The sequence below is a fragment of the Dendronephthya gigantea genome, unplaced genomic scaffold (assembly GCF_004324835.1).
Source record: "Dendronephthya gigantea isolate DGI-Jeju-01 unplaced genomic scaffold, DenGig_1.0 000019F, whole genome shotgun sequence".
Taxonomy (NCBI): Eukaryota; Metazoa; Cnidaria; class Anthozoa; order Malacalcyonacea; family Nephtheidae; genus Dendronephthya; species Dendronephthya gigantea.
Window position 1 is genome coordinate 417,718 of NW_021163029.1, and position 288,358 is coordinate 706,075.

At 37.1% G+C, this 288,358-nt stretch overlaps 18 protein-coding genes, 2 long non-coding RNA genes, 2 other non-coding genes and 1 pseudogene across 32 annotated transcripts; 9 read left to right on the forward strand and 14 right to left on the reverse strand.

Moving 5' to 3' along the window:
• The first annotated feature begins 1,169 nt into the window (after positions 1 to 1,169).
• On the forward strand, positions 1,170 to 3,004 carry LOC114521098. The gene is made up of 4 exons (XM_028541515.1): positions 1,170 to 1,457; positions 1,545 to 1,804; positions 2,302 to 2,326; positions 2,894 to 3,004. The coding sequence occupies exons 1-3, from the start codon at positions 1,283 to 1,285 to the stop codon at positions 2,317 to 2,319; spliced, it is 453 nt and encodes a 150-aa protein (XP_028397316.1). The 5' UTR covers positions 1,170 to 1,282; the 3' UTR covers positions 2,320 to 2,326; positions 2,894 to 3,004.
• A 784-nt stretch (positions 3,005 to 3,788) lies between these two features.
• Positions 3,789 to 9,252, reverse strand: LOC114521025. Its single transcript, XM_028541415.1, has one exon. The coding sequence runs from the start codon at positions 8,955 to 8,957 to the stop codon at positions 3,789 to 3,791; it is 5,169 nt and encodes a 1,722-aa protein (XP_028397216.1). The 5' UTR covers positions 8,958 to 9,252.
• Positions 9,253 to 15,975: 6,723 nt separating this feature from the next.
• Positions 15,976 to 20,362, reverse strand: LOC114521089 (SIN3-HDAC complex-associated factor-like). The gene is made up of 3 exons (XM_028541503.1): positions 20,062 to 20,362; positions 19,855 to 19,993; positions 15,976 to 16,651 (listed from the first exon to the last, which is right to left on the reverse strand). The coding sequence occupies exons 1-3, from the start codon at positions 20,290 to 20,292 to the stop codon at positions 16,332 to 16,334; spliced, it is 690 nt and encodes a 229-aa protein (XP_028397304.1). The 5' UTR covers positions 20,293 to 20,362; the 3' UTR covers positions 15,976 to 16,331.
• A 2,204-nt stretch (positions 20,363 to 22,566) lies between these two features.
• On the reverse strand, positions 22,567 to 45,904 carry LOC114521084 (ubiquitin carboxyl-terminal hydrolase 47-like). The gene is made up of 33 exons (XM_028541492.1): positions 45,419 to 45,904; positions 44,933 to 45,092; positions 44,555 to 44,651; positions 43,781 to 43,859; positions 42,945 to 43,011; positions 42,166 to 42,245; positions 41,514 to 41,573; positions 40,944 to 41,033; positions 40,214 to 40,267; positions 40,021 to 40,062; positions 39,757 to 39,854; positions 39,092 to 39,146; positions 37,999 to 38,217; positions 37,798 to 37,877; positions 37,516 to 37,567; positions 37,190 to 37,269; positions 36,763 to 36,928; positions 36,504 to 36,608; positions 36,194 to 36,292; positions 35,710 to 35,818; positions 35,272 to 35,387; positions 34,588 to 34,710; positions 33,534 to 33,672; positions 33,289 to 33,377; positions 32,627 to 32,710; positions 31,740 to 31,820; positions 31,224 to 31,339; positions 30,979 to 31,097; positions 30,718 to 30,851; positions 30,437 to 30,484; positions 29,730 to 29,860; positions 23,798 to 23,869; positions 22,567 to 23,310 (listed from the first exon to the last, which is right to left on the reverse strand). The coding sequence occupies exons 1-33, from the start codon at positions 45,797 to 45,799 to the stop codon at positions 23,238 to 23,240; spliced, it is 3,498 nt and encodes a 1,165-aa protein (XP_028397293.1). The 5' UTR covers positions 45,800 to 45,904; the 3' UTR covers positions 22,567 to 23,237.
• Positions 24,661 to 29,685, forward strand: LOC114521085. Of its 4 annotated transcripts, none has more exons than XM_028541495.1 (4): positions 24,661 to 24,868; positions 26,925 to 26,928; positions 27,471 to 27,867; positions 28,349 to 29,685. In XM_028541495.1, the coding sequence occupies exons 3-4, from the start codon at positions 27,486 to 27,488 to the stop codon at positions 28,960 to 28,962; spliced, it is 996 nt and encodes a 331-aa protein (XP_028397296.1). In that variant the 5' UTR covers positions 24,661 to 24,868; positions 26,925 to 26,928; positions 27,471 to 27,485; the 3' UTR covers positions 28,963 to 29,685. The 4 variants fall into 4 exon arrangements, with proteins under 4 accessions (XP_028397296.1, XP_028397294.1, XP_028397295.1 ...); XM_028541496.1 differs by lacking the exon at positions 24,661 to 24,868 and adding an exon at positions 25,008 to 25,064; XM_028541493.1 differs by lacking the exon at positions 26,925 to 26,928.
• Positions 45,905 to 52,210: 6,306 nt separating the features above from the next.
• LOC114521026 lies at positions 52,211 to 55,718 on the reverse strand. Its single transcript, XM_028541416.1, has 4 exons — positions 55,604 to 55,718; positions 53,832 to 54,055; positions 53,159 to 53,669; positions 52,211 to 52,329 (listed from the first exon to the last, which is right to left on the reverse strand). Exons 1-4 carry the CDS (start codon positions 55,716 to 55,718, stop codon positions 52,211 to 52,213), a joined length of 969 nt encoding a protein of 322 aa, XP_028397217.1.
• An 8,481-nt stretch (positions 55,719 to 64,199) lies between these two features.
• Positions 64,200 to 69,684, reverse strand: LOC114521166 (annotated as a pseudogene).
• A 682-nt stretch (positions 69,685 to 70,366) lies between these two features.
• LOC114521167 lies at positions 70,367 to 71,769 on the forward strand. The gene is made up of 3 exons (XR_003686783.1): positions 70,367 to 71,136; positions 71,548 to 71,598; positions 71,731 to 71,769. It is a non-coding gene; the product is annotated as an uncharacterized LOC114521167 (long non-coding RNA).
• A 4,966-nt stretch (positions 71,770 to 76,735) lies between these two features.
• Positions 76,736 to 76,807, forward strand: Trnap-cgg. The gene has a single exon. It is a non-coding gene; the product is annotated as a tRNA-Pro (tRNA).
• A 344-nt stretch (positions 76,808 to 77,151) lies between these two features.
• Positions 77,152 to 77,223, reverse strand: Trnap-ugg. Its single transcript has one exon. It is a non-coding gene; the product is annotated as a tRNA-Pro (tRNA).
• Positions 77,224 to 79,286: 2,063 nt separating this feature from the next.
• On the reverse strand, positions 79,287 to 114,905 carry LOC114521076 (phospholipase D1-like). Its single transcript, XM_028541480.1, has 26 exons — positions 114,792 to 114,905; positions 114,395 to 114,496; positions 107,127 to 107,165; positions 106,420 to 106,524; positions 106,295 to 106,333; positions 105,947 to 106,057; positions 105,682 to 105,765; positions 105,130 to 105,211; positions 104,917 to 105,030; positions 104,621 to 104,723; positions 104,440 to 104,531; positions 103,726 to 103,939; positions 103,184 to 103,302; positions 102,875 to 102,985; positions 102,594 to 102,701; positions 102,399 to 102,484; positions 101,654 to 101,709; positions 101,187 to 101,297; positions 100,364 to 100,431; positions 84,224 to 84,293; positions 84,041 to 84,114; positions 83,602 to 83,675; positions 83,083 to 83,164; positions 82,928 to 82,975; positions 82,373 to 82,432; positions 79,287 to 79,970 (listed from the first exon to the last, which is right to left on the reverse strand). Exons 3-26 carry the CDS (start codon positions 107,153 to 107,155, stop codon positions 79,806 to 79,808), a joined length of 2,205 nt encoding a protein of 734 aa, XP_028397281.1. The 5' UTR covers positions 107,156 to 107,165; positions 114,395 to 114,496; positions 114,792 to 114,905; the 3' UTR covers positions 79,287 to 79,805.
• A 109-nt stretch (positions 114,906 to 115,014) lies between these two features.
• On the reverse strand, positions 115,015 to 119,268 carry LOC114521077. Its single transcript, XR_003686754.1, has 4 exons — positions 119,052 to 119,268; positions 116,735 to 117,012; positions 116,306 to 116,465; positions 115,015 to 115,099 (listed from the first exon to the last, which is right to left on the reverse strand). It is a non-coding gene; the product is annotated as an uncharacterized LOC114521077 (long non-coding RNA).
• A 1,320-nt stretch (positions 119,269 to 120,588) lies between these two features.
• Positions 120,589 to 124,173, forward strand: LOC114521187 (nucleolar transcription factor 1-A-like). Its single transcript, XM_028541606.1, has 2 exons — positions 120,589 to 121,388; positions 122,930 to 124,173. The coding sequence occupies exons 1-2, from the start codon at positions 120,702 to 120,704 to the stop codon at positions 123,752 to 123,754; spliced, it is 1,512 nt and encodes a 503-aa protein (XP_028397407.1). The 5' UTR covers positions 120,589 to 120,701; the 3' UTR covers positions 123,755 to 124,173.
• A 923-nt stretch (positions 124,174 to 125,096) lies between these two features.
• LOC114521090 (sphingomyelin phosphodiesterase 2-like) lies at positions 125,097 to 130,317 on the forward strand. Its single transcript, XM_028541504.1, has 7 exons — positions 125,097 to 125,224; positions 126,465 to 126,561; positions 127,116 to 127,192; positions 127,451 to 127,634; positions 128,755 to 128,967; positions 129,185 to 129,440; positions 129,723 to 130,317. The coding sequence occupies exons 1-7, from the start codon at positions 125,130 to 125,132 to the stop codon at positions 130,079 to 130,081; spliced, it is 1,281 nt and encodes a 426-aa protein (XP_028397305.1). The 5' UTR covers positions 125,097 to 125,129; the 3' UTR covers positions 130,082 to 130,317.
• A 141-nt stretch (positions 130,318 to 130,458) lies between these two features.
• On the reverse strand, positions 130,459 to 167,010 carry LOC114521193. Of its 6 annotated transcripts, none has more exons than XM_028541614.1 (17): positions 166,816 to 167,010; positions 164,573 to 166,241; positions 164,322 to 164,432; positions 146,660 to 146,783; positions 145,249 to 145,342; positions 139,134 to 139,306; positions 138,276 to 138,364; positions 137,030 to 137,326; positions 136,203 to 136,445; positions 135,509 to 135,748; positions 134,766 to 135,059; positions 134,368 to 134,628; positions 134,021 to 134,179; positions 133,368 to 133,576; positions 132,886 to 133,044; positions 132,260 to 132,657; positions 130,459 to 131,768 (listed from the first exon to the last, which is right to left on the reverse strand). In XM_028541614.1, the coding sequence occupies exons 7-17, from the start codon at positions 138,334 to 138,336 to the stop codon at positions 131,357 to 131,359; spliced, it is 2,733 nt and encodes a 910-aa protein (XP_028397415.1). In that variant the 5' UTR covers positions 138,337 to 138,364; positions 139,134 to 139,306; positions 145,249 to 145,342; positions 146,660 to 146,783; positions 164,322 to 164,432; positions 164,573 to 166,241; positions 166,816 to 167,010; the 3' UTR covers positions 130,459 to 131,356. The 6 variants fall into 6 exon arrangements, with proteins under 6 accessions (XP_028397415.1, XP_028397416.1, XP_028397414.1 ...); XM_028541615.1 differs by lacking the exon at positions 166,816 to 167,010 and having other exon boundaries at positions 164,573 to 165,784; positions 166,040 to 166,760; XM_028541613.1 differs by lacking the exon at positions 166,816 to 167,010 and having other exon boundaries at positions 164,573 to 166,760.
• Positions 151,297 to 152,628, reverse strand: LOC114521027 (uncharacterized protein F54H12.2-like). The gene has a single exon (XM_028541417.1). The coding sequence runs from the start codon at positions 152,626 to 152,628 to the stop codon at positions 151,297 to 151,299; it is 1,332 nt and encodes a 443-aa protein (XP_028397218.1).
• Positions 153,906 to 154,964, reverse strand: LOC114521028. Its single transcript, XM_028541418.1, has one exon. It carries the CDS (start codon positions 154,962 to 154,964, stop codon positions 153,906 to 153,908), a length of 1,059 nt encoding a protein of 352 aa, XP_028397219.1.
• On the reverse strand, positions 156,086 to 160,226 carry LOC114521192. 2 transcript variants are annotated; one of them, XM_028541611.1, is made up of 4 exons: positions 157,953 to 160,226; positions 157,593 to 157,884; positions 156,925 to 157,496; positions 156,086 to 156,830 (listed from the first exon to the last, which is right to left on the reverse strand). In XM_028541611.1, the coding sequence occupies exons 1-4, from the start codon at positions 160,138 to 160,140 to the stop codon at positions 156,145 to 156,147; spliced, it is 3,738 nt and encodes a 1,245-aa protein (XP_028397412.1). In that variant the 5' UTR covers positions 160,141 to 160,226; the 3' UTR covers positions 156,086 to 156,144. The 2 variants fall into 2 exon arrangements, with proteins under 2 accessions (XP_028397412.1, XP_028397413.1); XM_028541612.1 differs by lacking the exons at positions 157,593 to 157,884; positions 157,953 to 160,226 and having other exon boundaries at positions 156,925 to 157,584.
• A 13,626-nt stretch (positions 167,011 to 180,636) lies between the features above and the next one.
• Positions 180,637 to 185,199, reverse strand: LOC114521145 (zinc finger CCCH domain-containing protein 10-like). 2 transcript variants are annotated; one of them, XM_028541557.1, is made up of 2 exons: positions 185,061 to 185,199; positions 180,637 to 181,986 (listed from the first exon to the last, which is right to left on the reverse strand). In XM_028541557.1, the coding sequence occupies exon 2, from the start codon at positions 181,732 to 181,734 to the stop codon at positions 180,988 to 180,990; it is 747 nt and encodes a 248-aa protein (XP_028397358.1). In that variant the 5' UTR covers positions 181,735 to 181,986; positions 185,061 to 185,199; the 3' UTR covers positions 180,637 to 180,987. The 2 variants fall into 2 exon arrangements, with proteins under 2 accessions (XP_028397358.1, XP_028397359.1); XM_028541558.1 differs by lacking the exon at positions 185,061 to 185,199 and adding an exon at positions 183,581 to 184,260.
• Positions 185,200 to 186,966: 1,767 nt separating this feature from the next.
• Positions 186,967 to 197,307, forward strand: LOC114521184 (zinc finger protein aebp2-like). The gene is made up of 5 exons (XM_028541603.1): positions 186,967 to 187,302; positions 189,966 to 190,405; positions 192,210 to 192,334; positions 195,267 to 195,334; positions 196,600 to 197,307. The coding sequence occupies exons 1-5, from the start codon at positions 186,968 to 186,970 to the stop codon at positions 196,745 to 196,747; spliced, it is 1,116 nt and encodes a 371-aa protein (XP_028397404.1). The 5' UTR covers position 186,967; the 3' UTR covers positions 196,748 to 197,307.
• A 3,429-nt stretch (positions 197,308 to 200,736) lies between these two features.
• Positions 200,737 to 209,154, reverse strand: LOC114521133 (lysosomal acid lipase/cholesteryl ester hydrolase-like). Its single transcript, XM_028541545.1, has 7 exons — positions 208,948 to 209,154; positions 207,923 to 208,239; positions 207,535 to 207,778; positions 203,749 to 203,913; positions 203,580 to 203,651; positions 202,474 to 202,545; positions 200,737 to 201,873 (listed from the first exon to the last, which is right to left on the reverse strand). The coding sequence occupies exons 1-7, from the start codon at positions 209,026 to 209,028 to the stop codon at positions 201,622 to 201,624; spliced, it is 1,203 nt and encodes a 400-aa protein (XP_028397346.1). The 5' UTR covers positions 209,029 to 209,154; the 3' UTR covers positions 200,737 to 201,621.
• A 30,309-nt stretch (positions 209,155 to 239,463) lies between these two features.
• On the forward strand, positions 239,464 to 241,096 carry LOC114521109 (NLR family CARD domain-containing protein 3-like). The gene has a single exon (XM_028541525.1). The coding sequence runs from the start codon at positions 239,481 to 239,483 to the stop codon at positions 240,849 to 240,851; it is 1,371 nt and encodes a 456-aa protein (XP_028397326.1). The 5' UTR covers positions 239,464 to 239,480; the 3' UTR covers positions 240,852 to 241,096.
• Positions 241,097 to 255,491: 14,395 nt separating this feature from the next.
• On the forward strand, positions 255,492 to 283,086 carry LOC114521172. Its single transcript, XM_028541587.1, has 4 exons — positions 255,492 to 255,646; positions 269,259 to 270,338; positions 280,880 to 281,128; positions 281,797 to 283,086. Exons 2-4 carry the CDS (start codon positions 269,282 to 269,284, stop codon positions 282,930 to 282,932), a joined length of 2,442 nt encoding a protein of 813 aa, XP_028397388.1. The 5' UTR covers positions 255,492 to 255,646; positions 269,259 to 269,281; the 3' UTR covers positions 282,933 to 283,086.
• The last annotated feature ends 5,272 nt before the right edge of the window (positions 283,087 to 288,358 follow it).

Sequence of the window (288,358 nt, forward strand, 5' to 3'; positions counted from 1 at the left end):
ACAACAAAATCAGATAACATGGAAATGAAGAATAACAATGCACAGTCATAAAATGCATGAACTTCATCCTGAAAAATAAAAATGGAGATATAATCAAGATTTATTCCCAAGGTGCAAGAAGCTAAAAAATAAATTAAAAGCCATGATAATTGATCATTTCACTTTGGATTTGACAAAGTAAACAATATAATATATTAACTAGGCTTTAACAGGGCTCACTATCAGAGGTTGGAATTAATTTACACTGTTTACAGCATCTTTTTATTTTGTATTAGCACCCTCAGATCATGTTAATTAATGCTGGGTGGGATCAATAGAAGAGGGACTATAGTAGACTCACTGGGGGAATGGTTTACCTATTAGCATTGATGTTTGCTATCATGAAAACAACATAGACCAAACTCAAAAGATTGACACTGCCAGGAATATAATTTTTTCCCCACACAAGTTAAGAAAAAATGATAAAATTTGGGTATATAACATTGCATTGACTGTTTGTACCAAACGTTTTGATGGATTTATTGTCTCAGAGGCTTTGGTAACCAGTTTTACTATAGTCCAACTCGAAAGGCCAAAAACGAAATTGTTTATAGTAAAAAAGTTGAAAAACGGCTTACCTCAGTTACCTGGATGTTATAAAATAAGAGCAAAATGAGAAAATTCACCCTACCGATAAGTGAATTAAGCCATTCACAACGTCAGACGCAGAGCACGAAGCTATGTGTCCTTTCCATTTGTTGAACAGGGAAAAAGAGAAACACTTTTATCCATTTTATATGAAAAACAAAAAATATATACGGAAAGCTGAAAATATTTTCATAAAATCCAGGAGGGAGACGGACTCAATTTCTCACTTTGTATCGCGGTATGTCAGTGGTAACTACCATGAGCAAAAGGAACCAAGTGGCGTCAGCAAACGCCGAAATCCGCCATGTTTTTTGCTTCACTTTCTGGTCAAGAACCGGTCCTCCAGGAATTATTATATAGCTCAGTGCTTCTAGCGCAATTCCACCTTCTAGCGTAATTCCGAATTTATTCCTTTAAAAGCCTCTGCGGAGGAGAGAAGCTCCATATATGGATGGGTCCTTGGCTGCAGGCTAATTTGGATCACAGTGTGTTTGGATACAAGTCAAGTACTCGCCAAGCCCAAGTAGTCGCAAACAAGCAAACGTTTTATTATCACTCTTTACTGTTTGGCAATAAACATTTACGTACAGTTTACTGGGATAACAATTGCAGAACAAGCAATATTTTGTTTTCAATTCTTGACGTCAATGTGTACATGACTACATCAATGGCAATGGAACGTCCACGTGTCACTCAAGTGAAAGCTATCCAATTGGCAAATGAAATATTTGGCCTTGAAGTTGACTTAAACTCGAAGAAGAGTGCTAAAGAACTAGACAGTTATGATGATCGAAATTTCTACCTTAGTGGCGTGAAAGATGGCAAGCCAGGTGAATTTTTATTGAAAGTTTACAACCAATGTTATGATGAAATGGATCTCGTTGATGCTGTGCACACAATTATATTTTGTCTGGTAGATGCTGGGATCGCTTGCCCTGTGCCACAAAAGACCTTGGCTGGCAATTATCTAGAAGTACGCAATTTACCATCAACACCAAGTAACGATCAAGCAAAAAGAATAAAACTTGATGATAATTTACGTCCTTGTATTGTTTGTTTGTTCACCTTCTTACCTGGCAAGACAATGCAGGATTTCAAAAAGAATGGTCACACATTCAAAAATCAATTCTTCCTTCAGCTTGGTCAGGCTGTAGGTAATGTTGCTAATGCATTAAAGGTATTGTGTTTTGTATGAAGCATTATTAGGGTCATACTTTTACCATATTATTAGGTTATTACCAAATTGAAATTCTGTTGTGCTAATTCTCATTATATGTTTCGTTTATTCGAATAACATAATGGCAGCATCCTATTCTTTATGGCTTTACTCACTGAGCTAGTATATTAAAATTCCTGGAGGACTTGCTCTCGGTCAAATAGTGTCGCCAAAAAGATGGCGGACTTTGAGCTTTGCTGACGCCACATGGTTCCTTTTGCTCATGGTAGTTACCACTGACATATTGCAATACAAGGCAAAAAACTGTGTCCATCTCCCTCCTGGTTTTTATGAAAATATTTTCGGCTTTCAGTATATATCTTTTTGTATTTCATGTAAAAAGGATAAAAGTGTTCTTCTTTCAACAAATAGAAAGGAGACATAGTTATGACATAGACACTATGTCTGATGTTGTGATTGGCCTAGTTCACTTATTGGTAGAGTTTTTTCTCATTTAGCTGTTATCTTTAATATAGCATCCAGGTAAGCCGGTTTTTATAACAATTTTGTTTTTTGCCTTTGGACTATAATATAAACTGATTACCAAAGGTTCTGAGCCAATAAATCCATCAAAACTTATGGTACAAACAGCAAATATACTATTTTCGACCTTTGGTACATTACAGTGCAATGTTGAATGTTATATACCCAAACTTTATCATTTTTCTTGACTTGTGTGGGGAAGAAATTAAATTCCTGGCAGTGTCAATTTTTAATTGTCTATACCGTATGTGGTTTTCATGATAGCAAATATCAATGTTAATAGGTAAACCTCTCCCCACTCCCCAGTGAGTCTACTAGATCCTATCATCAATTAACATGATCTGACTTGCAAAAGTGCTGAGTGGGTGCTGATACAAAGTAATAAGATTTTTGCTGTAAACAGTGTAAAATTTCAACCTCTGATAGTGGCTATTAAATTCTAGTTAATATATTATCTTGTTTGCCTTTTCAAATCCAAAGTCAATTTATCAATTACCATGGCATGATTTTTTTGCTTCTTGAACCTTGTGAATAAATCTTGATCAGATCTCAATTTTTATTTTTCAGGATGAAGATACCATGAAATAAAGCAAGAGATGACTTGTCATGCAAATTGCTGGAACATTGAACTGAGATAATTGCCATGTTAACTGATATTGTTGTTGGCTGGTGTTTTTATGACAATTGTTATATTTATGAAAAAAATAAATATAAACATGCATTGACTGAGCAGTGTGTCTTCCATCTGCACCAACTTTTATAATTTTCTGTTTATGGTATCACCCAACTTCCAGGGGGCTATGTTTATTAGGCTAATCAGGAATAATAGAGTCTATGGAGGGATGAATATTATTCATTACCATGACCAGGGGTGCAATTAGACAATGTTGAAAACTCTTATAGCCCATTGAGGTACAAGCTGATGACCTATATGGAACGGACATTCGCAAGCTGACAATTTTTATTAACAATTTAGTATAAGTTTAGTTTCAATGATTCTATTTGATTCAACCAATTGATTTGCATGCAATTTGATTAAATTAGTGGCCAAGTGTTGACAGCTATTTAGCACGCCGCCGGCACATAAGTTAAATAATGAAATTGAGGTAGTCGAGACATTTCGAGGCAGTTATCTGTAAAGACATGTTGGGGATTATCGCCTCCAAGTAAAAGTATCCACAACAATCACAAAAGAATGAATAAAAATGATTATATTTGTCTCGATGTCACAGATTGTAATTTCACAGATGTTTCACAAATCACTATATTTTTCTAGCTTGCTCCGCATGGTCGTGAAGTCATCTGACGTCACCTGATAAAGCCCCTGGGAGCTAATTCCGGACACACTCCCCCATGTATATACACGGAGTGATATACATGTCACACCTGTTTGTCATGCAAGTTCAACATTCATTAACGTCAAATATCAAAGTTTCTAATGTTTTTTTCTCTTATTGTTTCTTTATTCTTCTTTGTCTTCTTCCGCCGTTTGTCGAATACGCAATTCCGCCGCAGCTGCCGCGTCTCTTTTTGGTCGTGGTTGAAACGCAGGCGCACTTGCGTTAAGTCGAGGTGGTTGTTGCCAATCACAGGACAGTTCGAGAGGGCATAGGTGTTGAAGGGCACGTTCCAGGTTTCCTGTCCCAACCTTTAATTTTGCTGCTCTCGTTATTCCATCTCTTCCCTTTATCAATTCAGTGACGATACCAAGTTTCCACATATTCCGGTTTTTCGATTCACCCTTTATAATAACCACTTCACCAACGGTTGGGTATGGGGTTTGTTCTCCTCCAGCACGACGATGCTGCTCGCGTAGGCTTCTTATATACTCTCTCGTCCAGCGATTCCACAAGGCTTCTTTGCATCTCTTAATATGCTTAGCTCGTTTCCGTAAATCTGCTTCGTCCATGTGGTGCGCCTTTAATTCAGGTGCGTGGTTAGGGTTAATCGTCAGCATCGTGTTAGGGGTTAGTAGTGGGAGTTCAACATCGTCCTCCACATAGCTCAGAGGCCTATTGTTAAGACAGACCTCCACATCAATCACAACTTCCTCAAGCTCATTCCATCTTAATGTCCGATTTCCGATACTCTTGTAAAAGGCACTCTTAAACAGGCCGACTAAGCGTTCAAATTGACCTCCCCACCAAGGGGCACGGCTCAAGTTAAACTGCCACTTGATGGAAAGGTCAGCCAGGTAATCATTGAGACGTTCATCTTTCTGTACACATCGGAGCCATTTCTTGGTCGCCTTAAAGGTCAAAGCATTGTCCGAGTAGATAAGCTTTGGCCTGCCTCGACGTGCGATAAACCGTTTCAGGCTCAGTATGAACTCAGGTGCTTCCATTGACTTCAATAAATCTAGATACACGGCCCGTGTCAGGCTGCAACCAAACAGCGCTAGATATGCCTTGTTTTCAGTTCCAGGTTTTGATTGATAGTAAATCGGGCCAGCGAAGTCTACGCCAATTACTTGGAATGGCGCAGACCCTTGTGTCCGTGTGCTTGGAAGGTTTCCTGGGGGTGGCGCCTGATATGCTTGTGCTCTAAATCTCTTACAACCCCAGCAGGCACTCCTCACTTTCTTGACCAAACGGCGCAATCTGGGAATCCAATAGTCGTCGCGTACCTTTGCCATTGTCAGGGACACACCCCCATGTAAAGTCAATAGGTGTGCTTGTCGTACAATTCCGTTCGTAAAGGGATGACTGTCTGGCAGGTAGATTGGAAACTCTCCTTCAATTCGCCCTCTACATTCAAGGATATTTTCGTTGTTTAGCTGCAGATTCAGTTGTAGCTGCTCTTCCTTGAAACTGGCTCTTCCTTGACATTCTAGTTGTGCTCGTTTAATCCACCAAAGTCTCTGTTGTTCAATCTCACTTGCGACTAGTGGGCCGTCTTGCCGAACCCCTGCTTTCGTCCTGCAGTTCCGGATAAATCGCCGAATCCATGCACAAATTCGCAGAATCTTGTGAACTTCGTAAGCATCAAGTAGTCGGTCGAAGTCATCACGGACGTGAGTTGTCATTGCGAAGATGCTTCGAGTCACCTTTAACTCAGCGTTAGATTCCTCGTTGGGCTCTAAGATCTTGTCCGATGGCCAACTAGTTTCTTCGCTCAACCAACTCGGGCCATGGTTCCATAGTTGATTATGTTCGACACTTCCGCCACGGCTACCCAGATCCGCGGGGTTCTCACTGGTCGGCACGTAATGCCACTTGACCTCCTGATGCTCCTGTATTTTGCGCACCCTGTTCGCAACGAACTGCCGGTACTCCCCGTGCCCGTGAATCCAGAAGAGTGCCACAGTCGAGTCAAGCCAACAGTGTACTGACACTGGGAATAGATTGATAGCTAACCGGACGTTAGTCACCAGATTGATCGCCATGTGACCGGCCACTAACTCAAGCCGGGGAATGGTTAAATTTCGCTTTGCTAACCGAGACTTTGAGCAGACGAGTCCTTGCGATGTCCCATTCTCCTGTCGGACGACCGCGTAGACAACAGCGCTAACCCCTTTTATGCTAGCATCTCCAAATGCGTGCAATACGATTTCTAAGATTGGTTGATGATGTGGTGCCAGAGTTCGCTCAACTTCAACGTATCTAGGAAGTTTGGAAACCCAGTCGATCCATTGTTTTCTCAGCTCTGCTGGGAGTTCACCGTCCCAGGCTATGTTGCTTTCACACATCTCACGGTAAATAAATTTCCCTTGCAGGGTCGTTGGCGAGGCCAGACCGAGGGGGTCATAGATCTTTGCTAGTTGAGAAAGAGCGCCTCGTTTTGTGGTGATAGTTTCATCTTTGTGCAGCCCAACCTTCAGGGTGTCTTTATCCTTGTCCCAAGGTAGTCCTAAAAGCTTTGTGCCCGGTCGGCTCGTCCCTAACTGCTGCTTAGCATAGGTCAATTCATCGTCTGCTGCTGAACTACCGCTGGCTTCAAGTTCTCTGGCATTTGAGTGCCATTTATGAAGCGTAAAAGAGGCGTCTTGGAAAACTTCGATGGACGTGTCTTTCTTTTCTTGCACAATGTCAATTGATGCACCGCCAACCATTAGGTCGTCCACGTACAGCCCTTCGCGAATCTCTTTAACGATTTCAGGGTACTGGCGTTCCCACAGTTCTAAATGTTGGTCGAGGACTCCCGCGAGAAGAAAAGGCGATGAAGTTAGCCCAAACAAGGCTCTTGTGAAACGGTATACTTGGGTTTCGGTACAGCCAGGTGGTGTCCAATGGAACCTCAATGAATCTCTCTCTTCCTCCTTTATTCTAATCTGCAAAAACGCTTTCTGGAGGTCCCCTGTCAACAGGATCGGGTGGAAACGTGATCTTATCAGGATGTTCCATAGCATGTTTTGAAGTGATGGTCCTGGATTCAAGCAGTCGTTTAAGGAGGGATGCTTCACATCTTCTCGTGCAGATGCATCATAGACCACCCGCAACTTTGTACTTTCTGCCTCTTTCTTGGACACTCCTTTATGTGGGATGTAGTATTCTTTGCCTTTGGGTACTGTGGGTGCTCTTTCAATCACTCCGCTTTCGAGCTGTTCTTGAAGGATGCTGTGGTACTCGTCATAATTCCCCTCTCGCTCAAGCCGTTTGACAAGTTGCCGTAACCTTCTCTGACTGCCTACTTCATTTGTTGGTAGTTCCGGATGGTTGGCCTTCCAAGGCAACGCTGTTTCATACCAACCAGCCTCGTTTCGTTGTAGTTGCTCCTTGAATTCCTGATATACAGTTCCTTGGTCATTCTCTGGCTTGTCAGCAAGTCCTAGCACATCCAAAGAGCACAGCTGCTCATAGTCTGTACTGACTGATCGGGTTAGCAGAAGGGGACTGGTCACATCTTCCCTACCAGGCGACATTAGCACCCAACCCAAGCGAGTACGTTCAGCAATGGGTTGCCCAGGTTTCCCAACTCGCGGTGCAGTTGTTGTCTTGATGCTGGCATACTCATTAACTCCGAGAACTACATGTATTGGAAGGTGTGGTTTGTCATCAGGATCATCTATTCTTACTCCCTTCAAATGGCTGTACTTGCTTAACAACTCTTCATACCGAGGATTATCAATTTCCATCAGTTGTGGCTTATGGACCTTGGATAGTTCGACTTCCATTGTGAATTGACAATCAGCTCCTTTGATAGTTGCAGGGTAGATTTCAACTCTGGTTGTTGTTGATCCCAGCATCATTTCAATCCGTTTTGTTTGGATCTCCCTCGGTTTCTTGTTCAAAGCATCTATAAGTTTGGCTGAGGCATAGCAACTCCCTGAGCCGGTGTCAAGTAGAGCTCTTGTTTTTATACCATCAACTTCAATGACCACCACTGGATAAATAACTTGGTTGTCTTCTGCTCTATGGGCTGACATGAACCCCTCAGGTTTCTTTGGATTTTCACAGATTGAGGTGTGATGTCGTCTACCACAGTCGTGACAGGTCACAGTACTTTTGCATTCCGCTGCTCGGTGGGAGGCTCCAGTACAGTTGAAACACAGTTTTTTACTTGCTAGTATTTTTCTGCGCTCCTCTGATGTTTTAACTGTTGGGCAGCTTGTTGATTTATGATCAGTAGCATTGCAATATACACACACACGTTGTGCCCCAGTCCCTTGGCGAGTGTGGTAAGTCCGACCCATTCTGTCTCGTCTTCGATCCTTGTCTTCGGAGTTGGAGTTCTCAGTGATCGGGTTTCTTCTTGCCCACAGTCGAAGGGCCTCTGTAAGTTGTACAAAATCCCAATTTTCCCAGTCTTGGTCTGTGCGAACGAGATCTCCTCTGATAGCTGGTAATTTATCTAAAGTCATTGCCACTGCTCCATCTACTTGAGAAAGTTTATTCATGGTCTGGAGTGATTGCACATTGTATGTTAGTTTCTCACAGAACTCATGAATCTTCCTTGCATTGGCTGTGTGAACTGGGGGAAGCTCTAATATTTCCTTCACATAAGCTTTAACAATCTCCCGTTCCTTCCCGTACTTCTCTTTAAGGATGGCTACCGCTCTATCATAACCCTCTGCTGAGTATGGCAGCGCTTCTACAGTTTTTCTCACTTTGTCTTCTAACAGTTCCCTCAAGTATGAGAATTTAGTAATCGCTGGCAAACTGGATTTGTCAATTGACTCCGTAAATTGACCCCAGAATCTGTTCCAATCAGTAAATGACCCGTTAAATTTAGTGATGACTAATTTAGGTAGTTTCGCTTGAACATTTGTTGCTTCGCTATGAGATTGGGGAGAACTGTCTTGATTTCTCTCAGGTTTTGACTTGAACATAGCTTTGGTCTCTTGCAACTTGACCTCGAATTGGATCTGCTCTTCTCTCTCGTGTGTTTTACGCTCTGTCTTTCGATTATTTAGCCAATCTTTCAAGGTTTCTACGCTTTGATCACCCTTTGCAATATGCGTATCAATATTCTCATTCCACGCATCTAATTCTTCGTCCCCAGTTTTCCCTGATATTTTGTACGCTTCGATTTCAATACGCAATTGATCTATTTCATTTATCACAGTTCTCAGTGTATTTTTATGCCTTTCTATCGCTTCCACATGCCCCTTTTCCACAATAGACGCTGTTCTATTCGCTGTTAAGTTTAATTGAGCGAGTTTTGTCTTTAATTTCTCTTCAGCGACCTCCATAGTCGACAAATTTCGCCCCGAAGGCGAATGTTTATGTTCGAGTTCGAATTAGACGAACGATAAATAGTCCCAAAATTCGCTGTTTAAGTGTACTCACCAAGCTCTAAAATCCCGTCGGAAGGTGCCAAGTGTTGGGGATTATCGCCTCCAAGTAAAAGTATCCACAACAATCACAAAAGAATGAATAAAAATGATTATATTTGTCTCGATGTCACAGATTGTAATTTCACAGATGTTTCACAAATCACTATATTTTTCTAGCTTGCTCCGCATGGTCGTGAAGTCATCTGACGTCACCTGATAAAGCCCCTGGGAGCTAATTCCGGACAGACAAGTGAAGAGTCATTTTAGTCCGTAGAGATTCACTCTTTAGGTATTGTAAATTCGTTTATGTTCGGATCTTTGATATTTGTAATCTTTTAATCATGGTCTAATCGCTATCTAATCAATTCTAATGTATTAAAATATATATTACGAAAAATCTGAGTACCGGATTGTGTATGGTTTTGCCCAAATGAAAACACTAAATGAAATATAGTATATTATGCAAATATGATTTTTGGATGAAACTATATTCCGGCACTTACTATCAGTCAGCTGCCCAGCATCTTGCCTGTGCTTTGGCCCCCGTTTCTGTAGATATATATAAAGTCCTGAAGACATTCAAGAGAACATCATTAAAAATTGCACACTTTTAGTAATATTTCTGCAGTTCAGACAATAGTGCCAAAAAGTTCAAGCATTTCGTTTTGTCCACATTTTTTTGACGTTTTAATATAGATTTGTTCTTGCAATTGCAAAAACAGCGTCTACGACTTGTATTAATTTAAAAAAAACACTTTATTGCAGGCCAGGCCGAAAAATATATCCGAAAGAAACAAAACAACAAGATTTGACGGCAAAAAAATCATAATAACCAGAGGGGAGACCCTGTTAATTACAAAATCTAGGGGGGAGAATGATACTGTAGCGGGCTCAGAATTGAGCCTGGTCAATGGTAAATACCATGGCCAAAAGGAACCGTGTGAACCATGTGGCGTCAGCAGAGCTTCTGGCACTGCGAATAAGGCGAAGTCCTGTGATTTGTTGAAGCCAACTCGTGTTAGAAGAATTTCACTCCCCACGGAAACAAAACAAAAGCCAGCGTGCTCGAAACTCGAGCTTGAAACTGTTCGAAGGGCGCTTTTTGGCCTTTTTTTCGTGTTTATGTATTTCTAATAAAAAGTATACTATAGGATAAAATAAATTGCTATAAAAACTGACAGCATGACCAACTTGATGTGTTCTCTTCCAAATCTAGAAGAGATTCGCCTCCGAAGAGGTCTGAACGCTTGGCCTCCGAAGAGGTCGTTTGGATTTCTTAAGACCCATTTACACTACACAACTTTTGCTTACAACTGTCGCATGCAACCTGCCTACAACACGACTTGCACAGTGTAAATCAAGCCAACAATACGCTTACGACAACTGCGTGCAACACGAAAAATTGTACGATTTTGAAACATGTTTTAGCCTGTCGTAGCCAAATATGGTAAAAAAGTGGCGTATTGTGCACAAATATGTTCCTTTCTGGGGCTACAATTGGGTACAATACATGTTAACTTATAACTTCAAAATGGCGGATGTAAGCAAAGCTGTAATATCTAACAAAAGAAAATCCAAGGACCCAAAGATATTTACTGACGAAGAAACAGAAACGCTTATTAACCTGTGGAGTAAGGAGCCAGTCCTTTATCAATGTAAACACAAAGACTAGTTCAAAAGCGAGACAAAATCCGCGAAATTTTATACAACTCCTGGTGATTGTAAACTCAAAGTTGTACAAGTGTGGATCACGAGCAAGTCGTGTTGTAGGCAGGTTGCATGCGACAGTTGTAAGCAAAAGTTGTGTAGTGTAAATGGGCTTTTACAAAATTTGATGTAAGAAATCCAATTCGGTAAATTTGATATACATAAAAATGTATTCAATACAAAAGGATTCATTTATAGTTAGAAAACGTACAAAAAAGAACCCTCCAATTAAGACTACAACGAAATAGCGGTACCTCGAAATAAAATATGAACTAGTGTTGTATAAAAAACGCAAACAAATTGGCGAACAAATGACGGTAGTAAAGTAATCGATACCTTTCGGATAAAATGAATAGCAGGTTTATCCTATAAATAGGACTTATCTGTTGGATAAGTATCAATCTTTTTAACCGCCTCATGACTCATGTGTTATATTGGAACACCGAACACCTATAGTGATAATAGTATAATTGACCCTTACAATACAATACAATACAAAGGCCGAGCCAACGGATTTTGGCTATGCTGCACACAGCTATATAGAGTGAAGTGCTTTTATTTTGGTTGTTCGTTTCAGGTGTATCGCAGCTCTTCCTACCCTCTAAGTTTCCCTCTAAGTAATGCGGAAAAACGCGCGCATTTTATGACGTCACGGCGAAGGAATGCAGCGCGGCGAGGCCATGATTTACAGTACGCTTCGTGTTAATTGGGATTTAGGTAGCTGTTACTTTATATAAATGTTTATGGAAATGAATTTAATTCTGAAGATATTTTACGGAAGAAATGACCCTTTTATGTAAATCATGGCCATGTATAAAATGCCCACGTTTTTTCGGTTTACCATGTGTACTTTTTACTTCCGGAAAAGACACTCTACTGACACTCTACAGGGTTTTATTACTCTGGGTACGAGGTTGGGTTATTAATTCAGAGTTTCAAACGATTCGTTTTCACCGTATGCAAGCTTTAAATCTTTTGTGCAATCTTCTTTCGTTGAATATTTATAATTTAAAGTCTAAAGGCTGCTTTCCACTTACGCGTTTTTTATACGCACGTACACGTACGGAAAATTTTAAATGCTTTTAAATTTTCATTATTTAACATCTAGGTCAACTAATGCATACTAAAATATGCAGAAAACTAAGTTCCTTCGATTTATTCACTTGGTTTTTTCAAAGGTAGCATGTACAAGGATTTAGACTTTTACGTGCGTGTACGTGCGTATGAAAAACGCGTAAGTGGAAAACAGCCTTAAGTATTAAGTTACGCTTAAAGGCTGCTTTCCACTTTGTTTTTTATACGCACGTACACGTACGGAAAATTTTAAATGCTTTTAACTTTTTATTATTTAACATCTAGGTCAATTAATGCATACTAAAAAATGCAGAAAACTAAGTTTCGATTTACTTATTTTTTTCAAAGGCAACAGGTATAAGGATTTAGACTTTAACGTGCGTGTGAAAAACGCGTAACTTAAAAGCAGCCTCAAGTCTTACCAATTTCCGTGGTGTCTAATTATACTATGCGAATTAAGTATTTAAATTATCACTTCGCAAATAAAATTTGCCAATATATTTTGATCAAATTTAGTCCCGAATATCATCGCGGACCTATTTTTTTACTTTGTTTTAAGTTAAATTTCATAACGTTATCGTTTTAGGATTTAAATTGTCCTGTCCTGACGAAAAGGGAATATCGCTGGGATCTGTATTACTTTGACACAATGTTAAGTGGACTTGATTTTATTTCATCAAAACAAAAAGAGTTAGTAAAAGATGTGGAGAATTTATTCAAAAGGTTTGTAAAGCCTCGATTGGATGTTCTTCCAAAGCAATGCATCCATGGTGATATTACTTGCGGAAATGTAATTATCAGAAAAAATCCTGATTCGGAGAAGTTAGAAGTTTCTGGTTTCATTGATTTTGGAGATGTCAATTATAGTTGCAGAGTTTTCGAAATTGCTATCGCCGCTGCTTACATGATGAATGTAGCTGAAGATGACATAATCAAAGTTGGTGCGTACACAGTTGCTGGCTTTCATGAGATTTGCCCCTTATCCCAGGAAGAAAGTGATGTAATATTTTATTGTATTCAAGCACGGTTGTGCATGTCTGGTTGTTTTGGTGCCGAATCCTGCGAGATGCATCCTGATAATGCCGAGTATTTTCTATGTGACGCAAGAAGAGTTTGGAGAGTTTTAGAAGCGCTGGCGAGCATTGATAAACACGAATTTGATAAAATGTGGAGAGAACTTTACAACAGCGTCCAAAAAAAACAATTTTAAAATGCATGCATGTATGAGTTGGTCGTTGTACGGCAATTTTATATTTGCAATTATTGTAAATGCAAAGATTATAATAATCCTGTCAAAAAGTAAATCAATGATTAATATAGCAAAGACAGGGACGCAAAATTGAGGAGACACTATTTCTCAGGGGCAATTTTCATTAATAAAAAATATGTATTGGGACGGTTTGGCTGTTTGAGTTTGTTTTTCTTAACAATTCGGAAATTTAGAATGCAGACATGCAATTTCTTGCTTTTTTACGCCAGTGGGGAAGGTTCCAGATCTGTTTCTGTAAAATAGGTAAACTTAAATTCATGGACAACGAATCATATTATTTCCTATTATTTTCTATTATTTCCTTTCCTCATTTGCAAATCAACAGGAAGAGGGGTGTTTGGTATGAAAAGAGCTACAGTTTGTCATGCTCAATTCAACGCTGTTTTGAGATTTTCGACGTGCAATGTATGTACTCTGTGGCGAAACCTGATTGACAGGATTATCATCATGACCGATCATTCCAATATCTCACGGCCAAAAATCCACAAAACAAGAATCCAAAGCATTGTATATAAGTTTTTTAAAAATTCATCATGTGCACTTAGCTTAATGATTTTCGTTAGAATCCACGTGACTGAGTCAGGGTTAGATCATGCAGATCATGAGGTAGTACATGTTCTTGAATGAGAGCTACTGAAGTAGTGATCTGATTGAAGTTAATGAGTTCACGGCAACCAGGTATATAATCCATCGTAATTATCGCTACTCTGGTTTTAATAAAATAATGAAAGTAATCATCACACAAAGATTAACTTTCACGACCCAACGTTTCGACACTCCGGTCTAGTGTCTTCATCAGGGGTTGATGAAGACCTAATGAAGACACTAGACCGGAGTGTCGAAACGTTGGGTCGTGAAAGTTAATCTTTGTGTGGTGATTACTTTCATGATTTTATTAAAACCAGAGTAGCGATAATTACGATAGTGATTTGATGTTGTAGAGAACTTGTGTGAGCAGAATTGAGTCTCATGTGCTCTCTCAAGGAAGATCAGGTTAGACCTTACCCAGTATCGTATTTGTGACCTCGATCAAAGGTATTTAACGAGGATTGCAGATATCTTTGAATGAGGAATGATAAAAGTTCCTTTCCAAAAAAAACCCCAAAGCCATTTAGTTCGTCTCTGCATTGCACTGATAGCAGTATTGCTGGGCAAATGTTGTAATTTTCTAATATTTCAGCATTTCTACAGTTGTGAATGTCAGCAAATGCAAAATAAACTCGTCTTCGCTACAAGACAGGTGCTTTTAAAGAGTCAAAATACTAGTTTACAAAAATTTTTGCCCCCCAAGGTGGCGGCTAGTTACGAAGCTCGTCATGTGTGACGTCACAGGCAAGTGGTCTAGAGAAAATTAAAAACGCCTATGGGAAAAAACCCTAAAATTATTTGTCACCTGGGTTCCTAAATTTCTCGTACCTTGGTGAAAAGTCCTTAATACCCGTTTTACTCTAACTCTAACTGGGTTTTGCAATAACACGTTGTAAATTTTAAAGTATTTATTATATATTGTAGTCACTATATCATTCAAAAATTTTAAGCACGCAACATGCATTTTAAGATTTTGCAATAAGTTTTTCTTGCGTCTTAAAATTTTTCTTACATTTCCTACTTACGATTCAAGCGTGTAAACCGCTATTGTTAGTTCATTTCAGCCCGTTTTTGTGGGATAAAACCGATTACAATGATGGAAATGGCGAGCAGGGTTTGTAACAAAAGAAATCTCTTCAAAGCCTCCTATCGTCTTTCTTGTAATCGAAAATGCGAAAGGAATAAAGGATTCTTACACTTAGCCCTCTGGCCGGGTCCATGTAACCGTCCTCTTAAAACTAATTTATAAATAATGTTACTAAAATATAAACAGTATACAATCCTAGTATATCAATACATATAGATACTTCCCGAATATGCTTGAGTGCACACAAAACAATAGCTTGGAAACGAGGCGGGCAATAAAATCTTTTGTTAGTAGGAAGCTTTTTATTGCGCCAGAACAAATTCGGGAAGTGTCTATTGACACTTCTAAACATTCTTATATTTCCTAATATATCCCTGCCCAGCCATATAAGTCCCGTACACTACAGTCAATTTATTGGCACGGCACCGCTAAAATTGGTTCCCCGTACCCAATTTTATTAATGCATGTTCAGGCTAATAATACAAAGGCCATTTTAGCCGTGTCGTGCTGATAAATTCAGTGCAGTGTAAACGGGGCAATAGTCCATGGCATGGACCACCGGATTCACATGGTCACGACATCACTTTAAGCTTTTTTACGGCTACTGTCCCCAGAACTTTTTTATTTGGCAGATCATGTTAAAGCAACCATGGTATCATATTTCTAGGGGGTAAAACTCGCTTTGATATTGCTAATTTTAATGTCGTGACCATGCAAATCCGTTATAGTGTAAACACGGCCTTAGAGACCTCAGGACTTTTGCGAGGACTTTATCTGTCAAATGGCAGATATAAACTTAATAGATCTAGCTAAAACGTTTATAAAACAAACATTTTAATTTTAAAGGTAATAGACGTAAGTTAAGAGATTGCTTCGAAAAGAAAGCGCAAGGGAGGGGAGGGAGCTGACCCTAGCCATAGACGAGAGAAAGCACCGGCTTGGGGTGATTAGAATGTTTGCTTGAAAAACTCGAAGGCATTGCTTAGATTGCCAAAAAAACTACAACCTCATCTGCTAAGGCTAGAGGTGGGGGGTCCCCGATGCACGCACCCTCGAGTAAACCATCCCTACTGAAAGAGAATACGAATAGGTGACGTATAAATCAGACAACGACATGGAAATTTGTGTGTACAAATTAGACGAAGAAAACCAAGACGCAATCTACTTCTGAAGTATAACTGATGAGCTAAGAAAACCATGCCTGTGTCTGGTAGACTGTTGAAATGACAAAGAGAAGAAGGCTATCCTCTTTTATCTCTCAACAACATCGAAGTGTCTAAATGAGCCAAAAGGAAGGAACCTGTTCAACGGAACCACTGGAAAACAGGATATTCCTGCGTGAGTGGAGTCAAAATCGACGAACGAGGTTCACCAATTCTTGCGAGTTAGCTGAAATAATCCACACGATTTGTGATTTGTTGAATCATTTTCTGTACAAATGGTATTTCGGTAAAACACCCGGAAATACTAGTCGAGATGGCTAATTTTGTTGTTTCAATCAATCAATGTGCTGAATAGCGTGGTTTTTAAATGTATGCAAACGGCACACAATATACTTTCAGGCCTAATTTTCCAGCGAGTTTTGTTTCACAAGACTTTGTCCTCGGGCGCAGTAACAATAAGGCTTGAGCAGTTTTGGATCAACCAGCACCTCGCCATTTGGGCCTTTAAATATAGTTCCACAACACACTTCCTCTCTTCTCCAACCAGACAGATTAATATATGGAAATTTCATTTCATTCTCCATTAATTGAGGGAAAACAAAAGATGTTTGACAAGCGGTGGATGTTCGACCATTGTCAGCGATGGCAGAATCTGATATCTCGCTTGGTGATGGACTGCACGAAGGCGGTGTACTGGAATCACTGAAACGATGACTTGTTCCTGTAGAAGAACGGTATCACATTCATATCATGAATAGTACGAAAACTATAGTCGATGTTGTGCTTGGTGTCATGGGAAGGATCCAAGTTAGAGAATGGGGAACGGGGTGGGGAGGCATCTTGACCAATTCTATCCTACTTATGTTACCGTTTTTCAGCCGTATAAATATAAGCTGTATATGCAGTTGGATGTCGATGTTTATCTAATGTGTACACAACTTTTGACGTCGTTTTGACGCCGTGTTCAAGTTCAACTCCCTGAAGAATGTTCAAAACTGCAAAACCTGAATTGTAAGCTCGAAAAGCATAACAGGGGCATGTACGTGCGAAACAATAAACCTTAGAGCCGGAAAAGACTGTGAGAGCCAGGCAAACTAGACTTTAAAACAATTTGACGATGTTGAGGGTTTTTGCTAGGGCCGGTTGTTCGGAGCCTGATTAGTGTTAACCCTTACGGAAGTACTTATTTGCCTCCCACTTGCCCTACGCCTATTGGCATTAATTTGATTAAACGTCAATCAGAGGGTCGTTATGTTCTTGAAAGAATCAACCAATCTATTAAAACCTGATCTATGTATGAAAAAGTAAGGGGGGGGCATCTAATGTATGATACAAGAATTATTTGACATGTATGATACCATAACAATTAGCTAATACATAACTTACAAGACGGAACAAACATACTGCACAAAAGCAATTTACACAATCATGAAGCCTAATTAATGGATGTTTATATTCATATTATATATATTAATATTGTTTTATTTTCAATAATCGTAATAATGAAATTCTTTAAAAAGCACTGAAATTTACGCTTGGATTTACAGGATTGTTGTGCCGACGTGTGTGTCATATAGACAAAAGTTTGTAAATTCATCTTCTGGGTTCGCTAAGAGGGTGTAATTAATGCTCGTACACAAAGTTAGGCACATTTAAGTTTAACCTTAAGTGTCAGCGTGAGTGAATTACAGCACTGAGCGGTATATTAGCCTCCTTTCGATATGAGAAATAGTTGATTGGCAGAACGCTCCACGTTTAATCTCGGCCAAAAACATGCAGACGGATGTGCGAATTGTGATGCGCTTTTTTGAGAGACCTTTGAAACATTGAACACGCCCTTTACTCCAAAGAATGAATGGTTTTTGTTCAAGATTGCATGGTTAACCTTTGTTGTCTGTCTGTCATGTTTCAACACAACTAACACATAACGCAAAACACCAATATTCAAAACGACGATTTCGAAAAAGAAACTAATACATCTCTCAAAACTGTCAACAAATAAATATGAAAAAGACGGTGTTTACCGTGAATACTAGAATATTCATATACACGATGCATAAAGAAAAGAATGCTTGAGCAATAATGCATGTGCCTAAAGTCTAAACACAATTGAGTTGGATCATATTAACTGTAGAGTCACAGATTTCCTGATGTAGGCTCAATGTCAAAGTGCTTAGTTATAAAATATTAGGTCAGAGCCAGGTATAAGCTTCAAAAGAGGTGTAATATAAACACAGCTTTTGAGTGGAATAATGGGTCATTTGTCATAATCTTATCAATGGATTATTACAAAAAATGATTTTTATACCAGTTGAATAATTTCACTGTTACAAAGACCAAGTGGAATAAAAACTTGTCTTATAAATTTGCATAAAATATCTTATCTATCGATGTATCCAATCAGTGAAAATTCTTTCAAACAACGAACATTTCTAGCCTATCAGGCAACAAAGTCTACTTGGTACTGGTTTTAAAAGGTATTTATTGATGAAATGCTGGCAGAGAAATAGCTCATATAGAGTTTCTAGTCCTTATAGCTATAGAACAGCTTTCACATATCATACCAAAATAATATAAATAAATTAATTTAGGGTAAACAGGAGTTTGTTGATAACAGGAGTTTGTTGCTCTGTAACCATGTGCAGCAAGGCATCTCAAATGCAAACTGAATTCAAATGCAAACTCACATTTTCATTCCTGTGAGAAGACTATTAGGTCGATATATTTTTGCCAGCTGGTTGTTTAAAAAAACTGTATAGTATGTGATAATAACAAAAACACTTACACCAAAATATATAGCATCCAACCTCAATAATGGGATTGCTGGGGAAGCAATGTTTGCATTAATATAATGGATTTAAATTACATGTGTGGGAATCCAAACATTTAAAAATTGAATATATAATGTTGTATTTATTATTACAGATTACAATTCTATCTCACTTTAATTGTTCAACATAATAATATCATCACAGATGGTTTTAAAACTGTTAATGTTAAATTGGCCTAGATGGTGTTGAACAATTTTGGGTGATGTCTCATTACGATTTTGGCTTGATATGCATTTCCTGCACTAGGGTATGTTAACACTACCATGTCATGGTCTAACATTGCTCTGGTACTATGCCTCTTTTTAACCATAAGTTAGCTGCATGCCAAATTGGCCTTATTAAACTGAAGAAATCTTCTCTCTCAATAACAAACAATTTTATTCTTTTTTCGACTTGTGGACCTTTAGTTAGTATCATAGTATTTATTTTATTCAACTAGGACAAGACAGAAGTGGGCACAATTGCAGGAACAAAATTCATGAACTAAAGCTTCTAAAGCAGTTGCAGGAGACAAGATTTTGTGTGAATTTGCTATCATTTCCATGCAAGACAATAAGCCCGGCACTGTCACCGTAGTTTACCAAACCAACAGACACAAAATGGCTGTTTATAGGGTTTACAATTTTTTAAATACAACAGTGTCACAGCTTTACTTTATCTGATTTGATCTATTCAAGACAAACATATCTTTCGGACATATAGAATCGCCTCGGTACGTAACTTTATATAACACTACTAGATAGTTGGGGCTGTAATGTCTTAATAGAGTATCTATTCTCTATTCTCTATCCATTAACTGATTGACAAAGGCAAGGGGTAGTAACAAAAGGAATACTGAAATATAACTAAATGCATTTGCGCTCGAAACCTCTCTGATAGGCTCTTGTTTTGAAACAGAACTAAATTAAAGCCACATCTCATACAACACTCGCAGCCATTTTTACGAGTCTAATTTCATTAGAGAAATTGGATAATTATTTCCATTGAATATCGGCAAAGACCCTCCAATGTTAACACGAGAGAATAACATTGTGAACAGATAAACCTCACAAAAATAAGAAAATATCGAAGACTATGACCCGTTGAAACTCACCCTTGCCTTTTTGATCGTTGTCATTGGGTGCTATAGCTGTGTTGGGCATTTTTTCGTCCGATTTTTCTGCGGTGGTTCTCTCGTCTGTTGATGTTGAACGTCTCGAGCCCCTTCGAGATTTGCATTTTCCGTCAACAACCTGAAGGGAATATCAAAAATATATAATTGCACCACAAACGATTAGTTTCCAGCAAATAACATACTCACATGGCTCCAAGATCGTTTGTTTTCTTTAGGTAACTTTTGCCAACGTTTTACGAGCAAAACGCAAGCATTACAAATCAGACCCGTTCGGGAACCTTGCTCGACGTTGAAGCAAGCCGTGAACAGATTTTCGTATTTTTCTGTCGGAGTAAAACGCGAACTAGAGGATTTTGACCCACAAATGCAACAACCACTGCTGGAACGATAAACTTTTGGTTTGTGCGAGCCAAACATTATGTATAAGATGTCTTTTTTGTTTAAATGTTATGTAGTGTCAGTATCAAAAATCCTGCCAACATTGACATGCAAGAAGGATCCCAAGAGGGGGAGGACCCTGAAAAAACAAACAAACTGCGCATGATCGGAAGTTATATACGAGTTTTCCCCAATGGTTTTTCCCATTGGTTTTTCCTCGCCAAAGGTCAGAGGTTATATAGATTTCTCGAAATCAAAGTTTTTTGCTTATTGTCTTAAAAAGTGCGGTAAAACGGAGGTACATGTTGCAGGGACAAATCCCTTGACGGTTGCCACTCGGCGGTGATGTCCTATGGCCACACGAGGAAATGGTTCGTGCTACATGTATGTCGTGGTTGTTCCAGGAGCAAGCAACAAGGAGGAATTTCGTTTTGAGCAATTCCGAAATTTTCAGGCAGAGCCAATCAGAATTCCTAAATTTTTAATACTTCATGTAAAATCGCAAATGATGTAACGTTTTACCGGAAGTAGTCAAGATATATGCATTCTGATTCTGCAAATCAAATTTTGTCCCTGCGACATGCGTCCAGGCAAGATCTAGGCCAATAGTGAAACGCGGTATTTATGTAGTATAGGCCCCGTCCACACGATGCCGGAAGAATTTTAAAACGCAAAAATATTTCTCCGTTAAAATATTTATCCGCGTCCACACGTCAAACAAAATTAAAAACGATTTGCCTAGAGTTACTTGATCCCGCAGTACACCTCCATGTTCGCCACCCGCGTGTAACAGGTGGGATGTCGAATTCAAAACAGAAATCTAAACCCAAAGCAAAAAACAAGAATGAGAACTTTGTTTGGGCCACTGTTTGGACAGACGGCAAACTTGTATATATTAAATGCCGTGTACAAAAGACTGGGTTATAACCAAATGCTCCGACATTTTGGACATGTTTCTCGCGTAAAATGGTTCGTCGGCAAATGGTAATGTAAAAAGCATTGTCGAAGATCTCACACACCATGAAATTTTTGCGAAATTTTCTTCCTGCATCGTGTGGAAGGGGTAAAAAAAATTGCTTCAAGAAATCTAATTTGGATACCAAATGACTTTTGATAAGTTTTGAGACTGTGAAAGGACTTTGTACTTAGAATTTAGGGTACAACTTATGTTAACACTATGTTACGGTCACAAAACGTATAGCAGGGTTACTTATACATATATAGGAATAGTCTGCACTTTCAGTTTCACTCAACTGAAAAACTACGCAACCCATCCTTCATTCTAGGCTGCCATGTAGCAATTAAATTGCTTGCGCCGAATTGGTGTTGCAGTGACTGAAAAACGCCTCCTTTTCTTCTGCTGCATTTTTCTTCTAATAGATGAGGAGTAGCCATTCAATGGGGGAGCCTTGAAAAGAGCAATTTGCCGTTCCCCGAGATGAAAACAAGATCCAAGGGAAAAATAAATATAATTATTATATGTGTATAGAGATTTATGCACAGCAGAATGATGAAATAAAAATCGTATTTCACTGTGTAAATTAATCTCATGCAATTTTACTGGACGTACGACGTTTTTCACGTGTCAAAAACTGCCATACACGGCTTTTGATTGGACGTACGATATTCTTCACACGTGAAAAATTGTCGTATGTCATTTTGGCGGCAATTTGTTTACATTTTCTTTCAAAGATGGCGTCACATTCTAAAATCTTTCGGAAAGAATATCTATAACTTCTATTGAACAAAATTACAAAGAAACTGAACGATAATAAATATGTTTTGATGCATTAAATTTCGATTTTTGTTGCTCGCTGTTTTTGTATATTAAAAGCGTGTCGTTGTCAAATTGATCTCTATACACATTTAATAAACAAATTATTTCATGCTTGGCTCGTTTGTACGATTTTTATTATGAACTCGTTGTGAAGGATCGCGAATTCACTCGTTCGCTACGCTCACTCGTTCGTTTTGCGATCCTTCACAACTCGTGCATAAAAGTCGTACATACTCGCCAACCATAAGGTAATCTCTATATACAGAACGAAAATAGTAGTGTAGCAGAGTAGTGCTAAACCTTCAAAGAAGGGGGGGGGGGGTCCAGTGAAACGTCCATATATGACTTTTCTCTTGCAAAATCGATGTTCGGTTTCCTCGTTTCCCCAATATTGTATAACAACAATGAACCTAAATTAGCATTGTTGAATATAACTGAATACGTTGTGATAATTATAAAAAAACACGTTATCGGACCACTTATCCCACGCTGCAAACATGAATAAAACTACCCGTTGTAATAGTTGAGTTACTGGACTTGTTATTATTAATATAACAATATTCTTACAACCATGCATGTGTCGTCAACCTTGTAACTTCTTTGATTTTACTTGCCTGTTACAAGTTGTTAACAGTTTATTTCGGGATTGTGAAATATATATAATTTTATATATGATCAACTTGAAATGAGCGTGTATAGTGTACGAAGACTGCCTTACACAATTGTGCGTTTTTATGGATGCAATAAGTCATATATAGCCAGTCCATATAAATCATAGAAGCTGGAGAATAAACAACTCGTTTTAATGGACCTTTATGTACATTCACAGTCTGTGAGTTTTACTATTATACTAACCGAAAACGCAAGAAATATAAAGCGAATTTACTTGTCTTAACATGGAGTAACGTGTCCATAGAATCACCCCCTAATATTAAGTCAACGGTATACTTATATACTTCTGAGACTTCCGTAGCTTCTATGACTTATGGTCTGCTGAACTATAACAAGATTGCTGATAGCCAGAAAGTCCACTTGGTGGGAGTCTGGCCACGTTTAGAAAATTCTGCATGCATGTATAAGTGTTGCCTTTGTGAAATTAAAATCGAGATAACGTGTTCGTATATGTAACTATTTTTGACTATATATACACCACGAGACTAGGCCAATATTTTGGTCTATCCGTAATTCCGTTTTCGTCTTGTGAAATTTATCTATCTGTGTAAATTTTTAGCGCTCTTTCCTTAGGTTTGTACGACGTTTTGCTTACGTTGCTTGCAGACCTACAAAATATAACAGTGGCTATTCGTAAAATAAAAGTGGTTTTTCGCTAAAAATTGGACCATTGACAAATCCTGCGTTAACAATCCGAGGTTACATGTCTGACAGGGGATAGGAGAGATTGGTCATCAGTTTCTAGGAATTGAATAGACCTATTGGGCTATTCGTAGCCTTTTTACAAGTTACGCGTTAGCGTTTTGGGGGCCCTTGTAACCCTGGGGCCCCGAGGCAAATTGCTCCCTTTGCCCTCCTCTCAGGGCGGCCCAGAGTGCGGTGTATATTTATGCTTTATAAAAAGATGTGGGCAAGTGTATGTGGGCAAGTGTATACGTAGAAAACAAAAAGGGCGCCTTCGATTTTAAAATAGTATTTTTACAGCTGCATTAGTTTCTCCAAAAAGGCATTTTTCGTCACAAAAAGGGCACTTAAAATTTTTTTTTTGGGAGGGGGGTACGTGCCCCCTGGTTCCTACGCCGCTATAATACAAACCTTGCATTTTCCGCCTTTTTGATTTCATTTCGCTTCTCTTCAGACAGTTCCATCAAGGGCTCAGTTTTGTCTCTGAATAAAAGTAGAACAACTTTAATACGAACGAAAAGACGATCCCATTATTTTCTTGCTCACCTATTAAATCTGTTATAATCGTAGTGCCGAATCCTATAGGGGGTGGTAAGGTAACGGATGCGAATGAATTTCGGTAGCATTTTATATATCAGACAAAAAACACCAAAATATATGTTGTTGAATTTGAAGTAAAATGTTTGTTTATAAATGATAATCTCACCGGCCATATTATTTAGATTAATCAATACGATTATAACTGAAATAGAAAAAACAGCTAGACCGTGCAATGGAAAATTCCAGTAAAATTGAAATTTTTATTTAATGCTACAAAAAGAAATTAAATGAATAAGGTGTCATGACTTATGTAATATTTAATATATTATTATTAATTGCCCGAAACTCACGTTTTGTAATTTTAAGTCGTGGAAAAAGCCAAAACCGTGGTAAAATATTCGCATTTCAAGTTCATAAATGAGAATCATGTTTGTAAAGTACACATTTTTGGAACAGAGAATTAGTAATATGCTTAATCACTAAACGAAACTGAAATTGACAGTTTCGCCGTTTTATAAAGTCGGGTGCTGCTTTCGCCTTTGACATGATATAATCATAACTGAAAACTCCATGGCATTATTCAGGAATGTATAAGAAAAAAATTCCATTATTAAATGTTTCATGTCATGACTTGTAAAATAATTACCCTCAATATGAATTGTGAAAACATCCTTGCAACGACAAGACATATTGCTATAAAGGACAGGACGTAAATGTAGGTGGACATGCATATGGATACAACTGAGACCCAACATAAACTCTCACTTCCGGTTACACATATAACCCATATTGAACATAAACAATATCAAATATCGCTGATACGTATTTATGCCTGTTTTCTTCGCTTTTATAAGACAAAATACCGCTTTAGAGGTTACTGGTTTCGGTTATATCTCGTTTAGAAGACAAAGCTCACAAACGTTTGGCTGCAATTGATAATCGGTAAGCTACAAAGTAATTTAGCATGTTATATTGTTATAACTTATGTAAGACACGCAACATAATTTGCATGCTAATAATGAAAATATGGTAATAAAATACTGTTCAACTCGCAAAATACACACAGCAACACAATACTCTTCGTTTTGAAAGAACGTAGCTGAGCTGAGTTGGCAGCTTAAACCTAACTCTGTAGACTGTAAGTATTGACAAAATTGTATTTAACAATTGGCTAGAATATTTATAGTTATACAGGCTAGTGAGTTTGTTGATTGTTCGATTTTATAATTCTAATTCGCAACCTAACCTTGACTGTTATTTAATACCTATTGTTATTATTCGACACACACAACACAACAGGCTGGCAAAGCCAATCGCCTGCGAAAACTTTTGAAAAATCGGCTTTACATTTGATTGTTCGAATAACCCGGATCTATAAATACGACGTGAACAACTACGAATAAGATCCCGTCCAATTTTGGTTGTATTAAAAATTTGTATTGTACTGTAGTCTGTATGAGATTCAGCACCGTTGGCGTTGCTATAAGTATACATCATAGTCTTATGGCGATAACGAGTTTGTACAGTTTGTAATAACACTGTACACAGCTTATATTCAAGGGAAAATGTTTCGTATAGTTCAGATTAGAACTTGTGGTCACATGTAAAATGCTGCTTGTCCTTGACAATGAGCAGCGATGTTTCTTTGACGATATATTTAAAGACTGGAACATCATCATATCAACATCATACGTTGTTTGATTTCTATATTTCACTTCGCAACTCACATATACTTATTACTTTTATATTGTCATTGTGGCATTGTGGCGTGTTAAACACACAGCTGAGCAGCCTGAGCTTGTATTAAAACTTAAAAGTGGTTAGTATAAAATGTTGTTCCGAGAATAAGGTCAAGGAAGTGTCTTTATACAGCTTACGCCGTTAATTAGGAAAGCTTGCATTTTGTAGCGTTTTTAGTTTACTCGTTATCCGTGTTAAAATGCAATTTACTACATATGCAGTCATTGTAGCGTTTCAGAATATTTTGATGTTTTTCAATAAACTCGCGCGTTGTTGTCAAATACATGTTAAAAACATTAGAAAAGTTAGATTTACTGTAATCTGTTGTATATTTCTACCCCTTTTATCGGTAAATATTGCAGTATCGCGCTCATGCGAATAAGACAAGCCTAGCCCAGGTACAAATTACAGTAATGAATTTTACAAGTTGCAAAACCGGAAACAAGGAAATCAGTATTTAAAAGATCAGAAATTCTGTCGACGTACAAATCGATAATAAAGGACGATAGATTTTCCTTGCCATGCAGTTAAATCATTACAATGTTGTCAAATGTAGCATCTTATATGCCATGCATAAGTTTCAATGCATGCACATATACACATCACATGCCTTAAAAATATACATGTTTTGTCACTATTGACAGTATTGTAGACAGAACTCATTAGTTATCACGTAATAAGTCACTTATTACGTATTTTTGATTTTATTCAAATTTACCAAGAATTTACAGTATAGGCAGAAATATAGGTTTGTCCATAAGTTGTGTGTAAAATGGTGTGTAAAATACCCTAACCCCTAACTAACGTATTAAATAACCCCCTAACTATTATGGCCTATCAAAAGTAACTTCTTAGAAAACAAAAACGGACATTAGGGAAAATTAACGGTTAGGATTTCCCTCATAGAAAAGCACTAAATTAACATTCAGGATACACGTTTCAAAATTAAGCTTTAGATTGACCAGTAATTAAGTTGTAATCCTTTTTCAACCTTGGCCAGTGGTTTTATTATAATTCGAGTACTATATTGGGACGTCTATCTATATGACCTGTAATTCAATACTCATTGTCTAACAATATAACATGACACGCCACCTGCAAATGTGTTGCATTGTGTTGCCACGTTGCTGAGAAGACACAAGCGCCTCACACAACACTGGGATCTTGTATATTCTTGCTTAGGACTTGGCAATATAAGACGAAAATTGTTGAAATAATTAATACAAATTTTGACGAGCGTCTTATTATTTTTCACCAGACAGGTTAGTGTCTTCCATTGAATTCTCAGTTTGGGAGTTTGACCAGTTTTTTACTTATACGCATGAGACAAATACAATATACCAAGGTCCAAGACAGTGACAGTAAGTTTGTTCAAACTCTATGTTATATTGTTTAAACTGATGAAAGTTTTATTAGTGTTTTGGACGGATGGAGATGTAAGCCATCGGCAACTCTTGTTCAACACTTACAACCTTTCTGTCTTTCAGTTCCAATCTTGATAAGTTTACGAAAATGTCTGCACTTTTAACCTGTACAGTAGAGTAAATGTTTGTATACTAATTCTCGCTTGTTATAACTGCGGTAGACTAAGTTTATAACCGGGAATCCACAGTGATCGGTAGATGGATCGACTCGTAAAAGGGCTCAAAACGTTTGAATTATTCTTAAAAAAAATTTTTTAAAATGATTGCAAAGTTTGACTCGATGAAACAGAGTTAATAAATTGCAATGGAAGCCTCTGAAACGCAATTTATTATCTAAAGGTGTTTGGGATTAGACCTTGAACAATGTTGTGTTCTTTCAGAACTTAATTAAACTTATGGAAATGCTACACGAAAACTACGTCGAGGAGTTCTCTCGTGAACGACTAATGGAAGACATACGACAGTACCCTTGCATTTACGACAAGTACGACAAAGACTATCCAGACAAGAACGCCAAAAACAATGCCTGGTCGGCCATAGCAGCGAAGTATGGTATCACCCCAGCAGATGCGGATAAAAAGTATAAAACAATGCGTAGTTCTTATACCAGGTATTTAAAGAAAAAACGAAATACGCCGCCAGGAGCCAAAGTGCCGCCCCTACCTTTGGCGTTTGTAAACTTAGACTGGCTTGCCAGTCACATCGACCACAAGGAGACGTCTGTGAAATATGCAGTCAATGAAGCTAAAGATGATTTTTATAGTGATTACATGACAGGTAAATATTGATCACTTCACTATTGTTCTTCGAGTGGTAACACAAATGATCAGATGCATTGTAAAAGACAGCATTTTTTAATGTTAAAATTGCAAACGCATACTGTGCTTTTCAGCTTTTGGTTTTTTTTGGAGAAACCCCCAAATCTAGCCCGGTTTTTGGTTGATACGGTTTTGGAAAATAACCCTTATAAATTTCCGTGATAAATACATTAAAAAGTAGCTAGACGACATTATATGGGAAACCAAATGAGAGGTGAAAATAATTTTGTGGGACAAATATTTGGCTCCCTTCCCCCAACTTAGGGTGGTCGAATCGAGCTATATAGTCCTTCATTGTGCAAAGGGGCCTACCAAATCAGCCAGCGAAACCATAATATTTCTGCGTACACTGGCCCTTTTAAGTGAGTGATATTTTCACAGCGTTTCTCATTTCAAATCGCCTTTCTATGACATTGCGTGAAATAACGTTTATTCAACAGACGGAGAGGATGCGTACCACAGCAGTTATGGTGAAATAATGCGAGAAGAGAACAATTCAGGCGATCTGATAGAAGTACCTAGCTCAAATATAGCCAGTCGCGCACGAGATAGCTTAAAACCAGAGCAAGCGACAAGTCGTCATGTAATGGAAAGTTTAAAACCAACGACGACCAGAAGCCAAACACCTCATGTAAAGGACAATCTTCGACCCGACCCTTTGCCGACACCACACGTAACGACACCTGAATATCAATCGATTCGAGCCACTTCTCCGCCTGTTAACAATCATAGCAATCTCGTGTCTAGCACACAAACCCCCCAAGCAAACTGTCCGAAAACCATCACAATGTACTACAACACACCAAACGACTCGCCTAGTGACACCGTGTTTAATCTCATACCCTTGGAGTCGGTAAAGCCTACAACAACGACGCCACCACTGTCGTCGGAAAGTAACGGAAAACGAAAACGGATCGAGTGCGACGACGAAGATGAATTGTTTTTCCTGAGTCTCGTACCAACTCTTAAGAGACTGGGCCCGAGGAATAAGACCATTGCTAAAATGAGAATTCAACAAGTCCTATTTGACTTGGAGTTCCCCGAAAGTGGGTAGAATTTGAAACGCTTCGGTCGAACTATGCGGGGTGACAGGCGTAAGGTTGGAACGATTGTTAATTCATATTTTCTTTTTTGAACGAACATAACAAGATGCCGTTTAACCGTGTCTTTTTACAGCATATTAACAACAACATTGTGAAATGAATCTCGCCAGATACTATTTTAGATTATGTTGTTCAAAGCGTTTGTATAGGCAGCGACATTTTTATTTGACAATTCTACGTTGCAAAATAGACCACTTGCATTATGACGTCACACGCACAGTTGCAACACACGGCATCCATTTCGTTTGAAAGCAAGTTACAGCCTCCTCCCGTCATGAATCACGGGGACTCATGCGTGTGACGTCATAATGCAAGTGGTCTATTGCCATCATGCCTCTGTGTATGTCTGCTCTGTACACATATTATACTTTTTGGTAAAAATACTTCTTGCGCAGCTTCACTAACAACAGACGCGTACACGGTAGCTAATTACCGTCTGGCTAACTACCATTGCTGCCCCCCCCCCGTACGAAACAACCCTCGATCCATCCCTGCAGTGCATGCCCAGCAAGTGCTACAGCGATCTTTGGACAGATTTAGTTGTACGTTGGATATTAGAAGTAGGATACGTCAGCGTCGCTTCATATTACTTCATCTTACAAATCAGCGGAGAAAAATAAAAACTCTTACCGATAGAGGGAATAGATTTTTTGAATAAAAACAGATCAGGAAATAACGGTGAAATTTCCGAGAAAAAAATGATGATAATTTGTCTTACCTGAAGTAAAACAACGCTCCATCGTCGTTAACCATGATCGGAAAGTGTCGTAATGTTTCGCCTTTAGGGTTCCATTCATAATCGTCGTGAATATCTAGAGCGGAAATTTCGAACGGAAAGGAACCGCGTCCCTGAAAATATAAAAATACCCGGGTATTAGAATACATCCACATTCACGATATGATAATAGTCTGCTTGACGTAATAAAAGAAAGATATTCTTCGCCCAAATTATTTTATCCTGTGTACCCCGTGATATTTGATGGACTATATTGTCAAATATTATTACGTCTCTTTACGTTAGCAATCTTGTTTCACTTCACAATGCTGTTTCGATAACTTAAGCCCCCTTTACACTATACTCAATTTATTGGCACGGCACGGCTAAAATTGCTAACCGTACCTAATTTTATTAGTTACCAAAACAGGCTACCAAAACAAAGGCCTAGCACAGATGAAAATCGGGTACCCATTTTAGCCCCGCCATGCCAATAAATCGAGTGCAGTGTAAACGGAGCTATAGTCACTTCCATTGAACGCATTTAATCCGTGTGCAATATTGTTTATACGTTGTACAAAATGAAACGTAATGCATGCAGTTCTGCATGACTCCCTAACGCGCTCTGGCTAAGCTTTTCGTTACACTCAAACATTAGCGTTTCACGGTACACCTCTGTCAAAGTAGGTCCTTTGTGCCATAGTATATACCTTAGCAACTTCTACGTCGTCAGCAGCAATGTTACTGAGGCAAGATATCTAAAAGAGAAAAAAAAAATTCTGTTGATCTATATAAAGTAGCTGAACGCAACGTTATACGTATGTCTTCCAATAAAGCGGCTGGGCATACGTGACTGTACACTATTGTACGATTTCGCGTTTTCTAAAAACTCTTTCAACACCATTACACTTGACGACAGACAAGACTATGGTGGGTGTGCTTTTATAACAAAACGAAGATGTGTCGTTGCGCCTGTATTTCTGCCACTTACCTTCGCTTTAAGATCCGAAACAGTGGCTTCGCTATCTAAAATTATCTCCAGCATTTCTTCAAACGTATATTTAGAAGGTCGCCACCTCTTTACGTACACAGACATCTGACTTTCGTTTTCTACGAAGTCGGGTCCTATAACACAAAACATTCAAGGTGCAAAGTGAACCAACAGCAGCTTGGGCAAGCAATACGACAAAAATCGATATAAACGTGCATGTTTCTGAAACAGATACCAAGAATAACATTCGGCGTAGCCTACCTGGTAATTCTTCGACAAAGGTCTCTGCGGTTCCAGAACAAATCATGATGTCATCCAATTTCTGGTCGTTATGATAAATACGACCTGGTGATTTCCAGGCTTTTCTACGTAGCCTCATTCTAATAAACACCAGAATAATATTGTTTACCCAAAAACTACCTCTACACAAACGCAGTAGTCCAGGTTTATAATGGACAATGTTAAATCATTATTTGCCGGTGTATTTATGAGGCTCTTCGGCTCACCTTTCAACTGGAATATCTCGTTTACAATTTTGCTTTATTTCTTCGTGAATATTTGCCTTCATATCCAAAATTTTCATGGTTTTCGATAAAATTGTTTCCAGAAGAAATTCCGTATGCTAAAACGCAGTACATAAATACATTCAATTTGACTGTGTAGAGATTCAACTTTAAAGCGCTGCATGTTATGCTATGCAATTTTCCTTGCAACTTGCAATGTAATTATCATTTTGAAGGATGTTAATTTGCAAAGAATGTTCGAAATGCTAAGAAAACGTTAGCAGTTCGTTAAAAATGTTCGTATAATTTGTCAAATGTATGAATAAAAGGTAGCTGCACGAGAGACAGATTGTCACATGCATGCTATGACGTTTTCGTGTCCTGAAATCCAACTTACAAACATGTTTGATATTAAGGGTCCAAAATGTCTAGTAATTAGGCAAGTATGGACGAATCTCTTTTTTCACGCCAAAATATCTATGCGTGGTGATAGAAATAGCATCAAAATATTAGTCTAACCTGATCTTTATTAATTCGCAATAAGAAAATTTTTGACCTAAATTCCCCAGTTTTTAAAGCTCGACCATGTTTGATGAGAATCTGAAACAAAAATCATAAATTGTAAGTACAAATATAGTCTTTGAGAGACGACAAATCACTTCATTGGTTCGATGTTTCTCATTCCTTTTAAACTTTGCGACAATAAGGCGAATTTATGAGCTATAGCACATTTAATAGTAAGTGATTTATTTACATGCATTCAGTAAAGGTTTGTTTTTTTTTCTCCAAATTTCTGCCAGAAAAATAGCAAAGGTAGACTATTTGGTTAAGGTGGGTTCCAAAAAGCGGAATAAAATTTTCCGCCTAATTTTCTTTAATTGTGATTGACTTCGTGATTTGGTATTTTGCTTAGAATTTCTCAACCTCGTACCCAGTGGGAATTTCTTACAATTTTTCAATCGATCAAACTTTCTCGACAGGGCAAAAGCAATATACATGCAAAGATTCTTGCTCTTAATTGTTAGTATGGGTAAGATAATTTTTAATTACATTTTCCTTTTCGAATTTGTTTTTAGCGTTTCACCAATGAAATTAATAACCGAAAACGCATAAACTGATATAAATAATCGACTGAAATGGCTTCACTTCACCCATGCGAGTTATTCTCGTGCATTCGCACCTCTCTAAAACAATAGATAATGAAGCATTTCTTTTATATATCTATTATATTAGCTATCGCTACTGCGTCCTTAACATGACATCGTTCAGCGTTAAAGGCCTGCCCATTAGAAAAGTATAGATGAGTTTATAACTTACATAGCCTTCGTTATCTATATTGTTTAGATTTCTTTCAACTGGATCGGAATTCTACAAATAAAGTAGGCATAACCAAGAAAAAATTTTACCTTGCTCTTATCCGGGACTGTATTAAATGTTTCTGTTAAACGGTCCATTTCGATCTCTTGACTGTTTGAGTAGATACGAAACACCTGAGAAGGGAAAGCATGATTATGTCACGATGAACACGACTAAGAATTTGAGTATAAAAGAGATGTGGGTTTTAATTGGAAGAGATTTTGATGTCTCTACGAAGATTTTACTTTAAAAGTACTGTAATTTCAATGATCTTTGACAAAGAATTTTGTAGTGATGAATATACAAGAGAATTAAGACTCCTCTGATACAATGTGAGGTAAAACGATTTACACTACAAAGACTATGCGGAAAAATTAATTTAATTTAATTCTATTTCTGCCGAAAAATTTAAGCAAAATATTAAAGTACCATGAGGAGTTCGAATGCGATATACCTAAAGTACCATGCAAAAAAACTAAAGTACCATGAGGAGTTCGAATGCGATATACCTGCATAAATTATATATGATACCAATGTATGTCACCACTAAAAATCCTCGTGTAGAAAGATGGCGGGAAAATTGTGCTACTTGGCGTACAACTTAGCGTCGCGAAGTCCGAAAACCCGACGATTTACAAGTAGCTACAACGCTTCAAACTCGAGGACGCTGCATGCGCGCGTCAATTTATTTAAAAAAAAACCAGGATCTAACCTTGAACATTTCCGGAGAACTATTCATCTTGCTGTTCACTTTCTCTTTAAATTCGCAGAGTGTGATATTTTTATGAATGGTCATATTGACTATGTGAAGAACGAAAAATTTGAATTCTCAAGGAGATTCATTACAAACTAGGGAGGGGGGGGGCGGGGTTCCAGGTTTTAGATGCTGTAGATTCATTACAATGATCACCGGTGTTATGTAAGTCATGGAGTAAAATACTGTAATAGAGCACTTACAAACATGTTTCTCAGTTGTGTATACATCGTCTGGGAGATTAACTTGCAACGTGATGGAATTTGAATACTTGTCCAGAACATTTAGAAGTTCACTGTCCAGGGTTTCGCCAGGATCCTCATCCGTACATTGCACAAAAATCTATAGTAAGACAAAATTGCAGTTGAGTTCAAGACAGAAAGCGAGGTTAAGAAAAAAAATTTCAGCAGAAATACTGTAGGCCTCCGTTTACTATAATATGACTGTTTTCTCTAAAAATACACCGAGAATGAAATATTTATAAATAAAGACATGAAAAGGTTCATGCCTCAACCGCCATACCGCAGATACCTGAAATAAACGGAGTACTAAACCAAAGCAACGATTTTAGTGTATTATAATACAGTGAACTATAGTTCAGTGATTACGAATAATCCCGTCTGTTTTGCAATGATTGAAAGGCATGGTTTCAACTAAGACGTGAGTTATAAACATGTCCCACCCCCAGTTTTCACAATTATTGATAACACTAATAGATCTGTACAAAAAAGCACTGAAGTTCCCAACATACATAGAAACTTTTAGTGACCGTATATAACGAGATGACATGCAGCTGGTATGTCAGCTTTCACGACTGAAGAAAGGCCAGAAGAAAAACAAAGACATGAAACTCTATTCAATTGCTTGACTTCCAAAGAACATCAATTGGCTTTTTGTAAAACATCCGGCACCTTTTTTGTCGTGATCTATTGGATATAGTGCATGCATAGCGATTTCTCCTCGGTTACGGGATCTCCTAACATACTGCATGTAGCAGTTCAGGGGCGGCATGGTTGTACGAAACCTGGATAGTTCGTTAGACCGTTATAAAAATACTTATAAAAATAACTACGACGTTCAACATTGAAAAACTCTTGAAACGAAATTACAAAGAACTCGAGTGACCTAATCCTGCTTTATAAATAAAGCGCAGTAAATAAAAACACCAAGAACAGAACCAACCACATCTTAAGACTAACGTGTCTACTGTAGCGAATGTATAGCAAGCTTTTAAAACATATATACTTATATACATACCTTATTTTTCTTAAAGAAGTTTTCATCTCGTAAAGATCTGTTTTCAGATGGCTTAATTTCACAAAACTCCGACGAATATCTCTCCCAAACCATAATAATGTGCTTACATTGCGTATCCAATTTCTACAAATTTAACTACATATTTAACTACACGGCTAAAAACTCTGAGCCTGCGGTTTATAAGCATGCAACAATGTTGTGCTGCCATTATTGTTCACACTTGTCAACAACATTGAACAATATTGTTGAAACTGAATCGGGTGTAACAATATTGTTGAATGTTGATAACAACTCTGAACAATGTGGGCAGCACAACATTGTTCCATCCAGTTCGTATCAATATTGCATCAACCTGATCGTTTTTAGGCGTGTACATGCTATAAAATTGATAATGATGTACCCGCGGTTGACGACAATTAACAGGACTGAACATACAATGTTGTAATGCACCTTATGCTGGAACTTTGATATAACAACCATGTTCCTGGGGTGCAGCAAAACATTGTTCAGTCCTGTTTTTAACAACCAGGAACAACGCAAGTATTTTTTGCCGTGTACCGCACAAGAATGTTATAACAGAGCGAGAATTTCGTCCTTTAATGAGGCAGAATCCTTAGGGGTTTTATTTTATTCTTTTACTTATTGTATAACTTATTCCTTTTTTAAGCTAAACATCTAACCAACCTGTCTTATAGTATCCTGAAGACATTTTAAACTGTCAGTGAATTGGATGCGGATGGAGAAGGCAGAAGAAACAAAATCTTTTTTAACATCAACTTCTTGAACTTTCACCGTAATTGCTGAAGAAAAAACAAACAGGTTTCGACAGGATATTAAAAATTCACAGGAAGAAAAAAAGTGTTTAAAGCCAAATGCATCTGCAATATGGGATTTTGTCTTTAAAGGAAAATATAGTACGACTCTTCATTAGGGCCAGAAGACGCGAATTCGATATTGCAGTGACCAAATCAGTTTGGGCAGTCAAATCGCTAAAAATTGCCCTGATATATTTAATATAAGCCCATGAAATTTCATTTCTCTCAAGCTCAGTTAATTTTACATAAAATATACAACTTTATCCCTGAATAGTGCCTGATAAGCATCTCCTACTAATCCCCGTACCTCCGGGTTTATAGACTGGAAATTCATCTTCATCCTTTTTTATTTCCAACATGAGATCAAATAAATAGGATGTTTTAACACCGTCAAGTATGGTGAGCATGTCCGTATCCTGAAATAAATATACAGAAAAATGTACTGTAAGGAGATATAGTATATAGACTTGTATGGTAAGAAAACGCGATGCTTGGCTTTCTATCGCAATTGTGATAAGAAAATGCAGACAAGAAAACCGATCTTCTTAATTGTCGTGATTGTTATCCAGATGTCACCATGAGGAAATGTTAATTTTGATACAATCTAAGATAAAAAGCCTTGCATGGAAGTAGAGTGACAGCATGCATCCATACATCGTGTAATCGAATCGGCAAAGAACTGTATGCCTTCATTGCACAAGAAAACGTCACAAGGTATGGTCAACTCTTTCAATCTTTACTGATCTATATCTAGCCTATCTATTCTTTATACGACCTTAGATGTAACAGACCTCTTTCCCTTCATAAGATAACTCCATATTTTCATTATATTCATCATATTTCACTATACGGCAATTGTTTAACGACACATCGTTTTCCAGATCAAATAACTAAAAAAACACGTTTAAGTTAAGTGCTTATGGACTTCATCCACTAATAACAAGTGTCAACATGAAGAGAGGAGGCAGAGAAGAAGGAATGAATGGAATTGACATTGCTGTTACATAAGACCTACGACGTGACATTGAATTTAGATACAAAATTTTTCATTCGGATTATAAATAATCGAGTAGTTAATGCGAGGAGAATATCTCACTTTACCTCTCTAGCCATCTCTGTAGCCTCTCGTAATGTTTTATCTTTATGAATCTCAAGTTTCTTATCCAACATCTCATGCTTATCAGGATGATAACAGAATATCTTGATCTAAAAATTAATGAGATTATTTCAAGAAACTTTGCAAGTTGTAGTTCATAAAATCGACAGAAGCTTTTTAACAAGATCCGTCCCACTTTATATATAGTAAGATGTTTCAACAGAAATTTTTGTATACTACCGTATAGCCACATATTGCGCTCACCTTGCAAATACTTTTCTTATAATTCCGTTCTTCTTTCTCTTTGAATTCGTCTTCTTGCAATCGTTTAACAAGCACTTTAACGTGCTGTGGAAGATCATCCTCGCTCGTAAATACACAATTGTCTGTGTGTATTTGACGATACATTAACATATACGCGTTCGCTGAACTAGAAAATACGGAAACAATATACCATGCATATTAATTAGGACGTTTTGTAACTTTGGCACTACGACCACTAGTTTAGTAGAATGTATCCTTCAGTAACATCAAAAATAGTTTGTTGTGAAATGCAGATGCGGCCTATTTTTATTGTAAATTTATACTTTAATAGACATTCGTCGCTTTCGCACCTCAAGATGTACAGTATGCATTAATAAGCTTAGAAACAAAGATTATGTTTTATTCAACTTCCAGATATCGATTATACCTTGAATAATGAGAGGAATAATAGCCTCTGCTTGAATTGTCGGATCCACCAAATGTACGTTTGATATCACTGTTTGTGATCTTAAAAAAAACGAGAAAAGTTCAGATAACTGATAAAATCGCTTTTTAAAAAAAGCTTTAATTTGTGGTGAATTTATTAAAACTTCACTTGGAGAAATTATTTTCTGCCAATTAAAATCAGTGGATTTTTTTCCTCAGTAACTATAACAAGTTATCTATTTTTGAAGCGCTATTTTTTTAGGATTATAACCAGATGAAAAGTACGAAAATGTAGAAAAAATGGAATAACGCATGATGCTACTATACCTTTGAGACTGCTTGGTCATTAAAACTGTACCACTGGTTGTCTTTGAACGACCTGATTAACGAAAAAACAATACAATAAAGAAACTTCAACAGAGTGGTATGATCAAATCTAGATCATATACACCTAAATGCATATAAGGTATAAAAATGTATAAAATGTATGTCGAGACTTGCTTATCACGCATTTTTAAAAAGGCAAGCAAAGCAAGAGGTAGTAGTGGAATCGGGTATCTCGTTACAATAGTATAGTACATGTTTTTATAGTAATTGTTTGAAACTTACTTGATGTAAGCATAATAATGACCACCGATAGCGCTACCAGAATGAATCATAATAGAGAATAGCTCATACATATAAGGTCCCTAAAATTTAAGATTTCACAAACATTAAATGAATGAAAAAGCTTCGCATTTACAATAGGCCCACTTTGTCTGATGTCCGTATAAAAACCAGCGCAGTTTATCGAGTTTGGAGGCGAATTACCTCAGGTCCTTTCAGATCTTGCATACTCTCGCTTTCTTGAGTGTCATCGAAGCCAGCACAGGCAGCCGTAGATCGTTCACCGACATCCATCGACATATCATTGAGGTCTTCTTCAGTGACTGCGTCATTTTCTGATGACGTCAGACTAACGCCACTGTCTGTCTCGGTTTCAATACTGCTTGGTGAGTCACTTTTTTGAGACAAACTTTCATCATTGTCCTAGAAAATACACGATTATATTTAGTCGTGTATAGATGCGAACGATGAACCAAATATCAATCAATGATAGAAATGCTTTAACCAAACGACTAAAACCTATCCGACAGCAAAAACCTGCCTGGCAATACAATACAATGTTAATTCATCAAGCTAAAATTAACAGCAGCAGCTGATTTAAAGCAATTGAAGGAGTGAATACTAAAGATACATCTACTTTTTATCAATAGCAGACCTAAACACAGTATGTATGTGCGTGTGGAATCTTTCTGTTGGAACGTGTATGTAAATACAGCACGCCGTTTAAATAAAATTCCCCTTTGCCGCCATTTTTTAAACCGTTTTTGACGCTAAGCGCATGTCCGATTTTGAAATTTGAAAATGAAAATTTCAAGAATAATATTTCAAAGACTGTTTTTTAATAACTCGGGATTTAGCTAGGAAGAGGAGATTGTATTCCTATTCTATTGACATGAGCAACTACAGACTTTCGGGCGGTCAAAATAACGTTTTCTGTAATATAGGTAGCTTTAACGGATCCACTGCTGCTCTAGGGTCGTTTGGATTTTAAAATATAATTTTGTGACTGAAATAAAGACAATGAAAGACCACTGATTTGTTCACTATAATTATACAGTATATACGCATACTCGATTCGGCTAAAAGTCATTTTCATGCTAACGAAACGATATAAACTACTATAAAGATGCACTAGCTGAAGTGTAACTAAAAACCCTCCGGTCCCTTGAGTCCAACTTCCCAATAATTTCTGATGTATCATGATCTTTATATGAAAAATCTTGCCCTAACTGGCACATTCATAAGGACTAAATCATACATAGCTACATATCTACACATCATCAAAAAAACAACTTACATCATCTTCGGGGGGTACGTATTTGTTGAGATTTAGATGTTTTGGAAATGTCATTCTAAAATATATACAGTACAGGCAGAATATGAGGACCGCGGGCATGTGCATGTGAGCTGGGGTGACATGTATGGGTATTGGGTAAAGTGAAATAGAATGGACCTGAAAAATGCATCATGCAGAGAAGATATGAGTCTTGCTTACGGCGGTTCCTATACATTATGTGATGGTTTTTTGCTTCATATACTGTATGTATGCCTATATGACTCGCCCAATTTTTAAACATATGTCAAAATTTGATAAATATAGAATGCAGATAATTTTTAGAATACAGAATTCTGACGTGTTGTTCGTTCGCTTGACGGTAAATAAGTAAAATAAGTTTAACGGTAAATAAGTACAATAAGTTCGCTTCACGGTAAATAAGTACAAATATTTCCCTCGGTCTCAAAAACGTCGCTCGGCCTTCGGCCTCGGGCTGTTTTTGAGACCTTGGGAAATATTTCCCTATATGGACCACCAATCTGGTAAATAACATATGTATATTGAGAAAAAATGTTTGCAACTAAATTTTGAATGTACGAGATTTTAGTCTAAAAGGGAGTTTTGTGTTTTTCCGCTGAAATGAAAGTATGTACAAATTTATGTACTTTGTTATTCTGACACTATACCTGTCGTTGAGTTTAATTCGATGAAGGAGGTTGTAGTCGAATGCAAAACGTTTGAGTTGAAAGGATAGTAGGTAAGGAAAACTGCAGAACTTTAAACCCTAGAGCATGAATGAAATAATATAAAATAAAACTTCCAGTTAATTATAGCAATAGTGAATGCTAGCTGCACGTCTGAACTGTTTTCCTTATATATCTCTTCTCTCCAGGTTCAGTAATACAGAATACATGTTGAATATTCAGTTTGGAACAAATTTCCACATATACCTTATGTGCGTTACAAAGCTTGTCGCATTTGTCACATTTGTACTAAAACAGAGTTAAAAAAATGTAAACTATTTACGGGAAAAAGCACATTGCTGACAATGCTAGATGATATTATGACATAAAATCTTGAAAACTTTTCACAATAGACGAACGTCATTTTGAAGCTATTATTTCGCTAATTAAAATTGCCCACCTGATTATTTTCTTCTAATGTCTCGGGATTAACAAAGGCATCCAACGCCTCTTCCTATAAAAAATGAATAGTAGATTATGTAGTAGTAGCTATATGTTTATAAAGTTTTGAATCTAGTTAAAACAAAAAGTCCTTCAATAAAAACATGGTACAAGAGGAGTTCAATAACACGTTCCATGTGGCGTTCCTAGGCATTGATTGCATGCATATCTTGGGGGTACATTTAGCCGATTTCGCCCAAGGTAGCTACGTGTTCAAAAAAAGACTCAACGTAAACGAGTTTCGACGAAGACGGCCGAAAATAGAAAATTAAATTAGGTTATTTATAGAGAAGACAGTGTGATCTATTATTGTTTGGGCAGTTCTCACTGCCAGAAAGCAAAAACGACCCAATGAAAACTAAAATTTCTACTTATCCAAATTTTGCATAACATATCTGTAATGCGACAATCAAGGGTGGTTATAGATGGGTTATGAGAGACACGAGAAGTAGAGTATTGAGAGCAGTATAATGCGTGAATTTCAATTTTCATTCAAGTTTCAACCATAGCTGAAAAATGTTGTAAATCGTGCAGTGTAAAATCGAAAAAGTTGGTGAAATTTTTATAATTAAATTTTTAAAATTGGTAAATCATTGGGCAAAACATTATTTTGGGACACCCTTTTCTCCAGCATCTTATCCATATTCAATTATATTTGAATGCCGTTTAGGACTATGCAAGCATCTTACCACACTTCCGTGTGAAGTATTCACACCAAATGGTCTGATCACAAGTGGTATATCCAAATATGTGTCCATTCGAGCACTTTCACATTCGCACTAAACATCAAGTGTAGTTATGGAAATGAACTATCGCTATAAGAACGGTGAATTAACGTGAAAACTTTTTCGTGAAACATCAGCGATGGTTTCAAATTATTTCAGCGAAAAATAGGAAAGTAAGCACAACAATTCGCCTAAATTTCCTGTTCCACAGTGTAACGCAATTGCTTAATTAAGTATACTTGATTCCAACTATCGGTTGAATAATAGTTTTTTCAATCACTTAAAAATCGCCTGTTGTTTGCTGAATGTAACTTTGATTTAATCTTAGCATTCCTAAATCAAGGATCCTCTTTAATGATTGTTGGTTTCAAAGCGAAAATTCTCATAGCTTTTCGAGCATTTTTACAACGGTTGAAAAAATCACTATACGTTCGATAGCGCTATCTAGCTTTCATACAACCGGCCCCTGGTGTATTATTATTAGAGTTGATTGGTAATGCCAAACATACAGGCAGAGTTAGAAATTTTACAAACCTCAAGACACTTGACATAATCCTTCAATTTTCCTTGATAAAGATGATTGATTAGTTCAGCCTTGTTAAAAAAAAGATGCAAAAAAAAATTGAGATGAGAACAGACAATCTCGTTATCATAAAGGTTGTTCATGTCAATATATATACAAATATATAAATATCTATTACCCTATTAAACATGGGTTATTTTGTTAACTTTTTTCTTGTTCTTTATTAATATTCTTTATTAATATCAATATTGTTCGCCTAACTGTGCATTTAAGAAGTTTTCAAGACAGATATATAATCGTTTACTATTGCCCCAGTTTATACTAATTTAGACGCAAGCTTAATGTGGTTTTGTTTGGGTTTTATTTCTTCATCTTTCTCAGCGTCGAAAACAAGATATATGTAATCGCCTACTTTTTACGTTTGTAGCTTGATTACGTTTGTAGCTTGATGATAATGGACAAACTACACGGATAACACATACAGTTGATTTTTGTGTACGTGTAATAGTTGATCGTAACATATAGGAACATTGAGCGATCGTAATATATAGAAATCTTCTGTTTTCATCAGTGAGAAATTCCTCAATAGTTATTATATATACATATTAATACTAATATATATACATGTGAATTTATTTCTTTTCAAGATTTTCATTATATTACCTGATCTGTGTTCTTAAAGACAGTCTCCAGAGCATCAAACATTACTCGACACAACTCTTGCACGTCATGTTGATGCCATGCTACATTGACATTAAAAATACAATTTTCACACGAATAGTTAGTTAAATTTATCAAGATGATGAGAAATTTATCAGGGTGATTTAGCAATGACAAAGCAACAAAGCTTTTCTACGTGAACCATGCAGGCTCTTTTTAAGATGCATGTAACCACTCAGCAGTTTATTTCATCTATCAGTGAACCTACTGTAACCCGTTAGCAATGTAACAAGTTGTGCATTGTAACGAAATACCGATTTCTAACTCGAGCATTGTTTGAGGATAAACTTACATGAAACAGTGAACAACACCGAGATTATACTAAAGCGAGTACTAACATGTTACGATCTGTGGTATTGCAGGCTCAATTTACACTCAGGAAATGATTTTCCGTGTTTTTGTTTGTTAGTTCTGGACGAAAACTAAGGCTAGTTTAAATAAACACGCACAGTCAAAAGTTCCCTTTTCAATCACGTCCTCAGGATGATTTCCCTGAGTGGAAACGTAATAAGCATTTTGTCCTTTTTTCTTTCCTTTGACTGCTTTAAACAAGAACAACATTGCTTTTATTTATAAAGTTGCAAATCCGACATAGCGCGCTCCCTCGTTAGCCTGTGCACAGGTTCCGGATATAGGTTTGTGCACAGGCTACTCCCTCGTCGTTATCAAAAACAGTTTAATCTCCAGGTACCCGGAAAGGGTACCTTGAACAAGATACATACCATCACTACTGTCCCAGCCAAAACTCTTAGTAACATCCGTCGTTTCTACCGCTCTCTTTCCGCTAAACTAAACAGAATAAACAAAACAACAGCTTCAATTAAGTGAATGACTTGATACAGATATCTATATATGATTATATGGAATAAATGATATTATAGGCCTATTTCATCTTATAATTCCCACCCTCAAGCTGGGATGTAGCCAGACCTTAAAGAGGGGAGGAGCCGTGAGGAAAGTGGAAGCACTACAGCACTGCTTGATAAAATGCCAAACGATGGAATTTCAAATACAAATACGAATTACATTCCGACCTTCCTCCGAGCAAGCACTTGTTAAGTATCTTTTCTTGTTCCTTTATTTTATAAAGAACAATTGATCAAGCTGACTAGCTAGGTGCTTAATAAACAAGCATACTTGGCCCTGTTTAAACTACATTTCCCCAGTGTTGAAAACAATTAGACTTTGTTTCATTTAATTAATATATAACTATTGATTTGCCTGCTATTCCAACGTGCCTAAGGAATATAGATAATTGGGGTTTGGTTGTTATCAGATAAAATGCAAATTTGATTGTCAAATAAAATTATATAAAAACTATGCTTAGCTCTGGTTTTTAAACCCAGTTAACCTGCTCATCTGCATGTTGAGTGCACAATACCTACTTTTGAGTATCCTTTTGGTTTATTAAAAAAATGCAAAAAATGATCAGTTACATTGCAATATGTTGTCTACTTTTTTTTTATAAAGTTGAGACATTGTCATCCATATCTGCCTGCAACTATACTTAGGTATTATTTCTTATTCAATGAGTTAAAAAAACAGAAATTTACAGTACCTGAAGTTGCACAAACAACCTCTGTAGCTGATAAGGAATACTTTTGCTTGCCTCTTCCTTTGAGCCTTTAAACTGCCATCTAAACATACATTAGAAGTATATTCACAATAGAAACTAAACTTTGATCATAAGCAGATCCAATACTAAATCCACCAGAAATTTTCGAAAATATTTTGTCTTTGAACGACTTCCCCGCTGTGTTTTTCTTAAAACAATTAATCAGCTTGATGATGAAACTAATATTCAAGGATATGTATTGAACTGGTCAAAACCCTGCTGTACTGTATTACTTTACTGAACATCTTCATTTTTGCATATTGAGATTCAAAGAGAAAAATGTGGTATTTTACACACTTTTTTTAGCTTAGGTTGCAAATATTTCATTTTCTTCAAGGAATATTACACTTTTTAGTTCTGGTGTCTGACAGGGAGGAGAGCAACCTCTGGGAATATATAATTTAGCAGATATGTCTATAAATACATATACAATATGTTAGTAGGGATAGTCAGTGAACAACTTAACTCATCATGCACAAAAAAGGCAACAACTACACTGAATGAGAAATGTCTTTTCTATGAAACATTCAGCATAACAGTACAACCTTGTCTGTGAATTTGAATTGGAATAATTCAAATTATATAAAAATTTCGTTTTGACAGAGCATTAATATACTATACAAGTTATCTCATTTATATACAAGATTCCTCAGTTGAATAAAAATTTAGGATTGAAATGATGAAAGTATACAGTTTCTTTGAAGAAATTCAACTCACTTGTATATTGCATTCCTAAACTCTGGTGTCATGAACAAAGTTTGTAGTAGACTGTTTAGATAACATGTCATTGCTTGATTCACAAGACCAACATAACCTAAAAAAAAAAGAATATTGGCAGTTTACAAAATATTTATTTAAATCAAAGGGTAAAATAACTAGCCATGCACCTGGGATAACAGCAGTTCTTATTTAAGTTTTTTAAATTTTTATTTTTACTTTATTATATGAAAGAAATAGATTAAATGCATCTCTGTATCTAGTACTGAACAGACAATGGCTAAATGTAATCTGTTTGTTAAGCACAAAGTAGCTTTCAAGAAACTATTTAAACTTGCACCTCTATGCACAAGATCCTATAAATTGTTGAATATATACCTGTATCAGACTTAGCAAGATCTGTGTAGACACTGCTAGTACTGTTATATGGTCCATAATAAGGTGTTGTACTTGATGTTCCACTTGCTGCCGATGACGAATCAAACAAGTTGCTAACACTACCATCAGACAAAGCATCATTTTCACTTGCACTCACTTCCTAAACATTAAAATTATGGAGGAATTGGATATGAACATTTCACACCAGAAAACCAAAATCAAATTAACCATACATAAACTTTATATCTCTGCCCCCTTACAGAAGGTTTAATGGCATAAAGTTGAAAAATACACAGAAAATGTATCCTAGAAGGTTTCTAATCATATCCTATGGGGAAACTTTGTATGGTATCCAAGTGAAATCCAATAATGGGCCTCTTATTGAATGGGGGGTGACGATACAGATTGAATGATCTAAAATAGGTAGATAAAAAAAGAGTTGTACAAATATAAAGTGTGTGCTGGAAACCTCATATTTTAACAAACCTGTGTGCCCTTCTTAATACGTATCGGATTAGTATCGCCTTTTTGCCTTAAAAAAAATCGCTGTTTTTTCTTATCTGGTGGCTGACAGACGTCTTCCAATGTCATAGTCTCGATACCAGTTTCTAAAACCATTTCTTTGCTATCTTGTCCGGCTTTGCTATTTTTCCATACAAGAAGAAAGGTATCTTGTTCGTAGCCGAATTCTTGCCCTGTTCTCTGGTAAAGGTCAAGAATAGATGTTGAACGAGGTAGATTTACATGGTATTTCCCAGGCCCGGTATCAAAGTTTGTTTCATCCTGAACAATGCAAATTACATCGGTTCTGGCGTCCAGCGTTTCACTGTCAATTGGAACAGCTTGTAACGTTGTCCCAGGAACCATAGTTCACTAGAACGACACGTGCGGAAGGTCAATTTGTTTTAGAAATTCTCATATTTTCACGAAATTATCCAGCAAATTCATACTTTCATTTCGCATGAAATTTCCGCCATGTTTCTGTAGGGTGATAGGAACGTGACGTCATATCACACCTGCAAATACCTACACACCCGCGAGGCACGATTTTGAACATATACAGGAAAAGAATCTGGGACTGGATAACCGGATAGTAAATTATGTATACTAGTGATACTAATCCTTTTCATCAACATCGACAACATGAGTACATAGTAATGATATTTAAGGTTCACATTGCAACCTCAAGGTTCTCATTGCAAGAACTAACTCGCAAGTATGGCGCGTCGATCTGGACAAAAACACTTTTCATATGCAATTCTCTAAGTCACAAAAATGCAATATCACAAGATAACTCCTACGTGGCTTAGTTTTATCGATTTCATCCATTTACCAAAGTTTATTGTAAATAATTTCGTCAATCACAATGCTTGACAGTTTATTTTAATTAGATGCCAATACTCGCGGCGATCTTGTAAGCTGGTTGTTCCGTTGAGTAGAAAAGATCCTTAAGGTGGTCTTATACACAAAAATCACGATTTATTCTGTTTTTAAAATTTCAAGGATGGAAACTTAAATGTCTCCCTAATCGATCCTAATTATTTTTTCTCACGAAAAGTTTATTTTAGTTAGGGTTTTACCTCAGTGGGTTTTACCCCGAGCAAACAAAAGGGTCATCATTGGCTTATTCTATTGTTTCATTGTTCTATCTTATTGTTTTCTATAATTTATGAATATATGCAAAACGTTTTTCGTTGCTTTTCTTAGCAAACTAAAATTCTCATTCCCTTTTTTTTGGCCGGAAAAGATAACTCAAAAAGTAATCATAAAGCTAACTTCAGTATACTAACTTGATAAAATTTTCATGGTAGACTTTTGATAAATTTGGGTCGGACGTGGAATGAACGAAGTACAACACTTTTAGGTTCCAGTATAATAACGACTGTTTATTTTAGATAGATCGTAGAAGTTTTATATTTATAGCCTGTAACTGAAACGTTAAATACTGGAAAGGTTTTATTTATTCGAGGTTCAGCTCCGAGGCAAAAATATTTAAAAATAAATAAAACCAATTCCGTCATTCTAGCTTTAAAACCTAGTTTGTTATCATTTTTACAAAAATCGTCAATTTTCCACCATTGGATGTGTCTGGTATGAGTAACTATAATGATTGAAGACTCTTTTTTCACTCAGAGCAACTTGGCCTACAATATGGCATGAAAAGATTTCTATATTTTTCAAAATAAAAGAAAAAAAATGTGTACAATAGCGTTTTAGTATCAGTGAGATACAGACTCTCTCAAACTAGATTAACCTTCCAAATGGCGTGATCGTCTTATTCTCCCGAGTCTATATCCCACTGATCCCATTTGACCAATACTTAAGTACCCTACACATGAAATTATCACATTTTTACAAAAAAACTGTGCCTGCTGTTCTTGTTAGGTCGACTGTGTATGTTCTCAATGTCAGATTTGACTTCTTTTTAGCTAAAAAAGTTAGGAAAACAGTCTTCACTCTTCAGGATCCTTGCTGATCAACCCATAACCTTCAGCAGTTCTGGGGCCAGTTGTATGAAACTCTTCACTACATTTTGCATGGTTAAATTCTGGTTAACTCAGAAATTCACGATTCTGATTGGCCAATTCTGTGACGAACAGTGCAATCAGTAAAATAACGAAATAAAATTATTAGAGTTCACTGGTCACGAACTACAGTTAAAAGTTAACCACTAACCAGCTTTTTATACAACTCGCCCCAGCTCATAATCTTACCTTCAAGTACATATGAGACAGACACAGATGTGAAACTGAAGCCAAATTACACGATTTTACTTTCGTACAATGTGCGCATGCGTAATTTGCTTGGCAACTGTCATGTTAGAACTTTTAACTGAGTAAATCGGTAGAAGAATTGAGAATTTTTGACAAATAAATGCCGATTTAAACAAAAAACTTTAGTGCGATGTCCTGATTTGATTTAACATTTTTCAAAAGAAGGATGGAGGGGGTCTTCAGATTTTTCACAAAAGCAACTTTCATCTTGAAAAAATCTTCATGACACTTGCCTAGGCGTCTTGCCAAGCTCACCGAAAGTTAGCACGTGCGGCCAACACATGTGACACAAAACAATGAGCAAAAACACTGAGCTATACCGTAGATATAATGTCTATGAGCTATACTTATGGCTAAAAGTACCATCATCCAGCTGATCTGAGATCATGACGTCATAAGGCGTCTCGACAAAACTGAGTTATCATGTGCCTGGTGTTATTTGTCCTTATTTTTCTAACTAATAGTATAAAGGGCGAAAAATTTAAATTCTAATTTACAGTTGAGAAAAAATAAGCGTGTTTTTGCCTAAATATAATAAAATTACTTGATATTTCGAGTGTCGAAGTCATAATGCAATGAAGGAAATGATAATTCAGTTTTGTCGAAGATCTGGCTTCTGATTAGTTGATTTTTATACCTAGATCAGCTAAATAGACAATCCAGAAGACATTGTCCTGAAAGCCGGGCTGAAAAGACTCTGCACAGCCCATAGAAGAAAAGACAGCCCCTAAAAGAAAAGCTACACCAGTTGGTACCATAGAGTAGCCAATAAAACTTAACCATTTCAGACCATGTGATCTAAAATGGTTTCAAATCACGTGGTCTATGCTAGAAATTAGAAAAATAAGAAAATAGCACAAATTGATACATTTTACAGAATCTGATGAGACTATGTCGGTCAAATACAGGCATTTGCAAATTCAGTCAAGTATTAACTGTGCTTCTTCTCTCGACAAGGGAGGGCCGGGAAGCATTAAGTTGTACGGCGACAAAGAAGAAGTGGAACGACTCTCTGAAATAATTAGACAGACTGGAGTGTTTCCATGGTCGCACATAAATGGGGAAAACTTTAATGTTATAGGATTAACATTAACTCTCCTAGAAGAAAAGGGCAACGACAATAAATTCCAATTGATGAAAATGGAACTCATTCGTATTTTAGAAAATGAAGGTTTTCAGGTGAAAAGTATGACGTCTACTCTGGTTGGAGTGGTCCTATTGGAAAGGCTAATAATGTACAAAGAGTTTCCGGCATAAAAAGGTAAATGAAAAATATAGAATAAAGAATTTTAAAGAATTTTATTTTGTGCTATGTTTTGTGGGAAACGATCGCTGAGCTCTGCTATAATTCCTGCTGGAAGTGCTCGCCATCTGGCCCATCTCCAAGTGAAGCAGAAAGCATGGCGGATTTTAGGCTTTGCCCTAGGAATTTTTCCGCAACTTACTTGCATATGACTGTTCTTATAGGGGCATAGCAATGACAAAAGAAAGAGACAAAGAACTTTTGAAAACAATGCATAATATATCCTATTTGTACAGATTCCTCCCCTCCCTAGTGGTTGTCATTTTTAAATTCTGGCTATGGGCTTTGCCCACGCCACAGCCCAAAGCCCACGCCACAGCCCAAATGGTCCTAAATGACCATGGTAATGATCACATTCACAGACATACCACAATCCAATTATATCATGCCCATCTGCTTCTGGGGTTTTGACTAAAAATACTTTTGGTGCTTGGTGAATATTTTCCCCCCCAATTTTTGTTTTTTAACTAAGAAGTTCAAATTGTTTCCTTTCGGGTGTTCCTTTTTTTAAAAATTGAACAAAGAAGTGGTTTCTTGCTGTTCTTGTGATGCGCTCTAAATGCTTTATTGAGGAGGAAATCAGGTAAGCAACTACAAAGGGTTTTAAAAAATTAAAATATCTTCATTTCTTCTGTTTGGACTTTAGTATATAAAGCATCTATCAGTAGTTATATTTTCTAATAATATTTTCTTTGACAAAATTTATCAGGGTTTAATAATTATTCTTTCTGTACCTTAATTGTACCCACTATTAACTATTAATAAAGGGTAGACTAAATTGAGCACTGTGAGACTTATCAGATCCCTCTTATTTTGCAGGAATAAGATGCTAATTGGAAAAAAAGCAAGAGATAGCTTGCATTTTCTGTTCTGAAACATTGCAATGAAGCAAAATACAATGTATCATACACATGAACTGCACATTGATTAAGGATTGTGTCTCATCAAATCTTTAACAAACCTTCTTAATTTCCTAAACCATACCCCCAAGAGGGCTAGGTAATGCATGGGGTCATTAAGGATAATCAAGAGTGAGAACCCCCTTGCATTTGTCAAAGTTTGAAACATGAAATCACTGCAACTAAAAGAAAAGCTACACCAGGTGCCATACTAGCAGCTATAGTCAGGCACTGATATAGGATTTCTAGAAGGGGGTGGTGAAAGCAGATGACTGGAGGGCAACTTATAAGTGTCTAAAATAATTTGGAAGTCAATTTTGTAACAAGTTTGAAAAGTAGAAAATATATTGTAGGTTTCCATAACACAGTCCAGTAACTGGATCTCCACTTTTGGGCTGGCCCTGATATAGTTGCTGAGACATTACCTAAATTTCTTAAAATTCCTTGGTATTGCCTTGATAAATGATGATCTGCGTATATTATGTCAATTTTATTTTCAAATTGGGCAGTGTAATAGTAATAATCATGGACAACATCACAGGTATTACCATAGGCAGTCTAATAAGCGATTTTTACTTATGCGCTAAAACAATGCACTGACAGATGCAAGTAACAGTGTGTCAATTTCATCAAAGATCAAAGTGAAAGATTTGAAAACTATGACATTTTCCCCCAAAATGGCGGGTAATGCAAGTGGTCTATAGCGATTAGCGAAAGCATTGTGGAAATTCATTGATTCTGTGGTTTTATTCGAATATCTTTTTAATAACCCTAAAATAATTTCAAAATGTCAGCATATTTTGAGATATGAGGGATTCCATCTATTTCAGCGCGTCGGTTCTGATCAAAGGATTGAGCGAGTCTATTGATTCAAAAGTTGTCCAAATTTCACATGTTTTTAATTTCTTTGAACAAACACTCCGTCATTAAGAAATAGAGCGAACAGAATTGGTGTTGAATAAACCGACAGGACCGAATATTTTAAGAAATATCGCAGTTTAATATGCGAACAAATCTCTCTAATATAGGGAATATTTCTGAAAATATTCCCAGTGAACGAAATAAAAGAAACTATGTAGATATTAATTTTACAACACTGTGATTTTACAAATAGTTATAGACTTGACTCCAAATGTATATTTTTTAAACAGTGTAAAATATGTCAGTTCTGTTTTTTTAAAATTCGTTTAAAATTTTTCCCTTTCTCTGCAACACAGTGACACTGTTTATTATTTTTTTAGCCCAATGGACCATGCTGGCATGCTCATGAACATTTTATTCTAATGTTTACTTATATTCCTGTAAAGTTTGTTGTCTTAAGGCCCTGTTACACGGTGCAATTTTTCCTGCAACTTGCAATGCAATTCCTCTTTTGAGTGATGTAAATTTGGCAACGACCAAACTTTTGTCATTACATTCCATGGCGTTTCTTACACTTACATTTTCAAGACACTAATTTACATCTTTTAAAAGTAAAAGTGCATTGCAACTTGTCCTTTAGTCGGGCCATTGTAACATGGCCTTTAGTCGGTCGGATTACTAGTAATTTGGCCATTCCAAAATTGCAATGGAAGACTGGTGACTAGGAGATTAACGTAAAGTACAACTTAAATAAATAATATTGAAAAAATGTATCAAAATGTTGCTGTCGTTTATATCTTGAGACAATCTGGATTGCATGAGTAAAATAACCCGCGCGCGTGGTGTAATTTGGCTACTTTTGCCTACAGAACTTACAGTTTCAATTTATACATTGACAATTTAAAGGAAAACTGAATATCAGATAAGAGCATCTTGATGTGTCTATCCTAACAAAGTAAAATTGACAATTACAACAACCAATACCCGGTCAGAAAAATAACAGTTTGATGAAAAGGTTTACAGCTGTTTCTATGACCAGAGAGGTCTCAATGACTGAAACAATTAATTTCTAAGAGGAAGATCTATACTATACTGAAAATCTTGTACGTAACGATAATCCAGGCAGCATAATAAAGAAAACATTTGAACTTTATTAATACAGAAATGTACAGTTCCAAATTACGAGAGAGTGATTGACTATAGCTCAAAATATTTAATGCAATTTCTTTGAGAATGTTCAAATTTTGGTATATTACAGTGTTGCACAAGCAACAAAAGGGACAGGTTTAAATAGAAACAGTTAAATAAATTGTCTTATAGTTATCTTCTTAGTCGGATAATTTTACTCCTTCTGCAAAAGATTGCAGATTATATGAAACTAGTTGCCAGTCTTATACGCTAGTGCGCTGTTGTCGTTAATGTTGTCTATTAACATGACCCGTTAGTGCGAGTTCTTCTTGTGGTGGCGGAGTTTGCGGAGGACTTTGGAACGCTTCAGGATCGTTTCTTCCATTTCTTGGCCAGGTGATTTGACATCGTTGGCTTCTTTTTCTTTGTCGTCTGCGAAAAATAAATCGCACTTATAACCCATGTATCCTCTCTCCATGAAATCCTTCATCAGTGTGACCTTGTATGCAATTCTTTAGAAATTGAAAACCAATAGCTTGCTATTAAAGTATTTTGAATTTAAAATTAAGCCTCGTAATTTATTCAGCCTAACCCTGGATCCGCCTGAAATGGAAACGTACAAACATAAATAAAAACGTACATAAACCAAAACGTAAAAACATAAATAACTTGACGCAAGTTCTCTGGCACGTTTTCTAAGATGCACACACATGATTTTTCTCAAAAATCAAAGCGATTTTAAAAGACGTACTGAATTCGTATAGACTATAGAATAACAAAAACAGACGCGGATGAAGTTTACAGTTTAGATTATAATTATAATCATTTATTAAACATGTTTTTCAATAATGCGCTTATGTCACAATACAACTGCTTTTTTATTATGTTAATTGCCAATTGGCTGGAAAAAATCAACTTTAGCCCCGTTTACACTACACTCAATTTATTGGCACGGCACGGCTAAAATGGGCACCCGTACCCATTTCATCTGTACTCGGCCTTTGTTTTGGTAGCCTGAACACTAATAAAATTGGGTACGGGTGCCCATTTTAGCCGTGCCGTGCTGATAAATTCAGTGTAGTGTAAACGGGGCTTTTATCAACTAAACTTAACTTTGCAAGTATCTTACAATACACACGACAAGAGTCTCGCTATTCATCGTCGCTCCTGTCACAAACGTTTATCAGAAAAGTAGTATTCGAATCACTTCGCAAACACCTCTTGCGACAAAGTCTGGAGAAACATTTAAGACAAGCCCTACTGCAAACGAAAAGAAAACGAGCGAATATCGAAATAATCGCAAAGCATACAAGAAGAACAAGAATTGCAGGAAACATCCCTAAAGTAAGAACCTCCAGCCATTTGAAAGCTTTAAAAACTGGCACCAAAGGTCCCTCGATGTTTTGATGAGAATTAGAAAACACGGACCTAAACAGGTTTATCAGAGCTAAAACTATCAAAAACATCAAGGAAATGGACTCGAGGTTGTTCGAGAAAGAATTTTGAAATGGTTTAATTTTGAGATGAAGCCATAGAATGAAAAGGCAAGCAAGCGTCATGCAGAATAATCTGATGGATGGCTCGGTCACCACGCAAAATATTACAACCAAAATAAATCGACGAGCAATCAAAATGCTCTGCCAATACAAAGCTCCTCGCTTGCTCGTTTCATTTGGCTGTGCGTATGGACCTAGAAGCAACTCTTTTAAAGCGCTCAAATTTTCGCTTTCCTCGGCATGTTCGTCTTCAGATCGACAAACATGCGGACTAGCCTTTGAAACAAGAACGACAGAGGACAAACAACAGCTAGAGGAATTTCTGACGGTTATTTTATGGTAAAGTTTGAACGGAATCCAAGCGAGAACTAATATGAATGGAACGACAAAGATGGCATTGAAAATAAACGATGCATATTGCCACCATTCTTAGCATACGACGTTTCCATTGTAAAACCATCTGAGCTTGCCTGCAACGGGGACACAGCGAATTAGCGAAATACTGACGGTAGCCAGGGTCACGTAGCCAAGGAACACTGTTTTGACGCTGGCTTGAAGGTAGGGAGAAATGTCAGGTCGAAGAAAACCTCTCTTGCAACGAATGAGGACGTGGAAGGCATAGAGAAGAAAGATTGCAGCGAGCGTCCCGAAGACCGGAGCAACTTTAAAAAGAAGCTTTGTTTTTGGTGTCAGCCCTGGAATTGGGCAGACAAAACCACGATTTGTTACACCTGGTTGGAAGTTGAAGAAGCCAAGGACGGGCATGAGAAATTCAGTTTCAAAGAATTCGGTCAGCGAAGTCGACCAGAGAAGCAGTTGTGATATTTGGTAGAAATAAAAGATTATTTCCAATAAACCCGAAAATTGTCTTTTATCTTGTTTTGTTTGCTCTAATGAAGACAGCGATTGATTGTTTTGTTCAGTGTCGTCCTCAGGAACCAGATCAACGTGACGGTATAAAGCCGTTTGCCAGTTTGCGAAGCGGCTACCATCTATAAACGTTTTAAACCAAAAATCTGTCGTAAAGGATATTTTATCATTGGAGGTTTAAGACGACGAGAGCTGCCATTAAGAAGACATACACTAGAAATACAATCCAGAACCAATAGTCGTTGCATTTTCGTGTTAAAGTACAGTTCGTTGACCAGATAGCCTGGAATAGCCAGATGAACACACCACACATAAAACCAGTACGTTTACCTTGACATGCATTGTACTCAGTGCTGTCAGATGGCGGGGACCTGCAGTAGCCAAACGGGCAAGTGAGAAAGCCAACGTAGGTGGATTCGAACTAGTTTTATATCCCCAAAAGTTTGACTTTGATCTAATGTATGGAATACATATTGCGCCTCGCGGGCATGGGAGGCACTTGACACCAGAGTCTACATTCAATCCTCTCCCCGTTCTCTTTGCAAAGAGTAGAAGTTATAGTCACATTTCCTGCATGAGAGAGCGAGTGCGCTGTCATCACGACTGTTTAGGCTGAAGTATTTATAATTAGTCTTTTCAATGGCGTTAGCCAAGGGACAGATACTCAGGGAAGAGTTATCCAATGATATTTGCTCTGCTTTGGGTATCAGGATTATTGGTTCGTCGACAGGTTAAGTGATGCGATTGAATGTTGTATTATATATATCCCCCTTTCCAGTGCTGTAGCATCGTAGGAAAGATGAGGCTACAAATTCCGCCCCATTACTCGCAATGATCTTCGGAATAGTTTGCCTAAACACACAATGATATAAACTCAGATCCGCTTGACCACGATTAACAATGTCACCGCCTTGGAACCGGGCAAAATTATTCAAAATTGTGCAATTTGTTAATTTCACTTTTACTCCTGTGACCGCCAAAACGCTGGAAACTAAAGCGATATTTTCTTTGAACAATACATTGACAATAACAACCTGAAAGATCCGGTTAAAACAGTTTTCTTCCTGCGACTTATAACTGAACAAATCGGGAGAAATGCTAATTCTATTGCGCCCCTGAACTGTCCAAATTCCTGTTCCGGAAAAACGAGGAATCTTCTATTCTTAGCGAGGTAGTTCCTTCCAATAAAACATTAAGTGCTTTGCAGGAATTGTTCTTAAATGTTGTATTTGTAATCAGAATCTTTGAATTGTTCAATAACAGCAATATTACGGCCGTCGTGCAAGGAATAATCCTGTTTGAATCGATGATAGAATTTTTGCATGTCAGTGAAGTTTGACCTATGATTGTTATTATTCCTGTCAAGCCAATATTCTCCCGAAATACACAGTCATCCAAAGTTACATTATTTAATCTAGATTTATTTGAAGAAACAAAAATACTGCTACCAGCCATATTTAGGTTTCCGAGGAAACGCGTATTTTTTAAAGTGACATCACCTGGTGTATCTTCAAGTGCCAAATACAATACACCTAAAGCGCCAATTCCTGACAGTTTGTTTCGAACGAAGCTCACGTTGTTGGTTTGAAGATTAAATGTCGACGTTTCAGGTGAGACATCCGCTTGCACAATACCAAAATCAATGGCGCTATGTTCATGAAAATTATCATCGTCAAGACGAACTGTAGCAGCTTCGTCGATAATAATAAACAAAGCCCCGCCAATATTTCTCAGAAATGAACTGCCACGAACAATTGCAATAAGGTTGTTGGCAAGTATGAACACCGCAGCATTGGCTCCCGTTACGATTCCTGAGAACGATGAGTTAATTATACTTAGAAAGACGGAATTCTTCGATTCTGGTGGTTCTTGGTTCTTACCAATATATACCACGTTACCAATATATATCACTCCACCGTAATTTGATGTCGAAATGTTCTCAAAATTTGAGTTTTGAATAGTTAGCATCGAAAACGACGCGTCGATTGTAATTATACCGCCCGAACCAGTGTTTCTGCCATTACGAAAACAAGAATCACGAATGTGAAGGTTACATTCAGCGACGACAAACACTTCAAATAAACCACCAGCGAAAATGATCGAATTGTATCCGTCTAATTGAAAGTTTGAGATGTTCATGTGCGCTGAACCTCCAATCACAGAAAGAGAAGTGGCAAATGTTTTGTAAATAAACCCGTGATCAAATGTCATGAACAATTCGTCGGTGAAAAGAGTAAACATGCTGTCATATTCGTCGCTCGCGTTTGTGTGACTATTTTCTTCCATCCTCAGTCGATTGACTGCAAGCTTCGTCGCTCCAAGTTGGTTTATAATGAAAATCATTCCATATCCCTCAAAGAGGTTTTCCTTAAAACTGCAGTTTCTCATTTCAATGCTGATCGTAGAATTTCCCTCGCGGCAATATAAAAAAAGAATTGACGAAAGAGAATTTCCATTTTGAAGGAAAGACGTATTAGTTACGTTTATGGAGACCTCAATCCCAGTGTCGACCTCAATTCGTATGCACGCTTTATTCTGTTGGAAGATAACAGAATCCAACGTCAGATCAAATTGCCGCAGGTTCAACACTTCAATATGCATGCTGGTAAGTTTCGTCTCCGCAAATACGGTATCCTTTGCAAATACAGAGGTGTCAAAAAAGCGAAAAGATGTATTCAAAAAGTTTAGACCGAGAAAACCAACTTGTACACCGTTCATTAGCTTAGTTCCGTTCACCAACCAGGGGTTTCCATGGAGACACGAGATGTAAGCACGTGATCTGATACTGACGAATAATATGCTTTAATTAATACGAATTCCCGGTTGTCCAGGATCTTGGTTTTCGCATTGGTAAGGGTTTTTGGCCGTTTCTTTGCCATCCAGGTAGATTACTGACCCTTCTGTCAGTTGTAGAATGCCATAAGATATACTGCGACAAGGGAATATTGGAGTACCGCAATTTGTCGTATCATTCCCATTGAAACGCGATACATAGATTGAGTGTTGAGATGATTCACGACACACTGAAATATAATGAAAGGATTAAACAAATGGTGTATATTTCGTAACACCCATACAGGTGGACTATTTGGTTAGCATCTGCAGGAATTTCACTAGGCAAAGTGAGCGACGCACAAGAATTGGAAAATAAAACAGCTGTAAAATAAGAAAGTTACGGAATTCTATCGCGTAATAGTTTTTTTACAGATGTCACAAATCATGTGAAATCTCTAATCATCAGCTTAAAGTTTAAATGAGAAGGTCGATTACTTAACATTTCGAAGAGAGTTTTAAAAAACAAAGATATCCTTCTCACCAGAGGAATATACTAAGACTGCATACAATCCTGCCAACCAGATCAACAGCATCTTCTGATTAAAACAAGCGCAAGCAATGACGAGCAATCAAAGTTACAGTGATATAACTGACAGCTCAATTGTACAAAGAACTTCTGAGAAAGTGAAGAAAACAATTTATCATAAGCAGGGCATCACAGAACATAATGAAATTCCTTTTCAAACAGGAAGTCCATTTTGCGCCTATATTTTCAATTTTATTTTTTGCTTTTTTTTCGTTTTCATAATAAAGTGTTCCGTAATAAATTCAAAATTTAACTTTAAGTATATATTTAAGAGTAATTTCTTTAAAACTAACTAAAGATTCAAAGCTGTGTCTTATATGGCGATTTTTGCTTGTAGCGCACATGACATTATCGATCTGTACGTACTGTACTGAATATTAAAGCGGATATTAAATCTTGAATAATATGGGTTATTTCACTTATTTGATAGTACACTCCCTTAATATACACTGAGCAGCTGCGTAAAATATTATATGACTTAACTTAATTTCATTCTAAGCCATGCGACTTAATCTACTGACAAAAACGGCACCAAAACGTCGAGTTTCTTTTTATATTTCAAAGCACTCGGTTGGTTCCTTTATTCATTTATTTATTTAGTGAATTTCGTCGAAAACGTACAAACAAAAATAACTTGACGCAATTTCTCTGTCACGTTTTCTAAGATGCACAGACATGATTTTTCTGAAAAATCAAAGCGATTTTAAAAGACGTACCGAATTCGTATAGACTATAGTATAAGAAAAAGAGACGCGGATGAAGTTTGCATTTTCAGTATATTATATTTCCAAAACATTTATAAAACAGGTTTTCAATAAAGCATTTGTCACAGTACAGTTGCTTTTTTATGATTTTAATTAGCTAGAAAGAATCATCTTTATCAACTAAACTCAACTTTGCAATACACACGAAAAGATGCGCTTATGTCACAACACAACTACTTTTTTATTATGTTACCAATTGGCTAGAAAAAATCAACTTTATCAACTAAACTTAACTTTGCAAGTATCTTACAATACACACGACAAGAGTCTCGCTATTTATCGTCGCTCCTGTCACAAACGTTTATCAGAAAAGTAGTATTCGAATCACTTCGGCCTTCGCAAACACCTCTTGCGACAAAGTCTGGAGAAACATTCAAGACAAGCCCTACTGCAAACGAAAAGAAAACGAGCGAATATCGAAATAATCGCAAAGCATACAAGAAGAACAAGAATTGCAGGAAACATCCCTAAAGTAAGAACCTCCAGCCATTTGAAAGCTTTAAAAACTGGCACCAAAGGTCCCTCGATGTTTTGATGAGAACTAGAAAACACGGACCTAAATAGGTTTAACAGAGCTAAAACTATCAAAAACATCAAGGAAATGGACTCGAGGTTGTTCGAGAAAGAATTTTGAAATGGTTTAATTTTGAGATGAAGCCATAGAATGAAAAGGCAAGCAAGCGTCATGCAGAATAATCTGATGGATGGCTCGGTCACCACGCAAAATATTACAACCAAAATAAATCGACGAGCAATCAAAATGCTCTGCCAATACAAAGCTCCTCGCTTGCTCGTTTCATTTGGCTGTGCGTATGGACCTAGAAGCAACTCTTTCAAGGCGCTCAAATTTTCGCTTTCCTCCGCATGTTCGTCTTCAGATCGGCAAACGATGTGAAATAGCCTTTGAAACAAGAACGACAAAGGACAAACATGCAATAGCTAGGAGAAAATTTCTGACGGTTATTTTATCTTTGTAAAGTTTGAACGGAATCCAAGCAAGAACGAATATGAATGGAACGACAAATATAGCATTGAAAATGAACGATGCATATTGCCACCATTCATAGAATACGACGTTCCCATTGTAGAACCATCTTAGCTTTCCTGCAACGGGTGCACAGCGAAGTAGCGAAATACTGACAGTAGCCAGGGTCACGTACGTAGCCAAGGAACACTGTTTTGACGCTGGCTTGAAGGTAGAGAGAAATGTCAGGTTGAAGAGAACCTCTCTTGCAACGAATGAGGACGTGGAAGGCATAGAGAAGAAAGATTGCAGCGAGCGTCCCGAAGACCTGAGCAACTTTGAAAAGAAGCTTTGTCTTTGGTGTCAGCCCTGGAATGGGACAGACAAAACCACGATTTGTTACACCTGGTTGGAAGTTGAAGAAGACAAGGACGGGCATGAGAAATTCAGTTTCAAAGAATTCGGTCAGCGAAGTCGACCAGAGAAGCAGTTGTGATATTTGGTAGAAATAAAAGATGATCTCCAATAAACCCGAAAATTGTCTTTTATCTTGTTTTGTTTGTTCTGATGAAGACAGCGATGGATTGTTTTGTTAAGTGTCCTCCTCAGGAGCCAGATCAACGTGACGGTACGAAGCCTTTTGCCAGTTTGCGAAGCGACTGCCATCTATAAACGTTTTAAACCAAAAAATCTTTCGTAAAGAATATTTTATCATTGGAGGTTTGAAGACGAGGAGAGCTGCCATTAAGAAGACATACACTAGAAATACAATCCAGAACCAATAGTCGTTGCATTTTCGTGTTAAAGTACAGTTTGTTAACCACAGAGTCTCTGAATAGCCAGATGAACACATTCCACACATAAAACCAGTACGTTTACCTTGACATGCATTGTACTCAGTGCTGTCAGATGGCGGGGACCTGCAGTAGCCAAACGGGCAAGTGATTAAAGCCAACGTAGGCGGATTTGAACTAGTTTTATATCTCCAGAAGTTCGACTTTGATCTGATGTATGGAACACATACTGCGCCTCGCGGGCATGGGAGGCACTGGAAACTAGGGTCTACCTTCAAATCTCTCGCCATTCCTCTTTGCAAAGAGTAGAGGTTATAGTCACATTTCCTGCATGAGAGAGCGAGTGCGCTGTCATCACGACTGTTTAGGCTGAAGTATTGATAATTAGTCTTTTCAATGGCGTTAGCCAAGGAACAGATACTCAGGGAAGAGTTGTCCAATGAGATTTGCTCTGCTTTGGGTATCAAGATTATTGGTTCGTCGACAGGTGCAGTGATACGATTGAATGTTGTATTATATATATCCGCGTTTCCAGTGCCATAAAGCCTTAGGAATGAAGATGCTACAAATTCCATCCGATTACTCGTAGTGATCTTCGGAATAGTTTGCCTAAACACACAATTGTTTAAACTCAGATCCGATTGACCACGATTACCAATTTGACCGCCTTGGAACTGGGCAAAATTATTCAAAATGTGTTAATTTCACTTTCCCTCCTATAACCGCCAAAACGCTGGAAATTGAAGCGATATTTTCTTGGAACAATGCATTGAGAGCCTGAAAAGTCTGATCAAAACTGTTAACTTCCGACTTATAACTGAAAAAATGGTGGGAAAATGCCATCTTTATATAGCGCTTCCGAAACCGTCCAAATTCCTGTTCCGGAGAAACGAGGAATCTTCTATTCTTAGCGAGGTAGTTTCTTTCAATGAGACATAAAGTGCTCGGCAGGAATTGTTCTTAAATGTTGTATTCGTAATCAGAATCTATGAGTTGATCAAAGACAACATCATTACGGCCGTCGTGCAAGGAAAAATCCTGTTTGAATCGATGATAGAATTTTTGCATGTGAATGAAGTTTGACCTATGATTAATATTATTCCTGTCAAGCCATAATTCTCCCGAAATGCACAGGTATCCAAAGTTACATTATTGAATCCAGTTTTCTTTGAATAAACAAGAATACTGCTCCTGAATATATTTAGGTAGTTCCCGAGAAAATGCGTGTTTTTAAAAGTGATGTTAACTGGCGAACCTCCAAGTCCGAAATACAATATACCGAGAGTAATATTTACTCGTAGTTTGTTTCGAACGAAGCTAACGTTGTTGCTGTGAAAATGAAAAGTTCCACGAAGGACAACTGCTTCGACAATACCAAAATCAAAGGCACTATTTTCAAGAAAATTATCATGGTCAAGACGGACTGTAGCAGCATCGGTGATATCAAAAACCAAAACCCCGCCAATTTTTCTCAGAAATGAACTGCCACGAACAGTTGCGATCAGGTTGTTGGCATATATGGACACTGCAGCATTTTCGCAGAATTTTTTTATTTTAGCTATTTTTTCAACGTTGAGTTCTTTTCCGGCCAAAAATCTCTATTTTTCTTTCTTTGTTCTTAGGCAGAAATGAGAAAGAAGTCATAAGGGGTGGTATTACAACAGATTCTGTAACAAAGCTGGCAAATTGATAATGAGAAAATGCTCATCTGGCCGTGAAGAAAAAATCGGAAACTAGCGGCCATTTGGACATGTGAAATCTAAAATTCAACCCTAGTCTTTTTCTGCATTTTTAGATCACCGGGGTATTAATCTGAACTCAGTAAACCTTTTATGGATAAAAAGGACTTTGAGGGTCTCAGCTCGATGGCTTTTTCACTGGAATGCAGGGGCCTGGGTTACAGAAAGGGATGAGGGGGGGGGGGGGGGTATTAGGTGGATACGGGGAGATAGTAGAAAATCATTTGTTTTACCTGTGTATGTGTTTTTGAAAACAAGAGACCCTTTAATCGGGATTTTAAGTATATCTAAATAAAATAGAATTATGATGATTTATTATTAAGACGCTGATCACTGACCTCATAATATAATGGATATAGCAAGCATATCTAATAAAGCTGAACGTTTTTTAACAGTACTTTGAACTACTGTTTGATCTGGAGCCCATATTTCTCACCTTATCTACAATTTGCCGTGTATCAATGTGATGAATTCTGAGATATCTGTCCAGGCCACAAGATGCAACAAGTGGTTCTGTTTGATGGAATTGAATGTCCTGAACACTGCCAGAGAATAACTTGTATGATCCTAGATTTTTACCTGGGGTGAAGTGAAAAACAATTTAAGTGTGGGAAAACGTGAAGGTACTAAAGAGTGAAAAATATAAAGTAAAACACAGCAACCTTTGAGTACTCCTGTTTCAAAACCAACCCAAACGTCCGCTATATGGTTTTCGTTTCACACGTGCATCGACGACATATTTTGCGCGATATTTTTGGCTGAGGACGCAACACAATTGAAGAACATGCGCAATACTTGAAAATTAAACCAAAAACGTAGTTACGCACGGGTAGAAATGCTGCCTGAAACCACGACCCAAACCTAGAATGTAGACTTTGTGGACTACATTCATATTTCTGGTTTGCACTTTGAATGGCTAGCAAGTTTCATGACCGGTCAGACAAAACGATGAACACTGGTACCGTCGTACAATGCGTCAAAAGGAAATTTTGATTTGAGCCTCAAATTGTCCATTAGACATCAGAATCTGTTGGGTTGCTCGCTTGCTGCGGCAGAAGTAAAAACACTGCGGTGTTTTACCAAGAAAATAAACGCACTGTATTACTTCAACTCTCGATACTTCTTTTTTTTGCGAAAGAAGTTTATTTAATATCAATTCATTTGCGGTTTTATTGGTGAAATTTGTGTGAGTTTTATTTGTGCACTATTTCCTGTCGCTATTTCATAATATTTCCTGTCGCTAGTTCTGTTTTAATGAAGATAGTCTCTCTTGCATACAAAACTCATAGTGCAGATCACGAAACAAAAAATATCATACGAGTTGACATTACATCTATTTTAGGAAGGGTTTCAAACTCAATATTGGGTAAACGTTTCTTAAATATGAATTTTGCACACTAAAAGACAAGTTTATTTTTCAGTGCTAAGTTACGTCAAACGTGTGTATTTCGGCATTTGTTAGTTTGTTGTTGAAGATCATTCGTGGATAATTCGGGTTTCCATTGAATCACAATGGGAAACGTGGTGTTGAAGTTCAGGATAAAACGTCATTCCGGATCCTCGTTAGGTGTTTGTAAACATTCGTCGGAAAGCTTCGCAATTTCCTCGCGCAGTTGCATCGTGTGTTGTCGTAGTTAATCGAGATGCGTGATTGAGCGCATTGTTCGTTTATCTATTTATCTATTTAGCCCGAAGGTACATTCTATGGTACATTCCATGGCGTTTCTTACACTTACACTTACATTTTGAAAACTCTTCACTAATTTACATCTCTTAAAAGCAGAAGTGCATTGCAAGTTGCAAGAAAAATTGCAGCGTGTAACATGGCCTTTAGTCAGTCGGGTTACGAGTATTTTGGCCATTCCAAAATTGCAATGGAAGACAGGTGACTAGGAGATTAACGTAATGTACAACTTAAATAAATAATATTGAAAAAAATGTATCAAAATGTTGCTGACGTTTATATCTTGACTCTTGAGACAATCTGGATTGCACAAAAATTAAAAAAATAAAACAACCTGCGCGCTGGTGTAATTTGGGTAATTTTGCCTACAGAACTTACAGTTTCAATTTATACAGTGACAATTTAAAGGAAAACTGAATATCAGATAAGAGCATCTTGATGTGTCTATCCTAACTAAGTTAAATTGACAATTACAACAACCAATACCCGGTCAGAAAAATAACAGTTTGATGAAAAGGTTTACACCTGCTTCTATGACCAGAGAGGTCTCAATCACTGAAACAATTCCTATAAGAGGAAAATCTATACCATACTCAAAATCTTGTACGTAACGATAATCCAGGCAGCATAATAAAGAAAACATTTGAACTTTATTAATACAGAAATGTACAGTTCCAAATTACGGGAGAGTGATTGACTATAGCTCAAAATATTTACTGCAATTTCTTTGAGAATGTTCAAATTTTGGTATATTACAGTGTTGCACAAGCAACAAAAGGGACAGGTTTAAATAGAAACAGTTAAATAAATTGTCTTATAGTTATCTTCTTAGTCGGTTAATTTTACTCCTTCTGCAAAAGATTGCAAATTATATGAAACTAGTTGCCAGTCTTATACGCTAGTGCGCTGTTGTCGTTAATGTTGTCTATTAACATGACCCGTTAGTGCGAGTTCTTCTTGTGGTGGCGGAGTTTGCGGAGGACTTTGGAACGCTTCAGGATCGTTTCTTCCATTTCCTGGCCAGGTGATTTGACATCGCTGGTTTCTTTTTCTTTGTCGTCTGCGGAAAAGAAATCGCTGAAACTTTAGTTCACTTTTAACCCATGTATCCTCCCTCCATTAAACCCGTCATCAGTGTGACCTTGTATGTACTTTTTTAGCAAAGCTGCTTCAAGTCTAGTAAGACTTCCCCCTCCTAATCTGATAAAGTAAAATCAGGTGAAACTGTTTATGTGAAAAAGAATAATAGATCTGATCACACTGCAGATCTGATCCTTTATGCAGTGGCAAATCCAGGTAAGGATGAAAAATTACTAAAGACAATATTCTTTAGAAATTGAAAACTAATAGCTTGCTATTAAAGTACTTTGAATTTAAAATTAAGCCTCGTAATTGATTCAGCCTAACTCTGGATCCGCCGCTGCCTTCATGTCGAAATATTTGCATAGGATAGCAATATTCTATACTTTCTTCGTTGAACGATATTTCGCACAATACATAATTCTTCATATATCTGTTCGTACATTTTTATACATAACATGTATATATGTATTTTCAGAAAATTTAGTGAAAAATTGAATTAAATGGTTTTAATATTTTCGTACGTGTAAGTACAAAAGGAAAGGCTAAATCATACCATTGATAAGTACAGCATCATGAGTCAACGAAACGGGTGGAGCAGGTGGGGCAGGTGCTCCTACTACCGCTGGTTTTGGTGCTGGGACAGGAGGTGGAGTTACGGCTGTAGTAGTGCCTCCAGCTGAAAAATGAGAAACGTTTTATGAGATTGACTTGCTGATTGGTAACATAAAGTGAATGGAGAAACAATGGTAGTTTCCAGCTAACATTGGGCCAAAGAGAAAATAATGCGTCCGACACTACATGCAGCTATGAAAGGTTAAAAATGTGGAAAAAATATGAGAAAAAATATGCTACGAATGAGTTTTAAGCAATTTTGTGGTGTTATTTCAACCTTGTTGCCTTATTTTTTTAAACTCATATCTTGAGTTTATTTAGTCAATGTTGTTTTTCGGAGAATGTTTTTTCTAGTATATTTCATTTAAATTGTCTGCTGGTAAATGTTGGTAAAAAAGATAGTTCTGCAAATTTCTACATTAGTATATAAAAATTAGGCACGGTAAAATAGCTAAAATTAATAGTTAGTTATAAGCCTCCCTCCTCAGTTGATATTATTTCTGAATCTTGAATCATGTATTATGGTCCAAATTATAATTTATTTAGAATTCGTTCTTGTCCCGCACGAACGTCGTTTATACTAACCTTGGAAGTTGCATTTCTTCACCATATCATCGACTTCCTTTTTGGTGACTGCATAGTTATATACGCGGAACTCGTCAACGAAACCTAATACTGGTCGGAAATTTTTGTGGTCACCAATCCCAACGCGCATGTTCCAGTCACGTGATAAGTATCCGCCATATTCGTTGACAGACATATTCTTTAAATCACCATTGACGTAGATTTTTGATTTGCCAATTGTTCCATCGTATGTGCCTGCGACGTGAACCCACGTGGCTAAAATGGTGAAGTCAAAATATGTTTTCTGACGTGTGTTTCATTAAGATTTTTTTAAAGAATCTATCATAGTGTGCATTGTTGGTCAATAGCCGACCGTGACGTTGATATGCATTTAACAACTATACTATTATAGGTTGATGCGCCGACGTGATGCGTATGAATCATATACACAAACTCGATAATCGGTAATTGGTAGCTATCTGTTTAGCCCGTAGACCTGACTTGTAGCTACGATAATTATGGTGAATTCCAAAATGAATTACCTTGTTTGACAGGGGCTCCAGTTGCCTCAACACTGAACACAGTTTGTTGAGTTTCATTTCGATGGAACCAACGGACATTACCATCGTTGATTTCGAGTGATATTGGCCACACTCATGGCTGCTACCAATTGTATCGAAGATAGAGTGACTGCCGGGGAGCTCTAGGATCCTCACCCAAGCAGCAATTGTTATACCTTAATTCAAAAAGAAGTTGCAATTTAGTAACCTTGACACTTAAGCGTGGATATTAATATAAACCTAAGCGGACTAAATAGGTTGATTTCCCTTCGGGACGGGTACGCGATTTTGAAGTCATCATTTGAGGCGAGCTAGATTTCGGGCTTTGACGCTGGCAAGTACAAATCAATCAGCAAGTTCAAAAGAGAGAAATCCTTCGTAACGAACACTGTACGTAGTATACAACTGTTTTCCTAGACAATTGAGTATTTAGTATTACCTTCATATGGCTTTCCTTGGAAGGTATCGCCATGGAATAAAATATCTCCAGAATAGAGGTACGCAGCGTTACCGCAGCCTTTGAAATTGACCAGTAGGAGACCTTTCTCACGGTAACCATCATTTCCACTCTGCGACTTGTCTTTTATTGAGGTGCCTGTTTCAGGCTGACTCTCGAAGTCCAAGTAACATACTAGTTTACCTGAAACATATATGCACAGTACCATCAGGTCAAGTTTAGTTTTTACTTTGCAATGTAGTATACAGATAAAGAATCCTTTGCTATTACGTAAGGGACCCTCAAAAAAGTAACCAATATGTAGATAGCAAAATTTGAAAACTGAATGGGATTTGTTGGTTACGGAGTGGGATTCACAATTGGCGACGCTAATGGGAGGGGGGGGGTGAAAAGGTACTGCCCAGTTTTTTTCCAGGCTATATTTATTGCAAAAAGTAACAATTAAGATGACTTTAAACCTGATAAAACTAGTGTCCTGTGTTTGCCTAAGGCTTTACCTTAGCATGCAATTACTTAAGAAAACTATATCTGTGAAAACTTACGCGTCGGAGCGGATGTATCGGCATTCATAGTGGTCGTGGCTGGTGGTGACGAAACAGCTGATGGCACTTCAGCTCGTCTGTATTTTGATTTCAAATGATTGTTATTCCTACATGATCCAGCTGCAAAAAATGTTGACTTTATCATCACCAAAAAACAGCGACATACTATCGCAAAATACCGAGCACACAATCATTGTGTCATGATGGTAGCTACATTGTTTCACAATGTACACTTGCCGAAATTGCTCTGTAGCAAAAGACTACACTATAATAAGCGTAGTTATATTGCACCATGCATCATCACCATCAAATTTATTCCCAGGGATGAAAATAACCTTTTTCTCTTCATCTGTTATTTAAACAATTGAATTTGCAATTTTAAACAATTTATGTCTAGTAAAATGTACGTCAAACATTTGCTGTTTATTTAACAACGAAACTATCCAGCGAATCAATATTAAAATTGTCATTGACAATCGATAAATAATTTGAAAACCATTATGAAACCTTACCTTCTAATGAACCAACAAAAAGGAGCAAAAGTACAAAGTTTTGTACGAAAGTCATCGTGACTCTCTGTAATAGAAAAAACCCCGAAACAGGTTAACAAGTTTCAGTGCAAACACTAAAATCTAAAACGAGCTGTTGAGAGTTTTTCAGATTTTGGGAAATTTTTATTTAACATTACTACATGCATATGATGATCTCTGACTTTTAGCTCGGCTTACTTAATTAAGTCGACCTGTTTGTAGTTTGTGATTTTGCTGGGGCCACCTGTTCATTTTAATAGCAATACGAACCAAATGTTATTTAACGAATATAAGATTAGAAGAAATTTAAATAAATTTGGATATCATATAGCCATAACTAGACATGGCGCAATCTTTATGTTAAAATTGTCCGCAGTTAGTCTTTCAAACAGATTAGTCTTTCGTTAAACCAGATTGGTTCAAACTTATAACTATAGCTTTTATCGGTTGTCTCAGCCTCAGATGCATATATTTCACTTCGCATGCATAATTATCGTTCATGTAAGATCTAAACCCAATTCCTTTATAGCATTTACGATTCCAGAATATGACACAATCTCCAGTCACCATAGTTAGTATAATTCATGTTTATATATATGATTTGTAAATCACATTTCAATGTCAAAGACAAAGTTCATATATATATATATAGTTTAATTGTCATGATTGTGTTTACATGCCTGATTGTGAATGGTAAAAAAATAAAACTAATAAAACTAGAACTAGAAGTAAAAACCTTTATTACAGCAAGTTTAGTTTGTTAGGAACTTATAGTAGGTATATGTAATAAACTTCAAGATTTATGAATATAGTAGATCCATTGTTTTGTATCGTCTAGCGTAAAATTTCGTCTGACAGATTAAAATATACTATTATTAAAGAATGTAATACAAATTTGCTCTGGCTAAGCTACTGTAGTTAATTTTTATCCCGAAATCAAACATGCGAATATACGTTCTTTATATAATATAAAAACAAGTTCAGAAGGGACAAATGTAAGATTTTGATCCAATTAGAAATTAAATAAGTAAAAAGCACAATATGCCCTGATGCTTTAAGAGTATGGGCTGTAGTGTTCGCCAGGATTCAGGAACCCTATTTCTGACGCTACTAAAGTTTGCTAGCTAGAAATTCGATTGCTACTTTATTTAATAGAAAAGGGAGAGCAATCCAATGTATCATACAATAGTCTCAAAAATAAGAATTATAAAACATTCGTCGTTTAAGAAAACTATCATTCCTCATATACTACTTTATATAACTACAATTTAAAAGACTAAAAAGCGTCAAACTAAATTATTTTTATCCCCCTAAGAAAGCAGGGTGATGGTTGATTTTCGACAGATGTATAATGATAATTATGAATTTGTTTTTGCACGTTTTCAAATCATGAACAGAAATTTTCCAATTCGCATGGAAGTTTTAAAGGAATAAATTTATTTTGAGTAAATGTAAGCCTTTAAATATAACTTTAGAGCCCATAGAGAGCCATTTCAAGCGGCCTTATTTTAGAGTCATTCATGTGTTACAGAAAACTAATCAAGCTTGAAAAAAGACAATACTTGTGATTTTAAATTACGATTGTCCTTCGTTTTTCTTCCCGACACGTTTTGCGTCACTCTTTCGGTTTCTTTACACTTACCTCGGCCCAAATCGAGAGAATCCCTTTATCCAACAAAGATTTTAGTGTAAAAATTTCACAATCCAGCAGGACAGGTAAAATTCGATGATCTTGCTCGATTCTGATCCTGTAACATTGTCAGAATCTGACATCACAGTAAACATTCCACGCTTCATTGAGCAATCCTAGTTAATAATTCACGTCTCTCATTGGACGGTCGATATTCCGAGCCTATGCGGCTTTTTGCAACCTGTCTAGAAATCAATGAAGCGAATAAGAACCCGTAAAGCTGCCCAATCAGAAACAAGCACTGGGCTAGGAAGTAAACTAGACCATATAAAGTTATTGTTAAAAGGCCGGCACTCCTATATTGAAAAATAAATAATAAAGTGCACATTATCATTAGGGTCCCGTTTTATCGGACGATTTGGAAAAACTGGTAGTATACGGAATGCGGAAACCGGATAATTTCGATAAAGCCTTGTGGGATATGAATCACGGTACAAAAGGTCAAACTGAACATTAAGTTTCCACTCTCAGCAATCTCCATGCACTTGCAATATTTCACTAACGTCTAATTGGATTTTACTTTCGTTTTAGAGCACTCAGCTCTGCCAACGGCAAAAGGGTAAATTCGCTTTCCCCTGAAAGTACATTGAAATAAAATAAGAACACTTGGCGAAAGATTTCACTATAGGATAGTTTGTCAAGGTGCATGGCCGGATGAAATATTGTTAATTATCTCATCGTCATGGAGAGATGTCATATCAATTTTTCACTACATACACACTGACGTTGTCCTATATAGTCCACTCTGCTCACCTCTGCCTGTAAAGCACCGTACATTGTGCAGCCATTATGATTTTTTCTAGACTTTCCATTTTCATATTTGAATTCCAATTTAAGATATTGACATTATTGCCGAGGCTCAAAGTTCCATTAAATTCCAAGTTACCAGTGTCAAACTTTTTATCTGCTGCATAATTTTGAAAATAAAAAGAACATTAACTAAACACAAGAAAGTTGTCTTTCAAGCAAGTCTTTCTTGTTAACATTATAAACATGTTGACATTGTTTATACCTCCCCGTTTTCATCATGGTTACCATGCATTAATGTATAGCACCTTTAGTTAAGAAATTTTACCGAGGGGCCGCCCAGTTCGCCTAATTTTTGAGAACTTAATAGATAACACCTCGTATGTTAGGTTGTGCAATTGTATTTTAATGCTCTAGCTAGCTCATATGTAAGGTAAGAGTTTAAACAAAATGTTTTTCGAATTAAAATGAAATTGACACGGAATGCCAGCCTTCGTGCACATTAATTGGCTAGTTGTCTACGATTAAAGCAGTTAGCTCAGCCCCTGTCTGAGCGTTCAGCTCTAAAAGTCCACAACCCGTGATCCCCCCCTGGTTGCTAAAATTCATCGCTAAAGGCTAACTGCTGGTTGCATTGTGCTATTAACAATGCATATGCCATATATAACAGTGAGTTTAGTCTCAATATAGCGGGTTGTTAGTTCTTTGTTCAACTTTTGATGCAAATTCGTAAAATTCATGGGATATATCTGACGGTAAAGCTGGGCAATTTAACTGTAAAGGTAATAATTTAGATTTTATGTATATAGGTTATCTTCGGGATTCGGCTGATGATCTGTAATTTCAATTAAGCATTTTTTGTGAGAATGACCCGACTCTTAGCTATTAAAGTGATAATAATACTGATTTAATTAAAAATCACCTCAAAGCTAATATCACAGAAAATTTGGAGTTTCGACTTAAAGAATCAAAGAGATACTACGTCTACATATTTTATTATGAGTTTGTTATGTTATCAGTTATGTAATGTGATTTGTAAAAATTTAAGAATATATATCTTTATGACAATTTAAATAAGCTTAGTTTGATATTTTAGGTTAGAAGAGATTAAGCCTGAAAGCAATAAAGCATACATAGGCTAATAACCATAGACAATCCAAAATTTAAAATATACTTCGGCAATCTTGTACTAGGTATAAAGTGAAATATTATCTCCCAACTCCCAAGCTCCATTCTTTCCAAAGGTAATGAAACTTATTACAAACTAAATTTCTACCAAACTATCGTAGTTGATTCAGATTAGGAAACAGTTTCTTTTACTATAACTATGAATAACCCTGCTTTGATTAAAATGATAATTTTCACATCTTTTGCAGAAAATGATAATCCGCTTGATAATTGTGTTATATCCTATATACGGGACATGCGCAGTTAAGTAACTTAAAACCTTTACGGGAAAGAGCCGAAGACATAATGATTCGGCGAATGATTATTGGAAAAGGCTGCCCTGAGTGCAAAGATATTCAATGCCCTGGTCGTGCAAAACAGTGTTCAAGAGGAATCTTGCGTGATGCGTGCAACTGCTGTAACATATGCGCCCGCGATGAAGGGGAGCTGTGCGGTGGAAAATTTTACATTCATGGAAAATGCGCCCAGGATACACATTGCGACATGAGAAGAGCGACCATTGAAAATCCAGTTGGAGTTTGTGTCAGCAATAATTATAACAATGAAGGAAAGAAGTAAACAAACTGAAAGACACAGTAGAAAGTAAACAAAGTTTCAGAAGTAGTCTTTCAGTATACACATTTAGAAAATAAGTAAATAAGTGCACAAAACAAGTAAACAAGTTATTAAAGTATAAACAAAGAATCAAAATTCTGGCCCGTTAACACTTGCAAATTTTGTTGCGAGTCCCGGCGCGATTTTCTTCTTATGACTGCTAGACGTGAATGAGTCTCAGAGTCCAACCACATAGGGAACATAGTGAAAAGACAACGGGAACCTGTCGAAAATATGGTTGAGAATCATTTTGGATGACGTGATGATAATTTTATAACATTGTGCATAGGGTTATTTTGAAAATATATGTTGTATCCTTTCAACAACGCTCTCTTTTGTCTTGTTTTATTCAATTTGCAGGCCATGTTTACCCAACCAAATATTACTCGGGTCTTCAGAGAAAATCGAAGCCCAGCCATTGATTGCTATTCCAGGTAAGAAATCAGGTTTAGTCTCAATATCATAATATGTTCCTTAATTAACCAACTATACACTATTGGGAGAAACATCCAGGGGCGGCAGAACATAATATATTTTTTGGGGGGGGCTAATTCTTTTGGAATTTCAATGCTCTAGATCTTCGGAAATGGCCATTTCAGAGTCTTACTTGCCGCTTTCATCGTAGTTTTTCATGGGCAAACACAAACTGAAACGGCACAGCGCGTGTAGTGATATCTTCTACATTTGAAGAATCATCTCTCAGAGAAAATAATTTCTAAACAAAATGGCGGTCCGAAAATAATAACAATATACAACCACGAATATTCTGCTGTTAAAGACAACTATGAAAGATCAATTTACATTCACTTGATCCGTAACACAATATAGGATATCTTTTTAGCATTTGATACGCCAGCGAGCATTAATTTGACGACTTCGTGGTAACGTAATTTGTATATTTAATCTCCCATTCTGGCATTCTTCATGAGATTTTTGGGGGGCTTTTAGCCCCCTAGCTCCCCCCTGTTCCGCCGCCCCTGGAAACAACCAAGGGTTTGCAAGCAAATACTCTGTCTTATAACTCTTTCAAGTTTCTATCCGTCTTTTTATTCTGTTTTGTAATCAAAAGCATAGATACAAAGCCAAAATCGCGAACATAACAATGATAGCAAGGCTGTGACTCGTGTCTTTCTGCTAAATTGACCCGTGTACGGTCATTAAATCGTGGAGCATAAGCACCACTTTGACCTTGTAGACTTTCCGTGAAAAAAATGAAAAGGTCAAGGTTTTGCAGTCAATCAGACCAAATTGCCGAATATGCTAAATAAAGTATAGTATGTAAGTGCCCTGCACGAGAGCAACTGGCTAACGCCAATGGCTACGAAGGACTTTTTGGTAAGCATAGTTCTGGTGTGCGCCTACTTTAACACTCAGTGCTATTAACAGAGATTACTTCATGGTTGGCGAGTGCGTACGATTTTTATGCACGAGTTGTGAAGGATCGCATAACGAAGGAGTGAGCGCAGCGAACAAGTGAGTTTGCGATCCTTCACAACGAGTTCATAATAAAAATCGTTCAAACGAGCCAACCATGAAGTAATTTGGAGACTTTGGTCATTCGTGCTACTTACGGCAAATATCTAGCATGTTTGATAATTTCTGCTTCGCGTGCCGAAATCTTCCCGTGTGCGGCTAAATGAAAGCTATTTGCTTACGCCGGATTGTCTTAACAGCGCATGCGTAGTAATATGGCCGATTGAATTGTTGGTAAACTTGAACGCTAACTCCTGAGAAACATAGTCGCCATACCTGTAGTATTTCTTCACCAGATGAATTCTGCACGATTTTATTTCGTTGCTTTTAGTTGCTTTGCAATAATACAAGGTTAAATCCAAAATTCTAATTAATCAATGTTATGTCTGACTCGGATACTACAGAACAAATGTTGTTGTTGCTGACGTACACACTCGAGGTACCATTTCTCTTCTTTCTTTGTTCCAATAATTCTGACCATACGCACGGCATCGGCGACTGTGTTTTTATTTCCAGGAATGTGCTTCACCACATATTTGAATTCACGCATTTTATCTACCCACAGCCGACCACTATGCTCCTTAGTCCGCTTGAGTAACCATTTAAGTGAATGACGAGCAGTAGTATACAAATCGCGCTAGTAAGTACGGCCGATAGGCTCTGAGGGCTTCGATCACTGCTAATCATTCCTTAATTCTCTGTTGTTGAATAATTGGTTTCGGCTTTAGTTAGCTTTTGCCTCCAAATGAAACTGGTCTTCTTTGTCCAGATTTATCGTCTTGTTCCAAGCACAGTTATTAGAATATACATGGTTTGGAGGCTAGATGGAAGTACAATACAACTCATTATCTATGTTATTGTCCAGGTTTATGCAAAAAATGGTTCCTTATCCGTCACATATCTATTGTATTTTTGCCCAACTAACCAATAGCAATGGCTTGGCTTAGCTCCTCGACCGTGACTTGAACAACATGTTAATTCAGACCTTACTATTGGTTTATTTGTTCAAAATACAACAGACACGTGACGAATAAGGAACAATTTTTTGCATAAATGTTCCCCGACATAGTTAATGAGTTCTATTGTACTTTTATGTAGTCTCCAAACCATGTATATTCTATTAGTTGTGTGCCAAGTAATAGCCAACTGCGTAATCATATGCGTCACAGGTAACCGAAAAGCGAGCAAATCGCTCTGGTAGTGTTAACGTTACGGATGAGCATAGACATTCTTTCAATTCTTCAAATGCACCTTGACACTCTAGTGCCCACACAAATTAACCATAACGAAAAAGATGGCGGCATGTACATTTTACCACAATGTATTGCAACCATCAAGCATAAATGACTAACAAGGGATGTGAAGAAAATAACCTAATGGATATGAAACTTTAACACAACGAAGAAAATAACCTCCTTTCTCATATATGTCCTTCAAGAAATTTTAATCCGCATGGTAAAATTACATCCGCCATCTTTTTCGTTATCGTCAATTGCGGCTTGTTCAACAGGTTGTGTAATGGCACCGCAACTTTCGCGAAGTCCTTTACGAATCGTCTCCAAAAGGTACAGACTCCCAAAAATTGACGAAGCTCTGCTTCATTTTCAGGTGCCTTCCAACTGCGAATAATTTCCACATTCTCTGAAAGTGGTCACTTTTTGTCCGATAATTTGAACCCTGCCTTTCTGACCATCTGGAACAGTCTGTTTATTCCTCTTAAATGTTCCTCGAATGTGTGTGAAAACAAATTAGATCTTCCAAATATGCCGTTATCAGTAATTCCCCACGATGATTTATAATGACTCTCAATAAAATCAGCTCCCAAAACAGATTCATTTGAATTGTCCACAACTAAGAATTTCCAATTTGTTGCCAAGTGGCCTAGACTCAAGTTCACATCAGTTTCACCTCGAATTATGATAGGTTGGTTGGTTATTGAAACTGGTGCCACACCTGATTCCTTTGTTTCTAGCCCAGGGACAGTTGCACTCATTAAACTAACTTCTGCTCCAGTGTCTAACAGGAAACTTGTTCTGCACCCATTTACAATTCCCTCTCTGCACTTGGCTTCTGATAAAGGGCTTCTATATGGGTACTTGAACCCTTCTTGACTCTTCAGGGCTAAACCGGGGATCAGCGTCCAGCCGGCCCTTCATTTGTTTAAAGAAGGACAGCTACTTGCCCAGTGTCCCGACCATTGCCCTACATATATCAGAGGGTTGAGGACCCGGTCTCTGCTTCCCAGGAAATCTCCAACCTCCCCTTTCAACTGCTGCAGCTTGCAAAGTGCGTTGATTCTTCAGGATTTCCTCTAATTTGTGTTCCAGACTGGACTGCCCATCATCTTCACTGGAGGTTACAGTATTTTCCACTGGGCTACTTGATTTTCCAGTCCCTTGTGCAGCTGAAACTCTTTTAGTAGCTCCTCGTTCTTCCTCTAAGATAGATATTTGCGTAAGAACAGTTTGCAGTTCTGTTTTTTTTAGCAAATTATCTTGACTAATTAAGATTTCTCTTAGCTCTTTTCCCAAATCATTAACAAACTGGCACAAGATGTCCCTTCTCATCTCTTCTCTCATTGTAAAAAACTAAAGCCCCTTCTTGTCGGGCATACCGCATGCACCTCTTTCTCGGTGGCATTAGCTTCAGCTGATAATGGCTATACTTTGGGTGGGCTATATGCCCTTTCATACGACAGCCTTAACTCGGACAAATACGAATGCATTATCAATGCAGTGTCTCTCGTCCTGTCGACATCTTGCATCAAACTCTTTCTTATACTTTAATAAAGCCAAACCTCCCTCGTATCTCTCTTGAATCAGTGCTTGCGACAGCAAGTCTTTCCATCGACAGCAAGGGTTTTCCATAGTCTCATAGTTTGCGATGTAATGAGAATTTTTAATTGAATTGAATTATAATATTTGTACAAAATCTTTTTAGAAAACATTTTTCTGTGCTTCTATAACTGTATAGACGGAAAATGTTTTCTATTTCTTAAATGCATAACACATTACACCTATTTAAACCTGTTTATACTATTCAGTCCAATGTTGTCCAATGTACTTCTCAGGCGTTAAAATTTTAAAAATGTTATATAACGCAAATTGAACCATGTATGCGATTGTAGGCTCAGTGGTCTAGTGGTATGATTCGCGCTTCGGGTGCGCGAGGTCGCGGGTTCGATTCCCGCCTGAGCCCCCAGTTTTTATTCCACTAACTCGGTTTTTTTTTCTCCATGGATTTTTCAGAAAAATTATTGTCTGTGTTTATCCAGAATTTGAAAAAGTATGTCCTCAATTCATATACGACGAAGAAAATCTAAATCGAAAATTGGTTCTAAAAATTAGACTCGTGCCCAAGCTTCAACGAGCAAATGAGACATTATTCGATTACGAAAGAAACTCTGAAATGATCACGATTAATATCACGATCATCTGGTTCATTTTATAAAAGCTTTTACAGTAAGAGTTGTGAATATTAGCTATGTGAGGTATACAGATAAGTAAAAAAATTATTATTCTAAAAAATCCAAGGTAAAAAGGGGGCTCAGGCGGGAATCGAACCCGCGGCCTCTCGCACCCAAAGCGAGAATCATACCACTAGACCACTGAGCCATCACCAATTTAAAATGTGAAATTTTATTTATTTTAATCAAAGAGTAACATTTGAGACAGTCGACAGTTTTGACTAGGCTGAATCTTTCGATCAAATGAAAATTATGAAATATTTCGCTTGATTTTTAGTTGTGCCATTGCCATAGGCGGCCCAGAACTGATCGCGCTGACCTCGCGCGACGCTCATGTTGTCTGAACAGTCTTATATTATGACAAGGTAGGCAACTCTCACGCCAAATCATAGGCGGCCCAAAATTGCGCGATATTTTTTTGCGCGAAAAATTTTTCGGCAATTTGTCAATGTAATGTATAATATATAATTGGCCAAATAAGCTAAAAACGCACGCCGGTTAACTCGAACACCTTCACAAAACCGCAAATATTTCATAAAAATATAGCGAATAAAAAAAAAGTACAACACATTAAACTTGAATAATTTTACTACATTTATACTATATTTTTAGCATTCAAATGTATTCCTATGCATGTATAAAACGTGAATGTTTTTTGGGTTTCTGGCAAATATATTTCAAAACCTATGCTGGGGACACCCAGCCTATACCTTCGTCATATTTTTAAATCGAAAATAGAAAGCTGATTGGCTCTTTTTCTAACTGAAAAAACGACAGCCAATCAGCTGGCACCAACATGAGCGTCGCGCGAGGTCAGCGAGATCAGTTCTCGGCCGCCTATGGTTGTGCCGGAAATCCGGAATGGTCAACTGTGTTCAGGCTACCGGTCAAGAGAATCCTCTTATTCATCAATTCTCAAATTCGCAGACTCTAAGAATTCAAAATAATTTAGGCGAATCGAACTAAAGATTTAGATAAACTTGGCGATATCCCAATCATCCTTGTCTACTTGATAAGCTGAAATCCTTCCACCCACAAATCGATTTACATTTGAAGAATTCATCAATCATTATGATGTTCATTTCTCCGACATTTTTAAAATTTACCCACAAGGAACTACCTTATCGTAGGTCAACTGATACATACAGGAGTAACAGGGGTAACAGGACTGTTTTGAAAGTCTCCTTCTCTGATAAAACTTCCCATATAGACATTTCGGCGCTAAGGTTGTCCTTGGTACCCGAGATAATATAAGCAGCACCTTGGACCCTACATGGAAGACTAGTCAGTCTAGTCCTAATATAAGCGAGTTCAATAATACAAAACCACCCTATCCTTTTTAAACTCAAATTTACGAAGATTTCTTACGATCCAAATATGTAGCTCTCACTCTGCAATAATATTCTGTCGATAATTGAGATTATCAATTACTTTACCACATGAACAGAAAATATGTCATCATAAAATAGTAAATGAATATGCCCCAATTGTAACACGTGCAAAGCGCAAATCTATAAACATCTGCTTAAACCATGGATAACGAAAGGTTTACTTAAATCAATAAGAATTACGAACAAATTATTTTATTCTGGAGAGGAAAAAAGTATAAGCTGTATAGAAACAAAATAGCAAGGTTAACAACGTTCTCTTTTACACTATTTGGGCTCACATTAACGTTGTCGTCCTTCTTATTGAATCAACTGGGTTTTGCTGATCATTACTATATTAAATTAAACTAAATTGCTATTCATTTTCCTTTCTTACAAAATTATTGTGCTGTCATGTGTATTAGTTGTATTTAACACCATACCCGCTTAGATTAGACCGAAGGTGTCCTTTTCCTACGTATACCCACTTGAACCAATTTTTTTTGTGGAGCATAAATATACTTTACAGCCCCAAATCTTTAGGCGGTGCCCTCCCCCCCCCCCTCCATCATCTCTGGATGCTTCCTACGCCCCTGAATGGATATAAGTATACTATCTGAAATATAAATATACGAAATATAGCACACACGTAAGAAATAGGATACACACATGCAAAAAAGAGAAATTAAACATACCGGAACAAAATATAGCTAATACATATATATACATATATATATATATATATATATATATATATATATATATATATATATATATATATATATAATTAATTATTAATTAATCTAGAATCTTTTTAATAAATTGTTTTAAACCAGATACAACTCCAAGTAAACATGTTTTCAACTGGTTGCCTAAACAGCATGTAGCCGCATAGTAAGAATCTCCTGTATGAACAATTATCTACGGTGAAGCTGAACCATGCATCAATTGTGACGTGGATAAACAAGGTATATAAAATATAGTTAGAAGAAGGACTGTCGGACATGCATGACATTTACTATACGGTTGAAATTCGTGCGTGATAGAAATATGAAGCATACACGCTGAGGACAGTTATTGACGACTTATGCTATATATAGTGTGACGAATATAGCTACTTCGCAATTTAAAAAACAATTCACTATTCCCATGTATGCAATAATGTGATTTGTACGATATGTTCGCTGAAATTCTCATCAATATCATAGTATGTGTGTTTATTTTTTCAGGAGCACCCCCCATTACCTGGAACACTCTCGGGAACACTAACGGTTTAGCGATCTAGGCTTCGTATTTTTTTACCATGAAACATAGCTGAATTCACTTTGCTGCAAGTTTGTATGTTGTGAGAATATTTCAATGACTACGTAAAAATTTTGACTGGAACTAAAGCTTCTTTTGACCCACTTGGTGGCCTCAAATCAGAGTTCTGTAAGAATTTTAGCGGCATATTGACAAGATGCCCTTGGATTTTCTCCAGTTCCTTTCGCGCTTGTTCAGGATCCTTGACTGCGAGGCCTTGTAGATTCTTGAGAAAACAGCAGTAAAAAAGTAATGATTATCAACCCTATACTGTATGCATGTACGCAACATCTTGAAACTTGCAGGTAAAAACCATCTACAGGGTGTCCCAAAAAAAACGAAAACTATTGAAATCAGTCATTGTTAAAATTTGAATGCCGTGTTCACGAATTTCAGCCCGTGGGGATTTAATGCAACTTATAAAATGCTAAATGCTTTGTGTTGCTAGAGAAAGGGGACATGTCGAAGGTCATGGTCTAATTGGTCTTTGAGATGCACATACATTTAAATAATGTTATCCATAATTGTAAATTGTAAATATTGTTAGTAAATATCATTTTTGCGAACAAGCAAATTTGACTGCATCATATGCATGCATAAAAATGCTTATGGCAACCCCGATTTATACACTTGTGGGCCCAACAGAGTGCTTAGGCATTCAAACTCTAACAATGGCATTGTAATGGGTGATTTCAATAGTTTTCGTTTTTTTTGGGACACCCTGTAGATGCACGTTTATTCATGCATGACAACAGTCAACAGACATGCATATACAGAATTTAGGGGCTGTTTACATGAGCCCGGTTACCCGAGATTCAACGAAGCGTGAGAGGACTTTGAGGTATTAAAATAAGTCTTTATGACACCAAACAAGTACATGCTATTGTTGCGGTGATTATAAGACGGCCAGGATCATGTTATCTGCTCATGTCAATACCTCAAAATCATCTCAAGCTTCGTTAAATCTCGGGTAACCGGGCTCATGTAAACAAGCCCCTTAGCTATAAAAAAAACTACAACCACTTAACATTCATATATGTTCGCTTCTATTCAATAACAAAAGATCGCAGGCCCTTGGGAATTATTAAAGTTGGTTTAGCCCTGAGTTTTTTATACACCTATTACACTACAGGGTGTCTCAAAAAAAACGCAACCACTTAATATTCTAAAATTCATATTGTTCATAAGCTCAATAGATTTTATGCCCCTGGGATTTTAAAATGGCTTCTAATCGTACAGTTCAACTGCTAATAGTCAAATCAGCTAAACTAATAATGGTGCAGCTAACAACCGATCAACGAGTTTTTATTGTCGTGCATGTTAACTTGAATACTAACTGTCGACCTTGTAAAATAAATTGTAAATAAAATTTTACTCGTTAAATACTTTCAATTCAGCTCGTTGGTTTACGCACCCGACTTTGTTTACCGACGATTGTGACGCTAGAATATGATTACAAGCTTTCTCGCATTCCAGGGGCCAAACGTCTTTTGTGTTGTAGAACAAAGAGGATATTCATGAATATTAAGTGGTTGCGTTTTTTTTGATACACCCTGTACTGTATATAACCAGACGCCTGATCTTGCGTTAACTCCGGCATGCCACGCACGTGAACATAAACAATACAGTTCATACTCATTTAATTTAGATGCCTTGCGAATCTAAATTTTCTTCGATCGCGACATTCAGAAGCACATCGTACTTTAAAAAGTATAGATGTTCATTTGTTTAAAAATGTAAATAAACCGCATGATACGTTCACTATGTCTTACACTTTGGAATTCGCGCTTATATTAAATATTCAATCCTGTGCAAACTGAGACGTGTCAACGCGCCCATACACGACCACATCTTGTTAAGGCGATTCTCCATTACCGTCCGCTTTACCCGCGCGGGCGAAGCGTCTTTTGAAAATCGGCCCATGGAACCATGACGGGTCTGAAAAACAAAGCGCGCTTCGCCCAGCCTCGTCCCCGGCGCGTGTTTTATTTAATCGGTGATACGCGATTAATCATCGATTAAATAAAACACGCGCCGGGGACGAGGCTGCGCTTCGCCCGCGCGGGCGGAGCGGACGTAATGGAGAATCGCCTTTAAACGGCGAAACAGACGCGATATTAGTAAAATAGGGCCAGAATCTACATGTATTAAATATATTCTTACCCCAATTAAATCTAAACTTAATCAAACAGCATGAAAAGAACGGTTTATTTGTTCCTCTTAGAGGAATTGCCGTACCGTAAATTAATCAGAGATTTCGAGCTGTGCACCACAACTCGTGGGAGACAAAACTGTGACGTAGATAAATACGGTCACATACACTTTTCAAATACTAGTACATTTCGCGCCAAAACACACTCGCGACGGCGAAAAATAAACCCCCAAAAAACCCAAAACCTAGGTGAATTTTCAACTCCGTCGCTCACGCCGGAGTAATTATGATAAATTTTCATGGTATCAGAAAGTAGGAATGAATTCGAATGAATTTCCCTCGTAACTTCGTAATTAAGCCAGGTCATACTTTGCATGGGGAAACTCTGCATGTTAGAATTCGTCTGCACCTGTGGCCAGCAACATTAGTAGAGTAATATACATATACATAATAATATACATTATTGTGAAATTCACCTTGTATTGAGGTAACTCGCTAAAATGTTCAACAGCGTCAGATGGGAGAGCGTGAAACACCTTCAATTGAAACACATGCATTATATAACTATGAAATTCACGAAACACAAAAATGCACCTTGTTACAACGAACATCCCACATGCAAGTCCATTATTTTGAGGTTTTTCAATGAAAAGTGCATAAAAAAGGAAAGAATACGACCAAAAGGATAATTACTGGGAAGTATAAAATGCAGTACATGACGCATATAGTATACGTCTATTGTATAGTGTGATCTAGTAAATAGTAACCATTATCTAATACTAAGATTAACTAATGACGTAATCTGATGTATATAAACTAAGTGGATTGATATTAAAAGGGATTATTGTTCGAGACATAATTGCACATCTATAGACAAACTATCTTGAGTTGCGCGATGCTTTAGAGGAATAATCGAGTAATAAATGCTTGCCATATAATAATCTTTCCAACTTCGTTGTTAGTATTGTGTCTCAAGTATAAAGACGGGTAATACATGATTGGTTAAACATGAAATAACTTTGGATACTCGCCTGTTCATATATTCTGGTATTAGCATCAGCAATAGCAGACCAAACGTCCTTGATTGAGAAAATGAAAACAAATCTTAGCCCCACTTTAGTTTTGGCCTTTCATAGAAGAAGCTGTCTTAAGAGAGACAACATCCTTCTGACATTACTCCACGTACCTTAAAAAATGATTCTGAAATTGGATCTTTTACCACAGAATCGTCTTTCTCATCAACTGACTCCAACAAGCCAAGATGTTCGCTAAAGTGAGCCAATAAATAAGGCCAAAATGAATGAGGACAAAAAACCCCAAACATAGCCAAGAAAAGTTGAATAATATTCTTTCCTGAAAACGTAACAACCAAGTGATCTAAACAGCCTATAACCTTTTTTATCAATAACTACCAAATTTATATCAGGAGGGAGAAGTCTAACTTGATTTAGGCAGCTTGGTTAGTAAAACTTCATATATGGTGAAACTGGGCAGTAACGTAGCCAGCCTGACAATTGTCCCACTATGCTAATATTTGGTGTTCAACAACATTCAAATAATAATTTTCTAAATAAATGAATAATTATAATAACCTAAAATTTGAATAGCTTGATTAAATGTCAGGCTGGCTATTCCACCTTATGAAAAACCAAGATGGGGACAAACAAATGATAAATATGGCGTGTTTTATAAAGTTTATTCATACTTCATTAATCGATGCCGAAGGCTGGATGAAAAAACACCAGATTGATACTTTTTTCCATTCATCTTTGATTCGATCTATCGAAAATATGAAAACATTTATTTAGAGATTTTACGGTTGATGGAAAATCAAGAAGGATTTTATATTACCTGTAGAACCTAACGAGGAGCAACAGTCAATTAAGAGGGAACATGAGTTTCTTGCATAATAATTATTATATGGCGATGTAATGCCGGTCTATTTGGCATTACTGACATCACCATTTATGGAAACCTGCCTTAAACGACCCCGCTCGATAAGGCTGAATAAGTAAAGCCAATGGAATGGGGTAGTGTAAAATGTTTGAAACATCGGTCCTCAAAAAAAGACGAATACTTTTTTGGCAACACACTTTATTAGCAAACCACGGATTCCAATATCAAAAGTACATGCTAGTACTTACAAACTCGCAGTCTTCAGCTAATATTGCAATTTCAGAATCTCTTTTTCCTAGTAAGCTTCGGTCGTTTATATTTGCTGGAATGAGACAGGAGAAGATTTTAAAAAAATGTATGAAATATGATATGAAACTTCATGACAAAATGCCGAAGTTCTCGTTATTTATACCAGCGTACACTTCACTTACCTGATCCTATTATAGTGTAACGATCATCCACAATCATGACTTTCGAGTGCACATAGATCAGTTCCGTAATCTAAAAATTAAAGAAATGTTTAATATGTTGCTAACACTGATTTAGGCATGCGATCAAAGTCGGTTGGGAAGGGTTAAAATTTCCCTGTCGTATTTTTTGCTCGTCCCATGCAGAGTCAACTGATGCATGGAAATCACACCAGGGCAAGGGCTGTTTTCTACTGTCGCGTTTTTTGCATATGTATATATTATTCCTATGCATGTATACGCACGTAGAAGTTTAAAAAAAAATTAATTGACACTTATGGAATCAGCAATTGAACAGGTGCATAGGGTTGGTGTTGATGATTTGGTGTGTGTTCTTCTGGCATAAAATTAATTATATAACAACTTAGAAGGTTTTAAGCTTTTATATACGTGCGTGTACGTACGTGCAAAAAATGTTACAGTGGAAAGCAGCCCTAATGTCACTGAACGTGCAGTCGACCCTGGATAGCTGGGAAAAAATTAAGAAGGTGCATGTATTTCTAATCAATAAAAACGTACGCCGCATGCAAAGTTAACAATGCAATGTTCTACTATCTGATCACTCAAGATGGGATGTTAAGATCAACAAGATCAACATTTAACTAACAAGCCTCATTGTGTTGGACTATCAAGTCACCAATATAAAGTATACTCATGCCAGGAAAATGACTCCAACGCATTCAGACATTTTTTAGCGTTTAGCCGAAGCATTATCTCACGCGGGAAACCCCCACGCTGTTGTCATATACGTGCTGCGCATGAGTGTGGCGGAAGGAGGAAGTATTTCTGCACACGTAGATCCGGATCCGTTACGTGTGTTTCCTAAGGGCTGCTTTCCATTTATGCGTTTTTTAGGCATTACACCCACGGAAAATTCTAAATGATGTTATATTTATATTGTTTAACATTTAGGTGAACAAATGCATACTAAAATATACGGAAAACTAAGTTCTTTCGATTTATTGACTTAGTTTTTAAGTTAAAGACAACATACTATATAGCTGCTTTCCACAGTGGAAATCAGCCCTAAGGGTGGTCCACGTGGGGAAAGCGAACGTATACGCCCAGCGCACCCGACGCGATTCGAACAAAGCGTACGTGTTTGTTCGATAAAATTCATTTGCGTTTGCATGGCCAAAATGGAAACACTTTAATTATTAAGCAAGCAGCAGGAAGATTTAAGAAGCATGCTCATTTCAATCACGCGGCAAACGACAGAAATATACATACAGTTATTTAAAAGCAAACGAGACGAATGCAGTTAAGATGAAACCGCGCGTCTTGCTAAGTTCAACAGGGTAGCAAAAAGTCCAAAACAAATATTTTCGTGGACAGGACAGTGCAATAGAACTTTTGGAATCGGTAACCTTTGTAAGCGTTTGATGACCATTTATTTCTCCTTCAAAACATATTATATACCGGATTAGAGGAATTATACAGAAATATCCGGATCACTTTTCATATCATCTCCAGAGGGATTTAATTTCTTGGAACTTACCGAATTGCTACATCCTAGCTCGTAATGCAACGTCTATCTGATATGGAAAGTAATCCGGTACGCTACTAATCCGGTATCGTGTAACTGGTGCCTATGTCTATTATTACTGCAATTATGTAACTTCCAGAACACTCAATATTTAGTTTCAGAACCTATACGCAGGGCATGTCGCACCCTTCCTTTCAGGACACTTTAGGCAGGAGTTAGCAATTATACTACAAGCAAGTCTTTAAGGAAAAACGCTGAGATGTAAGACAATTCTTTTGCCAAAAAAATGGACGGATATTATTTACTTCAGACGAACTTGGTACACTTTGCCAAATATGTGCAGGTCATTGAAGTTTGAGACACTTTAAACGAGAGCTACAACTCAGTTTAGCGGGGGTGGCACACAGAACACAAATGTCGCCCAAAATGGCCAAATGTATTCCTACAGATCAAATGACTCAAAAAGTCGCCTAACACTAAGTAGTGCTATTTTTTATGAAAATCTACAGATATCGTTCATCATCTCATGTCACATAATATCCGAAACTGTTAAACTTTTAACTAGATGCTTTAAATTCAGAATAACTTTAGATGCAGAATAATTTTCCTGCGAGACCATTTCATAGATCATAATGTCATTGAATTGCATGAGCTTCAACCGTACCAGGAAATGATATCTTTTATAACAAATATACCAAGTACAGTCTGTAAAACTTATTCATTGTACATTATAATTATTAAATAGCTATACATAAACTATTTTGAAATGCATGATTATTAACAAATTATACACCTGCTATCATTTACCTTTTCAACGAATTATGCAAGAATTTATGTGACAAAATCTCGGTTACATTCAATTTTGGTACTTTTATAAGGATATGACTGTATCAGATGATATCAATTTTATCACAATATCAATTAAGCATGACGTGTGATACTTGCTGACGCCAGACAAGATGTCATTTTTAGTATGCCGACTAAGGGCATCATATTCATGCGGGGATTAACATCGGGAAGTTGAAGTAATTCTTAGAAGAAATTCTTTTTCGATTACAACACTTTTTAAACAAAATCAACAGCTTTTAAATAAAATTATTTCAATATTGTGTAATGCAATGTAATACCGCAATAATTAAAAAATATTAAAATACCACAAAGAAAAATATTGGGCTGATGGCGCAAATCTTAGATGCCACCCATATTATACTTACGTATCATTATCGGGTTGACATTGAGGACATCAAATGAAAAATCAACTCGTCTTTTAAAAATTTTCCCTCAGTGGATTGATAGGATTGGATTTATAATTATTATGTGTCATCAGCAATATAATCCGAGGTGAGCGGTTCCAAACAGTTCTAAATATTCACATCATTAATTGCATGGATGCAACCAGGAAACAAAAATCAAAATGCTCTATATATTTAGTGAAATCGGACGAACTAAATAACTATGGGTATATGTAAAACGAAGAATGTAAAGAAATATCTTGATTTTCCAGACCCATGCAAACATCCGGTATGATCTCTTAAATACAAAGACTTAGTTTAAGAGATCAAGTGTGTTGCATACACAAAGGATCCTTTGTCAAAAGAGAAACAACGCACTTGATTAATATTGGCAACCATATTCAAACTGCATGGCAGGGAACAGATGACAGGGAACGCATAGCACAAACATGAGGTTACTATATTCAGTAAAGAAAGCCTAGCTGCATGTAAACCTGTAGCAACTATTTCCTGCCCTACATCTACTTGCGCTAATTTATTCTGACCGAAATTGATTTTTTCATGCCATAATTATGCACGATGGTAATTGTCTACAATTACACCATACGACATAATATCATGCAATCGCGGGGTTTAGCACGTCTCGAGTGTGTCGTGGCTGACGTCAAACATCCTGAGTCTAAATTTGCTGAATAATATCTGGTACGTACTTTAAATTTGAAATTATTCTGTGTCGCAATGTAAAACTTGGTAAAAACGCATTTGAATTCTATTAGATAACTGACGGTGTGAAAGTGATAACACCGTGATATTTTTTATGCATAAATCGTCATATTAATTTTTGTTCACAACTTTTGTACAATTTGACCTGGTATAATTTTGGGCAATTGAGGCTATAGCTACATGGATAAAAAGTATGCTATAAAAGACCGTGGTTTTTGTTATTCAACACGCGAAAAACCTATGCCTGAACAATGGTTTCTAACTTTTCTGCTCAAAATGATACAAAAGCTGAATATAACTTTATACATTTTATATCCCTGATTAAAAAACGTCCCTGAAACTGAGTATTTGAAACCAGGGCAGCTGAAAGTCTAAAAGGCCATTCGAGAACATTTTTTTTCATTCTGACAAAACTTGAGTGAGGTTTTCGCTGTTTTGTTTGTAGCTGTTGCGCTAGAAAAAACGCTATTTAAGAACTCAGTTAAATTTTTACCCAAGGGAAAATACTACCTAAATATACTTGAAGGAAGTATACTTAAAAGTGTCCAAGCATTTGACATTGTTCCATACATTTATTTATTTATTTCACTTCACAAAAATGGTTAATGAAACCACCGCATAACATTTTTGCGACTTTTTCAAACTAACCAAATTGTTTTAATCCTTCGGTACACGTGATAGCATACGATAAAATTTAACATATAATTATATGCATCTGTGACATTTTTGGCAATTAGTCGCCGCAAGAGATATCGCTTAAACAGTCCAATATACTTTGAAATGGATTGTATAAGCACACCCTCGTAAGCACGTTTGAAATGGCTTTCACAATCAAATTGTGGGAAACTACTCAGTTATTGTAATATTGTCATTTCAGTCTTAGTTCAGGTTGCATCACACAAAAGAAACAAGAAACTTTCCAAACTCTGTTAAAAATTAGGTTAAAATAACCGTAAATCGCGATGTAATTAGCATTTTGCGGGGGATTGTGGTGAAATCCGTGTGATAATAACAAAATAGGGGTCTAAACAATTGCATGCATATAATTTTTCGGCAAACGAACATTGTTTTTTAGTTCACGTGCATGGCATACGTATTATACCGATTCATTAAATTTTAACAACTTTAATCTTATACATCATAATATCATTATATTTCCTCACAGAACATTATAGACGTCACAAACGAAAAACATCATCTTGCAAACTTAAGATTTTATATATTCCAATAAAACACAGTGACGCACTATTATAGTATAGAGACACGAAAGTCTGGTGACATTTCGACTTTATTCCAAATTAAGGCAAAGTCAAAGTCATTGCATGTCAAACCAAATTATTTATATCTATATGATAAATACTTTGGGATAAAGTCAAAATCTCACCAGAATTTTCGGTCTTGACTTGAGTTTGTAAGATTATGTTATCCGGAGTTTGTTGGCTTCTATATAACACTCTTTCTTCTGCATGGCTCATATAATTCATATGCTATATATTGTTTATGAGAGTTAATTAAATGGGAAAAATAGCCATACTAGTCTGGCCAGCTCACAATGCAGTGCATGGTTTAGTCAGACCTATCTTACATAAAGCGAACCCTCGTAAAATATGGAATCGATCTGAGATCGATCTCACTTAGCGAGTCCGCTTCGAAAGGTGGTCTGATATCAATCTGAGCTAGGTTGGTCTGTTCACTTTCGAACGCGAATTAATGAATATCAATCAACCAAGGCTTCACTCTCTCTTGTTCTTCCTGTCAATTAAATGGATACAATAGGGTTCACCAGATGACTAGAATTTACTAGGATTTTCTAGGCTAGTAACAGGGAACCTAGCGCGCTCGTGAACGCGATTATCTCGGATCGATCTTGCAAAATGTGTTACGAGATGTCCTACCGTATCTTTAGCCAACTGAAATTGCCATGTATTACCGCGATTGTTCATTGGCTCAGTCTCTGCCTCTGGTGATATTTTTTGAAATAGTTTAATTACTTCATATACTGTTTCTTTTGGAATATATTTTTGTGAGAAGAATAAAAATATTATAACTTCATCACATAAAAGTATTCAAGAATCTAACCAACAAATCAAATTTCCGATTTGTCGCATCCTCAACCTAATTTCCTGATTTCGCACGATAACATCCTATTAATTGTTGCGAAATATATGTTTGCAGAAAGAAGACTAATAGAATTCGTTGTTTCGTGGGGAAAGACCACCACCAACCTCCATATTACACCCGATATAATTCATAGCCATAGGCATAGCAATTTCCTTCATTTGAAAATCCCAGGATCCCACTCAAACCGAAGTATATCGCCTTTTCACGATCTCACATGCCTTATGAATACTGGCCTGTCTATACCAATCAGAATCTTAAACCGCGAACGTAAAGAATATTGAACACCAAGAATATTGAAATTAGTTATCGCTGCAAATAAATAAACATTATTGTCCATTAATTATATTCGCATTACCACCTTCAAATATCTTCTCATGTCTGAAGTAGGTTCATCGAATGCTTATACGAGAAAGAAAACGTCTTGACCTTCGACCTCAGAACCTTCGTCGATCAGGAGAATTTACCGTTACGTGCATGTACCACACACAACAGAATATGGATTTTCACTTGCAGAGAAAGAGCTCGCTAGCGAGATTGAATTTTAACAAAATAAATAAAGCTTGACTGTTCTCTGGTCTGATCTATGATTCGAAACCAAAGTTCGAGTTATCCGGGCACATTTGACCAAGGGAAAACAAAATTTGTTCGAATTAGCGAGGAGTTCGAGTTAAGCGGAGTAAATTACTTTAAAAAACATTGTAAAATTCAAGGGGAATTGGATTTAGTTCGAGTTAGCGACGAGTTTGAGACTGAGTTAAGCGAGTTCGAGTTTGCGGTGGACTACTGTATAATCAAATTTGCCTGTCTGTAAAAACGTAAACACAGCTAAACAAAACGATATTTGCGTGTTATAATGTAATTTAGGATTGTTTCCCCTTTATATTTAATTGTGAAGTATGAATTTGATCATTCTATCTTAAAATTGTTAATGCAAATCCGCTAATTTAATTAGTCTTCCGTTCTGCATGAAGGAACTTGATTTGCAATAAATAATAGAATAATATCAATCATCATTTGCGGTAATATCTCTTTCCAATTAAATTAAGTTTCATGAAACTTAATTATTAGCACAAAACTGTTAGCAGAATTGTATAACATACGATTACTGTAACACATTAATCACATCTCACAATTTCAGACTGACCAATAGAAACGCTCTAAAAATAGACATTATGAAAGTAGAACACCAAATATGAATATTTTATGCGCTATAAGCTGGAAATGATATTTTGCCTTCCAAACGAAATCATAGATAGGCACAACTTGCTGTTTGCGGAAATGTATAGTACAAAGAATTCTAGGCGCGGGGGAAATTTGTAATGCATTCAAAAATAACATCAGTGACAGTGGCAGTGCAGGCGTATATAAGCAGGGGCCAGGGCGATCCTTCGTTGAGTTATTTAAGTCACTGAAAGTGAGACAATATATAACATTGTAGAAGAAAGTTAGGATATATACAAAGTGAGATAATATATAACATTGTAGAAGAAAGTTAGGATATATACAAACATCAAGAGAAAAGAAAACATGGAACTCTCGAAATATATATTTAACGAGGGTAAATGGATAATGATTAATGTAAGTGTTACTATATTATTGTGAATTGTTTTCACCCATATGGCTATATCTTTACCATTGGCTCTGATATTCGAAGTACACATGCTTGCTAATTACATATGTATATCAGAGAGTTTGAAAATGGTTGTAGATCACTAAAACACCTTTCTACAGATGATCACTTTTTGTGCATGGCATTTAATATCGAATAATTCTCAGGAAAATTACACCATGGAAATGGAAACTTAGGAAATATTTTGAACGCTTAAGGCTAAGCACCGGAGGATATCAAGGCTAAGCACGAGGAACTAGTTAATTATAATTTAATTGCCTACAAATTTTATTGCTGATTTCCCGCAGAAAATAAGCCAATTACATTTAAATATGATCACACACAAAGTATGGCATCAGATTGAAATATAAATGTCTTCAATGTAAGTCGTTAAATATTGTGGCTCAAAATTTAGCTTGACCACGGTGGTACTCCAAGTAGTTCAAGTCCTTTCTATACGCGTGTGTCTTAAACTTATCTGACCGCACCTGAGTCATATGCGGTTTACGTCGTGCTATTTATTTTCAAATGAATAGTTTATCTAGATGGCAAGTTAAAGTAATAAATGATAGCATTTTAAATGACTCCTAACGTTTCGGATAATCCAGCTGTAATGACTTATATTTATATGAAGGAATGCACATTGTTTATAATTTTTTTTCTGTTCTCACGCAGTTGTTAGTACTACTTACCCAAACGTCGGCGCATCCTGGACTGAATGCTAGGGGCAATACTGGATGTGTTAATTCGTCTACTCTTCATGCTAATTCTGACCCACAGACGTTTGAACTCGAATGTAAAAAAGGTTGCCACAACGTAACGCGCAAGGTCACATTCGCAATTACAAAGGAGATTGTCGTGGCTTGCACGGAGACATCACTTAAGGACACCAGTAAATACACAGTGGGTTTATTTAGTGGCAAAGTGAACCAAGTCTGTAAAAAAGGTCTCAAAGCATTCAAGCACAATGTCACAGTCTTGGAGAAGGTTGGAGATTATTACAAACCAGTAAAAAGAGAGATTCTAATTGAATGCAAAAAAGACTAACTGAGACATCGGAACCGCCATGACGTTAATGAAGATAATTATTTATATATGTAGTGCATGAAAATGTCTGTATATAGCTAAGACCTATTTAAATATTCTTATTTAAGATAATGTAAAATAATTTATTTGTTTTTTTGAGTCAGTAAGAAAGGTACATACGCAACGCATCAAAGCCGCTGATCTCACAATCAGTTATACATGCACAAACTCAAAGAATACAGCACATGCCATCTTCGACGATATGAAATATCTAATTTAATTAAATCACCATGCGATGTTAAATTTTACATAATAATTTACAGAAATACAATAATAATTTATTTTTCTTGTAAAATGGCTCAGTCTATATGGTAAAAAATATGTATTGTTTTATTAATCGATCGCAGGGAATGTTTTTACAATACTTTTTGGGAAAACTTAGCATCAAATGTGGTATAACAACTTCGGCAATGAAGTATAGTGAATGCTGGGTACAAGAACATACGATAGGTTGCATGGTAACCAAGTTCATTATATCACAATCATTGTACTGCAAAACTAAATTGATCTCAACTATCCATAAAAAATTATGCATAACAATGCATAACAGCAAAGATTTGCAGAATTAAAAAGCATTTAGAAGTGCGGCCGGGTAATAAACCAAATGTCTTTCGAGCATTACTGCATAATATGCTTTTGGCATTTCTATATTGAGATGCTAAAATCAAGGTATACAACAACCTAGCCCCAGCTAGGTAAGGAAATTTCAAACGCTTGGCGTATATAAATACCATTAGACTGTCTGTATGTGTATTTGCTTTGGCTATTTTGAAAGTAATAGTGAGTTGTTTTTCGCTCTCATTATCTTTCCTTAAAAATACTCAACATATTTTGAATAGTCTGACACGCATGTATGAAGATGCAAACAACGATATATATATATCAGGTGTGGGCGTTTTTAGCTTGCGTGACTTTTCGCTTTTCATTGTGTTCTCAAAGCACTTCCCTAAACATATAAAAATAGTGTTTTTCGGGGCCAAACCTTACAACTAGTGTGGTCGGCAGGATGCGGGAGAGATAAAGAGGATATGCTCATCGCATGGAACGGCAAAAATTTGCCGAACGAAATTGACGACACGATGATTGAGGAAGCGGAATTAAGTAGCTCAAATAAATAAAACAATATTTTCGGTTTATTCAAAAGGCAAAATGATATATAATAAAACAGAACGTTAGGAACGATTTAAGAGTGGCAACAGGCACAGCATATTCAATAATCTAGCTAACGCAATTATTTAGCCACTTCATATCCTTGAATCGCGGTCGGATATGAATGGAAAACTCAAAATACATTCTAAAGCCATGGAATTCATGATGCAGAAGTAGACACAGGAAGGGCAACCACGCCTTAGAAGATTGCACCAATTTAATAGCAGCGTCACTCGAAGAATTCAAAAAAGAAATAAGAAAGAATTTGAACGGGAAATAACAAAGTCAAAGATGAATGAAAAAGATCCCCAATCACGACTCGAGGCTCATTAATATCTCAAACTCCAGTTTTCCCAAAAACACGTGTTGAAATGAAAAGACCTTTAGACCTACTAAGTATATTTGTTGAGGACACCATGCAGGGCTGGTGTCAACCTAAACGCCATGCATGCCCCAAAATGCTTATAAATAAACAGCATGCATGCAGCAATGTCGTACAAAATGTTGAATTCGCCCAAAGACGATTAGCTCGACGATGTAAAAGATAACTAAAAGATGAACAATTGCTTACAAGGCATTTTATTTGTCAGTAAACATTCGACAATGCACGACCATCGCCTATAGTTGCGATATATAAGAACTTGGCTCAAGCACTAGTAATCCGCAGCCGTATTGCCGTACAGCCGTATATACATATACAGTATATATCCATGGTTGCAAACAAGACGGGCACAATCTGTCTTATTGGCTGCAACACGGATTCTATAAGACCAAATAACGGATGAGCTAGCTGACAAATAAGGAAGACAATACCCAACAAGAAATTCTATACGCATACTGCACAAGGAGAACTACGCGCAGAGAATTGTCATGAGTATGGCAAACTGAGAAAACAACTTTTCGACATTAAATACTGTGAATCATTCACCAATAACGCTTGATTCACTCTTAATTCCCTCTTACTTGATCGCGAAATTGTTGATAATTTAGGCAAATTGAACTCGAGAATCAGCCAGTCATCGCTGAAACATAACCATGAGGCTTTTTAAAAAACTTCAGCTTTTAGCCAAATATTTCCCCGATACGGCGCACACCTATAGTCTATATACTTATTTTTTTGAAAGTTAGTAGTGATCAATGGTTAACTTGATTTGAAAAAAAACCCAGTTAATACTACTTTCATAAATCAATGATTGTGCATGCTTGTAAATTAAGTGTTAGGCATGGAGTGGTAAACAGGACGGTTAATTTCAAACTGAATTGAAAACACTCCGCCGAAACGAAATACTGGATGAAAAAGACAGGCTGTGAAAAATTACGGGATCCACTCACGGTAGTGTTTTAATAAAATATAAAACAATAGAAAGTATAGTAACAAGGCGCACAGAGTGGTCGTATTGTCTTGTATGATTTTCGCTTTTTGTTGTTGCTATTGTGTACATAAGAAAGGACTTTCCTATGTGATTTTAAATATAAAACCGATTGACGTCAGAAATATGTTGATACTTGACATCAATTTAGACACTTGATTTCCTGTCTATAAAATCTCATAAAGTATAATAATATATTAAGTAATCTTGAAGGTATGCCAGCAATGTATAGATTTATGTAAAGGGGATAGGGAGGCGGGTTTTATGATGTTTCTCGACCCATTTAGAAGTAAACGGCGTATACTAGTCAATTATAGATTATCATTCAATCGAATTAGTGTGATTTACCAATGGCGACCGACGTCTTATAATTGTGAGCTTGCCAGCGCGCGCATGCAATAAATATATGTTATATACCTTACGTTCCACGTGTCCCTAGGGAAGCATGCATGCATGTATGCATATATGCGTTCGAACAAAAATTTAGATTTAGGACGAAAACGGAATTGAAATGGATATATTTAAAACAGTATATTAAGAAATTAGAGCATTATTCCATATAATAATATTTAAATCTTTCAGATATTCACCGTAGCCACAGCTAGCCATGCAGTAATATCGAAATACATTACCTTTGCGAACTTTACATAAATTATTGCTTACATGTTCCAATATACGTAACGAACCAAAACAAGACTTGGATATTAACTAACGCTTAATTACATCAATATGAATAAAATATACAACAAAATAATTGTGGGGATATGGAACAATAAATTAGTGTTATTTTCAGGGTATTAATTACATTGGTTTATTCGAGACTGATGTTGAAACTAATTAAAACTAAAGCGAATTCAGTCTAAAATTGCACAGCTGCATGGGGTTAAATCAATTTCTAAATCAACAGTGAAAGAGTAGATATTCCAATGGTAAAAAGATATTTTAGTCATAGAGTAATGTAGTTACAAACAGACAATCTCTGTTACAAATAAACATGAACCTCTCAGGAATTTCTCCAATATAATTAACAAACACTTTTTTAATGATATCAATAATTTACACCCAACATAACAGCCAATATACTATTATAATAATATAAACTGGAAGATGCTATTTTTGGTATACATACAGGAAGGTGGGTTACAGTAAGCACGTTACATTATGTCTACATCCAATTAAATCAATATTATAATTTGCTAAAAGCAATATTTCTACTTCCTACACATTGCATGAGTCTGATGTTAAAGATGTAATAAGGAATGATGAATGTTAAAAAATGGGGTAATGATGTTAAAAATAGTTGGATGGCAACGGTATATATAAACGATTATCTTCCCGACAGTAACACAGTACATCAAATTTGGGGTAAAATCAAAATCAATCTAATTAAATCAATTCATCCAAACCGTTGAAATTACAATCAAGATGTGGATTATTTCAAGAGCATTTTCATGGCGTCATATTATTAAGATCAATGTAAGTACACTTAATTCGACTAACGAAAGTTATAAAACTTTGTAAGTCTTCTCGCAATTTATTTTCAGAATCCCGTGCAGTGTTTATATAATTTCCTGATGGTTATTAAAAAAAGTATAAATTTACAATGACGTACACCATCACATTAAATATTTTAAATACAATACTTATTAGTATATCGGTGAGATTTGAATGGTTGAAGATCACTAAAATAATTTTTTATAGATGAACATTTTTTGTGCATAGCATTTAATAATATGCTTCTCAGTGAGATATTGTAGTTGCGAAAGGATAATTGGTTTATCCAAATTTGTAAATATATTTTGAGATACTGCATGTTCGCCTATGCCATGTTCAATGACAGTGTTGAACGCTTAAGGCTAAGCACGAAGTTACTTAGCTATAGTTGATTAATTTTGTTGCTTATACGCGAAATTTAAGAAACCATGCACATTCTCGACTGTAATCTTTCATTTGCCGCAAAAAATAAGCCAATTATATACATAGCTACATTTGAATATATTCTTAAAATTAAAGAAAAATCAACGTGATTGTCCTGACTAAAGGCTCTGTTACATGGCGCAATTTTTCCTGTAACTTGCAATGCAATTATACTTTTAAGGGATGTAAATTTGGAAACTACGAAACGCTTATGTCTATTTCTCTCTATTTACGTTTCTTGCTTACACTTACATTTTGAATACTCTGTACTAATTTACATCTCTTACAGTGTAACATCACTAACATGGCTTAAGTAACGCCGCGTGGAATAGCTGGTGTCAGATTAAAATATATTTGTAAACAAAGTCGTTAAATATTGTGTCGGTGCTACTCTGAGTTACGACCTAGCATGCTCAAAAATTAGCTTGACCACGGTGGAAATAGAACCGCCGCGACCTTTGATTTGCTAGTCCAATGCTCTTTCGGAACTGAGATACTTCAGGAACTCAATCACGTCTCCTCTACATGTGTGTGTTTTAAACTTATCTGATACGTGAGTCATATATAATGCTGTTGTTGTTGTGGTATTTGTTCGTTGTTCGTCTCATAACATAATGTGCAGTGTATCTAGATTATAGATTAAAGCATTCTGAACGGCTCTTAATGCATCTCGTGCTGTAACGACATTGAAGGAATTAATCCACATTATTTATTCATATTTTCTGTTCTCGCGCAGTTGTTGGTACTAATTGCCCTGACGTCAGCGCATCCTGGATTCAATGCCAGAGGCAATACTGGATGTGTTAAATCGTCTACTTATCGTAAAGATGTTTTTCCAAGGACGGCCGAGCTCGAATGCGAGAAGAAAGATTGTCATAAAGTAATGCACGAGCTCACATTCGCAATCATAGTGAAAAAGAAGATTGTCGTGGCTTGCACGAAAACACAACTTGAGCAAACCAGTAAACTTGCAGGAATTCTTTCTAGTGGCAAAATCTACCGTGTCTGTAAAAATGGTTTCAAAGCATACAAGACAAATGTCACAGACTTAGTGAAGCAAAGTAATTATTTGGTACCAATAAAAAAAGAGGTTCTAATTGAATGCAAATAAGCCTGAAACATCAGAAAATGCCGAGTTTTAATCTATAATAATAGTAAGGGAAAATATTTAAAGATTATTTATATTATAATATAGTGAAAACATTTTTAAGACCTATTTATATTTACTTCTTTAAAATAACGTTAAGTATTTTGTATAGTTTTAACTTAATAATAATAAATAATAATAAACCACAATTCTTTACAGCATTAGCTCAGATTTTGCTTTAGCATGTCTATCGCATGCACGAGACGTTAAAATCAAGATATATTAAATAATCCATGCAGGTAAGGAAATTTCAAACGCTTGCCTTATAAATATACAATTATAATGTCTGCGCATTTCTTGCGGCTATTTTGGAAAGTAATAGTGGCTAGTTTTTCGCTCTTATTATTGAACAGGTGTGGGCGTTTTTGGCTTGCGTGATTTTTCACTTTTCATTGTGTTCGTGTTCTTATTATAAGAAAGAACTTCCATGGCGTATAAAAATAGTGTTTGTTGGGGCCAAACCTTACAAGTGTTGTGGTCGGAAAGGCTAAAGAGGAAATGCTGATCACAAGATCACAATAAAGGAACGACAGAAACTTGCCGAACGAAATCGACGACACGTAATTGGAATTAAACAGCTTAAATAAATAAGGATATTTTATACTTACTATAACAAAAGTCCATAAAATATAGTATGAAAGTATAATATCCAAACTAAATGCTATTTTCCTGATACTATGGATGTATATGCATAGAAACAACATGAGTGAAGCATATATATTTGCCTAGTATGGATTTTTAAGAAAATTTCTAGTGAGAAATACTTTTATGAATACTGATACATGTATGTCAGTATGTATACATATCCACGCACGATCCAAGGCTGGGACGTGTGAGCGGAAATGTTTGACCTTACATACATGCATGCCTGCACATATCATTAGCTATATATAAGAAGAAAGCGTTGGACGCAAAATGTACAATGGCGATATTTAAGTACAAATGTGTTTGCCTGCATGATGAACGTTTCAAAAAAAGGGAAGATAAAGAAAAGCAACTGAAAACCAATTTACAAAAATCTTCATAGTATTATCAGTTTTTAAGTGCATGATATGTTTTTATATATGGCGTTTAGTAAAAGCAATATAGGCATATAGCAACACTTGCATGGGTTTCACTTTTAAAACTGACTTCCATACTCCAGAGATACACAGAGCTCAGTGGGGTTTTGAGGATTGTACATGCAAATCATAGAGCAATATAAATATGCATATGCAGGCAGTTGAAGTTTGTTAATTCATCGACTTTTAAAATTTCATAATGATAAAATTAAGGACATCAAAGCCTATAGCTACTGGGCGATCCTTTATTTTTGCGACTGCATGCATCATGTTTTAACAGTATTTAAATAAGTGTTTTAGGATAGAAGAATTTTAGAATTAGGATAAACTTCAAGACTTATTGCTGCCTCTAATGCACACTAAGGTATTGAATGATTGGGGGAAGTGACATCATTTTAACATTATTTATTTATTTCACACTATTTAACGATAACAAAACGCCTGCTCAGGCGTTCACTCGGGCTACAAGTTATATGACGTATAATCTAATGTTTTCAAAACGGTCGTGACACCCGCGCGAGAAACGATCCTAGGACGATTTTGATTCGTTCGAAGACTTCTAGCCGCCCGTGAAGACTTTGTCCTCACTTTTCATTGCCCGCTATTTTATTTGCATTTTGAATCAATCCGATATCGCGTAATCAAGACAAATCCGATGTCATATGTATATCGAATCAACGTAGATAATCCGGTACGAAAACTGATCCGGTATCGTGTAAGCAAGACAAATCCGATACCATATGTATATCGAATCAACGTAGATAATCCGGTAACAACACTAATCCGTTATCGTGTAAACGCTAGTTCACACTCAGGAAAAATCTCCTTTGGATCGGAACGGACAGGAAAATATCCTTTGCCGGTGAGCTCTTAGGCAGCGTTTATACAAAGGAAACTTTCCTGTCCTGTCCGATCCAAAGGAGAATTTTCCTGAGTGGAAACTAGCCTTAACTGGGGCCCTTATTGCCTCTCCTTAATTGATTGCTTTTTTCCAATAACTTTGGAAAAGTTACTTTAAACAATAACTTTATGGTTTCCGTTTTAGAATGGCCTGATCCAAACACGAGCCGAAGATTGTTTTATAACTGAAATAAACACAACAAGGATATGCTCCAAGTTGTATACAAGGCCCTGTCCTTGGGTGGCCTGATCAATAAGTACACGATTCTTAAACAGCGATTAAAAAACTGAGTTTGTACTTACAGGAGTTGCACCAAATTCTTCATGTTTTCGTAGACTGCAGATAGACAAATAATCAAAAGGTTTGTCAACTGCGGAAAAATAAAATATTTATAAAATAAGGTGAGCAAACGTCGTATACAGCAGTGACAGAAAGAATCACAGTTCATCCATATCAATTTGCATGCTTGCTGTCGACGATAAAGTCATCGCTCTAATGACATGTTTACGTTTAAGCCATAATCATCATTAAAGGTAAGGGTTAGTTTATACGTCGCATTTTGGTGGCGTAAATGCTAAATTAAACAATAAAAAGCTGGCAAAAAGCCTCGTTATCTTGTTTAAATTGCATTTGCAACTTCTATATGGCTATAGAGTAGAACTGATAAAAAATGACAATACTGCAAAATGCACTTTAAGTAACTTTAAGTTCTCTTAAAAATGCACGTTAAGAATTCAAGCAATGTCATTGGTCGAGAGCCATGATCTATTGGAGGATATATGCAAGGAATGACGTCACAGAAAATTTTAAAGAATTTGGTTATCGCTTGTTTTTTTGTCAGCTAATCACATTTTAGTACGTGTCTTAAGCTAGCCAATAGCATTTGTCAATGCTATAGATCATGTACGCGTATTTGTAAACACAATGACGTCATAACGTCAAATCACAATGACGTCATAACGTGTCACGCTATTTATTTGTCAATTAAATATATTATAGTGCTTGTATTTTGTTAGATTAGTATTGTACTTTAATTTACGCGATCTAAAAAAATGGGTTTTCCCGTTGCCTAAAAAAACTGGGTGAAAAATGACAAGAATTTCTTGGGAATATAATTAATCTTACCAGCATTCTTTCGAAGTTTCTCTATAAGTGACGTCTCGCCTCTGCACAAGGACATGTAGTTCCAATGAGTGATAACACAAATAGATGTTCCTGAAGCATCTCCAATTTCACCTGGAAAACAAAGCGAATATATTTAAAGTACAATGAATCTTCTTATCTCGCAGGAAAAACGACAATTGCGGCTAGTTATTATAGCAAAGTTATTGCAAATATCGACGCATATTTCACATCTATACTGGTTAAAACTCTATACAACCTAATCGAAAAAAAATTAAGCAAATGGCTGTTCATATATATTTTTTTAGAGGAAGCATCAAAAGTGCCGCGTCTACCCGTTCAAAATGATAAATATAATCATGTCTTTGGATATGGAACAATTTTGACGAAAGAAATTAGCATGAATACGATTTAACTCAAATGATAGCTCACGAGCAAGAAAAACAAGATCGGGTCTGTTATAGCCTTACCTTCAAACGCCGGCAAGAGAGGCATAACAATGAAAACCTTGAAGTTTTCGCCATTACTGAAAAGGAAAATCCAACACGGTCAAGCATTGCGTTTGACAGTAATGCGGATTAAGGTTCCGTAGATACTCGCTTTATAATAGCTACAACAGTGCCATTAATTGAGTACTGATAAAAATCATTATTTTCAAAACTGGTCGTCGGGTTTATCATGTTATCTAGTTTTTCATGTTGAGAACTTGTTCTTTTGTGATTTTACGTATGAAGAATAATATAATTTAAATTCAATACTTGATTCAATAACATTAGATCTATTTTGGGGTGTTTTTTGGCGTGATCTAAAGCAAATACCGAATGTTTTCATTCTTGCAATAGTACGAATATTTTCATTTTTTATTAGAAACATTCATTATTAGTAAAATATGTTACTCGAAACCTGCGCCAAATATGACATGTCCTATAGATCTTTTCGTTAATTATATGTCACAATGTTATTGTTTTAAATTTAGATCCACCTTAAATGAGATGGATTTCAAGTTTTACTCTAACAAGCTATGTGCTTGCAAAGATGCAAAACACCCTTCTTCAACACATGCGTGAAAAAAACACGAGAACGAGGCTCCCGGTCGTCGCATCTGGGCCTCGTTCTCGTGATGGCATATTTCCACATTTATTGGTCAAAATAAAATATTATTTTTCATGCATGTGTTGAAGCACAATGTGGTTGAAGAGATTACAAGATGTTTACTTGTGTGCACGTGTAATTCGCTCCACCAATGCGTCTCCGACGATATTCTTAACATCAGGAGGAAGTGACGTGATAAAAAATTGATTCTAAAGAAATACAGGAAATAACTGCATGGGTGGAACGCGTTTCAGACTAAATGATTACAACATGCACTTATTACAACTAAAGGCTTACAGTACTAAAGGCTTACTTTACCTCGATGTAAATGTAATGTTTGGATGTTTTTATCAAATGAATGTAAGCATTGTATATTGACGACTCGCTTGGACAGCCCGCTGACCATTCTCCCACAGAACGAAGTACCTACAGCAAAAAACCTAATGATTAGTGGCGATTAATAAATAGCACGAGTTTTAAGATCTGTGGAACGTTATAGTTATTTGCCTTGCGTTCACCAAAAATGTAACTATTTTTTACACGACAAAAGGAGTTTAGAATGACAAATGATAAATCTGGTATACAAATCACGTACAAACCTGACAATTGATATTGCTAGTTTTAAGTCCATCTGGAGCGGTGTCAACAAGACCGGTATAGGTTTTTGGGAGGAGTAGAGGGAAGAATGAATCTGCTTTCTTTTTCTCTAACTATAGAATTAAAACACAACACATATTTAAAATTGTATACCTAGCTTTGATGGAAAGAACAGAGAAGTAAAAAATCTAACTGTATCTCAGAAATTGAAACATAAAAATTGATGTTGAAGAATAACAATGCATAAGCTAGGTGCTATATACATGCACATGTTTAACACGCTACGTGAATAAATGTGTTATTGTCAATACCTTGGTAAAGTTCCACCTTTGAATAAAATGTCTGGCAACATCTCTTGCTACTTGGCCCCAGATACAGACAGCAACATCATGCCAAGGCATTCTGTTTGTACTACTTCTATCAATGATATCTACGAATCAAAGGTTCAAATCAGAGATAAACAAGAGGCAGAGAAAAACATTGTAAACTGACAGTGTATTGGTAATCCCTAAGTAATCCACAGCACGTTGAGCAAACCAGTCATTGCCCTTTTCGTGTTTGTGCCAAAATAGGGATCAAATTATATAAGTATTCATATAGGCATATACGTAAAAGCTGGGTCCCCAGAACTGCAGAAAAGATGTGAACGAGTAATATGTTACAATGCTCTGCATGATGTGTACGATGACGGTTTATGTTATATGAAAATGATCAAATTAGCAGAATAATGACGTGATAATCTCACGTGATCGAAAATGCTAAAATCTTCGATCCTCACACCATAGACAATCTAGAAGACTGTCTTCCGGATTGTCTATGCTCACACGCAGTGGAAGAATAATCTTATAGCTACCTTGCTCAGGTTTATGTAAATCGACAAAATCTTTTATAATCGGATTGGAATAATCCTTCCCCCTCCACAGCCGTGCTCGTCCCAGCAATTTCCTTGACCGAGAAATTTTAGCTTCCTTCGTCTTTGTCCTTTCCTCTGTTATTTCGCTAAAGTTTGGTATTGCATTCGCTGTGGCAGTCATGAAAATGTTTCCGATATTTGCTATTACCTTTTCCTACAATATAAAGAATTTTAGTCTAGAAGGGTAATGAGTAGTTATAACCACATCTTGGGTTCCATTGCATGCATTAAATGTAGCTAAAGTTAATTCACGTATAGTTAGCGCAAATTTCAACCAATAACAGTCGAAGAATTTGTAGTTAACTATCTAACAGCGAAACGTAGTTGAGGGTATTTGTTTGCAGTCCAAAGCATGCCGCCTCGAAGAAGGAAAAAGCTGTTTGGATACAAGCTTACATTACCCGAAAAAACTAGCAGAATTCGCGCTAGGTACGTAACACACTCAGTGTCACCCACTAGGTGGTTGATAGAAAACTAGAACTCATAGGCCTACATACTTCAGTTGCATGGGAGTATAGTATAGTGGCCTTTTCACAATAGCTTTTTCGATATTTTAAAAAAGGGCTCTTTGAAATAGAAAAGCTGGATTATAGGTCAATTCAAGTAATTTTACATTTGTGGGTGAAATAAAACCATGCACGGGTTAAAACATACCGTTTTTGAATATGTGCTGGGCACAAATTCTGAATCACAGTCTGTAAGAAAATGCCTACAGTTGTCCCAACGACCATAACACAAATCCAACCCTAAAATATTAGGACAGACGCAAAGCTAGCTCATGTATTTGCGTTTCTCAATCTTGTCAGATGAAAATTCACGTATATAGCATCTATACCTCCAAGAAAAGCAACTTTTTGATCAATGCAAACTATTTTTTCGTGGTGAGCCCAATAAAATATTCCAGTTTTTCCGGGGGTGTGGTCAGGGTGTCGTAATACCTATAAAGAATAAAGGATAAAATATACACCTTTATATATAACAACCACAATAATATTATTTAACATGGAAACAGCGCAAGTTTCTTTTATACGTGCATTGGATCCTTGTCACAGGGCCACGCTGCGTTGTTGCACTCCTTACGTTTGAATATGTGGCTATCGGTTTTGTGAAATATATACTTGTTTTCAATACCTTTATATTAGTGGGATGAAGCTTCAAAAGAGCAGTTTTACTGTAGATACTTTTTATTGTTAAAGCCATCTCCATTTCTTTATATATTAGAACATATATCATAACCCCAGCTTCCTGGAGGAAAAAGAGATTATTATTTTGTACAGTATAGGTCAGAATAAAGCAAAGTGAACGTATACAGTAAACGTCAGACTAAATATAATCAAAACCTACCGCTTTGCGTTGTAATATCCTATCCAGTCTCCAATGATCATTTTCTGTCGACGGACGAACCATGTGCAGTTCTGGACTAAACCTTAAAGAAATATATGAAAGATTAATTCGAAAACTTAATTAGTTATTGCAGATAGGAATAATTTGGCTCTGATGTACAAACAATTACAGGAGATCCAAAAAGTAATTCTCTGTTAAAATACTAGCCCAAAAGCAGACATGAACCTATAAATAAACTTCTGTCTCTTGGTAACCGCCTGTTTCACATTCAGGAGATAAATTTACACGATCCTCGAGATGCCATGCATGAGAGCATGATTCTAAACATTTTTTATGAAAAAGAAAGAGCGGGATTATTACATATACAGCTCCCTCCCCAAACACCCCATCCCCCCCCCCCGCAAAGAGAACATTCTTGGCCCTTTCCCTAAGAACTTACGAATATCTGTCTTAAATGAAGCATGCAAATTCCTATAACATATCACAGGTGTGATAAGGCATGAGGGGCATAACACTCAACTTTACACCTCAAAAAATAAAAATTCAATCTACCACCAGTCTGTGATGAATATTTCTTCTTTAGCTTCTTCAAGAGCTTGTGAGACTGAGTAAAAATATTCTTCACCATCAACAAACCTAACATCCCCAAAACGATTAAAATTTACGATAAGACAACTCTACAACAGCGTTCTGCAAAACAGTGTTCCCGGTATGTTTCTTGGGTTAGGCAAAATAAGACGAATTAGTGAATATGCACCCTCCCCAAATTAAGCTTCTAGCTACTAGGGCCCTGGGAACAAGGTATAAATAGTCATACCACTGAGCCGGAATCTTTTGTCTTTGTGGAGCATAAGAATCGAAAGCATTATTCTTGGTCCAAATTGAACCAGTATCGGCCATAGTACGAACCATCTCTGCCATCCATTCGCTAAAAATAAAGCCCCGCAATATTGTAAACATCGCTATAAGAAGGGCGGAGGGGAATGGACGTTAAAAATTTTCGAAATTAATTTGATGCGACGCCCGCCCCTTTAGAGTTTCCACGACCTAGCCAGTTTGCGGAAAAACCTTTCTCCTCTTTTTCATTCATGCCCGCTGCACGTTTGATTCGTTTGTCAATGCGTTTATATCACATTTAAAAAAATAAACAATACCAACTTAACACCTTTGTTTTCGATGAGTCCAACAAAATACAGTTAACTCCCTAAAGAAATAAAGGAAGTTTAGTTTATGATAACTTTTTGTTGCGAACGAAAGAAACAGAATAAAATTACAACAGCGGTTATTTACCTCTCACGATTCCTAATTAGCAAACCACGAGATAAATGCGGGGGAATTTCAACTGAAAATTTTTCATCTAAAAGCAACACGCCTCGGACCTCTTGATTTCCTGGACTAGAATAAATAAGCTCAGGAATTCAGTATTCAGAAACGTAAGTTAATAAAGTCATAAATTCTGGACCCTTAGGCATTTGTTCGGGGTGTTAGAGGTATTACACACTCACACCCCATTTGTTACTCAGTTGATGCAAGTTCTTCCTAAAATACGAACCACTAAGGCGTTTGTTTGGGGTGCCTCAGGATTTTTTTTCAAAATCCATACTATATATTTGCAAACTCCGAAATTGAACCGCTGACAATACCTTTAGGTTTGGTTTTTTGATTATTTGAGGGTCTGGTTTATTTTCTTAGTCACTTTAAAAAAGCGCGAGCGTTTGGCGGAGGCCTGGTAACGAAGTGCTCTAGCATATCTGAGATAGCCCTGACCTTGGTGAAGTGTGTTGCAGGAAGACGACATAGTAGAAATTAGAATATTTTGTGGGTGATTCCCTGTAATTTAGGGCGAGACATTACTAGTATAATTATGCCATTGAGGAAAAAATGTTGTCAGAGGAATGAATGAAATCTAATTATTAAAACTATCAACATGAATAAAGCAGGAAAGCGCTGTTTTCAATACGGTCGTCAGGATAGTTATATTAGTATGAAGTACTTACTCTAAGTAAGCAATAAATGAATCCTTCATCACGAACCACCTGAAATGTAAAAACAAATTATTTATTACAAATTTATCAACAATCACTCACAAAAAACAGATATATCAGATACTGATAAAACATTGACTGAAAATAAATCAATAGTCGGTCGAGTTTATTTTTTTATACAATGTTGATTTCGCTGATTTCGTCGTATATGCATGGTTAATAGCCCATGCTTATACGACCGAGCTCGTGATATATACGACTTGACTTGCCAGAAATACTGGAAAACAAATAACATGATATGGGATAAAAATATTTATGTAGTTGGTCTTCAAATATTAAAATATTGAAAACTATAAATCAATTTTTTTTAGATTTGCCAGTTTCAGTGCGGAGTTATACTTTCGTCCGTTTTATAATTCGTCTGTTTTTGTTTGTTTGCCGGCCTGCATATATGTAAGCAAAATTTCTATAAACGAGACTCATGAGAGTCTTTTGGAAGTTTAAACATGCCCATGCATACAGGAAAAAGTAAATTTTGAAAATTTTGATTCATTTTAAATCGAATTGGGCCAATTGGGATGAGAAACTGCGCGCATCCTAGGCCCCAGGTACATCGCAGAGATCCGTTTATATATGAGGTATAGAACGTTGAATGCGAGCTCATCCCATGCATCAGGTAACACAAAGCCAACACAGGCAGTTTGCATGGGAGTAAACTACAAACTTAAAAAAGGAGGAGTATTAATAAAGGAGGAGTATTAATAATCTGTCACGTCCGCACCTAACTATTCACACGTGTACTGTAAGTATAGTCACGACCAATAAATAATAAGAATTGGTAATATATGAAAAAATTACACCTCTCGCTCTCTGTTCTCTAGGTCTTGATACATATACAGTATATTGAGACTTTGAAATTTCTTTGTGTTAGGGAGGACATAAAAGCACATACAGGGTGTATAAAAAAAAAAAGACATTTAGAAATTAAACTATTGTTATAATTTAAATGCCCCGTCACTACGCTAAGCCCTTGGATGCGCCATGCATTAGATTTATTCGATTGACCATGTTTGTGCACCAGTGGGCTTGATCAGGCATTTAAATTGTAACAATAGTTTGATTTCTAAAGATAAACCCTGTAGATATGAATACCACGCTTTGGGAGGGCTCCAAATAAATCTTTGAAAAATTTTAATCTCCTCAATTTAATCTTTTTAGTTTTTGATTTATTGATAGGTTTTATGCACTTAGCATTCAAATCAGTAATTGACTTGTGGGGACAGCCTCAAATGTTTGCTTTTGTTTCGTTCTTCTCGACTCCACGAGAATGAATCAATTAGGCAATGGTACATATTTTTCTAAAAATCAGCATGCTGAAGCGAATATATAGACATTATAACAATATAACAGCCAAAATACACAATATAACAGACAATAACTAACTCAGTGCGATTAGTTGTGTCATGATTTAGAGGCGACTAACCCCTACTCGAAGCAATGACGTCAGTTATACTCATTATTCCTGTTAGCCTCGCCCCATTAAGCTTCGCATGTCGTGTTGCGAAAACGATTTTACAAATTTCTAAATCTGAGTGGTTGCGTTTACGCGATAATCATGGCCAGGCAATGTTTTTTAACGACGGCAAGTGCATGGTTATATCATAGTTTCCCGAAGAAATAAGTGAACAGTCCTAAGGGAAATATTTCACCATGACCTCTTAATCTGATCAAATCCTTTATCGTAAAACCCGAGAACAATATTTTAATCATTTAACAAATACCAACAGGCACATATGAAATTACGTAAACCAAAATATACATAACGTATATTGTCATCACCATAACTATAAGACACTAAAAATGTTTACCAAATATACACTTCATACAGGGTGTAAAAAAGTGAACAATTATTAAATTGTTTATATACATCAAGCTAAATTTTAGGAATGTTTTGGTAAATATGGGTTATTTTTAAATTGCGTCAAAAGGTTAGAGTTAGGTCATTACTCATTATTCTGTTCTTCCGCAAGAGTCAGACTGTGAAACGGATAAGATCCAGGCAGTGCGTTTATTATGCGGTTATCATATATGGGAGTGGTTGACATTGATTCATCTCTTTCATTAACCCTAGTTTCATATGTGGAAGTTGTTGACATTAATCCATCTCTATCATTAACCGCAGTTTCATTTCGTGTTTCCTGTGACACCAGTTCGATAAAGTCATTATTGCATGGTGGCACGGGGAAGAGGAAAATAAACTTGCTCTCGCGCTTCTGTTTGGGTCACATTACTCACATAGATGTTCTGGACGGCTCTTTCATGGTTACTATTGAAAGGATCCGGAGTGTTTTCCGCAGCATTTTGATCAGATTGTGCGTTCATCTTTTTACGAGAACAATAAAACACCAATCCCAAAACAGCTAAGGGTAAAGTAAGTCCAACAAGCGACGCAATCAACCACTTTGGGAACTCCCAAGAACACTCGGTGCACCTACCATCCTCAGTACAGCATTGATTTTGGCCAATGCAATGACTATCAGAACTACATTGTATTTGACCTTGATTGCAGCTTCGAGTACAGCGCTTCAGACCTGATTCGTTGTTAATACAGCAATAATGTTGTTTGCCATCGTACGTAACACAATCCGAGGAAGAGTGGCAAGGTTTGGTGCTAGAACATAGACCACCTTCACACCATGTGTCTGATCGCAAACAATGAGCAGCAACAGTACAGGACTGTTTTTCACATTCTTCCACGGCACATCTACTGTCCCCAAACGATTCTTCTTCGCAACAAAATGTACCGTTAAGGCAATCAAAGCTGGATTTACACAAATGCCCGCATTTCACACACTTGCCATGACGACAGCATACGTCTGGTTCATCACAGTCGTTGTCATGGATACACATATATCCGATGCAACTTCGACTACACTGGGTAATTCTATACAAGTCAATCTTGCAACAATGTAACCCGGCATTGCAATTGTCATTGCTTTCACACTCCGTCCTCTTGATACAAAAACTGTCAGAACAGCGCTCTAAACTGGCGCAGTCTTTATCATTGTAACAATTTTCCCCAATACAGTTCAATTTACATGTTCCGTAGCCGCTATGCAAATTGTTACAACAATATTTCCCAGAATTGCATTCTGTGTGAGATTTACAACCAGCATATAAACAACTAACACATTTTCCGGAACGGCAACAATCGTTACCACATTCAGAATTGAACTGGCAACTTAGCCCAACACACGAAGACAAGCATTGAGTCTGCTCGTACCAACTAGCAGAAAGACCTCTGATACAACAAACCTGCGATTGTCCACAGTCCGAGTCCACCGTACAAAGTGGACATAAATGACATCTATTTGACCGACAACACAACCGCTGTTCATTCTTTAGTCCTTTGCAGTCCCTATTGTTCGTACAATAATAGCCCATACACGATCTTGTAAGGTTAGCTGTCTTTAGTGTCTTATAGTTGTTTAGACAATAAAATGAATGGGGAAACGATAGAGTTCGACAACAAACCTTTTTCATACGACAATCCGCATGAGAACTACAAGTATCATGAGAAAGCGTTGACAATAATCCAGTAACAACTAGAAATAAACAAGCGAAAAACTTCGACATCTTCGAGAACAAACTCTCATGGCAGTGATTGGTATTTGTTATACGTGATCTGTAGGGGATGTCAAATTATATAAGTGATAGTTGGCGGAATGGTGTTAAATGACACACCTCGTGTGAACCACACAAAAGGAGTGATATCCGAGAGGGTGATATCCGTGATATCGTGTTTGATTATACCGCTGTGTATATTTCATCTTGCTGGATCGTATTTTGCTTCAGATTGTTTGTATTTATTCTGCTTACGTCAGTGTCCGCTAGACTCTTCCTCAGAAACTAAATTTCAAAGAACAAAATCCGGAAAGAATAATTAATTGATACACAGTGCCATGTTGTGTTTAGCTGTTGAGAATATACAATGGTATAATATTGTATTCATATCGCAAATTTTCATATCTAACGGCTATATCTGGGAAGTATATAATAAAGATGATGCTATTAAAACACTTTAGCGATAGAACACCGTAAATAAATGAGGAAAGAGTCTTTAATGTCAAAGCGAGGTACATATAGGTTTGCCCACACGCTCCGTTTTCTCGCCAAGTTTATTTCAATAATCCGCTCACAACATGCTTTCCTAATTATTGGAAAAGGTGTTTATGTTTCTCCGCCCACATCTCGCGAAAACAAAAACTGGAAATCCGATGTCGAAGGCAGTTTTGTGGCGAACGTCCAGAACTCCAGAAGTCAATATATAGTTACATATATATGGAAAAGCTATATATGTGTTAATGAAATGTGAACTGAGTTATACAGAAAGAAGTATTTTAGCCCCGAATGGACCTCGGCTAGATCATCAAAAGTCAGTTGAACGATTTAAGCAATTAAGTCCCCACTTTTAAAGAACCGGAAAGGATAAGTACAGAAAACAGCTGCTAAATGTGTTTTAAAAAGGGAAACTGCGTAGTTGTCGACAACTAATAGTTATCGACGGCCTCATTTTTTGGGGTTTTTCTAGTGTGTGAAAACTTTTGTTTTAGTTGTCGACTACATTTAATCTCCGCACTATTTCGGTTGCTAAATCAGTATTTGAGCGCCAGTGTGTGGAATCCTTTATCTAGTTTTTTAGTTGTCTAGACTTATTTAGTTGTCGATAACTTTTAGTTGTCGATCACAAATAGTTGTCGTCAACTAAATCCCTAGTCTGTGGAGGCCTTTACACCAGTTATCAGCATGATACACTAGTTAGATATTCTTGTATTGTTTCATAAAGACTTATTTCAATACCTCAAAAATTATCTCACGTTTTGTTAAATTCTCGGGTAACCAGGCTCATGATGTAAACAGACCCTTTATCATTTTAAGACGAATGACAAATGTGGACTTCTTATCTACTAAATGCATTTGGAAACAATAGATAATCAGCTTACGTGCCTAAAGCCAAAGAAGACACTGAGAATTTGATACAATACAAATAGACAGTATATTTTTACATAACGCATGAGATGTCTGACGTTGAATATGGCCTTGTCTCCTGTATATCTAATGCCTGGTGTTCGGAAGTGATTCATATAATTCTGTGTTTGAAAAAAACCCGAGTGGCAAAATGAGCACATAAAACAATTTAGTAGCAATATAGGACTTATTTAATCGTATTAACTAGGCTACTTAACTATAAGGACGCCTCCAAGGCGCTTATGCGCAAGGTAAGTAGAACTCACACATTTATGCATAATTGAAATAAAACATGAACTGTTGTCGGATTGAAAAGTACTCATGTTTTTACCTTTGCGTGAATTAACTCCATACTGATCAGAATGGTCGAGGAAAGAGAACACTTCCTATTCCTGACGTTAATAGTTTTATCATAATTAAATCGTGCTAACGTATTCCATTCTACCATGATAGGCCTGATAGCGTATTCCATTCCACCACGATAGGGTATTCCATTCTACCATGATAACGTATTCCATTCCACCATGATAGGGTATTCCATTCTATCATGATAGCGTATTCCATTCTATCATGATAGCGTATTCCATTCTACCACGATAGCGTATTCCATTCCACCATGATAGCGTATTCCATTCTATCATGATAGCGTATTCCATTCTACCACGATAGCATATTCCATTCCACAATGATAGCGTATTCCATTCTATCATGATAGCGTATTCCCTTCCACCATGATAGCGTATTCCATTCTATCATGATAGCGTATTCCATTCCACAATGATAGCGTATTCCATTCTATCATGATAGCGTATTCCATTCCACCATGATAGCGTATTCCATTCTATCATGATAGCGTATTCCATTCTATCATGATAGCGTATTCCATTCTATCATGATAGCGTATTCCATTCCACAATGATAACGTATTCCATTCTATCATGATAGCGTATTCCATTCTATCATGATAGCGTATTCCATTCCACAATGATAGCGTATTCTATTCTATCATGATAGCGTATTCCATTCCACAATGATAACGTATTCCATTCTATCATGATAGCGTATTCCCTTCCACCACGATAGCGTATTCCCTTCCACCATGATAGCGTATTCCATTCTACCATGATAGCGTATTCCATTCCACAATGATAGCGTATTCCATTCTACCATGATAGCGTATTCCATTCCACAATGATAGCGTATTCCATTCTACCATGATAGCGTATTCCATTCCACAATGATAGCGTATTCCATTCTACCATGATAACGTATTCCCTTCCACCATGATAGCGTATTCCATTCTACCATGATAGCGTATTCCATTCCACAATGATAACGTATTCCATTCTATCATGATAGCGTATTCCCTTCCACCATGATAGCGTATTCCATTCTATCATGATAGCGTATTCCATTCTACCACGATAGCGTATTCCATTCCACAATGATAGCGTATTCTATTCCACCCTGGTAGCGTGTTCCATTGTACGATGGAAGAATATTCTATTTTGCCATGGTAGGGTATTCCATTTTACCAAGGTAAGGTATTCTATTTTACCATGGTAGGGTATTGTATTTTACCATGGTAGGGTGTTCTACTTTACCATGGTAGGGTATACTATTTTACCATGGTAGGGTATTCCATTTTGCCATGGTAGGGTATTCTATTTTACCAAGGTAAGGTATTCTATTTTACCATGGTAGGGCATTGTATTTTACCATGGTAGGGCATTGTATTTTACCATGGTAGGGTATTCTATTTTACCATGGTAGGGTATTGTATTTTACCATGGTAGGGTATTCTATTTTACCATGGTAGGATATTCTATTTTACCATGGTAGGGTATTCTATTTTACCATGGTAGGGTATTCTACTTTACCATGGTAGGGTATTCTATTTTACCTTGGTAGGGTATTCTATTTTATCATGGTAGGGTATTGTATTTTACCATGGTAGGGTATTGTATTTTACCATGGTAGGGTATTCTACTTTACCATGGTAGGGTAGGGTATTCTATTTTATCATGGTAGGGTATTCTATTTTATCATGGTAGGGTATTGTATTTTACCATGGTAGGGTATTCTATTTTGCCATGGTATGGTATTCCATTTTACCATGGTAGAGTATTGTATTTTACCATGGTAGAGTATTCCATTCTACCATGATAGGGTATTCCATTCTACCATAGTGGCGTATTGAATTTTGAGTTCCAGACTAAGGCTTATCTAAGGTTATACTTAAGTAATCTTACCTTTTTCTCCAGACGTAACAACAACATTGTGGGAAACAGCAACAACACCTGGCCAAATGGGGAGACACATGACCTCCAGAACGCTTGAGCAGTACACCTTCCCTACACCAAGAAAACAAAATCAATTAAATTCCTACATTCACAACTTGAGTCATTGCGAAGTGCGTCTTGTAAAACCAAATCGATGGGTGGTTTTCATTTGGTCTTAATTGCCGTGAAGTCATTTTCAACTATGTGAAATAATCCAAATGGAAATTTGTCTTTATTCTCTGCGTTTAAATTGTCATTGTTGACGGCAAACACATTAAAATATTCTAACACATCAACTATCTTAACATGTTCATGACCATTACGATTAAATGAAAAACGCCATCGCTTAGCTGCCTATTGAACTCACCTGCGTTTTACTCCAAGATCTCTGATAAACGACACTCGACTGATCTCAAAGAATTCTTGAAGTCTTCGACTTTTATGATAACCTTTCTTGTCTAATATATCCTGAATGTATGTCTCCACAGCCCTTCTTTCTTCTCTGTTGTGTAGCAGAATGGCTGGCGCGAATGAAAGTCGTCCGGGATCGTCCGAATGAAGCACCCCAGCTTTTTTGGCGCGGTGGAAAAAAGGTCTGCGTCTAACTTTTGAAAGTGATGATAGCGCTTCTTGATTCGCCATGAAAATTCACCATGATGAAGTTCTATTACGTAACTTGAAAAAATAAAAAAAAATAGGGTAAATCATAACATGCTTTCTATAAAGATGACCGCCACATAACTGTTTTCTTCTCCGAACTATATTAAGCATATTTTCGAGGTTATTACGAAGCATATTTTCAAGGTTTCATGCATTTTACCGAAGCTACTGAAAACCAGTTTGTTGCTTAATATGGTCGAGAAAGAAACCAGGTTTTGTCCGAAATCTTCTTTAAAAACATCTATTAAAAAATGCCAATATTTAAAATTCGGTTTGGACGGAGAATATAGATAAAGATATACATTAAAATGTAAATAAGGAAAAAATTGGTTGAAGACCACCGATACAATTTTCCATTAAATGTAATATCCTGTCGGGTTTGCGCATCAGTTCAGTTCTGCATGGTAAGAACAATGTGGGCCCAGCATTTGAAAATTGCCTAAATCTTGCATTTTTCTGGACACAGACTCAAGGCTATACTCATTTAAAATCATAGCGAATCAATGTTTGACATTGCACAAACAGTTCGTCGTATTTCAAAAATACAACAGTTATAAAAGCGTTTGTTCACATTACGACTGGACATCATGAATAATTGTTTCCATGTTACATGCACACACCGAGCGCAATTCGTCATCCGGCAACGCGAGGCAACTTTTAAAGCTTAGCCGTCAATAATGAGATGATTCTTCCTCAGATACGAAGAGCTAGAATACCTCGATATGGTACCGTACCTCTAAATAATAAAACAGGTAAATCGAGTTTGGGTTCAACCAAAATAGTTCGTGTCTCGTTGGCTCCCGTCTGGGCAGTGTGTTTTGGCGAGGTTCTAGCTTATTTAGACCTTATAAACAACTATATTGTTGTCATAAATATTATCTAATAATGTCATAATGGCATAATATAATCATAATAATCTCACGTGCTATAATACACGTGCAGCAAGTTGAAGGCCTTAATTCGCTGACATTCAAAACAAACCACGGATATTTGTCGGCATTAATGAATATTAATCGATAAAATACGTTTTCCACAGCAAATGCTGCCTAGTACCTTGTAGTTGTAATACGTAACCTCGTACAGTACAGTCTACAGCCTTTTTACCCTACAGCAGATTTTGTCTTACGTAGCTCTACCAAATCAAATAAATATACCCAAAACTAAACCCATACAATCATGCAATAATGTACCTATAAAATGAAAATATTAAAATATACTCACAGGTTTGGATTAAACGGGTGATTAAAGACGGAAGATCTTTCGACTTCCACAACATGAGCAACCATGTTTGTATTCGGTACAAATGTTTGTTTACTATCACGGACATGATAAATTGTAAGATAAGGAATGGAATTGCTTCTTTCGCTGTGATTTTCTTCGTCTAAAGAAATGAAAAAATCTTCCATGAAATGACCATGTCTATGGACCTTTTTTTAAATGGGTGTAAGGGGGGTCTAACTTGTAGCCGAATGATAGCCTCAAACCAATTTTTCCAAGAAAAGCTCTTTTAATAAGCTGCGAGCTATGGTAATTAATTTAGATAAACATATTCAGAAGTGGTTGAAAAACAAACTAAAAGACCAATTGAATAGCACATGACAGTAGCTCTACCTAGATTGCTGTAACACAACAAACATACTCAAGACTCACGTAAAATTGATATAGATGGAGACGAAATTAGATCCTGTGTTCGAAACAACCCATCATGATCAGCTGTTTCTGAAGACGTATTGGTTGTGTTGATCGGTTCAAATTGAACTTTCTTGGTTGAAGCTTCTTCGTCAAGAAAGTTTACGCTGCCTGACAGGCTTACAGTTAATGGATCTTCATCTGCCATCTTTACAGCCAGATGAACACGCCTAAAATCCTAAATTGCCACAGGTCAAGTCGACTAGAGTTTATTGTGCCCATGGAAATATACATCAATCCTAAAAATATTTTGAAAAAGTTATAAACAATTAAAATTTAACAACCATATAAAATGCACAACATCCAACTAGCAAGCTCTTCTAGTTTAATCATTGCCAGCCTATGCACAACATATAACGTGATGATTGGGTGGGGGTGGAACGTACGTCTCTTAAAAAGCACTCATTATTACTGGTGTTGTTAAAAAAAAAACGATTTCAAAATTTTCAGCAAGAAAGATGAAACTCTAGTTATATATTATACGGCTAAAACAAATAAAAGTAAGAGATAGTAAAGATATATAGATAGACATACCGCATACGATAACTAATATCTTTTTACACTTCTTTATCAGCCCTAAGGCTAAGCTGTTGCATGCTGCAGTCATAAAAAATCGGGTCAACATCGAAATAGACTGAAAAAAACTGGTCGTGTGGTCCGAAAGATTCGCCGACAAGAAGAAGTTTCACGGGTCAAGAACTTTTTACGATGCAAACGTCACTGTCAGGCAGTTGTATTGTCACGCGTAAAATAGGATGCAACACTGCTGATACATTCACGTGTTGATGTTCGTTCATATGGGGCAGGGGTTGTCGGAAAGGTGGATGAATAAAATATCCATTGGATAGTGATTTTTAACCGTAATAAGGATCGATACTGCAAGAAGAAGTCCGATGCCAGTTTGGAGTCAATCGCTCTAGATTCTAGAATACGGGTACACTGATACAAAACCGGTTCTTTTAGAAAATACGAAATAAATAAATATTTTGAGGAATGAATAAAACAAATATTCTGGGGAGTAATTTTATTCAAGTGACAGATGCAGTCAGCATTCGACTCCAATGGCGCATGGGGTCAGTAACATTATGATCCCTTGAGCTGGCCAGGTTTGAAAAATAACTTAAAGATACCGGTAACTTAATCCATCTTTCGAAGGACTGCCTCCTGGTGCAGCAATGTTGAACCCATACGAACAGTTAGTTACTGGAACCCTAATTACCCCAACTGGGATATGACACCAAACACAGCCTCAAATGATTACCACACTTTTGTGGCTATGGTTATAGAATGAAATTGAAATTTTCTGAAATATATACCTATGATTGAACTGAGAAATGCAACCTTATGCCTCTGGCAAGATCTAACCTATGCTTAAGTATTAGAATTCCAAACTCACTTAAGATGACTGTTCCACTTACCTCAGTGCCTGGAAAAAAGTGGATTTTTGTAGCTGTACTTATAGAAGCTGTTTTCATGGTTTTTGTTTAATATTAAGTGGAATAAAAATAGCAATGGAAAAAAGTTTACACATGGAACCTTGATCCCTAATGACAGTGAGGTGTGGTTAACCTGGGGCCAGATTAATTAACCTTTGACTGCACATGCAAGGCCAATGGCATTTTTTTCAGGATGGAGCCATTTAATTCACCCCCTTGCAGGTGATGAATTCCATGTGATGAGCAGCTATTCAAAGAATTAATATTTACTACTCCATGATGTGAACAATTGCTATTAAATTACATATGCAAAGGTTATTGAGTCATCAGTGCACTGGGTCCCTAAAGCTTGAGGTTTGACAGCTAGCAGATGCCCCTTTAGCCTTATATGGTCAATCTAGCTCTGGTTTTGCAGCAAAATGTGTAACTGACCTAGCTCATAATTTTGTAGAATCTTAATGTTCTTGATATAATGATAGCTCAACATTCCCTAATTTGAACTCATCACAATTAAAACCATATTGGCCATGGGGCAACTATATCTGTCATAAAAACCAAAAGCATTTGTTGTATAATCTACACAATCACAAAGGAACCTAATGATCCAGTCACAACATTTTTATTAGGAATACTGAGAACTCTTTTAAAGAATTCGATGGCATTCAAGCACTTTGTATAAATTATATATATACTATAGGCTATATGTCTAGTTGTCTACAAAGTCGTGAATTATTTATTTCTAAACTCGAGAGCATTCAAATTTGTATTGGACCTTTAATGACAGAATTGAATTGAACTGACAGAAATACAAAAATAATTTTAGCTTTCTCGAAGATACTTACATATTTTAGTAAAAGTCTCCAAAGAGTCAAGAGTATTCAATATAAAATTAATAGCATATTTGCAATAAACAACAAGAATCCAGGCTTTTATTTTCATTCACTCCTTGCCATGCAAATGCTCTCATCAAATTATTAGCACCAAACCTTATATTCGTGGGTGCCACTTCGGTATTTTAAATATCAATTTCATTTATGATTTACCTGTATTTATTTTTGTAGGAAGCCCTTGTGTGTTCTATTTTTAGAACGTGGGGTCCACGCACAATCCACGCGATGTAATTGCGCGGGAGGAAATTATCGCATTCCAATGGCGTCCTTTGATTGGCGTCAAAAATGATCGATATATGTTAAGTTCAAAACACTTTTCCACCAAAAGACTCGTGATCAGAATGATAGTCCATTTTATTTGTTTTCTCTCATCACAGTGCTCTCATTTATATGAGAAATTGTATATAAAACAACGAGAAATGTAACGGTTGTGAGTTGTATCAAAGCATTTTTCCTTGGAATTAGGAATTGAAATGTTTCAACAGTGAGCTCCACATATATCTGGAGTAAGAACTTTGGGTGCAAAAAGTGAAGCCAAAGATGGCGGAAATTGAAGCGCTATAGTACGTCAGTTTCAGTCCCCTAACTCGCGCGGCCAAATATTTCTCATTGTTTTTGACCGGGAGTGACGGTTCCCGAAACCCTCAGATTTTCGTGTTTTTCATCATTTTGAGAGTACAAGAATGGAAAAAATTGATTCATTTTACTGAGAATCTATTTCTCTGCATCTACCCGATGTAGGTGCCGCATTTTCCGACTGTACGAGTGAGTAAATATGCATTTTTCGCCGTAAATTCAACTACGCATTTCAGATTTGTTTAATTTTGAGTTATTTTCATATATTTTCACCTTATGTTTTGAGTTTCTTGTTTCCTTTTTGGTTTCGAAACGCTTTAAAACTAGTTGTCCTTTATTTTTTGGCCAGCTTTCCTAGCATAGTGCTTTTTTAAAGTTTTTTTATACTTGCATTTTGAGTCTTGTTTATAAATTTCATAATCATATATTAGTCATATTTCAAACTCGTACGTTTTTCAGCATAATTTTCTTTCCTATTAATTTTTTACATGAATGAAAGCCTTATATATAGATGAATTAAACTGAGAAAAGTTTTATTTATGTTTTTTGGGAAGCATATTCTGTGAGTAAATGTTGTGATTTGCGAAAAGCCGAAAACATCAACAATCCGCCACTCCTTAGCTTTCCTTGTAAGATATCGCTTATTTCTTTGTTAATTTAATTGAAATATAAAAGTATCTCAATACAAAGCATTAATATTTTACCTTTCATTGAAATTCCCCTCATTTTTTACTCAAAAATAGGAAAAAATAAAGTTAAACCGCGCACATAAGAGGACTGAAACTGACGTACTATAGCGCCTCAATATCCGCCATCTTTGGCTTCACTTTTTGGCCTCGCGGAAGTCTTAAGTTCTTACTCCAGATATATGTGGAGCTCACTGTGTTTCAATAGTACAATGAACATACAAAAATAAGGGAAATTTAAGGATTCGTGAGGTATAGCGATAAGGAAAATTCAGTGTGGTGCATTGTTCTATTTGGTAATTTTGGTTGTTGTAGGTCTTCGATAGCACGCGGTTAAAACATGGATGATACTATTACACAAGAGTCGGAGAGGCGGAAAAGCAATCAGAAGAAAAAGAAAAAAAACAAAACGATCGCTGCAGATGAGCAGGAATCTGTGATCTTTGGCGATGCTGATGGTTCCCAAAAGGAAGCAGAAACTACGACAGAACAGTCGCCTGTTGCTCGGAAAAAGCACAAAAAAACCTCAAGGACGAGGAATCCTCTAATCCTCAAAGAGGAATCCACACAGTCTGATAGTGCGAATAGGAATCTTCGAAACGAGAAACAATCCACTCCAAAACAAACTCACGAGCAACAATCTACTGTATTAGAATGTGGCGATGCAAATGGTTCTCGTAGTGAGGATCAAGCTACGACAGAACAACCTGTTCGAAAAAAGCACAAGAAATCCTCAAAGACGGGACAGGAGTCTTCACAATCTGATAGTGCCGATACCAAACGAAAACAGAAACAATCCACGCTAAAACCGAGTCCTGATGTCAAAGAAGAATCCAAACGAAGCCCGGAAAAAATGGCGCCAACTCCGTCGCCTATACAACCACTATTGAAACAAGAATGGACCGACGATCAGGAACATAAGCTGCTGGAAAATGTAAAGATGTACGCCTCGAAATTAACTGGAAGAGTGCGACACTCACAACGCGTCAACTGGTCTAATGTAGAAAAGGTGGATAATTTCACAGAGGTATTTAATAGAATTATTGTCAACCAACTATTAATACCGCGTGCTTCATTTTAAGGATGCACCATGCGTTTTTTCTACTAGCCCAAATTAATTTAGTTACAAAATCTTTCTGTAGCCCTGTTTACACTACACTTGATTTATCAGCATGGCTAAAATGGATACCCATGCCCATTCCATCTGTGCCTGGCCTTTTTTTAATAATACCAGGTACCAATTTTAGCTGTACCAATGAAGTGACTGTAGTATAAGGGGGTTAGTGCCACATTTGAGAATTGCATCTGTAATCTTATATCACAGGGGTTTTGTAGAAAGATTCAAATTAACTAAAAATATAATTGGTAACATGTTAACTTGTGTTTGTTAGTTGTTACAACTTACAAATTATTCATCAATGGAAAATAATCGCCATTCAGGTATATCACTCCCTCTATATAACTCTTTGATTTATTTGGTGGTCGTGGTTCCAAAAGAAAATGGTTTTCATTATCTTTATTCTTATTAAGGTATAGACCCATTGCAGTAAAAAACATTTTTTTTATTATTAAATTCCCAAATTGTACCTGCCATCAAATGATTACCTATACCTTTAATATTTCTTATGTAAAGAGTAAAGAATTATAAGACTGATAAAAATAATAAACAAACCAAACTTTCCTTCTAGTCCTTGTTTCTTTATTACACTAAAAAATTAAAAAAGATATGTCTTACTCTGGCCTCATATGTATGAAGGGTTATCCTAGAGTGATTACTTCCAATATGGCATCAGGACCACTGGCCCTTAGCCAGAAAATTGTTATTAAATCATATGATACCATTGTCATTTTGGGGTCTTCAATTGATCTGAGGAATTCTAGAATTTTCCAGCCTGGAGTATCAAATCTATCACAAGAAACATGATGTGTTTTTCAGGCTAAAATTCAAATGTACCTGCCTAAAATGAGTTTGTCTGTTTTGATTCATCCTCCAAAGATATTACATCAGTATACTTAACTTACACTTTCAGTCATAAATATATTTTCCACTCTACTGCTAACTAACTCTTGTCTTTACCTTAGACAACTGAAAATTTGTTTTAGTCAGCCCAAGAATATATATAATATATGGTTATTCTGTGCTTTATGAATATGGACTATTTATACAAAAACAATTGGTCTTCTCAGTCTCAGTGATTACAAGCCTATTAGATCCACTAAGTCGAAGGCGAATATGGGCTTGTGATCACCTCGCCTTTGGCGACTAATTGTTAAATAGAAACTTATATAAGCATTGAAAAATATCTTAGAGTAATATCACTGTTTTAACTACAATTCCCCCTGGTTGATACTGAGTGCAATAAAGTTCTAAACCTCCAAGCTAGAAAAGCATAATGTGAATTTGGTTAGGGTCACTGATTACCAGAATATTTGCAGTTTTAATCTTGGCTAGATTAGATTAAAATAATACTCCAGAAATCACTAATCATTTGGGCAAAGTAGTAGGTATTGTATTGTAATGGGTTAAACGTTTGCAAGCTTCAATTGTTGTGTTTCTTTATATCCTAGACTGAAATTCAAGAGAAGTACAAAGAGCTGACGAAGAGGGTACGGAAGACCCGAAGTGTTTCCGAGATCATTGAAGACGCTCTTACCTTGCACGCGGAGAAGCAGAATACGCCACCCAAAATCAGAAAACTTGGAAAACAGCGACCGAGTGCTTTTTCAATTTTCTGCAAAGCAAAGCGATCAGGTCTTGTTGAAAAATATCCTGATTTGAAATTTATGGATGTTCATAAAAGACTTTGCCAAAGGTGGAAGGATCTTTCTGAAGACAAGAGAAAGATTTATATTGAAAAGGCGGAAGTAGCTCGGATAGAATATGATGAAGAAATGAGGAAGTTCAATGAGAAAAGAATCTCTGCACTTAAGAAACCAATGTCTGCGTATGACCTATGGAAGACGGAGCGTTTACAGGACGACAGCTTTGAGGGAGATGAGACCGAGAGTGATTTTTTGTTAGAATGGGAAAACCTGCCTAAGTCGAATAAAAATGGTTGGGTTCGCACCGCGGCGTTTGAGCAAGAGAAATACGATTCGAAAGTAAGGAGCATAGCGGGTGGATTTCGCCAACAGGGAAAAGCTGGGAAAATTAATGAGGATAAAAAAGATGCTTCTGAAACAAAAACAAAGGAAGAATCCACGTCAGATGATCTGCACCAACAAAGTTCCTCATCACTTGATAACTCCAGGCTGAAGAGAAAAAGTGATAATTCAGAGCCAGCTGTGAAGGCCCCTGTTAACAAAGTCAGCAAGAATGACTCCAGTAGTGGTTCGGACAGTAGTGATTCGGACAGTAGTGAATCGGACAGTAGTGAATCGGACAGTAGTTAAGAACCCGTGATAAGTGCGGTACTTTTAAATCTAAAAAATTCATATTTTTTACAGCTTGTGCTAGCAAAATAGGGCAAATATGCAGATTGAGATTTTTTTTGTATCATGATTTCATTTTTTCTTAGGAATCGGCGCAAGTGACGTGTTAGTTCAACTGAGACTGTGCTTCAAAGTATCAATATGACATTGGAATCAAAAGAAAGTTAAAAATTCTCTTTAATGGTTCTGTAGCGTCTATTCGGACTTTCCAACTATTCTTAACCTACTACGTAGCTTGTTTTGTTTTTTAATCATTTTCTAGTGATGCCTGATGGGAAGTTGTGTTGTAATGTTAACATAGACATTAATATACGTATAATACATACACGTATATTCACATGTAAACATGTATACTCTATTATTCTCAACTAAAAACGACACATTGGTCTTATTTAAGCTTGTGCTAGTATATATAATTATAGTCATGGTGCAACTTCTAAATAACTCCTTTAGTTTTGTTCGCCTTGATGGATTCCTGCTAATTTCCTCGTTACCTTGAAATTTCGGCTCTGTAAGAATATCCCTAGACAAAAAAATGATTAAAAAAAAATCCACTGTTCTCTAGTTTAACGGAACATGATAATTTTCACCTATCCTCTCGCGTTCAGAGATCAGTAAAAGCCCTGCACAGCACGAAGGAGTGAGAAGCCAAATTACATTGTTCGTGCTAAACTTTCATTGTGATAGGTTGGTTGAGACTTAAATTCGCTCGGCCATAGCGCGAGGCTTTTCATTGAGGCGCAAACCTTCCTGGCCCTAGAAGGTAACGTAATTATTTTTCGTAAGCAGCCCACAGATGTATTGAATATAAACATAATGTTAGGAATCCCAAGGCCAGAGCTGGGTGTGGCTAATGGACAATTTGCGCCTTAGGCGAATTTCTTACCTCGGCTTTAAAAAGGACATTTTCTGAAAAAGCATACTAAAGTTAGTAAAAATGCCAAGTTTGGCTGGAAATTGTTGTAAATTACGGAAGATATAGCCATGCGAAGTTGTCGATTTTGTATACTTTTGTATTACGACCGGAAGTGTGTAAATTAGTTACACATTTCCGCACGTATAAATACAAAAGTATACAAAATTTGCAACTTCGCATGGCTATATTTTCCGTATTTTACAAGATTTCGCAGCCAAACTTTGCATTTGCACTAATTTAAGTACGCTCTTTTTAGCTGTGGTGATTTATTTTCTTCTTATTACTTCGATCAAAAGTTAGTCTAAAGCGCAAGTGGTCCATTAAAAGAATATCCGGTAGTAATGTGGAAGCATCAAACATTGGTATTGTCAATAAGTTTATATTTGTTCCTCAGTGTATTGTTCAAGTTTCTGGTTCAACATGGATTCCAATTTTCGGTCCGATTTTATCAAAAGTCGTGGGAAAAACGAAATCGATGACTCGGAAAAACTACGTGTGTTGACGCTCAATTGCTGGTAAGACGTTTTGGTCCTGTTTTTAAAAATGAATAGGGAGGAAGAATACTGTTTATATGATTTCATAATTTTTCATATACATTGTTTGTGCCTGTAGAACGGAAATATACATGCACATTCCCCTTCTGTTTTCACTTGGATTTTAATGATTTTTAAAAAAAACAAATATCTGTTGAAGTGGCCTGTCGTTCTTTGCCCGACAAAAGGCTGTGGTTATGCAAAGTAGACCCATGCTCTAATATAAACGGACTGATGCATACAGTAGTGCAAGGCCTACAAGGCTACAACACTGCAAGGTGTCACCATGTTTACCTTTGTGTATAAAGTGACACTTTGCTGGGAATCAATAGTTTTTTTTGAGAAATTATTCAAGTATATAAATGCAATGGAAATGTGAAAATGGAATGTGAATTTCTGTTAGTAATCATTAGCTTATTGATGGTTGTTGTTGGTTGTTGTCAGTTTTTAGTTGGATCCCATTGTTTTGTAACAATTGTTTCATAGTTGTTCCTTTGCATAATATATGTGAACCTATGTATGTGCTAGTTATGGTTGAGATTAGTGTGTCAATATCAATGCAGACCTAAAACAGTAAGTGAAATGAGTGGATGGTGTCAGATTGTCTAGTGACAGGGGCTCCTGACAAAAATAGTGTTACCTTAATATAACAATAACACATCAAGGGCCAGTTGTGTACAGTATGGTGCTATCCACTGCATTGTAATTTTATGCAACCATTTTAACATGCTTGAAGAGCAATGAAATTGTAGATTTGGAGCTAATAGTTATAAAAAGATTCCCCAATTAAAGCATTTATTTAAAGCATAGGTTTAGGCAAAATAACTATCTGGTGAATAGCACTGTCTGGATTTTGTACAACCACCCCCAAGAATTGTGCTATGAACACAGACAGATCTAGGCAGCTGCTTTGGAGATAATCATCTCAATAATGTAATAGAACAACAAAATATGCACATAGAGATTGCATATGTAAGGGAAAATAATGTTTTTAAAGCAGTGTATACAATACTAATGGTTCTTGTTTTTCTGTAGCTCATAAGATCTATGTCTACTTGAGTTTTTTACTAGTTGCAAAAAAACTCTTTTCAACTTTAGAGTTTAGAACTATCCAATAGACCTTTCCCCTTTTAGCTTTCAAGCATGCAATGTGTGATGGTAGTTAATTGGAAATATAGATACTGTATTGGTTAGTTATTTACTTTTCTTCTTTCTTTGTCAGGGGCATTCCTTACTTATCAAAAGTGAAGAAAGAACGATTTGATGCCATTGGTCAAGAATTGAAAAAAGGAAATTATGACATTGTTTCACTTCAGGAGGTAAACTCAACTGCGCATTTAAAAGTATTGTAAATTGCACATACAAAGATAAATTTAACTACAACACAGGAACAATATATAGATTAAATATCATTTAGGACCAAACCTGAAATGTTTTAATAATGCAGCTTAGGTTTTCCAACAGAAATTTGATACTGATACCTCTGTGACTCTTATTAATATATGCACACCTATTAACCAACTAACAGTTTTAGCACAAGTTTTGTAGTATGTATCTACCTAACATGCTTGCATTTTGTTATTGGCTTTTTGTAACAATAGTCAACAGTGTAGATTCGTTCTTTTGAGAGAAGTACAATCTGTAATTATGAGAAGATGATGGATGAAGTTCACTTTACTAAAATGTGTGTAGGGCAACTTTTCCTCAAGGACAGATGTAAAACAGAAGTACCATAATTTCTTTGTTAATTATGTTGAAATTATGCATTCTAGTTAAAATTTGCATTTGCCATGTTTTTCATACTTGTTGATTGCCCTGACGTAGCTGTGTTTCTGTTTTTATAGCAGTTCTTAGGCTTAGTTTGGTTTTATAGGTTTGGGATAAAAAAGATTATGAAACCTTGAGGGCTGTTTTGGAGAAAATTTTTCCTTATTCATATTATTTCTTTGGGTAAGATTTTCTCACAATATCACTTTATTATTCAATACATTAATTTTTTTTAACAATTTCTAAATGAGATATCAAATACACACAGTACTAGAACTCAATTTTTATTCTCATTAAACACTTTTTATTTCTACGGTATACTGTATTGTATTGTTTATTTCGTAAGTGCTATTCTGACGGATTTCAACTTTTCCGTGTACTGTATGTACCTGAAATTAGAAAGCTGCAATAATAAAGATACATTCACTTCTCTAATTGTAGCGGTGTTTATGGAACAGGGATTTGTATATTTTCGCGGTATCCTGTACTCAAAACATTTGCCTATCCTTTTGCTGTGAGTGGCTATCCTTATGCAATCGCTCATGGAGATTGGTTTGGTGGAAAAGGCGCTTGTTTTGCTTTGATTGATCATCCAAAAATGAAAATACACTTCTTTACTTCGCACGTAAGTATTAGTGCTCGTTTTCCAGCCCTAGATGCAGAAGGTATCTTATTCTGAATACCTAGTTCTATGAACATTGTGAGCGTTCAACCTTTTGAGATGACTCTATCTCTGTTTACTCAGTTATCGTATATACTTTAATCTTTATCTATATACGTACTATCATTGGCAGCCTTTTCAATATTCGAAGAATTTTACATATAGTATATAATACTGACATTCGGCTTAAAGATATTAATTCTAACACTAACCAAAATGGGGTTAATAACGTCTCAAATAGAACTTATGCAGCCAGCTTTATTATAATGATGACTGAGTGACAAATCCCTGTACTATGTATAGTCCACTACCATGGCCGTTTTATTTTTGACAGTGTAAATTTCCCAAAAAGCACTAACACATTCTCTCGCATATTGTGCTGGCGTAACACGATCTGGAACAATAAAATTTTAAAAGTATAAAACATACTCCAAAGACCAACCATGTTACACGATGCAATTTTTCTTGTAACTTGCAATGTATGTAAATTACTGGCGATTTTTCAAAAAAATTGTATACAGGACCGAAGCTAGAACGATAATTGGGAGGGGGGGGGGGGGTGTTTATTCATATGTTCAGTTCTGCCCGACAGATTTCTTTTGTAAGCTATTTCATCGTGTCACGTGCTTAGATGGTGTCTTTGAAGTTTGAGATGCGATTATTACAATATTTCCCAAACTTTAGCAAGGAAAAGGAAAAAGAAAAACCATCGGCTTAATTTAGCCCCGTTTACATTACATTCAGTGGCCAGTTGTATAAAAGACTAATTAACTTTTAAATGTAGTTAAGGACAGAATTTGCCAATCAGAGTCGCCCGCACCAATTTACTCAGCGCCCGGCCTTTGTCTTGGTAGCCTGAACACTAATAAAACTAAACACATATCAACCAATATCAACCTCAGGTTACCTCGTACCCAGGGTTTTATTACTGTGCCTACGCTCCACGGCCAAGCATAGGTACGATAGGCACAGATATCAATTTTAGCAGTGTCGTGCAAATAAATTGGGTGTAGTATAAACGGGGCTTTTCATTGTAGTTTAGCACTTATATGTGGTATTTGATTATTTGTGAATATTATTTTAGTTACACGCAGAGTATGACCGTAACAATGACGTATACCTATCCCATCGTGTTGTGCAAGCGTATCATCTCTCCAAACTGATTGGTCAAATCACCGATCCTGAGGATTTTGTTTTATTATGCGGTGATATGAACACAGAGCCCGAGGATCCATGTTATCGCATACTGAAAGAATTACCTCAGCTTAGTGATTGCTGGTTGGAACGTGGGTCGAAGGTAGGATGCTTTATTCAGATTCATGTTAACAATATAACGTCGGCTTATCAAGTGTAATAAATACATAATAAATTGCTTTATCGCGCGCAACATTTAGATATAATATATTTTTTCAGATCACACAGGATCAATCTCGAATTTGAGTGCAGTTTGGAATTCGTCCGGGCTGCACTGCAAAGCATTTTAAAAATCACTCCGTTATCATTCATATTTCTAGTCCAATTGCTATGGTAATACGTCAGACAGAAGTGAGAACATGTTTACATCAGAGAAATACGACAAGCACAAAGTCGGAGGTCCTGAGGATGGCAAGCGTATAGATTACATTTTCTACAGGTCGTTGGATCAGAGATGGGAGTGTGACAGTGCAAACGTGACGATGAGCAAAGTCCCTGGGGCTGAATTTCCATTCTCAGATCATGATGGTGTGGAGGCCAGTTTTGTGTTCAATCAAAAAACGTCGGAAACGCCAGGTATGGATACAATTGCCTCGTTTTGTTATGTCGTATATTTGGTTTGTAGAGAATACTATTTAGGTCAGCAACAAGGTATATCTTTGCTATTTGTTCTCAAAATATTTGTTAATTAACCCAGGCACTGCATGTGGTAGAATTTGTTAAGAAATGCGAGGTTGAATTTCTGATATACGGAAATTTTTCCAATTACGCTTTTTGAAATGATTCTTGAACATTCGTGTGCTCTCCATGAGCCATCGTTTTGACTATTCAGTTATATTCTATTAATTATACTTTCAGACTTCCCAAGCGACAGTGAAACAGTCATATCTGTTCTTTCAGAAGCTACGACTTTAATCAAAACTGAGCTGAAACATATTAACAAACACTTCTATAAAAAATGCATTGCTATCATCCTACTTATCGCTTTTATATTGTTACCAGTCTTCCTGCCGGCGAAGGAGGGCTCTTGGTTCCTCGCCAGTGAACCGTTAGGAAGAATTGTGTATATTTTACGCATAGTACTGACCGTTTTTGTGTGCGGGTTTACTTGGTTATTTTTAATCACACGAAGCCATGAACGACACGTTTACGAGAGTGTGCTGCGTGAGATTAACCTAGAATTGCAACATGATCATACTTCATATAGGCTAAAATGAATATCTCCTGCATGGGCATAGATCCCTGTTTTATGGTGAAAAATGATTTTATTAAGAAAATATTTCCAATAAATATGTCAATCTTGTATGTTAATGTATAAATGTTCGTAACTTAGCTACGTTCGTAACTAACTTCTGCTGTCTTACAACACCCAAAGCGGAACTTAAATTTGTATATAATCAAGGGTGAATGATTTTATTTAGATTATTTACAATTTTAAAGCTATTAATAAAAACTCAACTATGTTTTTTATGTCGGTCACATCACTTTTTGTAAAAGTTGCATTGTCATCCATATTTCATTTCTTCGATGTTTTCCATTCTTTACATGTGAAAACTTCATGTTGATAATTTTTAAACTCATTTGAGAAATTTGAAAGTACCCCCAAAAACGCCATCGCGAGAAAGGCTAATCAGATAGACTTATCAGACTAGACTTTAAATTTCTTCTTGGAGCGCTGATATTTTCAATTCATTAATTCATTTTTATTCATTTCTATAAACTTACTGCATACTACAAAAACAATATATACACAAGCAAATGACAAAAGATCTCCAAATGGCCCAACAATGTGAATTACCCAGGCGAAGTATAATATACAATCATTAAAGAATATATACTGTTATAAACAGCCATCTTAATATTCGATGGTAAAGATCTTTGAGTTTTCTGCCAGCATTAAAACTCACATTACCTACTAAAGGCCTACCCAATTTTACCTTTTTGAATTTCATTGCAAAACGATAATATTCAGGTCCAGAATTTAAACTTTGTTCTGCCTCTCGCTGACCTGGTTCGGATTGACTTCTTTCCCTTAGTCGAAGTCAAATCTGAACCTCGCTAATAAATGTTTCCTGGCTACATTAAATTAATACCGTAGCTAATGTTTCTCGCGCGAACCAGGGGTGGGAAGCTCCCCCTTGCTTTTACCCAACCATGAAATCTGCTTTGTGCAACGCTAGAAGTGCTGCCAACGAGATTCAAGAAAAGCTAAGTTACACAGAGTCACAGACGGTGTTTTGCAAATATCTGGTATGCGGCAGTACAGCAGTACGCTTTCGCAAAAATCTTCCCCTCCTGCCTTTGCATCGTTCCGGCTTCCCTGATTACAATGATAGTCCTCAAAACATTTCATTATATAGAAACAGCCTTTAGTCTAAAATAGAATTGGATGGGACTAGAGGGACTTCCTATGTGAGCGACGCAGAATTTCGTTGATAGAAGCGCATTCTTCTAAGACATACTGGCTAATATAGATCTACTGTATGCGATTTTTACTTTCCACAGTTTGCCTTAGCAAGATACTGAATCTCACTGTCGGAAAGAGCGTAGTTATACATTAAAAATTCGTCTGTGGCGCCATTCAGGTACTCCTTTTCGTAAAAATGGCGACCAATACCGGCAAAATGTCCCCAATCCTGGGATAAGAGTCCCGTGCCGGATTTTTCTTTAATTAATTTCCCACCAGTGTAAACCTTGGCGAGCATTGATGTTGAGTCATATGTTGCAGTCACGTGTGTCCAATTTCGCGCGGGAATTATGGGTATAGTCTCTATTCTAAAAATAGATTTGCCTTTCTCGTCATTGTGCGACCAGATAACTTTGCCGTTGTCAATAGCAAAATTGTACTGATCGTCTTTATGCTCAGAACGACTGCCAATGGTGTTGAAAAGCTGGTGGTGACCCCTATGAAGCAAATGGACAGAATGAGGTTTTCTCTCAAAATTCACAACAGATAAAATACATAATGACCTGTGAATCAATGGTTCATACACATTTATAATTATAGAAAATATAAAAAAACACCCTCAAAGGTATTTTACTCTTGCTGTGTCAATTGCTACGAAATTTCGCTACAACACTTCGCTTCAACAGTTAGACTCTACGAAAACCAATTCAGAACGAATTCAGATATATCTAGCCAAAAACAAATATATCCATTCTAGATTCCTCTATAAAAAGAAGAATTTACATCTATTTATATATAATATAGATTTATCGGAACGCCTGGGAGGAAAGATTTGAGAGAAAACCACAAAAAATTGCAAGTTAGTTTAAAATAAAGTAAGAAAAGGTTTAGTGGAAAGGTTATGATTCATTATAAGTCAACCTACTTAGTCACTCCAACACTGAACTGACTAATATGTGCATGCAATAGACCTCATCTTAATAATTACCTGTTTGTATTTAACTTCATCCATGTAGCTAACGTGATTGCGTTCAAAGGTTTCCCTTTGAACCGCTGACCATCGATGTCGATCTCACCGTGACTCATGTTCATACCCAGTCCACAAATACCTGGCATATCCGAAAGAGTTAAATTTACCAGTTTGCCATTATTGCCTAGCCCCGACTGGTCCAGGGTGAAAAGTCCTTGGCCTTTCTCAAATCCAAAATGCAGTACAACTCGATGCGAGTTACACGTTTGGCTGAGAGACTGAATCTCAGCGGCAGGCAGTGCTTTGCCAAAAATGTAAAATTCGTCGATAATACCAAGTAGTGGTTGACTTTCGATCCATTGACCGCTGTCCGACATGTCATACAGTTTACCAATCACGACTTTGCCACTCCAGTCCTGTAAATAGTTTTAAAAAATGTAATTATATGTGGACTTATTAAGGGTCGCTAGTACCTATGAAACAAGATATGATATAGATTTCCGATGGTCTATTTATATACAACTGGATGTTCAGAGCGATACCATATTTCTTCACTAGACTGACCCTTTCTCTTAAACAAACCGTCTTATAGCTTATGGACATTTCCTAGCGAACTATATTTACTTATACTCCAGTTTTCGTACCTGTGATAAAGCTCCACCCCCAAGACTGGTTTGGGAATTCTTCAGCTGACCATTGATATATATCTCAGCTTTACGAGTCCTGACATCGTACGTCGCACAGACATGTGTCCATACACCGGGCTGAATAATTGCTTCTTTAGTTTCAACGCTAAAAATTGTCTGAAACAAAAACCCATTTAAGCTTACTATGTAATCGTTATGGTATCGAATTGAAAGAAAAATCTCCAAAATAGGCTAAACAAGTATAGATACTCCAGAGGACTAAACGGCTAAACCCAACACTTTGAAAAAGGTGAATTTTTACCACTGAAGTCCAATAATACGTTTGTACGTGGTGTATTTTCGAGAATTATTTTTATAGCTTTTACTTCTGATATTTTTTTATTTGTAATTATATGGTCACTGCAAGGTTTTTTTCTTTGCAGGATCATGAGACCTGAAAATGTGATTGCATTTAGGAGTGTTTAATTAATACAACTTACTTGTGACATTGTGTTTCTATGAAACCATCTGACGGACCCTGCATTGATTTGGAAATGATATTGACCGTGTTTATTTCCAGGATTCTTAGGATTCGTAGTCATGAATATTTCTTGATCCCCCTGGATGTTGTCTAGCTTCAACCATAACATGACGGTGATACCGAACAATGGACGCCGTATCATCGCTGATCCCTTTATGCTTATGTCACCTTGACAAAAAACATTTTAATTAATTTCAAAGTTCACTGATAAAATGTTTTTAAAAGTAAAGAGACTAGATGTTGTGGTACCATTACAATTTAGAAGTTGAGACATTCTTATACGCCGAGGCATTAAAATAATTTTCAATATATAATTATCTAATACGATTTTGTGGCACTTCACTCGATGTAGGTAAATTCTAAAGGTTTTTTAGGGGGCTTAATTTCGAGTTGAATTATACACAACTCAATTGAAGCCAAGAACAGTTGAGAAAAATTAGTCATCGTATAAGCTAGGTTCGATTCCTGCCGGACGACCAGTTGACCAATTCTTCTTAACTGTTCCTGGCTTGAATTGAGTTTTGTGTGATTCCACTCTCTTTAATGCGTTCATCGCATGAATATTGAACGACATTTAATTTGACCCTGATCAACCTGTGCTAAATAGCATACCTTGGTTTAAGCGAAGTCCACTACCACAATTCCCACTTGCTTTTGTGACCTGCGCTAGACTGCTAACTGAAGCATCGATGCTATTACCAGAATCATCAAACACAATATTACCAGATTGCCTTTCAAAACTATAGTACACCAATTGGAAACCTTTGCTGCCTAAAAATTGAAAGTTAAGCTTGATTGATGTTCTGGTACTGTAAACTACGGAAATATCCCAAAAACGTGGTTAATGTTATCATATGTTAAAATTATAATTATAAAAATATTAATGTTAAAATTTCATAGTTAATGACCTGCAGCGACCTCCACATTTCGAGCACGTTGGTTTCACTTCTAAGACTTACCTCCACTATTCCCACCGAAGTTACATTTACCAAACAGGTTTTTAACTTCAAATGGCGTTAGTGCGCGATTGTACGCCATTATCTCATCAATATACAGCATATCCCCGGCCAGCCCCGTGTGCATCCCAAAACCTGCTTGTCCGTCCCAGTCCTCTGAGAGTGATCCCGTCCCAGGAGCTTCCTTGACCAATACCCCATTGATATATATCCCTGCTTTGCTGCTTGTTGAAGAGTACGTCGCTGCGAAGTGAACCCAGTTTCCTGTCAGCATAAGAAAGTAATGATTGAGTATATAAACTTAATTATACACGTCATACCACACAACCCTACGACAAATTACATGACCTTGTCTCCAATTTGAAAACAAATATTGTATGGGAAGCAATATTCATACTAACGTGGCAATATCATGGCTCCTGACTTCACTTCAAACACAATTTGATCATATTCATTTCGATGTCTCCATAAAACGGACCCATCATTCACACTTAGTTCATACTGGTTCTTCGTATGCATAGAATGTCCTCCAATGGTCTCAAACAGTGTATGTCTGCCTTCAACGGTCGTAAAGTTCGCCCAGAGGGCAATAGTAACAGCGTCTGTTGGCTTGTTTCGAATTGTCTTACCATCCAGTTTAATAATTCCTGTGTTACTTGGAACCTTTAAGCCCATACCACAGGTACCATTGACAGCTAAGGGAATTGATAAACAGAAAAAAAAGAATCTTGAGTTCGTCTTGTTGCCATAAATAGTAGCTCTTAATTAGACTGTCGTGGCTTTTAAATATGTTTTAGCATATTAATTTTAGGGTTAGGCGCCACAAATTCCCGGTCCTTAGGGCAATTTTGGGGGGCTTTACTCAGGCACTGTCTTCCTAAATTTTTCTCATGTGCTTAAATTATTTCGGGAGTCGTGTCAGCATAGGATCGGAAAATATTGAACTCTTTGCTCCGCCCCCTGAGATGAGAAGTCCTGGGCCAAAATATAGGCGCTCCAAGCTGGGTATGATCCCATTATACAGGGTCAGTGTATTGTAGGGAAGCACGTTTATTGGTAATAAAAAGATTACACTAGATTAGTTATTCGGTGAATCTTGCCCAGTTTAACCGCAGACTTTGCAAAAACGATTTACATACTGTACCTAATGAGGGCATCAGAGGGGTGATACCCATGATAGAAGCATCGTTTTTCAGACCAGACGTGTCCAACGAAACATTTCCCATATCTTTCTCAAACGCTAGATGAAGTATGACGCTGCTTTTCGCTCCACTGCATTTTGACATGAGGTTCTTAATTTCCATTTCTTTTAACGTTTTATTGAAAATATAGAATTCATCGATATATCCACGCAAGTCTTTCTCTCCTTCTTCAGTACCGATACCTAAATCCCAAATGAAAGTTTTTTAAATGTTCATTGCATGACCTAAACCTAGTCAGCAAGCTACTTTCGCTGGTTTTGCGATTCGTTTTATACAGTAGAAGGAAACGATTCCGATTCGATTCTAATTGCTTACTCAATTGATGAAACGCTTATAAGGAGTTTCAGAGGAAGAGGTAAGATTCTCATCGAAAAGCGAAGTGCACGATTATCTGCGAAAGAAATATTTGCCGGAAATTGCATTTTTCGAGCCACAAATAAAGAGCCACATTTTAAGTCTCTGGTGAATGACAGGGTTGAGTTTCCCCTTAAGACATTGTCGTTCAAAGCTACATATATATACCAAGCGATGTACTCTTCTGTTAAGTCATTGTTTGCAGGATAGAATCTATTCAACGAGAATTCTGTTTACTAATAATATTTATTGCTACCAATTAACCACAGTGGAAGTACTTACCAACGTATTTCTCCCAATCAGTAGATAATGGTACGCCCGGGTCCTTGACAACTTCTTTCGTTAGTGCACCATTAATAAATACTTGAGCGGTTCCTGTTACTACAGTATATGTCACTAAAACATGATTCCAGGCACCTGCGGTCAGTACTGGCTCATCCGTAGCAACACTGAACAATGTGTTTCCCAATGAATTGCGATGAAACCAAATCAATTTCCCATCTTGAACTTCCAAACGGTATTGCACTAGAGGAATAATTATAGTGTAATATGCACAGAGAAATAAGAGATCAGAGATGTCAAGCTGTGGCGGGGGGACAGCGGAGCTAGAAGTTAATGTGAGGGGCGAGGTTCCAAAATTACCTGCAGAATTATTATACGAACAAGTAAAAAATTTCGAATAAAATTTTGTATACGAACTTCGCCTGCAGACTGTGTTCTCTGTGAGCTGTACGTCAACCCCCTATAAAAAATGTTCTCCGCCCCTATTTTTGGGTTGGTAATCATCACAAAGCAAGTGAAAATTGATGTAGTTTTTAATACAATATGAGAAAGACATCAATACAAAACAATTATTACTCCGAGAAAGAAGATATCGTATGATTGAATTCACTTCGACAGTGTGGCTCAATCACATTGCATATAGTAAATTCATTAATTCGAATTTTGCGACTCAAATACACCACTCAGTTAATATCGCTTATTTAATACAGTCTAAAATCGTCTTAATACTTCCGCGTGAAATTCTGTCTTTGTAAAACAAAAAAGTGGTCCGTTTGACATGACAAGTGACTATCATGCTTACTCATTTTAGTTCTTCATCTACTCACGTTTTTGGTGCTTAGAATGACCACCAATGGTTTCAAACAGATGCAATAATCCATTAACTCGTAACAACTTGATCATGAATGCTATTGTAACTTCTGACTGAGGAATTCCTCGAAACCCTTTGCCTTGTATATTAATGTTTCCACCTAAAAGCTGAGCACATACTCCACAACTTCCTTCAACCTTGGTAACCGTTGCACCATGATTTAATGTTGCATTATTGTTCTCCATAGAATTGTCTAAAATACGACTTCCAATGTAGCGGTCAAAGCCTAGGTACAGAACGCAGTCTTTGTTGCCTGAAATAAAATAAGTATAATTTTAAATGAATTGGATCAACAATAATAATAATGATTTACGATTTCCTAAACGATAATTCACTAGTTTTTGTCTTCACTAGGCAGAAATTTTTTTGCATAACGTGTTAAGGAGGCCAACTATTGATGCAATATGGAAACCGAAATATAAGCTCTTCTATACACTGTCCGAGCACGTTTGGAGAGTTTGGAAGGATATTAATTGAAAAATAGAGAGAGGCTGTCATAATATATTAACTAAAAGACATGAACGTAAATGTTGTTAGCCCTTAGGGGGGGGGGGGGAAAGGTTGAAAAAGTTGGTTGATTTGACTGGATGGACCAAGGTGTGTGAAAGTTTTCCTTACTTCACGATTTAGTATTTTACGCATCTATAACTATGCCGCGGAAAAAGTCAGCATTAAGACCTCTTTACCTCGATAGAACAGTAAATCGATAAGAAGAATTAATTAGTCCTTTCCCAATCGAGCAGGGTACTAGGTCAGTAGGTCTAGTCGCGAACCGTAAAGCATCTATGGACTGTTTGGAGGGACAGGAAATATAAGTCTGAAATAATTTGTCCCTCCAAACAGTCCATAGATGCTTTGCAGTTCGCGGCTAGACCTAGTACCCTGCTCGATTGGGAAATGGCTAATTTAGCATTTAGCAAAACGTCGAGCCTGAAACAACAGCAGAAAGGTCGCGTCTCGGTGCACAAGATCGTGAGAGAATTGACTATTTAGAAGTGGAGGAAAGCACAATATTTTCGCCCTTTCCCGGAAAATTGTCTGTATGTGGGGGGGGGGGGGGATATCTCCTATCTAAACCCCTCTCCCCGCGGATGTGTTAACGACTTAAACGCTGTTGAACTGCGAATGAGTTAAACCTAAATCATTTGAGCAACTTAAACTGGATAGTGTTAGCTAATCAAACAAACCAAAATATAACGTACCGTTGAGTCCAGCTCGTGACAAACAAAAGAGCGTTGAAAATACTAAAAATAATTTGTCCATCTCTCAGGCTATCTTTTATCAACCTTATCTAATAAGAAACAAAGACGAGCTAAGAGTTGGATAACAAATCTAATACACACAGTGTGTGACAAGAGAAAATGAAGGTGTTTGAAGGACAGAATATCTGGATACTTAATTTCCAATTATCTAAAGAAAACTCAAATAGCTAGTTATATTTATTCAGCCATATAGGTACAATGAAACAAATTCTGGTTAAAAAAAGGTTTCAATAACAGATCTGACTCAATTAGTATACACTTTCGCTCTTCATGTTTAGACGAACATGACAAATAGTCAATACCTCAACAGTTAATAAATTGCGAGGTAATGTAGTAACAAATGACAATTGTAGCCAAATAATTATCAATATAAAGTTATTCATGTAAAATATGTATTCATCCACTTCGGCCATCAACGACTGCCAAAATCAAACATGTTTGATAGCCAGTTTTATCTTTCTGAAATAAACTCTAGCCTGCGTTAAAGCGCTGTATAGTATATACTTCGTACTCTACTGACCTTTGATCTAATACTTAATGCGATACAATGTCACTAAATCTTTTGAATATTCGGCTATTTCGGATCCAGCATATGCTATGTCTATAATCATTCATTTCCTTCCGTTTCATGCATTTAATTTAAACATTATAAGAAACTGAAGAACACCGCAACAAAATGTACAAGTCTGAAATAATTGTTTAGCATGAAACTGCTAAAGTCTTACAATACGACGTGCACTCATTTATTAGTAATTACCCTTAATTACAAATGATGAGGAATCAATGTTTTGCACTTACAATTTTGGCACTTTGTTGAATATCCGATTAAACAATTCCTTCCAATTTTCATAACCACTGATAATTAGGCAGCATATCAGAATTTTTCATCTGTGTCGAGTATAACGAACCAGCATCACTTCAGATTATCATCTTGCTCACGCCGGCTCATGTTGTTTGCAGTCCAAATCCACCTGCAGTGAATACGAGTCTGACAATGAATCCTCGAAATATATCCTGAAGATTGTGTATAAAACGGTTGATAAATGTCTTCAAAAGTACAAATTCGATAAAATAATTCCCAAATCGAATAATTTTCAAGAGAAGGAATTCTTTGACGATGTTTTCAAAAATTTAATCAAGCGTAACAGGTACCAAAAGTTACGTCAGCTTAAAGCATTTTCCGGTCTTTTTATTTAGTTTAACTGTGTCCATTGATATATTCAAGTTTCTAGTTTCATTATCAAGATATTTATATCTATAAAATCAGGGTTTTTTGGATTTTGACTACAAAAGCGAGCTATAGGGCCGTATCGAGAACATTCTGACTGGGGGATGTTCTCCAATAATATAAAGACGAAGTTATGTTATTGTCATTGAGATGAATAAACCATGTTTTCATCTCAATGATCTTCATCTGAATGTATTACAATAACTTCGAAACTCATGATTTATACTAAGGAAGCCTCTTGGCTGATTTTGGATATCATGATTCGTAAATTTACGAAAATGTAATTAAAAGAACCAAGACAAAATGACAAAAATTGGAGAGTGTTTTGATCAGGAAAGCATCCATAAAAGCAGAAATTTCCGTTTCGGCAAATGTGCTTGCATGGTTTACCGGCGACATTCAGTTGTGATCAATACATATAAAATTATTATAGTAGCAAGAAAACTCGAATCCCAAATGTAATAAACATCAACAAACTCTAAGGAAGTTCAAAGAAACACCACGGAAAAAAATAATAATGAATTTCTATTTTCTAACTATTCTAATAATCTAATTTGCAGATTTACGATGTAGTCAGGAGGCAGTCTCCAAAAATGTGATTATTTAAGGGTTTCGCTACACTTTTTGAGTAGAAGCTGGCAACATAGCTTAAAATTTTCGTCTGGTCGCTCTGATCAAGAATATCGCTGTTGCCACTCTCAACTCTTGCTAGTTTGGCCGCTAGAGGCCGTTTTCCCAAGGCCCTCAACATGAAAAAAAGGCTGAACTATAAATATTCGTAAAATCGCGAGCAATAGCTGTCAGACTCCCGAATATTCTATACAGGGTGTATCAAAAAAAATGTCCCAAATGTAAAATTTCCGTTTTTCAGGATATTTTGCAGAATTTGGCAATTTTTTGTGTTCCTAGAGATAGTTAAGACTTATCTGGTATATATACCTAGGCCAAGTTTGGTTTTTCATTAACAAAATTATGTTACCGGGGGGGTGGTTCCTTTCCACTGATATTGAGAGGGCTTGCGCGCGAAAATGCGAAGCTGAAATTGAGATATTATTTAGCTGTCTAAAAGTAGCAAAGCTTTTTAATAAACTGTCAAAGTTTCAGGAAAAATAATGCAAACTGGGAGCAACGCGCGACCCCTAAAAGTGACAAATATTTCATTGCGCGCAGTGGATTAAATGCATGGTTGATTTTAGCGTGACCGATCTCATGCAAGGCTGTGCAAATGAATAAATTAAAGCGAGAAACTGAACAAGAAGACGAAGCGATTTAATAACAAGATTTTTATTCTTGATGTTAATCCTCAACATTTCTACCATTTCTTTCTAAGCAAACTGCGGCTCGTCTGAGCATGGTAAACACTGAACGGCGAACCACTTTGTCTGTCCTGCCTCAAATTATCCATTTCGTTCGAAATTCTTTCTTGCAAATCGCCTACGCTACCACCGGCAAATCTAGGCGAATGGACAGACAAATGGTTCGCTGTTCAGTGTTTAGTATGCTCAGACAAGCCGCAGTTTCCTTAGAATGAAATGGTGAGACATGCTGAGATTAACATCACGAATAAATCGCTTTGTTTTTGTGTTCAGTTTCTCGCTTTAATTTATTCATTTGCCCACCTTGTATGAGATCGGTCACGCTAAAATCAACGATGCATTTAATCCACTGCGCGCAATGAAATATTTGTCATCTTTAGGGGTCGCGCGTTGCTCCCAGTATGCATTATTTTTCCTGAAACTTTGACAGTTTATTAAAAAGCTTTCCTACTTTTAGACAGCTAAATAATATCTCAATTTCAGCTTCACATTTTCGCGCGCAAGCCCTCTCAATATCAGTGGAAAGGAACCACCCCCCGGTAACATAATTTTGTTACTGAAAAACCAAACTTGGCCTAGGTATACCAGATAAGTCTTAACTATCTCTAGGAACACAAAAATTTGCCAAATTCTGCAAAATATCCTGAAAAACGGAATTTTTACATTTGGGACATTTTTTTTGATACACCCTGTAGTATAAATAATTGCACTTATTAAGTCTACTTGGATTAAGAAATAAAGGAAGTGTCACGTGACTGGTGACGTGTTTTGTTAATTTACTTGTAACAATGGAGGATTAGTAGGAATTACACGGACAGACTCAGCAAGAGATCGTTGGTGTTTGACGTACAATGAGAGAGCCCAGTTGTCGGAGGATACAAAAGCTATGTTTGACGTTGGCAGTAAGAAGGGAGATGAACATAAGGATAATTATAGGGAAAGCGAGAAGATGTCGCGACCAAGAAGATGTCCTTAAGCTGGTTTTTCAGTTCACGAAATACGAAGTGTTCCGTCAGACAAACGAATTAGTTGTAGTTACGACAGGAGATGTTGCAAATGATAAGATTAAAGAAGATCTGCTGAAAGCTCAACAAACCGGACAGTCAATTATCAAAGAGTTCGTAGAAGACAGGATTATCGAGAAGAAGATTAAATTCCACGACAGCATCAAGCAACAGAAATTACAAACTTTTGAAAAGCTGTATTCTGTCCCAGTATCAGTAGATAAAGGCAAGACCATCTCCATTAAGGCAGATCGAGATTTATTAAGAAGAGTGGTAGTAGCCATAGAATCCGGACGCGACGTAGATGTCGACATCCTGTTACAAAGAGAACTTTCACCCATTCCTTTGTCTTTAGCTACATTTGATGGAAAGTTAAGGTGTGCATCCAGCAAGGCTGACTTAAGTAACATTTTGCAAAACAATGATTCACAGAGTCAGGTTCCTATCAATCTGGATAAAACATGTTGTATCATTGATGCGATGGCTGCTGTGCAATCTCTAGCAAATCGCTCTGGGGCAAAGACTTTCGGCGAGTGGTGTGACAATTTCCTTAAGTACGTTGTTTCTAAGTTTTCTGCTAACTGCACACGAGTTGATGTCGTATTCGACCGATACCTAGATAACTCGATCAAAGGGGGAACACGAGCAAAACGTTAAGGGGGTAAGAAGAGCGGGATTCGAAGAAACGTAGAGAAGAGGGAGCAGAAGATTGGCAACTGGGAAACATTTATTGTTGTTCAGGAAAACAAGGCGAGTTTGGCCAATTTTCTGTCCACCGAGATAAAGCAAAGTTTCTGCCCGCATCCGACACGCGAGTTGGTCCTTAGCGGTGGGTTCAGTGACATATTTCAAGTATGGTCATCAGATGATACTAAAGATCTGTCGAGGCTGGCATCAAATCGCGAGGAGGCTGACACAAGGATTGTGTTGCATGCAGGAGATGCGACTCTTCATGGCTATCTGCAAATCAATGTTGTCTGTCGTGATACAGACGTCCTTGTTCTCTTATTAGGGAGATTTAGCATGAGGACGTGAACGTCAAAGACGACGTGAAAATGGCGAGTAAATGGCGTGGCATGTCCATATTTGGGTGCATCACGCCATTTATTCGCCATTTTTACGTCGTCTTTGACGTTCACGTCCTCATGCTAAATCTCCCTATTGGCACACAGACAACTTCTCTGCCAAGCAATCTCAATCTGGATGTTTTCTGGGACAACCAAACGAAAGCGACACATCCCAGTCCACAGTATTTCATTGTCAGAAGAGAAGCGAAAGTCTCTGCTAGCATTTCACCCCATAAGTACCGGTTGCGACACAGTTAGCCAATTTGCTGGAATTGGCAAGCAAACGGCGTGGAAGATATTTGAGACCCATCATCATCTGCTTCAACATCTTGGCGACGGTTTACCAGAGAAGAAAGTGTAATGATTTATGGTTTTTATGCAAATCATCATTATTATATTATTTAAAACGTAATTAGATCTCCCAAACGGACTTTTCATATCAATTTACAAAAATATATACAACGGGTTAAAATATATTTAAAATTATTATATAGCTTTTCAAAATCCTCTATTCTGATTGGTTCACGAGCGGTCCGTAAAAACCCTTATTATATGCATGGGGTATTTTACTGACAAAATAAAACACTCGTAGAACTCATACGCCATTACAACCGGGGTACAGTGCAAATATTTTCCGTATGTCACGTTTAGCGGTGACATAACGAGTTTCAAAAATTTACCCACCATTTTCATTGTTGTTGTTGTAAGAATGCAAATGGTGTTTGGTTCGTATAAAAAACGAAATTAACGTTAGAAATACAAATTAAAACACTTAAAACTTAAAAGACAGTTCAGATAAGTAAAATTTATTCGACTTTTAAAGTTTAAGCTATATAACTTAAAAAAAAAAATATTCGCTTTTATAATGGTCTTTCGCGGCGTCTTACTTCCACTGATCTGAAAAAATATCAGTGCTTACTTGTCGTCTTTGTGTGTATTTTTGTCTCTGATTTTACTCCATATAATATGGATTTTATGTTCTCGTGTCAAAAATAGTATTGTTTTTCTGTACGGGAAAGTATTGCCTTCCTTTTATCGCACAGACCTCGCTCCTTTGTCTGTACGAAAAAACTCAGGGCCGGCCATACTTTCCAGTACACACAGACCTCGCAAAAAAGTAGTTAGCTGACCTCACGCTTGGTCAATAATCAGTTAATATTTACATAAATTAGAATAAAATATTCTGCTTCAACTTCTTTTTAAAAGGTATAAAGTTGTTAATGGCATCTAAGTCGTTCCAACACTTAGTTGCTCGAAATTTAAAAGTCCTTTGCCCAGATCTCGTTTTGGAAAAAAGTATGTCTAATTAATTCACATTGTAGGTTACGCTATCGTGGATACTGGAACGGGTAAAAAATTACTGATATATATCGGCTTTGTGAATCTTGGTGTCATGAATACCATTACGATATTTAAACAATGTTAATAAGTCTGTAACTTAATCCTAATGCAAAGTTTTGCACTAGCTAATTGTAGTTTTTTAATGTTGATGATTCGGACGTGTTGGCCCATACTGTGAAACATTAAAATAATTTACTTTAAACCAGTGACTCTATACTTCAAGATTTCTTCATTAAAACACTCTGACATAACTTCGACATGCATGTTGATACCAACAAGGTTATATGTTCATCATATGATAGTACATCATGATCAAGGACAACACCATTTAGCGGAAACGACGACATTTAAATTCTCACTCTATAGTTTCAATGCGTTGCGGTTGTCTTGTTCCAGTTATCAAGTACTAGTATTTAGTTTTACCGGGGTAAACTGGAAGTCTAATTCACAGCACCAACGTGCGACCTCTAGCAGGTTTTGTCTCATCGTTCCTAAAGCTAAGTATGTGATGTGCCTACATTGGAAAATTTATGTAACAGGATTCTATGATCGATGCTATCAAAAGCCTTCGAAAGGTCTAATGCCGTTAAGATTTTTTTACCTATTGTTTACAGAATCGTATCGGTTACGCAAAGATAAAGGCCATGTGGACAAACATCATTTGGTCATAAATGCAGCAGAGAATGCCAGATCTGCTGTATTAATACTATTCAGCTTGTCAAAGTGCAAAGTGGTTCTGCTCTATGGGCTGGCTTTGAGAGGTCTTGGACGTTATTTCATATTTGAATTTCGCTAATGGCAATGCTACAAAACGATTAATTTACATTCAAAGTAAGGAGTATGTCTTTTTCCCAATCTCATTCAGGACACATGAATTTTGATAGGAACTTTCAGAGACATGGCACGAGTAAGATGATTGAGATATCATGCACCATTACAATCATGGTAGAAACTTACAAATGTGTCTTGAAATGTGTCCCCCGGTTCTTTAGTTGACCTCATCTTGAATGACTTGATCAATACTTGTTACTGACGGGTAATAATAAAAGCTCTGCAACACAATAACAAATCAGATTTAGTGTTTCAGTGTAACTATCCAATCAAATTACAGGAGAAAATGGCACAAAATTTTATTATTTTGAATTTTTAAATGCCCCGCAAAATGTCTAGACAAAAATGAAGGTTACTCGCATTTTACACCGTTTACGGTTCTTTCAGCCAATAAATCGTTTTGAATTTGTATGATTTTTTGTATGATTTTAAAATGAATATAAAGAGGAAATTCCACTTCGTGTCGTGCAATTTTGGTGTGAAATCAAACTTGTGATCACAAATCAATTTTGCAATCACGCGTTTGATTTCACACCAAATTGCACTCCACTCAGTGCAATTACCATCATTAATACTACACTTACACAGAACTCTGAAGTTATTCCAACTATTCACGTTCAGTTAGGATGTTTATAAAACTACTTAGTGTTTTAAAGCCTGCTTCGACTTTGATGAACATTTGAAACCTACATTTGAAATATGCATACAATCCAGAGCAGGGAATTTTTACACTCCTCTTTATATCAGGCAGGTTAAGCTGTCAGCTTTGGTGTCAGTTGGTTGGAATAATTCAAGTGATCGCAGAGATTCTGATGACTAGTTTTGAATTTGTAATAAACATGGCGTAGCCAGCCTGACAATCATTGTTTTCACAGTCAATGAACACCAAAATATTAGCACAGCATGACTAAATAAGCGGGATGACTGCGCTACTAAATGTATTATTTTAAGAATTGATAGGCTGATTTTAAATGGCATTTCTTTTTCGAATTCCGTGTTAAATATTTAAAAAAAAAAGTTTTTTGTCTTTTAATGAAGACAATTTGTCTTCATTAAACGAGAGTTAGACAATTAAAATTAGTTACGCACTTCCGGCTGTAATGCAAAATTATACAAAATTTGCCAACTTCACATGGCTATATTTTCCGTATTTTACAACGTTTAACAGCAAGACTTGACAGTTTAACTAATTTTAGAATGTGTTCTTTCCAAAAATGGCATTTTTCTACAGACCAGACAAAATTGATCTATAGCACATACAACCATTGAAAAATATATATATACCGCATAAATTATAATATAGATTATAATAACTATTGATTTACTTCTTAGCGTACTATAGAATCCTACCAATATTTAATATATCTCATGCACTAAAAGAAATGATACTATCATTCATCATTACCAAGGTTGTTTGCAGCCTAATCTTCTTCGTCGCATGCGAAATTTTCAAACTTTGTAAAGAAAAATAATACAGGTGTAGTTCGTGCGTTTTATATTTCGCCGCTTTTTTAATATTTGACTGTTGATTTCGTACCTTGGATATTCATGTCCCGCAAATTTCGTTCCTTGAACTTGTGGGCCAACCACAATTGCCAACCACCGCAATTTCAAGAGCATCTACAGCTGCGACGTCCGGTGTCAAGATGACCGGAACCTTCCTGTTTTTTTATCAAACATTAGAATTAAAATAACTGTCAGTGAAAAGCTGTATACATGCATATCTCCCTATTTGTCAAATGTTAGTAGGTAGCCCCCCCCATCCAGCGAGGAAAACACGCAACGCGTGGACCCCACGCGGGATGTCGGAAACTGTCGGATTTTCCCGAAGAGGTGCGTGGTCTCCACGCGCGAGTAGAATAGTGCGCGAGGGGCGGGGTAAACAATAAAGCGTAAATACGCATAATAGCGTAAATACGCATATTAGCATAAATACGCAGGATATGTTTGACAGCAGTTTGCTCAAATTACACAAATGCCGGGTTATTTATCACACAGTAAGAATTTGCGAAGAGTATATTTTATTTTACTACTGAGAATTACACATTTGTATGTTCATTTTAAGAGTTCATTTCTTAAATATTCTTTGTATGCTTTGTGATGATTGTTCTCATCACTTGTGAACTGTTCTCCTGTTGTTTTAACCGTGTACTTAAAGATAGGCGGGTTACAAAAAAAGGCAACGACACCTGACTCTAGTGGATCAGTTTGGTATGAATCTCCTTTCCAATAAGACAGCTGGTTCAATGCACTTTGAACTTTAGGATCTTTTACGTTCATTAAGGACTCGATCAGTATAAAATCTGGATCTTTCGTAAGTTGTTTCCAGTGCTGAGATACATCATCATACCACTTAAGGTCTAAGACTCTTGTTACTTCAACAAACTCACTCCATATCATGCATGTATTGTTAACTTGCTCTATGGCTTCGAAACCATACAACTGCCATGTCTCGTACTCATCTAACATTAAACAGTCTTGATCTCTTACTTTACAACCACAGCAAAGTTTACTGCGCATTCTTTGAACCTCGCGTTCTACAACATTGGCATACATTACTTCTAGCAAATGGAATACCTTGTTCGAACTTTCCATCGTCAAAGTTTGTGTTCAACTGAATTCAAAGTTTTCTCACAACACAATCTGACTAAGATATGCAAGGTCAGACGTCTGAGGAGACATCTAAGATTGTCATCCGATGATCTTATTGGTTTTCAGTGTTGTCTTAGAGTATAAATTTGGGGCATAAACGCTGGATATCATCATTGCATGTTTACGAGTTTCACTTGGAAGAGCTTGTGTGATATATTTTAAGTCAAGATTAAGCGATGAGGTGCTTACACGGGGAGCCTGCTTCTACTGCGACAACGAAGAACGGTTCGTTTTGGTTCTGTGGTCAAAGTCCTAGTTGTAATTTCTTTTGCACGGAAGACGATGGATATCTATTTGAGAAAGCCATTGCTGCTTGGAGAGTTACGAATCAATCACAGCCGCAATGTGACACACATAAAAAACCCACAAAAATGCGTGTGGTTAAAGATTTAATGAAAGGAAGTTTTGGAAGACCGTTTTTTGTATGCTCTGACAAGAAGGATCCATGTTCCTTTTGGACGTGGGGTGATGTGAAGCCAACAACGAAACCGTCCTGTCATCATGGGCTATCGTGTACATTACAAAAGGTGAAGAAAGAAGGCATCAATAAAGATCGTATGTTCTTTTGCTGCCCCAATGGGGAGAAGGACTCGTGTCGATTTTTTGAATGGGTACCCGAAGAACAAATCGGTGTTGAAGAACCGTTCATACCATTATATTACCGAGATCTTTATCCTCAGTAGAACTGAAACGTTTATATAAAAACTTTATAGACACTTTATTTTTGTTGACATAAATATAATGTTTTACACCCATCTGTATTCATTTGTGATTTCGCGCTGCTAATAATGGAGGTGATCTTAGACGAGCTGCAAAAGAATAACGTCGACATTAATATGAAAACGTTAACTCATCATATCAATTATTTACTTGTGCAACACAAGTCTACATACCAATCGGCGGTTTTAAATTCTTCTGATTTGGTAGTTATTTTTTATGAAATCAATGTGAGAAACTTTGGTCGCGCAATGGCCTACTTAGCATTGGTTTCCTTGATGAAAAACTCCGAGGAGGTCACGCGTGGAGCCGTAAGGCTCGTTGCTACACGACTTCAGAGCCTCGATTTTGAGGAGTTTAAGGTCAAACAGAGCCTTTTCGACCGAATGATTTCTTTTATCAAACACATTTTCTCTCTATAAAACACATGGACATGTATCATGAAATTCATTGTGTGTGTATCCGCGATGGATGTGCGATTTAAAACGCCTGCAAACTTTTATGTTTGTGGACAAAGCCAAAGTGGGAAATCTTATTTGGTTCGAAACATGTTGCATAACTTAGAAGAACTTTTCAATCCAGTTCCAACCAATATAATATACTGCTACGGTATATATCAGCAAGAATTTGAACAGCTGTTGCAAAAGTTTCCTAATCTTACACTAGTAGAGGGGTTTCCGGACGATTTATACGATTTGGTAAAAGGACACGATAACTCTCTTGTCGTACTAGATGATCTGATGTCTCAATGTTCCAACGATCAACGGGTAGCAGATTTATTTACGCGTGGCTCTCATCATCGGGGTATATCCGTTCTCTACCTTACGCAGAACTTGTTCCCACCAGGAAAGTTATCACGACGATAAGTTTGAATTCCCACTACATGCTAATATTCCGAAATCCACGTGACTCGCTCGGTATTGCAACACTAGCAAAACAGATGTTTCCTAATAACATGAATTATCTTTTGGAGGCTTTCCATGATGCTACAAATAAGCCTTATGGTTATCTAATGGTTGATTGTCATCAGTTGACGCCGGAGAATATGCGTCTCAGAACATCTATTCTTCCTGGAGAAAGACAAGTCGTCTACGTGAAACGTACTTAAGTTACGCGCGTTGACCAACGGCTATCAGTATAAACATGTCGAAGCGCATGAAAGAAAGTCTTCCGTATCTTCAAGTTATGGTAAAGTCTAAACCTAAGTTGCGTAAACTGCTTATCGAACATTGTCCTGCAGATGTCATCACAGCTATTTGCGAATGCTCTTTGAATCTACTTAAAGGTATTATTCCACTAACACCAATTCAAAAGCGACGTTTAGTGCGCTACAGGACACATCTCCGTGCGTTGGCAAATAAGAAAGTGTCAAGAAAACGAAAGAAGCAATATATTAATCAAAAAGGTGGGAATTTACTTACAGCTCTTTTGCCACCGGTCCTAAGTGTCCTCGGAAGTTTGTTAGCAAAATGAAGCATGCAAAACGAATGATACTGGTCCCCGAGGACGTGTTTGCTAGATACGAACAAAAGCAAAAAATTGAAACGTCGCCAATTGTAAGAAACATGATTAAGACAGATGGAGAAATGTCAGATATTCTTCAACGCTCTGATATTGATGATGCGCAAAAACAGAAACTATACTATGCCAATCTGGAACGTTTTATGAATCTCAGGCAACAAAAGGATGAGGAGATCCCAACTGTTAGGTTGGCAATGGAAACAAAATCCGAAAAAGACGACGGGGCAAACGAAATTAACCCCCTGCCCGATTCCGTGATTGTAGATAATATACCCAAGACAATGCGTTTAAGAGCGACAGCATTGTTGAACCGTTTGAAAACGAGACCTGACGTTATTTCTTGGGATAAGACTGGAGAAGTTACCTTGGACGGTAAAAAGGTTCCACGTTCAAACATTTCTGATTTGATCAGCGACGCTATGAGAAGAAGAAAGAATTTTAATCCTAAAGGATCGAAAGAATTTTTTACTGTTTTGTCCAAGATGAACATACCTACAGACATTGTGAGAAATGAGGAAAGGTTAAAACAAATGGATACTCTGTCTGCAGGAGGAGAATCCGTTGTCAGTACACCCAAACGATCAAGCCCATCATCAGCTTATTTTGAAAGACTGTTGAAGAGACATGATACACAGGAAAAAACTCCCAAACAATGGATTAAATATTGAATTTTGTAACTGCATGTTCTAATGAATAAATAAATGGTTATTTTCCAACCCGTTTTAGTTTTTTTTCACACACACACACACATCTACACACACGTTGATTTCTTTTTGACAACATTTATTTAAACAACTTTTTACTTTGTTGTTCTACAGCATTTGATTCTTTCAACATTACTTTAAAATTATTTTTAACAAAATGAGATACTTTTTCATCATTTAACAATGTATTTTTACTAAATAACTGAACAATCTTATTCATGCTATGTCCACGTGCCCTATGACTTAGATAGAATATGCAATATTGGCCACAAACATCCGACCAATTGCTTTGCAGTTTGCGATTGTTAAATTCATAAGAATATCCCTTGAAAATGTTCCCAAATGAGTAGAATTCCGGCGGCTGCCCATAACTGTCAAAAAATTCTCCGTTATGTTCTGATGGAAAGTAAAAGGCCACCCAATGCGTTCCAGGTTCAGTGCTTGGATCTGTGTTTGCAACAAAACCGCAAGGATAATTTTCAATTTTTTCAGGTAATTTGTCACTTGGAAACACACCGCAAAATTTTTTACTTGTCAAAGAGTCTTGTTCCAATGCGCGGGCTATCTGTCCGGTATTCATCTAGCCGGTATAGTCATATATGACGTTTCTCTCACCATCAATCTGTATCAGGTTTTCGAATTCTGCATAACAGACAAGACTCACAGCTGCTGCCGGCGCACGAGAGAACTTGACGTCAACTGCGAAATTTCCTTTCTGAACAGCATTAAAGTGCGTTGAACTACCACACATGTCTGGCGTCAGATCCAATGCAAAAAGCACGTTTCCTCCTATGTATTCATCGCGTGAGATATCATTTCCAGTGTTGTAGTTCATCTTTCCCGTACCAGAGAACATTGTGTAAAATGCTTCAATATATCTAGGATTTGCACCGGCAAAGGAAAGTTGCATACCTTTCAAGGGTACTTCTTCGCCATTCACAGACGCTCCAATAAACGACATGTTGAAATGTTGAAAGTTGAATGGATTTTGTTTGTACGCGCCATTGAATCCCGCACTTTCGACCAAGCCACAAACAAATGATTTCGGGACAAGTCCGTTGAAAATGTTATCTTTTCTTAAGGGATTTCCAGCTGGAATAATGAAACTTTTACATTCAACACGACGGATAGGATAGATAGCAGGACCTTTTTTCAATGCAATCTCATGGGCCATGGAAATGGTTGGGCTAATTTTCACCTTACGTATTTTCAGATAAACATCCATCAATTTTACTCTGTAATCCGCATCATCTTCAGAAGCCATCAAACAAAACTCGTTAATATTGCGATTCAGAATAACTTTTAGGTCTACAAAGCTTAACAGGAGACGTTCTGAAAAGAACACATCACTAAATATAGGTCCAGCCATTTCAATCGTTTTACTCTGGCTGCTGAATTCATATCTCTTTTTAAGACCATAGTTGGTGTTAGCAGCAACCGCTATTGCAGGATTGGACACATCAAATTTTCCTGCTGTATCTTTATAAAACAAAGCCGCGGTGAGTTGGGATTGCTTAGCACCAATCCCGAAATTAAGCAGCGTCTCCAAATACGCACGGTATGCATACGTTCCAGTAGCTTGTGTCACTTGCTTTTCTTTCAAAAAGACGTCAACTTGTTTGAAAAGGCTGTGCAGAAAATTGTTTACAACTCCGACTCTTTCGTCTGCGTCAAGATCTTGCCCATTAGCCTTTGTCACTTTTGCTCTCACTACAAGAATCGTTTTCGACAAGTCAACGTAATCATCAGTTCCTGGACACAGAAATGTGATTGGACCACCGTCTTCTACACTGGATACCGGTTGATGATCGATCCAATGTCCTTTTTCCAATCCAACTTGTGTTGATGGTATTCCAAATAAATCAAGTTCACTTTTCATTCCTTCAGGAGATTTTGAATGCACAAAATTCATGTTTAACCAAATATATCTTCTGCACGAGTTGTTCTCCGCTTCTTGGTCTGTCTGCTTCTGGCTGTGGATGTTGATGCTTTTCTCTTTTTAGTCGTTTTGCGTCTCTTGGGACGACTTTTCCTGTTAATTGATGCGTTTCTCTTTGTTTTCCGTTTTCCACTTCCTGTTTGAGCGTACGTTTTATTCGATTAACGGCTTTTCCCTTTGCGATGTTTACGGCTTCACGCCCTCGACTTTTTATCGCTGTCTTCAGATTTTTCCCCGAGGCAACGTCTCCTAATAGATTAGCTCCAGTATTCAGGGCAATGTTACCAAGAGCTTTTGCTCCACTTTTTACAATTGGCATGACTGCCCTGGCAACACTTTTAAACAGACCACCTAGTCCAAAACCCATTTGTCCATGACCCATTTGCCATGGTCTGCCTCTGAAAACAGACATACCACGCCCTTGTTGTTGATCAAGATAGTAACGAATGTACGGGTTACTCATTTTTAGAAATAACTGTGCTGTCTGAGATGTAGTGTTATCACCACCTTCCCGCGTTCAAATGGCACGGGATCGCCTGTGTCGTTCCTTAAAAGAATCTCCACGTCCTCAAATGATTTAGTTTGGACTGGCACATATTGTATGTTTGTGAACGTCTTGGTAATGATGTCCCCAGACTTTCCCTCGACTGGAATGCTTCGGAGTAACTTTGCGTTTGTATCACCGACAATCTGAGGTTGAACAACGTCACAATAAATGTATATTGTTGACATATCAAACAAGTCTGCAACATAAGGACTAGTGGTCGTTTTTGTTAATTTTACTTCCTTTCCCCCAAATCCTAAGATAATAGACATTCTTCCTGCCAAAACCAACCGATAGCCACTTTTTAGGTGAACTGTCACTTTTCCGGTTACGGCATTGAACGTTAAATTGATGTTATCGTTACGGGTCTCTTTTTTCAGAGTTTTGTTGGTGGCTTTGAGAAGGTCTTGCATTGTTTTGTAGTAACCATATTCTACAGATGCCGCCAAATAAAATCCTTTGCCGTCATCCCAATATATATTATTATCATGTTTCTGAAGAGTATACCATGTGTTTGGATAAGAAACGGAGTACAAACCAACTTCCCAATCACCATTCAAATCAACAGGTTGTGGTAATTTAACACGGTAACTGGTAGTTTTGTTATCGGGAAAGATATTTAAGGATGCATTGCTGGGAAGCGTAAGATAAAAATGTGCTCTGCTCATCGTGAAATACAAATGAATATAACAACGAAAGTACACGTTTAAAGGTTTTTATTTATTTCTGAAGCGGGTACCCATGAATTAAACTTGTTCGGGTACCCTAACCATTTTACAAAGTATTGTATATTATCACCCCTCCCACGTTTCTTAAGAATCTTTTCGACTTCGTACACGTCGTCACGTTTGACGACCTTTTGCAATTCCTTATCATAGAACGTTCCATCGAGTTCCTCATCGTCATAATCTTTTAGCTTATATACCGGAGGATCGCGAGGAATTTGCTTACTTATAGTAAATATTTCTTTGGAAAAATTTGGTAAGTAACCTTTCTCAAACTTTCGTTTTAATTTGCTAATTCTAACTTGATCACCAATGTTAAATTTGTACTTTACATTTTTTCCAACATTATGATCGTCATACAAAGTATGCCATACTTTCTTTTCATTTTCAATGCTAACATCCGCAGGCTTCATCTTAATGCTACGATGAACACTATGATTGTAAGAATAAACTAAATCTGGCAACATGGCAATGTATCTCATGGTTTTCTTTGCTGTAAAATACCGCCACATTTTTGTTTTCAAAGTACGAATCAAGCGTTCTACGATTGATGCTTTGGTCTCGTTATACGTATTGTACAACTGGATATCTTCTTCTTTCATCAAGCCTCGAAAATGTCTGTTTAAAAACTCCGTTCCTTGGTCAGTCATAATTTTTTCAGGTTTACGTCCAGAGAGAAGTTTGAAAGCTTCCTCCTGTTTATTTTTCAACGGAATCACCCAGGCGTATTTGGAGAGGACATCAATACATACGAGAAGATATCGATATCCATCATTAAATTTCTGTAGGGATTGTAAATCTGCCAAATCCATCTGCCAAAACTGATCAATATTACCCGTAATTACGCGACCTCGTTTAAAATTACGACGAACAGGTTTATGTAAAGTGTATGTGTCCTGTTCCATTAACCATTGCTTGATTTTCTTACGGCTTATTCTAAATTTTCCTTCTTTTTTAACGTCTTTATATAAACGATCCACTCCACCAAACCCTCCAGATCGTTTAGGATCATAATAAACGCTAGATAAGTATTCGTTCATCAGGCGTGAAATGAGGGTTTGACTTTTACTCTTCGGCGTTTTCAATACTTTCATGCGTCTCACTGTGCAATTGAACAATGTCTTGTTCCGCGTTGTCAACCGGCTTGTAGTTTTTATTATTTAAATGCCCCTCAAGATTAAGATCGTTGCGACCGAAACTTATGCCCAATCTAAACATCTTTTGTCTGTTGTGATCTTTGTTGATCTTAGGACTTTTTCTAAAGGAATTACCCATGTTCACACTACGGCTCTTGCTGAGGCACTGAATATGTCGACGTTGTACTTGTTGTATAAACATTTGCACATTAAAAAACGTCAAACCTGTCTGGAGAGCCGTGAAAAGAGATTCTCCATACAAACCTCTGGACATTGACAACAAACGTTTATGTTACGTCATCGCTGAGACGTATCCAAACTGCTAAAGTGTTACGCAAAGAGATATCAATTATTCTACTAGTGGTTGCAAATTGTGATGGTTGTATTATGGAAAATTTATCTCAGACAAATCATCAATGTATCACTATGGAAAAAGACGAACAGTTATGCATGTATTTTGACGAGGCGTTGTCAAAAATCTCGGAGACAAAGGTCACGGAGGCTTTTATCGAAACCCTAACGGACATTAAACCCTGTGTAGACAGTTCGGAACTGCTCAAATATACGCGTGGTAATTGGAGAAGTAATTTTTGTGCAGATCGAAGACGGGTGCTAAAAGAAGAGACTTTTCGGTTTTTGTAATGAGTGCGTTTACTGTAATCGCGAAAATCATATGTATAAAATGACATGATTTTAAACCGAATCCTCAGTTTGCAATATGCCGGCCAAGTGTGCACACAAAACGATGTCTCCTAAAGCATCTTCAAAGAAAGAGGTTTTACGCTCGAAATCAACTGGGGTAAATGATCTACGTAAAAGGGCTATTAAAAAGAAGAAAAATGTTAAAGACGAGAGAAAAGCCAAACTGCACAAGATCAGGAAACTCAAGCTCAAGCGAAGGACTAACCATACTACGATACACAAACGAATTAATCTGGTGGTTATCCGAAAAGCAGGGGACACGTTTAAGTGTAAAATAATCGAGAAAAAAATACTCTCATAATAAGACAGTAAATCTGCCAGACTTTATTTTTGACGTTTATTTAAACATAAAACACATAAAGACAATATAGAATATATGCAGTTAGAATCCGTATGGAAGTGTTTTGTACTCATCAATAATAACACGTTTGTCATAAACAATACGGTAGTCCTTTTTCATGCGTTTGGTTTCAATTTCTTTTGTTTTGGTGTTGCGAGTAATCTTGAATGGGATATCTACGGATACTTGCCCTGCGACATTACATTTTGCATGAAGGTACACCAAAGCACGAATCACCTCAAAGTTAACGTTTTGCCTAGCGGTGCAATTCAATGTAATACCGCGTATCTTTGTCTCAACTTTGTTCGAATTTGTGCGGTAACAGTAATTCTTCGGGCCTCCGGAAATGAACGTGGTGATGTAGTCTCCTTTTAATTCATCTGTAAGTTCACCGAGGTACGGACCCGTAGGAGGCTCTGGATCACCAGGTTGACTGACAAATATCACTGAGTCAGTATCGTAATACAGAACTCTTTCTTGAAGTTGATCCAGAACATCGTAGAGTTTGAGGCGAGCGTAGGCAGTGGTGAAAGCAGCGATGACAACATTCGTTTTTGAATTTGGTGCGATGAAATTTTCGTTGTTTTCATAGTGGATTTCAATCACTTCATCATTGACGAAATTTGCGTCAAGAACATTGATTTCATCTGAGGTTAGGTAGTCAAAGTAAACTTGGGGGTTTGCGATTAATTCTACCTTTGACATGTTGGGACGTTGTGCAAACTTGCCTAAAAATATATGAGACAAAATAGGTTACTGATCTAAAAAAAGAGAAAAAAAATCCTTTAGAGGGTACGGCAAAGCTTGTAGCAATATACTCACCCCAAAATGAGTTAAGCATCAGTTTTGACAATGCACGCAGCCCTGGATTATGCTCGATTTTGCACGGATCCAAACGGATTCCTTCTTGCTCGTAGTACTCCTCAACATAAAGGCGTCTCTGTTCCTCTGTGGTGCAATTCTTTGGGTAACCACTCGCTTCTTGTTTGATTTTCAGAAACGTATTGATATAATCTTTAAACAGTTCATCAGATTGTTGTGGGAAATGCCATACTTCGTGGAGTTTCAGAATTACGTAACCTTTCTCCAAGGCTTTCTCCAACTCCACACTGCACCAGGTTCCTTGAATAGCTCTTTCTGTGTCGGAATGGGTGCATGGGGATTGATTACACGTATCAGCACATAACTTGCATAAAGGGAACATCAACTTCCCCTGGGTACGATAAGGCAGGACAGGGTGGAAGAGACCATGAGGTGGCAAAACTGTACATTTGATCAACCCAAAGTAATTGGAGATATCTTCGTCAAAATTTTCTGTGATGATATGAGGATGACCGACGACTGTTCGCGTCATTTTATTTGCCCAGGGATATAGGCTCGTGAAATCTAAATAGCTGACGTCATCATGACGTCATAATAAAAAGTCGTTAATAGTTGTACAATAAAGTTGTATATTTAATTTGTACTTCACTCAAAGATTTATACTACACCTTATTTTTTCGTCATCCTTACACTCGTGAAATAGTTTGGCAGCGTTGGTTCGACCACCAAAGAAGGCATCACGAGGTTCCAAAGGATCAATTAAGTCATAACTGTCAAAGTAACTTTTCATATTTTCGCTGCATTCTAATTCTTGCGTGATGTCACACTCCCATACTTCGATAACATTGAAGCCCTGATCTCGGAGGTAACACGTCTTTTCCATTGTAGCTTGATGCAGGTCATGCATGGTTTTACCACTAACACTGTTCACCGTATCTCTGGCATAACATTTTAAACATCCTGCAAAAGTTTAATAAACAAAATATTAGACAAGAACGTTAAAAGAGAGAGTAATGTTAACAACATACCGTGCCAAAAGCAACCGTTGATTTCATAGGCTGTGTTGGTCTCTTCATGATACCCATCCAGTAGATAAGTACCAACACGTTTCTCACCAGCGTTGCGGGCATGTTGGATGTAAATATCACTCTTTTCGGCAGTATAGGTTAGCCACTTTAGAGCCAGGATCGATTGCTTGTCTTTCGGACGATAACCGTGAGGTGGGATGATGGCAATAGTGTTTTCTTTCAGAAAATTCTTTCGAAACACCAAATTGCATGCTGATGCAATGGTGAGACATTTCTCAAACGGATCGATATCTGTAACATCACGAAACAGTTCGCGAAACTCAAGGCAACAACGCCGTAGAATATCGACATCTGAACGACAGTAGGTTTGAATTTCTTGCTGGAAATTGAACACGTAATTGTTTTCTTTCATATTACCGTGCCATTCTAAAAACGTCTCTTTTTCATCAGGACTCATTCCGTCAGGATTGTAAAATGGACTTGGAGGTATTGGGCCAACGTAATTCTCATTCTCCTTTTTGTTGAAAAGGTGAGGGAAATAACCTTTTGCAAGCTCATTGAGACCAAAGGTTTTCGGAAAATCAGCAAGTCTCATGGGTATGAAACTGAGAGAGTCTATGAATTTAATCTTGAACAACGGGACATTCAATGTAAGGATTTTGGCACCTCTTGTGATGAGATCGAAAATCACGCCGTTTTGGTGTAGGAATTGCTGAATAAAATACCCGTCGTAACCCTGAAAATTATGTGCTACTACAATGCAGTTCGCATGTTCCTTGGTAAATAACCACTCGCAAAACTCATTTCTTGTATTATCGCCTTTAAATACGCATTCGTTTCCCGCTTCGTTTTGCACTATGCATAGGTTGGGTTCGTGATTTCCGTTTTCTTGTCGACATTCAAAGTCAAAGAATAGGAGTTGATTGTACCCGCTTTGAGGTGAGTGGCTCTCGTCGTTTGCCTCATCATCGTGAAGGTTCGCTTCATCGTTTATGTCTCTGGTGTTTACCTCTCTGACGGGTTGCATATAACATTGATGATTTTCAGCTTGCACATAGGTATTGCAGGTAGAGCAACGAGTTTCACCGCAGTGATGCAAATCACGCCTCAGCCTACTCCGTTTTACAACAAGATCACAATGAAGACACTTAACCAAAGAATCACACACTGATTTTGCGTTGCCTACAGATTGCTTATGTCGGTTAAAACACTCCTGACTTTTAAAAACACGCATGCAACAAGCACAGGGAACCCACGAAACAATTGGACAATTTGAAAAATAGCACAATTTACACGAGTCAGGACATGAGTGATCAGTCAATTTATCGTACCCCTTTTTACAGGTATGGCAATACTTTTTCCGAGCAAAAAATGCCGGCATGCTTGTGATTACATCGTAATGGTTATTGTGCAAAAACAAATAAATCCGTTTGTCTTTCTCGGGACCGGAATAGATTATGGTATTTTGATGCTCCTTCGAAACGATATTGATCTGATAATCAGACAAATAGGTTTGAAATTGTTTCACCTCATCTAAACCACATGCGTCAATTGGGACTCCAGCTTTTTCATGCAATTCGTACGCCAATTGTGTTTGCATTGGCCAGCGATGATCGACTATACTTTTATAACGATTATCGTTTTCAATTTTGGCGATAGAAACAACTAATCCCCTAGCTAAACAAATGTTATCTGTGTTTTGAATTCGAATAATTGAACCTTTCCGGTCTAAATGCTTTTCCAAATTAATTTCACTACGTTTTGAACCGGTACCCCCATTCGGCATTTCAACATGAACTAAATTGAGATTAACACTATCATTCAAACGAAATTCCCGATTAGATTGAACGACACGCTCAAATTCAGCTAAAACGCGTTCGGTCGTAAGACGAGAACGTGACATGAATGGAAGAGAAATAGGAGTCTCAAGCTGAGGCGATTGCAACACAAAACGAACTTGATCGTGCTCTGGAATATCCTGAGTAATGGACCTGAGCAAGCCCCCAAATATGTCATGCAGCTGATTATGAAATTGATAGAGTTCCAAATTAGCAAAGGTATCCTTAAATTGCACAGCGTAATCGACACCACTGGTTTTAAACTTTTTAACATATACTTGCTTCACATTTGTCAGGGTAAAATAATTACTGTCGCTAACCTCGTTTGATGTGCTCGCGCCCTCATTCATTACGTCGACGGCTCTTTTCTGTCCGCGACCAGTCTGTGACAAAGATCTGTCATCTTGCCAATTTGGCAACACGTTTCCTCCTTGTTCAAGCGTATCGGTAACCCTGAAGCAAGCTCCCCAATGTCACTTTGTGATAATAAATCGTCGTCTTGCCAATCCTCCAAAAATCGTTGGCGTTGTTCTAGGGTCCAAGAATCTGTAAGATCCGCAGCGATACCGAGACGAACATTTTCCACCCTCCATCGCATCAAGCGACTTAAAATGTCGGCCTTCTTTTTAGAAAGTATTTCCTTCTCAACATCAGTCAAGATATAACGTCTTTCCAACTCCGAAAGTTGACCAACCGTTTGACTCTCGTATATTTATCTATCACATTCATATCTAAACAGAAAAACAAGCGGTGTGGTTTGACGAAACAATCTTTAATTGAGTGATTTACAACGTTAAATGCAAGAAGATAAAAAACGCAAAAAGGGAAGACTCATACCTTTAGATGTAAACCGAAAACTCTCAACGTCCTCTTCCTAATATTGTGTAACTGATAATTTTGCCTTTATTGTAACCTAAATTTATACTCTCACGATCATGCAGTTTTAAACGTCAGCAGTTTGTTTGTACATAATATCACAGGAATGCGTACATACGCACACACCCTGACACCTAAGGCGCTTGATAATTCATATGATGAACAACAGTCATGTATCTTTAATTTAATGCGTAAATACGCTGTCACTCGTGCAGAATATCTGTTCATGTAAATCATCATTGCCATGCGTAAATACGCTTAAAATATAATAACTATTTCGTGATGCAAATGTTTTTGATTCTACACGATTAAATCGTGTCGTACGGGATGTATGGTCACATAAACCCCCTATTTTATATACCGATTGAATGCATAGGAAGTTAAAGAAAGACTTTATAGCTCATTAATATTAGTTTGGGCATATTTAGATTCGGCATATATACGACATCTGAGGCGCCGTTAACAAGCGTGGTACCGATTTGCATAAAATCATACCATTCTTATCAAATTAATGAGCATTTGTTAACAATGGTTGCATAATCCCCACGCGTATAAAAATAGTTGGTAAAATCAACCAAGTCAAAGCAAAATGAACCGCAAACAAAAAGAGGCCGAAAGATCGAGAAAAAACTACCACAAAAAGAAAGAAAAGCTGCAGAAATACGTAGACTTCTACATATATATGATGAGGGAGAACATCGATTTGGTGCTTCAATTTGAGGGAATCAAAGTTCATGGTACTCCTGAACAGAGGTTTTGGGACGCCATCGAGAACTTCGATATATCATTCTTGGACGAACAGTAAAAAAATGAAAGTAAAATGAAGTAATACAAGTATAATAATATAGACGGTTCATAACATTTAGCGTAGTAAAATTAAATGAAAAATGTCAATTCAGTCACATTGTCCTCACTTAATGATCATTAATCCAGTAAGAGAGATAATTAAAATGGGCTGGTATTCAGAATAGCCTGAACTTCGCCTCAAACCCATCAGAAAGTTAAGAGTTGCCTCACGGTCTCTCTTGAGGTTTTCAAAATGTTTTGCTGCGTACTCGTTATAATCCAATCTCATCACACGGATAGCCTCAATAAATTCTCTCCAAAGTATTCCGCGCCGAAACACCTGGTCAACGGCCTCCAAACCATGCATCTCCCATCTTTCTTCTTCCGACAACATTATACATTCGTGTCTCCTCTGACTAGGACTATCGAACTCACAACCTCTACATCTCTCTTTGCAAACTTTTCCAACCTCGCTGGAAACAGCCTCTGCAAATATCGCGTCCATCAAATGACATAAGTTCCTAACTTCCGACGGCTCAAATTCACCCATAGTTAAACCGCCCGCGCCGAATATCTGTTCTTTTCCTTGGGAAGAATTCATGATAAACATCGAAATGAAATTGCACGAAAAACCATATCCTTTATTTATACCGTTAAAAAATATTTATATCTTTTAAGTCCAACCCTACGTGTTTACGCCACTCTCTCGGTAAAGTCCAACCCTACGTACTTACGCTATCTTCTGGGTAAAGTCCGACTCTACATAGTCCCACTCTGCGTATTTACGCACTATTACCCCTCGTGAACTTCCTGTATTGCATTCACGCGTACCCCTAGTTATGTTCTATAAAAGTCGGGTTAAAACTGTGCTAAATCGTTCGCTATGGCTCGCCAAAATGATATCGTCGCTGTCATGGACATGGACGGCTTTCGAGTTGGAAGTGAATTTCGCTGCAAGGAGCTTGGTATGATCAAAGTGGGAGATACCTACGGGCAATCCTTTTTCTTCGATATTGGGCTTCGTTGGTCGGACCTAACCGAAAAAGACCAGAAGGCGTGCAAGTTCGTGCAAAAGAAAATTCATAAACTGCCGTTTGGGGTACCGCGGGGTGTCAAGACATTCGATATCTCGCAATTAGAAGCAATCGTGGAGAACTTCTACAGAAGAATAAGAAAAAATCCAAACTCCGCGATTGCCTACAAAGGCGCGGATAATTGAAAGGGATCTCTTAACAAAACTAAGAATCCCTTCAATTAATTTGGAATGCCTTGGTTGTCCCAAGGCAGATAAATTATTCGATCAGCTTGGTTGGTTGGAGACCTGCGGGAACCATTTGGATGCCTGGGCGTATCAGCACTGCGCAAAAGTTGAGGTTGAGGCCTTCGCGATGTGGTTGGAGAAGACGTAACGCAAGAAATAAAAAAAAACGGTTTGTAAACGAAATTTCGATTCTATTGAGAACCTTATTTTAATCATAAAAACAATATTTTCTTCATCACTGAACTAAATCGTTACTCTTCCTCATACGTATTTCTAGTGTATCGTTTGTTTTACCATATGGATACCTATCTTAGATGAAAGTCAAGCGGTTTATTCGAATGATTTGGCGTGCGTCTCAGTGATATTAAACCCCGTGTTAGTGCGAATGAAATGCACAAGTACACACGCATCGATTGAAAGAACCACGCTCCGTACCGATCATAGACAAGAATTGAAGCGAAGAGTGTCTTATTTGCTGTAAAAATGAAAGTAGCTGACTTAATCTTTTATTGTGGAGAAGATGCTGTGCACCCAATTATCTACATGCTCTTATCCAGCTTTGAAAACAAAATCTTATCCACGCTGGTTGAAGACGAAAACGAATGGAAGATTGTTTTTGATGAAAGACAAACATTTAAATAAAGAGTTTGTTCGAAAGTTATGGTGTGCATGCGTAGATCACGGATACGTTGAACTCAAATATTGGATTTTTAAGCATTATGTCGATAAAGTAGACATTCATGTACTAGGTGACTAAATGATGAGAACAATCATCACAAAACATACAATGAATATTTAAGAAATGAATTCTTAAAATGAACATACAAATGTGTAATTCTCAGTAGTAAAATAAAATATACTCTTCGCAAATTCTTACTGCGTGATAAGTAAACCGGCATTTGTGTAATTTGAGTAAGATGCTGTCAAACAAACGTATCCTGTGTATTTACGCTATTATGCGTATTTACGCTATTATGCGTATTTACGCTTTATTGTTTACCCCGCCCCTCGCGCACTATTCTACTCGCGCGTGGAGACCACGCACCTCTTCGGGAAAATCCGACAGTTTCCGACATCCCGCGTGGGGTCCACGCGTTGCGTGTTTTCCTCGCTGGATGGGGGGGGCTACCTACTAATGTTCTTATTTATCAAAAACGCACTGCTTCCAACAAAAATGTCACTGTGTGTATAGGGCCGAGGTGTAAATCGGTACGGTTGACCGAGCTCTGCTTCATAAACTTTATATTTCGGAGTCATTATACTTTATTAAACATTTTCGAATTTCAGAATGTTTATTAGCTCATGAAAGCAGAGCTGAAAAGAGCATCGTAAATTTATGGATTAATTTTAGCCGGTACGCGTCTTCAGCTTTTTGATTTATAAATTTAATGAATTATGTTTGAATGGTTTGAACATGTAGGTTTTGAAACCAAACAATTGCAACAGTTGATTTAAAGATCATGCATGTTATTCTTCTATATCGTGATATATACAGTAGATATGTGAAATGTGACATGGAATGAAACATTGGTGTTGTTTGAAACGACAAGTGTAGAGAGAAGAACGGAAAAATTATTTTCAGGCAATGTGAATGAAAAATAGACATACTTTTTGCAAAGCTGCTTTTATTTTTAGAAACCGAGAGCGATTGGTACATCTCTTGATTTTGATTACATCGCGATTGGTATGCCTTCAGCTTCATCCGTGCGGTCTCTCCCCCTGTTTTCATGCAAAACGTTTTTTAGCTGTTGAATATGTGGTATGTTCTGACACTTTAAACTTTCCAAAAATTGACGAAAATTACGATTTTCCTTTGATCGCTTATAACAATTCACCATGCAAAACTATAAGAATATTACCTCTTTCTTGTCAGTTTAACATTACGAGTCTTGCAAGGCACACTTCTGTCGGTTTCACACGGCTTCGGAGGTTTCTGTCCCCTTTTGAAATGGCCTCCAGAGGTAGTCACGAAACTTTATCAGATCGCTCGTGAGTGGAAAGACATGAGACTTGTTCGTTCTTTACAGGTCGAGATTGTCATGGGCTGGTGACGTTATTCTCTTGCCCCATTCTGTTTCATGGAGCTCCAAAGCAAGGATGGTTGGATCTGCCTGGGCGACCGCAGAATTTAATCACGAGCCATGATTTTAATTATGCTTTGCAGCTATTTGCTGCATTCACCAGCCCCGCCTACAGCTAAGAGTAGCTTGCGAATTGCATACCCTTGGCAGTTGGTCTTTCTTCCACACCGACCAGCTCGTCCGATCGCAAGTACCGTTGCAGCATGCCTCGCGAGTTCATAAACAAGGAAAAAGCCATTGCACCCCGTGCACAGTCAGTACAGTTTCGCGTCAGTTCCTGCTGCTGGCCTCCGATCAACGTAAAAGTATAAAGGAAATTTGAGGATATAACTTATGTGTCAAATTTTCCAAGCAATTGTACGGGCGAATGTGATCCAAAAGCGTGCAGCTTTAGTCTTGTCGGTCCCAACGTAATATGCTTCGATTTATGTAGTCTTTCAAAGTCTTGGCCTCTTGGGAAGATAGAATCTTCACAGAAGCGCCTGCATCAATCAGCACTTTGACACGATCTTTGCCGCCGATTGGTACAGCTGACACAGGAAGTTTTCTTGTCATGAATGTTTACACTAGGTATCTCGCTCAAATTTTTCGTCAATTTCGCTGCGTTCCCATGCAGTAAATGCATTTTCACTATCGTTATCACTGTCTGCTTCAAGTGGTGTGTCCATTCTTAAGTCAAGGTGCACGACACTCACTTTGTTATCCTTTGATTTTACATCGCCATCAGTTTGTTTTCGGTTTGCTTGATCAAATCCTCGCGACCTACAGACTCGTGTATATTTTACTGCAAAATGGCCTGATTTTCCACAATTACGACATTTTTTGTCCATTGCAAGGCATGATTTTCGACCTTGCTTATGTGGGAAGCTTTCACCACAGAAATAACATGATTGTTTAGATGCTTGATTACCAGCATTTACACGGCTGCGATTATGGTCATTGCAACTTTTTCTTCTACAGTCTCAGGCAACGTTTCAATTATTTCGTCCACTTCAGATAACATAAATAAATAAGCGCGTGTGAACATAAACATAAATAAGCGCGCGTGAGTTCACTTGCGCCTGCAAATGGCGAATGAAATGAGATGTTGCTTTGCCATTAATTAGTTGCTTGGCAACTACTGTGGTTGCCCAGCAACTTATAATTGCATGAAAATTTTATTAAAATGAGTAAAATAAACGCTGTAAATCATCGCAATTCTGCAAATTACATTAATTAATGGAATACCTAGAAGTTCCTTCTTACTTTTCCGTGGTCTTTCTTTGAACTTTCTTGCAGTTTTTTGTTCATAATTTCCTCTTCGATCAAGATTCTCTTCGCGTTATCGATCAACGAAAAGACGTAGTTTTGTATATCTAGAAATTCTAGAAGCGCTGGCTGGTACTTTCTTATAGAGTATATGTCCAACCGATATTGACCCGGTGACACAGTCTTTCCACTTTTATTACTAGCCATTTCAAAAGGATTTTAACTCGTTAAAAGTAATGTTTTCACTCGCGCAGTCAGTCAATTATGACAGTGATTATGACGAAGCTAATTATTGCGTCAAACATTATTGCGTCAAACTAATTAGCACACTGACCGTAATGAGATATAAAAAAGGCATTTTATTCTTTTTCGACTATTAAAATCGACATTGCTAAACTGCATTTGCTAAGGTCCAATTTGAAATCAATTTTGTTCAAAGAACTAACTGATCAGATTTGAATTTTCGCATCGATCTGGTGGGATATGTATGACACATAGAAAATTACCCTAATGTTGAAGCAAAACTAGTCCAAAATTATAATGCAATGCAGGATCATGTTGTTATCCTTTAAGATCTTTATACTATGATCCTGTAACACCTTACCATGATCCAAGAGTGTCTTATTATATCTTAATATGATCCTATAAGATCTTGTCATGATGTTAAAGATCTTAAGAAGACCTATCCTTTAAGATTTTACCAAATATACCCTTACACTAATCCATAACCCTTCCTGTATTTTTACTCACATTTCACATGCTTTAACACTTACATGGTTCTGTTGCGACAGCAAATAACGTATGCGAGGAAGGAAGGCTTTCTCAGCCTCAGACGTTTTTCATGAACAATCTACAACCTTCCTTCGATTTTTTATATATGCATATTGTCAACCACTTCTCTTTGAAAAGTCTAAACAATAAAGAAAGCTGGCAGGAAATAATATCAATATCTTCCAAAATATCAATATTTTCCAATTCAAACAATCCTTTGAATGAAGACTGTATTGCAAGGAAAGACCCGGAGAACTGGGGTGCTGAACGAAATAACAAACATATCTTACCATTTTTAACTTTAACTAAAAATCTGGGCAAATCTAAACCTTTGAAACAAGCAGAAGATGCTCCATTGATGCCTCCATCTTGAATTCTAGCGACAGAATAAAATCACAATATAAAAATTAGATAAAAATATCAATGAACTAAATTAAAAAATGGTAATTATATAAACAAATTTCTATGACTGAATTAAGCAATAACGCAAAAGTAAGGAAGACTGTCAACATGAAAGGTGTAAGTACATGAATGTAATGATAGATAATAGGTGATTTTGTGAAAAAAATGAATCTGTTGTGAAAAATGCATGTTTTACAAACCTGAGTATAAAAGTAATAAAACCAATATCTCTAAACTTTTTACGGCGATTCAAACAAAACAATGTTTTCGAAAAAAAAATTGAAAAGCGTTTAACAAATTAATTTTTTCCTTGTAAACACTTGTAGGCCCATTTTTTACTTCTTTTGTACTTTCAGGTACAGTATTTTCGTTAAAATAACGCTTTTCTTCATTTGTCCCTTCAGTGAGAAAAACAACTTGCGGCCATTTTAAAAAACCTTATGGTGAGTAATAACTAATAACCATTAGATATATGCATATGAATTTTTTTGTTTTTGCTGATTGTTTTGTGAATTTTGTGTCTCACGCGCTGCGTGATATTCCGCGTGATGACTTCCGGTGAGTTGGCAAGTCACAAGTGTCATGAGAGAATTTAATTTGTAAAACGCCGTTTTTAGGACGAAAAATTGCTTTTTTTAAAAATTCGTGCTACCTATATGGCTATTTCTGGAATAAATTCTTAAAGGGTATCGGTATATGTATCCTTCCTTAATTGTGGAAAGGCAATTGAGCATATTTATGGCTCAAAATTGATTTTTGAAAATCAAAAAAGCTGGTCCAATTGATGCCGAAAGATATTTACATTGGCACTAGGGAAATATATATGTACTCTGGCTGAATTCTTTGCAATGAAATCCCATATTTACACGTAAATATTATTTATCCGTATTTTTCACGTTTCTAACCGTCTTTTAAATCTGTTTTTTTTAAATAATATCAAGGCATAGAGTGTCTTATTGCTAATTTTTTAACCTGGAACTGAAACCATATAATATGGCCATGTCTTTATTTTTTGTCTTCAGAGTTACGCTAAAAAGACCCGTGTGTGGTAATAATAGTCGCGCATAAGCATCAATTTGTAATCTTTGTGTGAAAAATAGTCCAAGACAAAGGTGATGAAGTTGTTTTTTTATAGCCAAACGCCTAAAATCGCTAAATACGCTGAATTGCTTGCCTTATTTACATGACATTTTGTTGTTGTTCATTTCAAGTACACAAAGTCCTTTGTAAGCTCTTTATATTATTTCGTTTTCACATTTCTATTAATCCTAGCTAGATATTTGCTAATTTATTTCGTTTTATCTCCTGGAAATATATTCTATCTAAAGCATGTATTACATGTTTTCTAAACTCAAAAATAGCTCAGCCAGTGCTAAACTATTGCACAGCTTTCCTCCTCAGCTATATTTTTTCCTGTTTTTGCCAGCATCAAATAATCTCATAAACTAGTTTTTAGCTCAGAAGATCCACTTCATCCATCTTTCTAAAAATTTTAAGTCAAATGAGACATCGCCCTAAAGGTTTTGTTTAAATCAGCATTTGTTTGTCAAAAATTCGATTTTTCTATCGATTTGTCTTTTGCTTTGTGGCCATCCATTATTCCATTGGAGTCTACTTAAACTTAAAACTAGGACTATAGTTTGCTCCTTTGATGGACAGGTAACTGAATGCAAGTGAAATAACTCATGCCACTAAGAACATTGAACAAACATAATCGCATTCCATTATCTGACGAACCCTCAGAAAAGAATGTTAGTCCTGATCTTATTATGTTAAGGTTATGGCAAACATAAAGGGACAAACATCATTTGCTCATGACTGAAGCAGTGAATTTGAGATCCTCTATATTATAATAGCAAATGCCACGCAAAAAATTGCAGGTTAGTTTGATTGTTATCCATTTTCCATTCCTGTGGAAAGTGCTTGTGCTATATGTAGGGTAAAATGCATCATTAATGCACCTATTGTGTTAAAATAATAGCAAACATCACGGTCAAGAGGACAAACATCACTTGGTCATGAATGAAGCAATGAATTAGTGAAGATCTTCTCTTTTAAATGCTATTGAGCATATCAAAGTGCAAAGTGATGCTACAAAATGAGTCATTTTCATTCAATGTAAGGAGTGTGTCTTCCTCCCAATCTCATTCAGGACACATGAATTTGATAAGAACTTCATAGACATGGCCCGAGTAAGGACTATAAGGTGATTGAGATATCATGCCACATTATAATCATGATTAAAATCAGCCGTTTTAAACGCGAAACTTTTTTTTCAATGCTTATTAGTAGTAATTCATAATTTCTCGTATGCATGTTAATATAAGTATAGTGTAAATGTTGTATATGTGTCTAAAAGCCCGAGTGGAAGATTAGCACAGGCTAAACTGGGGTGTATAATTATGTACTTCACTTCCCGTCTTCATATAGAATTTTTTACACATGCCACCAGATTGATGCGAAAATTGAAGTCGGATTTAGTTCTTTGTGGAAAATTGATTTCAGATTAGATGTTAGCAAATGCAGTTTAGCAATGTCGATGCAATAAATAAAATGCCTTTTATATGTGATTACGATCAGTGCGCTAATTGCGCTACCGAATATTGTTACCGAATATTGCGGACGCGATGGCGCGAAAATATTTGACGCAATAATTAGCTTCGTCATAACACAGAGTACTACACAGAGGTGGAACTCGCGACAAATCTTGTCCCCCTGTTTTTAATGCGCATGCGCTAGGCTCTGGCAAGTGTTTATGCACTTTTTAATAAGGAAAATTCGATTTTTTAGCAGAAAAAATGCAATTTTAAAGCCAAGGGTCTTTTGCTCTTCGTTTTTTTGACAAATTTTATTTATCCATCCGACATTGCTCCTTTTGGATTAAAAATGACTGCAATAATACGAATTAAAACGGGGAAAAACGGGAAATACAACTACGAGGAGTGCGATTTTCACACGAAGCTTCTAGAACTGCCAGGTAAATATTCAAAGTTTGGTATTTCATCTAATAAATGTAGGTCTATCTGACTATATTTCGCCAACATGCAGTCATATTTTTTTCTAGATGGCGAAACAATCTTCTCAAAGTCAGTTAACTTTTGAGCAGACGACATATCCAAACATTGACTTCTACTGTTCAACAAGATAGCAAGTTAGATGGCTATTAAAAAAGTTTTACAACGCATACAGTACGTAGTTTACTGATATTTGTGAACCCTATTATGTCTCCTATGTGTATTATATTCTCATCCAAAACTGGAAAATAGCTTTCAATCTTCTCATAGAAGCCATACAGCATTGCATAGATTAGATTGGAAATTAATTTGCATGTCCTTCATGAATATTACAATCAAGTATGAACTGAAATTAATATTTGTTAGCATTTACCATTTGTGTGTGAAGTTGGATTTATACTCATGTTGAAAGTATTGTATATAATAGGTAAAAGTTGCATTTGTTTATTGTAAATCCTTTGGCTTTGAATTCAAGTTCAAGATTCGAATAAAAAACATGTAGTTTTTGCTAGTTTTAAGGCAAAATAAATTATTTTCAAAGAAATTTTTTCGTGTGTTTGAATTTTAGAAATAACACATCGATCATGCTTTTTTAAGATCAGCTCAGATGTTTTCTGGATGGAAAAATAACTGCCTAATTCATAATCGGCGATGATGTTAGCAATCAACTTGATATTTATAAAGAAAATCATTCAAGCTTGTATTTCTTACTTCTTTAACCTAACGCATATATTTTTTACAAAAAAACAACCATTTACCGTTTGTTTTTAAAATTTAGGCGCAAAAATGGAGATCGATAGAGCCAGCTTTAAAATATTAACATTTTCGTCTTTCGAACACCTTTTTCCCTTACTTTAGAGTTAAAATACACTTGCCAGAGCAATTTGCGTGGCGCGTGGAATGGCGTGGGCAGGGGGACAGCAACATCAAAGGGTTCCGCCGCGAGTTCCATAACTGTATATCATTAAACTGTGGTCATAATCACTGTCATAATTGTCTGACTGCGCGAGTGAAAACATTACTTTCAACGAGTGAAAATTCTTTTAAAATGGCTAGCAATGAAAGTCGAAAAACTGTGTCACCGGGTCAATATCGGTTGGATATTTACTCTGGAAGAAAGTACCAGCCAGCGCTTCTAGAATTTCTAGATATACAAAACTACGTCTTTTCGTTGATTGATAACGCGAAGAGAATCTTGATCGAAGAGGAAATTATGAACAAAAACAAACTCCAAGAAAGTTCAAAGAAAGACCACGGAAAAGGTAAGAAGGAATTTCTTTATATTCTAATGATGAAGTTGTCGATTTGCGATTATTTGTCTCGTATATTCAATTGGGTACGGAATTGATCGCGTGCAGAAGAGAATTTTTCGCTGCGTTGTTCGGTCAAGAAAAGAGCGTTCCATCCGCACAATGAGTACTGCATTTGCACGAGGTTGCAGTTAAGTATCTATGTGTGCAACTATATGCACTTTATTTGCCATTTCTGCTGATTTTGTGAGTAAAATTTTGCTATATTCTATATTCTGTAGTTAACTAATCGTTATTTTTTTGAATCGAGTTCGTTTGATATCGCCATTGTCGCGCGCGCAGTTTGTTGACGCGTGCATTCAAAACAGAGTAAAAAATACAGAGCTGGCACTCAGCAATGACTGACACTTGGTCGGGTATTGTAAATGAATATGGCGTTTTTTTAATGCGCGTGAGCGAAGAGTGGCCAAATGCGCATGTATTATTTAGCAAATTTTCTCCCTCAGTTGGAGCAACCGTTTTTGCAGTTACTGGAACGTGGCTTGGTTCTAATGTTCTTGATGGAGAATTGTTTCGGTTCTTTCTTTCAATATTTGAACTAAGCACATTATTGTTTAGGCTTCTCTGTGTGTATGTTTCTTCCAAGGTTCGAACCAAAAACATCGTTGTTAAAGCTAAACTGTGTGTCCTGCTCGTTTGTCTGATCATCCGTCCGTTATACAGGCTATATAGCTGTAACGTCCGTCTGTTATAAAGGTTAGCGACCTTAGCTGGGGTATATAACCATGTGGTCACTAGCGTAACTAGCCTGTATATATAACCCAAATTGTATTAATACGCAAAATTTTGCTAAAAAAAAAAATATATTTTACACAAACTCGTTCAAACTCGTACAAATTCTTTCAAGGTATCCTTATCCTTTTTACCGTTTTCCAACTTTTTTGTGGATACTAGTTTCGATTAAATCATCTTCAGTCCATCTTTTTTTTGTTACACACTTATCTTAGCATATTTCATTGCTATTTTAGACATGGTTTTGAATTGATCTTCGTTTGCAAGGGAGTTTGAATCTGTAGAAAAAATGATGAAAAGATATCGTGCACTTTGAATGACAGATTTTAGTCAGTGGTACTGATAAACTATAAACTTGTAATTGTAGTAATTTCTTTCAAACTTCATTATGGAAATAATTATATGAAATTTAATATGTTGTTAAGGTGGTTTAACTTGGTTAAATATTTGTGCCATATTGACCCGGTGACACAGTCTTTCCACTTTTATTACTAGCCATTTCAAAAGGATTTTAACTCGTTAAAAGTAATGTTTTCACTCGCGCAGTCAGTCAATTATGACAGTGATTATGACGAAGCTAATTATTGCGTCAAACATTATTGCGTCAAACTAATTAGCACACTGACCGTAATGAGATATAAAAAAGGCATTTTATTCTTTTTCGACTATTAAAATCGACATTGCTAAACTGCATTTGCTAAGGTCCAATTTGAAATCAATTTTGTTCAAAGAACTAACTGATCAGATTTGAATTTTCGCATCGATCTGGTGGGATATGTATGACACATAGAAAATTACCCTAATGTTGAAGCAAAACTAGTCCAAAATTATAATGCAATGCAGGATCATGTTGTTATCCTTTAAGATCTTTATACTATGATCCTGTAACACCTTACCATGATCCAAGAGTGTCTTATTATATCTTAATATGATCCTATAAGATCTTGTCATGATGTTAAAGATCTTAAGAAGACCTATCCTTTAAGATTTTACCAAATATACCCTTACACTAATCCATAACCCTTCAAGATCTTGTAAAGTGAACGTATTATTTACTCACATTTCACATGCTTTAACACTTACATGGTTCTGTTGCGACAGCAAATAACGTATGCGAGGAAGGAAGGCTTTCTCAGCCTCAGACGTTTTTCATGAACAATCTACAACCTTCCTTCGATTTTTTATATATGCATATTGTCAACCACTTCTCTTTGAAAAGTCTAAACAATAAAGAAAGCTGGCAGGAAATAATATCAATATCTTCCAAAATATCAATATTTTCCAATTCAAACAAATCCTTTGAATGAAGACTGTATTGCAAGGAAAGACCCGGAGAACTGGGGTGCTGAACGAAATAACAAACATATCTTACCATTTTTTAACTTTAACTAAAAATCTGGGCAAATCTAAACCTTTGAAACAAGCAGAAGATGCTCCATTGATGCCTCCATCTTGAATTCTAGCGACAGAATAAAATCACAATATAAAAATTAGATAAAAATATCAATGAACTAAATTAAAAAAATGGTAATTATATAAACAAATTTCTATGACTGAATTAAGCAATAACGCAAAAGTAAGGAAGACTGTCAACATGAAAGGTGTAAGTACATGAATGTAATGATAGATAATAGGTGATTTTGTGAAAAAAATGAATCTGTTGTGAAAAATGCATGTTTTACAAACATGAGTATAAAAGTAATAAAACCAATATCTCTAAACTTTTTACGGCGATTCAAACAAAACAATGTTTTCGAAAAAAAAAATTGAAAAGCGTTTAACAAATTAATTTTTTCCTTGTAAACACTTGTAGGCCCATTTTTTACTTCTTTTGTACTTTCAGGTACAGTATTTTCGTTAAAATAACGCTTTTCTTCATTTGTCCCTTCAGTGAGAAAAACAACTTGCGGCCATTTTAAAAACCTTATGGTGAGTAATAACTAATAACCATTAGATATATGCATATGAATTTTTTTGTTTTTGCTGATTGTTTTGTGAATTTTGTGTCTCACGCGCTGCGTGATATTCCGCGTGATGACTTCCGGTGAGTTGGCAAGTCACAAGTGTCATGAGAGAATTTAATTTGTAAAACGCCGTTTTTAGGACGAAAAATTGCTTTTTTTAAAAATTCGTGCTACCTATATGGCTATTTCTGGAATAAATTCTTAAAGGGTATCGGTATATGTATCCTTCCTTAATTGTGGAAAGGCAATTGAGCATATTTATGGCTCAAAATTGATTTTTGAAAATCAAAAAAGCTGGTCCAATTGATGCCGAAAGATATTTACATTGGCACTAGGGAAATATATATGTACTCTGGCTGAATTCTTTGCAATGAAATCCCATATTTACACGTAAATATTATTTATCCGTATTTTTCACGTTTCTAACCGTCTTTTAAATCTGTTTTTTTTAAATAATATCAAGGCATAGAGTGTCTTATTGCTAATTTTTTAACCTGGAACTGAAACCATATAATATGGCCATGTCTTTATTTTTTGTCTTCAGAGTTACGCTAAAAAGACCCGTGTGTGGTAATAATAGTCGCGCATAAGCATCAATTTGTAATCTTTGTGTGAAAAATAGTCCAAGACAAAGGTGATGAAGTTGTTTTTTTATAGCCAAACGCCTAAAATCGCTAAATACGCTGAATTGCTTGCCTTATTTACATGACATTTTGTTGTTGTTCATTTCAAGTACACAAAGTCCTTTGTAAGCTCTTTATATTATTTCGTTTTCACATTTCTATTAATCCTAGCTAGATATTTGCTAATTTATTTCGTTTTATCTCCTGGAAATATATTCTATCTAAAGCATGTATTACATGTTTTCTAAACTCAAAAATAGCTCAGCCAGTGCTAACTATTGCACAGCTTTCCTCCTCAGCTATATTTTTCCTGTTTTTGCCAGCATCAAATAATCTCATAAACTAGTTTTTAGCTCAGAAGATCCACTTCATCCATCTTTCTAAAAATTTTAAGTCAAATGAGACATCGCCCTAAAGGTTTTGTTTAAATCAGCATTTGTTTGTCAAAAATTCGATTTTTCTATCGATTTGTCTTTTGCTTTGTGGCCATCCATTATTCCATTGGAGTCTACTTAAACTTAAAACTAGGACTATAGTTGCTCCTTTGATGGACAGGAACTGAATGCAAGTGAAATAACTCATGCCACTAAGAACATTGAACAAACATAATCGCATTCCATTATCTGACGAACCCTCAGAAAAGAATGTTAGTCCTGATCTTATTATGTTAAGGTTATGGCAAACATAAAGGGACAAACATCATTTGCTCATGACTGAAGCAGTGAATTTGAGATCCTCTATATTATAATAGCAAATGCCACGCAAAAAATTGCAGGTTAGTTTGATTGTTATCCATTTTCCATTCCTGTGGAAAGTGCTTGTGCTATATGTAGGGTAAATGCATCATTAATGCACCTATTGTGTTAAAATAATAGCAAACATCACGGTCAAGAGGACAAACATCACTTGGTCATGAATGAAGCAATGAATTAGTGAAGATCTTCTCTTTTAAATGCTATTGAGCATATCAAAGTGCAAAGTGATGCTACAAAATGAGTCATTTTCATTCAATGTAAGGAGTGTGTCTTCCTCCCAATCTCATTCAGGACACATGAATTTGATAAGAACTTCATAGACATGGCCCGAGTAAGGACTATAAGGTGATTGAGATATCATGCCACATTATAATCATGATTAAAATCAGCCGTTTTAAACGCGAAACTTTTTTTTCAATGCTTATTAGTAGTAATTCATAATTTCTCGTATGCATGTTAATATAAGTATAGTGTAAATGTTGTATATGTGTCTAAAAGCCCGAGTGGAAGATTAGCACAGGCTAAACTGGGGTGTATAATTATGTACTTCACTTCCCGTCTTCATATAGAATTTTTACACATGCCACCAGATTGATGCGAAAATTGAAGTCGGATTTAGTTCTTTGTGAAAATTGATTTCAGATTAGATGTTAGCAAATGCAGTTTAGCAATGTCGATGCAATAAATAAAATGCCTTTTATATGTGATTACGATCAGTGCGCTAATTGCGCTACCGAATATTGTTACCGAATATTGCGGACGCGCGATGGCGCGAAAATATTTGACGCAATAATTAGCTTCGTCATAACACAGAGTACTACACAGAGGTGGAACTCGCGACAAATCTTGTCCCCCTGTTTTTAATGCGCATGCGCTAGGCTCTGGCAAGTGTTTATGCACTTTTAATAAGGAAAATTCGATTTTTTAGCAGAAAAAATGCAATTTTAAAGCCAAGGGTCTTTTGCTCTTCGTTTTTTTGACAAATTTTATTTATCCATCCGACATTGCTCCTTTTGGATTAAAAATGACTGCAATAATACGAATTAAAACGGGGAAAAACGGGAAATACAACTACGAGGAGTGCGATTTTCACACGAAGCTTCTAGAACTGCCAGGTAAATATTCAAAGTTTGGTATTTCATCTAATAAATGTAGGTCTATCTGACTATATTTCGCCAACATGCAGTCATATTTTTTTCTAGATGGCGAAACAATCTTCTCAAAGTCAGTTAACTTTTGAGCAGACGACATATCCAAACATTGACTTCTACTGTTCAACAAGATAGCAAGTTAGATGGCTATTAAAAAAGTTTTACAACGCATACAGTACGTAGTTTACTGATATTTGTGAACCCTATTATGTCTCCTATGTGTATTATATTCTCATCCAAAACTGGAAAATAGCTTTCAATCTTCTCATAGAAGCCATACAGCATTGCATAGATTAGATTGGAAATTAATTTGCATGTCCTTCAATATTACAATCAAGTATGAACTGAAATTAATATTTGTTAGCATTTACCATTTGTGTGTGAAGTTGGATTTATACTCATGTTGAAAGTATTGTATATAATAGGTAAAAGTTGCATTTGTTTATTGTAAATCCTTTGGCTTTGAATTCAAGTTCAAGATTCGAATAAAAAACATGTAGTTTTTGCTAGTTTTAAGGCAAAATAAATTATTTTCAAAGAAATTTTTTCGTGTGTTTGAATTTTAGAAATAACACATCGATCATGCTTGTTTTAAGATCAGCTCAGATGTTTTCTGGATGGAAAAATAACTGCCTAATTCATAATCGGCGATGATGTTAGCAATCAACTTGATATTTATAAAGAAAATCATTCAAGCTTGTATTTCTTACTTCTTTAACCTAACGCATATATTTTTTACAAAAAAACAACCATTTACCGTTTGTTTTTAAAATTTAGGCGCAAAAATGGAGATCGATAGAGCCAGCTTTAAAATATTAACATTTTCGTCTTTCGAACACCTTTTTCCCTTACTTTAGAGTTAAAATACACTTGCCAGAGCAATTTGCGTGGCGCGTGGAATGGCGTGGGCAGGGGGACAGCAACATCAAAGGGTTCCGCCGCGAGTTCCATAACTGTATATCATTAAACTGTGGTCATAATCACTGTCATAATTGTCTGACTGCGCGAGTGAAAACATTACTTTCAACGAGTGAAAATTCTTTTAAAATGGCTAGCAATGAAAGTCGAAAAACTGTGTCACCGGGTCAATATCGGTTGGATATTTACTCTGGAAGAAAGTACCAGCCAGCGCTTCTAGAATTTCTAGATATACAAAACTACGTCTTTTCGTTGATTGATAACGCGAAGAGAATCTTGATCGAAGAGGAAATTATGAACAAAAACAAACTCCAAGAAAGTTCAAAGAAAGACCACGGAAAAGGTAAGAAGGAATTTCTTTATATTCTAATGATGAAGTTGTCGATTTGCGATTATTTGTCTCGTATATTCAATTGGGTACGGAATTGATCGCGTGCAGAAGAGAATTTTTCGCTGCGTTGTTCGGTCAAGAAAAGAGCGTTCCATCCGCACAATGAGTACTGCATTTGCACGAGGTTGCAGTTAAGTATCTATGTGTGCAACTATATGCACTTTATTTGCCATTTCTGCTGATTTTGTGAGTAAAATTTTGCTATATTCTATATTCTGTAGTTAACTAATCGTTATTTTTTTGAATCGAGTTCGTTTGATATCGCCATTGTCGCGCGCGCAGTTTGTTGACGCGTGCATTCAAAACAGAGTAAAAAATACAGAGCTGGCACTCAGCAATGACTGACACTTGGTCGGGTATTGTAAATGAATATGGCGTTTTTTTAATGCGCGTGAGCGAAGAGTGGCCAAATGCGCATGTATTATTTAGCAAATTTTCTCCCTCAGTTGGAGCAACCGTTTTTGCAGTTACTGGAACGTGGCTTGGTTCTAATGTTCTTGATGGAGAATTGTTTCGGTTCTTTCTTTCAATATTTGAACTAAGCACATTATTGTTTAGGCTTCTCTGTGTGTATGTTTCTTCCAAGGTTCGAACCAAAAACATCGTTGTTAAAGCTAAACTGTGTGTCCTGCTCGTTTGTCTGATCATCCGTCCGTTATACAGGCTATATAGCTGTAACGTCCGTCTGTTATAAAGGTTAGCGACCTTAGCTGGGGTATATAACCATGTGGTCACTAGCGTAACTAGCCTGTATATATAACCCAAATTGTATTAATACGCAAAATTTTGCTAAAAAATAAAAATATATTTTACACAAACTCGTTCAAACTCGTACAAATTCTTTCAAGGTATCCTTATCCTTTTTACCGTTTTCCAACTTTTTTGTGGATACTAGTTTCGATTAAATCATCTTCAGTCCATCTTTTTTTTGTTACACACTTATCTTAGCATATTTCATTGCTATTTTAGACATGGTTTTGAATTGATCTTCGTTTGCAAGGGAGTTTGAATCTGTAGAAAAAATGATGAAAAGATATCGTGCACTTTGAATGACAGATTTTAGTCAGTGGTACTGATAAACTATAAACTTGTAATTGTAGTAATTTCTTTCAAACTTCATTATGGAAATAATTATATGAAATTTAATATGTTGTTAAGGTGGTTTAACTTGGTTAAATATTTGTGCCATAAATTGTAGAAATGTAGTTACCGTTACCGTGTTTTTGTAATTCTATTGCCCACGACCAGTGTCACAGGATATGTATGTCCTCAAACTCTACGCTCGATCGACCTTTTTCTTTTTGCTATCGCCACCATTTAGCTTGAGTACTATAAACTCGATGGTGACATAACAGTCAACCAAAGTTATCAGTCATTGTTGATTGAAAATGTAGCTCTGGGTGAACAATTTATGTGTTGCATTTTCCGAGACACAACATCCTAGATTTTCACATGAACCTCATCGTTTTCGATGTAAAGTGGAGTATGTGAACTGATATGGAAACAAATCTACTACGCCCGCCCCCCGCTGCTAAAAGAGCATGGCTTGCGATGTTGCACGTATGTCAGCGTAAAGGATGGCTCATGCAAATGCGCTGATCGTAATGAAAACAAAAGATAAGTGTGGGTGTCAAATGATTCCCAACATTTTCAATGTCTTTCACGAAGAAGAGGAGGGTGTTTTACCCTCGCCTTAGCCAACGATGCCAAAATTTTTGAAAGAATGCAAATTTCAAATATACTACGAGTGCGCGATTACATTTAAAATTTCCATTCTTATACCCCGATTTTCATCTTTTATTTTAACCCATAACCAAGAAACATTCACTGCACCCACTTGAAATCAACGGTGACATTGATTTAAATGAGCTTGTCGATTATCAATGCATTAAAAGACATCTAAAAGCATTTTGCTCTAAAAATTCACAAAATCACGTGTCAGATCCAGAACAGAGGGTTAAAGCGTCATGCGCTGTTGCATATCATGCGGGCATAAAAAAAGTGAAGGTTCCTCTTTTGAGGAAAATATTAGCAAAATAGCCATATTTAGAAGAATAATAATCGATAAACCTCACTCTACTGACATGGATCCGTCAGTAAGTATCACCCAAAATGCAGGAAATCAAGCACAGAGACCCAAAAATACAATAGGCCACTAAGGTCAGATGATCTGAAATGACGGGAAAGGACTGAGAATAATTGTCAAATAAAAATCCATTTCTCGGGTTGTTCTCAAATTAATATAATTATTATGAAATATACTATATTTCCGTTTCAAATTTATGCCAGAGCTATAATTTTCATAGCTAAACCAAATCACAAAATTTTGAGTGCCAAAAGGCAGAATTCATTAGGTAATGCAGAATGGATTTCTATTTCGACAGACTTTCTGAGCGCTGATTGGCTAAAATATGAACGGGGAAATCACATGTAATGTGAACTTGCAGAAAATGAACGCAATAAAAATCTTCACGTATACACGAGAATCCAAATCTCACTCCGCTGAGAATGCGAAACAATCTTTCCACAGAACAATTATATTTTTGAGTTGTTTGAAACAAGTATTACATGATGTAAAGCTACATACAGAATATTTAACTTGTAAGGAAAGATGGATCGTGAGATAGCCTGTTGTAACATGAAATTCAACATAGTTTTATCAGACTGCCGCATTTAGTTATAGACTAACGTTTTTAGAAATATTACGACCATGGAAGGATAGGTAATACTTCTACAAGAGTTTTTACCAATTAAAAAAATGCCTCTCAGGATATCAAACGATCTCTCCCACAAGGTCATGTTAACTAAAAAGAGAGCAGTATTGCGTCCTTCATTACTGCCAATAGTTTTCTTTTGAATATGTAGCTAATTAAAAAGTGAAAACCCTTAATAATTAAAATATCCAATCAGTTCTTCATTCAAACTTGGTATAACCATCGTAACCAGTTGTTCCGGCGGGTTTGGCAGATGCATACGCATTATAACTTCCAGCACCCGCGTATGAATCTCGTGAAGGATAACTTACGCTGGAAGCGGAACCGCTGTACGAATCGGTGCCGTAGCCGCCTCCATATGAGGGAGCCGCACCTCCCCCGGACCTCCTGTAGCGGGCATTCTGCTCCAACAAGATATCATTGGTGGCTCGAAGATCCGAAACATCTTTCTGCAGCTCGGATACTTTTCGTCTCAACGAGACATTTTCTTCCATGAGGTAACGGTAGTCGTTATCCATCGCATCTCTGGGACGTTTCCGCGGTGGTTCATCGTAGTAGCCTCCCCCACCGCCGTACATATCCTCCGGAATGTGACGGAACTTACACCCAGATCCACGGTTGCACTTGTGGTTGAGGAAATCTTTACAGATCGGAACGTTGGAATCCCGCCCACGTACGCCGCGAGGATGTCCCGGCGGAAGTTGCCCGGTACGCATAAAATCTTTCTCCTCTTGGTTGGTCACGTGAAGGTACTTGCACGTGCTCCGGTTGCACGTGCCGTTTTGGAAATCGCGGCATATCATTGGCTGATCTTTAGGCTCGCTGCCCATTCCCGAGGGATGAGCGAACTTGCATTTATCCCCGCGACTGCAGACACCTCGCTGGAAATCTCTGCAAATTTGCTCGTCAGATTTCTCCACGTTCGCGTCCGTCTTTTCGCCTTCCATGGAGATTATCTAGGATTCTGCGCTTACGTCGCCGCGTCGTCTACGAACCGCGTGCGTCAAGGCCTGCTTCTTACGCGTCGTCGGTCAACTTGCGTGCGGCTGTTTAGCTTCAAATGCGCTCTTTGCGTCAGCGCACTTTAATACTCGTGCTTATATGGCAAACGGCAGCGATGCGCTTCCTTTTTAGCGCACGGACTTATAGCGTCGAGGCAACTCTTTGTGTAGCACTATCCAAGCGCTTGCAGGGTGCAGCTATAAAGGGCGCAAAAAATACAGAAGTTAGCTTTGGTAACAAAAGTGTGTATTATACTCCAGCCAGCGTATATACTTCACACCCTACGTTAACAAAAACCCCCAGTAAATGTGCAACTTAAGCTCACGCCTGTACCTGACCCAAGAAACATTTCTAAAGCTGCTAAGCAAAATGCACTGCCTGATTGACTGTACAGTTGTATAGTTGCATAACGTTTGCCGGTATACTCTAAAAGTATATATTAAGTAGGGCTCCAAATACAGGTCGAGGTATCTCCGGTTAAGTTGACCGTCCAACCTCATTTTTGCTCGGTCAAAATCCGTTTTTGTCCGATCACTAATTCAACACAGCTTTCAAAATTTAACATGACAAATCAAGAACCAAGACACCCGGATTCTTCTTAATAGTATATGTTAATAGTATAGTGCTTTTCAAGAGATTTATGTACTGTATGGTAATTAATGTCGCTCAAATGCGAATGTTAAGTTGGTAAATAGGCCAAGCGAATTATTAAACAAATATGACCCGTCAAAATGACCGGCATGGAAAAAAAATTAACTGGTCAACAAGCATTTTCGACCATTTTCCCTCATTGTCCGTTTACCGGCAATTATTTTAAGAGACTGATTAAAGAAACCTCGGGTACATGAACTTAACTAAAACGATGCTACACAATGCAACTTTTCTTGCAACTTACAAGGCGGTTCTGAATTAGATGCATGTTGCTGTATGAAGACAGCCAAGTATTTTGTAAGCATTCTCTCTTTTAAGTTTCATGCTTTTAGAGCTATGTTTTCCAGTAAAAAAATTAGATTGTTTTCCAGTCAAAATTTATTTCATCATTTCCATAACATTCATCATAAGCTCCTAAATATATTGCATTGTCTAACATCACACAATGGTAATTATCTGCAATTGTTTGTGCGTCCACTTTTAGCCTTTGCCAAATTGTACATTAGGAATATTTTAAAAGTGGTGAAAGCAAATAGGGCTTCCACAGGAAAAACTACATCACTCTTTCAACTACAGATATGTACAGTATATGTGTTGACTATGACTAATATCTGCGATCTTTCACTTTGACAAGTGTGGATGTTACTTGGGACACTCTATTGACATACTCAAGTGAAATTTGACGCAGTAAAATTAAGAATGCAACATTGAACCCTATTTGCATAACATAACAAATATGTATTTGTAATCAGGAGCCCACATTAAAAAGACACTTCTTTTTTCTTGAGTGTACAGAAGGGAACAAAAAATTGATGTCATTTATTCAATGTAGCAGATTATTTACTATAAATAAGGAAGTTGTTATATATCTAACAATTGATCATATTGGAGTGAATAGGATTTTGAAGTAGATGCACCTTAAACTGATGGCTTCTAATCATTGAGTTAAATGAAGTCAGTCAAATCTCATCAACCAAGGCTTTTCTGCAAGTAGTGGGAAGGTGGGAGGGAGTTGTTTTAGAAATGTGAAGAAATGAGTGAAATTAGTGCTGAAGTAAGACCTTATAAAAAGTAACTGTGAATATAACGTCAGATTTACAGGTGCCTGTTAATGCAGTTTAAAATTACGTTGTGAGTCACCTTAATTTCTTCTGTGAGCTGTATTGTGGATTATTTGTCCACACTGGTTAAAAAATAGAAACTTTATTAGGAAACACAGACTTTGTTTAGCTAAGCAAAGAAGTCAAACCAAAAGTGTAATTAACTTGCACGGTGAATGACTTGCAAATCACGTTGGAAGTGTGACTAGTCACTCATTACAACACTAACAGCAAATCTCTACTGCTCAAAAGTCAAAAGAGGTCTCAAACACATACTGCAATAATTTGTGACATAAATCTTGGTAAATGGGAGGATAGTAAGGTCAATGATAGAGAAAAACATTCATCTGTGAATATGTATTGGTTTCTAATATGTGGGTCATGATTGTTTTCAGTGTAGTGTCATTGTGAAAAGTTTTTTACAAATTTATTAGCCACTGTAAATATTTTTTTACAAGATTGGAATTTAATAAAAAGGTATACAAAGGCTTATGCTGGACAGAAGGGGCAGATCATAAAATAAAAAATTTGCTTGCAAGAACAAAGCCAAGTCAATGCAGTCAACGACTAACTTGCAGTAGTATTGTGTGGAAATTTCATGCAGTCATATAAAATATTTAAATGGCTTTAGTTTGCTTTACGAAGAACATGTATAGACATGTTTGACGGGGAATTAGTAACATAAATAAATTAGCTTGTATGTATAGGTACACCACACAAGTAATTACTCCGCCTGCGTATGCGCAGCGGAGTCTTAAAATGCCATGGTCTTTTTTCCTTTTCGTCGTTTTGGGCGACAGAAATTGGCATTTCTACAGGCAACCCAAAACATTTTGACCAAGAAGCCCTGGGTTACACGGTCCACGGATGAATTAGGTACATCAGTTGGCATGCAGGCGGAGTGAACGCCTTGAGCAGGCGTCTTGTTAATATTGCAAAGCTTCCAGGCTGGTAACCTGTGCCTGCACTGATGAAGGCCCAGGTTAACAGACCAAAAGCTTTGCAATATTAAATACATGCAGTGTATCTACAAGCTAATTTAATGATATTGTGATATCACCATGCAAAATTACAGGAATATTACTAGTAACATTGTCCAACATTGTATTTACATGTAGACAACGTATAAAACGTGTATATATGACGATGATTTAATAGCACAACAGGGGCAATAGAATTGTAGAAAAATAGTTCCTAAAACTAAATTCTTAAAACTTTACATTTCTAATAAATGCAATTCGTCTAATATAGGCCTCAAGTCTTGATATTACTGCACACCAGATGCGATAAAATATACAATAACCAACAAGAAAAAGCGTCAGTATTCCTAATAAACTACTGAAAAGCAAAATAAAATAGTTGTAGTCAAACTATTAATCTATATACGAATATTTATCGCAAGAGATGTTCACAAAAATTGACCGAGTTTATGAATCGAACCTATATGATGAAACGCGCATCATAATTTGTCTTTCGTAAAACGACTGCAAATATTCATAGATTATCAAAAAGTACATTACTTGATCAGCCTTATATCTTCTAACGGTAGTCTTCTTTCTTTTACCGAATATCTTGCAAGAAAAGAAAGCAAATTCTCGCTAATATGAAAACCTTTCCAACAATCAACAAATTTTTCGATCAAACCACGCGACGACTACGAATCAAAGCAGTTGAAGAATCTTCGTGGAAACCCACGTAACCGTCACGCGTGGTTAATCGCGTCGCGCGAGTTTGGACACGAAAATCAAAATTTCCTACTACTAAGGAGGCCAGTGAACTCTCGCTCTCTGATATATAGAGAGAAAGCTCACTGTCCTCTAATAGCTCCGTGAACTCTCTCTCTCTATATATAGCTCACTGCTTAGGGCGCACCGTTGTTAGGACCGGTTAGGAAGTTTTTGCACATTCATAGAGGAGAGTGAACTTTCCCTTTACCCTCAGATGTCTGAAATGAAAATAATTCAGAAAAATTACCATTTTACACGGAGGTGTCCAGGCCAAAAATATATTTTGGACGTAATCATGGTACGGGAGTATTAGTTTACTGTATCTATATTCCTAAATCTTTGTCTGCTTATATTTGTACATAGGCGTACGGGCGCAACTTAGTTTGAGGGGCAAAAAAAAATCGCCCGAATTTTTGAATTATACAATGTGCCCGAATTATAACTTTTACCAGATTTGGCAAAGCGGCGGATGTGCTTTTAAGAAAGTGTAACAAACTAGCGAAATAGTATACAAATATGTTATATATATTACAAAATTTGGTTTTAAAAATTTTAGCCATGTAATTTAGCTTTCAGTTTGCCAGAAGTTTCAGCTGAACTTTGCCCGAATTTCTTGATTTTCAAAATTTTTTTGCGCCTTTGTATTTGTAGCTGGAGTAGTTGGTTTAGTCTGATGATTCTAAGGTTTTTGCATGTAGTCTGTCACCTTTCTATACCACAAGCAAACAGACCGTTTATTACCCATGAATTACCAAAATCTAGATGTACAATTCGTTAACATGTACTCATGTACAGTTCGTCAACACAGCCGGCAAGCATCGTCACGCAGCTAAAATACTGTTGACATATACTTTGTTTCCAGATTCCAGATTTCTAGTAGTGGTTAAACAGCACTGATAGTCATCATGATTTTCACGGCAATAAAAAAGGGAGGCCCAGCCAATGGGTGCAACTCAAACTTTTCCAACGTTCAAATTTTTCTTGAAGTCTGAGAACTGAGAAGTACAGCAATATTAAGATATGTGCACAGTACATCATATGTATAACAACTTCCACAACTAAGAATGTAGAAAATCATACTAAAGGTTGGATTTAGATTTATATTATCCATTGATTACATCTATATATGAGTAGTAGCCCAACAGGCTACTACTGTTGGACTGTACTAATGGGGTGTAGTATGATGTCATACATATAGCATAAAAATTTCCTCATACCTGGCCACTGGACTAGTACAGACACTACTGTGCATCTGTGCCTATACCGTAACAATATAGTTTTGAATTTCAATGGGGTAAACATACGCAAGTGAGTCTAAAGGACGAGTGCTGACAGCGCTAATAGCCTAATGCCGCTAAAGTACTTTTTCGCAATTGTACTAGAAACTCACTATTAGACCTATTACTCGTTAATGATATATACAGATGTTAAGTATAGCGCAATTACATTTGAAATTGCACCACATTGTCATTGACATTTTAAAAGTAATAGCACTCCTCTTTGCTTATCAAGACAATTTTGGATTTATATATTTTTTAATACTGAAATAAATTCATTAAAATGTGAAAGATTGGGCTCTCTATGTAAAACCATTAAGCTATTTGTGAGTTTAGCCAACCCAATGAACACGGTGTTCGTTAGTAACACCTCTTCCCCAGGGTCTTATCACGTGACTTAGAACACGTGAATCGACATACAATATGGCGGCTGAGAATAATGTAGTTGATAGTATAGTAGAAAATAGGGAAAAGAATTTCTATGTTGGCGTTAAAATGAAAGGAAAGCATAAGAATGGAGTTATACTAGACAATAATAGTACAATCTCCACCTGCTTTCGTGAAAAGGACCAACAAAATGGGCATGAAATGCTATCAACTAAATTGAATGGATTTTACAGTCACATAAACTCAGGAAAAGCTAGTCCCATTCGTGAAGGCATAAGGGCATCGTCTTTACGTGCATCACCAGTTAGAAATAAAAGCATGACCGTACCGAATTTAGATAGTTCAAAAAACGAAATGAAAGGCGAAAATAGGTAAGATATTTTGGAATTTTTTGCATAAAATATGCGTATATAACAATGTGACATGTTTTGTGTTTACATTCTGAAAGTAGCTAAAATACACAAAACGCGAATATTCTATAAGTAAGTTTATATTTTGTTGTGAGTGGAACATCGAGTAGAGACTTCTAGAATAAATAAATTGAATGTTATTCGCATAGCATTCTGCTTAGGTTGGTGTGTTTTATTCGGAATTTTCTTTGTTTGATTATTCGCTTCTTATTCCATTTAAAATGTTATCTGCGCAGCTTTGTGTGTTGCCAAATTAAAGCATTTAGAAATAAGGTGGAGTAACGGGAATAAAAGGATAATGTAGATAGGATATGATGCCTTAATCTATAGAATGCCTATCAAATAACACCACTGAAGTTACCATATTACAAACTGCTGACTGCACAGTTAGGCACAGCTGCACCCAATATTTTTGTTGAGAAAACTTGCATATATTAGATGCCTAAATATAGCTAACAATCATTTTGTTAGAGAACAAACAGATTATCAAGTCCAAGTTGCCCCCTCGTTGCTGCGATTATATATGCACTTGCATTTTTTATTCATCATTTTTGCACACTTGCAAATGATTTTATGCATCTGCACTCATTTTACACCAGCTTTTTGCACCAAAGATCTTGAGAGTGTCTAACTCTGTTCCAGAACATATCTCTATAGAAGCATGTGTTCAGGGCACGTCCAGGCTTATCTGAGTAATGAGGTATATATTATCAATGTAGATGCACCATTCTTTCTTTCACTGGGTCAAATTGAACAGTTCATGTTTAATTGCCCGCACGACACTCCTGTCTTTAAGTTCTGTGTATTAAATTTCTTCATTTATAATTACACACATTAAATATCAGAAATAGTTTTTCAAAATGATGTTACCTGAGATTGAAAAGTATTGCAAAATGTGGAAAATACATTTGTCTAAAATTAGCAAATTTGTATGCTTTTTTGTACTAACCATGAAAAATAAGTATCAACCTCTTGCATAGTGATATGAACATATATACAAAATTTGCTAACAAAATTTGCTAAATTTGGGATGCTTTTTTAATAAGCAACTTTAGGTATGAATGTATAATTTGTCTGATGTGCTCTAGGTTTTTCATCCTACCATTTAAATACAATTTATATTGCACAGGGAATCTGTCACACATTCTATTATCTGATGTCATCCCACACACAAATAAAATTTTAGTTACATATTACAATGGAGTATTTTTTTAAGAAGTTTGAACTTTGAACTGATAAATTGCAGTGTGTATACTAAATGTAGTGAAGTATTTTATTTTATTATTTTATTGTAAATGCATTCTGATTTAGCATCGCTGCTGCTAAAAATGTATAAATTGACCATTGTCATCCAGCTAGAAAACTACAAACACCATTAAACTCAAAAGCATCAGATTTCTTTGTGCCTGGGTCACTACAATTTTTACAAGTAAAATATCAATTGCAATAAATCCCTTTAATGATAATGAATGCATGCTTACTATATATTAAGTTCCAATATAACCAAGGAGCAGTGTGGCAGTGTCTTCAATCAGCTTAGCATCAAATGTGGTATAACAACTGCCTAAATAGACAAAACACTTCTCAACGTTTTGACCTGAGGGCTTTCATCAGGACAGATAGTATGAAAATAAACAGGGGAGAATACATGTTTTGTATCAGGGCTCACATGACATGAAAATTAGAGCCCTCTGCCCCATTTCCGATACTAACGATCTTGCCGTAAACGACAAGAAATGCGACTCATCCACAGTCTTGGCACTCTCAATCCCTTTGGCATAAATGAAAGACTCTCTTTCATTTAAGCTACTTCACCCATAGTAATATGACTACCATTTCTTTCTTTACATCAAAGCTGGTTGTAATATGTTTTCGTTGCTGATTAGGCTTCCCTCATTGTGGGCTATTCTTAGCCCACAATAAGGTGCCTCTTTGCAGGCAATGTAGTGTATTCCAATTTGTTTTGATTTTTTGTTTTCTATTGGCCCATTTTTATCATGTGTTTTGCCCCCATACAAAACATGTATTCTCCTCTATTTATTTTCATACTAACTCTTCTGACGAAGGCCCTCAGGTCGAAATGTCGAGAAGTGTTTTGTCTATTTGGGCAGTTGTTATACCACATTTCATGCTTACTGTAGTACATTATTCCTGTTTTTTTCACATTCAGAAGAAATGTTTGCAATAGACTTGCCAACTTGATATTTTACGTGATTAAATTCAAAATTTGTCTGACCAAAAGTTTCCTATTATGTAGCAACATAGGTGCACATACTGTATCTGAACTCTGCCATAATATAACTCTGCCATAATCTAAGTTAAACTGGCACATTTTTTTCCTCTCTTTATTGATTATAAACAAAATATTAACCTCAAACATTTGGCGTCATATCAGTTAAAACAACTGACAATTCCTTTAGGTGTGGAAATTTTGACACTATAGGCATTGGATAAATGTTTAAAAAATAGAAAAACTGATATATGGTTCTATAAGTTAAAAATGCCTATTCTTCATTTTAGCACAACGTTCAGATTTAAGTATTTCCACTAAAAACATATATATATATATATATATATATATTTAGGTTTGTATTTGGTTAACATATATAGGTTTGTATTTTTAGGTTACAACATGATGGCAAAAAATCCGAAGGTTTTTCATGTAAATGGATGGATTGTGATTTCACTGCTTGCGAGGTGCTTGAGCTTGCTAGTCACGCTCAGGAGAACCATGTTGACCCAATGAAGTCATGTGACGTATTTGTCTGCCTATGGCAGGACTGTAAAGTTTTCAACCGACCAAGTTGTTCAATGAGCTGGCTCACGAAACACTTAGAATCACACATTGGGGTGAAACCATTCAAATGTATCTTTGAAGGGTGCTCCATGTCGTTTTCAACACAAACCGGTCTTGCTCGGCATGTTCCGTGCCATTTCCAGGATAATGCACGTCAGTCAAAGAGGAATGTAAATAACAATGTCGGAAAGGATGATTCGCCAAGTAAAAAACAATTGAGACGGAAACGCTTAAAATACATACGATACAAAAAACCTGGCACGCATGGTAAGTTTCGTTATAGTTTTGCAGATTCTGTGGGGTATAAGGTTTGTATTCCCCATTGAGTATGTTTGACAAAAAATGAACACATTCAATGTAATAGAAAAATAGCCGAATTCCAATTAGGGACGGGAAATTCATCTTCGACGGGAAAGTTGATTGTAAGCTCTAACACCATCAAAGGCAACCAGTTATCCCAATATGGTATAAGACTTACGTGTGAGCACAATTGAGGCGGGGAAACAGTCCAAACGCACGCAGGATAGGTAGATACACTTTTGCCATTGGCGACGAAAATAATAGATCATAAACTCGTAAATAATCTGTATATATATTCTAACCCGAAATTGACGATATAAGACTTAGACCGTGAACGTGAGCGTGGTTCGAAGACATTTTCTCAGTAACTCTGAACTTTACTCTGGGTTGTAGACGTTGTTCTTCGCTTGTAGACCTTTAGCTCCTTAATGTGAGAATACCTCAACTATACTGCCGAGTTTTGGAGCCTACAGCATGCCTTAACCATGCACAAAACTTAATTTCCTGTGGTATCCTACAGTATCAGAGAAATGATAAACATAAGTTTCCCTGTGATAAGCACATGCAGTTGTCAACGTATATAACCCAGACTAGCAGTTCCTAACCTACATTGATTGCATGCAACCCGTCTCAATATAAAAAGGGATGGTGGATACGTTTATACGTATGTGATGGATCGGGGTAATGCTTAAAAAGATAACGTATACATTAGTACGATAATCATTTTGTTTGTACTTTCTCTTAGCGTTGTTCCGTTCTTGACCGTGTTGATATATTTGAGAAACTTGTCTGATTTATCCGTCTAAATTCGAATTCTAAACAAATTTCTCGTCCAGACGGGATTCTTGTCCAGCTTATCCGTCTGCATGTTTAGACGGGAAAATTCGGACGAGAAACCCGCCTGTGACCGGATTCACATCAAACGAATTTCCCGTGAAAGACGAGTTTCCCGGCTCTAATATGAATTCGGCTATAATGACAAATGTGGTTCGCTAGTTTACGACACTGCCAGGCATTTTATGAGTATATTCAAATCCTTTGTTACTTCTACGTTTAATTCAAATTTTCTATTACCACATTGACCAGTTACATTATTTAGTTGTAGTAGAATAAACGTGTTAATCACTAATCAGAAGAAGTGAGTGCAAACAAATTTTCTTAACCACTGCATGTAATTAAATTTCTTGATCCTAATTAAATAGATTAGCTCTTTTAGGGGAAGATTAATTGAGTCCAAATTTCGCTTCATCGTCTTATGATATTTATCCTAATGATATTTTTGAACCAGATTTTAGAAGCACTATGATTTACAACAATACTTATATATGAAGGAATTTTCCAACACAGTCGAAAAAATAATGCAAACCATTTCTCCCAGAAAATCAAGCCATTACTGTTGCAATTGAATTCATTTTTCTAACGGGGTTCATGGAACCAAAATCTGAAACCTCAATTTGACTTACGTAACCTTATTAATGCTGGTAGAACATTCCCTGTTAGGATTTGCTAATAATGCAATGAACGTCGTGTTTATAGTAAGGTCAATAGCATTTTTCATTTTTGACATGTAAAGATTTTAGATGGAAGTTAATAAGTTCACGGCAAACAGGTATAATCTATTGCAATTATCGCCACTCTCGTTTAATTAATGAAAGTAATCACAACGCAAAGATTACAATCACGACCATATTGTAGATTGTTAACATTTTGTACTGTCTAGATTGTAAGGATCTAGATTTTATCTGATCTTAGTGGCAATTTATTGTTTTAGGAAAAGTTGAAGATTTTGTTGACCAACACACAGTGGACAGCATCAAATCGCGGTTGACAAGTATGATTGGAACAGATACGGAATCCATTGGAATCGATGGATCCAGCATACATTTTATTGCTGAGGTAATTGTGCAAGTTGAAATGCTTCCCCGTTCTTAGTTTTTAATTACTTGAGTTGTTGTGAGAGATTATAGACATGGGCTCATGGGAAGTGAAATGAAATATTGTCATTAGCTGTCCGTTTTTCCGAATGGTGCATAACCGTTCCTAAATTTTAATTTAATTTAATTTTTTAATTTTTACAACTTTATTGGATAACAATACCCAAGCGGCAAGAGTGCGAGCGGGACCTTTAGACCCATGCGAGGCAACTCTCCCGTATTTAGCATGCAGTTACTGTATTACACAAAACACACACATCTAGACACATAAGCACGTTGCAATTGTTAAATTACGTAACAGACAAGTCCTGGTGACAGAAACAACTACGATGTAATGACCAAGTGCAAGTCATGTCAACCTCAAAACTAGAGATTAGCAAATTTAAGTAAGTTTTCGACAAAAATTTTTTGAACGAAGACAGACTGTGAAGATCACTAGGCAAGCCTACTTTACAAACACGATTCCAAAGGGGGACAATTCGGTTGAAATAGGAGGACTTGAAGGTGTTGGTTCTGCATGACGGAACTTTTAGTAGAAGCGAAGGGTTATTACAGTTACGAGTTCCACTATGACCAACGAATGACACATAACTTGAGACATCCAAATCATAAAATCCATACAACGCCTTGTAGAAGAAAATCAAGTCTTTTATTTCTCTATCGTACGCCAAGGGTATAAGGTGAAGGGAGAGCATCCGTTCTTTGTAGGGGATGTCACCAATCTTCGTTCCCAGTATCCATCTTGTAGCTCTCCTCTGAACTCTCTCAAGTTTCTCCAGATTTGATTTACTTGTGTGGAGGGTTGGTGCCCAGACTTGCGTAGCATATGATAGTTGGGATTTGACAAGAGATAGGTATAGGGCACGTCGAATATCATGATTGGTTAGCAAGGGACATGTTCTTCTTAGTAGTCCAAGCATTTTGTTTGCCTTGTTAACAAGATTATTGACGTGAGTATTCCACAAAAGGTTACTGGTTACAGTGATTCCCAGATCAAGTTCGCTGTTGGTAATGGTAATTTATTTGACACGGGGTTTTGCGGCGGGATATCGTTAAAACTTTACATTTGGATGTGTTAAATTTCATGTTACAATCTTTACTCCAATCCTCAGCACGCGACAAGGCATGTTGCAACTGCACGCCGTCCTCGCAAGTTTTAATTGTTTGGTATAACTTCGTATCATCAGCGTACAATCCTGTTGATGTAGCTTTAGGTATAACATCAGGAAAGTCATTTATGAATAGCAAGAAAAGCATAGGACCCAAGATGCTCCCCTGAGGAACACCAGAAGTAACAGGTGACCACTCTGAGGCAGCACCCTCCACAACGACACGTTGAGCACGATCATGTAAATAGTCAGTTGTACAGGTTTCCAGATACTCCATAATTTTGAAGTTTCTGCAGGAGCATAGCATGATCCACAGAGTCAAAGGCTTTCGCAAAGTCGAGGAAGAGAACGTCCGTTTGGATGTTATGGTCGAGTAGTTTTCCAATATCATGTAGAGTGGAAAGGAGTTGTGTTACACAAGAACGACCGTGTGGAAAACCGTGTTGAGCTTGGTGGATCATATGACGAACATGTTCATAAAATTGGTTGCAGACACATCGCTCCAAGAGTTTGCTAATGATAGGTAGGAGAGATATGGGTCGGTAATTGGTAACAGGTTCTTTATTACCTTTCTTGTGAATTGGGGTGATATCAGCAGATTTCCACTCAGAAGGAATAATTCCGGATTGTAGAGAATGATTAAAAAGTGCACAGAGACTCGGAGCGATGATAGAAGCACATTCCTTTAAGATTCTGCCTGGAATGCCATCAGGTCCACTGGCTTTCGTAGGATCTAATTTTGAAAGGTGGTGGGTAACTTCTTCTTCCAAGATGGTTATCTCACATAACAGACCGGCAGATGACGACGGGAAAGTAGATGGTAGAGGGGAAATGGTTTTGGCAGGTTGGAAAACAGAGCAAAAATACGAATTGAAAAGTTCAGCTTTCTCCCTTGGCGTCTTGGCTGTACGATTGTTGTACGATATTATTGGACTTAACGCCGAGTGATGATGAAGGATCGCTTTATGGTAGTTCCAAAATAATTTAGGGTTTTCTTTGAATGAAGCTTCAACTTTTCTTAGATAAATTTTATGTTTGCTCCTTATTGCGTATTTAATTTGCTGACATAAACAACGTAATTTGAGCTTACGTTCCGCCGTTTTGTTCTTTCTGTAATTACGCAAGGCGGAAATACGCTTATATAATATACTGAAATACGCTTTTTCTGCATTCTCGGCTATTCAAGGCCTTTCTAATTTTAACCCAATGCAGCACTACTTTATCAATAACATACTTTATTCCATATGTCAGAAGTCAATTGGATCCGACAAAATTGAATGTGCGAAGAGGCCTTAAAAAAGCCTGTCTTGGACAGGCGTTCTATTCGATACAAACACTTCTTTAATGCTACACGGCTAAAAACGATCAGGTTGATGCAAGTTGATATAAACAGGATGCAGCAATGTTGTGCTGCCCACATTGTTCAGAGTTGTTATCAGTATTGAACAATATCGTTACACCCGATTCAGTTTCAACAATATTGTTCAATGTTGATAACAACTCTGAACAATGTGGGCAGCACAACATTGCTCCATCCTGTTTGTATCAACTTGCATCAACCTGAGCGTTTTTAGGAATGTAGCCTTCCGGAAACCTTAAAACAGCCTTCCTTAAATCTGCTGATCGTTTCGCTGACGTCTCTATTGTATAAAACTTTTCTGTACTTCTCTCCCTAGTACAGACGCTGGAGATTACTGTACTCTTCAAACTGAATCCCTTTTCGCGATGGATATAAATTTTCAATTTTATATAGATGTTAAAACAACTTAATTTCCTTTCTTCCAGCCTTTTGGTAAAAGAGTAAGCAAGAAGGGTGAAAAGGAGATATTACTTCATTGGATACCAGAATCAATGTAATGTATAAACTAACTGTTTACTTTTCCCCAATTGTCCATGATGGTTACAGGTCATATTTCAGTAGAATTACCCTTTAACAATTCCTGTGAATCCAGTATACCATGCAGTTGTGAGTTGCATGAATTTAAAATATTCATGTCTTGCATCAATTACGATTCATGTCTAGCATTGATACGTATATATCTCGTAAAAAATTCTTGAACTATTTACACCTGTTATAGTTACAGTACTGCCATGATATAACGTACTAAAATCCTCGTCCAGTTAATTAGACGTGGGTGATTTGCGTTTCTGTGTCCAGCCGGCGTCTGCGGGCGCTAAGCCGCAGTGAGAGCGATTTATTTTCGGAATCGTCGGCAAGTTCGCAGTTCGGTTTCAAAATTTTTATTTCAAATCATTATTAAGTTTTATTATTTGTCCTAAAATCATTTTCATATCCCACGTCTACTTTAGCACGTTCCTATATATAAGCTTCGGTTTCATTCAAGTATTCTCCTGACTTTGCTAGTTGGTGAAAATGCTCGTTGTCCTATACGAATCAGCGATCGGTAGTTCATTTTACTGTTTAATAGTTTATTGCGGTGGCGATGTTGTATTTCTACGGAGTGCCGTAGACTGATTCGTTCAGCTTGGCTGAATGATTCTGCAATACACATATTCCCGCTTCGATCCTGACAACACGCATGCATTCTTGGAAAATGTATATTAATATATGTATTAATGCATTTTCCACGCAGATGTTATTAAAAGCCATAGCAGGTCGGATGCATCGCAATACGGATCAGTAATGCACTATCGTTCAAAATGTTTGGAAATATTGTATCATGTCAAACTTTCTATATGTCTCTGGAATATGAAAATTCGCGTAACATGGCCAAAACGCTTGACAGACCCTTTTAAGACTGCATTTCAAGAAAAGTTACGTTTCCCTGACTTATGTCGTATAACTACATCTACTGTAGAACTCAACGCCACGACAACGGCTGATATTAAGAGAACCCTATATATAAGAGAGTTCTAGACGCCGTCTGCATGCGCTGTTTTTTACGTGGGAAACTACAGACTGCGGTTTAGTGGAGCTCTCCCCCAATGATGATGACCTGATGTCTTAAACCTTACCTTTTGCACCATTTGTTCCATATATCATGCATTTATAAATATATAATTTCAATAGTTGCTTTCCTAAATTTTTAAGCGTATCATGTGAAACAAGGCTTTATATTTTACGCTTTGTTCATCATGCACGAATTTCTCCTTTCAGTCTGCCAGATGAGTGGGTGCCATTCGATGAAATTGAGACGTCCTATCGGAAATCTCTTCCAATTCGTTGCCTGCCCAATGACGTAAAAGCCCAACTGCATCCCTCATTTTATCGCAGGTTGAGTCACAGGAAAAAACGACGAAAATGAATATGGCCGCATCATTTTTGTTATCATGCATGGACATCCAATATTAAATGGCATTGTCAAATTATTTATTTCCAGAAAAATTACACATTGCGGGCATTAACCGCATAAAACTAAAATAAAAGAAAGGCTGTCTCAAGATAAATACGCGTCTATACGCTTACCTTTAGCCAAAGTTTGGAGGTGAAATTTGTGTGTAACGGTATATTTCGTATTTGACTGTGTGTTTACCCGCGTGGAACAACTCGTTTCAACCAAAAACGTCTCTGGTTACAGATAGCCTGCCATTTATTTTAGTTAAGAGCCAGTCCACGGCCACCAAACGTTGATTCTTTGAAGGGTTATCATTTTGAAGCCATACAAAATCCGTTATATAGAAATGCAGAGCAGAGCGAATATCTAACCGCGAATAAGTTACTGTTCTTTAATTTATAAACATACTTGTCTGTCTTCTTAAAAAGCACTTGGAACTTATATAGATCGTTTCCAGCCTGCATGCGGTGACCGAATCAGACAGTGTAATGAGAAGACCATGCATCAATCCCTATTGCTTTAAAACATGATCAAAATACGATCTTGTGGTTTATATATCACGTGTGGTCGAGATGACGGTCATCACCTTGTTTGTTTCCTTTTGCACAAAATTTCATTTGCAAATCAAGAAGGAATATTTTGTGGCCATTATTGCATATATTTCTTGTTAGATTTTACCTCTTGAAATCAGACATTGTATTGCATATAAAAAATACATGTTTTCAATACTATTTACCAATTGAATATTTCACACTTTTACCAAAATATAAAACCAGATTGCTTTTCTTAGTAAACCGTGAACGAATTTAATAGCATTTTTACCAAAAAAACCTCTTAATATTTACTTTGGTGTTCTAATAAAGATCAATTAAGACATAACCAACACTTTGCCAAAAGACAACCACCTTATCATCGTTACAATCATTTTCAGGCAATTTTCGTTGATATGTCATCAGGTTGAAACGATCTATATATAGTTAGAAGAGTGCGAGATGCGTAGATGCTTTATAAACTGGATATATGCATTGTGCCCTAATATTGCATTTTTTATTGAATTCGAGATTCAAAGCCAATTGCAAATCACCACAAAATCTATAAGCGAGGCCTTTTATGGCACCAGAAAACATTTTCCAATGCTCTTGTCTCAGAATATTGTAACCTGTTATATGACTTATATCGTAAACCTAATCCAGAAATCAGAAACTTCTAGAAAAAGTACATGTTTAGCATTAACTATCAACACTGCAATATATGCGGGTCTGTTTATATGAGAGTCTAGAAGGTGGTTGCGTCATGCGTAATATACATATGGTTTCTCTATATAAACATGCTTTCTAGGAAATTTCTGTTTCGAAGATGACGTTCTACCTTGTCTCAAATTGAAAGACATGACCAAACCTGACATTAACCAAAAGACATCAACCATGCAAAACCTGTTTTATGTCTGTACTTTCGTATTCTATCATTACGGAAAGAATGACGGATGCACATTTTTCAGAATGCTAAAATAGCACGAAAACACACAACGCTGTTGAATTAGAATACAACAAAGCATAAATTCCTGTTTAAATGTGTACTCCGAAAATACGTCAATTTGTTTTTTACCACTAAACAATGTTCAACTGGCAGTAGATATTATGGCAAAATTTACATTTGTCATCTCTTTCGTAATCGTGGGTTTCTCTGCATTCAGTTCTCTGGATTCAGTTCCCTGGTTTTCAGAATGAGATCAACTTCTTAATCTTGTACAGCAGCATTCATTTTCCATACTGTAGTAACTTATGTCAGACAGCTTCCTTTATTATTTTGTGACTCGACATGCACTCCTAAGATCAAGAGTGGAAGTTTGAACAAAGCTCCACCTGGGTGGTCGTAATAAGTTGTATTTGACAATGTCTCAATAGTTTCGCAAACTTTTCAATAAGTTTCACTAACTGCGCAAATTTTTGAATTAATTAACGACGGTTTAGTTTAGTAAATTTCTGCACGATTTAGAAAAACCTTCGCTTCAAACTATAGGAATTATTTTTAAATTGTCCGGGGCCGGTTGTTAAAAGCTGGATTTGACGCTATCCACCGGATAGTGATCTTAACCGTTGTAAAACGCTGTTGGAACAGAACCACTGGAACTAAATTTTAAGGTTTATTAAGATTTAAAAGGCTTTGAAATTACATGCGTGAAGGGTGGCGTTGAATCGCGCAATTTAGCTTTCTTACAACCTGCCCCAGTCATGCCTAGTTTAATCCAATTATCCAATCAACTGCTTAAGTATATTTTACTTTTGTTTTGTCTTAAACATATTGGCCTATACACTTGTAAAGCTTGTAGATGTTTTTGATAATCTCGGCTTTAAGCTACATTGTATATAAATTTATTGTCACATTTTATAAATTATTCATTTGTATTTGTTGTAAATACCTCTATACTTAAGTTGTGTAAATAAATGCACCATTCGATATCAACTTAACAATTAAATCACGCCCATATTTTTAACATACCGTGTGATGTTTTCTTTGGCATTAAGAGGGTAGATGGTTTCCGGGTATTGGGAAAGGCAAAGTTCGATTAAATAGACCAGAGTGGTTCGCACGAGACCAGAATGGTAATTTGAGTCTCTTCAATGGATAAAATGAATTTTCAATAAAAAAATTTTGTATGGCCTTTGGATGTTGTACCATAAATTTGATAAAAGACAACTCATTCCCTAAAATGTTTGCCATTCTGAACAACGCCCAACTATCAGAAAAAAACGCTTATGCTCATGTCGACATGTTTTAGCTTGATTTTTCAACAACCCCTGGGCATAAAATATTGGTGGTGTCTTCTTCTGGGCAACTGCTGTCGAACATAAATGCTGTAAAATAGTTTTAATTATGAGTTTTAAAGTCACTGGTTGGCATGAAGCCTTTTTCGCTAAAAGTTTTTTTCAAATCTGGAATTTAAAACAATTCATTTCTAGTTTTTCTCCTCATGGTCGCAGACGATTGGGCTGGCACTGCATGGTGGCGGCCAGATGATCCTATTCTTAACCGCGTCAGCTATCGTCCCATTCTTTACAGAGTTCACTGCGTCTCACTAATAAACAGGGGAGTGCATATTTGTTCAGGGCTATTATGATAATTCTATATATAAAAGCGATCGTATCAAAACCTGCGTCACTCCGGCCTGCCTAAACTTACCCTTTGCTCTCCTGGGGCGGGTTGTATCAAGCCCGTTTAGCTTAAGTCTCTCTTGAATGAGTCAACTTGAATAATATACACTGGATATGTAGTTGTAAACAGTATCTTTGTGTATGAAGGTTAAAAAAATTTAGTTCGTTTGTTGAATAAAACGATAGACTTGCTTTCTATTTTAAACTTAACCACCGTTAAAGCTGAACGGGCTGATACAACCGGCCCCTGTTGGGTAATGCATGACTAACGACCACGCAAAGGGTCGAATGAACCAAGCCCAAGGGCGTAGAAAGCAGGGGTGCTGCGTCAGTATGAAGTATCACGAATATCACGTCAATCTGACGAATCTCGTTGCGGTAGCGCGGGAGTCGTAGTCAATTCTAAAGCTCTCTAAGTATATGTAGGGGGGCGTTCTTTCAAGCCCGATAACAAAACGGTACTTTAATTAAAAGAAAATTATTTGAAATTCAATTTGAAACAGACAGTAACACATGTACCTGTGTTCTAAAATGATCATTTTCCGGATCTACAGCAATCAAATATAAAAAAAATTTCTAACGAGGCGCCAACCATGGTGGTATCTCGTAGCGTGCTCCGTCCCCCAATCCTCAATACCTTCCTACGCTTCTGAAATGAACTTCGCATATCTATATTATAAAGTTAAAATCTTCTGGCGACGAATGTGGATTGTGTTTTTCTACTAGTTCTGGTCATACATTCACTGATCTTAATAGATAAATGAAAGACAAGACTGCACTTCTATTAAATATATTTATATACTTCTTTCCTTCCTTCTCTAATTAAATATATTAATATACTAATTTCTTTCATTCTCTAAAATTTAATAATTACATCATCGCGTTTCTCATGTACCGAACGAATTAAGAGCACGCCGACTGATGCATGCAGGTGATGCAGCTACCATTTTTCATGCGCCGGGCACAGATAGAAAGCGCGACGACTTGTAATTGTGAATAAGAACTATAGATTGCGAAGGGTAGTCAACATAATCTTATGCAGCACAACTTTTAAGTTTGTTTCCTTTAAAGATAACTTTAGGTTGCATTCATAAAGCATGATTATCAGGCACTTTCAGTCACGAATTATTCTCATTACTAATTGCATTCTCCATCGAATATAATATTCTTTAAAAAACAAGGAGGAATTTCGTTTTAGACCAATCAGACATTATGTCTACATTTCAGTAACCATTTCCGATAAAAAGATACATTATTTACCATTAACCATCTTACATAAAGTATTAAATATTTAGGCATTCTAATTGGCTTAGCCTGCCGATCAGTTCAAAACGAAATTTCCCCTTGTTTCTTTAAAATAGATTTTTTCGAAATTACTCGTAGATACTCATTTTGAATTAACACCAATTTAATACGTCAAAATGAACCCCCAATTTTGATTTGTTCGCAATAGATGTTCCAAGCAATGAAGATACTGACGTCTTGGGCAAGCCAAGCTAATCGTGTTCGGTCTGCATATGGGCCTTTGGCCCCGGTCAAATTGACTATGAAGAATTTGTTTATCTAAAGACAATAAAAATCGTGCAGCCATAAATCGTAACATGCGATCTAAAATTATAAAAATATAATGGCCGACGTTTCATACTCATTGATATATAGATAGCTACAGTATTTTCATTGATTCGGAACATTTTATGCCATAATCTCCAACATAGCATACTCATTCAAATATTTCAAAAGAGGTTTGTAGACCAATCTACTTGCATCAAGACCCCATATGAAATCAAGATGCTCCCACTTCGGTATCTCTTGACTGTAAATAACGTTTGGTAGAGCTTTGGCCAGTGAAGCTACATCGCGTGGGTCAGCCAACCAGTCATGCTCGCCGTAATATAGTACAGTCGGTACAGAAACATGGGACACGTTAAATACAGGTGGTTCAGTCTAGCGAAAACAAAAATCCATGTTAATTTCTTCAATGATTCCTTTGTATTTTTCAATAACTAAGCTTTCCGATCCAGCGATTAACTGTTCGGAACTAACCTCAAATAGTTCAACGAGTTATGTGGCCGTAACAAAAAGCTTAATTGTGCGGGGATGTATTAACTGTTTATTGACCGAGACTGAGGCTTTTTAGCATGGACCAAGCGACGAAGGAGCGAGGTTCATGCAAAAAACCTCAGTGTGATATTTGACAGTACAGATCGAACAAGCGAGGTCAATAATCTGTTAATTATATGGCTGAACTATACATGAGATATCCGGGATAGCGGTCCAGATACGGAATATACGGACATGGTCCGGATATGGGTTTTTACGGACTTGTCAACCAATCAGAATCTTGAAAAGCTATACAATGAATTTGTGTATTCGTCTTATGCTGAATGTTTCTTTTGAAAGCGATTGTTACTATGGTATGTTATCAACAAAATACATAAAGATACACCCCTGTAATTAAGCGGTCACGGCTTCTACACGAGTAACCCATGCAAGCAGTGATCAGATCTAGGTACTGCCACATTACAAAAATTGTATGAAAAATACCATGTTATAATGATCCAAATTGTCCTTTTTATTGTAATAGTTGAACCTTTGAAATTTCCCAGATTCGACCATCTATAAAATATAGTAAAACTTGATTAATAAAGACGTTCTGTCTAGCTTAAGTTAGTTGTTTCCAATCTACTAGCACACCCTAGTATCTGGTTAACTCTTTAATTCAAAGCTACTGTGACCAAGTAATAGCATATCTTCACTTGCATTCATTTGAATTTATAGGTAACAAGACGCCTGTTCTGGCGTTAACTCCGGCGCACGTGCCAGACTTCAATATAGAGCTTCTGAACATAAACAATGCAGTTCATATTCGCATTTAGATGCCTTGCGAACCTAAATGTTCCATCGCGAAATTCAGAAGCACATCGTACTTTAAAAAGTATAGAAGTTCAATTGTTCAAAAATGTAAATAAACCGCATGATACATTCGCTTTGTCTTACACTTTGCTTTTGGCATTCGCGCTTATATATATTATATCTTCAATCCTGTGCAAACTACGACGAGTCAAAGCGCCCATACACGACCATATCATCTTGTTAAACGGCGAAATAGCAGCGATATTACTAAAATAGGACCAGAATCTACATGTATTAAATATATTCTTACCCCAATTCAGTCTAAACTTAATCGAAAAGCATGAAAAGAACGGTTTATTTGTTCCTCTTGGAGGAGTTGCCGTATCATGCGAGCGAAATCGAATCGCGCATCGGAAAATTAGCCAAAGCTGTGCACCACAACTCTTGGGAGACAAGACTGGGACGTAGATAAATCCAATCACATACACATTTTAAATACTAGAATGTTTCGCGCCATTACAGACTTGCGACGACGAAAAATAATAAAAAAATAAAAATAAAAAAAAAAAAATAAAAAAAAAACAAAAACAAAACAAAACCGAGGCGAATTTTCAACTCCGTCGCTGACGCCGGAGTAATGAACGAAAAAGAGACGCATCTTGCAAACTCTGTATCTTTGTTTGCAAAGCAATGCTCATTGCAAGTAAATTTCTGCCCTAAAATATTCTCTGCCTGCATGTGTGTCGTAAATTACACATTCCAATCATATAACATAAAGTAATGGAATTACTGCATACCTGACCATAATGAATAATGTTCTTTACTGACGTTCCCGCAGGAGTGTGGGAAATATAGACCGGAAGACGAGTCTTCAAAAAAAAATTATAAAAATAAAACTTAGGACCATTCGCATTTCACTTTCTTAAACTACATCGAGAAAAACCCTTTGAAAAGGAAAAAAAGTACCTTATTTAACTGAGCAGCATCATAACCACATAACAAAAACATCACATTTTCGCAGATAATATCTTCGAATTCTTTATGACCACAAAGAAACGTGGCGAGAAATTTCATGAAAGCATCAGATGGCAAGAAGTCAAACCCACATGCTCCAATAAACTTGCAAAGAAACTTAAAAGAAAGATTGATGAATAAAAAAAACCAACGCGGCTGACTTTAACCGCTAAAAATGATTCCCCGGCCTCAGTAATGTAACTTATAATTTTATCAGTTTTTATATTGGCAAGAAAATTATTCTGAAAAGCAAAGTTAAAAAATCATAATATTTATTATGTTTTACATAAAATACATTGGTTTTAACAAAACAAACTATAACTGGTTTTTCCGCACGAAAAATATATAGACATATGGGGTCAGGTTGAATTTTCATTAAACCTAGCTAGCCACAATTGGCCAATCAGAGTCGTGATTTCTGAGATAACAAGGATTTAACAATATAATTCATGTAAAATGTTTATACAACCGGCCTCCGGCTGGAATAGAACCTGCAGGTAAGCTTGTGGCTTATTTGATATCGCAACTGAAATAAAACGCCAAAATTCGTTAAGGCATTACTAAATGAGATAATAACGAAACAAATCATGCTTAACGGTTAAGACTAAGAACTGGTATTGTAGGCACAAGCTATAACTTGATCCGGCAATATTGCACGAATCACTGAATTCCAAGGGCTGGTTGTATAAAATTCTTTAACTATATTTTGCATAGTTAAATCCTAGTTAGCTCAGAAATACACGACTCTGATTGACCAATTCTGTCCTTAACTACAGTTAAAAGTTAACTAGCCTTTTAAACAACTGGTCCCACGATTCTACGTGGGCCCGAAACTAGATGCGATAATCGAGGGGGGTTGGTTCAATACTTGTTCTACCGAAGAAATCCGTTAAAAGTAAAAAAAAATATTAACTGATTATTGAACGAGCGTCAGAGGTCTGTACTGTGAAATATCAGACAGAGGCTTTTTAGTTGCGACCTGAATTTCTGAAGGTCTGACTGCGCCTTTTTTTTTAAACTTTTCAATAATTCCAGTTTCAAAGTGAGTTTGTTTTCAACTTAGTATACTTTTAGTGTTATTAACTAGGTTACCTAAAGGCAGTAGTGCTGCCTATACTCTTATAGAAATAGCATGCGCAAAATGCTTGCTTGTTAAAAATTCATACCATGGTTACGCAAATTATAGTCAAATGTTATACGACACTTCAAATTACAATAGATCAAAGGTCAAATTCCAAATGCGCGAGGTATTTGTGAAACTAAAACCCTGAGGCTTTAGCCCCTTAAATAAAACAATCAAAGAACTAACTTAAAAGTTAAATACTTATACATGCTTTAGTTACGCCACACAGGTTTACCCCAATGATAAAAGTAAAAGAAAATATGTTTCAAACCTTTTAAAAAAATCGAAATGACAAAGCTATAAAACAAGTGACAGTCAAATGTTATACGACACCTTAAAATCACAATAGATTAAAGTTCAAATTCCAAACGCGCAAGTATTTGTAAAAGACCAAAAGCACAAGACTCCAATTGCCAAGTAACGGTATGGTTCACCACGTCGCTTTTGGTGTCCGTTTATACAACAGTGATGCGTCATGCGAGCACAATCTCACGGCTAACTCAGTGTCTGCCTTCCAAAAACACTTTGAATTTGAAACACTGACCGTATAAAGCATGGAGTCGTTTTATAGTATACCGACCGCATTGCATTGTGGTAGGAGATCTTTTACCACAATGCAGTGCGCTATTTCGTAAATTTGCATCCCCTACTACACAAATTAGGGACTGCTGCCTTGCTCGGTCGCTCAGGCGACCTCGCTGCGGCAGCAATAATGGTAATTGCACTGCGTGAAGTGCAATTTGGTGTGAAATCAAACGCGTGATTACAATTCACGTGATTTCACACCAAAATTGCAGGACACGAAGTGCAATTTCCACTTTATTATATTCATTTTGAAATCATTAAAAAAATTAAACAAATTCAAAACGATTTATTGGCTGTTTATTATATGGCAAGCGTCACTTCCGGTGAAATGGAGCTCAGTGATTGGCTGAGGAGAATTTTCAGCGGTCCATTACTTTCCCGTAATGGACCGGCACTTACCAGTAATGGACCGGCGTTACCGGCGATCCATTACGAGATGAAAAACAGAGAAATTCTGAATGAAAAAGGCACAAATAAATGCTCAAGAGAAAATTTATTTGATTTTGAAATTTATAAGACGTCTCCAGACAGTTTAGGTAAACTAAATAATTCAATGCGGAATAATAATAATTTCCCGATCGGTCAAATAACATAACAAGATGAAAGTTAGTAAGGCAATTTCGCATAAATTAAATCAATATATATAATACAGTAACAAAGGTGAAAAACGTCTTTGGCCAATCAGCGCTTTTGTTGACATTTTTATTATTAACCAATCAGACTCTTTGATTTTACGCTACCTCCGGTGGCACACAAGAAATTTACTAACAGTATAGTATGTTGAATAAAGCCTTCGGGGGGACAGGATTTTGAACTTTTTAGATTAAATACAACGGAATATGAAAAAATATTCATTTATCTAAAAATCTGTCGGCCAGATTTTCGCTGTCGGCCGGATTTTTGCGTACGTCGTTGTTTAAATGTCGATAGCATTAATACTAGACCTTAAAGCAAAAATCTGGCCGACAGATTTTTAGATAAATGAATATTTTTTCATATTCCGTTGTATTCAATCTAAAAAGTTCAAAATCCTGTCCCCCCGAAGGCTTTATTCAACATACTATACTGTTAGTAAATTTCTTGTGTGCCACCGGAGGTAGCGTAAAAACAAAGAGTCTGATTGGTTAATAATAAAAATGTCAACAAAAGCGCTGATTGGCCAAAGACGTTTTTCACCTTTGTTTAATACAGTAAGTAATTAGTACAGACAGTAGAAGCTGACTGCGCGCGTAAACATTGTAGTCGAAGACTGAATACAAACAGATTTCTGGGCTACCTACTATGTTCGTACTCGAATAGTCGAATTAGCGGTAAGTTGAATCGGTGGTTTGACGTATCTTCGTTCGCTGTTTGTTTTAGACGCTATCAAAAATCCCCCTAAATGAAACTACACTAAATATCTGATTTTAATAGTCAAATAATTAATTTTTGGGACACCGACCATGTAGTAGACACACTATATTATTCATATGATCTAACGTTTAAATTGACGTACGACAATTTTATAGTTGGTGACCAAGTGAGGAAGTTTTTAGTTTTGTTATATAAAGAAATTTTAACTAGTTTGATGAGGTGAATATTATTTTTGTTTCAGTTTCCGCTGAATTTCCTGTTTTGGCGCAGAAATCATCCGCGTGGATTTCGGCAGTCGGCACGTATTTTCGCGGAATTCCAGCAAGAATTTTTATATAATTCTATGAACAAACCCTGTCTAAAAGAAAAACGTGAATATGCTAGCAGAAGCACTGCTAGCAAAAAGGGGAATATGCTAGCTGAAGCACTAGAGTGCAACGAAAATGATACACCGGTGAGTGGCGAATGCTTTAAATACCGCATGTTCAGAACTATTTGGCTTAAAGTAGTATATCAAGGCTATTTTCTATGCAGTAATCACATTGCATAATGGGGTCAAACAATGTTACGATGTGTATTACACATATGTTGTCAGACATTTAGAAAGCTTGGTTAGTTTATGTTTATATTAGCTGGGGCATGAGGCAAAGGTTTTACCTAAACCAAATTACCCTTACCTCTACATCTTTAGAAAAAGGTGCAAGGTATCTTATAGGACTTGTTATATTTCCAACTGTGGCAACAGGACCAAGTGCAATTAGAACATTGACTTTGCCTGCCAGTTCTTTATACAAAGACAAACCAGCAAATGCCATCATGGTCCCTTGAGAGTGTCCAATGTAACCAAGTGATGCCATTTTTGTAGTATTTAACACATAGTCAATCATTGCTGGTAAGTCATAAAGTGCCATTTTATCCCAGCTGAAATGTATAATAGAACATCACCAATGCAAAATTGAAATAGCTTAATTTTGATGTCTTGATTTCCTGCATGTTCTTATACATATGGGAATTAAGACTTGATAACCAGAGTTTAACATGACCTAATGCACTCGATCCACATACCTGAAGTCCCAGAATTCTGTTTGATCAGGTTTTAGAGTAACATGTTCTAAACCATAAGTATTTCCACGTACATTACCCAACCACACATCAAAACCTGCATCAGCCAAGAGGTAACCTAGTGATTCACTGGGGAGATTTGATACCCAGTTACTGGATGAACACAACAGGCCATGCTGTAGGAAGACAACTGGTTTGTTGCTACTTGAATATTTTTCATTCTTTCCATGTGGAATGCGATGAATCTTTAATATGTAGCCATCAAGAGTTTGCACCTTGTGTTCTTCTGCAGGGTAGCCCCAATATTCAATCATTTGAGGCTGCAAAATATTATACAAATTAGTAAAAAACTGCAGTGGACACAAAGCTTGATTGGTACTAATGTGATAACATGATTGGTACATCTAATTACCTATGCATAGTTCTTATAATTAAATTTAAGACTTTCTAGAATGTGAATTAACAGTTTTATGGGTAATAGTTTATATGTAATAATAATCTACCAAGCATCAATAAAAATCTCATAAAATGAATTAGAACGGAGAAAAGGAGTGTTAATTTTCCAATAAGGGAACTGTCAAAAACAAACACTCTCTAATACACTGTAGTTACACTCAGACCTCTCTTATAAAATATGGGTTCCAATTTTAGCTTTGCTGTACTTATAAATTCGGTGTAGTGTGAACTGAGCTTTAGTATTATTAGTGATTAGTGATTAGTGAACAGTTCTTTGCACTGTCGTTGATTACCCATATGTCCTAGCGCAAAAATCGCCTGACACCATCAGGGCAAAGTACATATTGAATTTATTCATAAATGTATCGTATGATCGAAGTACTAAGAATACGTACATATTCCGATACAAATTTGCATCGAGTAGATTAATACCGAAATAATTAATCTCACAAAAACGTTTTGCATTTATGTTACAACTATTGTAACATTTACATCTTCTACATACAATAAAAATTTCTTCGGGTCGCCGATCAGGTATAATTTATTATTTATACGGAAACCGCCATACCTACCACATTAAAATTGACTTCAGGGTCAGTCCGTGCGTCGAGGTATGTAATTTGGAACAGCAAAATAAACAACAAGCCATACATAGTACGAAAATCGCAGAGTCTAGAGACCAACACAGCTAGCAGTAAGGTACAGTACGTCTTGCTATAACTAGACACCTATAGGCTATATTGCAAACTGCAAAGGCCTTGACAGCCAAAGAGGTCAAGCTTCCGTTCGTACTCGGGTCACGCCACTATACAGATTAACTCATTGGGTAGTGAATGCTGCCTATGATGCTGCCTACTGAGTGTTTTGTCTTTTCAGTGGTTTCAGCATTGAGATGAATAAACCGCTGACGATGGTATATTCAGCTCAAAGGATTTCAATGTTTAGCAAGCACGCCCTTGAGCTGGTGTGATATATTTGCGCCTGTATCGAGCAGAGAATATCCGGGGGAGAGTGTGGGTGCAGTTCAAGGGGTTCAGCTGAGCCTTCTTGGAATTATTTAGATTTAAAATTATCTAAAATACGTCAGTCGCTTTTTGACCAAAAAATGCAACGCAATGGCGTGTAAAATGTTAACAGCTTGAGCCCGTTTACCACCAGGCGAATTTATTCGCACGACGCGAAACGATATCTGAAATTCGGTGATGTGATTGGCTAGCGAAAAAATTCGCCGCGAAAAAGTAGAATCGCTTCCTACTTTTTATTCGCGCAAATAAATTCGCCCTGTGAAAAACCGGGTGATGCAATTAGAACCTCGTCCACACTAAAGCCGGCTTTCCACTAGCGATATTTTTCGCGCGAATCGACAATTTACTTTTGTTCCAGATCTCTCAACTGCAACCATCTGGAACAAATTGCTCAAATACAAAAGAATAAAGTCGCTTCGCGCGAAAATTATCGCTAGTGGAAAACCAGCTTTATGCGTTATCAAATATCTCCGTTTTCATGTGATTGAAAACGCATCGATCGCTTTGCGTCCACACTACCGTTTTCCGAGCGTTTTCGATCGTCCACACTAAAGACCGACACACACCGGACGCGATTTGTCCTGAATTTTTCAGTTTTCAAAATTTGCTAATTCTAACAATGCTGTGATATTCATACTAATTACTGAATGATAGTGCATTTTGACTAGTCTTGTACCTATATCTCTCAAAATTTTCTTTGTGAATTGAATTAATTTGCTTCTGAAAATGAAAAATTCGCGTCGCGTTAGCGAATCACGCCCAGTGTGTGTGACAGTGTGGGCCTATAAACGCTCAAAAACGCGCGCCTGAAGTATTTAATATTTGCGGCATTTTCCGCGTGCGGATTTTCCTATAATCTCCTTATCAGTGTCTATAATCCTATAATCCTATAATCCTATAATCTCCATATGGCTTCGTCTTCTAAGACTTCTTAATTGCTAACAAGCAAGAAGCTTTTATTTGGACCGATAGCGAAGTTGAGTTGCTGCTGAGAGTTGACAACTTTAGTACGGATTTAAATACAAGGCTTCGACAGCATTAGTGACTTTAGAACCGAGATCGTTCATAGGGAAATCAACAGAAGGTTGAATAGCGCAATGTTTATTTCTAAACAAGCGTTTATTATAAGTTTGTAAGCTACAGTAAAAGACACCTGTTGTATTAGTGTGAATGGAAGGCCAAAACGCATCGAAATGTTTCCGTTTTCGAACGAAAACGCGTTTCACTTACGAATCAAGGTTTCCAGATGGAAATCCACTTAAACGAGGAGTGAAGCAAAAGCCGTTGCAGTTGTCGTTGCCGTTCTATATCGCCAAACTTTCTATTGAGTGCAGTGTAAACGGGGCTCAGTACCGACAGAGGACAGTATGATCGGTGATCACTGGAGAATAAAGTGCTTTGATCAGTATTTAACATAATTCAGAAGTTTTCTTTGTCACTGGTTACGAACAATACATCGCTGTCAGAGTGTAAATATAATGAATGACATAATACCCGTGGTTTAATAGTCCAACTGTGGACCGCATGCTTGCCACGTGTAAATTTATGTGTTGATCTTCAGTAGGAACACGTCTCACGTTTTTTACGTTTATACAAAGAAATTGTTTAAATGAATTGCTGGATTGAACGAAAAACCTATTAAAGATTTTGGATCGCTAGCTGCTAACGTAAAAACAACAGACTACTCCAGTACATGCCGAAATTCAGGGGAAATCCCCTGTCCAATTGATGCCATGCACTTACTGATTACTGATTCGCAGCGCTAGATGGCTAGAGTCAGTACAATTCCGTGAAATGAGACTTACTAAACGGTAAGAAGGCTTCTACTAAGTATTATGTTTCATCAACGAAAAACCGTAACGACAACCGTAGCAGTTTGAACTTTGAAATTCTATGATGCCGTAACTTTACAGTACAGGCATCCGCCATGCAACACGGTATTAATGGCTGCCAAGGTGGCTGATGCTATAAAATATTTCTATGTGTGTGCAGTCAACAATGACCGCTTTATATACAGAAATAAAGAGTTAAAAGACAAACTTACTAGTGACTATTTCTCATGATCTCATCGGTGAAACTGACTTGTTCACGACAAATGGAAACCAGCTTAAACCGTCAAAACGACATTGGACACGGAGTTGAACACATTCAAGCCATCATGTATATGTGCATGGCTACCTCATATCCTAGAGATTTTATAGCAGAATATTTGTTTGTCCGAATATTTATTTGTTTGAATATTTGTTTTGCCCGCTTTGCCGGGCTGAAATTTAGAAAACGATTATATGAGTAATTTTTGCCGACCTGAGATTTAGCAAACGCAGAAGCCATTGTTGTTTATGCACGTGTTCCTCAGCTAGAGAACACTGACTTTTTGGAGAAAAAAAAACTTATGGTAAACTGGTATGCTAATTTAATGCATAAAAACCGATGCATATTTTGGTCTTTCAAAAGTTCATGCATAGTAGATCGTATATAACAAGATGGGATACGAAACTTTTTGGTGATATTTTAATGGGGTTTGAAATTTTTGCCTTAACTTGATAAGGGAGTCAATATTTTCTAAAATTAAGGTTACCCTCCGTCCCGGGGTTGTAGATACTTTATGACCGTTGCCTTAGCTTAAACGGTGAAAAATGATCCATTTATTGATCAACTGAGCTGAAATCAGTATTTCGATGTAAATAGTTTAATTTCAATGAAAGAACATATTAAATGCATAAAATACAGCTAGGTTTATAGTCATTCATAAGATGTATGAAAGTATTATTTAGTGCATAAAATACAGGTTTATAGTCATTCACAAGATGTATGAGAGTATTTTAAAACTTTAGCTTTTATCTACCGTTTAAGCTAAACGCCTTTCGAACAACCGGCCCCTGTATAAAATCTCTTTAATGTGAAACTAGGTTACCTAAGCCTAAGGGTAGAAAGGTGTTTGGGTTGCCAATCTTGTTCCCACGGGAGTTCTCTCCGAAACCTGTTTAGGGATTTCTCTACGAAGTGTCCTGCACGAAGGCAATTTAGCCTAACCTGGTTCCTATTGTTAAGTGTTTAAATATTTTATTTAATCCCTGATCTCAGTGTTTGCTATTTCGGTTGCTATTTACTTTTGCAGTAGTTTGTTGGCTGAATAAACCCTCATTGGAGTAAATTCACTTTGTATTGTAGTGGACGAGGTTCAAAATTTATCTCTTTGTTAATAGACAATAGCCAATAGCGCAGGAGATCAACATATTTAATGGTGCTATTAAGATCTCGGACTGTTTTTAAGACATCTTCGTCTTCGCCTCTCGTTATAATAAATGAACGCACAAAGTTGGGCAAAATTTGGGTAATCGCATCATAATGGAAAATGCAATGAATAATTTCCGATATTCGTCGAAACCTTGTAGTCCAGCTACTACATATAACAATAAACAATTTATTCTGTTGTAACTCGAAATAGCTGCGTGGCTAGAGGCAATATAGAAATCGTTTCCCCATTCACACCTTCATATATCGCCTGCTTTCTTCACGGTTTGCCGGGGAACTTCATTTAAGCCTAATACATTGCGATCCTATAAAGCCCTTATAAAAACTAAAAAGCCTAAATACTAAAGCGCCTGAGTACGAGGCAGGAAAAGTATTATGTTTCGTTTATATAAGTTTAAAACCCACTAAGACCCTAATACAATGCGCGAAAAGAAATTTTGTGGAATGGTAGCTATGACTCCCAAAATGCATGAAGAGTTTATACAAACATGTAACAACGAAGTCGTCAAATTGCTGCTCGCCCGTCAAAGTAAATTGATTTTCCTTACATTTTCTTTTACATTGTAGCCATGTAGCTTCTGCGAATTTTCTGGACTTTCTGCTTGGGTCAAATTAACTCAAAATATCATCAAATAATGCCTAATGCATTGATCAGGAATGACTCGCATGCAGAGAAAAACCTATTGCATGGAAAGAAACGGAGTTATTCCACATTTTGCCGGCACGTCAAATACCCGGCTATTTTCATATTCACGTCTGAATCTGCATGAATGTGAAAGTAAATATGAAACCGTAGAGTCGACGGTTATGTTCAAGCGTCCAGCCACTGGTACCGTCATTCAAAAGACAAATTTTGATTTGCGCCGCCCCCGGCAATTGTAAATCAGGATCTGCATGTGGCCTTTCTCGCTCGCTTTAAACTCGCTCCACGCTGCGGCAGCAATAAAGCAATATTACATCCCGAATGCCTATTTCTCATCGGTGAAAATGACTTATATATAGGATTTGAATTTCGAGCGTTTCGATGATGGAAATAAATCACATGGTGTTTTTTAAGCCTCAGCTACACGGGAAATTTTTGACAGCGATTTTCTTCTCTTGGTGTATACTATTGAGTAAATTCAACAGAAAAGATTACGTCACTGTCAACAATTGTTAAAGTGTATATGCAATGAAAATTTCGATTTCGGGTTTTTTGTATTTTCTGAAAATTTCGACCTGTGCGTTTTTTAGCCATAGGTTAACAAATGCATACTAAAATATGCACCTTTTTCAAATATGACAAATATGAGGATTTAGACTTTTTATTACGTGTGTGTACGTGCGTATAAATAAAACACAAAAGAACAGCAACTTCGAAAATAAATCTACGTTTCGACTATATTTTAGTCATTGTCAGGACAGATTAGTGTAAAGTTACAAACACTGGAATATATCTATATAGTTAAGAAGGAGGAGTTTAATAGTGTTACCGGAAAGGACTATTGCATCAGCAAATTTCATGACGTGATTTTAAATTGAGTTGTTATAAAATTTTGTTTACCAAGGAACATAATATTTTCTTGCCCATTTAAAACTTAATTTTAACATTTTGCTATCCGTTCTATCAACAGGTATCACATTTGCCATGCAGTGAAATTAGTATGGATGTCATAGAAGGCATTTAGCCTATCTGTTCGCCGGATAGATAACAACCACACTACGAACAATGAACATTCGAGTTGATGAGACTGGTCATGATGTAGATATATGTAAGTTGGCAACGAACAAAAGGTACAAAGAACAAAAACTTAAAGAAATAATATCTGCTATATGCGCTATGCTCAATAGTAATGGTGGAAAAGTTGTGGTATATAACGTGTGCCAGTGCCGACTAGCCAACCTATCCGAACGTTTGTCACTTTTGGTGCGAATGCTGGAACAAAATATGATTTCTATCATTGGAGTGAATCTGACTGTATCGAGTATTATCTTTGAAGAGAGAGAAGAACGTCTGGTCAGCTTGGTCAAAAAAGTGGATTCTTTAATAACAACAAATTATCATCTCTATCTGCCAAGTGAAGCACAAGTTTTACAAGTATCTCCTCTGGAATCTCTAAAGCATGTCCAAGATATTGTCAATAATAAGTTCGTTTTAGAACCAATCGAATTTCATTCCCATCTAAAAAGATATATTAAAATGCAAAACTGTGGTTTGCGTGAAAGTAAAGTGTGTACTTTTAAGCATTTAAAAGCAGATCAATCCAAACGCACGACGCTAGCAGATAGGATGACTGGTAAAAGCAATAAATTCAGTTGCTACGTTTCCGCCTTTGCCAACTTCAGAGGAGGGCACATCTACTATGGCATCACGGATGATGGAGTTGTTGAAGGAGAAGTTGTTTTCAATGAAGAAGACAAACATGATATTTTAAAGAAGGTTGGGAAGGCTATTAGCAAGATGATCTGGCCTGAGAATATTGGTCAGCCTAAACGAGGGCAACACTGGGATATCTTCTTTCAACCAGTGTTAGATGAAACCTCCAAGGATATCCCATCAACCTTCGTGATCGTCGTCTCCGTGGTTCCATGTCCTGGCGGTGTGTTCACTGAGGAACCAGAATGTTATGAAATGGTGGAAGGAAAAGTTAACAAGATGTCGTTTCTTACATGGAAGGAAAGAATTTCTGGACCAGAATGGTTGGGTGGTCGAGAAAAAATTCCTTATTCAGTTTCCCGCATTACATGGAGCTCAGCTACTGCTCGGGAGACCTTTATTGATACTCATAAATTATTTATGCCATTAATTAATAATGGTCATTGGGAAGCCATCTTAAAAGAAACCAAAAGTCTTGAAAAAAAATCCAAGTTATTTAGTATGAAGTTATCAGTTTTGTCAAAACGAATTACAGCATTTTTTCGCAAAGGCCGTGTGGATAAAGCAGATAACCTACTGAAAGAGTACAACGAAATTGTAGCTAAGGGAGAAGATTCATCCATGTTTGAAGTAATCGGGTTGTATTTACAAGCAGCGCTGAAACGTCCACGCGGAGAGACTATTGAGCTGCATAGACTATTAGCTGCTGCCTTGTCAATGGCGGAGTTGGTTGAACCAGGCATAGTAGCAGCAACAGTATACGTTTTTGCAGGGACAGTCCTTTATGATCGGATGGAATTGGGCTATTCACCAGATGTCCTTTCAACAAGAGCTCTTGACTATTTGCAGTATGTTCCAGACTCTTCTAAGGTTGCGGATGATATAAGAAAAAAAGCATACTTGACCCTAGCAGCTTCCCAGCTGGGATTTAGTATAAATGGACAACGCATCAAGGAAAGTATTGAGCGTTCAAGTTTAGATAAAGCAAAGGATATAATCATGAGTGTTTATGGATCTGTTTGTGATGGAAACCCACTTAGTAAATATCACGAAATTCAACTAAATTTGGTTCAGTCGATTTGCTATTATCGACATTCACAAACACAATTCAACTTAAAGGAAAGAACTCGTCTTTTGAATGATGCCTTCAGCTACGCTAAGAAAGCCGAATGTCTTGCGAAAGAAAACCATTTTCCAGAGATGGCTGAATGGAGTAAAGCTAACGAGGCAATGTGTACGGAAGAGCTAGTGTGTATAAATAAGCGTTTTAAAACTAACAGACGGACAAATCATCCAGACGAACGAATCGTTTCTGACGTTTCATATGAATACGAGTCGGAGAAAACTTCGGACGAACAAATCGTCGAAACTTGACCGACCCTTGGAAAGCGAACAAATAGCGGAAAGCAAACAAATTGCAAGACGATTTTTCGCCTGGATGACTCGTTCGTCTTCTAGTTTGGAAACGCTGACCTATTTATAAAAAGAATTATTCAAACAGAGAAAGATTCAGATTGGACTCTGGCATCCAACATCGGCAAACTGCGAAAACATTATATGTTTTTATAAACTCTACATGTCTTTAGTGACGGTGTCAGGGGTCCCAACAAAATTTACCCCCCAATTTTGCTGTCTGCGCCTTTCCTTCTTATATCTTTCTATGTTCCGTAAGTAGTTTTATAGTTTAACTGCACTGACTGCTTAACATAATTATTAAAGGGCTTGCCTCCCTAAAATATTTGTTTGTCCCCCCCTCGTACATTTTTACCTGGCGCCGCTATTGCATGCCTTACATCAAGTTTACAAATAAGTCTTAAGATGTGATTTGCAAAATATCTGTGAGTATCCCACAGTTGCACCGAAATGTCAGTGCAATGTCACACTAAATGTGGGCAATGGTCCCAGAGACACTGAATGCTTCATATCTGTTCAAAGACACACGTTATTGCTTATTCCATAAATTAATGTCAATCCCAGTTCTTGCGCTCACAGTTTCTAACACCTTCTCCCCATTAGAGAGTGTCCTGTCTGACAGCTTAAAGCCACTCATCGTCTTTCGTTTTGCACACTATTAAAAATAACCATGAAACAATGACTGTTGATATTATATTATCCGGTATTTTTTATGTACATTTCGAGAAAAAAACATAAAAACTCTCGACGTCCTAGACACAACGTGAAAAGTTGTTTGTGGCGCCCTGAAAAAAGCTGAGACGACGTCGCCATCCAAGACAACGCCATATTTTCGCACCATATTACGCCACCTCACGTCCTCTTGAAGTTTACGTCCTCGAACTAAGTCTGTCTAATAACTGGCGTAAACCTGAACTCGATTATATTCCGTTCGTCAATACCACAGTATCTGTTTTACGTCACGCTCGTTTTGCCTAACGATGATCTGAAGAAAGGCTTTCGTCACATCACTAGTGATACAAAACATTCGGAAGCGATTGCGGAGGAGTATATCTAAGAGGAGTAGTGGTTGCAATAAGGGTCCAGTCTCTAAGGAATCGTTTAGTTAGGGCGTGTCTACAATTGGTTTTGAAGAACAGTCGTAGACAATACGCATTTTTGTCGATACTGCTTGCTCTCTTATTACTGGTTGATGAGGTATGTAGTGGAAAACCTTTCCGGTAGGTTGAACTCTTAACTGTTCATTCATTATTTTGTTATATTCTTCCAGCTTCCCCATTTTCTCAAGCCTTTGCGTGATGTTGTGCATGCGCAGTCGTGCAATCGTCTGATTCTTGTTTCCTGGCAGAGGCATACAGTCACTTTTCCAAGGTAGCGACGCCAAAACATCTCTCCACAGTCGCTCAAACTCTTCTTGGCCAGTATGGAGTAGGAAATGCTTGTAGGTCTTGGTGCTTGAGTAAACACCACCATAAAGTGTCCACCTGAAAAGTGTCAATTCGGCTCCTGGATCTCTCTCCTGGTCCTCACCCAATACTGAGGGCGCGCCAGACTTAATACGTTGAAAGTCTGTTACACCTAGCATGACGTGTACTGTAAAATGTTCCCAGTTGACTTTTCTTCACTAAAGCATATGACTAAAGGTTAGTTATCGAAGGCGTGGTTGTTTTCTCTTTATTTGATTAATGTTTGGATTTGTTACATGGGTTAAAATATCCTTTTCTGCTTTATACACCCTATTTCCATCTTAAACGCATTTCCCACTGTTGGGATCCAATCGTGATGTTATAGATCTCCACCATCTTGTTTGAAGTGCCATACAATTTGTTCAATACAACGTCTTTCCTTTTTCTTTGGTCTTGGCCTCAACTTTGTAATGGGGTTACTGTATATGAACGAACGACTTGCGCCTATGAGACTCCCCTTCGACGCTCGCAAGTAAGGTAGAATGAATAGCAGAAGAATTCTGGGTTGCTGTTCTCATGCCTTGTTCTTCAATCTGATTCTCACTGTCCTTTGACGATTGTCCTGGTTGTTGGATGTCATGAACCCTGCTTGTTCTCCAATAATTTCGTTTTCCTTTTGACTGTTCCTTGTGTTGCCCATTGATGATCTTTCTTGTTGTAGGCATATGGAGGTATGGTGTTTTTGTGGCATCCTCGAGCTCTTGGGCCGGTTGCAAAAGCCGGCTTGCTTAACCCAGGGTTAACTTAAAATTACACATCAATTTTTTTAATCGCTTTTTTATGTTGAACATGTTTTTTCATAAATATTTTGTCGATCAATAGAAGTCTTATTTTGTAAGGTCTTGAAACAAACAGCGGTGCAGAAGCATATAAACCAAAACAGTTTCCCCAACTCTATTAAGTAGTGAAATTTACTAATTTCGGAAAGATTTGACTCATCGACTTCGATCTTGAACTGGTTCCAGAAACGGAGCAAATCCTTGTAATCTCCAGAAAAAGGTGTAATAGGGTATCTTTGTAGCTTCACCGCTAGTAATATTTCATATTGTTTCCTTTCACATTTCACGTCGATATATTTCAAATATTGTAAACGATATATATCCCAAATGTTGCATAAACTGTATAAACTTGGTCCGACACTATAACCTTTTGAATATTTGTCGATCGAAACGCCTTTTCTTATCTCGTTAAAGTTGTATGATTTCACGTATTAAGACCGCACCGTGTGATTTTCTTCGGAATTTCGTTCCGATCTTTGTTGAAATCCAACCGTTATTATTTTCGCGTGATGCCTACGTCCTGCCGGGGTCGCAACGTTCAGTGTGGGGAATGGTCCCAGAGACACTGAATGCTTTACATCTGTTCACTTCGCTTTGTTTAAAACTATTTCAAAATATATACAAAAGGTTTTCTTTTCTGAGTTTGCTCGCTCCGCTCCGACACATGTTATTGCTTACCCAAAATTAACATAATCAACTGTAATGTCAATTCCAATTCGCGCTCATAGTTTCTAACATTAATGCTTGCATGGGAACTTCACGGTGGCTTTCTGCACATTTTACAGACAAATTTAGCGTCCAAATTTCTCCCTAGACGGCTAAAATTACAAATATCTCTTCGGTAACATATCTGCTAGAGCTAAAACCTATTTAGAGTTTGCGCTTGGCAGAGACCCGTCAGAACGAAAGTTAGATTGGGGGGCTGCGTCCATTCGAAAAATGGTGCGTGGGCACAGCTTGCAACACATTCTTCCCCCTTCTTTATGCGATTTATATCTCATATAACCTTCAATGACGCAACTAGCACAGTGTAAAAATCCGTCGCATGTAAAAATTTTCTTAAAGAAGCTTCATCAATACTCAATAGAAAGGTTTCAAAAGGTTCTGTAATGCGAATTTTTTTTGCAGTGTCATTTTCAACAATGTATCACCTTCAACAATGTCACCTTCAAGAGTGCCATGCATTAGATTTTATTCGACCAAAACAATGTTTGGGTTCTTTTTTGTGCAATCTGGCAACCGTGGTCGTAACAGTATATTGAACATCTTTATTATTGAAATCACGCAACGTTGTTTGTCTCTTAACTTCGACTATTGGTCAGCGCAATTTTTGCAAAGTGATATAAGGGAAAATGACCACTCACCAGTCATAACATTTTAACACAATTAGCCTTTCTCACGACGACGTTTTTGGGGTACTTTCAATTTTCCCAAACGGGTTTATAATAAGTTATAATGAAACAAGTTATAAGGAATAACTAAGCAAAATAATGAGAATATGGTCAAGGCAACGGGGTTGTTCATTGCTTGTCTAACCCGTTTACTACAGCACGGTAAGAACAAACCAAATACCAATTCAAACTATGATTTAATAACCGAGACGGTTCACCTTCAAGATGAGACAGAAAGTGTCAATGCAAACTTTATTACTAGAGTACTTCAACTACAGCAGACTATAAAGAGCCACTCGAAATAACGTGAAAAACTCGCCCTACCGGCTCGTTTTCCCCCTGATTATCTCTCGTTCACCCAAACTCCCACGCGTGTTTCTTTAAAATACTGTACAGAAACACGGAAAATGTTTTCTATTTCTTAAGTAGTAGCATTCTGCTCATTTGGGCAATGTGCTCTGGGCAATGTGTCAAAATGCTGGAATTTTGAGATTTTTGTATGATTTACAGATTTAAAGTGAAGATTTTTCGGAAGAATATTTGCGTTCTCTGTTTTTTAATTAATTTATGTGCAGGTTTGAAGCGTCAAAAAGGTCTAAATCATCGTGGTGTTTGAAAAAAAGATAAGAACTCCTAGAAGGTCTATCATGCATCAACAAGCAATTATTCACCAATGAATTGCAAAAGTGCGAGAAACTTTGCCATGAATTATTATGTTTTTACAAGGCTTCTGAGTTCTGCTTTCTTCGCTTTCTTTTCAGCCGAGCAAATCGAGAAAATTGAGGAAGATAAAAGTTTTCAAGAGTACGAAACAGGTTATCTTTGGCTATTTTAGTGAAAAACCCCAGATAAAGCCAATTTTAAAATGTAATCGCTTTGTTGCTTTTTTATGATATATATATATATATATATATATATATATATATATATATATATATATATCCGTATTGATCCGTATTGATATATATATATCCGTATTGATCGTCCATTTAAAATAGATCCGTTTTAAACATGATCTTACGTGGAGGTAAGATTCAAACCAAGCAACCAGCTCGAGTCTAACACTGGCAATTCTAAGAAATGACTCAAAATTTATTGTCTTGCGAAAGTCAAGGAAGATGATACGAATGACCTTCTTAGTATTATCGATATATAGCCATATAACATCATTTAGTCCATTTGTTTATCATTTGTATATCTATGTACCTAATGACTTCTTCACCGATCTAGCTAGAAAGTCAGACTCCCTCTTATCCGTTTTGGAAGAGGAAGATGTAAATAACAAACTCCATCGCTTTAACCATGTTGTGCAATCAACACTAGATGTTCACGCACCGATTAAAACAACAGCGATTCTTAATCGACCTTGCCCTTTTATCACACAAAATCTTAGAAACCAAATGAAAGAGAGAGACCGATTACACCATCAATTCCTAATTACGCGTGACACTAAGGACTGGGAAAATTACAAGATCTACCGAAATAATATTAAAAAAGCTCTCAGGAAGGCAGAAAATGAACATAATTCTAATGAAGTACAGCAACACAAAGATAACCCGAGGTCTATCTGGAAAATAATAAACCGTCTGGTACCATCAAAGAGCCAAGAGAGACAAATTTACACCAAAGATCACAAATCTATCGCAAACGAATTCAACCAATTTTTTTCATCAGTTGGTGAAAATGCTGCAAAGAAATCTATTCATCTAGCAGCTGCTAATAACATCGCTCTGCAGGAACCCTATGAAAAAGTTTATATACCGGAAAACGATCAATTTTCGTTTAGGGCGGTATCTTGTTATGAAGTTCGTCGAGTGGTGTTATCTTTACCTAACAATAAATCTCCCGGCCCAGATTTAATTAACCCAAAGATAATAAAAGACTGTCTTCCAGTCATTTTGGGTCCTCTTACGGATATTATTAACTGTTCTTTCCGAACTTCTACCTTTCCACTGGCATGGAAAAAGGCAGAGCTCATTCCTATACATAAAGAAGGTGATCATGAACTACCCTTTAATAACCGACCAGTGTCACTACTAGCAGTAGCGTCGAAAGTGTGTGAAAAATTAGCTCTTGAACAATTGAATTCCTACTTAATCAACTACAAGCGATTAACTCCCCACCAAAGTGGAAACAAAACACTCCATTCGACGGAAACATTAAATATTTTCACCACTGACTCAATCTTAGATGCCATGGACAAAAAGAAGCTTACAGCGCTAGTGTTGCTGGATCTCTCAAAGGCGTTCGATAGTATAAATCACCAGAGGCTACTCCAAAAATTATTCAATGTCGGAGCTTCTAATTCCACAATAAATTGGTTTAGAAGTTACCTAACTGACCGCTCTCAAGTCACTCGTATTGATTCTACAATATCGGAGCCACTATTATTAACTCATGGGGTACCTCAGGGGGCCATTTTATCGCCACTGCTCTTCTGTATATACTTAAACGATTTACCCGCTACATCCTACAATGGCAATCTGGAATCATATGTAGATGATACAAAGTTACTGTTATCGTTTCCTCTATCAGAAGTTGACAACGCTGTAAAAAACTTGGAACAAGATCTACATATGATTGCGACTTGGTGCTGCGAAAACAGTCTTCTGGTCAACCCAGACAAAACTAAATTTATGATTCTTGGAACAAGACAGTTGATAAGAGAGCTCGATGTTAATATCTCGGTTCCTTTCATGGGAAAGCTTTTAGAACCTGTTGATTGGGCGAAAGATCTAGGAATGTTGATGGACAAACACCTAAGTTATGACAAACATATCTCTAAAGTAGTATCATCTTGCCTCCACAAATTGTGCCAAATAAACCGAGTTAAAAACAACTTCGATAAGAGCACACTCACTATGATAATATCCTCGTTAGTGATCAATAAAATGTTATATTGTTCCACAGTGTGGTCAAATACAACAAATGCTAACATGAAGAAACTTCAATCGGTTCAAAATTTTGCAAGTAAAATAATCACAGGATCTAAGAAATATGATCATGTAACCCCATTACTTAAAGATCTGGAGTGGCTGACTGTCGACAAATTGCTCTATTTCCGTGATGCGGTTATGACTTATAAATGCATGAACACTTTAGCGCCAAAATACCTCTGTGATATGTTCGAGAAGAGAACTTCTATTCATAATAGGTCAACTAGGTATTGCAACTTAGTACAAATACCCCGGTTCAAAACAAGTACAGGTCAACGGTCATTTGCGTATAGAGGAGCTGTGATTTGGAACAACCTAGATAGTAAACTGAAGGAATGTACATCACTTAAGACTTTTAAAACTCATTTGAAAGATCATTTACTGTCATTTTAGCCTGTTATCGACATTGTAAATACTATTAGCTTTTTAACATTCTATTAAACATAGTTTAGTTTTAATTGTAAATTATCCAGTATAATATAATTATTTCTTAAATATTGTAAATAGGTTCTGAAAAACCCTTCTGGGAGAAACTATTAAAATTATCTATCTATCTATCTATTGACCCAGTGATCAATGACAGCAATGAATAAATCGTTGCCTGACCCAGGGAGCCCATCACAGCCCACGCTTAACATGCACATTATTTTATCTCCAGCATCATCATTGATCCATCCGCTAAAATCAGAAAAAACGCGTTTATCAAATGACTCATTAAAAATATGCGCGCGAAGTGCTCAGCAAAGTGCTTGATTATTCTGAATTTTTACTCGTTAATTTCGTAGCTACTTCTCCGCCGTCAATGCCCAAGTCAGATTTGTAGAAATAACAGTTTGTAGAAATAGAAGTTTCAGACTTGATTAGAAATAGAAGTTTCAGAGGTTATTTGGCAACGCGGCGCGATATTTCAAAGTTTTTCATTTTCCAAAAGATAAACTAAACTATCATTAGATTCTTGTAGATTACTTAACGATAATACGGTCAAAATGTATTATGGTTAAGCAATCTACAAGAATATTATGATATAGGGTAAAATGTTTGAAAAATCGCGCCAAATCGCGTTCTCCTCTGTGTAGGCCTTTTATGAAATAGTTTTACGAATTAAAAAATATATCGGGATTTGTTCACCCAGACAATCCCAAAAAAATCACAGTTTAGTTTAAGAGCAAATATAAAGTAAAGAATTATAACAGGTTGCAGCTCGGTTTCTCTCACACATTTATTGTTTACGAGTTCTCTCTCTCCTATAGGCCTATTTTGCCAACACGGTAAGTTGTATGCAATTACCATTCTGACCAGTGTCTATGCCACAATCGCCAATCAATTTTGTTCCGGTTAAAATTTAAAGTGTAACATTTGCAACGTGTGTTCATACGCTCACACGAAACTAGGGTACGAATCATTTACGACAAATCGCATAGACTATAGTGTAAATGGGCCTTAAGTCAACATCGTACCCAGGATAATTTCGATGTGTTATATAGGGCAGAGACAGCCCGCTGCGAAATTAACCTTAAGTGTGACACGTTTTTCGTCCTTTTGTGTCCATCTTTATTTTGTCCTGTAACTTGTGATTTGTTTGTTCCTATATAACACGATATGGTGTGGTGTGAAAGTTTGTTGTCAGCTTGTTTTGTTTTTCTATCTAACCAAAAATCAATCACCTACAGCGATGTTACGATCTTTAGTTTTCCGGCGATTGTCTGCGTACTGCTTGTTTTAACCTTTAAACTAAATGGTTTTCCGTGCAGGATTGCTTGATACTGCACGCGGGAAATTGCGATCGTCTTCCTATGACAAACAGAGCGAGCAAGCTGAAGAATTAGCTTGACAACGGTTGGAATTCAGCCTGCAACCTAATGCTTTGGGTCCGAGGCGCTAAATACTGCTTGTGCATGCATGGCAATAAGAAATGAACAGTTTTTTCAACTCTGCGTTCAGGTATTGTTGAGATGACGAAGTCTATTTAATTCAACACCTCAATTACGTCACAGCCCATATACGCAACGTAATTGTCTATTGTTTTACACAAATTAATTGCTTTATTTGGCTTGCGAATGTCGAAAAATTGAGCACGAGCTTTTAGAGCGGAAATGCAAAATGCACACAAATGGAAAATTGTTTGGCAACTTGTTGTTTCAAAAGAAGAAAAAACAGACGATGAAAAGACAAACAACACACACCAAAATGGAGGCTCATGCATGTGAGTTTTAGTTTGCGTAGTGCGCACAATCAATGGTAAGGGGAGTACGAGTTTCCTCATTGAACTCGCGTCTTTGTTGTAATTATTGTAATATGAAAATATTTTTTTAAACCCGAGTCAGGTTGATCCAATCATTATGGAATGGGGGGTGGGGATACTATTGTATCACTTCGCCGATTCATTCGCCGTAAAAGGCGTCGAAAACGTAGCTACATACGAAATCTGTTTTATAGAATAAAAAGGGCGTCAACGACAACGAAATACCGAGATTAGTGTCCATATTACCACGTAAAAGCCTTCAACGAAATAAAAACCGCACGTGAGAGGGGTGTTCGGTGTTGGTGGTTTAATTTCTGATTCAGTCATGAACTAAAACACCGCTGAACACCATTAAAATCATCACCCAAAATTTCACAACTCGGATGACATTGTGTCCGAAGGACCTTGATGAGGCAGCAATATCACCAGTGCGATAGGATTGTTTTGATTTCAATCCGATGTCCTGAGTGACTGGATGGAGGATCCTACCGAAAAACTGCAACAGGGGAAAAACAGTGCTTGACACCCTTAACACTATCACCAAACACCTAAAAAAAACCGACGATATTTTGACCGAGTAAGAGCATTTCATTAAGAAGCAGGTACATCGCCATAGGAAAATGGTTATTCTCATGTTGATAATGCATATGTATCATTTTATGAATCATTATTAAGATCGGCTTTCTCTGTGTAAGCAAACGAGCAAGTTGAAAAATTAACTTGACCACGGTTGGAATTCAGCCTGCAACCTAATGCTTTGGGTTCGAGGTGCTAATTACTGCTTGTGCATGCATTGCAATAGGAAATGAACAGTTTTTGCAACTCTGCGTTCAGGAGTTGTTGAGATGACGAAGTCTATTTAATTCAACACCTCAATTACGTCACAGACCTTATAGGCAACGTAATTGTCTATTGTTTTACACAAATTAATTGCTTTATTTCGCTTGCGAATGTAGAAAAATTGAGCACGAGCTTATTGAGCGGGAATGCACAATGGACACAAATGGAAAATTGTTTGGCAACTTGTTGTTTCAAAAGAAGAAAAAACTGAGGATGAAAAGACAAACAACAAAGACCGAAGTGGAAGCTCATGCATGTGAGTTTTTTGTTTACGTAGTGCGCACAATCAATGGTAAGGGGAGTACGATTTTCCTCATTGAACTCGCGTCTTTGTTATGTTGTAATATGAAAACGATTATTTAAACCCGAGTCAGGTTGATCCAATCAATGCTAATGGGTTTTTTTGTGCAATATTCTCTGCACATTTAGGGATGGTTGGGGGGATACTATTGTATTTCATCGCCGATTCATTCGCCGTAAAGGCGACGAAAACGTAGCTATTTACGAAATTTATTTTATAAAATATAAAGGGGGTCAACGACAACGAAATACCGTGATTAATGTCCATATTACCACGTAAAATCCTTCCATGGGATAAAAACCGCACGTGAGAGGTTTTTTTTGGTGGTTATTTAGTTTTTAGCTCGCCTGCACTTTAGTGCAAGAGAGCTATTGCTATAGTCTTGGCGTCCGCGTCCGCGTCCGCGTCCCCGTCCCCGTCCCCGTCCCCGTCCCCGTCCCCGTCCCCGTCCCCGTCCCCGTCCCCGTCCCGTCCCCGTCCCGTCCCCGTCCCCGTCCCGTCCCCGTCCCCGTCCCGTCCCGTCCCCGTCCCCGTCCCCGTCCCCGTCCCCGTCCCCGTCCCCGTCCCGTCCCCGTCCCCGTCCCCGTCCCCGTCCCGTCCCCGTCCCCGTCCCCGTCCCCGTCCCCGTCCCCGTCCCCGTCCCGTCCCCGTCCCCGTCCCCGTCCCCGTCCCGTCCCCGTCCCCGTCCCCGTCCCCGTCCCGTCCCCGTCCCCGTCCCGTCCCCGTCCCCGTCCCGTCCCCGTCCCCGTCCCCGTCCCCGTCCCCGTCCCCGTCCCCGTCCCCGTCCCCGTCCCCGTCCCCGTCCCCCGTCCCCGTCCCCGTCCCCGTCCCCGTCCCCGTCCCCGTCCCCGTCCCCGTCCCTCCCCGTCCCCGTCCCCGTCCCCGTCCCCGTCCCCGTCCCCGTCCCCGTCCCCGTCCCCGTCCCCGTCCCCGTCCCCGTCCCCGTCCCCGTCCCCGTCCCCGTCCCGTCCCCGTCCCCGTCCCCGTCCCCGTCCCCGTCCCCGTCCCCGTCCCGTCCCCGTCCCCGTCCCCGTCCCCGTCCCCGTCCCCGTCCCCGTCCCCGTCCCCGTCCCCGTCACTGTCCCCGTCCGCGTCCACACTACATGATAAGTAGAATGTTAAGATGCCACTTTTATTTTCCCATTATTTTCAACTTATCTACTTAAGGAGTCTATGTTGCAAAAGAACCATTTACCAGGGGGGAGTGAACATTATACAACAATAATGATAAGGTCAATGTTAACATGCTATATTTTTTCTATACTTTGGCTTTACATCAGAGGAATCATTATCAATATAAGTCATCAATATGCATTGTGACTATTTAGTGCCATTTGGTATGCATTTATACAATAATAAAGAGAGTTTTGCTCAAAATTATCAAATGATAAGGTGAATGTTAAGCTAATTAGCATAATGATAAGGTCAATGTTAAGATGCTATATTTTTTTTAAATATTATGGCTTTACATCAGAGGAATCATCATAAATATAAGTCATCGATATGCATTGTAACTATTCAGTGCCATTTGGTACACATTTATACAATAATAGAGAGAGCTTTGCTCAAAATTATCAAATGATAAGGCAAATGTTAAGCTTATTAGCATCATGATAAGGTCAATGTTAGAGTTATCCAGAGTTATCACGCTCATTACGATTTTCAGGGCTATTATGTAGCCCTGTTTTTTTTAGTTCAAAGTTGTAGCTGAATCATATTTAACGAAAGTATTTGTACAACCCTAAGCCAAATGAGAAACTTTCAAATATTTTCACCCGTATGCTACCATATGTTTGTATTGTACATGTACATATAAATTATGAGATTGTGTTGTGACATGCCGTATCAAAATTCAATCGCTTAATATAGAAATCATTCAGGGAGTGAATATATATAAAACATAGTCCAACGTTAAAGTTTAAAGAATATTGTCAGATAATTCGCAATTACAAGCTTTAGCACATAAGTATTTATAAGTAGAAAGCCGATTGGCTCGGAATGCAAAGGCAAATGGCAACGCATGCAGTGGCGTAACGCAACCCCTTGAGGCCCCCCGTCAATAGGCCACATGTGGCCCTCTTTTGGTCCACTAAAAAATAGGCTAAATTTTTGTCGATATATATTATAATGGCAATCTTCACTTGCATGTTTTGGCTACAGAAAAGCTATTTACATTGTTAAGATTATGCCTCTATGCGTCCTACGCGTAAACACAACGTCTAAATAAAAAATTAACTGGCAATTTCCCGTCCGAAAAACCATATACACTTTATGAACACGAAAATCGGCTCTTCCTTCTGGCATAAACAAAAGCGAAATGATTGATAACTTCGTCTTTTAATGTTTGAGTTATTTCTTCGTTCTCTATAGAAATCAAAGTTAGACCATCTAAGCGCTCTTGAGCCATAGAACTTCTTAAGTAGGATTTAATGATCTTCAGCTTTTAAAAGGACCTTTCTGCAGATGCTACTGTCACGGGAATTGTTAGGAATAACAATAACAATTTGCATAACTGGGGAAAGGAAGAAGCAATTCTGGCTTTGTAAATTATTTCAAGAATGCTTGACACCGAGGTAACGTCTTCCCCTTTTAGTTCGTTAAGAAATTAGAAAGAGAGTTCAAGAGACTACAAACCTTCAATTCAGCGGTATTAACCAAAAATATCAAATACTTCATTTTATCGGTTATATAGATTTGAATGTTTCTAATTGACATGCTGCGCGCCTACGCAGCATTGTTTTTCGCAAATGATGACATATCATTTATGAGAAACTCAGATAGAGGTAGCACCCTATCTAATTTTCTTAATTTAATTCCACAGAAATGTACTATCAATTTTTTATGCTCATTTTTGCCGGGGCCCCTAAAGCTCGGGGGCCCCCCGTCACTTGACACCCTGACACCCCCCCCCCACGTTACGCCACTGAACGCATGTGACATATATTTGCATATTATTTATGTAGATACACATGCAAATATATTATTAAAGCCAGTTAAATTGTAGACAGGGCCCTATAAGATTTATGTACATACCTTTTCGTTGTTTGATGCATAATCCTTTTTTGTGTAGGTATAAAAATCCAATCTTGTCTTTTTCATAAAGCTAGGCGCACACACGACGATTTTAGTCGGCCGATTCCTGTCTAGATTGTCTAGATGGATGTTTTCATCAAAATGTGGCGACTGGCAATCTATACTTAGGTGGTCAGATTAGACCAAGTAGACTCGCGTACACGCGCGAGGCGCGAGCGCCGCGAGAAGGAAAACATGTCTGGGCAAGGGCTGCCTATATGTCTAAACCTGAATGGACCAACTACCGTAAAATCGTTGTGTGTGCGCCCGGCTTAAAGCAGGGCCTTTTGCCAGGTCCGTTAACTTACCTGTTGATATCACGTGCGCGGATTGTGAGAAACGGAAGAAATATTGGTCACAAATAAAACTAATGTACAGTAATTCCGAGGCCAGTTTTGGCCAGTAATTCTGAGGTCAAAACTAATATCTGGGATTTTAGCCTTGTAGTTTCTAATAAAAAGATCGGTAATTTGTGCTTCATACAGATACCTTTCATACATTCCTTATTCTAGACAAACAGTGCAGGCGAGCGTTAGGTGGTTTCAGCACCTCTCTGGTTGGTTCAGTACTGACATGAAATAAAATACCGCTAAACGCCACTAAAATATTCACCCAAATTTGGAAACTTAAATGATATTGTGCCCGAAGGATTGTTTTGACTTCAATCCAGTGTCCTGGGCGACTGGGCTGGAGGATCCTACCGAAACATTACAACAGGGGTAGAACGGTTCTTGACACCCTTAACACTATCACCAAACAACTGAAAACACCGACGACATTTTGACTGAGAAAGGAACATTTCATTAAGAAGCAAGTGCATCGCTAGTGCAAAATGATTGTTTTGATGGTGATAATGTATAATTATATGAGTGAGGTTTTTGAATCAATATTGTGATCGTCTTACTTTGAGTAACGAACCGGGCAAGCTGAAAAATTAGCTTGACCATGCACGGTGGGAATCAAATTCTCGACAATACTGCTCCGGAGTCATTTTAACACTACTCCTGAGACTGCATGGCGAACACCAATTAGTCAAACAGAGGAAATAATGTATTTGTTCATATAATTTCACAGTTATTTTTAATCTTGAAGCACAAAACATCGCGACACACGGGGATTGACACTCATTTGCGATCAACGGCTAACATCAGGAAAAACCTTGTCTGAAGGATGGTGGCGGGAAACATTCGTTATTTCTGGTTGTTAAACCCCCTACCTCAACTTAACAACCAGCAACGAGTGAAGAACCACGTGATTTTCAGCTTCCGTCATTCTTAGCAGTTGAGCAACCACACCCATGGTGGACACCAATGAAATGATTGTTTTCAGGTTTATAAGTCAATATTGTGATCGTGCATGTTGCTCTGAGTATCTAGCCGGGCAAGCTGCACTCAAGCTGCTTCAATAGGAAATACGAATACCGCCCTAATTTCTATGACATTAATATACAAACATATTTTAAAACCTCATTTTAATTTTGTTTATTTATTTTGGGAAAGGTTTGAATCCTTAGTATTTTACGCGGTAAAAATGTGAACTGGTTTTGTAACATTGCTCCGGAGACGCTGATATGACGAAGTCATATCAGTCATACGAAGTCAGTCAATTCGATACCTGAAAGAATGTACTTCAGTATTCTTGAACGTTTGCATGGTGACATTACGTAAGTATTTACTAAATACTGCAAAGCTTTCGGATTTTTGACTGACTAATATACAATGTGCCAGAATTTTAACTTTTACCAGATTTGTAACAGTAAACTTCATTTTGTTTCGTTTAACCACGATTTAGAGAAAGAATGTAGTGACCTTTGGCAAGAGAACTGATTCCGTGGCAAAGCGCCGGATGTGCTTTCAAGAAAGTGACAAAAGTGACAAAAAGGATACACATATGTGATATATATTGCAAAATTTGGTTTCAAAATTCTGGCTATGCATGTAACTCTTTCAGTTTGTCCGAATTTTCGGCTGAACGTTGCTCGAATTTCTTAATTCTCGAATTCTCGAAATTTTGACGCGGCACGAGGTCGATGAAACCGTTGGCACGGGCCAGGAGTGCCAACATCCGTTATTTGTCATGGTTCAACCACTGTGAACGACGGACGGACAGAGATCGACATTTCTATCATTTTGGGAGCTTTAGCAATTGGCAGTGACTACGGGAACGACTATGACTGAGTAGAAGATTCGCCAGTCCCTCGTGTTGTTTGCAGTTACGCCATCAATGAAAACTCGTAGTCACATAATAGAAAGCTATCAGAAAGTCATCACTAAGTCATATGACCAGCTCGAATGGAAGGCGGCCAAACGTAGTTTCTGTGCGCGGCTGGAAAGTTGATCATTATGACAAAACACTCCCGTAATCCTAGCTCGTTCGCCTTGCCCCTGAATAAAGTCTAAACTAGATATAAATGGCAAATGAATTATTTAGCAGCTCAAGAAAGTCAAGCTGGGCAAGTATTTAGGGGTAGACGATGCTCTAAAGAATGACAACTGCAAACGTACTGAACTAAATGAGGCAAAGATTTACTGAATAAAGGTGCGAAAAGTTTGAGCGATACCCTTAAGAGTGACCGGCTGCAAACTTACTGAACTAGATGTGAGTAACGGCAACGTGGTGCTCTGAATTGACGACTGCAAACTTTCCAAATTCATGTTAAATGCGATGGTTTAGCAGCTGAAAATGCTAAATATTCGGCGATGGCTATCATTGTCAGTGCATGATCATTGGAGAATAAGTGTATGTGCTTTGTTATTTTTATAGCGCGACTTCCCAAGTCCACCAATTAGATTATTTTTAAATGAAAAATCTACCAATGCGATTGCGATTTTAAGCTGTAGTAATTACTTTAATTTGACTACCACTAGATCTATTGTAGTAATTAATTTAATCTGACTACCTCTAGATTAGCCACTGGCCTGAACATGTACGTCTTCCGTTGAGACAAAAGGATTTTAATTCATGACCAGTAAATAAATGACATTTCGAGTGGTTTATACACACTTCAAATTCAAGCCAGGAACAGTTAATGGAAATGGATGATTTTTGGCACTTCACTCGATGCAGGTAAATTCTATAAAAGTTTTTTTTAAAGTGTCTTAGTTTCGAGTGGTTTATACACAATTCAAGCCAGGAACAGTTGATGAAAAAATAAGTCAACTATTGGCCCTCCTGGCAGGAAACGTAAATTGTTTTTACAGGCAGGAATCATAATTGATTTACCCTCACCTATTCCCGGCATTACATTGACTACGCTTGCTTTTGTCAGCTACCCCTGTAGCTCAGTGGCAAGAGCATTGCACCGGCATCGCAAAAGCGTAGGTTCGATTCCTGGCGGAGGACCGATAGTTGATTAATTTTTTCATCAACTGTTCCTGGCTTTAATTTGAAGTGTGTATAATGTGTACTGCCCTGCTTCCAGATGCGAAATTTTAATTTTGGGGCTTTGTCCAACAGCATCTCAGTTATGCGCAGTGGCGAAGCATTTACGTATTATATAGATGATTTACATGCCGATTATACGCAATTACACATTATTTAATATATATTAAAATTATGATAAAAGTAATTTTTCAGGTTTTCATTAGCTACTGTTTTTATGACGTCACATTTAGATCTATTTCAGGTCAGGTTTAAAATCAAGCTTAGGTATTTTGGTGTAACATCATTGGTAGTCAAGATTAAAAATAATCGTAGATGGCGGACAGTTTATTGGCCATTTTTAGCCAAAAGATTTCATGAACAAAGCACGATATGACAAATTCAATATCCCCCACCCATCCCCCAACTTAAAAAATAAATTGGTCACAAGGGAGAAAAATATGAGTAATTATAATCTTAGAAATGGTGACATAAATCTTTCACTTCCTAAATTAAATACTGAATATTTGAAAAAGAGTTTTAGGTACATTGGGGCTGCCCTTACAAGGAGCCTTGTTAAAAAGCAAGTCATGCCAGCTTTTCAACAAGGAAAGATGCTCGTATATACGGCCATCAAGGATAACTTGCGCAATTCATTTAGACCCAACTTTGTATGCACTGGTACATAGCCGGTGGTCTAGTGGTAGAACACCTTCCTGTGATCAGAGTGGGTATATGTCCGCCCGGCTGTTATACATTAACGTTCGACTTTCGAGTTTAAAAACAGACGGCGCATGCGTGCTTCTATTTCATGTGATCCTAGATGCAGTGCATTGCATCCGGCATTTCTAATTATATTAGAAATTTAGAATTCCAATCACTAATCTTGGCTTGTTCGATAGATAAGGCGGGATATTCCTCCTTCGGCAAAACAGCAGTGCTAGAAAGACGACTTTAAACTTCGTTTACGTTGTTACAACCTCGTACCCAGGGTCTTTACTTGTTGTCTTTACTACTCGCTCAGATCACGTGACAACTTGAAAGGTAAGAGGCCGTAAGGGGAAACAGAAAGGTTCTTTGTTTGTTCAGAACTCCAAGGCGACATTTGGTTACAAACTGATTTGGTTGACGTGGAAATTATGGGATGAAACAAAATTTTCCAAGAATAATCTCATGAACATGGAAAGCTGTTTGAAATTGCTGCCAGAGAGCTGTTACAATAAGTTTGGTAAACTACTTATTGGTTTGTTTGTAGCCATTAGCACGGTTCTTATTGGATTCGCCTGGTATGTCGAGTCAATATCCAGTCTACAATGTGACATAAATAGCACTTTTTTAAAGAGAAATTACTTGGAAACACAGTCACATTGTCTTTCCAAATACAAACAAAAATTCCTTCCTTCGTGGTCCCTCTTCGTGCAGATTGGGATAATTTCAGGACTTGTGGTATTACTTAGTCTCTTCTACGGTTTTTTGGTGAGACGTAGAGTAAAAATCATAGCAAATAATCTCATCACAAAGACGAATGGCGGCGCAGAAGAAAGACAACCGCTGTCTGGAACTTCGCTATATGCACCGCCGCCAGTAGCCTACCAAAGTAGTAATCGTTCCTTTGTTTTCATTGCATACTTAATGCATTCGATAGGTCGTATGATACCACTGACGATATTCTCAGCGTTACTCCTAACCTCGTTTAATTTCCCTACCAACTTTGAATGTCCTTTGGGCAATAATAAAGCCACGACTAATACCCTTGAAAACGTTACTCGACCAACTAAGAATTCTTCATTTAGTGGACTGTACTTATCTACAGGGAACAAGAAATAAAGAGCTTTTTGCTGGCGTTACCGCGTTTTATTTTCTCATCGATGCAGTGATATTCGGGGAGCTTGTTTATCTGTTGTGGTCGGCATGGAAGGATTCTGTCTTCCGTACTGATCAAGAGTTATTAGCGTGTATATTTTACGAAAGCGCACAGAAACGATCCCACAGTTAAACCAAATGATTCGGACAAGCCAAAACAGACATGTATTTACTGAATGTGACGGCTTCAGACGGAAACGAAAACTCGAGGAGATTTATATAAATGTTCTAATTCAAGATGGGAGAGAAAGTACTTACAATTCCAGAAGAAAGTTTAAAGGTAGACATGAGATTTATGATATTCAATTGGAAAAATCCACTAATGCAAGAAGTCTCAATAGTACAGCTGAACTATTTCAAGCAACAAATGAGGATGAGAGCCATCCTAGAACTGTTCTTGCTGTTGGAAGACCTGGCATTGGGAAAACTCTACTGACAGAAAAAATATTTAATGAGTGGCAACAAGAAAAAATGATCGAATTCTGGCATGGAAAAATTGTACTATTGATTCGATTTCGCAATTTTAACAAGGGAGAAACCAGTCTTCGAGAAATATTAAGTCAGGCACATGGTTTAAATAGATCATTATCATTATGTCAATTCAACAACATGACCATTTGTGAATATATTCACCAGCAACCAAATAATACCATTCTTGTCTTTGATGGCTTAGATGAACTTCAAGTTGATGATGAGTGTTTAACTGATGAAAAGACAGTCAACAGCTCTGATGAGTTTGCCCACATTTATAAGATTGTTAAACAGCTAGTTAATGATGAACTATTACCTGGAGCCACTGTGTTAATCACATCTCGACCCACAGCAGAACATGTCTATCAAAATTTTTATTTTGATCGGGAAGTGGAGATATTGGGTTTTAATAAGGAACAAATAGAACAATATGTTGAATTTTTTTGTTATAATGACATGCAGAAAAGTTCAAAAATGTGGAACATAATCAAAGATTCCCCAGAACTACTAAGCTTCTGTTACATACCAGTCAATTCCTATATAGTGTGCTTGACATTAAATGAAAGTATTGATTTTGGTGAACAAGGGAAAGATAAAAGGAACAGCAATGTCCCCAAAACAATAACAGAAGTGTACAAAAGAGCAATAAGGATTTTGCTGTACAAGCACAATTCAAAATACAAGAATAAACAAGTTCCAAAAGATTATTTAACTGCAAAACTTCCAGAGAAACTTCAAAAGGATTTAAAAGAATTGAAAGAAATTGCAAAGGATGGAATGGAGAAAGACAAGTTGGTTTTTGAGTTTCAGAGCAGTGATAAACGTAAGGCTGACTTATCGGATTGTGGGGTACTCAATCAACTACATGATGAAAATCAGTTCATTTTTTCCTTTCTTCATCTCACCATTCAAGAGTTTTTAGCTGCACTACAGGTGGTTGATGATATTAAAAATGTCGAATCATTTTTGGAAGATCACATTAATGATCCCAAGTGGCATTTGGTAATCCAGTTTGTAGCTGGGTTACTTGGAGACAAAATGAGAGAGTTGAGGTATGCCTCATTTTTATCACAATTTGGGTATAGTGATGTAATTGTAGTCAGTTGAATTTGATGTAGTGATGTAATTGTAGCCAGCTAAAAGATATGGTCAGGGCCGTAGCTAGAAGCTTAATTGGGGGGGTGCATATTCATATATTCGTCTTATGCCCGAATGATTTCTTTTGTATGCTATTGTTCCTTTGGTATACAAACATGAATATATGAATATACACCCCCCCAATTAAGCGGTCTAGCTACGGCCCTGGATATGGTATTGTAATTAAATAGGTAATGCATATATTTGGAACCTTTGCCAAAAGGGACAAGTTCCTTAAATAGCATTGAAGTTCTTGGTGCAAACAAAACAGCATGTGCACACTCACCATCTAGCTCCAATGGTTATCTCTTGACTTAATCATAACATAAGATATAGCAGATTAAAAAGGAGAATTTTCTATTGTTTGTATTTAATCTGTGATTCGAATTCTTTTTTCCCATCAGGCCAACAGAGTGTGAAGACAGTGAAATAATGAAAAGTATATGCAGAAGGTAACACATCCCACATATTGATGATCAACTATAATTCTACACTAAACATTCTGAAAATTGTAAGCTTTTAAGTACATGTTTACCCCATGGCTATGGAATGAGCACAGTATAGGGAATACTGAAGTAGCACCACTCAAGTGAGAAATTTTTGTATCACGCATCTTATTACGCATGGCATTACCATTGGCGTCAATTAATTGAACGTTAATTGGGGTGGACCATATCCCTAGATTCTTTCATGCCAGGCTGATTTCTTTTGAAAGTTAAGTTGTTTTCAAAAGAAATTAGCCAGGCGTAGTGGAATGTATGAATATATGGCCCCCCTCAATTAGCGTTCGATTGACGCGAACAGAAATTAATTACCATATTTGCCAAATTGCAGCCAGTTAATTGCATTTTTCAGCCAATCAGGGGCTGTTTACATGAGCCCGGTTACCTGAGATTCAGGGAAGCGTGAGATGATTTTGAGGTATTGAAATGAGCAGATAACATGATCCTGGCATTCGTATAATCACCACAACAATAGCATGTGGTTGTTTGGTGTCATAAAGACTTATTTCAATACCTCAAAGTCCTCCCACGCTTCGTTGAATCTCGGGTAACCGGGCTCATGTAAACAGCTCCTCAGAACTTCGTGCTGGCTAACAGCCAGTGACTGATTAATTACAGCACTGGGTTGAATATAGTGGGCTTACTACTCTCTCGTTATACTGTACGTGACATCAGCAAGCATGCACTAAAACAGAATAGTAACCACAAAAAAGTAACCAGCTTTGGTTTGTCCCCCACCTGTGAAAATGGTATTGACTTAAAACGTTGGATGGTGTAACGAACTATGTATTTCAACAGCCTGATTGCAGCCTTCAAACACTCCAACGAGTGCCGCTATAGGTCATAAGTCATAACGAGTGATATAAAGTCGTGTCGCACGTTATAATAGGGAGTTTTAGCAGTTACTACGAGTACGAGTACGACTACGAGATTCGTCACTCTTGCGCGTTGTTTGCTTACGCCATCAGCCAAAACTCGTAGTCGTTGGGCTTTGGAGTACGAAATTTATCAAAAAACTCGTACTCAAAAGCTCGGCGACTACGAGTTTTGGCTGATGGCGTAAGCAAACAACGCGCAAGAATAACGAATCTCGTACTCGAAGTTGTACTCGTAGTCACTGCTAAAGCTCCCTAATGTCGCACCAATGGCGAAGTCCGCGAAGAGCTAAGGAGCCTCAGCTATTTCATGTCATTGGAGAGGTTAAGATACCCGTACCATTAGAGAGGTTAATGTGCACGTACCCGTACTAAATTGTAAATTAAGAAATTCAAAATATTTCGACGTAAGAAAACCGATCAAAACTCTCCCTTTTGATTGTGTGTCATATTGTTAACATTTTGACAAGCATCTGTGCATCATTTATTTCGTAAAATCATAGGCAGCTCGGTCAATGCGGGCACGTATACTATCTTATGTATATAATTATCCTAAGGCTGGCAACTCTCTCACAAAAAATACAATGCATACATTAATACGATCGCTTGAAATACAAAAATTACGCTAGTTTCTTGAAAAAAAACAACTAGATACTAAATTTATCTGTCATTTTTAGACTTGAAAACAATATGAAAGTGCTTAAATTATAACAGAAGGGATTGGGTTATACTAGTTTTCTAAAGCTATGTTTTGATGGTAATTTTGAGTTTTTTTCCTGCGCATTAGGCTTTAAAAAAGCGGAACTTTTAAGGTGGCTCCCTATTTAGGAATATTGAAAACTCGTGATTTAGATTTAAAATTTTAGCATGAGATTTCTCGCTAAAGGAAGAGAAATTTCCCAGATGTAGTAGGCAACATTTTAACAGTCAGAAATCATCCATAAATATGACGCCACCGCTTTTGTCATGGTAACAATGGCGATTCAATATGGCCGGCATTTTACATATTTACACATTTTACTCAAAAACAGTTTGGTTACCCCCATTTTTTATCTTATAAAACGTTTTTTCACAAAAAAATGGAAAATGTGAAATAATGGCCAGAATTTTTCTACACTTTTCGGGCCAATCATATTGCGCGTCGTATTTAAAAAAAAATTACGAATACCGGCACCCTTGGCATCCAGCATCGAGACAAGAAATTTTGGCAGCAAATGCTTTAAAAATTGCCTATATTTTCGCACTTATCTACACTATTCGAACAAAATTTTTTCATGAGAATTGAGGGAAACTATCATTGTTTTGTTTTTAAACATTTTTTTAGTGTTCATCAGCGTTTGTGCGTTTTTTGTGCATTTTTTCAATTGTTTACATCGTATACTTCGTCAGAGCTCGTAGAGTTGCCTACCTTATATAATATATATAGTATATGAACATGCATACATAATTTTCGCATGCTTCCTGGGCTGCCTATGCTCTTTTTGATACAATGGCCAACACTTTCTCGTAATCTAAGTATCCGAAACCGAGTTAAAGCACTAGAAAAGTACTTTCTGTGTGTTTTACTACCAGGACTTGAGGTAAATTTGCACAACTCAGTATAAAACTCTGAAAAACGTCACGAACATCGCGCTAATTGCTGGCATTGGCGGCATAGTATAGCTATATGTATTTCATTTGTTCTTAACAATATGAACTATTTTTTCAAAATATCTTTATCTAGGTTTCAAGACTGGATGCCAAAGCTTCGACGTATTGACTCTGTTGATAAAGGTTTACTTGTGATAAAATGTGTTTGGGAAATGCAAGAAGGTCACGTCATGGAGCTAATTTCGTCCTTTGCTTGCGAAGATGACGATGAAGAATTTTCTTTGCGTGGATTAGATATTGCACCAGCAGAATCTACTGCTTTGTTCAATTTTCTTAGTCACATCAGGAATTTAAAGAAGCTTCAAATCTACAAATGTTCAATGACGAACATTGCTATTCGTGGATTGGGTGAGTTTTTGAGAAACGATAGCCATACTCTGAAGGTTAACAACTGCAAACTTAATGAACTAAGTGTTGGTTACAATAGTCTTACAGCTGAAGGTGCTAAATGTTTAAGTGATGCCCTGAAGAGCAACAATTGCAAACTCACTAAACTAGACGTAAGAGGAAATGATTTAAAGGCTGATGGTGCTAAATATTTGAGTGATGCTCTGAAGAGTGACAACTGCAAACTTACTGAACTAGATATAAGAGGCAATGCTTTAACAATTAAAGGCGCGGAATATTTAAGTGATGCTCTGAAGAGTAACAATTGCAAACTTTCTAAATTGAATTTAAGAGACAATGATATAGAAGATGATGGTGCTAAATATTTAAGCGATGCTCTGACAAGCGACCAATGCAAACTAATTGAACTAGATGTAAGAGGCAATACTTTAACAAATAAGGGTGCTGAATACTTAAGTGATGCTCTGAAGAGTGTTAATTGCAAACTTACTGAATTGGATGTAAGTGGCAATTGTTTAACTGCCGAAAGTGCTAAATATATAAGCGATGCTCTGGAGAGTGAGAACAGCAAACTAACTAAACTAGATGTAAGTGACAATTGTCTAAAAGCTGAAGGTGCGAGATTTTTAAGTAATGCTCTGGTGAATGCCAACTGCATAATCACTAAACTAAATATAAAAGGCAATGGTTTAACAGCTCAAGGTGGTAAATATTTAAGCGATGCTCTGAAGAGTGACAACTGCAAACTTACTGAACTAAATGTGAGAGCGAATGATTTAATGGCTGAAGGTGCGAAAAGTTTGAGTGATGCCCTAAAGAGTAAAAACTGCAAACTTACTGAACTAGATATCAGTAACAACGATCTAACAGCTGATGGTGCTCAATATTTAAGTGGTGCTCTGAAAAGTGACAACTGCAAGCTTACTGTACTCTATGTTAGTCGCAATAGTTTAAAAGCTAAAGGTGCCCAATATTTAAGTAATGCTTTGAAGCTTCACAGCTGTAAACTTATTGAGCTATATATAAGTCACAATGGCTTAACAGCCGAAGGTGCGCTATATTTAGGTGATGCTCTAAAGAGTGACAACTGCAAACTTGCCCAACTTCATGTAAAATCCAATGGTTTAACAGCTAAAGATGCCGATTATTTGAGTGATGCTATCAAGAATAAAAACTGCGAACTAATTTTATAAGCTACAGGGTGTCTCAAAATATAAGAAACTGGATATCTGTAGCCTTGTTATCGCTTCGAAAGAAAATGGTACAGTACATGTATGTGCGACAAGCATGGGATGTTGGCAAAAATTGTACAGTATATGTATGTGCGGCAGGCATGGGCTGTTGGCAGGTGACTTTGCACGTCGATGCACTTAATCCCCACATGCTTCATGGAACACGGAAAAACTTTTTTCTAGTTTGGTGATTGAAGACGAAACATCATTTGCCATGAACGGTTGAGTGAACACGTAGAATTTACGACAGTTTAATACCTTGCATGTTTTTAAAGTCTGCATGGTTTTCATTAATAACCGACAGTCGGCAATGCACTAATTCAAGCATGGTGAATACATATGCCTGAGTTGAATTAATATGGTGCTAAATTATAAGGTAATGGTGTTTGAGATGTAAACTGTAATATTTGTATTGTAAATGTTATTAATATTTTGCAAAAAACGTTTACTATTTTATGTTCCACTAACTTCATTGCGTGGGCAATATTAAAACGTTTCTCGAGTAAAATAAGGCGCAGGCTATCCCAGATCCTGGAACAATGATTGATATGCATGTGGCTATAATTGTGCCTATAATTATATTGGGATGGAGAGGGAAGGGTCAGTAATTTACCGACGAAGTTAATGATTTTCTGACGAAGTCCCTTTGCTGATTCTTGAAATCATAATTTGCAAATATACCTAATTTTATCCCTGAAAGTAAAAGTAAAAAGCACCAGTTGACAAGTTAAAATTAGAGCAAGACAAAAGCGTTGACGAGCACATATAGATCTGACAAAAATTTAGAATATCACAATCGATATAAAGACGTCAGGTAGACTAGTATACTGCGACTTATGTACGAAGAGGATCCAGCTGGTTTCAGCGGTATGAAATCCGTCATTTTCAGTTTCGTGGCCAAAATGTCGTATTGTGACGTATTCAAAAACTCAACTACTACGGCTTTAAGCAGATTGAGGAGTTTTACTAACGGTATTTTCTGACAACTCCATTCTGCCTTTATCTTGTGCGTTAAGGTTGCCAAATATAAGTAGCTAAATTGTGATAATTTGTTTATAAGTAAGTTGCTAAGTATATCATAATCATTATGGTAGCCAAAGATTTTCATCAAGTTTCTGAGATCTGGTGTTGTATACTTATTTAGATGTTGATACCGATCTGCGTCGTATGTGGGTCAAACCAAACGCCATTTACACACCAGAACTGAAATTTCATGTTTTTATCATTAGTCTGAAGATGTCTTAAAGACGAAAAGTTACCAATAAATCTTTAATGGCTCTGTTGAAAGTAATATGTTGGGCTCTCATATTTATTCTAAGAGTTTCATGATCATCAATAATCAGCTGTGCATTTGTAGTGACCTTTTTTTCTCCTCATCGTTGTGACCTCCGCCAACTTCGTTCCCAGGGCCTTTTGGGACTTTATAGGGTAGTTGGGGTTAGGGTTAGGGGGAAGAGAGAAGGGAAAGGCCCTGGGATCGGCCGTTCAAAATACCCACATTTCGTAGGTATTTTGAATAAGCATAAATTAACAGAATAAAGGTACAGAATCGAGGTTGTTGGAGTCTTATTTTATGCCATTTACCGCATCCTTTGATTGCACCCCTAATTACTTGCTTGGTTCGAAATAATTACTAAATATTCCGCTAATTCACATAAAAATTCATTTAACTAATCAGAAGTCAGAAGCGGCTGGCCGATCCCAGAGCCTTTTACCCCAACCCAGAATCAAAGTAAAATGCCCTGGGAACGAGGTTGCTTATCCGATTTTATCCCTTCGTCCGCATTTTATTCCCTCATCCGCATTTTATCACCTTATCCGCACTTTCCTTTCCGCATTTTTCAATCTGCCATTCCCAATCCATATTCGCATTTTATCTTTCTCAGTTGCTATTTTATGAGAAGCCATAACCGCCAAAATCCAGAGTAACTTTATTTACAAAATGGCATTGTTAATCTTGACAATGACGCCTTGAAAGTATAAAATGGTGATTAAATATCTTAAAATTCTTCTCTCTAAATTATTGCAATGCTGTGTCGAAATTTAAAAGCGCTGAATTTTTATCCAGCAGTTAAATTTGAAAATGCCGGCTATTTCATGCAGCAATTAATTTGAAAATGCTGACTTTTTTATTCAGCAATTAAACTTGGGAATGCTGACTTTTTTATGCAGCAGTTAAACTTAAAAAAATCTCGTGCAGGCTAATGCAGCAGTTAAAATGTCGAAGTCTGGTGACGAGAATGGCGGAAAATATATGGAACAATGCCATAGAGTGAGAAAATATCAAAATATAACATAATTGCAACATGGCCTGATAATGAGGCCTAATATGGCGGCTACTGATGGCAATGTTAACTCAACAGCTTCTATTAAATATGTCAAATACAATGATGCTCATCTGTTGGAACACATTTTAATACAAGGTATATTACAAGCTAAACCATAAATGGCTGGGCCGGATAGAAGAACTGAAGTGCTGTATGTTTGATATATTTGGGGATTATGGAGTGTGGAAATCACATGGTGGAAAGGCGAAAGAATTTAAGAACGATCGCATTAAAGTGACATGGTATGAAAATAACGCCTGAATTCTAAAAGCTCACTCAAACTCGAACTCATTGAGTGGGAGATCTTAATCCTCTTATAACGTTTCAATGGCGGTATTTCAAGCCGAATAGGAGCTTGATTTTCAGTGATTATCCTTATATCTTTCCATCTATTCAGAGAAAACTTTCTCATTGTTCAGCATTAACAAAATTTATGTCACACTCAATGAGTGTGAGTGTGAGTGAGCTTTTTGAATACAGGCGTAAGTCTTTGATCGTGAAAGGCGCTATTGGGGAAAGAATAAATCAGTTGTTGGTTCAAACTATGAGGCCAATGACAAAAGATCTAAATACTTATATAGATTTGAATAATGAATTACAAAAACCAGTTGATGTTTGTGCTTCGGAAATGGCTAGTTCGTTTAACAGTTCGGCCCTAACTGAATGATCTTTATGTGACCCCGGAGCTTAATAATATGAATGAACCCGATGATTTAAACTTGGATTCTTCAAATGTTAAAGATCTTGAAGGCTTCATCGATAAATCCTTTCAAAATGTACGCAAATCAAACGTTAAAGATAGTACATTGTTTTCACAAACAAACGGCTGTTCTACCCCAAAGCAGTCTCAAAATGAGAACACTTTCAATAAACTTGAAAAAAAGCTCTGCTCTATGTTGGAAGATAAGTTGAATGCCGAACTTGCAATTCTAAATGCTAAATTTATTAAGGTCATACTACACCTACTATTCCGGCTAATCTCAAACAAGGTAAAGAAGATATCAGTCCTTCAGTGCATAATTTCCGAGTAAATGTTGCAGCTAATGATCCCCAATCTGTGACCCCTAATCCTCCTAAACTTACGAGTACTACACCACCCAACTCTCAATCGGATACCCCAAATCGTGCTGGTGCGCAGGAAAATCAACAAGAATCTGTTATAAACTTAATAGAACATAACTTTTCTATAAATAAACAGCTGACGACAGCTGGAGTGATGATAGTAGAAGATATTGATAAACAAATTAACGACTATCGAAGCAAGCAGCAAAATAAATATCACCTGCTAACTAAGGACCAACACCAACCTAACTACCTAAGCAGATTGCCACTACAGGTCCACCACAGAGAACTACAGAGATGAAGAATGGCGGATATGATTTCCCTTTAAAAGCCAATACTTTCTGCCCATTCCTCAAACGTCGCGGTCGGTGTCTAAAAGGTAATCGTTGTGATTTCAAGCACCCTAAAAAAGTTCAAACTCGTAAACACGATATGTCCTTTTCACCAAAAAAAGGATTCTACACGAAGAATGCCGACAATACAAGAAATACTTCAAATTTGATTAAAATACGCACGATCGAGAACTTTAAACCCAATCGTAATTTACCAAATATTTTGAGTCTAAATGCTCCATTAATTTTGAAGAAAACTGATGAACTTTCGCATGTTATCGACCATAGAAAAACTGACATTGTGATGATTTCATAAACGTGGCTATCCAATGACGTACCAGATGAAGCTGTGCATCTTCCTGGATTACCACAATTCAATGTGTTTAGGAATGATAGAGAATATGGTAGAGGTGGCGGCGTAGCCTTTTTTTTATAAAAAACTCCATCCCAACAAAAGTTCGATATGATCTTTCTAGCGTGGATCATGAATGTTTATGTATCGTAATTCGCCCTAAATGGCTACCACGAACAATGTCAAAGATAGCATTAGCACGTGTATATCTTCCTCCATCGTTAAACCCCGATGAGATTGACAAATTCTATGACTATTTTTGTCATTGCTATGACACCCTAACTTCCAGTCCAAATATAGCGATAATCGTCTCTGGGGACTTTAACCCAACAGGAACAGGTGCTTTCAGGAGATAATAATCAGTAAGCAATGCTAATTAAAACAACTAGTTAAAGATCCTACATGAGGGAATGCAACACTCGACCTTGTATTTGCCAACATACATCAATCCTATGAGAAGCCAACTGTTTTAGCCCCATTTGGAAATTCCGATCATTGCATGATTGAGTTGAAGTCTATTTCCCCAAAGGAAATCAAATTAGAAAAGTCACCTGTCGCCCAATCCAGGAGTCTAGTGTTCATTTGTTTCATGAACTCATTACTCGACAAAGTTGGTCTTCAGTGTACGACTCGTGCAGTGTAAATTCCAAAGTGGAAGCGTTTCTAAATATCACCAATGAATTGATTACAAAGTGTTTTCCCATCAAAACGTTCAAACGTCATGAAAACGATAAACCCTTCATAATTTTATCAGGAAGAATCAAGAGCATGATAATCAAGAGAGACAAACTGTATCAGCAAGGAAGAATGGTAGAACTCTAGAGAAATGAGAAGTAAAATTGTATCGGAGATCTGTAAAGAAAAAAATAAATTGTACAACGAAAGGATCAAGCCTCTACGTGTTCATGAGCCGAAAGCATGGTGGAAAAACGTTAAGAAGATAGTGGGCAAAAAGAAGCAAGAATTTAGTCTTATCGATCCGGAATGTGCTACAATATTAAACTCCAAAGAAACTGCCGAACATATCAATAACATTTTTACGAATCTTACTACCGGATTTTCTGTAGTTAATAATGAGTGGACTTCGATTGGAAATCGCCCTCTTGATAGTGCGTTATCCAACCTAAAGAATCTTAACGTAATCATCAACAATTTATGCATTGTTGTTATTGATACACAAAAGGCATATGGCTATGGATAATACTAAGAAAGTTATTCGCATCATCTTCCTTGACATTCGCAAGGCTTTTGATTTGATTGACCACCATAAACTGCTCGAGTCATTTCTTAATATTGGTGTTAGACCTGAACTAGTTGCTTGGCTTGCATCTTATCTCCAAGGAAGATGCCAAATAACAACGTTTGAGAGGGAACGATCAAGTTTAAAGCGATCTGAGGAACAAGATGTAACAATGTTTATGGATGACACCACCTCGTTTGAAGTGATTGATGTATCATCCCATACATCGGGAAGTCCAATTGGAATCTCACAGGAATGGGTGGATAAAGTAATTCAATTTACCAGAGACGAGATGATGGAGTTGAACGGAGGAAAATGTAAGGAAATGATTATTGACTTTCGAAGGAATAAAACAGATATACCACCGATTAACATTGCCGGTTGTCAAGTAGCTCGAGTACTCTCCTATAAATTGCTTGGGTTATGGATTGATGATGATTTCAAATGGACGACCAACACAGAATATATTGTAAAAAAGGCAACCAAGCGATTACATTTTTTAAAGATTTTAAGGAGGTACGGAGCACCTATTGAGGATCTTTTGATGTTCTACTATACAGTTATTCGATCTGTTTTGGAATACGGTATGCAGATATTAAGTGGTGGACTTACAAAGATGCAAATGGATAATATAGTGAGGGTTCAGAGAAGAGCTCTTAATATTATTTATTCGGAGCATACTGGTTATAAGGCAGCAAATTAATTGTGAGTAAATTGGAAGAACGTAGAAATAAAGCATGTGTATTGTTGATTAAAGATTTGATTGACCCGAATCATCGGCTCCACGAATTGTTGCCAAAACATGTGAAAAACGTTAGTGAAAAAGAAACGAGATTTAACAAAGATAAATTATATAACTACTTCTGTAGGACAGAACGTTGCAGATATAGTCCATTAGTCCATGCAGTGGCGTAACTAGAACGATAATTGGGGGGGGGGGTGAATATTCATATATACAGTTCTGCCCAACGGATTTCTTTTGTAATTGCAATAATAGCTTACAATAGAAATCCGTCGAGCAGAACTGAATATATGAATATTCACCCCCCAATTATCGTTCTAGTTACGCCCCTGAGTCCATGCTATAGACTTGTATAATTCATTTTTAGATAGGTAATTTTAGATGTACTTAGTATAGCTTAGATTTTTATTGTAGAACGTTGTAATTTAGCTTAAGCTATTGAACGTTGTAACAAACCCACTTATAATAATAATAATAATTCCTTGCCAGATTTACCGAGAACTTTCAAGACCCTATCCTCCGTTGGGTTTCCCTTTTTTGAGAGCTTTTGGGTTTCTTCAAAACTTCTTAATAAGACTTTAAACTCGCTAAACGATTGTTCTTTGTCTGTCTGCGTTACCGCAGTTGAAAACGAAGGTAATCCTTTGATGATCATCGCAATCAATAATTGTCTATCACTTATTGTTTCCCTAAGCAGACTTTAGAGATGTGGATGCTATCTCTGCCCGCAACCTATAATCTGTAACAGATTCTTCGCTCGTCTTCGTAAGAATGTATAGAGATATAACACGTGGTTTGCCCTTCGACACATAATGTTCACGCAGGATCGCCAGAGCCTTTCGTCCATCGTTAATAACTGCGTCTCGGATAATAAACGATGCTTCGAGCATCTGGTACTTGTATCATCAGTTCGGCAAATGCGTCCGCGTTTTTGGTTGTGTCTACTCGTACTTCATCTTCAGACGCATCCTCAGCCAATGGTCCTTGTATGGTATCGCTCAATTTTTTGAGCCTTAAGCCTAGTTCATACGTCGCATTTTGGTCGCGTCGAATGCAATTCAAACAATAGATAATGAGATGGTACTCCTTATTCAGCCTCATTATCATCTCATTATCTATTGTTTGAATTACATTCGACGCGACCAAAATGCGACGTATGAACTAGCCCTTAGATAGCCTAGAAAGTTTACTTCCCCATAACTCGTTCTTTCGTTCATCACCGTCGTATACAATAAACGGCTCGCACTGCGGCTGTGACTCTGGCTGGGCTCATAACCTGTTAAACTTATGACGCTGGAAGACTTAATAGAAAAATATTTATTCCCTGAAACTTATACAACTTACAAGTACTGGAGACAACTTACTAACAACTATATGAAACAAAACTTTCATATTGCTAGCGATCATGACACGTGTTCATAGATAGACTGACGTCATCTGAATATTATTGTTTATCTTAACAAAGGTCTTCAGGGAATTATGGCACAATGATTTAGATAAATAATTCTGTTTTTGGTGTACTCTGGAGCAGTGGCGTAGCCAGCATCGATAATTGAAAGGGCCCATATTTACTTAGTCATGTTAACAGACTGTAAAGACAATTGATTTGAAAAAGAAATTAATCCTGCGTATCACGAATATATGAATATGCCCCCCCCCTTTTAAATTATCGTTCTGGCTACGCTACTGCTCTGGAGTTGCTGAACCACACTATTAAAATTCAGATTTTAAATCTGGCCATTTGGGAGCTTTTAACTGATAATTTTGAAGAGTTGTATATATTTCATAACTTGCCTTCTCCTCCCTAGTGCTCTCACTTTTAAGGATAATTCCTTAGAAATATGAATTTACGGAAGAATTTTGAGGGTCTTTTTATTAAGGAATTTAGGTTTTTAAGGAATTTGTGCAATATTCACGATAATTAGCCATTTCCAATCGAGCAGGGTACAGGGTCTAGTCGCGAATCGCAAGCATCAATGGACTGTGTTGTGTTAAGATTGCAAAGGATTATAACTTTAATATAAGTGTCTTTTAAAACAGACTATAACACTGTTTATATATTGTACAAGAAGTGAGCCCGCGCTCATTTAACTAACCTAATACTATATGTTATACTAATATAATAACACTACAGACTGTTTGGAGCGACAGCAAGTATAAAGGCTGCTTTCCACTTACACGTTTTTTATACGCACGTACACGTACGGAAAATTTTAAATGTAAATTCTTTCGATTTATTCACTCAGTTTTTTCAAAGGTAACATGTATAAGGATTTAGACTTTTACGTGCGTGTACGTGCGTATGAAAAACGCGTAAGTAAAAAACAGCCTTAAGTCCGAAGCGTTTGTCCCCCCAAACAGTCCATAGATGCTTTTCGGTTCGCGACAAAACCTAGTACCCTGATCGATTGGGAAATGGCTAATGGTCTGCATGGCGTATACATGTAAAGAAATATGCACAGGCTAGTGACAATAGGGTTATAATACCCTAGCTAAGGTCACTATTATAACACACGGACGTTACAGATATATAACGAACGGACGAGCTGTAGAGTATAATATATATATATGACGGAAAGGAGTTGATAACCTTGCTTTATAGTTTATATAACCTTGCTGAAGGGATCATCTACCACTCTCTGTCTCTAGATCTTGTCCACAACTTGCTCTCTAAAACGGACAATCCACGTCACTATCTTAGAGCTTGCTTTCTGGATTTTAGCAAAGCTTTCGACAGAATTGGCCACAATATTATAACTAAACTGATCGATTTGGAAGTGTGCCGTTGGATTCCCTTGGATTTGCAGCTTCCCATCAAATCGTCGTCGTCTGTTAAATTTCGACAGTGCGTGTCCCGATGGCTACCAAATAGTGCTGGAGTCCCTCATGGCACCAAATTGGGTCCGATCCTTTTTGTCTTAATGATCAATAATTTAAAAATAACATCTCCGCGTTCCAGTAGTTGGAACCAAGCCGGCCCAAAACTGGTGGTTTTTTAGATTAAATAAATCAATTTTATACTACATTATTGCTTTTATAGCTTTCGTAAGACTGGACAGAACATCGTGCGACAAACAGAGTAACGCCGCCTTTCGCAAGCTATAAAAGGAATAATATGTATAAAATGTCGTGAATTAAGGCCCTGTTACACGCTGCAATTTTTCTTGCAACTTGCTATGCATTCTACTTCTAAGAGATGTAAATTAGTGAACAGTCTTGCAGAAGAAAAGTGCATGAAGTGTAGTAAACACAATATTATGCTTTACATTACGTATTTTATGAAAGGTCAGCGTTCGAACAGAGGCCTCAAGAAACGTTTTGCATGCGCGTAAATAAGTCAAATTTCACAGAGGTATATCTCAATTTACCAAACAAAGTTGTCTTTCTTGACATAAAATTGATTTATTTAGTCTAAAAAAACCACCAATTTTTAGCCGCATATGGTTGGGAATACGCGTTGACGACGTAACAATATCTGAGGTTGTCCCATGCAACAAGCGAGGTGTCCAAATTACAAAACGAATTGCATCGCAATTAGTGATTGGACAAGTTCCAATAATATGAAATTAAACTCAAAAAAGTGCAAGGAGATGTTTATCTCTTTTGGACGTGAAATAGAGCAACCCCCACGCGCCCTAGTTGTTGCAAACATCAGTCTTTAAAGAATAGAATCCAACAAAGTATTAAAGTATTGGGATTTACACATAGAGATAGTAATCAAAGCATCAAAGACAAACTTTGTTTATCTGTAGCTTGCAACAGTTCCAACGACATAGTGAGAAAATAAACAAAATAATTTTAAATTCAGGAGAGAAAATGTAACTAGCCTCGTTTTCATCTAACCCGACACAGACCTCTTGCTCTTTTTGGAATAGATCTATGGCATTCATCATTAACTATCAACTAGTCAGAAAAAATGAACGGGTCCAAAGCGGACAATGCGAATAAATTATCCCACATCAAGTTATGATGCAGCTCTAGATCAAGCCAAATGTTCGACATTGCACGCAAGACGCGATGCTTTGTGTTTAAAAACTTTTGATAGAATGCGACAGCTAGATTCACCGTTCACGCCTTAATCACCTTATACCACCGTCACGGGTTAACAAACATAATTGCTTTTTTCCGGCAATGTGTCTCCGATCACATAATTTGTAAATTTTGTAAATATTAGGTATATTAATTCTTTACCATTAACTTAGATTCGTTAAACAATTGATGTAACATAATCAGTATGCAATACAAGGGGCCGTCCGTATCTTCGAATAACCGTAATGCTGCACACAGATTATCACATTTCGATTGTTCTTTCATGAGCAACTGCTCTTGAAGCTGTCATAAATTAACCGCAGGTAGACGACTGCGCAATAGAGCTCTTCAGAACTGTCCCAGAACTCACGAAGCTCTACGCAAGATACCGAACAAAAATTATGAATGAAAACAAAACGCCTATGCCTAACGAAAATGTTGTATCTATGCCAATTAAAATTCCTACTCGGAGATAATCCTGATAAGCCTTGCAAATTCAGGTATTTTGTACCAATCGCTAAAGGGGCTACTTAGTTAGAGGGAGGGCTACAAATAGAGGGAACACATAAGACCTCTACAAATGTGAACTCAGAATTGTTCTTATTTCTAATTTTAAGTTGAACTACATCAAGCTTTTGCCCCTCACTATCCTCAGACTGCCCAAATGTTTTGATCACAACCTCTTCTACTCTTATTGTTTTCAAAGCTAGTATATTTCTAACCCTACTGGATATATAAGACCTTTGACTACCAGTGTCAAATAAAATCCCGGTGGTAACCTGCATGCTCATGGTATTTCAGCCCGGCTTACAGGGCTGAAAATTCAGCCCGGTATTGTGATAAAATATCAATAAAATATACCTCAGGATAGTTTCAGTCCGAATCTTACAGTTCTTACAATAAAAACACGCTTTGTCGTTTCTCATCGGTAACACCTGTTGTGCTCCCTCTTTATTGGCGTTGTCTAAGTGTTTTCAGATCAAAGAGATAACTTTACAAGGCCTTCGATATGGGCGTTAATCACAATTTGTTTTTGTCCAAACCGTTTCTTAAGAATTTCTTTGGCTGACACGTAATTATTTGCAGTCGATGGTAGTCCACGTATAGGTAATGCAGCTGCCCGTCTAACATATTTCGTAGATAGGTAAGTTTATCTATATCCGAAAGTTGTTGATTCTCATCAATAGCAGCATATCCCAGAAGGGTTCATATTGAACTGCGTCTCCAAAAGGGCGATTTTTGGTAATTATGCCTTTACGGCCACCCCCACGGTACTGGCAACACTATTAGTATTATTTAATTGCATAGACTTATCTGATCAACTGTCTTTTTCAACCTTCAATGTCTCATCAATTCTTACAAACATTTCATTAATAGCTTATCGAAATACTCCTGTTTCCTTGATTTCATCGTCGATAAATTCCTCCTTTATCAGTCCGAGAATGAAAAAATCCGCAAAAAAGTTATTTTTTGCTTATATACCTATAACTTACCATAATCCATTTTCTTTTGTTTCGCTTGGATTGACTAAACATTAGTCGTTTTACGCTTGCCACCACCGACTTGATGTATCATACATGAATGTCCTGCAGCTGAGTTTGTAAAGAAAATGCGTTTTGAAACGTTTTACTAGATTTTTTTTAATGCTGGAATATTTGTGTTCGGCCTCATGTCGTTGTATAATGATTGATGATTGATGGTAAATTTAAACGCTATGCCTATAGTATAGCCTAAATATCGTATGGTATAGCACCTAATTCGCACAGTCTAGACTACGTAAAATATAAACATAGCTTTTGACTGGATTTCTTTTGACACCTTTGACACTCTGTGGGACATTTCGTGATCATGAATTCTTTTATGTCAATGACAGCGTTTACCTAGGGATAGTGAAAGATCTCACAGGCAAACGACTTCTCCCCAGAACGTACACACTTGATATCAATGATATGTCGTTTTAGTTTGCTGGATAGTGCCAACACTTTAAAACTATTTAATTGCATAGACTTATCTGATCCACTGTTCAGTATGCTGATGACCTATAATAATGCCTTAGCGCGTTATTAACTCCACCGCGCCCCACCCCAAAAGAGACCGTTCTTCACCGCCATTCTCCACCACACTCCAAAAGAGGTTTGATTGGTGCTCGGGCTCCCTTGCTAAAAGTGTTCGTGCTGCACCGCCATGTTATAACCACGCTCCACTGCCCATATTACATCACTACTTCAGACAGAATGGAAACTGCAACATTTTCATGCAACATTCACAAACACCTAAATTATCGTTAATGTTTCGCCATAGAATAATATTCTTTACAATTCTCTAATTTAAGTTTAATAATTCCGTGAAGTTCATTCATTCATTTGCTGATAAGCTTTGCAGAAAATGAATTCATTCAGGTAAATTCTCTGTAGTCTTTTTGCTAAAAATGACACTCAAAAACTCGTTCTTGTTATATTTTTCGAATTTTTAGCAACGCTCGTGATATTTTGGCCATCTCAATCAATCATCATTTTGAATTTAACGAACTAATTTTAAAGTCAGAATGTTTATAATAAGCTAAAGACCCGCTCTATACACTTGCAATTTCTGCTGCGATTTTCTTCTTTTGACAGATGGAAACGAGCAAAACTTTATGAATGTTCTAATGTATAAGTGTTCTTATTTTCTACATCTGTAACTTATTTACTCATTTCCATTTATCAAAAGTAGAAAATTGAACATAAAATCGCAGCCAAAATTGCAAGTCGGTAAACGGGCCTAAACATCCTTCTAAACTCTATTTGCAGGTAGAAGCTTAATTAGGCCCGGGAATATATTCAGAAATGTGTTCTTCTTATGACCTTTTTTACGCAGTTATTCCTATTACGTAACTATGAATAAATGAATAAATTACACCTCTGGATTAAGCGGTCTAGCTTCGGCCCTGAAAATTAAACAAACAGTTATTCCCACGTACCAAAATTAGCTTTACGATCTAGCATGCAAAATATCTTTTCTTATGTTGCTGAAGAGGTAAAATGTTTTTCACACCTCTTCGAAGATGCTGGAAAACGTTTTGATTTGAAATTGGATAGACTTGGGGTGGTCATAATGCTAATTATTGGCAACTGTGGAAAGCAAATAGCGTTTCCTAGGCATATCAGGAACTGCGCGAAACCAATACGCCCGCAATTTGCTGACCAGCGGCCAGCACACACAATTGACAATGGACATTGGTTTTATTGGTTTGGAGACTAAATAAAAGCACAATACAACTCATTAACTATGTTATTGTCCAGGTTTATGAAAAAATGGTTCCTTTCTCGTCACGAGTATATTGTATTTTATGCTGGTTTTCCACTAGCGATATTTTTCGCGCGAAGCAACTTTATTCCTTTGTGTTTGAGCAATTTGTCCCAGATGGTTGCTTTTGAGAGCTCTGGAACAAAAGTAAAATGTCGATTCGCGCGAAAAATATCGCTAGTGGAAAACCGGCTTTAGACCGACGTACCAATGGCATTCGCCTAGCTAAGCTCCTCAACCTTGACTTGAAAAATATGTTAATTATAAGATTGCTATTGGTTTGATGAGACAGGAACAATTTTTTGCATAAATCTACCTCAACATAGTTAATGATCGAGTTTGTATTGTAGTTTTATGTGGTCTCCAAACCATGTATATTCTATTAACAGTGGTTTCACAGCATTCACTCACATGTTGACAAATTTGAATGGGATGCAGTGATGGCATTAAAACCTTAAATATCATTTGGTCAAATTTGGTCAGCCAAATTTGATCTGACGAAACGAAAAATCAGAACAGAAAAACTTAATAAGTAATTAAGCTTGTAGGTTCACCACGTAAGTATACAATACTGCAAAGCTTTCGGTCCGTTAAGGCCCGTTATCGATTGTCACCATGCAAACGTACAAGAATATTAAAAAAACATCAAATTATATCGAAATATAAGAGACTATGTAATGGTACATTTGCATTTACATTTGGATCCCCTTAAATGTAATATTGTTCCAACTTCAATCGCCATAAACGTTATCTCAATAAATTTTGCATATATCGATAGGTTTTTACTTCCCTTCTCTCAAAGCAGCCTTGTTTTAGTTACCTAACGTTCATAAATTTACTAGAATTTTCGGTATTTCTAAATCCCGAGCAAAATTTTTCCCTCAATTTTTTCGCAAGTGCGATCGAAAAATAGCGCATTCTCATTCGTTGAGAAATTCACGTGACAGCTGTCCAACCTCCTCTGGGCTCTGGTCATTACTGTTGTTTGTATTTAAACACAGGACGAATTTAATACAGCTATTTGAAAGCCACTGTTAACCGTGAAGTTTTTATCACGTCTGTTTACGTTTCAAACTTTCGGGTTTAACCGGAAAGGTCAAACGTTGAATGTTAAACTATAAACAAATCAGGTTACACTGTGATATTTCGACAGTTTTGACAGGTTCCGCCCAATTGTCGACGTTCCGGTTAAACTCAACTCCGTTAAACCTCTGCCACAGATCACAGGTAATCTGTGCCCTGCCTAAAAGTCTGAAAGACTGAAACAAACGTTACCACCTGAACGGGATAAAAACTTCACGGTAAACAGTGGCTTGCAAGTAGCTGTAACTGCTGAACGATATTTTCGAAGGAATTATAAAAGATCAGTTGTGAATATTGGCTGCAGGTAAGATTTTGACCTTTTAACCGCTTCTGCCTAATTGCGAAGCTTACTTGGAAAGGCGAAATCGAAAGCGATAATAAAATAATAGAAACTTCATAATTCAGTACTATTTTATCACGATTTTGTGCTGTTATAGCGTCCGAATTTGTTTAATTATTTCTTCAATTAATTTCAATTAATTATTTCTTCGATGGGTTTGTGAACAACCCCTTAACTCGCACTGTTTATACTGCTCTATCAGCTTGTGGGTACACCACGTAAATATTTATTACTGCAAAGCTTTCGGTCCGTTAACCCGCGCCTTTAGTGCAATTCTTCATCATGCACTGATGAAGGCTCGGGTTATATTGTTATATTACCATGCAAAATATTATTTGCATACTGTTCTTGTTATCAATTGAAATGCCAAACGCTGTTTAAGCAAACATTGGCAACTATTTTACCAAGCTTACACAAAATGGCTACGAAAACGGATTACACACACAATAGCTACGAATGAAAGAGAATTTCAGCAATCAAAATGCTGTTGATTGCAGAAAAAAGACATCAGCGCCGTTGCTAGACCGCTTAATTGGGAGGGTGTATATTCATACACTCAGTATATACCGTAACATAGACTATCGAAGGAAATTTTTCCTTTCGATTGTCTTATGCTCACAATAACTTAAAATTTGCATAACGAAACCGAATCTAAACTAAACGCTACGCCACTGCATGCTTCCGGTAGCGTATTTCAAGAATAAAATTGACTAGCGACGTCGAGCTGACCGCGTTGTAGATCGTAATTTGGCCCTACGTAAATTTTCTATTTGAAGCGTTGGCATATATCGTGCATGTATGGGCCATCTATGATAATAAAAGGTGAAATTTAATAAACTCCTTAAAAAACAGAATTCTCTGAAGACTATATATAGCCAGACGTAGGTCTACATTTCATGATTTCTCATCATTTTGTACAAAGAACAATCATAATATTGGAGTACATATTAAACCTTGTTTCAGAGGAAACAGTACAAAAGCTCGAAGGAGATGTCAAAAACTATTTTCTAAATCAGTAAATATTAATGCAGTCTACAAGGTGCCCCCAAAATTACTCCGGTTTGACTTAAACTAGCTTTAGAAATTATCTAGTGAGGGAAGACTAACTTTAAAAGCCTAATTTTCCCCTGTATAATTAGCGACTTGGTATTTGTCAGAGATAATTAACTGAAACTATACTCATAATTGGAGCTGTAGACTGTAGTTTTATATACACTGCTATCATTTACCTGTTACCATGTATGGATAAAAAGATCCAGTAAACTCAGGAATGCAATGGGATGTGCTTTTCCTGATGTAAGAAATTGATTTATACTTGGTTGCTTCGAAACATATGATGACAAATATGGGTATAAAAAAACAGTACATGACATGATGACAGTAAACAGATCATTACAACAATGGAACATTTTACTTACATGGGACATTTTACTATATACTTTTTGCACTTTATTGCAGATTTGTTAAGAACAGTAAAATTTATTGCTGCAAATATCATGATTTCCTTCCTCATAATTAATGGACCTGCAAAGGGCTGCATGAGTGCTGACCATTGCGTCTAAAAATTTAGCAGCACCCACTTTATTTATGTTCATGTCTCTGAGTATAGCAGATACATTTTGCCATGAAGCACCACTAGATTGGAATTCAGATAGTAATTCATTCCAATTAGTAAGTTAGATAGAGTAGGAAATATACCTGTTTTGTTTAATGCTTTTCTTAAAAAAAATACTTCAAATTGTCACAATGCAAATTCTGATTTAAGTTCAGCTTAAAAGTATTTGAAATATTATATATTTAATTCAAACTATAATTCAGCTAATATTTTTGAAATTTTTCCTAAGCATTTGCCATACTTTGGTCATGCAACATTGTACATATAGACATTGCTTTATTTTGTACCAGTTGTTTCCAGCCAATTTCCTTTAGATATGATTTCCTTTAGATATATGATATGATTTTAGATATGATTATTAATATGACCTAGCTAACTTTATATGACTTAATAAGGTTACTGTTTGAAAAATTTGAGATGTGACATTTCTCATATTAATACACAGTCTCACCAGTTTTATCAAGATCGCTGTCAAATATTCCCTTTTCACAATCAATCTTCAATGCATTATCAAAACCTTTCATCTACTATATGCCGATCAGATACCAATATTATGTTACCTACGTGAATTATCCCCATATTTTTCCACCTGAGAATTTAAACTTTGCGGAGCCTCTAGCACCTCTGAACAACACCAATCCCTCGCCACTTAGGCCCCGTCCACACGAAGCCGGAAGAATTTGAAAACGCAAGCATATTTTTACGGTTACGCGTACCGTCCACACGTATACGGCGTTTTCGCCCACTGAAAACGGAAGAATCTGAAAACGCTCTCCAGAGTGGAAGAATTTGAAAACGACGGCTGAGCGGATACGTGTGGACTGTGGACGGCTTTGCCGGATAAATTTAAAAACGATGACGTCACGTATCAAGTCGTTTCCATATTAATGAGGCTTGTTTTAAGTCTGGTGGCTTATGCTCAACTTTATATTGCTATATTAGCCTCAAAAAAGTCTTATTTAGGTTATTTTCACGGTGAGTAAAATCTGCGGCAATTCTTGTAGCATTTGCGGAAGTATTTTACGAGAGAAAATGTTCAAAATGCCGGAGTATTGTTATACACAATTTCTTATACACGACATGCATTTAATAGATACTCAACAACAATATTTATGAGATTGTGCTTGTCTCCTGTCCTAACAAAGTCCTCATTCTTGTTTTTTACCTTGGATTTGGTTGATTTTTGCTTTGAATTCGACATCCAACCTGTGACACGTGGGTGGAAAACATGAAGGTGTATTGCGGGATCAAATAACTTTAGCGTTTTCGGGCCGTTTTTGTGTTTACGTGTGGACGCGGAAAAATATTTTCACGGATAAATGCCCCAATTACATCCAAACCTTGGAAATAGAACCACTAAATTATAAGAGATCAAATTTAATCAGAATTCCCTGTATACCGATGAATCGTATTTCCAATTCCTATATGATTGATGTCTGTTTACTTAACGCAAGATCAATAAACATAATGCATTAACTATTAAAGATTTTGTTGTGGACAGCGATATTAATTGATATACTGGCACTTACTGAGACATGGTTAAATACAGATGCGATTAACCATTCCACAATATTAAATAGTATATGTCCGGCAGGATATCTGTTTCAGCTTGAATCTCGCGAGAAAAGAGGAGGTTGAATTGATATTCTATATAAACAATCTTTGAAGCTGAAGACCAAGTTACGCAGGTCCACATCCTTTAGATCATTTGAATTAGCGGATTATACGATGAATTATTCAACCTTTACTATTAGAGTCATAGTTATATATAGACCATCATCATCTGCTGGAAATGGAATGACAACAAGCATTTCCCTGGAAAAATTTAGCAATTTTTTGGAGCAGGGGATTATTAATTTCAAATCAATTATGATTCTCGGTGACTTTAATATCCCGTTTTTAAATCAGTCCCCAAATGATGCAGCTGCAGTAAAGTTTATTAAGAAACCACCTCCCGAGCAGAAAGAAATTTCATACTGTAATAATAAAGCAGTGGATAAAGAATGTGTTAAAGCAGACATTAAGAGATCATCCTTAATAGATTTTGACGATATTGACAATGTTGCTGAAACTCTCGCTCTTTATGATAATACATTGTCTTCAATTATTTAAAAAAAGGCGCAACGTAAGAAACAAATTGTTACTTTACCGTCGTCACAATGGTATACGACCGAGATAAAAACTAAAAAGAATAAATCAGTCGATAGCAGAGAAAAATATATGTTGAGCAATGCAATGTAGTAAATAACCTTGTTTATGAAACTAAAATGTAATTCTATGATAAACTCATAGATGAATGCCCACAACCAAGCGGTCTGGTTTTATACAGTCGATGAGATTGAAAAGTGAAAGACAAATTACCTTCTTATGACGATGCATATAGTTTAGCTAATAAAGTTCACTGACTTTCTTGTGGAGAAGATACAGACTATAAGAACCAATGTGGTTCTAGCGAGGACCACATTGAGAGAACCGACGTGGTTCTAGCGACCAATGAGTTCTAGTGAGGATAGTATAATATATAATAATAATGTTCTGTGATGGAACTTCATGAATTTACATACATCACCAAAGAAGAACTATCTCTTTTTTGCAAACACGATACGGCCGACGCGTACAAGGACTGGTTGTAAAGTCAACGCCAGGAGTATCAATTAAATTACCCACCCTTGTTGAGTGTGATAATATCCCTAGAGACAAGCGCGAAATACCTACTCCTGAACTGATAGCGAAATTTGATCATCTTAAAGATATTGCCAAAGAAATCCCACCACTAAATACGAAAGCGGAAGTTCAGCTATTGATTGGCCGAGATTCTCGTGAACTGACGAAAGTACGAGAAGTTCGTAACGGACATGAAGGGGCACCTTGGGCACACAAATTGGCCATTGGTTGGACAATTTGCGTAGAGGTTTGCCTCAATCGTGAAGGAGGACCTGTCCACGTTTGAACAGATCGAACCGTGTATCGGGAGTCATTTTGTCGAGAAACAAACGGTCGCATTGGCAAGCCCAAAGTGGATAACAATCCTCTTACCAATTCCTTCCAAGACATAATACACCACGAATATTCCGCCTGTCCAAACAAGTTTGATATACGTGAACATCGTGAAAGCTTAAAGAACTGCTACAATATTTTCTTAACCACCGATTCTGATAACGAACAGAGTATGTCCGTGGAGGATCAACGCTTTTTGAGTTTGAGTTTTTTTCCAAAAGAATCAACTGGGAAACTGGGAAATGCCATTGCCCCTTCGAAACACCAACGTCACCTTACCAAATAACCGTTGCCAAGCCATTAGACGTATGGACAATTTGTTGAATACCTTCAAACGCAAACCTGACATGGAAAACGACTACTTCCAATTTATGGAAAAGCTCCTACAACAAGGACATGCGATAGCAGTACCACCGAGTAAATTGACCAAAACCACCAACGAATCTGGGAAAGTTTGGTATTTACCCCACTTTGGTGTTTATCATCCGCAAAAACCAGGCAAAATTCGCGTCGTGTTTGACTCGTCAGCAGAATTTCATGGAGTCTCGTTTAACAAAGAACTTTTATCTGGCCCAGATACACTAAATTCTTTGTTGGGGATACTCGTTCGTAAAGCTTCGATAAAGCTTCGATAAAGCTTTGATACAACCCTATTTCGATTATTGCTCTCCCCTTTGGGATGCCTGCAACAAGACATTGAAAAATAAGCTGCAAAAATTTCAAAATCGGGCAGCTCGAATAATAGCTGGCGCTAGCTATGAAATTAGGTCTGCAGATATTCTTCGGGCACTTGACTGGGAAAATTTAGATTCCAGACGAAGTATGACCAAGGCAGCATTATTATATAAAATTTTGAATGATTATACCGCACCTAATTTGAAAGAATTATTCATCAGGAGGAATCTTTTGCAAAATAATTATGACCTCAGAAACTGTCACATTGATTTGGCTCTTCCAAAACCGAGACGCGAATTTCTGAAAAAAAGTTTTAAGTACAGTGGTGCTAAACTTTGGAATAATCTTTCGCAAGAAGCTAAGGAAGCGCAATCTATTTACTCTTTCAAAAATATTGTAAAGCAAATGAATTGTTAAATGGAATTAAGATTCAATCATGTATAGATCTTAGCATACGGCCGGATCACACCAACTCAATCTATTTTCTTTCTTATATATTTCTCCTTGGTAAATAGCTGTGTAGATATATTATTATCTCTTTGTAAATGTTCTATTGTGTTATGGACGCCCCTTGTGGAAACCAACTTTTGTTGACAAGGCTAGCGTCATTAAATAAGTTTTACATACATACATACATACATACAAAGAACTACGTAGCCATCGCATGTGGCATAGAGCAAATGTTCCATAATTTCCATGTTAATCCCGAACACCAGGATCTATTATGTTTCCTTTGGTTCAAGGACAACGATAAGACGAAAAATATTATTGAGCATCAAATGACTGTACATCTATTCGGCAACACTTCAAGTCCAGCCGTTGCAACATTTGGCCTTCGGAAAACTGCTGATGACGGCGAGGGGGAGTTTGGACATGATGCAAGGAATTTTGTTTGCAACGACTTCTATGTTGACGACGGCCTCACATCCCGTTCTAAGCCTGATGAAGCCGTCGACCTTGTTAAAAGCACTCAAGCAATGTTGGCAACGGGGAATCGTAAGTTACACACGATTGCGTCAAACGCGGTTGATGTAGTGAAAGCACTCCCACCTGAAGATCGACTTGATAGCATTCGAAACCTTGATCTTCAACGAGATCCACTCCCATCGCAACATTCCTTGGGTGTCATGTGGAACCTACAAGAAGATGTGTTAACCTTCTCTATTTCTCTTCCTGAAAAACCATTTACCCGACGCGGAGTTTTAGCAGTCATCAACTCCATCTACGATCCTCTCGGTTTCGCATGCAACACCAGTCACGTTACCAGGACGTCTCTTATTACAACAACTGATGACGTTGGGAAACGAAAAAAAGAACAAAGAATATCCTCTTGGATGGGATGATCCATTACCCAGTTTACTTTGGACGAAATGGCGTGAATGGACAGTTGCTCTAAATGATTTGCAAGATATCCTTATTCCAAGATGTTCTACCAGAAAACTCGCACGAAATCAAACGAACAGAAATCCACGCCTTTTCAGACGCCAGTCACTATGCAATCGGCATTGCAGTTTATTTAAAATTGATCAATCAAGCCAATGATGTTAAAGTGACATTTGTATTTTCTCAAGCAAAACTTGCTCCTAAGCAAGCGACGACAATTTCTAGATTAGAACTGTGTGCACCAGTCCTTGCAGCCAGAGCAGTGAAATGGATAACACGAGAACTTAAACTTGAGATTGACGAAATCATTTTCTACACTGACTCCAAAGTCGTACTTGGATATATTCAAAATGAAAGTCGTCGGTTTTATGTCTACGTCGCTAATAGAATACAAATCATCCGAAACATCACAGAGCTCTCTTATTGGAGATATGTTGAATTTACCGAAAACCCAGCTGATATAGCAAAAAGAGGGAAAACAGCTAAGCACTTAATGGAGTCAACGTGGTTTGAACGCCCAGAATTTTTGAAGAATATAAACCCATCGGAAATCGTTCACCAAGAAATCAGTCCTGAAGAATATCCAATCGACGACAAAGATCCAGAGATTCGAGTAAACACCAAAATTTACACCACCGAACTGTGCAAAATTAGAGGTTTGGCTCGGACAGATTCACCAAGTTTTCTAGCTGGATTTCTTTTAGAAGAGCGATAACCAACCTTCTAATTAAAGTGAAATCTACGAAGACTCGAAGCTAAAATTCACCATCTGGAAACCAAAAGACTGTCCAAGACCAGTCAACCCTACCATCAGTTGTACAACAGCTAAGAAATCCTTCTGCTGCAGAATTAAGGCAGAGCGAGATGGTGATGATCAAAACCGTCCAAGAAGAAGCGAATGCTGAAGAAATCACTACCCTCCAATCGTCTCAGGAAACAGTTTCACCAAAATCCAACTTGTATACTTTAGATCCATTTCTCGATGATGATGGAGTTTTTCGTGTTGGAGGGCGATTGAAACAGGCAGACCAGATGTTTCAAGAAAAACATCCCGCTATAATACCGAAAGGATGTAATTTAGCAAAGCTGGCCATAATGCATCATCATAAGAAAGTTTACCACCAAAGAAGACAGATCACCCATAGCGCTGTAAGACAAGCAGGTTGGTGGATTGTCGGGGCAAAAAGACTGGTTTCAAAACTCACCAGTCAATGTATAACGTGCAGAAAACTCAGAGGGAAATTAATGACCCAGCATATGGCTAACCTACCTTCCGACAGACTAGAAACACCACCACAAATGTTGGTTTCACAAATGTTGGTTTCGACGTATTCGGACCGTGACAGATACGTACAGCAAGGCTAAGAGGAGGGGCTGCAAACTCCTACTTGGTTTTCACTTGTCTGAACAGTCGAGCGATCCATATCGAAGTTTTGGAGACAATGGAATCTAGTTCCTTTATTTGCGCCCTTCGAAGATTCTTCGCCATTCGTGGACCACCGTCGCTTCTGAGGTGTGATCGGGGAACGAATTTCACTGGGGCAAGAGTTAGATAAAGCACTGCAAGAGATGAATCAGAAGATGATAGCGAAGTATACTGCGGAACAAAATTGCGAATGAATTTTCAACGCCCCACATGCTTCACATTTTGGTGGAGTATGGGATAGACAAATTAACACTATCAGACAGGTCCTTGATGGGATGTTTATAGATCTTGGACCTTCCCAAATTACACATGAGCTCTTGGTCACTCTTATGGCTGAAGTAACAGGAATTGTGAACTGACGTCTTATTTCTACCGTGCCATCATACGCAGATCAACCTCAACCCTTAACCCCAAACATGCTGCTGACAATGAAGACAAGACCACTTAAGCTTATTTCACCACCTGGAGTTTTCACTTCCCTCGACCTATATTTCCGTAGACACTGGAGAAGAGCACAGTATTAGCTGACCAATTTTGGTCTCGATGGAAGAGTGAATATCTACAAAACCAACTAAGGAGATCAAAATGGAACGAACGTAATCGAAATTTAGCCGTAGGAGATATTGTCTTGGTGGTTGATGCAATTACAAGTGAAAATGACAGACAAGTTCGAAAAGCAAGAATCGTAAGTTGGAAAGATGGGGAAAAGAAATCATATCTAAGACCAATTAACCAATTGGTATATTTAATGAGTACATGAACAAATTCTATAAGTAATAATAGCAAGAACAAACTTTAGCTTATTCTTGGACGAGGAGTGTCACGACTAGGTAATTAGCATTTCAATTACTTTATGGACGCGGGGGCGATGCTATAAAACTTCCTAAAATGCATTGACTTTACTGTTGTTTTAACGCTACCGAACGTTAGTCACTATCCTTCAAAGCAAACTTTATCGGGGAAACGGGGAATATTGTATGCGGAGTTGGAGAACTTATTCGTCTAGTACTAGCAAAGATGTAAGCTACCGTGGTTTATGTTTGTTATATGTTTGTTTGGCTTGTCTATATCCCATCTCATATGTAAATATTATAGCTATCTTGCAATCGCCTTTTATAGTTTTCACCGACTGGTTATCAAGTAAATTTTAGACCGCACAAAGTAGAGCATATTTGGTTTGCCCGTCTGGTTAACACTTCGTTCCCGTCAGCAGGGACACGACACCACCGGACATACCAAGACGATAATGTCGGTTGTCTTTACCTTTTTACAACCTTCGCGGAGAACTTTCTATGTAATAAACAATTATTTGATGGTTTTCGTGTTTGTATTGCCTGATCCAAACACGCAAAATGTTGCGAGAGTTAAGAAAAGCGCGCAAAACACGAGCTTTTCTTAACTCAAGCAACATTCTGTTTGGATCAGGCCATCAAAACACCGGAAACCATTAAGTCATTGTTTATAAAATAAGAACACAACGTAGTGTTCCAAGTTCGATTTCCTTCGCGAATTAAATTTTCGTCTTTCGTTGGCCTTATCCAAACACGGGCTTCGACCAATCAGAACACACGTTATATACATGTTATTTTATAATACTTAATACCTCATTTACACTTAATTACACCATCATCGCGTTATTTTAGTACTGTGCGAATTTTAAAAGAAGTAAGGTATTCAGAAAAAATATATTAGTCTGAGCATTTTATCATCTGGTCTAGTCATCTTTAAAAAGCAATCAATAAAATCTCGAAAAGTAGGAAAACAGTGTGTGTTGTGGAATTCTCGCGACTGTATTCAACCAACCGCGAAAACAAGCGAAACCTGCACCACTTTATATGTTTAATACATATATTTGACAGTACCGATACTTAATTACAGAATCATTCTACCTTTATTACTAAAGATTGGGTTATATTTATATGGGTTTTTAAGGAAACATAACATAGGACCTACGTTAAAGGAAGAACATTTAATTGCTTACATATTTATGATCAACATGTTTATGGGATTAAACCATAGAAATAATAGACATAGAATGTGTACTTATCACGAATACGTGTCTGACATTTTTGTCAAGCTGTGCATTATAAATGCGCCATTTTGAATCTCGCGAGGAGTGAGAAATCTTTTAAAAAAACTTTTAATTCAAAACTTAAATTTTGGGTAAAAGCATATTTTACAGTCAATTATTAGCACACAGAAGCAAAAATGCCAAACCCAGTTCGGCATTAAGTTGCAGAACAGAAAAAAAAACTAGAAAAAGCGACAAGCGATAATCGACAATCGAGAAAGAGTCGATTTTCACCGTTGAACAAACAAAAACAAACCACCGGCCAATCGCCAAATATATTCATTGTTATGTAGGAAATATAGTTATTAGAGAATAATGTTTATTGTAATAGGTTGTCAATTGGTATTGTCTAGCGAATTTTTCAACTGTGCTTTGTTTTTTGAGGATTTTCGCGTTTTTTACATGCAACCGTTTGTTTACATAAATTGTTATTTGGCTTGAACTTGATTATTTGTCCCATAACCTTGCTTTGATGCAACGATAAATGGTTAAAAACCTTTTTGCCTAGCTACGAAAAACATATCACTCTGTATAGATTTTTAACAGGTTTCCACGTAAAAACGAGCGATTTCTGCATAAATAGTTGAAGCCGTGGGAAAAGAAATAACCATGACTATATTTTATTTCGCTTCTCGTGCATTTTGTGAGTAAATAAGAACACATAAAACGAGTTTAATACAATCAAAAACATCATTTAGTGTACCTCAGTACCAGAAGAGATCAAGTGTTAATTATGTACTCCACACTCTAAAAGTTATGCCTTGTCTTTGTGAAGGTAATTTTCATTTTTCACACAAAATAAATACTGCGTTGTAATGTCGACAGCGAAGCAGGATTCCATTTTTTCCGTATTATGACTTATGGTACGCTTGAAACAAGATTGATCAAAAGCTAGGAACAGCTATCAGACTCCATCAGTCAATTCATGAAACAATGTAGTCAAAACCAAAACCAATTAATGCTCCAGTGCGTGAAAAAAACAAAAACAAAAACAAAAACGAGCTTTTTTCTCAAATTCACTCATATTCATATCTCAGTGAACAGCTGGGCATTTTGTACGGAGCATGCGCGAACTTGGCATCCACGCACACGAAACGCCTCGTATATTTAAATAATGGCGGCTGATAGGAGTGAAGATAGTTGAATATCTTTTGCAGTAAAAGAAAGAATTCGGCACTTTACGAAAAGAAGAATATCATGTACGTGTAACTGCTGGTTTTGTTGTATCTTGTGATACAAAACATGGCATTGAGAAAGCCTCCGAATGATCTAAATTAGCAAACAATATGTTGGTTTGTCACACTCACAACTTTGTTCGTCACTTTCGTGTGGAAATTAAGAATTTCAGTCACAATGTGGTCGTCGTTGGTTAGTTAGCAGTTAAGGAAGCATTTATTGCAGGAAGCTTTCAGTCATTTGTCAGCTTTCAGCTGGACATTTACTTAAAAAAGCCACCAGAATCTTCACAGTGGAACTATGGCATGAGAGTATTGAAACCAAAATAGTTATGTTCATTTTATCAGATGTTGATCTTTCCATATTAATCAATTTATAAAATATATACAACTGTGCTATGCAAACAATCTCTACTCCTCTACATCATTTATTTAATAATTTTTATAAAATAAAGTGAAATATGGACAGTTATAGCAACAGTCTCAGGCCAAATTGAGCTCAAACATATATATTTCCACCTCCCTTAGGAAAATGAAAGGTTTTAAAGATTCCCCATTATTGTATTTTGATGCAAGCAATGTTATACTAAATTTTTGCTCAAATAATTTTATTATACTCTAGTTAAATGATCAGAAATAGGAAGTAACATATCCCACAGGCTAATTTATATGTTTGTTTACAGACAAAAAAAAGTATTGTGCGCATTTTTCTCAGCATGCCCACTAACTTTTTTATGACGTTTGAACAATATGGATAGTTTTAAGCCATGTTTCGGAGAGAGGCACTGGTAAAAATTTTAAAATATTTTTATATATGTGCCACATCATCACATAATTTCACAAAGCAAGCATGCCCATATTAAAGTTTGCGGTTAGATTCTTAAAACTTACCCAATCAATAGGACTTTTTATAATTCATAACAACCAATACTTGGACATATTAAAATCACTTTTGCAGCAATTTTTACATCATAACAAACTCATACAGAAGGAAGTTCGTAAGTATGTTACAACATGGCATTTTCAGAGCATAAGTGGTTTGTGAAATTACAACATCTAGAGCATTTTTCCCATGAGTGGCTAATGTTTCAATAAAACAAAACATGATTTAACTTTCATAAAATATACTTTATAACTGAAGGCAAAGGTCAGTTTTCACGAAATCGAAAGAGGAAAAGGTGTTATTTCTATAGAAAAATGCATGTTAAGGTACTTATTATTTCGCGTGAGAAGGGACAAATAGATTAATGAACACACATGTGGAAACAACAATAGGTCAGCTTCTGTCAAGAGTAAAACAGGGTTAATTCGTTGTTTGCATACTGCTGTAACCTGGTCCTGAAACTTTGACAATGAGTGAAATACTTCAACTTGTCGCCCATTTGCAAATAAAAATCCTTCGCAAATATTTACGCGAGAATGTCGTTATACCCTTGTATGCAAGCACGAGAACGTAATATTTGAATACACCCTTTTGTTTCCATGAACAAACCAGTAAAAAAGGAGAAAAAGCTCCTCAAAATACATGTTTTTGGCGTTCGAAGAATTAAAATTCTTCTTGAAGAAATGCGCCCGCAATTTTTAAACAGCGACAACAAAATGCCCAGCTGTTATCTCAGTGTTCATATCTCGCTCCTCGCGACCGCGCACAAAAAACTCCTCGCGGGAGTCTGAAACGAGGAAAAATGCCCTTATAAATCCGCCATTTTTGGAGACAAATTTTTATAAGGGAAGATGTATCAGTACGCATCACTGAGCTCAGTGGTACGCATTCTATGTCTATTATTTCTATGGATTAAACCTATACATTTAGAGGAAAAAACTGTCAATTACAATGCGTGGGCATTGTTACAACTTGACCTTTGATAATAATGCTATAGTTGCCATGCCTTCTATATACAACCATTATAATGACACGTAACAATTTACTGGACAGTGTGTGAAAACCTGATTTTAGTAATTGTAAGGAAAGATTGGTTAGCACCCTGCGCGCTCGTCAAATTTTCTGAAATTTAGTCTGTGCCCAAACGTTTACCTTTTGAAATTACAAATTCGGTGTGGAGTCCGTGGACTTCTTTTTTTCTTGGCCTAAGCCATTCAAGAAAAGATTTTTTATGCATAGATACCTATTTTCGTATCGATATTCGTAGACCAATTAACAAAATGTTAATTAAAATGTTTTTGCTCTTCAACTCTTCCAAGAAAAAATAGTAATGTGTATTTTCTTTGAATAGGTTTTCAATATATGTGAATCACAATGGAAACTGTAAAGAATTTCGTAAAGAGAATGGTTCCTAGTTTCTTTCCGGCTGCTGCTGTATTGAAACCTTTGCCAGCTTCAGCTGAAGATTTTAAGGCCGAACTGAGATCATTTCAAAACCTTGATCGGGACGCCGACCCACCACCTAGAGCAAAACTTTATCACTGCTTGCTATCAAGTGTAAACATCAAACGTCCATTTAATTCTACGATGATTTTGGTGGTAGGAAGTACTGGGGTTGGAAAGTCATCTACGATAAACCATTTACTTGATACAGGAGAAGGAATCCCTGTTGCGCTCACCAGTAGTTCTGAGTCCGAAACTAAAGCGACCAGCGAATACATTCTTACCACTGACGACTCAAATTACGAAGTTTGCGATTTAAAAATGGGTATCATAGATACACCAGGTTTAAACGATACTGCTGGTGTGAAGCAAGATGCTTGTAATTTTGTTTCGATAAAAAGATTTTTCGAAACACATCCAGGCTTACCTGAGCAGTCTATTTATCCTAATCTTGTATTTTTGGTGGTGAACGTGAATGATACCCGGGTCAAGGGTGAGAATAGCAATCTTTCCAAATGTCTTAGAGGGATTAAATTGCTTGAAGTGGTTGACACAAGACATCCAAATCTTGTTGTGGTTGTAACACATTGCTGTTCTGTTGGTTACAAGAATTTGAGTAATTGGAGAGACAAGATAATAGAAAAGAAAGATGCAATTTCGTCTACCGTGTTTGAAGTGCTTGGCGTCTTAGCACCTGTCGTCTTGATAGAAAATGATTTTGAAAGCTATGATCTTAAGAAGACAGGTGATTTTACAATTCTTCCTAATGGCGAGAGACAGCCTAAGAATTTATACGACGCCTGTGCCGAGCTGCTTCATAGAAATAAGGATAATTTTGGCCTGTTGGTGTTTAATTCTTGTTTCACAAGAGCAAAAAAGGATAGGCCAACAGAAGGTCATAAAGTTGAGGCGAAACATTCTAAAAGTGAAGAATTATCTGATGAAGAGGAAGAATTTGCAAATGCTTTTAGCGACGCTGCAAAAGGAGGTAGGAAAAAGAACGTTATAGGTATTTATTTTTTTACAAGTGAGCGGGGGGAATCCAAGCCTTTCCTGTAAACTGATTGCCAGTACCACAGATTACCCAAACAGCTATATAGCTAATCTGTGCCAGTACCAGCGGGCGCGGAGTTTTACGATATGACGATATCTGATCGCGGTCCGGAATCATATATTTTATGCTCGAGCGAAAGCGTATTTTTGTCTTATTCGTTTGACTTTTTTATTTTAAAATATTTGGATCAAATGATTATCACCATAAATTGAACTGAAATTTAGTAAATTAAACAAATGAGGTTTTGATTGTTTATGTTTTTGTCGTCATTGCTGAGTCTGACTCACTGAGCTATACTATAATTCCTGGAGGACTTGCCCGCGACCAAAAAGTGATGCAAAAAACATGGCGGATTTCGGCGTTTTATAGTTTTTTTGTACTGAACTATATCATCATATATCATGTATATTGATGAGCTTATTAGCTTGAACCTACAGTGATGAACTATTAAATCGAAAGCTTCCAGCTGTTCTATACGCGTATTGACAACAACAAGAAGCCTTTTATTTGGCGCCACATAAATCGCAAGGATGTCCAAAACACATACTCTAAAGGGAGATTAGACAATAACATAACATCTCCCCACTAAAGGAATGTACAATGTAGCGAAGCAAATATTGTTCAGCGATAATTGTTCAGCGATATCTTACGGGTTTATTTACAACTTGTCCAGATCTTGTTACAGTATTTGATCTGAGCAGGCCCTCAGTAGGCTGAGATGCAGGCAATGAGGTCTTCGGTTCGGTTCTTGCATATTTGAGGGGGCAGCTCAGTGTGGTCGTCCTGGTCATACTGAATACGAAATTTGTCCTTGCAAGGTAATAAATGACGGCGATTCCTTCTGACGACGTTTGCTTTGCTGTTAAGAATACGATTCGCGCGAGGCTCCTGGCATTTGGGCAACTACCTTTCAAAATTCATCCCATCGCTTTTTCCCGTGAACGCGCATGCGGACAACAGTACTTGGTTCTATGTCTGGCAGATCCTTGGCGTGTTGATTGTAGGCCTGATTGAAGTGTTAGTTAGATTCAAGGACGGTACACTGGTGTAGGGTTGGTTCTTAAAGAGGTGCATTGCTGGAGACACATTTTAAGATCAACAACAAGGTGAGGTATGGATCCTCGTTCGCATCAAATGCCTTCTTGAGCGACTTTTTCAACGTTTGAATCGCTCTCTCGACAAACCCATTTGACTGGGCCGGCGAAGTGGGGGCTTGAAGTAACGTGTTTAAAGTCCCACTCTTTGCAAACTGTTTGAACGCTTGGGCAGTATATTCCGTTCCGTTATCTGTGTAGACTTCCTTAGGTATACCATGACGAGCGAAGATCTTCTTTATTTTGTTGATGACACTTTGGGAAGATTTGTCGATGAGACGTTCGATCTCGATGTATTTTGAGGTGTAGTCGGTAATGATAACATAGTTATGTCCGTACAGCGGGAACAAATCTGACGCAACTTTTGTCCAGGATACTTCAGGAACATTGTGTTGGATGAGGGTTTCTTTTTGTTGCTGGTTACGGTGTGTTAAACAATGCGGGCAACTAGAGACAAGATCATCGATCTCGGAATTCATGCCTGGCCAATATATAGACTGTCGAGCTCAACATCTGGTAATTCCATTGTGACCTTGGTGGATGATTTATTTATTTATTTATTTATTTTATTTACATGCTTTGTCAATTCTGACCAGTGATCCCTACAGAGCTTATTGCTCCATTAATAGGGTACCTAAAATTACATTATACATGCACTAACAACATTTACAAGATAATGGTTATTTCGCTGCCCTCATAGAAACAATCAGACATTGAACAAATTGTATTAGTTTCCTAATATAGTAATATGTTTCAAGAATATTACCAATTTGAACAGTGAAGGCTGAGAAGCTCATTAGAAATATTCTGAGGTCAGCGAATCAACCTTTACAGTACATTTTATCAACAAGTTTACCTAACGGACGACATGAATGACATTTAACACAGATAGTTTCAAAAGATTGCGGAACATCAATGTTATATACCAGTTCAGTCATCTTATTATAATAATCCAATAAGTATGACTTAAATTGTCCAATGGTAACATCTGATCTACGTATATGTGGCGGTAGACTGTTAAAGATTCTAGGAGTTCTGTTGTAATAGCTATTTTGATATGTTAAGGTGTTTACTCTTGGTATGTTTATACTAACGCTATTCAATGTCTCGCTCCTTGTGACACGATTACTTAATTTAACTTCTATGTTTTGAGTGTGTCTCATTTCTTTAAAGAAGTGAATTAAGTGCAGGTACTCATGCCAGTAGCTCAAGGGGAGTAGCCCTGTTTTTAGCAGCCGGTTTTTGTATGACTCTTGTTGCACGTCTTTGAACCTTTTCCATTTCAAGGATAAGAGAAACAGACTGTGGTGACCAGACTTGCGAGCTGTATGCAAATTGACTTCGTACCAAGGTCTTATATAGTGTGCAGCGGATACGAGGATCACTCAGGTTGTTAGAAGATCATCTTACAAACTTCTGTTAGCTTTCATACATACAGCTGATACTTGGTGGTTCCATGGTTATAAAAACCCCGAGGTCCTTTTGCACAGTTCGGTTTTTGATCATTGATGTGATTGAAGGATCGTGATTTGTTAGGTTGTAGCTTGATGGAACTAGCTTTCGATTTCTTGTCACTTAGACTGGTTGAGGCTCACACGCCTCGTCTGGCACCACTGGTTGATTTCGTCGAGATCACTTTAAAGATTGTTAACGTCCTCTGTTGTTTGTATTGCACGATAACACTTGGTATCATCAGCAAATAGCGCTACCGACGATGAAGTCGCCTTTTGTGGTAGATCGTTCACATAAACAAGGAATAATAATGGACCAAGGATTGAACCCTGAGAGAAACCTGACAGCACTGGTATTGATTGTGATGTTGTGCCTAGAACTGTAACTTGCTGATAGCGGTCAGTGAGATAGTTTTCAAACCAGGCCAGTAAGTTACCACCAACCCCAACGCTTTGTAATTTCTTGATGAGTAGTTTATGGTCGACTCTGTCGAATGCTTTAGCAAAGTCTAGGTATAGAATGTCTGTTTGTACTCCTTTATCTAGCGATTTGCCAATCTCATGAAGAACTTGAAGTAACTGTGATGTTGTAGACTTTCCCTTGAGAAAACCAAACTGGAGATTATGCAGTTGGCAGGATAGGTGGTTAATTAGTTGATCGTAGATACAAAGACTTTCGATACAATGGAAAGCAGAGAGATTGGCCGATAATTTGAGACTTCATGCTTTTGACCACTTTTAGGAATAAGTGTTACATTTGATATCTTCCATTCCGCTGGTATTCTTCCTGCATGTAAGCTCTTATTAAATAGATCACTCAGCGATGACGAGATATAGGGTGCGCTGTATTTGAGTAACCTTGCAGGGATTTTATCTGGGCCTGTGGCTTTGCTGACATCAAGCGAGAGGAGAACACGTCTGACACCATCGGAGGAAATGTGGATATCTGTAATTGGTTCACAGGATGAGGTGATCAGAGTTGGATGATTATTATACTCGTCCTGGAAAAGGGGAGGATTAAACATGGAATGGAAGTAGTTGTTTAAAAGGTTTGCAATGTCCTCTGGGTTTTCAGCTGTTATAGTCTCTTCACTTCGTTTCCAGGTCATTTTGCTTGGCACAGTGGACGTTTTTGACACGGATTTAAACAGCGACCAAAATCTCGTTAAGTTGGATAAGTTCTGGAAGAATTTTTTACGTTTTTGTAGAAGTAGGAATTTACAGCAACGGCGAAGTTCACGGAAGGATTCCCAGTGTTTGGTGTTAGATGTTCTTTTCGCTCTTCGTCTAGCTGTTTCCTTTTTCTTCAGTAGTTGTCGAACGTCAATGTCAAACCAAGGTGGAGATTTTAGATTTTCGTTTCTTGATGACTTTGGTAGGAATGTGATGATACACAGGATTCATATAACGATCACACCAACGTTGCCAATCATCGTCAATGTCCCTCGAATTATTTTCTAGGTTGTCAGAGTTGTTAGGGAGTTTTCCGGAACTGTCACTCTTATATTTATCTAAGACTATTGACGAAGAAAGGTCAATTGATGATAGCGTTTTGAATAGAAGCTCCCAGTCTGCAGAACTGTAATCTAGAACCGTTCGCGTGACGCAGGACGATAACTTGGCACATACGTTATATTAAAAAAACAGAAGATTATGGTCGCTGAAATTGTCCATAGCCCTTGGCGATATACACGATATACCAGTAACGGCCTCAGGAGTGTCGGTCAGGATTAAGTCAAGGATGTTTCTTTTTCGCGTCGGAAATGGGTTAGTTTGTTCAAGGAAAAAGTCATTTACGAGATCTCAGAACTTTATAGAATTCGCTGAAACATTTTGGCTGGAGGTAGTGTTATAGTTCCAATTTAATTCAGGAAAATTGAAGTCTCCCGTTATGATAATCTTTTCGTATTTCTCAGCGTCTTGTAAGAATGATTCAAACAGGATACGCCATTCTTCATGATCACAGTTCGGTGGTCTATAGCAAACACACAGAATACACTTCTTTTGTTCTCGAGTGACAATTTCGACAGCTATATTCTAATTGGTCAGACCAAGTCCCCGAAGTAACTCTATTGTACTCTATTCCTTCTCGTAAAGCTAATAGTACACCGCCACCACGTTTGTTGGATGGCCGATCTTTTCTGATGATGTTGTATTCAGAGCAAGGTAATATTTCATGATCACTCACACTGTCATAAAGCCATGTTTCAGTGACTGATATTACATCGAGATTTTCCGAGTAAACAAGGTCTTGAAACGATCTTAGATTACTTGAGAATGTTCCATCTTCTCTTCTGTTGAAGCTTTGAAGACTTTGTGCATTGAATGATAGCCAACGCTGAGTTACAGTTTGGGGTCCAGGATTGGTGGCAATATCGCCAGCGAGTAGGATGAGAAGGACAACATGTAATGCCTTTTGCTTAATTTGGAATTGTAAGCCATAGCGGAGATTGATAGCATGGTTTGATCTTCGCAACTTGTTATCACGAGTAGAAGTCCAAAGAAAACATAATCTGTCCGGTAGGCTTGTAAGTTGAGAGGAAATACAGATGTTTTGAGGAGTACTTTTGATATGGAGATAGATTATTATAGGTTTCAGACGTATTGATAACCAGAGAGTTATAACGAGTAAAAAGAGCCATGCATTAAACGTGTTTTGTCGTGTTTTCAGATGTGTCTTCCCATTTATAATACGATTTGATTCGAATAAGTTCTAAATTGGCTCCAAATTGTTCTGATTGTATTTAACGTGTGATGATCGTTTATGGCGTACACCGTTCGTTAGCTTGCGCGAGAATCAACCGTTTCTTATGTGCTCTTGTAACTCAAATTTCCAAAATATTCACTCACCAGAACGTTTTACGGTAGAAAACCACCGTATATATTTAGAATAATTCACGATTCTCCCAATTCAGGAACACAAACTCTTTATCAAACCGTTTCCACAATGACAGTAGCAAAAATTCGAGGCAAATGCGTACAAAATTGTCCCTGATACAGAGCTCAGAGCTCCGCGTCTGCACGCGACGCAAGCGCACGCTGTCCATTGTGGGGCGTAGTGAGGCAGGAATAATAATGCGTTGGCCCTTTAGCAGTAAACCTTCGTTGTGGGTAATCTCTTCTCGAACGCTATAGTACGGTTTGACTGCTGGAGGAATTTGTTGGGGTTTTTGTGGCCAACCAGTTAGAGTAAACTGCTTGAGTTGTTGAAGAACTGGGTCAGCAGTGGTCTCGTTTTGGAGTTGGGTCATTCTTGCTGTGCTGATTGGTGAGGAGTCGATGACTGAGTGGACGTGGTGGATTAAATCTCATTCTTCTATTTCTGGAGAGGAATGACTTTTGAGGTATTCTCTACTGAGGGCATGGGAGACCACCATGGTCTTCCTGGGAGCGTATTCGAGGTCAAAGTCGTATTTTTGGAGCTTCATAAAGAAACGTTGTATGCGAGGAGGACACTGGCTGATGGACTTATTGAAGATGGATCTTAGGGGCTGATGGTCGTTGATACCTGTAAAGTGGCGTCCATAAAGATACTCGTGAAACCGTTCGACTCCAAAAACAATCGATAAAGTTTCTTTTTCTATTTGAGCGTAATTCTTCTCGTAAGACAACAGTGCTCTTGACGCATAGGCAATTGGGAACCATCGATCACCATCTGCCGATCCATGGTTCTGCTCAAGAAGGGCCCCGAGGCCATCTTGACTTGCATCAGGCTTCAACCGGGTGGGTAAGTTTGGGTCATAAAACTTTTAGGTACGGTGGAGGTGTAATGAGACGTTTTATCTTGTTAATGGCATTCAACTGCGGTTGTTGGAGATGGAAAAGGACATCTTTCTCAAGTAGCTGGCGTAATGGCGCAGTGATTTATGTGAAGTTATGTATGAACTTCCCGACGTAGTTTACCATACCCATAAAGCGTTGAAGGTCGGCTTTGGATTCGGGAATTGGCATTTGGATAATGGCTTCAATTTTGCTTGGGTCGCGCTTGACGCCTTTCGGAGACATCGTGTGGCCAAGGAATGTGAGGGATGTTGAGGCAAATACATATTTGCGTCGGCTGAGTTTTAACCCACTGGCACGAATTCGTGTGAGTACATTTTCTGAGGCGAGAGTCGTGTTCCTCCTTTGTCGTCCCCCATGCTATAATGTCATCTTGCGAGTTGGCACATCCTTGGAGATTTGCAACGACCTCCTTAACGAGGCTACCTCGGCTTGGAAATACTTCGCTAGCGGAGTGAATTCACTAACCGGTGGTGTTGGCGTTTAATGGCTTGTTGAGAGGTCTGGAATCAAGACAGACTCTGAGGTCTACGTTTGGTTTTGACACTATGATGTCTAGGTCGACCATGCGTTGTAGTTATTTCTTGAGTTTATGTTTGAGTGCAAAAGGTATCTTTCTTACAAGGGCAATCACAGGTTTGACGTTATCCCTGATTTCTATGTGATGAACGCGAGGTAAACAGCTAATTTCGCCAAAACAGTCTGAAAACTCGTCTTGAATTGAGGTTGCAGATGGGATATTCTCAGAAACTTGGTATACTTGCTTGATCAGGTTTAGTTTGACAGATGTGTTTAGTCCGAGAATGGGAACTGAATCTGAGTCAACAACGATAAAGAGAACATTTGCTGTTCGACCTTTGTGTTTCAGTCTGCCAATGCACTTGTCTGAAACAGTGTCATTGTAGACAGAAAGCTTTATTGTAGCGGGTTTGAGCTTGGGTTTATGGGTGACAATTTGTGAAGTAGACACTTGGGAGTAACGTTGCACTGAGCACCCGTATCAATCTTCAAAGGTACATCAGCACCATTCATTTCGAGTGTGACGGACCAGTCCAGTTTCGTGTCACTAACTTTGAATACATTTGTTTCACCAGGCAAAGTTGTTGACTGGAAAGGATTTGCAGGAGATTCATTGATACTGGTGACCATATCGATGTAGAATTCATCATCGTCATGAGAAAAGCTATTGGTGGGAAAAGTCCTTTTTAGTAACGCTTTCTCCGGACAGCAGAATTCAAAGTGGTTTCTCTTCTGGCATTTGGCATCTTTTACCATATGCAGGGCAGTTCCCGCGTTGGTGGTCTCTAAGACTGGCTTAAATTTGAGTTTTTCAGTGTCTTTCTCAAATGTGAAAGTTTCGTAAATGTCTCTACCTTTCGGTCCGATGCACGTGAGTAGAATGGATGTCTTGATCTTATCACTTTTTGAGTCTGATTTAGTGGCAGTAAGAAAGAACTGGAAGTGTTTTTGCCACGTTTTCCATCCGTGAGACACATTTCCTTCGAAGGAAAATGGAGGAGGCGGTCTGAGTTTGTCCATGTAGTTTGTCCAGTTCAAATCGGAGCGTGATATACTGAGAAATAATTCTGCTGTTCTTAAAAAAAATTGATATACTATCGAGCGGTTATGACAATAAAATCCCACTATTTGACACCATGTTTTATACGCGTATTGACAACAACGAGAAGCCTTTTATTTAGCGCCAAAAGACGCACTAACATAAATAACATACATCGCAAGGATGTTAAAACACATACACTAAAGGGAGATTAGACAATAACATAACACCAGCAGTCAACACCATGCAGTGATCAGCACTATAATTTTGTCTGACTGCACAGGCCATGCTCTTTCCATGCATGTATAAAGCCCGTAATTATGGCCCCTGGGCAGGTCATATGCTTTTCTATATTTGCAAATGATAATGCAGAGGCTGTATTAAGGAAGATTAGAACCAGGGATGTTTGTAGGCCAAGATTTCCATGGTAATTATTATTGATTATATAATCCCAGATTAGCCTGCAATGACTGGAAAGGTTCTTTGGAAATGAAATAAACAAAGCCTTATCAATTTTAATATTTAGTTTCTTTTAATGAAACATTTTATATGGCACGCGGTCTCGTGACTAAATGGCGTGCGCTGATTGGTTCTTTCCCGGTCTGGAAGCCCCCAGTATTAGACCGTTGCCGTAGTAACGGTCCGACTCTATTATTTTTGAACAAAAACAAGCATGCACTTTTATTTTTGACACGAAAAATATCGACAGAGAATGGACGAAGAAGAGCATTTATTTCGTACATGTGAATATTATATTTATTCATTTTTGATTTTTGTTTTGTTTACTGTATCATTCTTATTTAACGAGTAAAAAACAAAGTTTCGAAAGCCACTTCCGTGCTTGCTTGGCGACTGGCTGGCGAAAGAGCCGGCAAGAATGCTGCAGCGCATTGTATAAATAAATAAACTAAATACTGTATGCCATATAATAAATCCCTTATTAACCGAATACGTTCGGTCCGTACTGGAAGAAGATCAGACCTCGGTCTTTTATGTATGGACCTCGCTATCGCTCGGTCCGTACTGTCAAGACCTCGATCTGATATTTTTCTAGTACGGACCTCAAATTCGGTTAATAAGTGGTATGTGTGTAGTTCATGTGAATAATAGTATGGTTGTCTCAATTCAATTCTCCAGAATTTTGCATAACATGCCTCCACTTGATCCACCAAACCCTATGTTATAACTGCAAAAAAAAGAGATATGTCAGAGATTAACTGTATTTATAATACACCCTGTTGACAAAATAAGTACAGATAATTGAGTGTCAGCTACTGAGCTACTGAGGCCATGATGATGCCTCAATTGGAGGTGTGAGCTAATTTAGGCAAGTTATTCTCAGACATTGCTCCCTCAGATCTATATTTTTGTTCCTATTGCATCCTTTAAAGACTTTGATCTAATATATCTCCTAAAAAATGGGCTAGGTAGACACATCGATCTGGTTAGACCTGAGTTTTGGCTCAACTACAGGGGTGGATCCAGTACTAATGCACAAATTTGCATTATAAAACAAAGTGGTTATTTTTAGCAGTTTTCTTGTGTCGTGCAAATTAGTGCACTAGTGCTGGATCCACCCCTGCTCAACTACAATCTACATGGATGTGAATCAGTATAAGATATAATGGATAAACAAATATTAATAGAAACATGTTGTAGGTAAACAAATTAAATGTTAGTAAAATATATCATTTCTGTTTTAGATCTTTCATAGCCGTCGAACTATGAAGCTATATTTTTACTTGACGTTCATAGTTCAGAGATCAAAATTACGAAAGCCTTTTTAAAAGTCTTACCTGAGTGCAAATAGCCAAAAATTTCCTCTTTGATAAGTAAATTGCGGTAGGAACAAGCAGACCAAATAGAGCGAATAATTGTTGAAGTTGAGAAGAACCAGCAAAAAGGGAAAAAATCCATGTTTTTGTTCGAAAGCAAGAAATGTCGTAAAAACAAAATCTTGTTTTTATCCAGTAGGGTGCTCGCATTTTTTCATGCGTTGGATTGCGGTTGGTCAGTGGTAACTCCCATTGCAAATAAGAACCAGTGGCGTCAATCTGGCGTCAGCAAAGGCCAAAATCCGCCATGTTTTTTGCTTCACTTTTTGTATTTCAAAACATTAGGGGCAAGTCCTCCAGGAATTATAGTATACTGCTCAGTGGTCTGACTACACACAATGATAATACGACTGAACGCCGCTTTAAATTAAATATATATAAATATACGGCGCTGGTATGCGCTAACAATTTAAAAATATCTTTTTTGCGCTGGATCTGTCCTTATGTCGACATTTTACGAAAAGTTCACTTCTATTATTTAATGTTAAAGTTTTAGATTCGCATGTGCGGAACCGACATTACTGTTGTTGATATCTAAAACCCTGTAATGTGGTTCGTTTGTGGAAAAATTCGCGGCGAAAAAGTAGAATCTCTTCCCTACTTTTCATCTTTTCGCCCGCTTTTTATCTGCGCCTCGCTTTTCTCTAGATTGAACGTGCGTACGACGCCATCTCTTGTCCAGTAATCCCAATCGTAACGTTTCAGGTGATGTTATCATTAAGAACGACGGTTTTAATTGGTCAAAAATTGATTTCAGGTTTGAATCCAATGGCGATTTATGTGATGGAATATGTTAAAGAAAACAAACTCGACAAAACACAAGAGGAGAAAGTTTTAAAACTGGGGACCTGGATGAACTCTATGGGTTTGTCAAAGGAAGAGAAATTACAGTCTGTAACATTGACAGCAATAAATTGTCTTTATGACGGGGAGATTACTGACCATTGTATCGAAATGCTGAAGCAGAAATTTGGAATTAAAAATGGAAGTAATTCATATACTTCAGGTATTGATTGACACATTAAACATTTTTTATGTTTTCATCAATTATTATTATGCTTTTATTAATTATAAAGTGCTCATAGCTGGAAATCATGTAACTATAATTATGTGCAAGTTATCTGCTGCACCAGAACAATATCAATGACTGAATTACTAAGATTTATAACTACAAAACTACGCGCAACAAAACACAGAATCGTGTGCAATTAAGGTTATTAGGCCCAAGCATCACATATCTCGGCATACGTGTAATCCATCGATAAAATGCCAGAAACGTAACGAGAACGATAATTGGGGGTTAGTATTCAGTTCTGTCTGACGGATTTCTATTGTAAGTAAAATTGGAGAATTTTGAACCAAGGCAATTAAGCCATTGGAATCCAGAGTTTGCCAAATAGGAACATACAAACCGTGTCTTATAAGGCTGTTACCTGACATGAGCCCGCTTACCCGAGATTCAACGAAACATGAGATGATTTTGAGGTATTAAGAAAAGTTTTTGTGAGAAAAAAACAAGTAGATGATATTGTCGGGATGACTTCACCAGTGCCAGGATCATATAATTTATTTATTCCCAAGCCTCCAAAACATTTTACGCTTCTTTCAAACTCGGATACGCTGGGTGGATCATGTATAAACATCCCCTAAAGATCGATTTTGTTTCTTATATAGCTGAACTGGTTGGCCGAGGATATAATATCTTATTAGACAAAACCGTCTCCGCTGATATTTTCAAGTTTTCGGCTGACAGTGTAAAACGAACGAAATATGGTTTTGTTGTCCCGGCTTGTGCTCAAATCATCAATGCCAATGATACCCAGGAATTTCAAATGAACTTTCAGTCCGATAAATTGTGCGTGGAAAACAGATTGAAAAATCTCGGTTTAAGCCTGGATTTTGTACAGGGCATGTTAAGAATGGCGCCCAAGCTCAGCGCGAGTGCAAATCAGAAGGAAAATGGCAGTAGCAAGTCTACGAGGACCACCAATATTTCATTAAAAGAACATCGAATTGCTAAGATTCGTATTGGAAATTTTGAGTCCCAGGAGATCTCCTTCACATATGATTTTGTCTCTGCTGTTGAAAAATTACCTGACCAATACACAGACGACGAAAAATGCAAGGACGATTTTATGAACTTTTTCAATCGTTTCGGTCATTTCGTGGTCACTTCAGCTTATGTTGGCGGAGCAGTTGAGGTAAAAACGTGCACTGAAGGTTTAGAATCATCGATACAAGGCGATGACTCAATAGATGGATCAGTTGGTGCGGATCTAAGTGGAGTTATCGGAGCTAAAGTGGGTCCCAAGTACCAAGTATCGACAGAGAGTGCAAAGAATACTATCTTGGATAAAACCGAAACACGGTGGTATGGAGGTCGGAGTGACCTGCATAAAAAAAGCACACTACTCTCTGAAGAGGACTTCCAAGAGTGGAAACTGTCCCTGTCCAAAGAGCCAGCGATGTTGACTACTGAAATGACTCTGGAGTACATTTCTACTGTGGTCGCCATCATTGATAAGAAGAAAGGAGAAGTTTGCAAACAAGCACTGCGTAGTCTTTTTGATGATAAAGATCTACAACCTGTTCGTGATCAAAAAGAGAGATATCATTTGGAGGAAAGAAAGAAGAAAGATAAAGACGATGAAGAGCAACGTAGAAAAGAATCAAACACGAGAGAAGAATCAATAAAGCAGCCTGATACTAAGGGATGGTGGGAAACCATCACAGGAAATGTTTACGCAATTGGTGCAGGAGTTCTTGTGGTATTAGGTGTTGGTGTTGTGGCTATATTCTTAAACCACTGAAATTACCATATATGCACGTAAAGGACATGTAGTATTGTTAGTCACTACCGTATGAGGCATGTATAGTAGCTCGTATGCAAATATTGTTGTATGTAGGTAATTTACATATCAACTTAGTTTTAGCTATTTTAGTTTTTAGCTCTAGTTAATAAATTGACTAGCTTTGATACTGTTTCAACGCTGTAATCACCCCTGCGAGAAACCATCCTAGAGCGATTTCGATTTGTTCGTAGACTTCGTGCTGCCCACGCGCGATTTTCGTAAACTCACGACGCAAAAGGAAAAACCCGAGTTATTAACACTTATTATTTTTTACTGCGACCGAAGAAAACAATATGTTTTGTGGACCCGAGACCTGTCGATACTTCACGAGGCGAAGCCTTTTTTTTATTATACCACTTGTCAAAGAAAAACCAAACTACAAGGTAAACAACGAAATATCTATTCTGACTATTCATAAAAGACATAATCTCAAATGGATAAACAGTGTAAAGGTCGCACGCAGGGTGCTTCTAATTAACATCGCTTGTTTCTCGATTGAATCCAACGAGCTCAAAGTTTTAAAATTTTTGGCATTTTGGGAGCAAAACCTCTATCATTCTTACAAAATAGTTAAGTGACGAAGGCCATTTATTACTCTTGTGATTATCAGTATATTACGTCAGATAGCATTTGTATTCTTTCGTTAAAAATAACAAATTTTGACCATTTAGTATAATAGGAGCTTCTTTGGCGGTGTTGATATAGCTTTCTATAGTATAGCACAGATGGCGACGGCTTTTAAATCCCTCTCAGTGTATCAAATTAGGCTGCTCGTATGTCGAGTCCGTGTTTTGGCCACTTGTATAGTTTTTGGTTTAACTTGTTTTGAATCATTAGCTGTTGTAAATAATCAGTCTGTAGCAGATCTCTTACAATTTACATTAGACATTTTCAAATGATATATTTCTAATCTGGTTTTTGCTTTCAAAATATTTTTTTTTCAGATGTGTCGTTAAAATCGCATGCGAGTTGCTTACGACATGCAGAACAAAATTGCTTTCAAAATAAATTCAACGAACGAATGCATCAGACAGTTAAAAGTGATTTTATCCGATAGTTTATCATCCATGATCGGATTTAGCCTATTGTTTCTTAATGTTCGATAGAAAGAACGTTAGTATTCCACAAGGTACTCAAGATTAAAAGGCCGACTCTGACGAGAATCAATTCAGAACTTTTATTTCAACTGACTAATTCAAATATATATGTTACACACCTCTCCTAACATCCGAAGAAAAAAATTAAAGCGACGACAAACTTTTTAGTCATAATGCGCCTAGCATATTTATAAAAAATTGCTTCAAGGCCTTTTGCGTTACAGGGTAAAACTGCGAAAAAAATGACATCAATCCTTTCTCGAAATTCATAAAATTTAGGCCAGATATTTCGACAACCAAATGCAAACAGAGCATATCTTCGCCAAAATTTTTCGAATTGTTTACAAACTAAGAAATATTCTTCCCTCTTAGAGAGTCTCTTCAACAATCACCACAATTGACCATAACGAAAAAAATAGGAGCATGTACATTTTACCACAGTGCATTGCGAGCATCAAGCATGAGAAGAAAATCACCTAATTATATGAAACACGATTAACATAACGAAGAAAATAACCCCCTTTCTTATATCTGTCCTTCAAAAAACAATTCGCCTTTTTAAATTATTTCTGACCGCATTCTGGTAAAATGTTCATCCACCATCTTTTTCTCGTAACGCTAGAAAATTTATTTATAGTCAATACACATTTTCATACAAAACATTTTCTAGCTAAACTTCATTAACACAATAACCTCCACTATATCAGGATGAAGGCATATCTTTATTGCCCTCTCGATGATAAAGAAAGCGACAATACTAAAGAAAAAGTAGAATGTTCTTCCACAAACTACACAGAACAGCTTATTTAATTGAATAATTTGCAGAAAGCATAACAACGTCCATATATTTATACATATATATATATATATATATATATATATATATATATATATATATATATATATATATATATATATATATATATATATATATATATATATATGGACAGGACGTACGGTATATATATATATATATATATATATATATATATATATATATATATATATATATATATATACACATACATACAAATGGTGGTTATATATACATATATATAACCACCATTTTGGGGCATTGTTATCTCGTGCGCATCTAGGATAATCAACTTGGTGATAATCAACCGGGTGTACGTTGTTCATCATACTCAACATACAACATCATAATGTTGAATTTGCAATGTTGTAAAACGTGGACTGGACTATGGATTGGACAGAACTTTTAAACTATGAACTGAACTCAGTGGCGTAGCCAGCCTGACGATTTTGTCCCGCTATGTAAATTTCGAGTTATTATAATTATTCATGCCTTTAGAAATCTATTGTTTTCACAGTCAGTGAACACCAAAATATTAGCATAGCGGGACAAATCGACAGGCTGGCTACGCTACTGACTGAACTGGACTGGACTTGTAAAACATGGACTTGAAAAATATGGACTTGTAAAACATGGACTTGTAAAACGTGGAATGGAAAATATATCACACCTGTCATTTTGAGGGTACTTTTTCGCTAATCCTGTGACGGTGACACCATGTAATGGCGACATTTTATAATTTTATGGGTGTGTGATGCAGTGGCGTCAATAGCATCGATAAGTGGGGTGGATATATTAATATATTTATTCATATATTTGAAAACAAATGAATGATGTAAAACACGAATATATGAATATATCCCCTCACTTACACTGTATGATTGTCAATTTAAATCTTAAATAGTTACTTTGTTGTGAAATATTGCTTTTACATTATAATCTTTAAGTACCCCAACTACCCCAAAATAAGTCAAGCTAATAAGAACAGAAGAAGATTGTGAACATGCTTAGGGAACAAAAGAAAAAGATACTGGTTTAGAAAGTAAACAAACCCGGAAGACAAAACTGCCAAGATATCCAATGCGAAACTGCCAACAGGAAGGATTGCTTAAGGACTATGGAAATTGTGGTATGACTCAAGACGAACGAAATTGACCAGCGTTGGGAAGAAAGTGTTTTAATTGTGAAAAGATGAACCATTTTGCACGGAAATGTCGACGAAAGCGCAAAGTAACACAAATCAACCAAACTCCGGAAGTCGATCAAAAAACTGAAGAAGATCTTTACTGTATCAGTTCTATTTCGGACGGTGACGAGTATAAAGCACGCAAAGCTGTGACTAATTTGAAAATTTCGAAGCCAGAGGCGGAAAACACGGTTCAATTTCAAATAGATACTGGTTCGCAATGTGATATTCTCCCGGCAAGCCTATATATATATATATATATATATATATATATATATATATATATATATATATATATATATAATATATATAATATATTATATAATATATATATATATTGCAACAGTTTCTACGTGGGAACGACTGAAACCTTAGAAACAGAGTAACTTTGCATAAGCAGCATATTAGACGCGAAGACATTTAACCGTCAGTGAACACCTATCTACATTTATAAATGTAGCAAAGGCAACTTTAACATTATGCCAATATATAAGTGTATCAACGCTAATAGACTAATAAGAGAGGCCAAAGAGAAACAAATAATTAGAACACTAGAACCTAATCTTAATGCATGCTAATTTTTATCTTTGTAAATAACACTACTTTAACATACTCACACTAAATAGGATGTATCATATTACAATATGTAAGTAAACAAAATAACCACTGTCATCATTTATCACCTGAAGAGCTAAGAGAGCGAAAACGTTTGTGAATAAAGTGATATTAAAAAATACAAAGCAGTGGTTATGTTCGAATAATATCTCTCTAGTCGACAAGCAACCTTTTTATATATATATATATTAATATATATATATATATATATATATATATATATATATATATATAAAGGTTATATTGGCAAATGATTTTCCTGCTTCCTGGTTATATTGCGAATAAATTATGATTGCCATGATCTGTCGCCAGGCACAAGAAACCACGTGATTCATTTTGACCAATCGCGCAAGCAGATTTAGGCCAATGCACGAAGATTGTATATTAATTAAGGGCTAGATACTGTTGTGAGTGTTTTGTTCACAAATAAACGCACGCACTGACCAAACAATGAGCCTAACACTCGAAAAAAATCAAGCATCCATGTATTTTTGCTTAATGAAAAAAAATGTTTTTTGGAAAAGTTCTTAACCCCCAGGGCGCGTAGACTATTTCTGATTGTTGGATCTTAATCGCACATGTGTTATTATCATGAATAATCGCAATTGTGTTTTATTCGCGTTTAACTATGGCGGATTCCCCAATAAAATACTGCATATATATAGATTACTTCAAGGTTGGTGAGTACAAGCGAACCAACCATGAAGTAATTTGTTTATTAAATGTGTATAGTGAGCAATTTGTCGACGAAACACTTTTAATATAATACAAAAACACAGCGACAACAAAAATCGAAATTGTGTAATTTAGCTTGAATCAAAAGCCAGGTATGGCATTTTTTCACACGTTAAAAACATCGTACGTCCAATCAAATTGCATGAAGTAAATTTACCCAGTGAAATACGATTTTTATTGCATCATTCTGCTGTGCATAAATCTCTATACACATATAAAGTTGCTCGCAGTGTTTTTGTATGTGGAAAGAGTGCCGTTAGTGTCAAATTGATCTCTACTGTATACACATTTAATAAACAAATTACTTCATGGTTGGCTCGTTTGTACGATTTTTATTATGCACTCGCTGTGTGCACTTCTACGCACTCGCTAACCATTAAGTAATCTATATTTATAAATTACGTATATGAGCATGCGCGAAACAAGTCGCCTTTACACTTAAGCAAATTCCCGTGGGTACAACTTTGCTATCAGTGTACCTCGCTTCCTCTATAATTAACCGCGCGCGTAAGACTATTTCTTGTCCAGTTCTGCGCCTGTGCACCATTCAATCGTATAGTGCTCCATGTCATCATTATTTTTAACAAAAACGATTTTATAATTGGTAAAAAATTATTTTAAGGTGTCAATCGATTCGCCATGTTTGTGGCCGAGTACGTTGTAGAAAACGAACTCGACAAAATAGAGTGAGAGAGAGTTTCAAAACTTGGGAACTGGATGAACTGTATAGGTTTGTCAAAGGAAGGAAGATTACAGCCTGTTTCAATAGCAGCGATAAATTGTCTTTATACAACGGGGAGATTACCGACCATTGTGTTAAAATGCTGGAACAGAAATTTGGAATTAAAAATGAAAGTAATTCATCTTTTTCAGGTATTAAAACTTTTTTGTTTTCATTAACTATCCATGCTTAATAACTATCATATTTTTATAAAAG

Coding starts and splice junctions, on each gene's coding strand:
- LOC114521133 (XM_028541545.1), bottom strand. CDS start 209,028: ATGTATGGCTTGTTGTTTATTTTGCTGTTCCAAATTACATACCTCGAC. Junction 207,779..207,922: donor ACAGAATTCTGGGACTTCAG/GTATGTGGATCG, acceptor TATACATTTCAG/CTGGGATAAAATGGCACTTT. Junction 203,914..207,534: donor CTTTTTCTAAAGATGTAGAG/GTAAGGGTAATT, acceptor CTTTCTTTTAAG/TTTCTTTGCAAGTTTATTGG.
- LOC114521084 (XM_028541492.1), bottom strand. CDS start 45,799: ATGGTTCCTGGGACAACGTTACAAGCTGTTCCAATTGACAGTGAAACG. Junction 43,860..44,554: donor TTTAGGAATGCAATATACAA/GTGAGTTGAATT, acceptor ATGTATGTTTAG/ATGGCAGTTTAAAGGCTCAA. Junction 34,711..35,271: donor TTCAGGATACTATAAGACAG/GTTGGTTAGATG, acceptor TTAAATTTGTAG/AAATTGGATACGCAATGTAA.
- LOC114521076 (XM_028541480.1), bottom strand. CDS start 107,155: ATGAAGGATTCATTTATTGCTTACTTAGA. Junction 104,532..104,620: donor AAAAGTTGCTTTTCTTGGAG/GTATAGATGCTA, acceptor CTAATATTTTAG/GGTTGGATTTGTGTTATGGT. Junction 102,702..102,874: donor CTAGCAATATCAATTGTCAG/GTTTGTACGTGA, acceptor TTTTTGCTGTAG/GTACTTCGTTCTGTGGGAGA.
- LOC114521184 (XM_028541603.1), top strand. CDS start 186,968: ATGGCGGCTGAGAATAATGTAGTTGATAGTATAGTAGAAAATAGGGAA. Junction 192,335..195,266: donor GCATACATTTTATTGCTGAG/GTAATTGTGCAA, acceptor CCTTTCTTCCAG/CCTTTTGGTAAAAGAGTAAG. Junction 195,335..196,599: donor CATTGGATACCAGAATCAAT/GTAATGTATAAA, acceptor TTCTCCTTTCAG/TCTGCCAGATGAGTGGGTGC.
- LOC114521193 (XM_028541619.1), bottom strand. CDS start 138,336: ATGGACAAATTATTTTTAGTATTTTCAACGCTCTTTTGTTTGTCACGA. Junction 137,327..138,275: donor GTCACGAGCTGGACTCAACG/GTACGTTATATT, acceptor ATTTTATTTCAG/GCAACAAAGACTGCGTTCTG. Junction 136,446..137,029: donor TCATTCTAAGCACCAAAAAC/GTGAGTAGATGA, acceptor TTATTCCTCTAG/TGCAATACCGTTTGGAAGTT.
- LOC114521172 (XM_028541587.1), top strand. CDS start 269,282: ATGGAAACTGTAAAGAATTTCGTAAAGAGAATGGTTCCTAGTTTCTTT. Junction 270,339..280,879: donor TAGCGACGCTGCAAAAGGAG/GTAGGAAAAAGA, acceptor AATTGATTTCAG/GTTTGAATCCAATGGCGATT. Junction 281,129..281,796: donor AAGTAATTCATATACTTCAG/GTATTGATTGAC, acceptor TTTCTTATATAG/CTGAACTGGTTGGCCGAGGA.
- LOC114521027 (XM_028541417.1), bottom strand. CDS start 152,628: ATGAATTTTGTGCATTCAAAATCTCCTGAAGGAATGAAAAGTGAACTT.
- LOC114521098 (XM_028541515.1), top strand. CDS start 1,283: ATGACTACATCAATGGCAATGGAACGTCCACGTGTCACTCAAGTGAAA. Junction 1,458..1,544: donor CGTGAAAGATGGCAAGCCAG/GTGAATTTTTAT, acceptor TTTGTCTGGTAG/ATGCTGGGATCGCTTGCCCT.
- LOC114521192 (XM_028541611.1), bottom strand. CDS start 160,140: ATGAATGAGGGCGCGAGCACATCAAACGAGGTTAGCGACAGTAATTAT. Junction 157,497..157,592: donor AAGGATGACGAAAAAATAAG/GTGTAGTATAAA, acceptor TGATGACGTCAG/CTATTTAGATTTCACGAGCC. Junction 156,831..156,924: donor GATGCTTAACTCATTTTGGG/GTGAGTATATTG, acceptor ATATATTTTTAG/GCAAGTTTGCACAACGTCCC.
- LOC114521090 (XM_028541504.1), top strand. CDS start 125,130: ATGGATTCCAATTTTCGGTCCGATTTTATCAAAAGTCGTGGGAAAAAC. Junction 125,225..126,464: donor GTGTTGACGCTCAATTGCTG/GTAAGACGTTTT, acceptor TTTCTTTGTCAG/GGGCATTCCTTACTTATCAA. Junction 126,562..127,115: donor ACATTGTTTCACTTCAGGAG/GTAAACTCAACT, acceptor TTGGTTTTATAG/GTTTGGGATAAAAAAGATTA.
- LOC114521085 (XM_028541495.1), top strand. CDS start 27,486: ATGGAAATGCTACACGAAAACTACGTCGAGGAGTTCTCTCGTGAACGA. Junction 27,868..28,348: donor TTATAGTGATTACATGACAG/GTAAATATTGAT, acceptor TTTATTCAACAG/ACGGAGAGGATGCGTACCAC.
- LOC114521187 (XM_028541606.1), top strand. CDS start 120,702: ATGGATGATACTATTACACAAGAGTCGGAGAGGCGGAAAAGCAATCAG. Junction 121,389..122,929: donor AGGTGGATAATTTCACAGAG/GTATTTAATAGA, acceptor TTTATATCCTAG/ACTGAAATTCAAGAGAAGTA.
- LOC114521109 (XM_028541525.1), top strand. CDS start 239,481: ATGGAGCTAATTTCGTCCTTTGCTTGCGAAGATGACGATGAAGAATTT.
- LOC114521026 (XM_028541416.1), bottom strand. CDS start 55,718: ATGGCTGGTAGCAGTATTTTTGTTTCTTCAAATAAATCTAGATTAAAT. Junction 54,056..55,603: donor AGGAATAATAACAATCATAG/GTCAAACTTCAC, acceptor TTCTTTTTAAAG/TTGCTCCGGTCTTCGGGACG. Junction 53,670..53,831: donor GGTTTTACAATGGAAACGTC/GTATGCTAAGAA, acceptor CTTGTTTCAAAG/GCTAGTCCGCATGTTTGTCG.
- LOC114521028 (XM_028541418.1), bottom strand. CDS start 154,964: ATGAACGAATACTTATCTAGCGTTTATTATGATCCTAAACGATCTGGA.
- LOC114521025 (XM_028541415.1), bottom strand. CDS start 8,957: ATGGAGGTCGCTGAAGAGAAATTAAAGACAAAACTCGCTCAATTAAAC.
- LOC114521089 (XM_028541503.1), bottom strand. CDS start 20,292: ATGTTTGGCTCGCACAAACCAAAAGTTTATCGTTCCAGCAGTGGTTGT. Junction 19,994..20,061: donor ACAAACGATCTTGGAGCCAT/GTGAGTATGTTA, acceptor TATTCCCTTCAG/GTTGTTGACGGAAAATGCAA. Junction 16,652..19,854: donor CAACGATCAAAAAGGCAAGG/GTGAGTTTCAAC, acceptor GTTCTTCTACAG/GAACAAGTCATCGTTTCAGT.
- LOC114521145 (XM_028541557.1), bottom strand. CDS start 181,734: ATGGAAGGCGAAAAGACGGACGCGAACGTGGAGAAATCTGACGAGCAA.